This window comes from Sarcophilus harrisii, chromosome 1 (genome assembly GCF_902635505.1).
Source record: "Sarcophilus harrisii chromosome 1, mSarHar1.11, whole genome shotgun sequence".
NCBI classification, from domain to species: Eukaryota; Metazoa; Chordata; class Mammalia; order Dasyuromorphia; family Dasyuridae; genus Sarcophilus; species Sarcophilus harrisii.
This window is the reverse complement of record NC_045426.1, coordinates 367029689-367318046: the sequence shown is the minus strand read 5'-3', so window position 1 is coordinate 367318046 and position 288358 is coordinate 367029689. Positions and strand designations below refer to the sequence as shown.

Below are 288358 nucleotides of genomic sequence, written 5' to 3'. Positions count from 1 at the left end.
GAAGAAATCCACTTCCATCAGAATACATCCTCATACAGTATCGTTGTTGAAGTATATAATGATCTCCTGGTTCTGCTCATTTCACTCAGCATCAGTTGATATAAGTCTCTCCATGCCTCTCTGTGTTCATCCTGCTGGTCATTTCTTATAGAACAATAATATTCCATAACATTCATATACCACAATTTACCCAACCATTCTCCAATTGATGGGCATCCATTCATTTTCCAGTTTCTAGCCACTCCGAACAGGGCTGCCACAAACATTTTGGCACATACAGGTTTCTTTCCCTTCTTTAGTATCTCTTATACTATAAGCCCAGTAGTAGCACTGCTGGATCAAAGGGTATGCACAGTTTGATAACTTTTTGGGCATAATTCCAGATTGCTCTCCAGAATGGTTGCATTCGTTCACAACTCCACCAACAATGCATCAATGTCCCAGTTTTCCCTCATCCCCTCCAACATTATGAATATCCTTTTATCCAGCAATGTCTTTACTGGGTCTGTATGTACACATGTATACAAATGTTTGTAGTAACTCTCTTTGTAGTGGCAAGAAACTGGAAATTGAGTGGATGCCCACCATTTGGGGAATGGCTATATAAGTGACAATATGAAAATAATGGAATGTTATTATTCTATAAGAAGTAATAAACAGGCTAATTTCACAAAAGCCTGGAAAGACTTTCATGAAATGATGTTGAGTGAAGTGAGCAGAACCAGGAGGAATAAGAAGAAAATTATGTGATGATCAACTGTGATGGACTTGGCTCTTCTCAACAGTGAAGTGATTCAAGACTTGGGATAGAAAATCCATAAAGAGAACTATGGAGATTGAATGTGGATCAAAGCAGAATATTTTCATCTTTTGTTGTTTGTTTGCTTGTGTTTTTTCCCTTTTCTCATAGTTTCCCCCCCCCCCCTTGATCTAATTTTTCTTGCACAACTTGGCAAATATGAAAATATATTTATAAATTGCATATATTTAATCTATATCAGATTGCTGTCTTAGGGAGAGAAGGAGGGAAAAAAAATCTGAATACAAAGTTTCACAATAATGAATATTGAAAATTATCTTTTCATGTATTTGGAAAAAATTTTAAAAATTGAAAAAAGACTAAAGCCTTCATGAAGAATATATAATTATAATTATTTTGAAGAATTTTTATAGGTCAAAGGGGCCTTTTTAGATCATCTTGTTCCAGGCAATGGGACCCCTTTGGCAATCTAGTGAAGCTTATAATCAGAATAATATATTCTTAAATGCATAAAGTAAAATACAAACAATTAAAAGGAAACCAATTATATTGAAATATAGTTATCAAAATGTTTTACAAAACAAGTTCATGGACTCCAAGTTGAGAACTTCGAGGCTAGTCCAATTTCCTCTTTTTACAGAGAAGAAAACTGAAGTGTAGAAAGGGAGAGTGATTATCCAGATACTCAGGTAGTAAGGGACAGAATCAGGATTTGAATTCCCAAGTGATGGTTCCATAATCACTATGAATTCCACTAAACTATGTATCTAATTTTTTAAAAAGTCCTGGAGGTCAGTTAGGTCTAGGAGTAGAAAGAGAAGTTGATACTCAAAGTTTATCTTCAAAATATTTTAAGAGACTTGAACAAGTTGCCATTTTTTAAGGAACAAACTATAAACACTATCCATCCAGGAAGGGAAATGAGATTACATTGTAGATACAAGTTCCTTAAAGATACATAAATTCATTGCTTTATCATTGTGAGCACTTTCTCCATTCCTACATATTTTAATAAGTATTCTTTGATGATTACAATGACTTAAAAATTAATTCTTGTGGTTAACCAGGTGATGAACCTACCTAAACTTGGCTGGGCTAGTTCTAAGAAAATAGACATACATACATGCCTTTACTGAATCTGGACTCAAAGTTTTCCTATCTTAGCAGGACCTGTCAGAACTTGGAAATGTTTCCCACCTACTTCTTTATTCCAGGTGTTTGTTTTTCTCTACTCTCTTACCCAGTCTGCTCCTATCATTCTTCAATATATAGTTGAAAGAAACAAGGACATCCTCATTATCCAGGAAAATAATGAAGTGTTAGGCTGGAGGCTTGTGCTGCTGAGCCTTGATGAATCCCACTTCTGTCTGAAGTTTATAATTTCTTTTATAGCAGCTTATATTATTCATTTGTTTCTAATAAAATTTAAAATAATCAACCTCAGGGTTGTCATTTGTTTTCAGGAGAATCTCCCTTATTATCACAGGTCTTCCTCTTATTTTTATTTGTTAAATTATTATTGGACATTCCCCTCTCCCTCTTCTTCTAGTTAAGTGACTTACCCAGGGTCAGACAAGTTAGTAGTAAGTGTCTGAGGCCATATTTGAATTCTGGTCTTCCTGATTCTAGACCTGATATTCTATCCATGGAGCCACCCAGGTAGCCCTCATAGCCTTTTGGGTATAGTTCCATAAGAAGATACTTCTTAAGGATACATTTCACTGTGCTCACCAGATAGAAAGTGGCTCACAGAGATTACTGAAGAAACCTAATGTCACAATGCTATTTAGTGGTATAAATGGGATAATAAATTAAAATCTTTTGCTTCCTAGTTCATTATTTATTCTACTATATGATAATTCCTATTAAAGTCTCCCTGGTCAGTTACTTCCAACTATAATGGGAGAGTAGCCAACAGGGACTCTGTTTTTAAATATGCACAATCTATACTGGCTGATTGCAGCCCATGTGTATGCTTGAGGAATTTGCTTTTGGAAAAGTGAGATAGAAGGCCCTATCTTTCTCTTCAGAAGTATTCTGTGCCTTATTCTGCCTTATTCCCCCCCCCCTTTTTTTTTTTTATAGTAACTTTTTATTGACAGAATCCATGCCTGGGTAATTTTTTTTTTTACAACATTATCCCTTGCACTCACTTCTGTTCCGATTTTTCCCTCCCACCCTCCACCCCCTCCCTTAGATGGCAAGCAGTCCTATATATGTTGAATATGTCCTAGTATATTCTAGATACAATATATGTGTGCAGATCCAAACAGTTTTCTTGTTGCACAGGGAGAATTGGATTCAGAAGGTAGAAGTAACCCGGGCAGAAAAACAAAAATGCAAACAGTTTACATTAATTTCCCAGTGTTTTTTTTCCCCCTTTGGGTGTAGCTGCTTCTGTCCATCATTGATCAATTGAAACTGAATTAGGTCTCTTTGTCAAAGAAATCCGCTTCCATCAAATTACAAGTCTCCAAGCTTCTCTGTATTCATCTTGCTGGTCATTTCTTACAAAACAATAATATTCCATAACATTCATATACCACAATTTACCCAACCATTCTCCAATTGATGGGCAGCCACTCAGTTTCCAGCTTCTAGCCACTACAAACAGGGCTGCCACAAATATTTTGTCTGTGCCTTATTCCTAACATGTTACTGTATGATGAATTGGTAGCTGAGTTAGAAGAGAATTATATGCAAAAGATGCTAAAAGGCTAATACTCTCTTTTCTCCTTCCTGTCTATGAAGTGTAAAGATGACTATGAGCTCTAGAGGGCCAATGGATTTAGAACATAGTGATTCTATTTGGAATATGTCTGAGCAGCAATTCTCAGTGTGGTATCTTTTAGTGAATCCAAGAGATTAAAACTATTCTCATAACAAAACTAATTTAATTCCTAATAAATTCAAAATTTGGTAAATTTTGCTAGGTATAATCCATATAAATAAAAGCTCTTTGGGAAGGGTGTCCTCAATAATTTTTAAGAGTATTAAGTCGTCATGAGATTTAAAACATTGAGAATCGCTGTTCTAAAGAATTAATAGACCAAGATGTCAACTGTTGAGTAAAATTCTAATTCTTTGCAAAATATGACTTACTGAGGCAGAAAAGGAGATCAATACAATTTAGAAGCTATATCAATAACAGTAATTTAAGCAGTCCCTTGGTGAATTTATTTTATCACTCCAATATATCCATGATCTGTTTACTATCATTAGGTCTTTCTCCAATGGTAGGGACTTTAGTACATTAATACCTTTTATTCTTGTGAGATTTTTATCCAAAGATTTCTGTAAATATACTGAATACCTACTCATGGTGGTAGTGACCTTCCTCTAGGTCTTTTTGATACTTCATAGGATCACAGATTTAGAGCTGGAAGAAGCCCTAGAAGCCACCAAGTCCACTTTATTCATTTGGTAAAAGGAACCTGAGGCAAAGCCTAAGTCATCAGGATATAAGTTCTTTGAAGAAAGGGATTGTCTTTATTTCTGCTTATAACTGTAAACACTCAGCATAGTGCCTAGTACATAGTAAATACTTAATAAATGTTTGCTAACTAAGGCAGGATTTGAAACCAATTTCTTTTGGCTACAAGTCAGTGACCCATCCACTTTGGCACTAATTCTATCTCTCAGTTATTCCTTGCTCTCAACACATGGCTAGTTCATCTTCTTTTCTGCATTAAATTCTTAGGATGACATTGCTACAAATGAAAACTTATTCAGGAGAAACATTGTAAAAGCACAGCTTCTTAAAACTTTTTTTCACTCACAACTCTTTTCTACAGAGAACTTTTTATGCAAACCCAGGTATATAGGTATATAAGATGGGTATACAAATCAAACATTTACTGATAATAAATCATAATTTCACAACTTTCACATTTAGTTACAAGACTCACTCCCCACCCCACCTCCATATGGGCCACGATCCACAGTTTGAGAAGTTTCAGTATAAAGAATGCAATGAAAGACGTATGACTAGAAAAACAATGGACCAATCATCAAAAACAAAAAGCAAAAGATGAACAGGGACTAAATAGTGAAGTAGTGTAATACAGTACAAACAATGCTGGTTCCATTTCATCCTCTGTAAAATCAGGAGGGGCAGCTACGTGATACAATGGATAGAACATCAGCCCTGAAGTCAGGAGGACCTGAGTTCAAATTTGAACTCAGACATTTAATACATCCTAGCTGTGTGACCCTGGGCAAGTCACTCAACCCCAATTGCCTCAGCAAAAAAAAAATAAAAATAAATAAAAATGGCAGGTGACCCAGAAGCAATGGAAATACTCCCAATGGGTATATGTAGGCTGCAGCAACTTAGCAATGATGTGGCTGCTCTCCTCAAGAAATAGCATTAAAAATACTGCTATATTTGGTTGTTTTGTGATCTTGTAATACAGATTTTCCCTCAAAGAGGCAGCTCATTCCATTTCTACCCCTTTTGCTTTTGCATAATTCTCATTCATAAATTGGCTACAATATGTGCACCTGATGTCCTAAAGACCTTCCTATAGATTTCTTGCATTCAACTGTACCATTGGATAATTAGTTCATAGGAGCATGTATTGAGAGTTGAAGAATCTTATTTTTATTTATTTTATTTTGATTCTTCAGAGATTATGGGCTTCTATGATTCCCAGACATGAAGTATCATTAGAAGAAAGATTTTACAAAGATTTGTGTGTGTGTCAATTGAAGTAATTTCCCAAATTCATCTCAGTTCACTTTCTTCTTCCCATTTACTTCTGGGCCTGAGTCATCATCTATTATAATGATTGTCCAAGATCTATGTCCCAATGGATTAACTCAATGGACTGCCTGTCCAACTTCCTATAGAAGTCTGAACTCTGTCACATAGTTTGTTGATCATCTATAAAATTATTTTATTGGCTGTATTCATAGAATCTCAGAGTTGAAAGAGATTTCAGAGGTTATCGCATCTTATTTGTAACTTCCTCAAAAATATCCTTGACAACATCCTAAGAAAGGGTCATTTAACCTTTGTTTGGAACATAAAGTAAGGGAGAACCCACCACTTCATGACACCAAGCATCAATTTGCTTCTTTGTAACTTCCAGATGGCTCTCCTACTTACTTTTGGGACTGAATAAGGCAAAACCCAAACCCTCTTCCAGATGTCAATCCTTAAAATAATTGAAGACAAAATTATCCTGCTTCCCTAAAATCTTATCTCTTCCAGGCCAAAAATTCCTATTTCCTTGGACCAATCTGTAAAAAACATTCTTTTAATTCTGATTGCCCTCCTCTTTAGCTAACAGTTTGATAGTATTCTTCCTAATATTTGGAACCTAGAACTGAATTTAATATTCCAGAAGCAATCTGACCTCAGCAAAGACTAAAGACAGAACCCCTGAGGGAGAAAAAAGGGAGATGGGAGATAAAAGGTAGTCAGGTGGGGAAAGTCCTGATGAAAACAATGGAGAAGAGTGAAATGAGGAAGGGGGTGGATGTGGAGAGGACACAGGAAAGATTGCAGTCTGAAGGAATGAGATAAATTGTTTCAGAAAAGCTTTCATTATTAATAACTACCCTTATGTGAGGTTGACCTGACTCTATGTTTCACTCCCAACTATGAGATTGTGAGTAAATCCCTTCACCTAATTTAGATTAGACTAATTTTTCCAAAGAGACAACAAAACTGGAATCTGATCATCTTAAGTATAGGGCAAGACTCAAACTACACTACACCACACTGGAGCAGCTTCCTAGTATCTTTTGCATGTATTGAGGTGGCTTCCTGGTCACCTAAGAGCATAAAAAGGTTGTCCCATGTCAGGTCAGTATTCTTCAAACTTGGGTGGATATCCCAGCTATATAAGTCATGAAATCCTCCATTATTGACCAGATGACACATTTCCATATTGAGGAAAAAGGGGTGCCCTCATCTATCCAAACTGTTACTGTATTCTTATTGAATGCCCCTGTGGAGTTAGAGCTAAATAAACTTTTTCTTAACTGTTCAATGACTTATGATAACACATTTTGGTTCCAACATCATGTCCATTTCAGGCCTTCCCCTAACAATAAGACAAATATTTTTCAACATGATGCTGGTTTTGCTCCACTTATTTATTCTAAGTTTGGAGAGGGGAAAGGGTAAGCTAGGTGGTGGCTAGAGCACTAGTCCTGGACTCAGGAGTACCTGGGTTCAAATCTAGCCTCAGACACTTACTAGTTGTATGATTTGGGGCAAGTCACTTAATCCTGGTTGCCTTGAAAAAAAAATGAGAAAGGAAAGGAAAAAATGCTTTATTTTTTTAAACCAAATTTTCTTTAAAAGACAGAAAATTATGTCCTGAAATATAAAAAGAAGGTGGAGCTCCATGAAATCCAGCTTCAAGAAGCTCATCATATCATAGAGGAAGTAGTCAATGTAATCCATGAATTTCTGAAGGGGAACTTGGCTTGCATAGAAAAAGGAGCTGAGCTTACTAAATACTGATGGTGTGACATGGATGAGTGAACCTTCCTGATGGACTAGAAGCTGACATGTCTGAAATAATACTGAAGAAAAGTCTCAAAAGCCCATGTTGAGATATTGTTGAGAAACTGGGAGCCAAGCTGAAAAAAAAAAAAAAATAAGCAAGGACTTGGAAAAATAAGCTGAAATGTACTAAAGAGAGGCACCTATTTAAGACAAAGGATGCTGGACCAGATTGCTGGACCTGAATATAATATAGGAATTCACTCTACTCTTCCTCCACCCTCCACCCCCACCCCAGGCCATCTAGTCAGTGCTGCTCTACTGATTCTGACTTCACTGCAAGCCAGTTTTCCTGATGCTGACTTTCAAACTGAGAGTAGATCTTGAATCTGAAGTCCTTCTTTTTCCTCCCACTCCCTATCCCCTGTAATTTCACCAAGCTATCAGTCTCTGCAGCTCTCCTTTAGATATTCTAGCTAAACTAGGGACACTCCTGGGAATATCATTGAAGCACAGAGCAAGAGTCTTTTTTTTTTTTTTTTTTTAATCTTTAGTAATTATCTTTTTTGTTGTGATCACCACTGGTAAAATATTCTCAGAGATTCTAAACCAGCTCCCGGCCTTTGATTAATCACTTTCTTCTCTTTTGAATGGAATGCTTTCTGCTTAAATGATATACTTATTCTCTCCATAGAAGGAAGGGGGCATCAGCTTGCCTTACTGAGATTTGAACATAGCCCAGCTGATACCTCACTATAGGAATGTTCCATACCAAAAATGAGCCAAACCAGAACGTTCATTCCAGAAATCTATCCAAAACTGGGGAGGAGGACTTGGGGTATTATTCATGTTTTTAGTTTTAAAGTATCCTAGAGTGTATTTTTTTAATACCTTAACAGCAACAAAGGAAATTACAAAAGACAAGATAGATCTCTTTTAAGACCAAGTTATCTTCTCTCTCTTTAGCCACTCACAGAATGAATGTGCCACAGTAGTTGCTATGCTCACATCACCTTAAAAAAAGATCTTGTGATTTTTTTTTTTTGCGCGTGTGTGAGCAGAACCAAGAAAACTTTGTACACAGCAACAATAAGATTATGTGATAATCAACCCTGGTGGATTTGACTCTTTTCAGCAATAAGGTAATTAAGGGCAATTCTACTAGACTTGTGATAGAAGAAGCCATCCACATGCAGAGAGAATTATCAAGACTGAATGTGGTTCAAAGCATAGTACTTTCACCTTGTTATTGTTGTTGCTTGTTTGCCTTTTTTTTTCTCCTCATAGTTTTTTACCCCCTTTCAATCTGGTTCTTCTTATGCAGCATGACATGTTTAGAAGAATCATACATGTTTAACCTATATTGGATTGCTTGCTGTCTAGGGGGAAGAGGGAGAAAAAAACTTGTGCATAAGGTTTTGCAAAAGTGAATGATAAAAGCTATCTCTACATGCATTTAGAAAAATAAAAGGCTATTATAAAAAAAATCTTTTGCCACCAATTATCCAAGTGAAATTCATCTCATTACCCAGACCTGAATCTGAAACTATTGGCCCTAAAAGTCTCCTAAGGAATTTTTTCTTAATCACTTAGTGCTAGAGAAATCTTATACAGTTTATTGCAAAACTATATTTTACATATGTATGATTTTTGAAAATTTATCTCTAGGGTTGGAGAAGTCTATTTGGAGGGGAAGGAACCAACCAATACCATAAGGATCTTAATACTAAAAATTTGACAAAATATGTTTTGAAATTAAGGAAGGAAGAAAGAAGAAAAGGAGGAGAAAGAGGAGGAGGAGGAGAAGGAGGAGAAAGAAAAGGAGGAAGAGGAAGAGAAAGAGGAGGAGGAGGAGGAGAAAAAGGAGGAGGAGGAGGAAGAGGAGGAAAAGGAGAAGGAATCCCATAGAAAAGGAAAGATATTTATATGCTTTTTAAAAACAAATCTCTTCCTTTTAGCTGTGAGTATCATAAATCCTCCTTGTCACCCCAGCTTAGAACTACATTGACTGGTAGGCCCCTTCTAACATATCATCTCTGGAGAAAAGACCATATGCAATTCAAATATTTTTAAAGTGTCACTTACCAGAAAGGCATTATACTAGGTGTTAAGTACTAGTGAAACCAATGTGTTTAAGGCAGGTATAGTAAAAAGAGCATAGCAGAATCCTGATAAATATATTAGAAAATACCCTAGAGAGACTTGAACATACAAAAATATTCAATTATTGATTCTCTTCCATTAAATACATTGTTAAGAGAAGCCTTTTCACTTGTTTATGAAGATAGAATTGTAGATATCTTTGAAAAAGCCTTCATTAGCTTTAGTTAGCTTGTTCTCTTTTTCTATTTGTGGTTGGACTTTTTTTTTTCTGAAAGAATGTGATGAAAAACAGTACCATTAGGACATAGGCCTTAAGCCCATTTTTTTAAAAATTGGGCCTCAACCTTGACCTCTGTATTTGTCCTTTTCCATTTTAGATGAAGGGTTTAGAGAGCAGACATCCATATATCCTGGAAACCCAGCATCTCATTATTCAGGTTTTGCAATTAACTTACTATTTAGTACCTAAGGAGCAAGTAATGACTTTGCTAGTGACTGCTGGGATATAGACTACCAGTAATATAGATAAAGACTCATCCAGCAATCATGATGAATTTGGACATAAGCTTTTGGCATTGGTGTTACATAAAACTGAGCTAAGTTTGAGTTTACTCTCCTGAGAGAAAAAGGAAGACAAGGAGAGATTGTGGGGAAAGGGAAGACATGATCCTGAAGCATTTGGAGAAACATTTGTATTTTTGTTTTTGTTTTGTTTGTGAAATAAATGTATCTTTGTATAAGAGAGAGATATAATGAGAGAGCAAGACTTATGGAAGCAGACAATAAAGATTCAAGCCTAGTTTCTGGTAATTATGGTCTGTGGGATTCTGGGCAAGGTAGGACTTTCAGCTAGAAAATCATCTGGCCTATACTCCTCCTTTCATTACCAGGGAAACCAAGGGCTCTCGAGCTTTAATTTTCTTATCTAGAAAATGAAGCCAGACCTCAACTTTCACTACTTCTTGCAACTGTTGGGGAGGGGGGGAAGTCAGGTCCAAATGAGATAACATATAAATCATTTTGTAAACTCCAAAGGGTTATGTAAATGTGAATTGTTGTTGGTTTGTTGTTGTTGTTATTCTAGCTACCTCAAAGAAAGATAAAGGAGATAGCATTGCAAGTTCCACTTCCCAGCTGTTCATCCTGGAAAATCATCCATTGTGGCTCCTTTCTAGGGTTTTCCACATGACTAAACCCCATGAGTCTTATCTAATAATACACCCTGCTGATTGGTATTATGGTTCAGTTCCTCCAGATACAGAATATTCCTAGCTGGTCTGGTTCCCTTAGACAACTAGCCCTTCCTCCCCTCCCCTCAATAGCCTATGCCCACCCAAGGTGGGATTTTACTGTTGGAGGAGGAGAAATACCTGAAAGAACTGAAAATCCTCAGAAAGTATGAGGTGGATCTTTGGGCTCCTGGTCTTCTTGGTCTGCCTTGTCAGGATGGGTGAGTTTCCAGTTTTCCTCTCTTCTCTGTCCTGGGTACATAGTATTCTCAGTAAAGCTTTATTCACTGATTGATTGACTCAGAATCTCAATTTCAGGTACTATTTCAGTCTCTAGGGATGACAAGTAATGAATAGGGAGACAAGTAAATCACAATGAACTGGGAATCAGGAGACCTGGAACCTAACTCGGATTTTACTGCTAATTGTAACCAAGTCATTTCACCTTTCTACACAGTCATTGCCTTATCTATCAAAAGGCAAAATGATTCAGGGCTAAGAGCTATTTATTTGGTGTTAGAAGACCTAGGTTTAAATCCCAGCTCAACTATCTGTTGTCATTTCATTCTGAGGGGTTCAGTTTCCTCATCTCTAAAACAAGTGGCTTAGATAATCTTAAAGGTACAGTTCAACAGTGGTGGCAAAAAACTAGAAAACACAGAGATGTCCATAAATTAGGGAATGGACAAATATTATGTGGCATATGATTTTAATGCAATACTACTGTGCTATTAGAAATGATAAGTTCAATGATCTTAGAAAAATATGAAAGGACTTGCATGAAATAATAAAGAGCAAAATGAACAGAACCAAGAGAACATTATACATAGCAATAGCAATATTATTTTTAAAATGATTTTCAGTAAATGCCATTTTGAATATTATGAATATCCAAATTAACCATAAAAGACATATGAAGAAAGATGCTATCTGCATCTAAGAAAGAATTGATAAATAGAAGTATGTATAGCATAACTTTATACATACATACCTATTTGTATCTAATAGTGGCTATCTTTAGGATTGGGGGAGGGGAAAAATTTCTATAAACTTTATTATATAGTTAAAAGTAATAACAATTTGTACATAATAAATTTGCAGTTTCATGTATAATCATCTTTTTGTTTTATTATGCTGTGGAAGTGCTTATTTTATTCCATGAAATAAAAATAAAATAAATGTGGCAAAAAACCATCTTCTATGGTCCACTGTTAGCATCACTGATATACCACCAGTAGCAGACAAAACAGCAGAGTTGACAGAGCTCGTATTCTCACACATTTTGCATCTTCTCCGTCAATTCTCTTTATTATATGTAGTTTGGAGATTATAAGTATTTGGTATGAAGACATCTATTAAGTTTTAATGGATCAATGTTAGTCTGAGTGATGGTGGCTAATAATTCAGTCTATAAGAATAGTTCCATTTAAGTATGGTTTATTGGCTGAGTTCTTCCAGACATTTGTATTCATAGTTCAAGAGTTTGTGGGCAACTGGGTGATAGAATAGAGCACTGGGCCTGAAAGTAAAAGGACCCAAGTTCAAATCTATCTTCAGATACTTAGTAGCTGAATGACCCTGGGCAAGTCACTTAACCCTATTTGCCCTAGTTTCCTCATCTGTAATATGAGCTAGAGAAGGAAATGGCAAACTACTGCAGTATCTTTGCCAAGAAAACTCCAAATGGGGTTGAAAAAAAGTCAGGAACAAATGAAATAACTCAACAATGACAGGAATTTGTCATCTGCCAGTCCATGAGTTAAGTTCCTAGTAGGATGAGGCAAGACATTTCCTGCAATCTTTCATGGGAGATCTTCCTCTCCAGAGAAGAATAGTTCCTCTTATACCACATTCTATTGATTGAAAGATTCTTAGAATGTTAAAACTATAAAGGGCCTTAGCAATCACCAAGTCCAACAAGAAAATTATTCTAGATGCAAAGAAATTGGTTTCAAATCCTGTCTCTGACGCTCACTTCCTGGGTGTCACTTACCCCCGTTACAAAATGAGGGTATTAGACTCAACGGCCTAGACAGTTTATTCCAGCTTGAGGTCTACTAGTTTATCATCCCTCATTTTATAGGTGAGGAAAATAAGATCCAGAGAGGGGGAATAATTTCTCCAAGGTCACACAAAGGCAGAGATGAGAATCAAATTGTAAAAGTCTTCTAATTCCTACCCCAAATGTTTTTTCTCCAATGCACTGCTTTATGGGGGGTTCTTAAAGTGGTTATTTCTCTGGATTCCTATAGCATAGTAATCACTGCCTAGTTCAATATTTCTCAACATAAATAGGTATCCATAACATTCACTAACTTAGACCCCCTGTGCCCTGAACTGCCACAGACCCTAGAACACCTCTCTCTGAAGCTTAACCATGGAAAAGGAAGGTGAAAGGAAGAATTGAATGTAGAAAAAGGGGAGGAAAAGAAGATTGATCACTCTGGTACTTATAGGTTTTGTTTTGCTTTTAAAAGGATCTTTTACATGCCAACAAAAATTTTGCCACAGACCCACCCATGAATAAGTGGTTGAGAAGCCTTGCTCTATACCACCCACCCAGATGAATCATATATTGCTTTATTACATCTTTTCTGTGATTTATGTTTTATAATTAAATCATTCACCATTTAGTGCTCCATACATTTATCTTTTACCCAGTCAATCAATTTGTAAACTCCTTGTAGTCAGAGTCATACAAAAATATTTCCCTATTGCTCACACCACCACTCGGAGCAGAATACAGCTTAGATATAACCAGAAATACAGTATGAGTAGAGTTCACATGATCCAGGTCACAAAGGAGTTCATGAAACTCAGGCTGTCTAGCCATTATTTAGATACTCCTCTAACATTATTGCTATACTTTGATAAATATATTATCCCCAGCTGTAGAACACTGGCAGAGTGGTCTTTTAAAAAAGAGAGATAAGAGAGAAAGAAAGAGGAGAGAGAGAGAGAGAAAGAGAAAGAGAGAGAACAGAGAGAGAGAGAGAGAACAGAGACAGACAGAAAGAGAGAGAGAGAGAGAGAGAGGTGTCAGCTGATATGAGTCAGTCAGAAAGTGGGGACTTGAACTGGTACAGGGAATAAGTGGCCAAAAAATTTTAGCCACATATGGCCCCAAAACTGCACATGCCTGATCTATGTGTTCCATGTAACACGGAAACAAACAGCCACAGCTAAGAATAAACACAACCAACTGCATTCCTTCTTTCTTCCTATCAGTTGACATTTTTCACTAAAACCACAACTCTGACTTTACCCTGAAATTTCCAGAAAAGTCATCTTGTGATAATAATTCCCATTACTATAGTTTTAAGATTTATAAAGAATTTTCCTCAAAACAATTCAAAGACATAAGTTATGAAAATTTTATAATCCTGATTTTATAGAAGAACTTGAAGCTCTAAAGACACAATAACTTTCCAAAAGTCCAAGTAGGCTAGCACCTTTCCACTATCCTATAGTGAGGAAGAATAGAGGTTTGCACACTCCCTCTCTACCCCTGGAACCCATTTATCTATCAGTATGGGAGCTTAGCTATTTTTAGCATAAGATATGTAAAGTGTTTCCAAGAATTACACAAATATGAGGTAATAATAATAACAATATTAATAATATTACCCAGCATCCTGTTGGGCAACTATATTTTAAATCTATCTCTTCTGCCTTTTACCTACCTACATATATTCCCTGGCTTCAATATCTGTTTCTCCCTTTAATTTTGTCTGTGGATGCTGATCCCAGCTAACTATCAAGTTGTGAAGCAGCTTGACATACCAGGGCAGTAAAGTTGGTATGGTGATCAGAGCTATTCAATCACTACTATTTGTTCTTTACCCTACTATTAAGTAGTTTCTCAACATAAATATTCCTTTACCACTCTGGGGAGTAATATCAAAAGGTTTATAAGTCTCTTCATCTTTTTGTTAGCTCCAATCCCCCAGCCAGAAATAGCACATCTGGTAAAAATACTTCAATGTTGCATCTATCTCTATTTCTTTTTTAAGTATCTTTTTCCCTCAGTTGCCTCTTCCCAATTATATTCCCAATAAGCACCTGCACTAGCAAATATTAACAGTTAACACTGTTAGAAAAAAGGAGATCCACAGGTCTCCCCCTTGCCAAAAAAAAAAAAGATTTCAGTCTCTCATGAAGTTACTCAAGGGGAGAAAGAAGATTCAGGATTACTACCTTCAAGTATGTAATTGAGGGTAGAAAATGGAGCAATACAGTTTCTGTCCGAATGCATCCTGTATAATTTTGTGCCATGAGCAATCTCACTCCCAAAGTCCTACCCTTTTTCTTTATGGTTGTATCTCTTCCTCTGACTCCACAATCTCCACATGGCTTTTTAATAGCTTCCATTTCTCCAAAATCTGCATGTCCTCTAATCAGGAGGTATATTCTTTGATTCTGTTCCCTAAAGTTCCTGAATTGACTTTTAAAGTCCAGTCAGAAGCATGGCCTATTCTTCTTAATTCAACCTTGAGTAAATCATTGAGTGTCCCTGGGCCTCATCTTTCTTAAATGGAAAATAAGGAAGTTAGAATAACTAATCCCCGAGATTCCTTCCAGGTCTAGATCTATTATCTATAATCCCATAATAAGTATTTTTTTTAAGAAATAAGTCTTCCTGACTAACTCATACATCATAAAAAGATCACCAAAAGTTTCCACTTAGTTCAACATCCATTCTTTGACCTCTTTTCTGTAATTAGGTCTAAGTAAAACAAATTACTTATAATAAACAAAGCCTTGAAACAGAAAGCAGATATAGGATCTAGCAATGACTTTGCCAATAGCAGTGTGATCTTAAGCAAGCTAAATCACCCTCTGGGCTTCATTCTCCCCTCCTGTAAAATGAAGGAGTTAGATTTAATGAATGCTAGAATTCTCTTCCACTTTAGCACTCTATCATAATAACTTACATAAAGCCTTTCTAGAAACTTTACTGAATCTAATAATAATCCTGTTATTATTTCCATTTTATAGATGAGGAAGCCGAGTCTGAAAGGTAGAGAGTTGGTTTCTAAGCCAGGGAGATCTGAGATCAAGCCCCTCCTTTGACATATAATGACTGGGTGACCCTAGTCAAGTCACTTTAGCATTCTGAGCAACACTCTTAAGACTTTAAATTATAGAGAAGGTATCAGCTGCATTAAAAAAAAAAAACAAAAACAGTTTCTTTGCTTGAAAGTTCCCTAATCCAATGAAATCACAGATCTTGTCTATATCCCTTTGTTGTTAATTTTCAGTTGTATCCAGCTCTTCATGACCCCATTTGGGGTTTTCTTGGCAAAGATATTGCAATGGTTTGCCAATTCCTTCTTTAGTTCATTTTACAGGGTTAAGGGATTTGCCCAAGGTTGCACAGCTACTAAATCACTGAGATTAGATTTGAACTCACATCCTCCTGACTCTAGGCCCAGAGAGGTATCAATTGTCCCTTTGCAATCCTTACATATGAGGTAATTAAGACCAGAGTAAAGTGATTTGCCCAAGAGCATACAATTAGAAGGTATTAGAGCCAGAACTTGAACTGTTAGCATCTGAAGGAGCCCTCAGTTTAATTATATTCAATTAAATTAAAGTAATACACTTTCTACAATGTACTATGCTAAATGCTGGGAAGACTAAGAGTTCCCACCCTCTAGAAGCTTATATTTTATTCATATAGTACTTATTGAATATCTACTCTATGCCCAGCCCTTTCTCATCCTCATTAAGTTGTCCCACTCTCTTTTTTGGAAACAGAAACTTGAAGGCAGCTCCATTGTGCCCATAATTCAGATAAAACTGTACTAGAGTATTGGATTTGGAGCCAGATGCCACAGGTTCAAATCCCAGTTCTTCCACTTACTACCTGAGTGGTCTTGGGCAAGCATTTGAGACTCATTTTTCTTGTAGTTAAATGAGGGGACAGAGGTCTAGATCCCTTCTAGCTCTTTTATCATTTGGTTTGTGTTATTTACTCCATCAACTAAAGCACCAAGCCTTTGCTTCTTGAAATTCCCCAAATAATTACAACCAATATCTGCCCTTTCCAGTGATCATCAAAGGAGGGGAAGGAACATTTTAGCGTCAACAGCAGCAACTACTTTTTGCCCCTGCTCCTAGTCTTGACATGGCCCACTCTCCTGACAGGCCTGCAAAGGAAAATAAAGAAGTAGAAGATATCCATTCAAAGACAGAACCCTTTTAAAGTCCAGAAAAAAAAATGCAGAGGAGAGTAAAAAGTGATAGATGGAATCCATGTTGTTAGAATTGACCAACTGGAATTCCTCCAGAAAAGAGTGATCAATTTAATCAATAACCATTCATAGAGAATTTGATGTTGAATTAAATTGAAGGCAATTGAAGAGTATTCTGGAGTTAGAAGGAATTATTTCATTTAGTCATAAAAGCACATATTGATAGCTGGAAAGAACTTCTAATCCAGACCTCTCATTTTACAGATAAGGAAACTGAGATTCAGAAAAATTCAATGACTTTCCCATGACTACACAGTTTAGTCAATGACACAATGGCAACTAGAAGGCAGGATCCTGGGCTCCCAGACCAGTACACTTTCTACAGAACAGTACTTCCCAGCGTCAGTGCTATATAACCACTCTCTAGTCCAATGACCTCCTCTAAAAATTGAGTTCAGGCCAATTTTCTCTCTCTCTCTCTCTCTCTCTCTCTCTCTCTCTCTCTCTCTCTCTCTCCCCATATATATAGGGGTGATCTCTGTCTGAGAGCAGCTGATATATGCTTATCTGTCACTAAAGAACTAAATCAACAAAGACAAGAGTTAAATAAAATAAGAGTAACAAACTCCAAAGTGCAGCGCTCATACTTTAATATTTCAAAGATCTGAAATCTCCATTTGTTTAATGTGAGTTAGCTTTGCTTGCCCGACTAGACTGTCAGCTTCCTGAGGGCAAGAACCTTGATTTCTCTACTTTTTCTGTTTGTCTCACAGAGTCCAATATAAGTGTTCAGTGCCCATAATAAGAAATAACAAGTTCATATTTTTTCATAACTATACCCCACAATGGGCAAACAAGGCCCTATAAACCAGCTTAGAGAAAGCAAGTGTAGACAAGGAACTTCGTACCTGCCTACTCCCTCGTAACTCTCCTAACAGTCAAGTTATACTAGAATAATGCATTGGAGCTTCTCTACAGATTAGTTTATCAAAGATGCACAATCTAAAAAGGCTTCAAGCACAAGTGGAAGGGGAGGACCCTGGAGGACTCCAAGTAGTTGTTCCTTTAACGAGGAAAGCTGGATTGGATGAAAAATCAAAAAGGGAATGGATAAGATTCCTCTTCTGGATGAGAGAGCAGGTGTGAACAGTAAATGTCAATCTGGAATTGGGAAGCACGGAGTTGAGCCAAACCAAATGTTTTTAGCCCTAAGTATTTCTGTTTTGATTTTTCAATCCAAGAACCATTGAAAGCACACTTTAGATTTGATTTCCCTAGATACATTCACCAGAACATCAATGTGTAAGAGGGAGCCAGGGCCCACGCCCACTTGGGTTTGGCTTGTTCTGTAAACAGGAAGCCAATCCCCCACCCCCAATAGCAAAAGAGCCAAGTTTATGACACTTGATGAAATGGTCTCTCTGTTCCATATCCAGACACAGATAGAAACCTGGCCAGGGAGTGTGTTTTTCCTATACAGATTTCTTTCTTGCATTAAGCTTTCCCTATAATTTTTACCCTTTGGTCCTAGTTCTACTTGCTAGAGCCAAATTAATTGTTCCTTATTCGTTATGATTTCTCATCCCTTTGTCCATCCTGGATTCTATGACTTATCAGGGTCCCAAACATAAAGTGCTTCCTACAGCCAAACAGTGCTCCAGATTGTGGCCAGACCTAAACTGTGAATCTCTCCCCTTCCTTATTCTAGATACTACATTTCAATTAATGCAGCTTAATATTACATTAGCTTCATTAGCTCCCAATGCCAGGATAGTGAGTGAGTCTGAACTTGTGACCCACTCAAATTCCCAAATCTCGCAGACAAACTGCTCTTTGGCCATTGCAGCCAGCGTGTATTTGTTCTGTTAATTTTTAGAACCCTAAAATTAGGATTTTTTACATTTATAGTGTAGTCACTCCATCTACTAGAAACTCAAATTCAAATGTGACTTCAGATATTGTGTGACCCTGGTCAGGACACTTATCTTCTGTCTGCCTCAATTTCTTCAATTATAAGATAAGAAGAATAATACCACCTACCTCCTAGAGTTGTTGTGAGGACTAAATGAGATAGTATTTATAAAGCACTTAGCACAGTGCCTGGCACATAGTGTTATTGTTGTTCAACTGTTTTTCAGACATGTCCAATTCTTTGTGACTCCACTTGGGGTTTTCTTGGCAGAGGTACTGGCATGATTTGCCATTTCCTTCTCCAGCTCATTTCACAGATAAGAAAACTGAGATAAACAGAGACTAAGTGACTTGCCCAGGATCATACAGCTAATAACTATCTGAAGCCTTATTTGAACTCAGAAAGATGAGTCTCTGACTCCAGGCCTGATAATCCATTTACTGTACCATCTAGCTGCCCTTGACCATAATAGATGTTCTATAAATGTTTATTTCCTTCCTTCCTTTTGATAAATTTTCTAGGTGGTATATTTTCACTACTTTTTATGCATAAGTCATCCCTTATAATATCCTGTAGCCTTATAATATCCACTTTGCATCCCTTCATAGATTTTAAGATTATTTGCAACTTTACTTCTTCCAAGATGATGGAATATTCAAAACTATATAGCATCAGTAGGAGAATATTTAAATTTTTAAAAATGGACTTTTTCAGAAAAAAATTGGTATATAATTTCCCAAATACAATCCAGTCTGACCTCATACAATTCAATGCACATCCTAATGGACTAAGCCAATGGGTTGTTTTGTCAACTATATATCATAATCTTCACAATACAGTATTCTGCAGTCAGTGGTTTTTTCCTATTTGGATTATTAGGCAAATCTTTTTTGAATGGTTATGGCTCTCATTAATGAGGCCTAATAGTTTTCAAGAATTTGAAATAATTAGGATACTATGATCCACAAACAGAATCTGAAAAACTTCTCCATGTATCAGGAATCTCTGCTTTGTCTCTTATATTTATGTCCTCTATACTAATTGTTGGGTTTTTTTTACCTAGTTGTTTAAATAGAATGGATTGTCATTACATATACACAGAGTCCTAATTTAATGTCAATATAGTCTTTGTTTCTTGAGAATAGCTAAAAAAGTGTCTAATTGTTCTTTGTCTTACAGTGACAAGCATAGGACTGGGTGGGAACAAGGCAGGTATTCAAGAAAATCTTGGTTCAGTGACTGAAATCTCATCCTGGTGGATTGACACCCTTGATGGGGAGACATCCTAAGTTGTAAAATACAACAAGAATCTGACCTATAAAATCTTATGAGATGCTGAATTTTAGTAGGGATGATAACAAAGTAGATCACAACTAAAAGAAGGCAACAGGATAATGGAAACCATGTTATGTGATAAATGACTGAAAGAACTGGGGATGTTTAGACAGCAGGTAGGAGAGGTGAGGAAGGAAGGAGATAAAATTGTTGTATTTAAATAGTTGAAGGTCTGAATGTAGAAAACTGATTAGATATTCTCTAGAGGAGGAACGCTTAATCTGGAGTCCATGTTTAGGTTTCAAGAGGTCTGTGAACTTAGACAAAAAAATTTATATTTTTATATATCATTTCCTTCAATTGCAGAGACAACAAAGACTATTCTGAGAATGATACTTGTTTCATCAGACTCTTGAGAGGTCCACCTCACACAAAAGGTTAAGAACTCTATTCTATAGGGAAAAGCTTGAAGGAGGGAGGGAATATTTAAAAAAGACTTTCTAATAGTCTGAGCTGTGTAGCAATAGAATTGGCTGCTGAGGTAGTACCTCATCACTGGGATTATACATAAAAATGTTCCATTGCCATCTGAAAGGAAAAAAAAAAAAAAGATACCCACATGATAAAGTAATCTCCAAGATTTTTTTGGTTCCATTCCTATCTTGACTGGGCCAGGAAATCATTTCTTTCTGATTGGTTATAAATGTCTCACCCTGTTTAGCTTTCCATGGTTTCGCTAGAGCTTCTTCTAATGCAGATGTCTGCATTCTACATCCAGTAGATGTACTAGTCCCTCCCTATCTTAATGGAGTATCTGGTAAAGAGCTATAATTTGCAAAGTCCATACCTAGCAAAGGCACCCATTTGTAAGATGGGTTTCTGGGAATGCAGCCATGAGAGGAAGGCCCATTTGCAATCTTGAGTTTATTAGCATCATAACAATAAAGATTTCACAATCTATTAGCTTGCTTTATAAACAGAACAGTTCAGGTTCTCTATTGTCCCTATCAGAGAGAGGAGATTGCCACCAAACCCCTTCTCAATGACATTATTGGTGTCCATTCTAGAAGACTCTGCTAAGGGAGATCAATGGCACATGCTCTAGTTTTTTCAATAAGATACATATACTCTCCTGAAGAGAATTCTTGCAATAAAGTTACATCTCACTTATGTAGCAAATCACAAGGGAAGGATTTCTACTTTACCTTTACCCAGTTCAGCTCCTTAGTGGCTCCATCAGTCTCATATAAAACTTAGAATAAAATGTAATCTCCTTCAGGGGAGAGACCATTTCATTTTTTTCTTTGTGTCTTCAGCAGCTAATACAATGCATGGTATAAATTAATTAGATGCTTAATAAATGATTGCTGCATTGAACTGGGAAAGAAAATAAAGTTCTGCTAATGGACTTGAGCTAGAAAGGTTTTGAGTTTGGACTGAGCTAGGAATTGTTTGTCATCCAATGACCAACCTAGCTAAGTAGAATGAAGCTTATTCTTCTCCAGAAAGTCACCTACCATTTGATGAATTGGGATGGGTGCGGGTGATAAAATAGTGAATGAAAGAAAGGCAATGTGATGTAGTTGGTAGAGAGCCAGTTTCAGATCATGAAAGCCTGTATTTGAGTCCTAACACTCATAAATTCTGGCTGTGTTAACATAGGAAAGTAATTTCTAAGTGATACAGGCAACTCTCTAAGACTCATTTACAGAATTACCACATTACATTGATGGAAGTAATTTTCTATGACAATGAAATCATGGGTTTCAACCCCATTTTTTTAAATGATGAAATTGTTTGCTAAGGGTATGTACATAAATGTGTATGTGTGCATGTATGTATGTGTATTATGTGAGTGAGAGGTTTAAATCTGTATTGGTGGAGGGTATTGATATTGTGCATGCTGAAGGAAAAAAGGCAAAGGCAAAGTACAGGAAAGAGAGGCTTAGGGCCCTGAATGAAAACTTTCTCCAACAACAATTTCACCTGAGTAGTCTTGCCTAAAAATGTCTCTTTTAATCCTGTTACTTTGAGAAAACTAATGCTGGTATTTATCTCTTAGGTGTCCCATCTCACAAATGGTCCATGCAGGTCCCATCAGATGTGACAGGGGAAGCCGGCGGGGGCGTTGTCCTGCTTTGCACCTTCACCCACCCCCACAAGTATTATGATGGCATGATCACAGTTATCTGGAGGATCCGGGAGCCCTACAATGGGAGCCAAGTGTTCCGCTGTGTGGTTCACAGCTCCAGTGACCATTGCCAGACCGCTGTCAGCTACAAGGGCAAGTACAAACTGCTTGGCAACCCACGACACAACAACATCTCCATCAGGATTGATAACTTGACATGGGCTGATGGCAACCGGTATTTCTGCCGGGTAGAATTTGCTGGAGACATCCACGATCGCTATGAGAGCAGGAGTGGAATACGACTGCACGTGATTGGTGAGGCAAGCATTCAGTTACCCCTCCTTACTGAGCTTTAGGACGCTCTGGACCTCATTCTGAGCAGAGCAGCCTGTCCTACAGGGACCAGCCCTTATCTGCCATTGGGGAAAATGCCCTGAGACATCAAGACAGAAGGGATCTTATCTAATCCAAGGACTCTTAACCTTTTTTATGACATGAACCCCTCTGTCAGTAAAGCCTAAGGACTTAATTTTTTTAGTATATATAATTAGAATATATAAAATATATCATGTTACAAAGAAATCAACTAAATTGAAATTCACTTATCAAATTATTTTTTAAGTTCCTGGACTCCATGATAATCCAGGCCTCTTATTTTTCAGATGATAGAAATGGGATACAAGAGGAGCTTATGTTTGAGGAGTGAAGATCAGAGTAAGGCAGTTCAAAGCGCACTGGATTTAGCATCAGATCCAGATTCGTTCATTTCCCACCTGAGTGACTGATGCAGGGCATTTAAATTCTCTGGTTTTCAACATCCTTATAATGAGAGGATTATATTAGATGACCCCTATGGTTCCGTCTAGATTTAAAATCATGATCCTATGATCCTCATGCTAAAATACATGCTAAATCCTCATGCTAAAAATACAAGGACCAAATTGTCAACATTTAATTATACATACTAAATAATAGTGTAGCATAATAGAAAGTAGGGATGGATTTGAAGACAGAAAATATGGGTTCAAATCTGGTATTTATTAGCTGTGTGACTTTGTGGATACCACTTAATTCTCTGAACATCAGAATTACCCTTTGAACTCTCTCTAGTTTATATATATTCCTTCTAAAAGAAGATGCCCAGACCTGAACAATGTCTGACCAGGGCACCATATGGCTGGAATTATTTCCTTATTCCTGAAAGTAATGACTCTCTTCACTCAACCAAAGATCATAGCAGCTTCCTTGGCTGCTGTATCATTATATTGATTCATTTCAGTTGAACAGTCTAGGGTTCTTAGAGGACTTTCAGTTCCCTAAGTATCAACTCCATCTCCCCATACTCTCTATTTCAGAATCATTTCTATTTATCCATGCCCCTCTTACCTTACGCTTGTATAGTCGATTTTTCCCAATTAATTATCATCTTATTAATATTGGCCCAAAGTTCTAACCTGTCAAGATCTTTTTGAATATTGAATCTGTCAAGCAGTGGCATTAGCTCTCCTTCTCAGATTATATCCTCTACAGATTTTTTAAGTACCAAGTTATTGCTGTCAAGGGTACCATTATCCGCTCCCCTCCCCCCCAGCTCCTGAGACTCAAACTAAATGTCATCCACAATTCCTCAATTTCTCACCTCCTCTTAACCAATTTGTTGCCAAGGTCTGTCAATTTTACCTCTATAAGATCTTCCCCCTTCTCTCTTCTACTACTACTACTTGTATAGGCTCTAATTGTCTCACACTTGGATTATTATAATATGCTACTGACAGCTCTGCCTGCCTCAAGTTTCCTCCAGTTCCAGTCTATCCTCCACTGAGCTGTCAAAAGTGATCTTCCTAAAGTGAAGATCTGCTGTAGAGAAGGAAAAACTAGACTACCTTATGGAATGCAAAAAGGATAGTTTTGATTATATTAAGTTAAAACGTTTTTGTAGAAACAAAGCCAATGCAGACAAGATTAAAAGGGAAGCAGTAAACTGAGGGAAAAAAAAAATTTTACACCCAATTTTTTACATTCTGATAAAGGCCTCATTTCTAAAATGTATAGAGAATTGACTCAAATTTATAAGAATGATCCTGAACTAAAATTGTGGTTGGTTGTGGTCCTACATTCTCAGAGAGAACTAAAATGACATCACTATGTTGAGATTCAAGTACAAGGTGTCCTGCTGTGGCTGATCAGACCAATATGAGCTTGGAAGCCTTTTGGAGATGTCTCTAGATTTGGGCATCTCACGTTTCTTTTTGAATTACTATAGTTCTTTCCACTGATTCCACTGATTCATCTCGTCAGTGGTAGATCTCAGACTCTACCTAGACTTCCTGATTCAAAGTACAATACTCTTCCTAACAAACTGTACTACCTCATATTTATTATAGTGAACCTGAGGGCCTGGGAAAGGATTCTGAATCATCAAAGAATTGTTTCTATTCAAAAGAACTTTCATCTTGCACATTTTGTTTTTTTCTAATTCACTAAAAAATTGGTGATACATACTTAGGACATAGAAGCTAAGAAAAAAAACTTCTGGGACTCTTAGAAGTAATCTAAAACAATCACAGATATAGATAAGTTCCCAAATATAGATGAAGTCTCAGAAAAGAAAAGTCGCAAAATCATACAAAATTATACTTTGAAATTTATAATATATAATATATATCTAAGCATACATATATAAACAGATTCACACAGACATGTCCAAATGTATGGGAAATGTTGAATTTAGAATGAAGAAATCTAGGTTCATATCCCCTTCCTTCCTTTTCTTTTATGACTACTCCTATTCCCATTAGAATGATTAGATACAAAAAAGATAACACATATTTCTATACTTCTCCTTTAGCTCCTAATTGACTGTACTTTTTTGTTATCATTTGAATGGAAAACCACTTCTCAGAACTCTTATAGAGGAGACCCATATAGAATAGATTGAAATTAAATTGTAAAAGGAGTTTCTGATGGATTAGGTGAATATCACTATAATGTTGAGTACAACAGTTATGATGGTAGTAACCAAAGTTTCTCATCTAGTCACTGAACTATGGCTTCTTGGATCACCTTTTCATTGATCTTTCTCTTATAACAATTCTTTTTTTAAAAAATAATATTTCCCCTAATTACATGTAACAACTATTTTTAATGCTCATTTTACATAAAGTTTTGAGTTTCAAATTCTTCCTTCACTTCCCACCGTACACTTTTCCCTGAGAAAGTAACTTCTCTGATATAGATTATACATGTGCAATCATGTAAAACATTTCTGTATTAGTCATTTTATGCAAGAAGAGAGAGAGAGAGAGAGAGAGAGAGAGAGAGAGAGAGAGAGAGAGAGAGAATATGCTTCAGTTTTTATTCAGACAATATCAGTTCTTTCTCTGGATGCAGATAGCATTTTTATTTTCATCATGAGTCCTTTGGGATTGTCTTGCTGCGAAGAGCTAAATCTGTCATACTTGATCATCACCCACTCTTGCCATCACTGTGCACAACTTCACTCAGAATCAGTTCATATTAGCCTTTCCAAGTTTTTCTGAATCCACCTGCATTCATTACATTCAAGTACCACAGCTTATTCAGCCATACTCCAATTGATACAAGGGTGTCTACTCAATTTCCAATTCCTTGCCACTACAAAAAGAGCTGCAACAAACACACTTTTGTATGTGTGTGTCCTTTTCCCTTTTTTATAATCTCTTTGGGTTACAGAACCAGTAGTAACATTGCTGGATCAAAAGGTATGCACAATTTTATAGCCCTTTGGATATGGTTCCAGATTGCTCTCCAGAATGGCTGGATCATTTTCCAACTCTGCCAGCAAAGCATTAGGGTCCCAGTTGTCCCCACATCCCTTCCAACATTTATCATTATCTTTTTCTGTCATCTTAGCTAATTTGATAGGTTTGAGGTAGTGACCTCAGAGTTGTTTAAATTTAATTAATTAAATTAAATTTGTTTTAATTTTAATTTCTAATCAATAGTGATTTAGAACATTTTTTTTCATATGACTATAAATGGCTTTAATTTCTTTATCTGAAAATTCCCTATTCATAGCCTTTGACCATTTATCAATTGAGGCATGACTTGTATTCTTATAAATTTGACTCAATTCTCTAAAAATTTGAGAAATGAGGTCTTTATCAGAGATACTTACTCTAGACTTTCCTAATTTGCTTATGCTATCACCCTTCCTGTGCAAATCATGAACCCAATTTTCTTATACCATTTCTTAAAACCATAGCAGCCTTGAGGTCTGGTAAGCTCCCCCCCATTTCCTTTTCATTCTTAACTAGATAATTGTTCACTTCTCCCACACACATTCCTTATTTTTATTATTATTTATGAATTATTTAATTTACTTTATTAATATTTAATTAATTGGCTGTTTTATTATTATTTAATTAATTATTCCTATATCTGACCCTCTCATTTCCTTACCCACTAAGAGTATTATATATCCCAAAGTTTTCCATTTTAAAATCTCTAACCTTTTTTTTAGTAGCTAGACTAGACTAGGCTAGAAAGTCAAGTCTCATGCTTTGCTCTACCTCAGGATCATAGACTGTCTACTTCCCAAGGGGTCCTACCAGAGTGGTGGAAAAAGCATGGGGAAGAAATGAAAAAGTGTAAAGATACAAAATTGGGACACTTCCTCCAACCTCCTGGTCAAGAATTGTCATTGAGGGGTAGCTAGGTGGTGCAGTGGATAGAGCACCAGCCCTGAAATCAGGAAGACCTGAGTTCAGACACTTAACAAACACTTCCCGGCTGTGACCCTGGGCAAGTCACTTAACCTCAATTGCCTCAGCAAAAAAAACCAAAACAACAACAAATTGTCATTGAGAACAAGTAGGAAGATCTAAGTTATGGCAACACAAGAGAATTACTGAAAGTTTAGAGCTACAAGAGGTCAGAGACTGGAATAAATTTACAATTCTAAATCCTCTGATCTTAGAGATCATAAGAGTCCAACCCCTTCATTTTTCAGATAAGGTAACTGAGTTTCAGAGAAATGAAGAGATTTGTTTAAAAATTACACTGCTAGTAAAAGAACTGGGATTTGAACCGGGGTCCCCAATTCCACCACATTCTACCACACCCATGCTGTCTCACTTCATGACCTACAGAGTGGGAAGCAGTGCCCTCATTGCATGCTTCGTTTGACCTTGGTGGCTTCCCCCCAGCTGCTCCCAGGATTGTCAACATCACTGTGCTACCAGGCCCTGACCACGTTTTTAGTGCCCGATGCACCGCAGAAGGGGAGCCCCTGCCCTCCCTCATCTGGACTGGTCCCAGTGCTGGCAACAGCACCTCCACCTACAGCCAGAGTCATCAGATCACCAAGGAGCTCCATGCTCTGGCCCAGGACGGCCGTTACACCTGCACCGCCTTCAACAGCCTAGGCAAGGCTGAGGGCAGTGTCTACTTCTACAAGTTCCGAGCAGCCAGTGACACATCGGTACTTCTGACCCTCCTCTTTGCCCTGGGAATCAAACTCCTCCTGCTGCTGGTGATTCTGGGGGCCGTGGTGTACCAGAGGAAAGGTGGGTACCTCTATCAGGTGTTCCCTAATATAAGAATTCAACAAGAATCCAAAAACAAAGAAAAAAGCTGTCTATGTTTTCACAGTTTATTACAATTCCATGGTTCACTGAGGATTTACAATAGAGACATTTTAATGGGATAGTTAGGTGACCCCATAATGAACAGAAAACTGGGCCTGGAGGCAGGAAGACTCATTTTCCTGAGTTCAAATTTGACCCTAGATACTAGCTGTGTGATCCTGAGCAAGTCACTTAAGACAGTTTGCCTCAGTTTCCTTATCTGTGAAATGAGCCAGAGAAAGAAATAAAAAATCATTCCTGTATCTCTGCCAAGAAAAGCTCAAAAGAGTTCTCAATGAGTGGGAAACAATTTAAATTGCTCAAAAACGAGCTAAATTGTATTTTTTTGAAAATTATATTTTTCTTTCTCTGTCACTGAAAATTATATTTTTTCTTTCTCCTAAAAACTTAAAATTCTTTTTTAAAAATTTCATTCATTTTACATGTTGGTATAGATGAAGGCAATCATTCTCATAAGAGCATAAAATGTTAGTGCTTAAAGGACCTTAGAGATTACCTAGTTCAATCCCATTTTTAGAAACAAACAAATTAAAGACCAAAGAGTTTGGATTGTAAGGCCTTGGTTTATGCTGGAGTTCCGCACTAATTAGGTATGTGACCTATGGCAAAATGACTTTAGCTCTTTAGGCCTTACTATGTTCATTTCTAAAATGAAGGAACTGGCCAGATAATCTCTAAGATCCTTCTAGTGCTAACATTTCACAACCCGGTGAGAGTGAACAACAATTCACTCTCAACGTGTAAATGAATTCATTTACACATTAAATGCAAAAAATTGCTATTATATAGATTATTTCAGAACAACAAAAAAAAAGTCCAAAGCCAAATCCCTTCCTTGTTATTGTTGAGGGCATCACTATTCTTCCCAGTTTCCTAGGCTTACAACCTCATCCTCAACTTCTCACTCTCATTTATCTTACATACCAAATTTGCTTACAAATTTTGTTTTTATTATTTTTTCAGAATCTCTCCTATAGCTAATATATATTGTCTACCTATAAAATATATTTATAAATATCATTTTATATAACTTAACACATTAATTTTATTATATATTATATTAATTATTCTGATAATTTCTTTAATATGTATATAAATAAATTTATTATATATTGTATTATAAATATTACTTATATAATGTATAACATATTCTGTTATATCTTACAATGTGTAATATTATATATCTCTAATATAAAACATAAAATAATATTTTATATATATATAAAATTTCTCTTCTCCTCACTCATAAAGGCACAGTCTAAGTCTAAGCCCTAATTACTGCCTACCAAGAGGGGACTTGCTTCATTGGAATAGAGGATGGCATTTATTGTTATACTCTCTGTCTTATCCTACAGTGCATTCAACAGCCCAAGAGACCCTGTCCCGGTAAGCAAGTCATTCTCCATCTTCCTTACTCTTTTCTTAGCCTATAAATAGGATTCCTCTCTTTTCCAGTAGTTCAGTAGAGCTGCTTTTACCTCCTACATTCTATTGCTAATTCTGAGGGCCTCACATTCATGGCATTATAGGGTCATAGACCAGAAAGTGGGACTTGTGCTAGGACCAAAGTTATCCGGTACCAGTCAGGCAGAATGTACCATTCTCTTCTCTATTCCCATCCAACCTTTCATTTGAGATGCAGTTGAAGTTTCTCTGATCCCATAGTTTCACTGGAGCAGCAAAGCCAAGATAGGCCCATCTGTGACCACACTGGCCTGTCAGGGGAACACTGACCACTGCTGGGGGTGACAAGCTGTATTAGAAAGCTCATTTTTTCCCTGACACCCACTCTAGCATGTGCCATCTAATTCATATAGACTTTGTGAGCTGGAAATCTCTGCTTACTACATGGCTTCTACCTCTACCTCATCCCTCAGACTTTGGCATACCCAAAAATACCCTATTTCTTACTCAAGTTACTTGTGGTTTGCCTCAGCTCTTCTGGGCTGGCCCTTCTTTGGTCTAAATTCTGAAATAATCAAATCTCAGGAACAGCTTTCCTGACTTTTAGGGGAAAACTACCCCATAGGACTCTAGTAGATGGCATATAGAAATATATATTATAGAAATCCTTACCTATTACAGGTGGACAAACCCAAACCCTAATCCAGAATTTTATAACAAGTTCTGGTTTTGAATCTGGAAGAAACTGGAATGTTTTAAAATGGTCCCTTGTCCCTCCCTGAGCCAGCAAATCTGTTGGTTTAGAATCTTGTATCTGGGAAGAAAAAGGGAATGTCAGAGTCTTTCTAGACTCCTGGTGGAAGCTACCCGCATTGTAACAGGAGGGATATTTTCCATAGATAAAGATTACCTCAATAGTCACGGCACGATGACAAAACACCTTAGCTTGCGCCATAGGAATAGGGAAGGCTGAAAGGTGGAACTGGAGGAAGGTGCTGAGGGTTGAGTTTTGCAAATAGTTTACACTAAGCCACCAGGGTTTCTGGAAAATGCTTCAATGGACTCGGTGAGAGAATCTAGATAATTTCACTATGCTATCAGTAGATAGGGTCACTGACTCTAGTCTTCTCTGAAATCAAACATTCCACAACATTTAGCAACAATCTGCTAAAAAGCTACAAATGCATTTTAGAAAATAGCCACTTTTTAAGAAATATGCTTCAAATATTGTTGCAGCTCCAAGGTTTCTGAAGCATCATGGACTACAATACAGTAGTAATTGTAATCATCTGAGCCTATCAATAGTTGCAGAAAAGTATCCTACCAACTGGTAGGATACATGTGCTGATGATTTAGAGGTATCATCAGGACAGAGAAGAAACCCACCTGTCAGTAAGAAGGGTGGAAGTCAAGTCTGCATCCAAGGGAATAAGTAAAACAAAAGCCAGATCAAGTCAAGAAGGCTTTTTTTTTCTTTTCTTTTTTCTTTTCTTTCTTTTCTTTTCTTTTTTTTTTTTTGTTGTTGTTGTTGTTGTTGTTGCTGAGACCATTGGAGTTAAGTGACTTGCCCAGGGTCACACAGCCAGGAAGTGTTAAGTGTCTGAGACCAAATTTGAACTCAGGTCCTCCTGACTTCAGGGATGGTGCTCTATCCACTGCACCACCTAGCTGCCCACAAGAAGAGCTTCTTGAGAAAACAAAAATTGAAAGAGTGAAACAGAGATAGGAGTTGTGTTAGAAGTAGAGATGTCAATCCTCCATAGAATCAAAAAAGACATACAAGAAAACAGCTGTTGGTGAAATGATATTTTTGCCTGATGAAACATGGCTACCTGATCTGTCACTGATTGACTGAAGTAGTGAACAGCTTTCTCCACTCCCACCCTCCTCCCACACATACACACAATTTATCAGTTTTGTTAGCTTAAAATTGTGTTAAGAATTTTGGGATACCCTGTGTACATACACACACACACACACACACACACACACACACACACACACAAACTTTTAAATAGGGAGTATGTTTGTAAAAGAGCTGCAGGTTCAAGAAAGAAAGATGCAGTCCTTGCCCTTTAGGGAGTTTTATTCTGGTTGGATAGACAAGATTCCCATGCAGAAAACATTGAGAAAATGATATAAGACAGGAAGGACTTCATGGAAGAGGTGCCTTTTTAAGTTAGGACTTGAAGAAAAGGAAATATTTCATAGCTTACAGAGAATTAAGTTCGTTCAGATCCTAAATTTCTGTACTTCTAATACTGCTTGCTCTCCTGATTGCATTATAATTCAATTTGAAACAAATGTGTGCATCTGGTTTCCTATTTCTTAGTTGGGCCATTTCTTCCCTATCTGCTTGCCACCCCATTTCTCTGCTTGGGTGAATTTCTTGCCACCATGTTGTCAGCTGTTTTTTCATCAGCAGGCCCCAGGTTCAGGAATCCAATTATGAAAACTTGAACCACGGCAACAATCGGGCCCCACCAACAACTGCTGCCACACAATAATGAAAAGCTATAAAGCTGCAGCCTCTGAAAGATGAATCAGCCATGTGGCAAGTGACTCACTTCCTCCTTTTCTTGGATCTCAGGGCAAAAACCCAGTCCCCCTGAATTCAGCAACCCACAGCCCAGGGAAGCAGTCTAGTCATCCCAACCCCCACTTGATTGATCTCAACTACAAAATCACTCACACGAATTCAGAGATTAACAGGGAAATCAGAGCAGTATGTAACAATTTTTGTATGAAATATGATAGCTATCTAAACAAAAGAGAGACAAAGTAGAGAAAGAAAACTATAGATTAATATTCCTAATGAATATTAACATATGAATATTAAATTAAGCATTAGCAAGAGTATAAAACAACATATTACGGAGATAATTATATGTTATGATCAGGTTCTATTTATACCAAAAATATAAATTTGGGACTATAAAATAAACAATTAACTATAACAGAGTATTAACAAAAATAATAAAACTACATAATTATAGAAATAGGTAATGAAAAAGATTTTGTTTTGTTTTGTTTTACCAAAAACACTATTTGTTTCTATTAAAAACACTAGAAAAAGGAATAAGGAGAACTTTCCTTATGAAAAGTACTACCTATCATAAATCAAAAATAAACAATATATAGATATAAACAAGAGAACTTTCCAATGAAATCATGGCAAAACCAGGATGTTCACTATTACCACTAATAATTTATATATTTCTAGAAATACTAGCATTATAAATTAAGGTAACTCTGAGGTACCACTACACACCTCTCAGATTGGCTAAGATGACAAGAAAAGACAAGGACGAATGTTGGAGGGGATGCGGAAAAACTGGGACACTGATACATTGTTGGTGGAACTGTGAACAGATCCAACCATTCTGGAAAGCAATTTGGGACTATGCCCAAAGGGTTTTCAAACTGTGCATCCCCTTTGACCTAGCAGTGTTTCTACTGGGCTTATATCCTAAAGAGATCTTAAAGAAGGGAAAGGGACCCACATGTGCAAAAATGTTTGTGGCAGCCCTCTTTGTAGTGGCCAGAAACTGGAAACTGAGTGGATACTCATCAACTAGAGAATGGCTGAATAAGTTGTAGTATATGAATGTTATGGAATATTATTGTTCCGTAAGAAATGATCAGGAGAATGATTTCAGAGAAGCCTGGAGAGACTTACATGAACTGATGCTGAGTGAAATGAGCAGATCCAGGAGATCATTGTACATGGCAACAACAATACTGTATGAGGATGTATTCTGATGACTGTGGCTCTTTCCAATAATGAGATGATTCAGACTAGTTCTAATGATTTTGTGATGAAGAGAGTCATCTAAACCTAGAGAGAGAACTGTGGAAACAGAGTATGGATCATAACATAACAGTCTCACTCTTTTTGATGTTGTTTGCTTGCATTTTGTTTTCTTAGAATGTTCTTTCCTTTTTGACTTGATTTTCCTTGTGCAGCAAGAGAATTGTATAAATATGTTTACACATATTGGATTTAACATATATAACATATATTGGAACTTGCCATCTAGGGAGGGGGTGGAGGAAGGAGGGGAAAATTTGGAACACAAGGCTATGCAAGGGTCAATGTTGAAAAATTATCATTGCATATGTTTTGAAAATAAAAAGCTTTAAAAAGAAAAAATGAAAAAAAGAAATACTAGCATTAGCAATAAGACAATGAATAACTGAATGAATAAATACAGGTAAAGAGGAAACAAAATTATTGCTAGGTAGTAAAGGGAACAGAATACTGTGCCTGAAGTCTGGAAAATCTGAGTTCAAAATTAACCTCAGACACTTATTAAATCTGTAAAATGGAGATAATAGCACCTACTTCCCAGGTTTGTTGTGAAGATCAATGAGATAATATTTGTAAAAACACTTAGTATAGTGCCTGGCACATGATTGGCACTATATAAATGCTAGCTATTTTTATTATTGTTTCTTTTGCAGATGACATATTGCAGATACTTAGAGAACTATAAAGAACTAAAATTTATTTAAAGCAGTAACTTCAGCTAAATTACAAATTATAAAATAAATCAACCCAAATCATTGGCATTTCTGTATATACTAACAAATCTCAGCATAATACCAACAAAATCTAGCAAGAAGAGATTCCATTTAAAATAACCAAAGAATGTGTAAAATACTCAAGAATCTCTTAATAAGGTACATAGGAACTATATGAATACAATTACAAGATTCTCTTTACAGAAAAATAAGATCTAAATAATTGGAGAAATATTAATTGTTCACGGGTTAGCCAAGTTAACATAATAAAAATTACAATGCTAACTATAAAATCATTCACTTATGCAGTAGCATAACCATAAGACTACCAAAGAATTACTTTATAGAGTAGAAAAAATAATAACAAAATTCATCTGGAGGGACAAAATGTCATGAATCTCAAAGCAAATGATGAAAAAAAGTAGGAAGTAAGACAATATAGCAGTATAAAATCCCAAACTATAAAGCAGTAATCAACAAAATGATTTAGAACTAATTAAAAGAGAGGTCTATCAGTGGAACAGATCAGGTAAACCACAAACTGAAGAAAACAAATATAGCAGTCTACTATTCTGTAAACTCCAAAATATCAAATATTAGGGCAAAGACTCACTATTCAACAAAAACTGCTGGGAAAAAATTAACCTAATAGAAATTCGATTTAGACCAACATCTCATACCACATAACAAGATAGGTTTACATTTAGATTAAACCTTGACAGATTTAAAAGGTCGCATCATAAATAAGTTAGGGGAGAAAAGAAAAAATTACCTCCTCAATTAATGGAAAAGTGCAACTTTCAAGACCAAAAAAAGTGATAGAAATGATCACAGAAGATAAAATAGAATAGGGGTTTTCTAACTATGAGTGAATTTAAATGTAAAAGTCATTCTTAGCTCAGACAAAAACAGGCAGCAGGCCAGATTTGGCCCTTGGGTTCAGAGTCTTCCATCTCTGAAATAACTTTTTAAATAAAAAATAAACAAACAAGCAAAACCTAATGTAGCTAAAATTGGAGGAGAAAGAAGTAAGGTAATTGGGTAAAAAAATATTTGCAGCAAGTTTTTCTGATAAAAGTCTCATTTTAAAATATATTAAGAATGTATTCAAATTTATTTGAATAAGAGGCATTCCTCAAATGATAAGAGTGTGAATAAGCAGTTTTCAAAGGAAGAAATCTATCTTATCAACTACCACATGAAAAGGTACTCGGTATCACTTATAACTAAAGAAATACAATAAAAGCAACTCTGATATCCAAGCTCACCTCCATCAGATTAGTAAAATTAGCAAAGAAAAAAAAATAGGGTGGGGGGAATGACAAATGTTGAGAGGTCTGCAGGAAAACACGTATTTTAATGTACCTTTGGTAGAATTGTGAATAGGTCTAATTATTCTAAATGGCAATTTAGAGCTATTCTCCAAAAGATACTAAACTGTGCCTACCTTTTGATCCAGCATTATCACTACAATACCCCAAAGAAATCAGAGAATGTATAAGAAGATAAAAAGATCGAAAAATATTTATAAGTTTTTTTATATTGTCAAAGATCTAAAAACTATGGGAATGTCTTTCAGTTGGGAAAGGTGAAAACAAATTATGGTACATAAATGAAATGGAATATTATAGTGCTATAAGTAGTCATGAAAAAAATTTCTGAAAAGTCTAGAAAGACTTTAATGAACTGGCACAGAATGAAGTAAATAGAACATGAAAAAAAAAGTTACATAACAACATTGTAAAGAAAAGCAGCTTATACCTAATGCTGCTTCAAAAGAATATAATGATCAGTCCACCCACCTAATATCTATCATAATTAATAAGTATTGTCTTCTTTTCATAGTAGTTAATAAATAATTGTTGAATAATTTTACAGTGGAAAAAAATCTCTGCTTACATAAAAAGTATTTGTAAAATAAAATTTTATTTTCAACATTTTGCCAGATAATATCATGATATAGTGTTACTATTTGGGAATTTGTCTCAAAGAATCTTGAAAAATTCAAGTTTAGTTAAATTGAGAAATATTAAAGGACTTTATTTTGGGCTTCTTTTCCTTCATCTTTCATAAAGACACATATTCTCCAAAGTATATGCTTGAAACAGATGGTATAGCTCTAAAATATGAGCAATGGTGAATTGAGATGGCTTGGGCTTTTGTATGTAGAAATTACATTTCTAAAAAATTATTGATGGCGTGGATAAGAAGAATACTTTCAATACTTTTCATAAGTTCATCAAATGTTTTGGTATTCGATTAAGCAGGAGAGTTAATGACTAATATGTTGGCACATGAGGAATATTCAACAACATTCAACTATTTAAACAACTATGTACACACAAAATATATATGTGGGTATCATATAGGATAAATTAGAAATTATTAGTTTTTCAGCAAATTCAATTTTTAACAGATTTGGAGGGGTTCTCGTGATCTTATTGAGGCAATTAATTTAATTGTTTTAACTTCTCAATGAAACTGTTATAATTCATATCAATGTCAAAAAAAAAAAAAAAAAAAAAGGTGAGCGGTTCCAGCCATTCTGGAGAGCAATTTGGAATTTTGATCAAAAAGTTATCAAACAGTTAATACTCTTTGACCCAGCAGTGTTTCTGCTGGGCTTATATACCAGAGAGATCTTAAAAGAGAGAATGGGACCCACATGTACAAAAATGTTTGTGGCAGCCCTCTTTGTAGTGGCCAGAAATTGGAAAGTGAATGAATGCCCATCAATTAGAGAATGGCTGAATAAATTGTGGTATATGAATGTTATGGAATATTATTGTTCAGTAAGAAATGACCATCAGGATAATTTCAGAAAGGCCTGGAGCATGAACTGATGCTGAGTGAAATGAGCAGAACCAGGAAATCATTGTATATGGCAACAAGATTATACAATGATCAATTCTGATCAACACGGCTCTTTCCAACAATGAGATGATTCAGATCAGTTCCAATAATCTTGTGATGAAGAGAGAGGACTACACCCAGAGAGAGGATTGGGGGAACTGAGTGTGGACAACAATATAGTATTTTCATTCTTTTTATTGTTTGCTTACATTGTTTTCTCAGGTTTTTTTTTTTCCCTTTTTGATCAGATTTTTCTTATGCAGCAAGATAACTTATAAATATGTATACATATATTAGATTTAACATATATTTAAAGATACTTAACATGTATTGGATTACCTGCCATCTAAGGGAGGGATAGAAGGGAAAGAGGAAAATTTGAAAATTTTGCAAAGGTCAATGCTGAAAAATTACCCATGCATATGTTTGTAAATTAAAAAATAAAGATATGGAAAAAAAAAAAAAAAGAAAACCAGTTTATGATATTACTAACCTCTTACTAATTACAACATTGGAAGATCAGTGATTAAAGCATGCTACTCACCTCTTGATAGTTCATGGATTTACAATGCAGAACAAGACATGCATTTTTTGGACATAGCCGATGAAAAAATGTGTTTTATTTGACTTTATGTGTTTGTTACAAGGATTTTGTTTTTCTTCTCATTTGGTTGGGGTTGGGGATAAGTGCTAAGAGTAAGAGGGTGCCCCACCCAAAAAAATACAAAGGAAAAAAAGAGTCATTGAAGTATTTTTTTTAAGTTAGAGAATGTAGAAGAGAACAGAAGCAATCACAAACAAGTAAAAGTTATGAAAGTTAAACGTTGAATTTATTATAAGTTTAAAAGGAAAAGCAATCAGATATAATTGAGATTCCTGATTTCATGCACAATCCTTTTTTGTTTTACTTTGTGTATGGAAATGTTCGTTTTGTTTGGTATGAAATTCATTAAAAAACAATTTATAGCCAAAAACAAACAAACAAAATCAAACCCTACACGTTTGAGCTTTACTTTCAGCAAAGATGTTCTCAGCCTCAGAGAAGTGAAACAATTTGGTGTAACAGACAAAACATTGAACTGAAAATCAAAAATCCTGAAAGCATTTCCTCCTTATGCGCCTCCACTTGGTTGTGTGATCTTGATCACCTCGGTTTCCTGGTCTATAAAATGAAATGGGTTAGATTATCTTAACATTTAAGGTCTGTTCTAAATCAAAAGTTATGATATTGGATCATGACTGGATTTGCTGTTTTTCAAGGGGGTCTACACAACCAGATGCAAATACTCTGGTTTCTACAATCTTCAGATATCACTTAGGAGTGTTTACTTAAATTAACCTTTGTTAAATAGGGGTCAAGTTTAAGCACATTAACTTGTCTCTTTAAGAGGACCTTCTCCAGGAGCAGGTCTTATGTCTTAATATAGTTTGAGTGAGGTTCAGAATTGCAAGGTGCAGTACAAGGAATGGATGCCAATTTCTTTTTCGTGCCTAGAAGGAAGAGACCAAGTCACCCTTCATGAAGAACAGGACCTTCAAATTCCACCAATTAGAAGAGAGACCCATATCTGTGGACTTTGGGTAGGGGTTATTGCCATTTACCATTCAGTTTTGGCTTTGCATTAGATCTTCTGCCTACTCTTTGGGACTGGTTTTCAAATGTTTAAAAATGGGGATTTTACCAACCATTTCTGAGAAATAAATCCTTTTAGCGGAAGTTTATGTTCATTTGAGAGAAATAAATCCTTTTAGGGGAAGTTTATTTTCATTTGAAACAAAGAATATACAGTGAGCCCAAGAAATAAAGTTTTAGCTCTTCAAATACTTTAGAAGTTCAGAGATAAATTAATAAATTGTGGGAAGAAATGAAATTTATATATGGAAGATTATGAAATTCTTGAAACCACCTTCCCTGTAACTCTGTCAACTTTATCATTCTTTTTACCCATTTGAAAAATTTAAATTGAAGATTAAGGAATGGATCTCTCTTACTTCTGAACCCAGAGGGAGTATGAGTTAGTTAAGGAAAGATTAGTCTTAAAGCAAATCTTCATCAAGTCTACAACATACTAAACTAAACAAAATTCACTGGTGCTTCAAAGTTCCTCTTTCAAGATTTTTAAGTGAGCAGAGGCCTGAAAGTAATTAGATTAAAAGTCAAACACAAAGTATGTTGTGTATTGGTAAGAATTGTGTGTATGATTGTTCCCATTATTGCATACTCAAACTTCTGAAAATAAAACACTTTTATAATGATTAGAGGTTTAACAAGTGAAGGAAAACAATGCTTTCTCTCTACCTACCTGTACAACAGCTTGATTGTGCCTTCTGGAGCCTAGGTAGGAAATTGGCACTGGTGGGTTTGCTAACATGAAGAATCCATGCAGAAAATCCCACCTAGTGGGGGGATTAATATATGCTAATAGTATTACCAGCATAAATTCACCCAAGGATAGCAAAAAAAGGGGGCCATGTTGGCAGAAGATTTATTGAGGCTTGTGGTCTAACATCTTGTTCTGCATCCTGTTGGCGCCTGATTTCTGTGTGTTTTATCACCACATCATGTGGTGATCTGGTAATTAGTTACAGAATATGCTGGCCTGCTCATTGTTCTAGTTAAGACCCTTGAGGAATATTCTGTGGGGCTTGGAATTGGGTGAACTGGCGGCAATAATCAGAATCCCGCTAAGATGGGATATAGTATGATACATGTGAGGTAGATGTGTGTGTGCTAAAATAAATATTATATACATATATGTCTATGTACATTTATGTCAAAAAACAGATTTGACATATTTTATATCTCTACAAATTCCAGGAATATGTGTCTGATTCAATAACTAGATAGATCACTGCACCTGGAGTCAGGAAAACATATTCAAATCCACTCTCACATATATTAACTAGTTGAGTGACACTGGGAAAGTCATTTGAGTATGACTCAGTTTCTTCAGCTGTGAAATGGGAATAATAATAGCATCTATCTCCTGGGTGGTTATGGTAACCACAAGTTATTTGTAGGATGCTTAGCACATGCCTAACACATAAGTGCTTAATAAATGCTTATTTGCTTCTAGGAAGATTGTCTTCATCTCTTCCCTGTCTTTAACTCCATTAGATGAGTTTGGGGTTGGTTATTAAGTAGTCATGGTTAAGGTATTAGATGACAATTAAATGTCACCCTTCCAAGAACATATGCACGCTCATATTTCTGTATTGCTTTAATATTAATAAATCATATTCTTCATACCAACTCCATGAAATAGATATTTCAAATCTTATTACTTTCCCCTTATAGATGAGACTCTCAGCTTCATCAAGTCAAGGTCATACAGCCAGTGGGTGTCACAGAATAGATTTAATAAAATCTAAGTCTCCCTACTCCCAAGTCAAGTGCTCTGTCTATTATAACTCTGAGCCTTCTATCAAAAAGAGATAGAGACAGCACTGTGTTTGGGAGTTGGGAGAACTGGATTTTAATCCATGCTTTGACATCTAGTTTGTTGCTTAATTAGTTGATGGCTTAATTGAACAAAAGTACCCATTTTACAGGGATGTCATGAAGCCTAAATGAAACAATGCAAAATAATGTGAAACTGTATTAAAAAGTTCAGTTTAAAACAACAAAGACAGGCCTTTTTTAATGGAGTTTCTGGCATGAGGACAAATAGTAAGACCAAGTGGCACTCATTAACAGGGACTTCCCTCAAATTGGGAGCTGTCTACTTTGACAGGAACAAGTCCTATTTCTAAAAACTGCTACAGGAAGAGGAAGTCAGTCTGTCAAGGAAGTGGGGGGAAAGGGCATCTGATATAAAAGACGTTTAAAATTTCTAGGGTAGCCTCAGATTCTTTGAAGATAAGGGAAGAGAGCTTGGAATTTTGTACTAAGGTGATTTCTGGAATAGTAGTGTGCCAGATCAAGAATGGAATTATTTGTTTTTCTTCCATCCAAAATAACCCACACAACAATATCATGATACCTATAGATCTAGTGCTGAGGAAGAAATCTCATTTGTGATAAATCTCATTCATGATAGCTTAAATCAGCCAAGAGTATGCTTTAAAAAAAAAGTTACCTCCAGGTAACCTTGTATACAAGGATGAACTGGGCCAACTGATGGGTGAAATTAGATGGATTCAAAGTTAGTTAAGCAATCTTATCTAAATAATGTGCTAAGTAATAACTAAATAATAGCGATAACATCACAAGATTTAATCCTTTTTCACCTACTACTTCAAATTTTAAAATATGCCTCAGAGATTTCCAGGAGGCAAGATGGTGGAATAAGCAGTGAATTGCTGTTACTTTCCCATTGCACCATAAAACAGGTCCTAGAGCAATGGAAGTAGCAAGGAAACAGTGAAAAAAATCTGTTAATCCAGGGAGGAACAGCAGGAGGGATTAATCTCACTCAGGTAAGAGGTGGTATAATCCAAGATAGGAAATTTTCTAGCCACCCAGCAGCAGCAAGCCCCACCAGCAAATCAGCAGGAGATCCTGAGCCCCACTGTGTTGGAGAGAGTGAACACTAACTCCATGCCCCCCACTTTCCTTGGCAGAGCCAGAGTACCCTGCAGACTTTAGCTCCAGGAATCACCAAGCAGTCTTAGGGTAGACAGGTATCCTTCAGAGGTCAGACCATCACATGCATATGGACAGCTCAGGACAGGCAAGTCATTGGTATTAACTCAAAGAGGAAATAATATACAGAATAAATTGAATGTATAAACCTATTTTACTCAATAGGGAAGTAGGAGAGGAGATTAAGTGGGGGGAGAGTGAAGACAGACTGAAGGGAGGGTAGATCAAAGGAGGTGGTAGACAGAAGTAAAACATTGATGATGAGGGAAAGGGGGAAGGAGAGAGAGAAACAGGAGGAAGAATAAGCACAGGCAGTACTCATAACAAAGTGAATGGGATGAACTCGCCCATAAAACAGAAGCTGATAGCAAAGTGGATCAAAATCTAGAATCCTACAATATGTTGTTTACAAGGCACATACTTGAAACAGAGAGACACACATAGAGTAAAGGGAAGGAGCTAGAGCAGAATCCATCATGCTTCAGCTGAAACAAATAAAAAAAGCAGGGGTAGCAATTCTGATTTCAGAAAAAGTACAGGAAAAATAGACCTAATTAAGAGAGAAAAGGAAGGGAACTACATCTTGCTAAAAAAAAAAAAAAAAAAAAGTATCATAGACAATGAAGCAATATCAACACTAAATATTTATGCATCAAGTGATATAACATTGAAACTCTTAAAAGAGAAGTTAGGTGAGTTACAGGAAGAAATATAAAGCAAAGCTATATTAGTGGAGGACACCTCTCATCCTCCCTTTAGAACATGATAAATCTAACCAAAAAATAAGCAAGAAGTTAAGGAAATAAATAGAATACTGGATTCATAAGCAAATTAGTAGAGCAAAGAATAGTCTTTATGTCAGATCTATGTGAAAGGGAAAAATTTATGCTCAAACAGGAGATAGAAAGCTTTATGAAATGCAAAATATATAATTTTAATTATATTAAATTTAAAAACTTTTGTTCATTTATCAAAGCCAGGGCAACCAAGATTAGAAGGAAAACAGAAAGCTGGGAAACAATCTTCACCAGCAGGTGTCTCTGTTAAAGGCCCCATCCTAGTAAAACATTTTGAGAAGACAGGCTAAACCAGGTTGAGGATAATAATCAAAGGGTCTCAGATCCTATGAGTTAGGGGAGTGTCTATCCCAAGCATGTACAGGCTTCCCCTGGTAGAATGGCCACGAAGGCAGGTGAAGCAGGTGCTGTGCAGTGCTTAGAGCTTGCTCAAACATCAAAAACACCAAGGTCATCCACTGCATCTCAAGTCATCACTAATCTTGACATTGTCCTGGACAGTGATGACTCTGGAAAAGGAAGTAAAATCAATGACTTTGTGCAACTCCGCCTCACTTAAATCCAATTTACCATGAATCAGAAGACATTACCATACCATTTTGCCATTTCTACCTTCTCAAAGTCCTGTGGTGATGGGAGAAAGATGAAGCAGCAGTTGCAGATACCTGGGAGCTGTGGTCACAACCCTACACACAGACACACCAGGCCATAGGATCATCTTCTCATTGGAAGCAGCAGTGGGACTCACCAGCCCCCTTTTAAAGATTGTACTGCTCACCTCCAGGTGTGAGGAAGAGAGTAGAAAAGGTGCCCTAGAAATTTTCTGCCTCTTCCACCCTGGCCTAATTTCCACAGCAGATAGAGGGGGGCCACACTGCAGTTAAAACATAAAAAAGTAAACAAAAACTTCTACAACACTGATTCACTCACAATTACAGACAACACAAAATCCAGTAGACCTGAAAGATGAGCAGCTCTTATTGCAAGGGAGCAACAGGTATCACATCCAAATAGCAGCTCTGAGTGAAACAAGTTTGGCAAATAAAAGACAGCCTACTTTAGTCAGAGCTGGACACATGTTTTTTGGGAGTGGCTACAGTGAATATATAGGCAAATGGCCTGCTCTAAATCACTTTTGATTAAAGAAATGCAAATTAAAACAACGCTGAGGTATACCTCACACATATCAGATTGGCCACTATTTAAAAAAAGGAAAATCATAAATGTTACAAGAGAATGTGAAGGAAATGGCAACATTTATATATAGTCAGTAGAGTTGTGAACTGATCCAATCATTCTGGAAACCAAAGAGCAATGAATCTATGCATATCCTTTGACTCAGCAATACCTCTACTAGGTCTGTATCCCAGAGATCATTAAAAAAGGAAAATGCCATGACCAGATAAAGAACTGATGGAATCTGAATACAGATTGAAGTATATTTTTTCCTCTTTATTCTTGTAGTTTTCTTTTTTCACAACTGTGATTAATATGGAAATATATTTTATATGATAGCACATGTATAAATTATGTCAAAATGCCTACCATCTTTGGAAGAGGAAAGGGCAAGAAGGGAAAGAGAAAAATGTGGAACTCAAAATCTTGTAAAAATGGCAAAAAATTTCTTGACATGTAAACAGGAAAAAAATGCTATTTAAAAAATATATATGCCTCAATTTGTGATTGGATGCAATACAGTCAGGATGCTCCCTCTCATTCACAAAGGATGTATGTTGAAACTAAGGAAGACAGCACTAATTGGATAAGACTTTTTGAGTCTATTGTTATTGAGATTTTTATTTAAAATCTTTCTGTTTACAGATGATATTGATGAGGAGAAGTGGCAGTATGCTTATAAAAATATTGGATGACACTAACTGTGAGGTATACACTCTATAAAAAATTAAGAATCAACAATATTCTGACAGGTATAAGTTTCATCCAAATGTAATAAAAGTAATCTCAAATGTAGCATCCTGACTCTAAGCTAAAAATGCCAGTTATATAAGTATAGTATATGTACAGCTAGACAGTGCACATGAAAAATGATTAATTTGAGTAGGCTGTAAATTCACTTAATCAAGAATGTCACATGGTAGTCCCTCAAAAGGCAGTGATTTAGGGGGCATTTATTGAAATATTACTAATCTGAGGGAGCTGATAATCTCATTGTACTCTGCAATGGTCAGACTATACTTAGAGAACTGAGAGATCTCATATTAGGCAGAAATTTGGATTAGATGATCCTTAAGGTCTCTTTGAATCCTTAAGATTTTTATTCTTTAAGGATAAAGAAGAAATTAAGTCTAGAAAGATGAGGAATAATCCATTAGGACTGTCTGTCCCCAGGAAAATGTCACGCAATCCAAGTAAATTAGTAAATCTTTCTCTACCTCAGACAATTCAAATCGCTTAGTTCCCTTTCTTGGCTGTGGCTGTATGTTTCCTCAGGCTCCTGAGATACCAATCAGAGGCCCCGGAAGGGGAATTCCAAGAGGGATGGACTAACTGAAATCTATACTACCCTTGAGATTGCAATATGAGTGAAATGGGCTTATTATTTAAAAGGAGGAGAGGAGAGGGACAATGGAGAGGAGATAAAGAATTATGGCAGCTGTGAACGGAGGAGTATATATTTCAGAGGTGAGCAATGAAGTGTACTAAGCATAGGAAGAGAAAGATAACCCAAGGAAAGAGCCAGGACTGTGGAAGAGCCAAGAAATAAGGGCAAGAGCAGCACCACATCTAAGGGAACCCCGCCCTCTAGTGGTGGCCTACACCTCCCAGTTGACCAGGAAAGAAAATCTCAAGCTTGCTCTTTTAGGTTTGTAATTTATATAGATGAGAGGCAGCATGGTGATAGTGTTCCAGACAACCAGACTAAGGCTTCTTTGAAATCTGAAATAGGATAACACGGACCAAATTCCCATTGCCAACAATCCAGAGGAAAATGGGAAGGAATGAAAATGGGTGGACAAAAGAGGTGGAAGGGCTTCTTAGTGCTCTCGATGATACAAATTAGTTTCCTAAAAAGAAGTTAAATGCCCTTTGCTCATTTGCACATTTTTCCACTTGTTCCCTCATTCCTCCATGAATTTAGATTAATTTTCTAGTATACTTCTAGGAGTATTTTCATGACTTTTCAATGTCTGTAAGAGTGCTCCTATTTCCTATCAGGCACTAAACACAAACTTTTAAGATCTCATTGTTAGATGAGTAGACAAAAACTGAAATTTTGATCATGAAGGAAAAAAAATCAATCTGCAAGCGTTTTTTCTTTGACACTTTTTGTTGTAAAGGATGGCTCTCTATGAGAGGAATGGGAAGAAATATATTAAGAAAGGAACGTAATCTAAAAACAAAATATATAAATAAAACTTTTCTTAAAATAGGCTCATTAAATTTTCATTTCAAATGTGGACTCACATTTGCTCCTCCTGCAATTCCTAGTCAGAGACACTCTAACACACTTTATAAAATCAAAGAAAAGTGCCAACAAAGTACAAACTGAATGCAAATTCAATTTATTTACATAATTACATATGAACATCTATTCTTATTTCCCCCAGCCCTGACCTCAAGTCAAACTCATTTTCTGTCAATTTAAAAATCACAGTGAATGAAAAATGAATATTGCACAACGACCAAAATAAGTCAGTGGTTTTACAATGTCATACTACAAATGTAAAGGAAAATGATTAAAGAACTTCTGTTCCTCCACATAATTTAGTCATCCATTGGAAGAAAAATGAATTTTAAGTACCAATGGCATATTAAGATAAATTATTACATCCATAATTGGAAAATTAAAAGGTATGAGAAGCAGCTTTTATTATTTCAAAACATAGTGGTTTAATTTAAAAGTTGTAAGAAGTGAGTTGGCCACCCAGAAATAAGGAAATTTTAATTCTTAATATGCTGCAAGTCATGCAATGACTCAAAGCCCCCAAATTCCTAGTATAATGAGAATTTTCTGAAAGAAACATTGGTGCACTGCTGCAAAATATGAACCCAAATCAGAGTAATCTGTGAGCAACTAGGACGTCTTGGGGTAGGTATGATTTTTATTATTTATCTTTTAGAAATATATTAGGAGGAGCAGGTAGGTGGGGCAGGGGATAGAGCACCAGCCTGGAGTCAAGGCCCAGCCTCAGACACTTAGTAGTAGTGTGATCATGGGCAAATCACTTAACCCTGATTGCTTCCAAAAGTGTGTACACATACAAATGCACACACATATACATGTATGTACATGTAAACACACATATTAGCTAAAATTATTTGATGTAGAAACAGAAATATACACTAACCTCAGAACAGAATGCTGTCCCAGAAACAATGACAAAATTTAATAGACAGATGTAAAATGCTGCATCAAGGTTTTCTTAAAAACCTGAACAAAGTACAGGAAAGTTTATCATTTTAGCAAATGTTTTGAATGAAATTAACAATCTGGGTTTAAATTGATCACAATTTTGCTATGAGCCGAAATTAAAATGGCATTACTGAAAAAGTTCATGTAATTTTAGGCTAGTAATAGTAATGTTCAGGTTACTGGAAGAAAAACTAATACAATTAAATATTTCTAGCACCATGCTCTATTCTGGATGCTACTTTTTAGAAAAGATATGTTAGAATATGCCCAAGAGAGTCAATGAAAGAACTGGATGAATAACAATTAAAAAGAACTAAGGTTCTCTGATATGGAAAATATCAAGGGGAGACAAGACAGCTGCTTTATAATATTTGAAAAGTGTTCATCTATGAGAGTAGATTTTTTTTTTTCAGAATTCACTGAAAACTATATAGAGGCAAATTTAAGCTAAACCTTACAAAGAAATTTCTAACAAAAGTTTCCAAATAATAAAATGACTGCATGATGAGGTAGTGAGTTCCCTGTTGTTGGAAGCATGAATGATTCCTTGTTTAGGGTTCTATAGAAGGGATTTCTACATCAAGTGAAAGAAATTGAATTAGGTAATACCCAATAATATCCCTTCCAATTCTGAAAAAATGACTGTAACATCCTTAGCCAATAGATCATTCTAGCATTAAAAATTCAATAGTCTATCACCTTCAGAGAGAGGAAGGAAGGAAAGATACTATAGCTTGGATTTGATCAGTGCCATCTGTTAACTTCATTGAGAAAGAAGTGGTTGAAATTTGGTTCAGATTAGTTTTATTTAGGATTGGTTATTGTTTTGTTCTTAAATCTCAGTTTTCCTTCCTTTTTTTTTTTTTTTTTTTTTTTTTTTTTTTTTTTTTTTAAGACTAGGTCTCTCCTTATTCAGACTGGATACGCAGTGGTCAATCAAGCCAATCCCACTTCTATTGGGCAAGGAAAATTTTACCTGCTCCATGCTTGATCTGGGGAAGATTGCCCTACTTAGGTAACCTGGTGGCCCTAGCTCTCTGGGGGTTACAATATTGGTATTGGACTTAGTATGGATACCCAATAGGCTGTAGTTTTGCTGCAGTTAAGAACTCCTGAGCTCAAGTGATCCATCAACCTCTGTCTCCCTGATAGCAAGGATTATAGGTATGTATCACCAAGTCTGCATTATTTTTCACACATATAACAGAGCTGATATTATGTGATGTGAAGAAAAAATATAAAATTAAGTTAGTGAAGAAACACAGTAATCAAAAAAATGGTAGACTACCTTCCAGAACTGAATAATAAGTGGGCACTTGTAGGTAATGAAGACCTTGCAGTGGCTCCAAATATTGTCATACTCTCAAAACAAACCTGATTGTTACTATTTTCTTCTCATGGACTTTTTACTAGGATGACACCTTGTCTCTATAAGAGACTAAGTATAATAAACATGAAAGATAAAGTTATAACTTCTTAGACAGCCTCATTTATTGTTAATCCAAGACTGAGGGTAGGCAGAAATATGCATTAAAATTAAAAGCCTAAGGTCCTCATCACCCTCCTTTTTATCTGAAGGGGATATTGTGGACCAACTGCTTTCTCCAAGTATGAATGTGACTAAAAGCCTATGACTAGTGCACCCTCCCAAAATGGATGTCACCAGGCATTGTCCCATGGCTTGTGGTTAGACCAGGTAAAAATTTATGTTTTCAGGTCCCATTCTCCTAAGTTCACATTTTCAAAAAAATTGCTCAAGAAAGGAAAATGCTCATTCTCAAAGGAAAGAGTGCAATATTCCTGGCCCTTGAGTGTAAGTAAAATTAGTCAATCTGTCAGTATTTTTTTCCAGGAAGTTGCAACTGTACATAAACAGCACTGTTTCTTTAAGGTTATTTCTCTGGCCCCAGGTCACTTTAGTAGCTTACCACACAACTTTGGCCTCGAATTCCCACTGTCACCCATTTATTCAGTCCATGCAGGAAGCTAAACCTTACTGGAATCCTAACATCACCTAGAAAGTTAAACACTAAACATTAATAATTCTGGAGGCCTATTTAACAAACATCTCTGCTATTCAAATTACAGTGCAAAATCAATGAGAAGACTCCAGGCAACAAGTCTACATTCAGTTTCACAATTAACACATTTTTTCATAATCAATATATTTTCACAAGGTAATCTCCCCACAAACCTCTTATTCCTTTGCAGATGCAACCAATAATGTTCTTTATTTCTTAAAATCTTTACAAACCAAGTTCATTATAAATATTATAAAGTTCCAAAAGTTAACAGATTGAACATAATTTTCCTTAAAGTATATACACTGCCATTTGATATTTTCATCTACTATGGTTCATCTTTTCCTCCAAGAAACCATATAGAAATGCTAAAATCAGGCCAGTAGGGTTGGTTTTCCAGTCAAATGCATTCAAGAAAATTTATTAAGTGCATCCCATGAGCAAGGCACTGTGCTTTACAGTAGTAAAGAAAACAATGCCAAAACGCCCAGGTTAAAAAACTAAGAATTCTAAGATTTTGATCATGTACAATATAAGGAAGACAAAAAGAAATGGGCACTGGAGAAATAATAAACTCAAAAGACTGAGGAAAAAATCAAGCCAGGAAAAACTAGGAAATGGTCAATTTGCTGAATAAGCATAGATGGAAGACTTTTAGAGAATGTTTCTCTGGGATAAATTTCTTTTACTTAATTCATGAAGTTCAACATAAGAATTGTTCTGCATAGCCAGATATAAGAACAAATATTCAAATGATTATCTGAGCAGGGAATGCTCACTAAAAGCTCTGTGTGACTATGGAAAAAGAAGGAAACAACATGTTCCCAAGCTACAGGTAAACACATAGGGCATTATGCAACTTAAACAGACAAAATTTATTTCAGGCAGGCAGTGCTATGATAATAGAAACTAATTGGCTAATTTCTAGAGAAAGAAATATGCAGCAAAAATATGCTGAAAAAATGACACAGAATGTGGATTTATTACAGCCAGACTGTGGTAATAGATATTTAAAAACTGAATGTACTTTGAGGGAAAATAAGGTGCCTTATTCAGCAAATCCAGAATTCAGGAATATCAATCTTCCTGGGCCAGTAAGCCTTAACTAAATTCTTAAGAATTTTGAATGGTTTTCTAACCTCTATTGGAATTCAAATAAAGAGCTAAAGAGGAGAACAGAAAGATATCCTCATTCTTTTCTCCTTTTGACTTGTTTTATGAATGAACAGAATCCTCAAATGGTGAATCTTACATATTTTTCAGGAACATTACAATCAACTATCTCTTGCTTCTCATCAACAGCCAGGACATGATAACCATTGTTTTAGACAAGGATTGACTCCTAAAGCATATTCGACTTCCAGATGTTCCATTTTTATTGCTGAGCTGATTCAGGGATGTGGTGTGTGGAAATAAGGAGCTTGCCAGGACAAACACACACTACACCAATTATCCTCAGTTGTTTCCCATAGAAGTGGCCCCTGGATTCTTGAAAGTTGGGCCAGCATAGCACACTAACCCTTGCAGGTACTATGGACAGCCAGGAAGCCTTGGAATAAATGTCTGGGAACGTGCTGATGTGAGAAGGGGTCCAGAGAACTCATCAGAAAAGCCTGGTCACCAAGAACTGAAGACAACTTTGTAGAGAAATAAGGGGGATTGGGCCTGTGGTGTTACATAGTAATGGATTTGTAACTAATAATAAATAATAAAGGAAGCCAGAATAAATGTAGTTATTTAATAACATCTTGGCTTCTCTCATCTAAGGGAAAGAACAAATTTTCCAAAGGATTGTAGAATCACAAAGTAGACTTTACTTTTGAAAATATAAACAATTTCTAATTTTCAGACTAACTGTGGCTATATTTTTGAAGAGTCCAAATGAGATTCAAAGTGTAGCTTTTTCATGTGACTCCAACTGGATGTAGTTCTAACATGGGAACTTCAGTAGTTTATTTTTTTTTTAAGGGCAAGGAGAAAAATGAAAAAGAAAAAAATTGTCCTATGATCTGTGACCCTTATTGTGTCATTTTGTAAGACTCACTGGCTTTGTATCATGTTGAAACTTATAAAATTTTTCATTTTTACAGGAATAAAAACTAAATAAGTCCTTGGTGCTTCAACATAATGTTATTGTAATAGCTAAGAAAACACATGTGCACATACACACACACACACACACACACACACACACACACACACACACACTTCTTGCACCCAAAATACCTGGTAGAAATAACCAGTGCCCATATTCCTTCCAACCATCCTCCTCACTGGCTGTATGTACTCAGTGTTACAGGGGACCTAGACAGTCAAAGTTACTTTGTGCAATAACAACATCAAATGTAAACAGAAATAATCAGAGTTTTCCATGGACCTCAGTGTTGCTATCGAATAATGTCCAAATAATGCACTTCTGGGTACAGAGAGTTAATAAGAAGAGCCAGGAAACTTTTCCCATCCTGAAGACAATGGCCAGGATGCTTTATAAACTGGGATGCTTGGGAGATCTGTTCCTGATACTCTACATACTGCTTGCTTGAAGACATGGATTCAAGAGTATTCAGTGCCTAAAAAACAAAGAAGATGAAATTTAACTACATATAGACATGATAGCATATACCTATTTGAAAATCCAATCTAAGTATCAATGTCAGGAAAAATGTACAAAGGTAGAAAAAATATTTTATATGCCTATGTATGTATACTTACGTACATATGCCATAAAGACAACAGTTGGAAGCAAAACTCTTTTTCCTGATTTCTGAGGTCTTCAATAACCTGACTTTATACTTCCTTTCCAATCTTCCTTCTTTCCTACTCAAATATTAACTTCACAGGTCAGCTATATAGGGCAGTGGATGGAGCACCAGCCTTGGAGTAAGGAGGAGGACCTGAGTTCAAATCCGACCTCAAACACTTAACACTTCCTAGCTGTGTGACCCTGGGCAACTCACTTAACCCCAATTGCCTCACAAAGACAAAGACAAAGGCAAAAACAAAAACCAAACCAAATATTAACTTCACCCTAGAATTCAATCTTCTACCCATTCTTTTCTCCCTACTTGCAAAATCCTCTTCCCTACTCCCCACACAAATCCAAATCCAATTGTAGATCCATCTCGGGTTCTAGCCCTTCCAGAATCATCCCACGTTACACTGCTCTTTCCCTTGTTGAACTCCCTTTTCAATTAAAAGTCAAGATCACATAATCGGAGTACCTAATTTTTCTCTGTTTTCTGTCCATAAGATCAGCTTCCCTGTGAGGAAACAACTTTATTTCCATTTAGTAGAACTTAGAACTTTCATTTCACTCTTAGACCTTATGGCCTAAGTCATCCGTCTATCCTTTCACTTAAAACTTTTTGCATGAACCATGCTTCAAAAGTCATTTGCTAAATGCTAAAAGAACCTGACTAAAAGGTTCTTAAGTCACCACACTGCTTCTTTCATGCACGTCATACTCCCTTCTTGCTTTTGATGATATGAATCAAATCAAAAAGTTGAAAGGGGTTTGCCTTGTTTCTCTTCTCAGGAGAGCAAAGAGAAAAGAAGATACTCAGATGGATATAAGGAGCAGTGTTTGACTCCAGAAAAAAGGGGAAGGTACCCTGCCTTTCTACCCTTCCTGAATGAGTGTGCTGAGCACTAATAAGGGAGTTACAGATCAGAAAAGTGGCACTAATGGGGGCAGCTGGGTAACAACAACCAAAATAAGAATAGAGAGAAAGAGAGGGAATAATAGATAGATATTGATATAAACATATATGTATAGATGTAAAATTATATTTGATCTGAAGAGATACAGGTTCTTACCTTGCTCAAGGAGCAAACACAAAGAGGATCTGATAAGATTAGGAGGTGAGCTGGTAGATTAAAGATAAATTACTCAAAGTTCATGTTATTTGAAGCCAAGTAGTAGTAGACAAGCTAAAAGAGAGTTCTTCTACATCAAATTAAGATTAAAAGTAGCATTAATTTTTATTGGAAATTAAAAACTTCACAGAATCAGAAGTGAACTCAGGGTCATGGTCAAAACCTCTGAATTTTTTTTTAAACAAACATGAAAACATTTCCATATACAAAACAGAAAAAGATTATATATGAAAATACAAATATCTCACACATAACTTGATATACATACGCACACAAACATACAATACACAAATTCAACGTGTTATTTTCAAAGTTGTCCTACTTACCTTTGTTTACTTCTGAATTTGCTTTAGCTTTTCCTATGCACTGTTTAAAAGTACTTTAATCACCCTTTCTTTAATCTTATCACTTAGCTCCCTTCTGCCCGTTGTCTAATTGCTTTCTGGTTTTGTTTACTTCACTGTGTATCACATATGTCTTCCCATGTTTGTCTGAATTCTTCATAATCTTAAATTTCTTATTTGCAGTATGAATGGTTCTTCACTGCATTTAGGCACCATAATGTGGTCAGCCATTCTTCAACAAGTGGGCAGTGGCCTTGTCTCTGGTTCTTTGATATTACAAAAGATGTTCACTTTAAACTTTTTAGAATAGCATTTATTGTTTCTACTGCTTCATAATCTGGCTTCCTCCCCTGAATTTCACTGATAGTACTACTTCCCAGATGTTCTACCTTACCAATCTATTAGAAAAACCTCCTAACTAGTTTCCCTAGTCCTTTTTTACACAGATGCCAAATTAAATTTCCCAATCTACATGTATAACTGGACATCACTCCCTTGCTTAAAAACCTTCACTGGATTGATTACAAAGAAAAGAGGTTATTTATTACATACTTGCTGAGCTTTTGGAGAGAAATGTAATTCAGAACCAGACTTCAAACGAATTTGATCTTCTGCAGGAACTTGAACTAAAAGGAAGGCAGCCATACTTCTTGCAACCACACGGAACCTTAGAAAATGCAAAGATAATAGGAGGAATCAATTATAATTTAAATAATCATTACAAATCAAGTCTAGGAATTTTTATTAAAATTAAACTGTAGTAAAATATTTCAATTTTTTGTTAATGCCATCAATAAATCTTAAGCTCAATCTCAAAACATATGTGTGTGTGTGTGTGTATATACACACACACACACACATATACACACAGAGAAATACACACACAAACATACATATACATATTACTTATAATATACAGAGCTTTAGTATATTTTAATTCTTCATTCATAATAGCAAATACAGAGCATTAAATTCAGTTATAGGAATAAAAGTATATCCCCTCAATAGAAGGAGAAATTTGATACCAACAAGCACACTAGGTCTTATGGACTTATGAAATTAACTTGTAGCTCTTAAAGATTAAAATAAAAACAAAGCCAAGCCACATATACATGTTTATGTATGAATATATAAACACATGTGTCTATATATGCATATGTGTGTGCATGCACACACGCATAAATACCTATGTATATTTTGATTAAGCAAAGGCAACTAAGAAAAGTCTAAGTTACAAATTTGCTACTGAGCAGAGGTGAAATCAAAGATACATTAAATATTGGACAACATGAAAAACTTTTAAGAAAAATTAACTTGCTGAATCCTATTGAATTCTACAATATACTATGAAATGAACTGTTAAAATATAGACTTCTTGGCTTTGGAATGGTTATATTTCACCAGGTCTGGCTCTTCCACAAGAATGCTGTTATTCCAAATGTATGAAAAATATCTTCAATACTGATTAGGATTAGAAGAGAATAACAGAGATAAAACTAAGTGTGAAAAAAGACAATCTAGGAATCTGACCAAAAGGACACATATTCTTTCACACAAAATTCTAATTCAAACCTCTAGGAGGGGCTTTTTGTTTTTGTTTTTTTTTAAGATTACTCAAAATTCTTTCTCAACAGTAATAATACTAATAATAATAAACTAAGAGGCTTTTAACACATCTTTAATGATGATAAGTTTTTAATTAAATAACCTGATTTTGTCCTTGTGCTATCTGACTTTATGTATCTTAATACATGAAGCAAATAAAGTCATGGCTTTACAGGATTATAATGACATGGACACATTGATTTTTAACTTCTTGTGCTGGAAAAGTTAATTTTTAAGCTTAAAATACCTGCAAGAGTACCAAGAAGATCCAAATAGAATGACAGGATTTAGAACTGAAAGAGACTTAGGGAAGCACATATGCAGCATTCTTATTTTACATAAAAGATAGCTGAGCCCAGAAGATTTTGGACTAGAATACAGGTCCTCTGACTAAATCTATCACACACCATACTACACTGTTATCATAGACTTCTGAAACCAACTATATTGGTAGAAATATAGGCTATGGTTTTCTTCAAAATATGGTTTATGTAAAATGTGAATACATCACAGACAGCAAAACATCATGAACACACCAGCACTGAAACAGGTCACAACTCCTCTATACCATGGTAATTTTCTTAAATTGCTTAGGTTGAAGAAATTCATCACTTGGCAGCCAACTTTCTGCTAAGAAACTTCACTCAAATATATAGGTTGGTCCCAAAGAGCTCCTTGGGATTTAAGGATTGCTTCATTCCTACCTTTGCATGCCCTGTATCTAATATGGAGCTTGGCAGAGATTAGGTGTTGATGAGTCGTAACAGCAGGCACACAGTCTATCACTGGGTCCACATGCAGGCTCAGAGCAGAACTGAAACAGCAGAGTTCCTTTCCATAAGACATTGGAGAAAGACTCTAATGGAGGGAATGTGGTCTATAATTGGTGGTGGTCTTTACTTCATACTTTTGTGTGCTTTTTTTCATCAGACACTTCATTGGGGAACAGCACTCTAATTTTAAATCAATGGGTGTTTGGTCAAAATCAACAGTTTTTTTCATCAACATCCATGCCAGTTCTGGAATTAGGAATTCACAGAGAAAAGTATTTCCTTCCAATTCTTACCTGTTAGACAAGGGAGACTTCCTGCCTAATCCAATGGCACCCAGGATCCCTGAGCTCAGCCTTTCCTCGGCTGTTTGGCTCTGTCTGTTTTGGATTCCAAGAAGAGTCCGGATGACAGATCCAATCAGCACAGCATCATCCTGTTCGGCCTGGATCAGGGCCAACTGCAGCGCTTGGTGCCACCACAGAAAGAGCTTTGCCTCATCTCTCACAGAGCTTAGAGAGGATACATAATAAAAGAAAGGGAAAAATTAGGAGCTGATTTGCACCTCACCCTGCCATCCCCTCCCACACTTAGGTTTATGTTACATGGTATGAACCATTAAATTGAAGATTCAAATAAAAATAATACTTTCAAAAAAGAAAGTTACAATAAGGAAATATGCTTAAGATCATCAACTGGTAACAGAAACATAACTGGCTTGGCATCTGGATGCTAGTTCCTGAACTCCCAGAACTAACTGTGTGACCTCAAGCAAATCACTGGACTCAGTTTTCTCATCCATACAATGAAGCAGACAAGAAAAGCCTCAGAATCTGTACTCATGACTTCTAAGGTCCTTTCCAGTCCCAACATTCTGTCATTCCATGGGGTTTTGGTAATATGCCCTACTCTGCACAACCAGAGTTTACAATAACAAAATGTTTTGCTTTTAATGGAAGGTTTCATATCTTAATTCTCTATGCATTATCCTTGTAATCACTTTGCAAGGTCTTCTAAGAGAGAAGTGTCAACTATAAGGCCTGGCCCTGAAATCATATTAAAATGTAATGGGGAAATATTTAACAAAATAAAAGAAATACAATAGAATATTCCTAATGTTAGTGTCATTTCTAAATCAATATACAGCCCCCATAGGGATCCTTATGTAGGGTTTAGTGGTCCCATTTCCGAGTCTGAAACCACTGTTCTACTGTGTTTCCAAGGATAACAGTCCTAGTTAATCAAAAGCCCACCAAGAGAAATTTGACGTAGGACTGTTCTTATTTGTTCTATATACCATTTGTTTCTTTGTGCTCATGCTTAGTTAAAATTTAAATACTCACATTAAAATAAACATTAAGGTAACCAAGTAACATGTTTAATATGGCATTCAGAAGACCAACAACTTACCTGGGATAAACTTGTTCCAGCCACTTTCCTAAGGTGAGCAACATTTTCATTTCATTTCTTAATGTTTGCTCACTATTTAAACATTGCAGCATATAGACATATAGTGTCAAATAACTTCCAAGAGATAGGCACTCCTGAATAAAGTCATCTATGGTGAGTTCAGGAACTTGAAGAGATACCAGGATAGGACCCCATCCCAAATGATAGTTGAGGGAATCTAATAACAGGGCAGGAAGCAGAGAAGCTAAGTAAATACAACAAAACCAAATATCATAACAACTACTCTAATTGAGTCTTTCACTTTAAATTTCAAAATGTAAAATTATTTCTCATAATAGTCTTAGAGAAACTCAGAACATCGACTCTTAAGTAAGAAACATTTAGCAACCAAACACTTGATTGAGGCTAGATGCTATTATTAATATACAGGAAATCTGACTAAGGTAAGATTAGACGTTTCCAATTCTTAGAGCATGTCTTCTTTTATCCTGCTAAAAAAAAAAAAAAAAAAAAAAGATCTTTTAAAGTTACCTAATGGAGTACAATACCATGCCAGATACTATATAAACAGAATATACGGACCTCCTCTTCTCTGCCCCCAGAAATTACAGCCTTGTGAGACAGGAAATTTTTTTAGGCATGTTGTGAAAAGGGATTAACAAAGCTAATGGGCAGGGAAGGGAAATGGGACCATTGATTTCCTAGTGTATTACTATTTATCAAAGCTTATCGTGTTTAGATAGCAATCTGTTAAAAATTCACAAAATCATGAAAAGGTAGTTTTAAATCAGAAATTTAAACAATTCCCTTTTTTTCTGATGATAAGATTTAAGTAAATTTTCTGAGTCATGGGATGTTAAGGTTATAGCAATTAGTGCTAAAAAGGTCCTGAGAGGTTATCTAGTAAAAACTCTTTTTACAAGGAAGAAAATGAAGCTAAAAGGAAATAAAAGATATACCACACATGCCCAAGATTATACAAGTTAAAAGGAGCAAAATCAAGAAAAGGTTAAAAATATAAAAATAAAAGTCTTAAAGTAGTCTATGTAGACATTATAACATAAATGTGCACCATAATCATTCTAATCTCAAGTGCTACCCACTTTGCCATGACTTTCAGACATGCAACTTTCTTGACACTGAAATTAAAAAGATTACAGGAGACATATTTGCATAAGTGCCAGTAGTTCCGCTCTACTTATTAAGGTGATTATGGAGATATACAAAGCCCATTTCTACCCGTCAGATGATACAATTGTATGTGTCTATGTGTACATACTCTATTCACAAGATAAACATATATATAAAAAAGAAATGTACATGACAGCTTTATTACATATTTAAAAGGAATAGTACATAATAGATTTGCAGCTTTATGTGCAATCATTTTTTTTTATCATACTGTATTATGAAAATGCCGGGTTTTATTCCAGAAACTAAAAATAAATAAAACACATAAAAAACTTGTTTTTTAAAAGGTATCTTAAATCACTGAGAAAAGTGTGCCAGTTTAAACAATATTATTTACCTGAGAATTTCTGAGAATAAGGGTAAGTTTTCAATCAAATGATAGGAAAATCATAGCTAAAGAATTGGGGAGCAAAAAGGAACTTCAGAAGTCATCTAATCAATCAACAAGGATCTATTAAGCGATTACTGTAAGTACTTTTCTAACTCAAGACCAATTCCTTAATATCACATATGAAGAAATGGAAGCCCTAATAGTTAAATTGTCAAGGAAAATGTTAAGAATGAACACTAAGATTCAATAATGGTTTAATAAGAGTGCATAATTAAGTTTTCCCCAATAAACAAAGGATCTGAAATAATAGTGGGTATGATAATAAAATCCTATGCCACCACTGTGATATTAATCAAAGATATAATTAAGGGGGCATAAATAACATGAGTAGGGTTTATTAAAAAAGAACACCCCTTTCTCATACCAAAAAAAGGGAGATATATTCAAAGACACACAAGAATTCAGAATGAAACCTCCCTGATTCATGTTGGTCTTTTTTATCTCCTATATTTCAATATATCATCCTTTGTCTTCCTGGAAAAAAATAAAACAACGATGCAAGATGATGCTTGCTCACCATCTTGGAAATAGGCAGTGATACAGGCCTCTGTAATCTCAGCCATATGTCGGACAGAAGCCAGGCTCTGGCATGCTGCTGTCAAAAGGGGAAGCACCATTAGCCCATGCACTTTCTGGTCAATCCAGTTCCGGACACTACCCCGAAGGAACTCGGCTGTTGGGACACTAGCATTATTCATCATTGTTAAAACTTCAACAAAGAGTCTGCTGAGGGCCATATGGCGAGTCTGATTATCCATATCTGAAAGGAATACATAGACATATCCACTGTTACACATAGGTAACCCATTACTAGATCTTCAATATTATTAAAATTCATCTGTTGGAGAGAACAGCAATATTTAAATTCTTAGCTATGGTTTGTGCAGACTTCAGAGTTTTATAATAGCTTCCTAGAGAACCAAGACATAGCCATTCCATAGTTCTAGACGATTAATAAGTATTGGCCTGCTGCGTGAAAATGTATTTCCTAGGCGAAGATAATGCTTTTAAACCATCTAGGAACTAGGAATCTAGTGCATAAGAGCCATAATATGATAAATGCTAATTAAAAATTACTTGTGGAATGTTTAGATGGATGTATTTAGCAAGATTGAAGTTTCCTTTTCATTTCTTAAACATTCAAACACAAAAATAAAAAACAAAAAACTTCAAAAGTTAAGAAACAGAAAATTGTCATGGATAGAGAAAAACTGAGTCAAGAGATATAAATTCAAGTCCAGACTCTGAATACATTGTATACATGACCTTAGGTAACTCCCTTAAGAGTTGCAAAGTAAGGCTACAGTTATAGAACACATTTCTTCACATTGTCACATCAATGAAATCATAGGTACAATTTCTCCAACATAATTGATTCCAAACCCCCAAAAAAGAAGCATTTATATTATGTTAAGCTTCAAGATCAATGAACCCACAATAAGAAAAAAATATAAATTACCCCTTCAGGTTAGTTTGAAAAGCTGGTAAAGAGATAAAAATACAGAAACTGATAAAGACAGTTGTGGGATGCTAAGTCTGTGAAATGTCCATCTGTGTGATACCAATAGCAGACCTGCTGCATTAGCTCTCATAGAGATCATGAAAAGTGAAAGAAAAAAAAAAAATAGAACAGTGGTGCTAGGCAAGTGAAGTGAAGATGAGAGAGTACTTTATTATCATTAACCATATCCTTAAATGCTTTCTAACCACAATGTTCCTAAGGAAACAAAAAGGAAAACAAAAAGTAGATAAATCAGTCAATGTATGAAGGGATTATGTGAATATTGGGTTCAAGGAAAGATTTTAGCATTCTCAGACAAACTGTCTCTCCTCCTAACCAGTCTGATATATCACCATATCACTCCTGCAATTCCGTTCCCATTTGCTTCAAGTATATCTGTTCTTAAAACATCTTGGCCTCCACTGGCCAATGAGCAAATTCTTGTGAAAGTAAAGTATCAGGTCAGAATGACAGCTATGCACAGACTAAGCAAGTGTAAGTGCCTGGGAAAGTAAAGCTTGGGATTTTGCAAACTTTTGCACAGACTTAAGCATTTAAGCAGTTAATTAATTAATTGATTAAGCAATTAAGTGTAATTACCAGGGGGGGGGGGGCACAGATAATAGGTTAGCAGAAAGCTATACTGCCCAATTCTCTCTCAAAGAAACTGTAATAGAGATCAAGCAAGAGTAGCAAACCACGGAGGGATAGAGAAATTCAAGGAGAAATCACAACAGGCCATTTTCTCAGCCCAAAATTATGGATTCCTAGACAAGCTGCTAATAAGATAGTGGACCAAGGGTTGATCTACTGCTCAGTGCCTTTAACTCTGAAGAGGATCTAAATTCATCATCTAAATTCTAAATAAAAAGAGCAAAGGCAAGCCCTAACCCAGTGTCAATTCTGTAAATAAAGTTGGAAGAATTAGTAAACAAAAAGCATGAATGATAAAGAGATATTACGGAGCCAATACAAAAACTGAGATAAAAGAGAATAATTCCAAAACATCTACAAAACAAAACCTTAAATAAAAAGACAACTTGTCATAAAGTCACTAGAATGCCTGACAGAAATATATGTATATTTATGTTTAAAATTATATACATAAAATGCCAAGAAGCAGAATCAAGGTGGTGTGGTGAAAAGACACATTTTTGCTTAGTACACCTACTATATCTCCCCTTCACAACAACCTAGAAAAAGGGCCAGACCAAATTCTCATTAGGAAAGGCACGAAAAAGTCATGAGTCCCTTTCCCAGTCCAAAGAAGCTTAAGGAGACAGACAGAAAGATCTGAGGACTGAGGTAAAAGCTGATAAAGAATGCACTGTGCCAGTACCCATGCTAACAAAAAGAAGTATCCTAGTGCTCAAGGACAGAGAGGGAGCCAAGACAAGAGTGCCAAGACAGGAAGCTCGAGGGCAGAAAGAGATCCTGGGGATTCCTAAATTAGTGCTGAGAACAAGAATGGATGTCAACTTGTAGCTCCATCACTCATTACCCAGTTCACCATAGATCTAGGGTAGAAAAGTGTGATGGCAAGTAAATGGGTTCTTCCTTGCCAAAAATGCAGACTAGACACAAACCCAACAAGAATTCCCAAATGAGAGCTATGGAAGAAACATATATGAAAAGAAAACAGCTTAGTAAAAAAAAAGCATAAAACTTTACTGAAGAAAGTTAACTCACAAAAACTAATGACAATAAGATATCAAGAAATAATAAAGGTTAAAAACTGAAAAAAAAAAAAGTGAAATATCTCATATAAAAAACAACAGTAGCTGAAAGAAGTTATGATGACTTCTTGAATGAGATGACAACTACAAAAAAAAAAAAGAGAGAGAGAGAGAGTTTTAAAAGAAAGATATAGAAGAATTAGTGACAGCACAAGAGGTACAAAATCTTACTCAAGTAAGACTCCATGAATGGAGGGAGGGAGAGAAGAAGGGAGGGAGGGAAGGAAGGAGGGAGAAAGTAAGAGAGGGAAGAAGAGAGGGAGAGAGGGAGGGAAGAAAAAAGGGAGGGAGAGAGGGAGGGAAGAAAGAAGGTAAAGAGAAAGGGAGGGAAGGAGGAAAAGAAAGAAAAAAACAGAAAAAAAAAATAAAGCAAACTTTTGTAACAAATAAATACAGTCAAGAAAAACAAATTCCTGCATTGGCCAGGTCAAAAAAAAAAAAAAAAAATGCCTCAATCTACCACTTGAATCTATGACTTCTTAAGAATGGCTGCTGAACCTATAAAGCTAAGTAAGTGAAGGAAATTCTTCCCACTAAGGGAGAACTGGATCTTCAGAGGATGAGGTATTTCAGATTTCATTATCATTATCATTCCAAGTTATATGGCTAAAACAAATTAACAATTTTTCCATTTGTCACTTACCTGGTGGATTAAAGACGACAATGTCATCCAAAAGCTTAGACATTTCCTGTTCTAGAACTGCAAAGGTAATTTTTCCATTTTGTTCCAGAGAGCTGAGAAACTGTACCACTTGATGAATGAAAGCTAGGCATTTAGGCACTGCATCCTAATAAGGAAAAAAAAAGGGAGGGGGGAATTCAAGTAAATTCAACTAAAATTAAATTAATATTCACATTCAATAATAGAAGAGTCTTTTGGTTTTTTTTTTATGTGACATTCATTATCTCATCTGATTTTCACAATAATCCTGGGAAGTAAACAGTGCTGGTATTAATTGATTCTAATTTACAAATAAAAAAACAAATTCAGGAAAGTGAAATAGCTTTTGCAAGGTCACAAAGATATGAGGGAGCGGGTCTACAGACTTAAGCAATAGAATAACAAACATTTATTGAGCCATACTCTGCAGCAAGCACTGTGCTTGGAATTAGGGATGCAAAGACAAAAATCAAATTAGCCCTGCCCTCAAGGAGTCTATGTTCTAGGCAAGATAAAAAATGTATATATAAATAAATGTATGCAAAATCTTTCCAAGTACATTAGGATTAGGGGCAAGACTATATCACCAATTTTAGTGCCTCAAACTGGATGACCTCTAAGCATCTCCAGATGTCGTTCCCCCAACACCCAAACTCATCCCTTTCTCCCAAAATTCTTCCTTGCCATCAGGCACAACCTCATTCTGCCCAGAATCCCAAACCTGGGGTTACTTCTGCCACCTCCCTCTAATTAGATGTCAAATCTTGCTGGTGCTTCCCCTAGAACATCTTTCACATACACCTCCCCCCACTCTTCTTCACTCACACTGACACTATCTAACTCAAACCCATGAGTTCTCGGTTTGGTCACTCTCACTCAAGTCTCTCTTCACTCCAACTTATTTTACACAAAACTGCTAAAATAATTTTCCTAAACTGAGTTTGAGCATGTCACTCCATGATCAAAAAGCCCCAATGGTTTTCCACTGCATCAAGGATTAAACATTAACCTCATTCTGGTCACAAAAGGGTCTTCCTACCTTTCCAGACTTTATACATATTACTTCCACCCCACACCCAGGGATTGTCATAATGTACTAATTACACTTTCATACTCTCAACACTCCATAACCTATCCCCTTGCCCTCATACCAGTTATCACCTTTGTTTGAAATATATTCCCTCCTCATATCTGCTTTTTGGAATAAATAGTTTCCTTTAAGACTTAGTTAGCTCAAGAGCCACCTTATACAAAAAGACATTCCCAATACCACATTCCCATATTTCACACTCCCCAGAGGTAGCACACTCTCTTCCATAATTATTTTTTATTCATCTTGTAAATATTCTATATTCTTATGTGTCCATATTGTCTCTCCTATAAGAATGTAAGCCCCTTGAGGGCAAAGGCTAATTTATTTCTGACTTTGAATCCTTAATACTTAGCACCTAGTATGTACTTAATGTTTCACTGACTAATAAAGATAAAACAACATTTCTAATTTATCATGCAGCATTTTTAACTGGAAAATTTTAAAATCTAATATAATTATAATACATCTTTCATCATCTTATGATGAGACAATTAATGAGCTATATATAACTCAGTGACTCTCCTATATATTATGAAAATATATACACTATACAATTCTATTATTACTAGTCATTAAAAGTTCTTAGAACCTTGTAGCAGATAATCTACTTACAAGATGTATTTGTCCATCAGTAGGAATATGGAAACCTGCAGATGCTTTCAAGAGTTTTACTATTAATTCAGCTGAAGAAGCTTTTGCTAGGATGATAGATGGAGGATAATGGCTGCTAAAGTACCCAATGACACTTTGGTATGACACAATATCTACAAGATGCCAGGAAAGAGAGCTTGCCTGTCCAAGGAGATTGAGCAATGGGGAATCCTGGAGAAAAACAAACAAATAAACATGATGTTTAGTTCTAGAATTACATGAATTGATCTATTTTTCTAGCAGGGAATTTTTCTCAGTATTTTTGTAGTGGTTATTGGCTATGCAGCTTGACAACGAGTAGAACATAATAAAAAGTCAGTATACAGTGACATGAAGTAAACACAATAATTCAAGACTTGGTTAAAAAAACACATAAACATATTTATTAATATTATAGGCCCAATTTTGAAGGGAACTTCTCTAACTACTGAGAATTCTGTGAGTAAAAACAAGAAACTATCTACTAATCTATACCTCTTAATCATAAGGCAGGATCTTGTATCAAAAGAAATTAACTAAGTATTTTTTAGAAATGATATTTCTGGATTCCTTCTAACTTATCTTACTAAATTGGAAAATGACACCAACAAGCTTCTCTTCGAGGAAAAGAATTTGTTAATTGCACAATTAAGGAATAAATATACTAAAGAACAGCTATTTGTGATGAGAAGGAAACTCAAATTTTTACAGGCTAAAAAGAGTTCTTTTTTTCCTCTTGTAACTCTGTTGTTTTGCACAACGGATTCACTCTGACTAGAAAAGGCTGGACAACCATGGAATGGGTGAGTTGTAGAGGGATGAGTGCTCCCTCTATTTATGTCTGCCTGCATTTTTGATTTCCTTCACAGGCTAATTGTACACTATTTAAAAGTCCGATTCTTTTTGTACAGCAAAATAACTGTATGGACATGTATACATATATTGTATTTAACTTATACTTTAACATATTTAACATGTACTAGTCAATCAGCCATCTGGGGGAAAGGGGTACAGGAAGGAGGGGGAAAATTGGAACAAAAGGTTTTGCAACTGTCAATGCTGAAAAATTACCAATGCATATATCTTGTAAATAAAAAGCTATAATAATAAATAAATAAAATAAAAAATAAAAATATGGCCAATGTGGGAACTGATTTTCTTGACTGAACCATGTTTCTAATATAGGTTTTGTTTTTCTTTATCTCATTCTCAGGAAAAGAGGGAGAATGGAAGGAAGAAAAGACAGAATTTTGTAGATTAAAAAATAAAATTAATTTTTTTCTAATTTTATACCTCCTAATGAATATTCTTTCTTCAAGCTAATTATCTTCAGAGCAAAGTAAACAAGAAAATTAGCCATATTACGTTACAGTCAAGGCTCATGTACTTTATATTCAATCTAAACCACACTCTTTTTCCAGTGTTATTTTTGTTCATGTCTTTCCACAGATTTTTCTGATAAAGATATGCCAGTTATGGCAGAATTCTTCCTGATTCTTTTAATAATTTCTAATACTAAATGTCTATTTAGAGTCATGTAAAAGAAATGTAAACATGCTAAAATCACGTAACTGAAATATGTGAGGCCTAAGAAGGAGAGGGAAATTTACCAAGATGTGCCAGGCCTTTAACCTTTAAGACTTACTGCTTGGTCTACAAGTTGATCTTCCTTTGCCAGTAAGATAATCATGAAGAGCAGGCAGACAATCATGCTTCGTGTTTCTGGATAGGGATTGGGATTCCAGGCATCAGCCAGTACACTAACCCAGTTTACTTCACACAAAATAGAACCCATGAATAAGAAACAGCTTTTAGGACTTCCTCTTTCCACCTAAGAGAAAACAGATCAAAACTGTTAAAGAAAAAAAATTATTTGATTTATGCAATAATAATGTCATGAAAACTCTGTGTTTAAATTTTGTATCTGCAAATTAAAAGCATTTTTAAATGCACCAGGGAAGTTCATTATTTAAATGAATATTTTGGCAACTTTTTTTTCCTCTCCATAGCATTTGTTTTTCCAAATAAATGTAAAGACAGTTTTTTCAACATTCTTTTTTTTATAAAACTTCATGTTTCAAATTTCTCTTCCTCCTTCCCTTCCCTCCACCCTCCCCAAGACAATAAGCAATCTGATACAGGTTAAAAACATGCAATCTTTTAAAACATATTTTCCATATTTATCATGCTGTGCAAGAAAAATCGCTTGGTAAACTGTTTTGTAAAGCAAATAAAAGATTCCTCCAAAATCCCTGTTTCTTTAAAGGAAAAAAAAAAAACATAAAATCATTTTCTTACAACGTCAAGGTCAACAACCGACTCCAGTTTACATACAGGGTATAACAAATTCTGAGCAGTAAAGGCAGGATAAAGCCATTTGTCTATTCTAAGCAAAGGTTAAACACTACAGCACCCCTGGTGTTATTATTATCCACTGCATTAATGAACAAAAATTGGATTTATTGCCTATGTGATTTTTTAAATCACTATAGATTATGGGAGGAGAAATTTTCAAATATTAAAAATGTACTGACGTTACTGAAAAATAATATCCAAAATATTCTTTATTTGGGTCTCCTATGTTGCATCTTACATAACTGTCTTATGTCCTAATTTTGGCTCTGTAATTTGATAATAATACATATACTTCCCTTCATTCTTGCCTTAATGATACATGTCTCTATTTTTAATTAACGGTCCCCCATTTCCCACTTCTAAATTATGCCAATGGATAAAACTTAAAAGGACCAATTGATACTAAAAAGCTCAATGTCTTAAAAATATATGACTAAATATTTTCATAGATTTATAGGACAAAACTTTTCTAATTTCCCTATTCCACTCTTCAACCCAGAAATTAGGGTAAGAACAACAAAGAAATTTTGTTAAAAGAGTTAAAGTAGAATTTCAGCTAAAATGGGACAGATGTTTAGAAAACAGCCTTCTGTTTCTGTTCAAGGAAAATTTTAGAGAGCATTGTCAAGATTATGGAAAGCCATGGTTTGATTATAATTTTACAGCAAATCACTGAACTTTTAGAAACTGCAAAGAACATATGCCCTTGTTTCTCTCTGGAAAAATAATCTAGATCTAATGATCTAGATGAATGGAAATTAGTAAGAGAGGATCTTTGTCAATTCTATAATAAAAATGGACCTAACTCAATTTCCAAAGACATACTTAATACATATAATTTAATACAACTGGCTTTAGGGAATTTTATAAGTGTTAAAATAAGGAAAAAGAAGAAAGTGCCAACTAAACTAGGTGAAAAGCAGGAAAATTCAGATAAGAATGGAGTTAAGTACAATTCTGAGTGTGATACTTCACAGCAGGAGGAATTAGATCATTCCATATCTCATGACCCTCCCCCCTTAATTAACCCTTCATGGGTGGAGGAAGAAAGGGGTGGGAGAGAGGCAGCAACACAGTCAGCTTCTCCTGTGAAGCAGAATATGACAAGATTAGAAGAGGCATTAATTAAAGCAAAAAATGAAGGAGAAGATATATCTGATTTTATAAATGCATATCCTGTGATTGAAAAGCTTGACTCTTGAGGTCAAAAAGAGAGAAAATACACTCCTTTTAATTTGGAAAAAAATTAAGGAATTGAAAAAGAGTTGCACTCTTTATGGGGCTACATCCTCTTATGTGAAAATGTTACTAGATAATTTGTCTTATGAAATCTTAACCCTGAACGATTGGAAATCCATAGCAAAGATGTGTTTAGAACCTGGACAAAATTTGTTGTGGCTTTAAGAGTTTCATGAATTATGTAGGATTCAAGCCCAACACAATAGGCAAACAGGAGCTATTGGACAAATCACTTTTGACCAACTAGCTGGTGAAGGTCAGTATGGAGAGAATTCAGAACAGATTTATTACCCCATAAGAGTGTATGAGCAAATTTCTAAGGCTGCCATAAAAGCTTGGAATTCTCTCCCTGGACAGAAAGATGGAAGTAAAGCTTTTAGAAAAATAGAGCAAGTTCCCAATGAACCTTTTGCTGATTTTGTGGGACGTTTGCAAACAGCTGTAATAAGAACCATTGGAGATAATGCTGCCACAGAAATAATGACCAGACATCTGGCTAAGGAAAATGCCAATTAGATTTGCAAAAGAATTATACGGGGACTAGATAAAAATCTCTTCTTTAGAGGAGATCATAAGGCGCTGTGCCACAGTGGGCACAAATGCTTATTATACCCAAACTATTATGAACATGGAAAGACAGGGTCCCTCTTGGCAAAGAGCTTCTAGAGAAACTCGTAGATGTTTTCAATGTGGAAAAGTTGGACATTTGAGAGCCTAATGTAGATATGGAAATAGAGTGAGAGGACAGGGTGAGAGAATAAAACTCAAAACTCCATGCCCAAAATGTAACCAAGGCTTTCACTGGGTCTCTGAATGTAGATTGACTCAAGGAAATGAGAGACGGGGCCCAGCTTCAGGGCCCCAGGTGGGGCAAGATGGCAGCCAAGGTTACACCCAGAGAGTCTTTAGAAACTTGCTAGTAAGATATGATCAATTAGCCAAAAGGCAATCGGATGAAAGAAGGAGATTACACAATCAATCAACCAAAGGGCAATCGGAGGGTAAAAGGGGATTGCAATTAGGAAAAACAGGGTTGTATGCAGTAGAAACTACTGAGATATCCCCTAGAGAGGTGAAATCTGTTCCTGTCCAGCCTATGGATCCCTTGCCTCCAGGAACAGTAGGCTTGACCATTTCACCTCCAGAGAGTGCTTACAAAACAGTGGCCATCCACACACTGATGTGGGAAACTGGGGAATTTGTAGCTAATATCCCAGTCACTAATACAAGCAGACAATGTGTGACATCACCCAGGAGAAGTAGTAGCATCAGGCTTACTGTTATATATCCTAATAGACAATCTGATGATAGTTGCCCAGATTCTGGCTTCAAGCAGCAGAGTCTAGGAATATTTTGGACTGCAGCTGTGACAGATGACCGACCTATGCTCACTATTTATGTGAATGGAATACCGTTAAAAGGATTGGTAGACATGGTTGCAGATCGTACTGTCATTAGAGGTGCCAGCTGGCCCAGTCACTGGCCAAAGATTAAGGCAGACACCTACATGTCTGGTGTAGGAAGATCAATAGCAGCAGAAGTTAGTGCTGCCCCTATGAGATGGACATTTGAAAATGAAACAGGAGTTTTTACTCCTTTTGTGGTTGAAAAAATCCCCATCAATCTGTGGGAAAGAGACATTTTACAGCAGCAGGATTACAATTAAGTACTTCGGCTTTTTAGGCAGGGCTGCTGTTGAAGGCCTGCCAACACTCTCACCTGTTCCTATTCAGTGGAAAACTGATACACCAGTATGGGTAGAACAGTGGCCCTTAACAAGAGATAAAATTCAGGCCTTTGCAGATATAGTGCAAGAGCAACTTGACCAAGGACATTTACAACCTCTAAGTCCTTGGAATTCTCCAGGATTTATTATAAAAAAGAAATCTGGAAAATGGAGGATGTTAATGGATTTAAGAAAGGTAAATGAACAAATGGAAACTATGTGAACTCTTCAGCCTGGACTTGCATCTCCTACTCAGTTGTTTAGAGAATGGCCTCTTTGGGTAAAGACATAAAAGATTGTTTCTATTCTATCCCTCTAGATAAGGAGGATATGAAAAGATTTGCCTTTTCAGTGCCCAGTGTTAATTTAGCTAAGCCTTATAAAAGATATGAATGGACAGTTTTGCCACAGGAAATGAAAAATAGCCCTACTTTGTGCCAAATGTATGTTGCTGCTGCTCTTGCTCCAGTAAGAAAAGCATTTCCAAAGGTAAGTTACATTATATGGATTATATTTTGGGGTGTGCACCTGAGGAACAAATGTTAGAAGCATGTCTACAAAAGACCATAGAAACACTAAGAAACTACAAACTTCATATCGCTACCGAACAAATTCAAAGGCATGCTCCTTTTCAATATTTAGGATATTAAATATATCCTAAGGCACTTACAGTACAAAAACTGTCTTTAAGAACAGAGAAGTTGAACATCTTGAATGATTTCCAAAAAATTAATAGGAGATATCCAATGGATGTATCCAGTGTTAGGTTTAACTACCAATCAATTGCAACCTCTATATGACATTTTAAGGGGAGACACTGCTTTAAATTCACCACGCCAGCTTACAAAAGAAGCTTGAAAGGCTTTAAGAGAAGTTGAACTGGCTTTATCCAATGTGGTTGAAAGAGTCACTCAAAAACCTTGGAAATATCAGTTTTTGCTACGAAAGAGGCACCCACAGCAGTCATTCATCAAGGAGACAGTGTGATAGAGTGGGTGAACCTCCCAGCACAACCAGAACAAAGCCTTACTCCTTACCCAGTGCTTGTGGCTAGAATTTTATTAAAGGCTATTAAACAAGCAGTACAATTATCTGGGATAAGACCTGACAAGATATACACCTTTTATCCTAACGCACAAATTAATGTATGCTGCGAGACCACCCCAGAGTGGCAAATTTTATTGGCCACAGCTCCAAATTTTGCACACAGATCTCCATTAAAGATAACCAGACTATTGCATAATTGGCAATGGATTTTTGAAGAGAAGGTTTCTAAGGTTCCTCTTAAAGGACCTACTATCTTTACAGACACATCTAAACAAAATATTTGTGCTGTATACTCTCAATGATTTAACAATAAAAAGAGTAGTCAGAACTCCTTTTCAGTTCACTCAACAGAACGAATTATATGCAATCATGCTAGCTCTCACTTATGACCCAGGCAATATAAATATAATATCTGATTCAGCCTATTCAGTAGGTGTGGTACAAAGAATTACCACAGCCCAAATAAAATTTGCAGCTTCTAATATATATCAGCTCTTTAAGGAACTTCAAGAGCAAGTGAGAAAGCATCTAGGCAAGATTTATATCTTGCATGTCCACTCGCATAGTGGACTTCCAGGTCCTATTTTTGACGGAAATTCAAAGGCAGATAGCCTTCTGACTATGTTAGCTAGTACTCTGTTATTTCAGGAAGCCCAGGAATCCCATTCTAAATACCATCAGGCTGCTCGAGCTTTGCGTTTACAATTTGGGATAACAAAAGAGGAAGCTAGGAGCATAATAAAAAGCTGTACAGCTTGCCTTCCTTTCCACATTCCTATGCTCCCTCCAGGGAAGAATCCTTGTGGTTTTAGACCCAATGAAATCTGGCAAATGGATGTGACCCATTATAAATCTTTTGGTCGTCTTTTATCCACGTTGTGGTAGATAGCTTTTACTTTTGCAATACCAGCAGCAAAAGAGACAGCCCGAGTGGTCACTGAATTCCTCATACAAGCTTTCACAATTATGGGTGTGCCACAAGAAATAAAAACAGATAATGGACCTGCATATACTTCCAAACATTTTGAACACTTCTGTGCACAGTATAAGATTTTACATACCCCTGGCATACCCTTTAATCCTCAAGGTGAGGCAATTGTAGAAAGAAGAAACAGAGACATTAAGACACTCCTCCAAAAACAAAAGAAAGGGGGAGCCACGGATAACCCTAGAGAACTTCTAAATTTAGTTCTCTATACCATTAATTTTTAAATTTTTGATAAAGATGCACTGGCTCCAGCAGACAGGTTTTATAACCCACCAGAAGAGCAGTGTCTAGTGCGAGCAGCTCCAATATCTTTAGATAATCGCCAGGTGATGTGGAGAGATCCAGAAAGTGGTGAATGGAAGGGACAAGATAGGTTAACTGCTTGGGGAAGAGGGTTTGCTTGTAATTATGAACCTTAAAGAGTCACAAAGGTTTTCCTCATAAGAGAAAAAGAACACTGGATTTAAATTGATTAGATTTAAGCATCCACCTTGGTTCTGTCATTTACTAGTCATACAATCATGGGATAGTTACCTAACCTCATCAGGACTTAAGTGTCCTCATCTGCCAAACAGAAATAAAAACAATTTCATTATCTACTCTAAGACAGTGAGGAAATTACTTCATAAAGCACTCTACAAAAGTAAACAATCATTATTTTTAACACTTTCCCTCAACATAAAAGTTAAGCTTATCTCCTCTTGTTTATTTTTTAGTGCAAAAAATAAAATAACTACTTGACATCTTTATTAATTTACACACTCAAACAGTTATAGAATCACTCATTAATTGTCTCTTCTCTGAGATGGAAAATAAAACTCAATGACAGCTTATTTAAACATTCCTCAGAATTCAAGATATATAGATACTAAAAATTAAGGTACAATAAGATGTCTTCCCTTTTTTAGAGGCCCTGGGGATACAAAATCAGTGTTATATACTTTATTTGTGTTTTAATCATTCTTATAAATAACTAAATCTAAAAGAACTATGCTTCCAATACAAGGAGGAAATTTGATAGGGTAATAGATTTAACATATGACACAAGAAATTCTCCAATTATTAAGTAGTCAAAGGATGTTTTTTTTAAATTCTCAAAATGATTACACTACTATTAACAACCATATGAAAATGTGTTGTATATCACTAATAATAAGGAAAATGCAAATCAAAACAGCTCTAACATTTCACCTCATCCTCAGTAAAGTAGCAAAGATGATAAAAGATGAGAATACTTAATGTTGCAGTTGTAAAGAGACAGGCATACAAATACAATATTAGTGGACCTATGAATTGGTCCAACACTTTTGGAAAACAATTTAGAATTATGCAAAGAAAGTGAATAAAATGTCTATAATCTTTGACCCAGAGATTTCATTACTATGCTTAAACCTTAACAATTCTGATGAAAGACAAAAAAGGTCCCATATATACCAAAATGTTTATAGCTACACACTTTTTGTAACAGCAAAGAATTGCAAACAAAATAGATATCTGTTAATTGAGAATTAGCTAAATAAGTTGTAGTACATGAATGTAGCTATGCATAATCATAGTTGTAATTATCATGCATATTGCTTTCCTTGTTCTTCTTGACTGTGCAGCAATCAATTCATACAAGTCTTTCCAAATTTCTCTATCAATATATTTATCATTTCTTATAGTACTATAAAATTCTGTAACACCCACATACCACAATTTGTTTAGCTATTCCTCTATTAACTGACATCTGCTTTGTTTCCAATTCTTTACTGTAAAAGGAAAGAAAAACAAAACAAGGGAAATGGAATGCTACAAAATTATAATTACCAAGCAGGCCCTCCCCTCTGGCTCCTTTATAAAAGTTAAGGATTGTGGGAATAGAGCACTGCACAAAAAATCAGATATTTTTGATATATTGACTAGTTTTATTAAGCTGCTTCTTCCCCATTCTTTTTCTTCCCTCTATTATAAGGATATCTTTCTCTAAGAAGAGGTCAGGATATGGATGCATTGGGAAATGTAGGTGATGCAAAACAAAAGAGATCAATAGGAGATTAATAAAATGGATTTTTATTCGTATAATTTTGACTTAAAAAAAATAATCCAGATTTCAGAAAATATACTCCATTGATTCTGGGGTTCTTCAAAGTCTTTTAAATACTGGCAAAGATACATATTATTCATTATAAAATCATTATTTTTACTACTATAAACTGCTTACTTTGAAGAATGCCTCCATTAGCAGTTGGTCTGGGTGCATGTCCCTCCATGGAAGCTTTTGGTATTCATTATGGAATGCAAAAAGAATAAATTCTGGCATTTTGGGTGCTGTGCATGTTTCACAATAATGCATCAAGTGTAGTCGAAGTGTTCCTTCATCACCAGGCAAGAGTTTATCTAAGTTTTAAAAAATATATTAATAGTTATCATCCTAGAAAACAAAATCGCCAAAAAAGATTGTTATCAAAAATGTTTAAGTACAGACTCAATGTTATAAATATTAACCAAACTTTTCAGACTTATTAAATGCCTTCTATGTATCATGCTAAGTACCAGGGTACAAGAAACACAATTTAATGACAGAAGAAAACACACATGAAACTTAAGTTAAAAAGAAAGTAGGAAAGGAGAATTACTAATGGAAGAGATTAGGTGTCTATTTTCACCCCTTTCCTTTAAGTAGAGAATCTTGTTAGAGCTCTAGGTAAACTCTTTCCAATCGGAGGAAAGAAGGGGGGCATACAAGAGCTAAGGTAGTATTATAATAATGCCAAAGTATATGAGTTATAAATCCAACTCTCCTACCTATGTGACCTTAGTTAAGTAACAACTACTCAAGGCCTCATTTCTTATCTGTAAATTGACAAGGTTGGGTTAGGATGCTTCAACTTCTAAATTTATGATCTTATGATCCCTTCTTACTTGATAATATTTTTCAAGTGTGACATAAGCTGCCTTTAAAATGTGGAGGTACATTGGAGAAGGCCTTGAATAATTACTGAAAAAGAATATACCTCAGGTTCCTATGTAGAAAGCCTTCAGTTTCCTTCCAGAAAGAAGAAAAATGAAAATTATGAGGCAGCTGAGTAGAATTGTGAAGAAAGCACTGGAGTCAGAGAGAACTGAGTACAAATATGGCCTTAGAGACCCTCCTTAGTAGCTATATTTCCTTAGGCAAGTCATTTCACCACTGTCTGTCTCATTTTCTTCATCTATTTAATTGAAATAAATAATCCATGTGCTTCAAGAGATAGTTATGAGGATCAAATGAGCTAATATATGTGAAGCACTTTTGCACATCTTAAAGCTCTATATCAATGCTAGCTATGAGAAAATTCCTAGTAAGTATTAAGTTATTCTTGGTAAAAACACAGAAGCCATGAGATAAATAAGGGGAAATTCAAGAGTTCTAAATATATCCCAAGGAGAAAAAGAGTGAAAACAAGCTTAAGAAAAAAAAAAAAAAAAGAATACTTGATATGTTTAACTAGAGAGATAAAGGAAATTATGTCCTTTTTAGAAAGTCCTTTGTTGGTTGGACCTGGTTCCAACCTTTCCAGGTTGGAAAGAACCTTATTCATGCCAGTCATAACAGGAAAATCATCCATATCCAAATACTCATAGTAGCAACTTTGTTTTCATGGTAGCAAAAACTAGAAATAAAATGATTACTGATTGAATGGCAAATTGTAGTGAATTAGTATATGGAATATAGTTTCTTCTCCTAAAAGACCAAAAAAAAAAAAAAGACCAGCTAAAAAGGGAGACTACGTGTGGTATTTTAGAGGGGAAGTAATGGGGATACCAAAGAACAACTCCAAGCCTAAGAGCTAAGTATTTAAAGAAGTCACCTAAAGTTGGTGTCTGCTGACCCTGCTACTACCTCTTATATTTCAAGTTGCTGGCACCTCTCTCACTTCTCCTTCAGTGTCAAACATTTAGAAACAACTCAATATTGTCTCTTGTCTTTATATTCTTTTCTTAAGTGCCACTACCCCCTCCCAATGCTTCAATTCAACTACTTCTATGGATATGATTCAGAAATCCATCTCAGCTTTATTATCACCCCTGAACTTTTGATTCTTTTTTATAACTGTCTCTTGGACATCTCAAAATCATACCCCAAATAACTTATGTTCTTATACTTCAAAATCAACATGCCCCAAATAATTGTCCTCCTTTCTGTTTGTGGTACTACTAGTCTTTCAGTTATGAAAACTTAAAATTTCATCAGTCTTTAATAACTCTTAGTGCCTCATTTTCCATATCTAATCAATTACTAAATCCTGGTGACTCTACCTCTATAATGTCACTCACATTTTCTTCTCCCTTTATCTCCACTACTCTAGTCAAGACCCTCAAAATTTCTACTCTTTTGTACCATAAGTCTCTTCCTGCATCTAACGTCCCACTTTTCCAACCACTCACAGAAAGGTAATGTGGTATAGTTGAAAGAATGCTGAACTTTAGACTCACAGGGTCTAAAAATCTGAATTAAGATCATAATATTTTCCACAAGTGGAAGGTCAAATTAAAACAAAACAAAACTGATCTCTTTTTAAGTCATTCTGGAGTCTTGTGAAAAACATATGCACTATGCTGAAGCCCATTAGAAGAAAACACACACACTCAGGAAAATAATGCTTATAATCAAAATGAAATAAAAGAAAGAGCATGAAAATCAAAGATTAACTTTAATGACTTATAGAGACAGGGAAAATTGCTAATGCCATCCCTAATTTGGCATTTGCTTACCTTTAAAACTTTCATGTAAAATCTCAATACATTCAGTGAACAAATGTACAACACTTGAGGCCATGGAAGTGTCACTTTCCAGCCATGGATAGAAACGTTGATTGCTTTGAAGCAAAGAAATGAACAGTTAAAAACCAGAACATCAGTGATTAAATTTAGAGTGATAAAATTTGCCTAATATGTGGGAAATCCTGAAAGATATGGCCTCATCACATTTAAAGAATATCAAGAGCATTAAGTTGTTGACATGACTAATCTACTTAAAAGAGAGATCAAATTAGTTGGGCCACTCCTCTATTATTTCATTGTAGTTTTACGGTTCGGCCTGGCACAGAAAGCATGTTATCGACAATGCCATCACTTGACAGCCTTTTAGTCTTTCATTCCTCACACACTGTGATTACACACACATACACACACTCACACGATTAATGACTACAACACACTGTTCCACCCATGGGCCAAGTAGAATTCAAATCATGGCTAGAATTTCATAAGATGTTCTCCATAGGAAAAAAATTAATCTATATTTATACAACACTGACTAAATACTAAATAATTCCAATTGGTCAAAAAATGAGGTATAAATGCTAAGTGAGTCACAATAAAAGCCACTTTGGGCTTGCCTAATTCAAGTCAATTTCATATTATGTGGCCAATATTCCATAAAATTTCAATCACCACATTCTGAATTCCAGAAACTTCTCAAATATTTGATGGTACTCATCTGACAAAATCAGACTGAGAATTTTAGAATCAAAATGGAGCATATTCTAGGTATCAATCATCTAGTTCAACTTCCAACTCAATATAGAAATCCTTACTCTTCTAGCATCCTTGACAATTATTCTGTTCAATATATTTTTAGTGGCAAAAAGGCTCACCACTCCAATATCTCAGCTCATTATAGCTTTGAACATCTTTAATTTCATGAAAATTTTAAAAGCTTGCAAAATAGTGTATCTATGTGATAAATCATGTTAAACTGAATGATTTGAAATTATTAATACCATTGTAAAAAATTAGTTATGGCTATAAAAGAAACATTAAGTCCTAATACATATGTATAAATAAGTAATTTCAACATGCAACTTGTAGCAGCACCCATGTGAATCATGGTCGTCTATTTCTTTATCATGGACAACTGAAAGTGAGTGTTCAATTCTGCTTCAATTCTATTACCTTTTTTAGAATTAGCACAAAAATAAGAGTTGAGTGCAGGTAAACAAAAAAAGCAAAAAAAAAAAAAAAAAAAAAGAACAACAATTCAAAGGGCAATGTAAAGAGGGTATTAAAAAGCCCACAGGATATTATCAATAATTATGCAAATGTGTGAAATGTAATAAAAGATATTACTGGAGATATAGCCATAAAACATATTTAATCACTTAAATAACAAGAATAAGAAACAAGAGATGGGCAGCTTGAATCGCACATGATCACTTATAAAAAATAAAAACAAAAACAAGAGGAAGGCAATTTATGTGTTTTCAAGATTCCAAATGAGGTATATATATATTAAATATTGGATAAAAATTGTATGAGGTATGAGTTTTTCAAGCTACATCAACAGAGAAAACACATTAAGGAAGTCATGGACCATAAGAATATCAGCAACAAATTTAAATCACTATCAAGAAATATTTATTTAACACTAACATCAGAATGTGAATGCCTTGAAAGAGCAAGGGCTGCAGCAGCAAAAGATAAAGAAATGCCATTCAAAATAGCTGTAGATAACTCACGTCTATCTGCCAAGACAAAGCCAGAAACTATATGAACACAATTACAAAGCACTTTTCATACAAATAAAGTCAGATCTAAATAACTGAATATCAACTGCTTAAGTATAAGACAAGTTAATACAATAAAAATGAGATAATTCTATATAAATTAATCTACTTATTCAGGGCTATACCAATTAAACTACCAATAAATTATTTTACAGAGTTGGAAAAAACAGTAACATAATTCATCTAGAAGAACAAAAGGATAAGAATACCAAGGGAATTCATAAAAAAAAGAAAATGCAAAGGAAAGGGGCCTCCCTATATCAGACCTAAATCTATATTATAAAGCAGTAGTCATCAAAACTACTTGGTAGTGGTTAAGAAATAGAGTAGATCAGTGAAATAGGTTAGGTATACAAGGTACAGTAGTCAATGACTATAGTTATTTAATGTTTGATAGATCCAAAGATTCCAGTTTCTGGAATAAGAATTCACTATTTGACAAAAATTGCTGGGAAAAACAGAAAACAGTATGGCAGAAACAAGGCATAACAACACCTAAAACCCCATACTCAGATAAGGTCAAAATGGGTTCATGATTTAGACATAAAGGGTGATATTCTAATCAAATTAGGAGAGCAAGAGATAGTCTATCTGTCAAATCCATGGAGAAAGGAAGAATTTATGGTCAACAAAGAACTAGAGAGCATTATGAAATAAAAACAAACTAGATAATTTTTTTATTAAATTAAAAAGGTTTGCACAAACAACACCATTGTAGCCAAGATTAGAAGGAAAGCAAAAAGCTGGGGAAAAAAAATTTACAGCCAGTGTTTTTGATAAAGGCCTTTTTTCTAAAATATTCAAAGAACTGATTCAAATTTATAACAATAAAAGTATGATAAATTGTCAAAGGTATATAAACAGACAACTTTCAGATGAAGAAATTAAAGCTATCTACAGTCATTTAAAAAAATGTTCTAAATCACTACTGACTAGAGAAGTGCAAATTAAGACCACTCTGAGGTACCATTTCATACTTCTCAGATTGGCTAAGATGACAGGAAAAAGTAATGATAAATGTTGGAGAGGATATGAAAAAGCTGAGATGCGATTGCATTGTTGGTGAAATTCTGAAATGATCCAACCATTCTGGATAGCAATTTGGAACTATTCCCCAAGGGCTATAAAACTGTATATATACCCTTTGATCCAGCAGTTTCACTACTGGGTGTATAAAAGAAAGAAAAGTACCCACATATACAAAAATGTTTGTAATAGCCCTTTTCATAGTGGCAAGGCCTTGGAAATTGAGTGGATATCCATCAGTTATGAATGACTGAATAAGTTATGATATATCAATCAATTATGGAAAATTATTGTTCTACAAGAAATGATGAACAGACTGTTTTCAGAAAAGTCTGGATTTACATGAACTGATGCTGAATGAAATGAGTTGAACTAAGAGAACAAGATTATAGGATGATCAACTGTGATAACTTAGTTCTTTTCTTCTCAGCAATGTGGTGATTCAAAGACAATTTCAATCGACTTGGGATGGAAAATGTCATCCATATCCAAAGAGAAAACTATGGAAATTAAATATGGATTGAAGCATAATAGTTTCACCTTTTTGTTTATTTTATTCTTTCTCATTTTTCCCCCTTTGATCTAATTTTTCTCACACAACAAGACAAAAACAGAATATTTAACCTATATCAGATTGCTTGCTGTCTTTGAGAGGGAGGAGGTAAAGGAGTTAGGGAGAAAAATTTGGAACATAAAGTGTTACAAAAATTAATGTTGAAAACTAACTTTACACGTATTTGGAAAAATAAAATAGTATTAAATAGCATGTTTAAAAAAAGAGCAGAAGCGGTTTTGCTTTTCTATTAGTATCTCCCATGTGTAGTTCAGTTCCTGGCAGTAAACATTAATTCATTCTTCTGTTTTTGATCAGCTACTGTACTGAAGCTATTAGAGGCATAACTCAAGTATGTGAAAAAGAAAAATCTTTACCTATGATTAAGGAAATAACACTGAAAATATAATATTACAATATAATAAATTGACATTAGAATATCAGAGGAACTTGACATTGGATATTAAAATATCTAAAAGCTTATTTACCTTGTATTGTCTTCTAAAACCAGAATCCATGGCTTGAAGAGCTGAACAATTAGTGAATGCAGAGATTTCAACACTAAAATAAGGTACAATAATTTTTAGAAAAAGATGATATAGTTAAGCAATCTAACTCAAAAAATTATTTTAAAAAAATTAATATTCTCCTAATCTGAATATCACATTCATATGGTAACAATGTGACCACAGAAGAAACTGCGTTCATTTCTTTTAGTAAAATTTAATTAAACCAAATAACTATTTTTATTATAATTAAATTTCACTTATGTAAGTGGATAGACAATTTTTCACTTTCCCAGGATGGTTACTTAAACCTCTAAGAACATTTTGTTCAAAGAAATAGTATGAACAATAAGATAAAGATTTAAAATTTTTCTCATCCCTCTCTGTCCTAAAGGCAGAGAAAGGGCAAGCTGTATCAAAACGCATAATGTATGAATAACAGTGAGATATGATGAATTTCTCACACCTACACTATATATTTTCCATCTTTTCTTTCTGACAGATGAGGTATACAGCTTCATCACAAAAAAAAAAAAAAAAAAAAAAAAAGACTTAAATATCCTAACAAGTCTTTTCAGATTTCTTTAAAAGAAAGTCACTAAGTTTGGTTCCACAATGCACTAAAAGTTTATTACCTGCTCTACTGTTAGTTAAAGGGTCTTGCCCCAAGCAAGTCATTTCAGAGGCAATCAGTCGTTTCACAAGGTACTTCAATAATGTCCTCACATCAGCCACATAAGGAGTCCACTTTGAAAATAATCCAAAACTTTTAAAGTCCAACTTGGATAACCGTAACTTATAGAAAAAATTTGAAAGCCACTGTATTGTCTCCATTACCTGAAAGAATAATTAACAACCAACAAATTTTTTTGAGAACCATTATGTTTACAGTACTGCACTAGGCATTATAGAAAATGGTTTCCTGAAATGGTAACATTGTACATATAAAAGATAACTATTAACACAAGATGACATAAAGCATACAATAATGTTTTAAGTGTTACTGAAGTTTAGAGATAGAAAGATCACTTTGAATTGAAGTGGAAGAGTAGAAATTTCATCAGAAGATTAACTACATCCTTAAATAATCATTGTAGGATTTAAACAAGCAAGGGCAGAGAGAAGGAAAGGGTAAGACCATTCTAGGTACAGAAAAATGAAGAGATGGGAAATCATAAGGTTAATAATCAAATGAGACAAAAATATTCAGCACACAGAACACAAAAAGCAGATAAATTTAGGGTTGTTTGTTCAACCTAAAATTACAGTAGTATAAAAAACAGAAGAAAAGATTAGTGTAGGACTAGAGATTTAAAAGACAAAAAATTATATACCTGTTCATCTGACAAGAGAATATTTGGAGAACTTGGAAATACAGGGTTCTCAGTTAATGGGAGTGGACAGTCCCCTTCTTTGTTCTCAGATGAGAAGCAACCCAGAGCTTTCAGAGTTGCCTTCCAACATTCAGGACTCAGTAGCTGCTCAGCTGAGCCTTGGGAAAGGAAAAAAACAAATCATTACTACTATAATAACTATGTTATATAAGGAATGTTCAGTCTGATATTTGGTATTACTATATAATAATTTTTTAAAATTCCAAAATAAACATTTTATTTTGCCACAGCATTGAAATCATAAGATTAATGGTCTGGAATGAACCTTAGAAATAATCTGATATAATTTCCTCATTTTATAGATGAAAATTAAAACTCAGAAAGATGAAATCCCACGGAGATGGAGTCACTTGCTATAGATTAAATGGATAATCAATAAATAAACATTTGCTATATATTCTAGGAATATACTATATGCCAGTTATTGGATTACGTACTGGGCATACAAAAACAAAATGAAAGAGCCTCTGACCTCAAGGAGTTTATGTGCTATTAAGAAATACACATACACACACACACACACGAGAAGTAGAAGCTTATCTGGAAGAAAGGCCACTAGGAACTGTGGAAAAGTAGAAAAGGCCTCATATAAAAGTTTGATACTTAAACTACATTTTGAAGGGGAAAAAGGATAAAAATGAAAAGGGAGAGCATTCCAAGCATGAGATAGAAGCTCATTAAAGCAATGGAAACAAGGAATAAAAAGTCATATGTGAAGAACAGAAAGTCACTCTGACTGGACCAGAGAGTGTAGAAGCAAAACTAAGTAGCAGAGACAGGATTACACACCATGAATTATCAATGAAAAAGTGTGTGAATATAGAATTGACATGGAAATTTTATAATTTCCAATGTTTCCTAACAGTTTGGTTTTGACTGGGAGTTAATGTTGTCAAGGTAAACTACCCTGGGCTGAGTGTTGGTAAGGTAAGAATCTCTCAGGAGCCTGACCTCAAGGTCAAAAGGTGACCAAAGAGCTAAATGTTCTCCCACTTAAGGACCTAAGTCCATTGATGAGAGAAAAAAGGCTGAAGAGCCAGTAGGGCAATCAACACAGAGAGGCTTCTGGAATACAACCTCAATCAGGAAGAGCAGTCAGTTTCTAAGATGATCAGAGTTCCCTGTTTTCTACCTTTCACATAATTAAAACCGACAGACATACAATTCCATTTCTTCCAAGGGGTCAAAACAGGTATTAATAAGTACTTTTTCTGAAACTTTAAAAATGAAATTACATAATTATTGACTAAGCAGATAGAAATTTTTGATTTGCTGGTAATACTTTACTGTAAACTGATAAAAATTCTGGAAAAATATGAGCAGAGAAAGTTGATGACAAAGTTTTATATCAACACATGAAGTACAATTCTTTTTATTTATTAAAGCTTTTTATTTTTCAAAAAATATGCATGGAGAATTCTTGGAACATTAGCTCTTGCAAAATCTTATGTTCCAATTTCCCCCCCTTCTTCCACCCTCTCCCCTAGATGGCAATAGTCTAATATATATTAAACATTGTAGAAATATATGTTAAATCCAATACATACATACATATTTATACAATTATCATGCCACACCAAAAAAAAAATCAAATCAAACCAGTAAAATAATAATAATAATAATTTTTAAAAAAAGAAGCAAAATAAAATACAAACAGCAAAAAGAGTGAAAATTCTATAATGTGATCTACCCTCAGTTCCCACAGTCCTCTCTTTGGGTGTAGATGGCTCTCTTCATCACAAGATCATTGAAACTGGTTTGAATCACCTCATTTATGGAAAAAGCCACATCCATCACAACTGGTCATTGTATAATCTTATTGTTTCTATGTATAATGATCTCCTGGTTCTGCTCATTTTACTTAGCATAAATTCATGTAAGTCTCTCCAGGCCTTTCTGAAATCATCCTGCTGATCGTTTCTTATAGAACAATAATATTCCATAACATTCATATACCACAATTTATTCAGCCATTTTCCAATTGATGGGCATCCATTCAGTTTCCAGTTTTTGGCCACTACAAAGAGGGCTGCCACAAACATTTTTGCACATATAGGTCTCTTTCCCTCCTTTAAGATCTCTTTGGGATATAAGCCCAGTAGAAACACTGCTGGGTCAAAGGGTATGCACAGTTTGATTGCCCTTTGGGCATAATTCCAAACTGCTCTCCAGAATGGTTGGATCAGTTCACAACTCCACTAACAATGTATCAGTGTCCCAGTTTACCCATATCCCCTCTCCAACATTCCTCATTATCTTTTTCTGTCATCTTAGCCAATCTGAGAGGTGTGTAGTGGTGTCTCAGTTGTCTTAATTTGCATTTCTCTGATCAATAGTGACAGAGCACCTTTTCATATGACTAGAAATAGTTTCAATTTCTTTATCTGAAAATTGTTTATATCATTTCACCATTTATCAATTGGTGAAATACAATTCTTTTGCAAGTGTGAAATAAGAATAAGCTTAAAAAAATAAAACATGCATACATTCCCATCTTTTTATATCCCCTTCCCTAAATTTAAAGGTTATATTGCTTTTAAAACAGCATGTACATAGCACATTTCACATCTGAGTATTTGTCCACTAGTCAAAGTCAAAGGATTACACATACACACACATTCTTTCACTAATTTCCTAAAAGTGGATTCCCAGGGAACTAAACCACACAAAATTTATAGTCTCAAACTTGTCCCCTATTTGAGTATGCATCATACAATTCAAAAGGATTGGTGTTCCCCCAATCCTATACCCCAAACAGTTAGTCTATGTGGGGAAGGTAATCATTACTTAACACATTAAAATTTCACAAAATTCCCCTCCACTGAAATCTTATAAGGAAGATCCTATTCTTCCTTTTTCTGTTTCCAATGAATGCTTTCCGGGACTTGAGGGGAGGACTTTCATGACACACTTTTCTTGCCATAACTTTTATGAATAAATTTAATTATCCATAAATTCAATTTCACAATAACAGATACAAAAAAAGAAAGAAAAAAAGAAAAAACATAATCTCTAGCTTTGAGGAGTTAACATGCTATTAGACAAGAAAAGAAATTTTTTATTCTGACTTGAAAGGGCAACATATTAACTGTGAGGCAATCTGATAACATTAGAATCTAGAACTAAATATACTTACTCTGCATGAGCAGCCTTAGAATGTCACTGTACTGGTCAGGGAACTGGTACAGAAGGAGATAAGTCCAGTGTTTACAGAAAATATTGAATGACATCAAAATGTCTTCATCTGGTTCAAGGCCCCAGGCAGTAAGTGCCAAATGAATGGACTCCAGAAGCCTGGTACGATCAGACAGAGGAGGTTTAGTGGAGTTTAACCATTGCTTAAGATCGAACTAAAAAGAAAAAAAAAATAGGAAGGCGTGTTTATTTGCAATAGAAAACTCAATGGAGTAGCAAAAAGGGTGGGGATATTTATCTTGCAATTTAATTGCAAAGTCAATATACTTAATGATAACAGTACTTGTTTACAAAATCTGAGTTGGCTAGGTCAGGCAGATTTTGGGAGGACTAAATTTGGCCTTAATCATCCAATTTCCTAAAAGAATTAAAGACCCCAAAGATGTCAATATTATCAGGAATGGCATAATACCATCCCATTTTAAAATATAAGCTCCTTAAAGATGATTATTTTGTTTCTTCTCTTTGTATTCCCAGTAATCAGCAACATGGCTTGTACATAACTATGTATACTTACTTTGTTGAAATTGCTAAATATTTTAAATATGCATAAGAAATCTTATCAAGAAATAACAACTAACATTTATCTAGTGCTTTAAGATTTACAGAGCACTTCAAAAATATTACCTCATTTTGTCCTCACAATAACCTAGGAGATATTATTATTATTACGATTGTACAGATTATAACAGCAACAAAAACAATAGCTCCACCTCCAAGCTATATAGATCTCTATGATCTCCAAATCTTGTCATTTAGTTATAAATTGATTTAAAATTGTATTTTGCTACCTCAATGTTGCACACATTTATCTCAGAAGTTGTAAATAAAATTATATGATTCTTTTTGGACTATATTGACTATAACACAATACATAATAAGACTTGTAAAAAATGTTTTCTGACATGATAATACGAAAGGTACACTATTACCTTGACCTACCAAAGATAAATCATTTACTATGGAATGATTAGGACATCCTTCAAATTAGTACCAAAGTGCAGGATTTATATCAAACAATTTAAAAATATTATTCTGGCCCCCAAATTGTCAAAACAACCCTTACATATTAAAAAGACTAGAGTTTAATTTTAAGATATTTTCTCTCTTTAACATGATAAATCTCTGGCTCACTAAGATGTTCAAATTTCATGGATTTAAAAGTTGCCATATTTAGACCATTGGCAGTAATCTGAAATTCATTTTCTTGGATAAATAAAATTATTAACATGGTATGAGTGTTAAGTTCTTAGAAGGCAAGTTCTTTCCAAAAAAAGGCATGACACTGACTTAGAAGGCTTTTTGTTAAGTATGCAAAACATTTGACAAAGTAAATCACAAATGAAGAGGAAATGTTCATAATTATTTCAGAGTACTTTTCCCTAAATAAATTCCATTGTTATCACTATAGACATTTATAAATTCTCTAAAAGATAAAGTATTGGGGGTTTATCTTTAATTCTACATAAAACAATTATGTCCAACATACGTATCCCCAAGGCATACTGAAGTATCAACTTGAAATAGGAAGGAAATGCCTAATGCCAAAATCTGATAAGAGATACCACATGGAAGATGACAGCATAGCAGAAGACATACTGTCAGGCAGAATCCTACCGTTCCTTTTTATCCTAAAGTTAGGAATAAGACTACTGTTTATATTATGATTATGATTATTAATAATTTACCTTAGTTAGCAGCATGAAAATCATATCACTATTGTCTTCACTTAAAAACTTCACCACTTTTTCATACAAGTTTATGAACTCTTCAGGTGCAGCAATTGGAGTAAAATAAGGAGAGAGTAGAGTACAAAGTCTTCTATTCTTCAAAATTGTCTGGAGCAGACGTTTACATTCCGATTTAGTATCACTGATAAACACCTTGACAAGTGAAAAAGAATTTGTTTACAAATTAGAATTCTCCATTTTTTTTGGTACCAACTGAGCTCCTAGGATAGTGAAATGTCTCAAAGTTCAACCTCTGGTTGATTCCACTACATTGGAGAGGTTCTGAAGACAGGTCCAGATTGAAGGTCTGTCATCAAAGAACTAGCCTCATTCCAAATTCACAGAAGCTTATCAACTCCAGGGAGGGTTTTTTGGAGCTATAACAATAGGATTGTGATTCATGTCAATGGAAACAATATCCCATTTCAGAGATGTCAAACTCACAGTCAAGGATCTCAAAATTTGGCAAAAAAATCCCCTGGCAATCTGAGTGAGATTAAAATGCAATTGAGAAATATCTAACAAAATAAATAAAAGTACAATATATCGTACTTAAGGTCACACAAAAATTTGGGTAATAATTTTTTTTAATTTGAGGGGAGTCAAAAGATTAGCTATTAAACCTTAAGTCAACACCAACTTTACCTGGTTGATAAAAGCACATAGGGTATCAAAATGTGAAAATTCAGTAAATATGAACCCATGAAATACATCTAAACTTACTTGTCCTAAGATCTCAATGCAGGAGGTAAAGAATTGTCTTGTAGGAGGGTGACGTTGTGTCTCATCACACACATACTCCACAACTGTAAAGAAGAGGCCAATACCAACTTTCTGAATACCAGGTGTAGGCTGCAACTTATAGGCATTCACTAAGGCCCTGGAAGAAAATGGGAAAAAAATACTATCATCTACTGATAGAAAAATCACAATTCTTAAGAATGTTTCCTTATGTTCCTTCCATTTTTTCCTCTGGCAAAATTTGTGCAGGTAGTCTAAGGCTCTCTATTAATAATTTCATTCATTCCATAGGGGCAATTATTTTACCTACCCCATTTTCATGATAGCTTTACATGTCATCTTTTGAGCATCTATGAATTTCTGGTTCTTCTAGGACAAGCTCAACCTTAATAAAAACAAGCTCAAATTAACCCACTTTTCCTACTCTTGAGTTTGCAGTTAAATATTCTGTATGCATTGTTTTATTATTCAACTACACATTATCTACAAAGTATATGCCATTATAAGCTTCATTTTAAGCTCTTTAGGTCAGATCCTCTGGTGTTCTACTGTATTGCTCTAAGTATGTATAAAAAATAAGAATTAAGTTTTTAACTTAAGAATCAAATCCTCAATGTTGCAGTATAAACATCAAGAGAATAAAAGAGATGTTTTTCATTAAAAACCTTTGTTTATTCTCAGAGTTTACAAAATGAGCTGTAAATTATCTAAAAGGCAACACCTGGGAGTAGCAGGCACTGTAGTTTTGCCCATCCTGCCCCTCTGCAGAATCCTCCCCTGCCTTGTGCTAGCAGGTCAAGGTAGAGAATAATCCTGAGAACAAGCAGGGTTCAATTTTTCATAATTGATGAACAAGAGAAAAGATAACTAAAGGAGGCAGAAGTGGAAAGAATCCTGGATCTGGAGTCAAAAAATCGGGGTTCACAGCTCAGCCTTGCTATTCCCTTTCTGTGTGACTTTAAGCAAGACACTTAGCTTCTTAGGACCTGTTTTCTTATCTGTAAAATGAAGTTTTAACTCAGTGACCTCCAAGGTATTTTTCCAACTTTCAATGTAGGACCCGAGAATTATCCTTTAACAACTACTGAGTCCTTCAGAGTTCTGATTCTCTTGAACATCTCTAATACAAACCTGAGTTACAACCTATGCAAGTTGTTTGAAATGTACAAGACAGCTCTGAAAATATTAAGAGATATTATTGCAAAATGCTGTTCTGAAAATACTAATTAAGGCTAGGTGATACTGTTTATTAATGCAATATCACATTCATAAATAAATTCAAATTTAGATCTATATTCTTCTAGAAAGGACACTTAATGATGTCTAAAAACTTACGTAATCAAGTTCTCAGCATGCACAGCTGCTTCCACAATATTCTGTGATGGCGGCTTGGAGGCTTCTGCTTGTAACTGCTTCACTTCTTTACGTAAAACATGAAGCTGTTGACTAATAGCTTCGTTCTTATGCTTACCTTCAAACTAAAAAAAATTTTAGTGACTTCAATAAAAGAATGTTAAAAAAAAATTTTAAACTCCTGCCTTTCCTGATCTCTCACCATCTACAAAACTGGAATTGTTCAAATCATCATTTGAGCTCAAAGAACTATTTTTCATCTTTTTTATGGTTATAACTGTATAATTTCTATTTATATACACATATCACCTCTCATACTAGACTGTAAGTTCCATGAAAGCAGGGACTCTGCATTATTTATTACTGTATAACTCTTGTCATCTACTAGGATGCTTTACAAATAACAGGACCCCCATTATGTCTGTTTAAAGTTAAAGAAAAAAATTACACAAAAGTGGGTTAAGAAGAAGGCACTAAAACTCAGAAATATCATGGCCAAACTCTGAAACCCCCAGATCAAGGAGAAAATATTACAAGCAACAACAAAAAAAATAATTCAAATATGATAGAGTCACAATTATAATCGCTTACAATTATAAAAGATTCAGCAGTGGCTAATTTCAAAGACTGCAGGTCTTAGATAACACTATATATTGAAAGCAAAACAACTAAGGTTGCAGCCAAAAATATCAGACCTAGCAAAGTTAAGCGTGCGTGCATGTGTGCGTATGTGTGTATAAAAATCTTGCAAATTTATAAATAAAAGGGAAAAGGAACAGGATCCGAAAGTACAGAAGGGTCTGCAAACTAACAGGAATGGGATAAGGTATGTAGATTAATGGGAATAAGATAAAGAGGGAAGGAAATGGTAGAGGGAGAGTATAACAGAGGGATCCTTGGGGGGAAGATACGGAGAAGAGGAGGGGGGGTAGGTTAAGTAATAGAAAGGTAAGGTAGTAGGTAGAAGTAAAGCAAAGGAGTCAGCAGGGATAGAAAATAAGATGGACACACAAACATAATAGTAATGATCAGGAGTAAAGTTTATTAGAAAAAAATGGTAGGAGCAGCAATCATTGATCGCAGACAAAGTTAAGTTAAAATATATTTAATCAGAGGCAAAGCCATGATGGTAGTAGGATAAAGGCAGGAACTTATCCAACCTTTCTCTCAAAACAACTTCAAATTCCTTTAAATAATGACTCAAGCAAATTTTGTAGCATTAGAATACCCCAAAAGATGGAGTAGAACATTTTTCAGTCAAAGACAACTTAGAAGGTCAGCAGAAAAAGTCTTTGGAACCAGGGTAGGAGCCCAGCATCCAATCCCAATGTAGACTGCCAACGCAGTTCAACCATGACCTCAACCCCAGCTTCAATAAAGTAGAACCTCTGAATCAGTGATAGTGCTGTGACTTTCAGGTCTCTCAACTGAGTGACACCAAAGAGGACTTGAAAGGTCTGTGGTAACAGGACGGGAGTCAAGCATGGAACCCCAGCGCAGGGCCCACCAGCGCAACTCCAGCCACAGCACCAGCTAAGCAGGAGTCCGTTGGTTTGGCACACTAGAGCTTTCAACTACAAGGGGGGCAGATCCAGGCCAGAGAAGAGGGCTTGTAATCAGGTTCCTAGAAGGATCTCTGAAAACAGCTTGAGACAGTGCACTTCCACCCTGGAAACAGAACCCTATTTTAACAAAGATTAAAATAAAAAGCCAAGTAATAGGCTAGGAAAATGAGCAAACAAGAAAAAGTTGGTGACCATTGAAAGTTACTATGGTGACAAGGAAAATCAAAATACACACTCAGAAAATAACAACAAAGTCAAAGCTCCTACATCTCCAAAGCTCCAAGAAAAACAAGATTTGGGCTCAGGCTATGGAAGAGCTTCAAAAGGATCTCTGAAGAACAAGTAAGAGAGATAGAGGAAAAATTAGGTAAAGAATTGAGAACAGTACAAAAGGAAATACAAAAAGTAAATGAGGAAAAGAATGCCTTACAAAGCAAAATTGGCCAAATGGGAAAGGAGGTACAAAAGCTCACTGAGGAAAATAATTTCTTAAATATTAGAATTGAGCAAAAAGAAGCTAATGACTTTATGAAAAAACGGGGAAAAAAGGTGAAATACCTTACTGGAAAAACAATTGACCTGGAAAATATATCCAGGAGAGATAATTTTTAAATTATTGGTCTACCTAAAAGTCATAATCAAAAAAAAGAAACTGTCCTGATATTCCAGAACCAAAGGGTAAAATAGAAACTGAAACAATTCACCAATCACTTCCTGAAAGAGATCCCAAAATGAAAATTTCCAGGAATATTATAACCAAATTCTGGAATTTCCCAATCAAGGAAAAAATATTAGAAGCATTCAGAAACAAACAATTCAAGTATAGTGAAGCCATAGTCAGGATAACACAAAATTTAGCAGCTTCTACATTAAAGGACTAGAGGGCTTGGAATATGATATTCTGGAGAGCAATGGAGTTAAGATTACTACAAAAATCACCTACCCAGCAAAACTGAGTAAAATCCTTCAGGGGAAAGGGTGGAAATTCTATGAAATAAGGGATTTTCAAGCATTTGTGGTTAACACACACACACACACACACACACACACACACACACACCACACCCAGAGCCGAATAGGAAATCTGATTTTCAAATACAATAAATTTGCCCAGGATCACACAGTCAGTAAATGAACTCAAGAAAATGAATGTATTGTGTCTGAATACAGATTGAATTACTCATTCATCTCTCGCCCCTCTCCCTCTGCCTCTCTTTCACTTTTTTTAACTTTATTATTCTTGAAGTTTTGTTGTTTTTCATTACAATGAGATATCTGTTTTTTTTACAACATGACTTTTATGAAATGTTTTGTATAACTTCACATATGGTTTCTTAATTGGGATGGGATAAGGGAGAGAACCTGAAACTCAAAAGTTTTAAAAAGCAAATGTAAAATAATTGCTTTAAAGCTAACTAGGGGAAAATATTTAATAAATATAATCTTTAAAAATAAATAAATAATGTGCAACCAAAAATATTTAATCAAAAGTTAATCAGAGTTAAAATACATTTAATTAAAAAAGAAAAACAGGGAAACTACACTATATTTCAGCCACATTAATCAATATTATTTTAAACTACTTAAAATAACTAGACAGGATACAGTTGGAATACTGCTATGGTGTGGAAAATGATGAACTGGTAGATTTAGAAAATTTTGGAGACTTTGACTTATGAAAGATGATGTTATCCACCTTCTGAAAAACAGAGGACAAACAAATGTAGTACAGTCTTATATAGATGTATATGAATGTACATGTGTATGCATGCATGTGCATGTATAAATATCTATGTATATGAATGTGTATATGGTATGTGTGCATACATATAAATATATCAGGACTTAATTGTAGCCTTCTTGGGAGAAATGACAGGAGGAAAGGGGGAAAGGGAATAAAATAAAAAATACGCAGCGGAGAAGAAAAGAAAACCTAAAAGGAAGAAAGTAAAGATGGACAGCTCTGAATACAGTATATTTATTATAGGCTTCATTGAAATAAAAATTTATTGTCTCATATTTTGAATTCTCTTTTATGTTCTGCTGTTCACATGACAATTTTTTTTTTCTATTTTGTATTGAAGTTTTAAATTAATTAATTAACTTGGTGGAAGGAGAGTTCCCCAGAAGGTAAGACTTTAGTTGAAACTGGAAGGAAACCAGAGAAGCAAAAAGAAGATAAGGAGAAAGAGAATTGCAAGCCAGTGAAAACGCAGTTGGGAAAAGGGAGTATCATGTGTGAGGAAGAGCAAGAAGCTAACTTGTCAGAGAACTTTAAAGGTGGGAGGAGGCTACATTATGAAAGACTTTAAAAGCCAAACAGAGAATTTTGTATTTAAGTAAAAGAAGCTCTAGAGCTGAGTGGGGAATAGGCATGACATAGTTAGACCAGTGCTTCAGCAAGATCAATTTTACAGGGGGCAGAGAATGGAATGGACTGGAGAGCTGAGGTGGGTAGACTCACCAGCAGTTTACGCAAAAGTCCGGGCATGAAAGCAGGAGGCCCTGCACCAGAATCGAGGCAGTGTCAGAGGAGAGAAAAAGGCAAAATGAACAGAACTTGGCAAAGTGAGGCTATGGAGAATAAGAGTGAGAAGTCAAGGATTTCACCTAAGTTGCAGGTCTAGATGCCTAGGAAGATGGCAACACCCTTACCAGTAGTAGGTAAGTTAGGAAGAAAGGAGGATTTGGAAGAAAAGGTAATGATTTCAGTTTGGGATATGTAGAATTTGAGATGTCTACTACACATTTAGTTCTAGATGCCCAGCAGGAAGTAGAAGACAGGAGATTAAGTCAAGAGAGAGATTAAGGCTGGGGTGTACAAATAAGGATTGTTTCAGATGTGTCTAAGGCATACTTATGCCTTAAGTTGGCAATCACTGCTTTGAACCATATAATAATACTGCAAAAAAGTGCAAATTAACAAGATCATATGATGATCAATTCTGATGGATGTGGCTCTCTTCAACAACGAGATGATTCAGACGAGTTCCAATTGTTCAGTGATGAAGAGAGTCAGCTATAACCAGAGAGAGGACTGTGAGAACTAAGTGTGGACCACAACATAGCATTTTCACTCTTTTTGTTGTTGTTTGCTTGCATTTTATTTTCTTTCTCATTTTTTTCTACTTTGATTTGATTTTTCTTGTGCAGAAATACAATTGTATAAACTCTGAGATACCACTACACACCTGTCAGATTGGCTAGAATGACAGGGAACGATAACACAGAATGTTGGAGGGGTTGCGGGAAAACAGGGACACTGATACATTGTTGGTGGAATTGTGAATACATCCAGTCATTCTGGAGAGCAATTTGGAACTATGCCCAAAAACTTATCAAACTGTGCATACCCTTTGATCCAGCAGTGTCTCTACTGGGCTTATACCCCAAAGAGATACTAAAAAAGGGAAAGGGACCTGTATGTGCCAAAATGTTTGTGGCAGCCCTGTTTGTAGTGGCCAGAAGCTGGAAAATGAATGGATGCCCATCAATTGGAGAATGGTTGAGTAAATTGTGGTATATGAAAGTTATGGAATATTATTGTTCTGTAAGAAATGACCAGCAGGACGAATACAGAGAGGATTGGCGAGACTTACATGAACTGATGCTGAGCGAAATGAGCAGAACCAGGAAATCATTATATACCTCAACAACGATATTGTATGAGGATGTATTCTGAAGGAAGTGGATTTCTTCAACAAAGACAAGATCTAACTTAGTTTCAATTGATCAAGGATGGACAGAAGCAGCTACACCCAAAGAAAGAACACTAGGAAATGAATGTAAACTGCTTGCATTTTTGTTTTTCTTCCCAGGTTATTTATACCTTCTAAATCCAATTCTCCCTGAGCAACAAGAAAACTGTTCGGTTCTGCACACATATATTGTATCCAAGATCTACTGTAATCTATTTAATATGTATAGGACTGCTTGCCATCTTGGGGAGAGGGTGGAGGGAGGGAGAGGAAAAATTGGAACAGAAGTGAGTGCAAGGGATAATGTTGTAAAAAATTACCCTGGCATGGGTTCTGTCAATAAAAAGTTATTTAATAAAAAAAAAAAAAAGAAAGAAAGAAAGAAATACAATTGTATAAATATTGCCATCTGGGGAAAGGGGAGAAAAATTGGAACACAAGGTTTTGCAAGGGCTAATGTTGAAGAATTGTCCATGCATATGTTTTGAAAAATAAAATACTTTAATAAAGGAAAAAAAGGGGAATATTCTCAAATGGGGGAGAGGGGAGGAGAGTACAAATTAGGCCTTTAAAAAAGTCAGAAGGTTTAAGAGAGACTGATTGGATATTTAATTTATAGACATCTAAATATATCATTTTCCCATACTGCTCCCACCATAGGTCTTTCTGAATTTTTGGCTGAATAAGTCAACCCATAATTACAAGTTTTAAACAATAGAACAAAGGAAAGACTGAAAGTCATTTTACTTGAGTTACTTATAACTACCAAAAAGTTCAAAAAAGTGGCAAGAATAAGCTAAGAGGGGATTCTAAAATTGTGCAAAGGGGGTTAGAAATTCACTTTCATATCTAGGTTGTAAATATGAACTTAACCTTCACATGACAGTAAATCAAAAACTGCATCACAGTACAGGAATGCAACAAAAGGCACCCTGCCACAAAGTAATCTGTTTCCTTAGGGAAAATCACTGAATATTAGGAGAGGGGACCAAAAGGGAAGCACGTTCACTTTCCCATGAAATGTGTTCAGCTTTTCTCAGTCTAAAATAAACTAAACACATTTGCAGAAAGATGGAAATTTCCAAGGCTCTTTTTGCCACAAAAATTATTAACAAATTGAGTAATTTCAGAACTCAATGAGAATTCTAAGATAAACTATTAAATGAACCTTTAAATATTTTCAAATATAAACTACACAATGAAGATTCTTAAAGAAGGTGAAAGTCAAGTAACTTGCCCATCAAGTAATTTGCCCAGCCTCATCCTATTAATAAGTGACAAAGGAAGATAGGGACCTAGGACTTGCTGCCCAAAGTTCAGCACTCTTAACTTCTGAGGGCCAAATGCTGCCTTGCCCTTCACTTTCACTGCTTTCTCCCTGGCTAGCACCTGGATTTGTAAAACCATAGCAAGGATATGTGAGGATGTCAATCAGTATTCAAGGTGGAGTTGTGAACGAATCCAACCATTTTTGGAGAGTAGTTTGGAACTATGCTCAAAAAGTTATCAAACTGTGCATACCCTTTGATCCGCAGTGTTACTACTGGGATTATATCCCAAAGAGATTATAAAGAAGGGAAAGGGACCTGTATGTGCACGAATGTTTGTGGCAGCCCTTTTTGTAGTGGCTAGAAACTGGAAACTGAATGGATGTCCATCAGTTGGAGAATGGCTGAATAAATTGTGGTATATGAATATTATGGAATATTACTGTTCTGTAAGAAATGACCAACAGGATGATTTCAGAAAGGCCTGGAGAGACTTACACGAACTGATGCTGAGTGAAATGAGCAGGACCAGGAGATCATTATATACTTCAACAACAATACTAGATGATGACCAGTTCTGATGGATCAGGCCATCCTCAGCAACGAGATCAACCAAATCATTTCTAATGGAGCAGTAATGAACTGAACTAGCTATACCCAGAAAAAGAACTCTGGGAGATGACTAAAAACCATTACATTGAATTCCCAATCCCTATATTTATGCCCACCTGCATTTTTGATTTCCTTCACAAGCTAATTGTACAATATTTCAGAGTCTGATTCTTTTTGTACAGCAAAATAACGTTTTGGTCATGTATACTTATTGTGTATCTAATTTATATTTTAATGTATTTAACATCTACTAGTCATCCTGCCATCTAGGGGAGGGGGGGGGTAAGGGGTGAAAAATTGGAACAAGAGGTTTAGCAATTGTTAATGCTGTAAAGTTACCCATGCATATAACCTGTAAATAAAAGGCTATTAAATTAAAAAAAAAAATCAGTATTCAAAAGAATCTTTCTGAGGGAGGCAGCTAAGAAATTTGAATTCTGTAATAAAAGAAAGCAGCTACTTATCAGCTATTCTAGTACTGGATTGTTCACTGGCAGAACAAAAGGTCCAAAGCACCATTCTAACTCTGACAATGAAATCACAACAGAAAAGTCATTCTCAAGAATTACATGATCAGGTATATTATTTATAGAAGGTGACAGTTAAATGTTTAAGTATTATATTTTCATGCAATAAAAATAACTAACTTGGGCTAGATGGCACAGCGGATAGAAAGCACTACCCCTGAAGTCAGGAGCACCTGAGTTCAAATCAGGCCCCTGACACTTAATACTGCCTAGCTGTGTGACCCTGGGTAAGTCACTTAACCCCAATTGACTCAGCAAAATTTAAAATAAATAACTCACATTTACATAGCACTTTAAGGTTTACAAGGTTTACAAATTACAAGGTAAACAAAGGTTTAAGGTTTACAAATAATAATCCCTCGATGTAGATAACACAAGTATTAATATTCTCATTTTACAGATGAATAAACTGAGGTTCATCAAGATTATATGAGTTGCTCATGGTCATACAGCCATTACATGTCAAAGCTGAGGTTTAAATTGAAGTTTCCCTGTTTCAAGTACAGTTCTCTTTTTATTACCCCACAGTGATATAAGATATGTTGTAAGAATCCTGATAGGGCTGAGGGTATAGAAGGTAGTCACTGTCACAACAAAACTAATCAACTCAATGGACATTTCCCAAACCTCATGGTAACCAAAATTTGATTCTCTTCCCTAAATTTGTCTTAGAAGAAAGCTGCTAACAGATGCTAGACTAAGATTGCATCTAATTCCCATCCCTACTAAGCACAAAATACTGGTCTGGACAACAATGAGTCAGAGGTTTCTGTGCAATCATCCAAATGAGGCTAAGACTGTAAGATTTCCATACTAGAAGAATAAGATGAAAAATGTATTTTGTGTGTGTATATTGTGCAAACTAAAGCATGGATCTGAACTCACAGTTCTCAGAGTCCATCAGCATATAAACATAATATATATTAACTAATCCCAGAATTAATGAAGACAAAACCTGATTGGATCACATTAGAGATCCCATCTCACACACAAAGGAAAGTTGTTTTCAAAAGCTAGAATGGCTATGAATCATAGCATACTATGATTCATATTCAATTCATAATCAAAATAGGAAAATATATTGTAGGTATAAATAAGATTCCATATAGTAACAAAGATGACCTCCAACCAAGAAGTAATACAAAAGTATTAAAAAAAAAATCTCTGAAGCTATGTAGGACAAAAGAAAAAAAGAGGTGGGACAATCATGTTGCAAAAATCAAAGGCAACTGATAAATCAGAAGGCATTTTGATATCCCAGAAATAAGAAAAGAATCAGCAGAAGACCTCTAGCCTATTTAGTAAATGTTCTATGGAAGATCTATGGAACTATGTAGGCAAAAAAACATGGAAAGGTTGCAATCTATATCAGTAAATAAAATATCCACCCAGATGACATCACAACTTTATCACAATAGCTACACGGGTTATTGAAAAGATACCCATGAATGCAGTAAAACTTTGGTTAGCAGGTAGCTACTCTCTTTAAAAACTTTCAACTCAAGAACTATTGACACTTTTATCCCAAATCCTGTTCTGAAGTTGTCATTATAATCTGAAAAGATGTTTCTGAGAGAAAAGTAATATTTCTAATTCAACAATTCTTTTAGTCATATTTCTAATACATCCTACAAATCACTACCAGATCCTATATTGCTTCAATAATTCATTCATTATTTATATTTCTTACTCTTCTGCTTACATATTTTCAGTGACTCCCACCAACTAATATACTATGATCTATATTCTTTAGCCTAGAATTCAATGATTTTTATAGTTCAGACCTCACACCTAGCTTTCCAATTTTATCTATAGTTTCTCCTCTAGACTCTTTCCAACTAGGCTGTCCTATTAACTAGCCCCTGAATATAATATGTATGTTTTTACCTCTGTGCCTTCAGTTATTACCCTCTCATCCATTTAGCCAAATTATTATGTTTCCAAATCTTTCAAAATCCAGTTTATGTCTCACCCCTTCCACAAAACCTTCTGTAAGTACTATAACCTCTTTCTCTGAACTTTCATGCTATATACTGTTTATAGCTTCCACTTAACAATACATGTGATTAATTTCATGTCTTCCTAAATAGATGATAAATTTCTTGTAGCCAATTTTATTTCTTTGTATTCCTAATAGGATTAGGTATATCATAGACATTGAGCAAATATCTATCAAATGAATAAAACTCGCTTTTACCTGAACTGTGACAACAGCTGCTCCCTGGCATTTCCGACCACTACTGCCCCGACACTCCAAATGCAGTGTAATCTGCTCTTCTCGGTTAACATACTGTTTGGGAATTGCATCCAATAGCTCACTGTCCAGAGCAACTTGCTGTGACTCCCAAAGGGTTGCAGTTCTGAAAAACATCATCAGAATATCAAATAAAGCCATAGGAAATAAATGTACTCTCAAGAAAAATTTTCATCACCAGGCCCTACCTAAAGCCATCAAAAAGGACACCATCAAGGTACCAAAACATTGTTTCCAACAACTTTTTAATCAAAGACTCAAGGGATACGCACTAGGGTGAACAGAGATTCAATCTCTATTGAACAGAGATTCCATACTAGAAGAATAAGATGAAAAATATATTTTGTGTGTGTATATTGTGCAAACTAAAGCATGGATCTGAACTTACAGTTCAATAACAATCTCTGCCTTTTGCTAGGATAAGAAAGGTTTGGAGGTACTATTACTCAGATGAAATAAATAATAAGTAAGCTCTGCTTCCCTCACAAAATGAGAGAATCACCACTCATGTAAACCAAGAAATTGAAGCTATTTCAAGATTTTAACAATCTAAAAGTGAAGACATGCTCCAAGGTTGTTATATCATGGGTAAAGCCTTGTAGAAAAAAGCAGCTGAGGTAGGAACAAGATAGCCATAAATAAACATCATGTATCAATTATTATAATTGATATTATGTTGGTTTTGAAGATAAATAAATTTTGTTTCCAAGATCATATGAAAAGGTTTAAGTTATAATGTGAAATGTGTTGAGACTTCATGAAATTTCTTAATCATTACCTGACTAAGTTGACATACTATAGACCTTAAAGAACTCTAAAAAGGATCAATTAGCACCCTCATAATAATATTTATATCAGAATAAAACAACCTTAAACTTTTATTGTTATAAGGAACTTCAGATGTCATCTAGCCTAATTGCCTTCCCAATGTAGGAATTTTCCTTTTATGAAAAATTAGCATTCCCTCTATGTATGAATATTTACAGTGACCAAAAACTCACTACTTAAGACAAATATTCTTTTTCTGGATAGTTCCAATCGTTATACTATGTTTAAAAAAAAATTCTCAAATTTGCAAATAACCAAAAGCTCAAGTGGATTAAAGTCCTATGCTGAAGTAAACACACACACACAAACACACACACACGCGCGCTCGCGCACGCAAAGAATGAAGGAAATGTGACCAAAACGCAATTCATATGAAAAAGACTAATAGAATTTGGTTGGTAATAAGCTTGACATGAATCAAAGTTGATGATGGCTGCCAAAAAAGTCAACATGATCTTGGATAGTTCAATAAAATTATAGCTAAAATCTTCCCATAACTCCCAGTCACTGATCCTGGGATGTCACCTAGTGCTATACTTTTTCAGATGGCATTTACTAGTTCTGAGATGAGACCATGGGTAAATCATTGCATCTCTCATCAGTTCCTATGCGTTCAATTAACATATCTCAATGCCAGTGAATCCCAGATTTATATTTCTAGCCCTAACATCTCTCCTGAATTCCAATTCCACATCACTAACTGCCTAATGAATATTTTAAGTGGTTGTCCTGTAAACGTTTCAAACTCAAGACATCCAAAACAAAAGTCATTTTTTGCCTATCCAGCCTGTCCCCATCACCTCTTGTACAAAATACAAACTCCTCTGTTTGGCAATTAAAACTTTCACAAACTGGGAGCAGGCCAACACAGATCCCAAAGTCCGAGGGAGGGCTCCCACTGCTCCCACCCTAAGGAGTCCAGAACTGTCCAGTGACCCTGTTCCAATCTACCTTTCAGTTTCATTACACAGTCCTCTCCTTCATGCATTGCAGCCACACTGCCCTAGATGCTCTTCCTCATACACAACATTCCTTCTCCTATCTCCATGCCTCTGCAGAGGCCACTGCAGAGTCTGGAACATCCTCCCTTCTCACCTCTTCTAATTAGGATCCCTCACTTTCTTCAAAGTGCAGATCCAAAGGCACCTCCTTTAGGACACCTTTCCTGATCCTTTCTAATGTTATACCTCCCCTCCAAATTACATTTACTCCTTGGAGGTAAGAAATTATTTTGCCTTCTTACCTCAAGCATGTAACACTACCTAGCACATTATAAGAGCTACTGAATAAATAAATACTTGTTGGCTACGTATTCGGTTTCTGCACATGTAATAGATGGAACAACACTTGTACCATCACTTGACAGATTACTAGATGAAGAGCTTGGTAAACTTTATGCACTTTACACATGTGAAGTAATATGACATCCCTTCAAATATCTGAGGACAGTTATCTCACATCTATTTCCCATGTTCCTTACCTCTCAAGTCTTTTCCTCTCCAAGCTAAAAATTCCCAATTTCTCCAACACTTTGTTACATAATATGGTTCTAAGATTTCTATCAGCATTATATAGTGGAAAAAGTTGCAGAATCAGAGATTCTCAACGTTGGAGGAAATCTCAAAGGCCATCTGATTCAACAGGTAGCTTATCAAGAATCTCATCCACCTGCACTAGTCTTCCTCTGACTTAATTGTTACATCAGTTATTTCCTGATATAACTCTTGATATAATGAATCCTCTCGAGTAACAAAGAAAAATAGTTAAAAATAACAACCAAAAATTTAATCTATCAGAATCTATGAGGCATTCCACACCCGTAGTTTCCTATGATTCTACTAAGAGGACAAGATTATGTTTCAAAGTCTGTTCTCTATATGATCAAGATTGGTCAAACCAAATACTTGGACTTGAGTCCCCTTTCAATGTTGTTTTCATTGACACTATATGTGGGGGAAGCAGGGAAAGAAGAGGGAGAAGGGAGGAAAAGAATAGGAGAAAAGAATTCTCCTGGTTTTGCCTCCTTCACCCTATTTCAATTCAGTCTTATCTTCTTTCCAAGAATTCCTTGTATTTAGCATTTCTTATGACAAAATTATACTCCATTTCATATACATGCCACAATTAGTTCAGCAATTTCCCTATTAGCGAGTACCTACTTTGCTTTCAATTCTTTGCTACCAAAAAAATTATGGCTACGAATATTTTAGACCTTTCAGTATGCAAATCATCTTCAGGCATGAACTGCTGAGTCAAAGCAAACAATTGAATGACCTAATAAAATCCCAAACTGTTTCTAAGAAAATTACATCAATTCATAGTTCCACCTTGAATTTATCTTCACTTGCCTAATTTTGTTTAAATTTGCTGCATGTCTTTTCAAAACTTAAATTAACTTAATTATTAACTTAAATTTCCTATACAATCACATCTTTAAACAGCTTCTCTTTAGCTACTCATCAAAAACATTCTTTCCATTCCTTTCAAGGTTTAGCCTGCTATTCTTTAAATGTAAATTTTAAATCTGCTTTGCTAAAATTTAGATAACTTAGTAAAACTAAGCTAGCTTTCTAATCTCCTCTATTACAAATGCTAAGATTTCTTCTCTTCCCATAAGGTTCCTATCATTTCACACCTTTTATTGTCATTAAGGTTAACTTAGTTGTTACATTTTCAAAGGAAATTTCAAATGCTTTGGTTTATGGATGAACTCAAATGCTTTTTTATCATTAACAATCAAAAACCAAATTGGGATCTTGTATCCCCTATACCTTTCAGTTGACTGTATTTGCCAAAGATTCTACTGAGAAATGTCACTTGTAAGAGTCTCTGTTTTCCCCACTAACAATAACTTTCATAAAAATCAAAAACAAAAACAAAAACACCTCTCTACAGGAGAATATACATGCATACTTCATGTAAAAGTTTAAATGAAAAGGGTTCTAATAAAGGCTTCATTTCTAAAATATTTAGATGAGGGGTCTTCAAACTTTTAAAAAAAGGGGCCAGTTCACTGTCCCTCAGACTGTTGGAAGGCCGGACTATAGTAAAAACAAAAACTTTGTTTTATGGGCCTTTAAATAAAGAAACTTCATAGCCTTGGGTGAGGGGGATAAATGTCCTCAGCTGCCACATCTGGCCCGCAGGCCGTAGTTTGAGGACCCCTGATTTAGAAAATTGATTCACATTTATAAGAATTCAAGCCATTCTCCAATTGATAAATGGTCAAAGGATACGAACAGACAATTTTCAGATGAAGAAATTAAAACCATATCTAGTCATACAAAAAGGTTCTATAATTACTATTGATCGGAGAAATGCAAATTAACACAACTCTGAGATACTACTTCACACCTGTGAGATTGTCTAAGATGATAGGAAGAGATAATGACGAATGCTGCAGGGGATGTGGGAAACTGGGACACTGATACATTGTTGGTGGAACTGTGAATGGATCCAACCATTCTGGAGAGCAATGCGTAACTATACCCAAAGAGTTAACAAACTGTGCACACCCTTTGACCCAAAAGTGTTATTACTGAGCTTATATCCCAAAGAGATCTTAAAGGAAGGAAAGGGACCCACATGTGCAAAAATGTTTGTGGCAGTTCTCTTTGTAGTGGCCAGAAACTGGAAACTGAGTGGATGCCCATCAATTAGAGAATGGCTGAATAAATTGTGGTATATGAATATTATGAAATATTATTGTTCGGTAAGAAATGACCAACAGGATGATTTCAGAAAGGTTTGGAAAGACCTACATGAACTGATGCTAAATGAATAAATTTAAATTTAAATTTAAAATTTAAATTAATTTAATTTAATTAATTAATTTAAATTTAAATTGTAAACAATTTAAATTAAATAAAAGTTTAAATTATATAAATCAACTCTCAAAAAAGAAGACCAGAACAGCCTAAAGAGTGTTATACTTAGCAAACATCTAACTTACTTGCCAAGCAGAGAGATACAGCAGCCAACAGCAAATCCAATTTAGAATACTAAGCTCATTTGTAAGATCTTACAAAGATGGATGTTGGAACATTATGAGCAGTATGTCCTAATAAAACAGAAAAGTAGTAGAAGATAAAACCAATTTAGAGACTTTCAACTAAGCAAAGTCATTCCAAGGGCACTGAAAATGGAATGAGAAACCACAAAAAGAAGAGATATGGAAATGATCTTCAAGGATTTCTATGATGAATTTTTTCACCATCATGAACAGTAGATACCACACTAGAACTCTGAAACCAAGTCCTTAAAAATGCATATTAAGAGGTAGAAATGCACTAAAGAGAATAAAGATAGGAAATACATCTGGATTAGACCAAGTATAAACAGAAGTCTAGATCCAACTTGCTGACAACACAATTGTGAAGACCCTGAGAGATAAATTCATAAATTAACTGAAGGAGTGAAAAACAGTAAAGAAATGAAAAACTCTTGGACTTTATTAATGCTGGGGGATAGGGGAAGGAGGAAAGTGTGACAGAGAACATCATACTCATTTAATCACCTGCTACAAATGTTGAGTTGTATTTGTTGAGTCATAAATATTATGTTGTGGTCTGACCAGGGCAAAATAGAAAAGGATATTTAGACTGTTAATCTTATATTAACTGGTGGTCCAAGGTCAAATTAGTTTGTATGAGTCATTATAAACTGAGCTTGTAGGCAACTAAAGTTCTTAAGTTCTTTGACGTGAACTTTTTAAGTCTCTTCGACAGGAACTATTTTATACAAGTACAGTTTGGTTGGTTTTTTGTTTTGTTTTGTTTTTGCTGAGACTATTGGAGGTAAGTGACTTGCCCAGAGCCACACAACTAGGAAGTGTTAAGTGTCTAAGGCTAGATTTGAACTCAGGTCCTCCTGACTTCAGGGCTGGTGCTCTCTCTATCCACTGCACCATCTAGCTGCCCCACAATTACAGTTTTTAAAATTAATACAGACTTCATCCCTTTTTCATATTAGCTATTTACCCAAGTTTCTGACAACTAATAACTATACTAGCAATGTCTTCATACTATTCTGTCTCTGTATTAATAAATAATCAAAATGCTTAATGGTGTTAAGGACAGCCAGGTCTTGCAGTATATTAAAATAGAGCTGTCTACTGGAGGATATTGCTACATGAATTAATTATTCTTTTAAAGATAAGGATCATTCCCACCTAAAAATTTAATCAATTGTGTTATACAGAATATACTTTTCCATAATGTCCACAGAATATTAAAAGAAGCTTTGTAAATGCTTACCAATTCTTCATGTTTGTTTAATGTTAAATGAATATCTTGCCAAAAGTCTAACATACTATGTTTATCACATTCATCTAAAATATCAGTTTAGTAACCTTATCAGAAAAGGAAATTTATTAAGTTTCACATGACTTGTATTTAGTGAGCCTATTTTGCCTTGCAATAATCACCACTTCCCTCAGTGTTCACAAATCATCCATTTGACAATTTCCTACATAATTCTGCTGGTTGACAATAACTAAGTCAGTAGATTATTTTTCCCCTTTTAAAAAATTGTGTCATTTGCCCTTAATCTCCCTTTTCCACAATTCTGAATCCCACAAACCCTTACAGATTACAGTGAATGAAGCAAAAAACTAAAATGCAAATTTGAATATCCTGAAATGTAATTCATCTTGGTCTGAAGAAAAATTTATTTAGAACAATTAAATGTTTCCTTACTATCTCTTTTGCCTTGGGATTCAAATTTTTCTTAACTATGTTTATGTACCATTTCTGGCATAAATATCATGTTTCTTGCATCCCAGAAGCAGAACAGAGGAAAAGGTCTACTTTCTCTCTCTGAGGTGTTAATGTTATAGTAGTATTGAACCAATGAGCCTTTCCCTTTACTATTCTTTTTGCTTGGGAAGACACCTTTAAAAATGCGTATATTACACATAAATCTAAAGGTGATAAAGGGGACTTGCCCAGGGTCACACAGCCAGGAAGTATTAAGTGTCTGAGGTCAAATTTGAACTCAGGTCCTCCTGATTTCAGGGCTGATACTCTATCCACTGGGCCACCTAGCTGCCCCCTGAACTAATTCTTAAAGACCTCTTTTTCATTTTTCCTTTATTATGTGTCATTTTTAGTACTTTCAAACTTCATTTTGAATCAATGCATGAATGAAAATATATTTATGAAGTGAAGGGCTTATTATTTGCCAATCACTGTGCTGAGGCTTTGAGGATACAAAAAGAAAAGTGACATCGTCTCTGTTCTCAAGAGCTCTCACTCCAATTGAGGAAGACAACACATAAAAGAAAGTGCATCTTCAGAAAAGATAAAGAGGTCTGCAAATCCTAAGGGTTCATTATCAGGGTCAATGTTAAGGCCCATAGGTCCTTGAGTTATATCAACAGGCCAAATGATCAGAAGTCTGCAGAGTATTGAGACAAATAAGATGTTAAAGCTTGGAACATCTTAGCAGACTGTGGTATAGGAGATGGTATGGTTTGGTAGTCTTCCATCTGACTGGAAAGAATAGAGTTGGCAATTCTCATCTCATCCAGGCTATGGAAATTAATAAACAGTACAGATGAGTTCTGGATTGCCCAAGAAATTAAAGGACAAAGAAAAAGGATATATTGCTCCCATGATGGTGAATCTTCCTGACCCCTAGTCATCTTAGATGAATTTTGAAATAGCTCTGTACAATTCCATCAGTCTTTTTAGATAACTCTACCTTTTCTAGGGATCACCTGTGACTGTGTATCTGCATAGCACTTAGCTCTCTTGAACTATCTTTCCTTTTTAATTCTTAGGCTATGAGATTATGACTATTCTTTTAATCTGTATCTGCTCTTCTAAATTATATGTCTAACTATGCCCAACATTCACCATCTTTGTGATGAATGAGGTACAAGATGACCTAACTGCTCTTCTCGAGTTTTTCCTCATATTCACTTCTACAACTAATTCTCCTACTTATTGATCGGTTATCAGCTCCCCTCAATATTTTCTATACCTTCGAAAAGAAAAAAACTAAGCATGGAAAAATCAAGAATTTAGAACATGTTCCTCCTCCAAGAGAGAATTCCACCAAAGATTTGGATAATTCAAGTCCCCCCTTACTATTACATTTGATCTATTTGTGAGGTTTATGATTCATTAATATCCTTTATCTTGCTGGGAAGTCAGTGGTACATGTATAATCTTACTGTGATATCACTTAATATGAGCAACAAGGTGGCACCAGGCCTGGAATCAGATGTTAAAATCTGCACTTATTAGCTGAGTTGGGCAGGTCATTTAATCCTGTTAGTCTCAATTTCTTCGTCTGAAAAATGAGCTGAAAAAAGAAATGCAAATCACTCCAGTATCTTTGCTAAAAAAAAAAATTCGAAATAGGGTCACAGAGTCAAACATGACAGAAACAACTAAAAAACCATCAATATCATTTAAGTTCCTCTTTCCTTTTATCCTTATCCAAATGTTTTCCATGCTGTTTCCTCTCAAGTTTGTTGAATTCTATTAAAAAAAAAATACTATCTACTCAACTTACACTACCATTTTGGATTCCCTTTATCCAATCTATTTCTTCTGAACAAGATACAGACTTCAATTGGCATAATTCATTTCTAAGGTCTCATCCAACTAATCCCTGATGAAGACTAAAAGGCAATATTTATCTTCTTCTATTAAAAACCCAATCTCATTCTATTTATACACAGTGCGTTGATATTATACATATAAACCTATTGGTCTTATTCCTAACCATGTTTCAAATTTTTCTCTTCTAAATTCTCCAGGCAATACATATACTATGTTGACAAACAATTTAGCAAAAAGTTTTCAAGAAAGAAAGTCTTTAACTTAAGTAAGTTACAAACTCTAAAACAATATTTTGCAGTGAGAAAAAATATACAGCCCCTTGTAAGATGTCTCTTTAAGGGAAGGAGGAAGAGAATATGTGTTTACACAGATCTACTAGGAGCCAGGTATCATGCTAAACACTTTTTACAATTATTATTTCATTTGATCCTCACAACCCTGCAAAATAATAGAGTATGAGCAACGATAGCATGGTATAGTACAGTTAGGGAATAGGCCTCAAAGTGTGGAAGAGCTGGGTTCAAGTCCTTTCCACCTCTGCCACTGATACATCCTAGGGACTGTATGACCTTGGACAAGTCACTCAACCTCTCAGTGTACCCCAGAAATTTAAGACTATAAACTATAGAGAAGATGTTATCCTGAGTTGAAAAATGTTCTAGTATGCTAAGTGAAATGAGTAGAACCAAGAGATCATTGTATACAGCAAGGTTACGTGATGACCAACTCTGCTGGACTTAGCTCTTTTCAACAATGAGGTGATTCAAGCCAATTCCAATAGACTTGTGATGGAAAGAACCATCTGCACCCAGAGAGATTATGGGGACAGAATATGGATCACAATATAGCATTTTCATCTTTTTTGTTGTTTTTTTGCTTGCTTGTTTTTTCTTTCTCACTTTTTTCCCTTTTTGATTTGATTATTTTTGTCTAGCATGATAAATGTGAAAATATGTTTAAGAAGAACTGCATATGTTTAACCTATATTGGATTATTTGTTCTCCAAAGGTAGAGAGGGAACAAGAACAATTTTGAAACACAAGGTTCTGCAAGGATGAATAATGAAAACTATCTTTGTATGTATTTTGAAAAATATAAAGTTATTGTTATAAAAAAAAGGAAGAAAAAAGTAATCTAATTGTTCTCTATACCAATGAAAATACAGATTTTATTACTACATGAACACAGAAATGGAGAATCATTTTTCTATATCTCATTCAACTTTTACAGGAATATGTTTTTTTTAATCAGTACAAATCAGTAATAAGAATTTTTAAAGATCAAGACAAAAATCATTTTTCATTTTAACATTTATCTTCAAATAATACTCATATCTATTTAATAGGTAATCTATATAAAGTCTTGACTCAGAAACAAATATTAGAAAAACTGGGTTGGCTTTAGCATTTGAATTGTTACCACTTGAAAAACAATAAAATATACACATACTAAGAATATGTATAATACCTCTTCAGTTTTCTAAAAGAAATGAAGAGATCTGTCATAACCTGAGCTTTCACACTCAGTAACTCAAACCAGATCAATCAGTGTTCCCAAGCTGAGTCCACTTCAGGTGCTAAATCATGTGGGCTATGTAATTAATATGAAAAGGAGAGAATTTCAATGTATCATCTTACTTAGCATGCTGTTGCAAGAGATTCAGGTCTGGGCATATAAGCTGCATAGTTTCCTTCTGATTTAGAAAACTAGTTGAGGAAATGACAGGTACTGGAGCTTTCAGGGCATGCAGAACAAGGGGAGGATGAGGACTTTCATGCTTCTTCAAGTTGCTCAAGATCCTCTCTTTAGCTGAAAGAGAATCAAAACCAACAAATCTTAACTAAAGATGAAGCAAACAACAACAGAAGGTTGTCCTATCATTAAGGAACATGAAAACATATAGAACATTTATCTGAATAACAATCATCAGAATGAACAAATGTAATGTTTTCTTTCTCTGTTAACAAATCCTATAGGAGACCCAGAAGGTCAAAAGCTTTTCAGTAGAAGTTCAGGAGTCTGTTGTTAAAAATTTACTATGACTCCATATTCAAAAAATATATGACTTATTCAGAGGGAAGATAGGCTAAAAAGGGCATGTACAGATAAATGCAATAATTGTAAAAAAAAGTATTTTGAAAAGTGAGAAAGGAAGAAAGACAGGTAAAGTAGAAAATGGCTGGTTTCATGGACAAGTTAGGTACTCAACTATATTTCAAAGAGAAGAAAAGTGTTCTGTGGCATGGAACTCCCTAGAAACATTCCTAGAAGCAGAGTTGGAAAGACCAGCTCCACAAGTAGAAAGTGAAAAAATATACCTGAAACAGAATATGGGGGTCATGGGTTATGAAAAATGAATTCAGTCAAAGAAAGTAAACAGTCTTTAAAGCCAAAGACTGAAGTAAATGAAAACAAATATTACTAAACACTACTTAAATGAAAATATTACAATAGGGACTGATGAGTTATAAGAAGTAAAATAAATGACAACACCTACACTTCCAATTATATAGTATCTTATAATTTTAAAAGATTATACCAGATAATGATGATATGAACATGTAATGTTATAGCATTTTAAAATTGTATAATACAAAGTGGCACTTAACTATATAATATCTTATATTGTTAAAAACTATTTCATAAATATTGATCTAGTCTTCCCAATCAGAAGACAAATTTATTGAGGTTAAAGATCGTATCATATACTTCTATGCCTCTAAACTTCCTAGTTCATGGCAGAATACATTGTAGTACATTCAATAAATACTCCTTGACTGGTGACAATTTTAGGAAAACTACAAGATCACAAAATTAGTGTAAATAATTCTTTGACAGACAATTTTAACTCTGAATATATTTACCCCAAATAAGAAAAGGACTTGGTGATGATAAGTGATATTCCCAAAAAGAAAAGGACTAGATCTGAAAAATGATTATATGGAAAGAGACAAAAGACTAAGAAAGGTTTTGTCACACTGAGGTCCTGGCCTTAGGGAATATATTACGAAAGTTAGGCAGTAAGAAAAGTTTACATCAGGAAGGTAAGACTTCTGTATGCCACAACTAGCCAAAAAATATTTATTAAACACCTACCATCAAGTATATGCTAAGTGCTAGGGATACAAAGAAAGGCAAAAAAAAAAAAAAAAAAAATTCCTACTTTCATGGAGCTCAATCTAACAGTAGAAAAAATGTGCTTACAGCTATGTAGAAACAAGTTTTGTAAGGACATATTAGAGATAACTAGCAGAAGAGAGGCATTAAGATTAAGGACTGGGAAAGGTTATGTAGCAAAAATCAGAACTTTTATTGAGACTTGAAGGAAGTCAGGAAAAGCAGAAAATGAAGATAATGAAGAAGGAACTGCCAGGCAGGGGAGACAATCAGTGAAAATGTAATCACTATCTTCTGTAAGAAACAGCAAGGAGGCCAGGGTCACTGGATCCCAGAATATATGGATGAATGTAAAATGTAAGAAAACTGGAAAGAAAGAAAGAGGCCAGTTTATGAAGGACTTTACAAGCCAAACAGGATATTATATTTGATCCTGGAGGCAACAGAGAATCACCAGAATTTACTAAATGGGGTGAGGGGATGTGATCTTTAGAAAGATAAGTTTTACAGATAGTATAGAGCAGAATGAAGACAAGACTCCAATCAACAGCTATTGCCTGAGGCCATGAAGGCCTATACTAGGATGGTAGCAGTATTAGAAAAGAGAAGGAGATGCTACAAAGGTAGAATCAATAAGACTTGGCAACTAATTGGATGTGGGGTAGAGGAAGTGAGAGAGAGTGAAGAGTCAAGGATAACATATCAGTTATGAGCCTGTGTATCGAGATAAAAAATTTAGTTTTGGACATAAATGTCTATGGGTTAGAGTGTAATCTGGAATTATGCCCCAAATGCTATAAAACTGTGTATATCCACTGACCCAGCAATATCACTATTAGGTGTCAAGGTGACCAAGGAAATAGGAAAATAATCTAAATGTTCTAAAATATTTATAGCATCTCTTTTTGTAGTGGTAAAGAACTGGAAATTGAAGGGATGTCCATCAAATGGGGAATAACTAAATAAGTTGTGGTACATGATTGTGATGGAATACTACTATGCTGTAAGAAATGACAAGTTCAATGATCTTAGAAAAACATGGAAAGACTTGTATGAAATAATGAAGAGTGAAAAGATCAAAATCAAGAACTATTATAGTACAATAATAGTTATATTATTTGAAGAATAACTGAATGACTAAGTTGTTCTGAGTATTATACTCAAATCAATTGCAAAAAATCTATAAAGGATGACATTATCCATTTCAAAAGAAAAAAACTGATAAATAGAAGGATCTTGTATAGTTTCAAACTTAAAATGTAACAAAAAATAGATTAATTCACCATAGTGAACCTTAAGTGTGAGCAGGCATTATCATTTCTTAAAGTAAGCCATTAAATAAATTCCAATATTCAAAACAAATATTTATTGTACCAATTATTATGTGCAAGTAATGTAATATATATAAGAATTAGAAAGAGAAGATTCAGGGATGAAGAAACTTGGAAATCATCCACACAGAGGGTAAGGAAAATGCCTAAGTTTCTCAAAAATGAATATAAAGACAAAATATAACAGGAGAGCCAAGATAGAGCTTGGTAGACATACACTCAGAAGTGAGGAGAAGGCCTAGTTACAAAAAAATCTCTAACCAATATTTCATTTAAAAAACCTTTTTTGAAATAATAGAAGAAAAAGTTCAAGGTTAATTTAAAGTCAATAAGTTAAGTGAACAAATATTTATGAAATGGTTATCATGAATTTCTACTTTTGTTCCATATGGAGTTTCTATTCTTTTTGAGAAATATTAGGAAAATTTTGTTAAGCGTGACTCTATTGGCATAAAGGAAACTGTATTGTTTATGCTCTCAAAAAACTGAAATTAAATGCTCTGTGTTAGCCTTACATTAAAACAGTATTTTTCCACTGAATAGCAAACTAAGACATCACAATATAGACCTCAATAGTCTAAAGCTCAAAATTAATTCCCATGTTAAAAGTTTTCTTTTAAGTTAGTAAGGCCACTTGCATACAAATCATTAAAGGGTCAATGGGAAATTTTTAGAACAATATGACTTACCAAACAAAGGAATTTAAATCTTAAATCTAATAGAGAGAGAATGGTAGATATTCTATCTCTGAATTAATTCATCTACAATCAGTAATCTTAATTACTCTTCATTAAATTGTTAGCTTCTTGAGGGAAAGGACTGTATTTTACCTCTTTCTGTATCTCTAGCACTTAGCACAGTGCCTGACATATATAGTAGGGATTTAATAAATGTCTATGAATTTTAATTTTTAAATGTTATGAAAAAAAAATTTCATTCAAAATAAATATTATAGCTAAAAAATTCTATTTGCAACATTTTTGTTCTAAGGGATAAGGGGAAGAGGAGATAAAGAAGCAAAAACCCTATGATTTCATTGGTATAAGAAATTTCATATAATGAACCTTCCACTACCATTATAGATCAGCACCTGTTGAACAACTTTTTAAATAGGGGGCCTCTTCACAGTCCCTCAGACTGTTGGAGGGCTGGACTATAGTAAAAACAAAAACTTTGTTTTGTGGGCCTTTAAATAAAGAAACTTCATAGCCCTGGGTGAGGGGGATAAACATCCTCAGCTGCTCCATCTGGCCTGCAGGCCTTAGTTTGAGGACCCCTGACTTAAAGTCTGAGGGAGTACCCTGAGGCACTGCTATGCCTTGCCTGTGGTCAAAATTCAAGGTCATCCTATGTTCAACTGTCATCAATTCAAAAAGAGGAAGTCTTTTCTCGCGTGCATCTTTCTTCATCCCATCTCCTCTTATGTTTTCCAAGATTACATCCTCAATCACTACTTTGTCTTTCCAATCTTCACCCTCAGATTGCTCTTTCACACATGTCCAAGTCTCTTTCTTCCTTAAAATACTTTCATTAGACCTATCCATTCCCTCAAGCTATCATCCTTTATCTCTTCTCTTTCTTAACCAAACTACTTGAAAACATGATCTCCACTCAAAGTCTCCAAATCCTCTACTCTCAACCCTTTATTTTGGCATTCCCCTTCATCAATCAACTTCTGAAAGTGCTCTCTCCAAAGTTACCAATGATACCTGGGTTGCCAAATCAGATGGTTTTTTTCCTCAGTCCAAATCCTTCTTGATCTATGGCCTGCATTTGGTAGTTCTGATCCCCCTCTCCTCTTGAAAATTATGCTCCCTGGGTTTTTCTTGTATCTTCCTGACAACTCCTTCTCAGTGACCTTTGCCAGCAAAGTTATCCATATCATGCCACTCAACAGGGAGTATTTCCGTGAGCTCTCTCCTGAAACATCTCTTCTTCCTTTATTCTCTCTCCTGGCAGCCTCATCAATAACCATTTCTATGCAGATGACTACTAGATCTACAAATCCAGGCCTAATTTCTCCCCCAAGCATAAACACCATATTATTAATGCCTACTAAATATTTCACATTGGCTGTCCTAGAAATATTTTAAATCAAAGCCTCTAAAACTGAACTTACCATCTTTACCCCTAAACCATTCCCTTCCCCACTTCCAAACTTTCCTATTTCTAAGGTACCACCAACTTTCCAGTGCCTCATGTTCATAACCTCAGCATTATGCTCTACTTACCTTCATACCATATAGCTAATCAATTGCCAGATTTTGACTTTTCTTCTTAAACATCTCTTACATTTGACTTTTTCTCTCCCTACTCCACCTACTGCCCCTGTAGTTTAAACCTTTATCACCTCTTGCTTAGATTATTGCAACAATATTCTATATGGTAACTCTGCCTCGAGTCTCTCACCATTCTGGTCCATGTCACACATTGCTATCAAAGTAACTTTCTTTAAGTACAAAATAGACAACAAAATCACCACCATCCCCAAGTTCAATAAATTTCAGTAGTTTCCTATTTCCTCTGGAATTTAAAAAAAAAAAAAAAAAAAAAAAAAAAAGAATATCCTCTGTTTTTAAAGTCCTATACAACATGATCCCCAATCTACCTTTCTAGTTTCATAGGACATTACATACACACACAGTGGTAATAAGACCTACCAAACTAACGATCTTTCTATTTCTCATTTACAACCCTCCATTTTCCTTTTTCTATGCCTATGCAATGACCATACTCCTTTCTACCCTCAACTTCATACAATCTCTCTCTTTTAAGATACAGTTCAGCATCTTCTGCAAAACCCCTTCCTGAACCTTCTAATATTGCTCTAGAACTAGTAATGCTCTATCTCTCTAGATAAGTAGATATGTAATGTAGGTATCTGTATATTAACTTGATAGTCATGCTGTGTATATATGTATATTTCCTTTGTATTTGCTATCTTCCCCATTTAGAATATAAGCTCATTGAGATAGGAATTATTTCATTCTTTGAATTTGTCTCTCATGACTAGCACAACGCTTAGCAAATAGTGAAGGCTTAATAAATACCTGTTGATTGACTGGGAAATAAAAACATCTTTTAAGAGGAGTCTCTTCAAAATGACAAAAGAAATTCCCATTTTTAAAGTCACAAACAGAAAAAAATGAATGATACCAAGAGTTTAATTTAAATAATATAATATATGGAATGCAATAGAAACATCACATTTTATAATGCTAGTCATAAATCTACATTATTAAGAAAATTTCAATGAAAAATACAAATAATTAATAATTTTCTGATCTAAAAATGCCTTTAGTAGTATACTTTGCTAAGTACCAGTAACTACTTTAATCAAGACTCTTGCAGCATACTACCAATATTCCCTGAAAGAGTCATAAATAAGAAGGCAGAAGACCTGATAGTATCAGTTCTGCTACAAACTATGTGATTTTGGATAATTATTTGATCTCGTTAAGCCTCAATTTCCTCATCTTTATAAGAAAAATAATAATAGATTTTATCTACCTCATGGAGTTATGATAGTATTAAGTAAGATAAATTAATGAGGAAAATGTAAAATATTATGCAAGTGTATATTATTATTATTATTATTGACAATGATAACAAAAATTAAAAATTAAAAAACAAAGATTTTGTTAAAAAGACTTGCCTATAATATACCAAAGAACAGAACTAAGACTAGCTCTCATCTGCCCACTGTAATCACCAGTCTTTCCTCCCAAAATAATATCTTTGAACAAAATCTAGAGTAGAGATGAAAAAAATTCCATAAGGTTTCATAGGATAAAGGCCAGATGTTTTCTGGTCAGGTGAGATTTCAATGAATTCCCCCAAAAAAGAGATTATCTGAAGGATAGTAGTAAACAAACCACAATCCAGCATGGTTTTGAAGAGGTTCATAGCACTCACCTGACAAAGGATCAGTAAAATCCACCTGTACTGACAAATTACTGGGTGCAGAATGAGTTTCAAGTTTTACTTGAATCCAAAGATTGAGAGCTTCCCGAAATTCATAATGGATACGTTCCATGTTCAAATATTCCATCCACAAATCCTGGAATTGAACCATGATACAACTTTAACTTTGGAAGAAAAATTACTATATCTTTCTAAGTTGTGAAACTTATTCAACTAAAATATACATAAACCCACCAGTATAAATAAAGCAGCCTTAAAAAAAATCTCATTCTAAGTTCCCTAACATTAAAAAATGGCCATATTTAAAGTTCTCACCCTATCAAAAGCTTCTGAAGCAAAACATCTTTCCTAAAGCACACTAAATCATTTCTTAAAGAAAATGTAAAACATTCTCTACCACTGCAGATGGTAGAGTCAAGATGTCTTAGAAATAAAATCACTGTCAAGGCCTTAATTCCTTGAAGAAAGCAGTTAACAAATGTTTTGACAATGCAATGGCTGTTCATGTGAATCATATAAAGACATATCATCAATAAGAGACAGCATCAGACAGTAAAAGGAGCAGACTTGGAGTCCAATTATGTAGGCTCCAATCTCTACCATATACCACCAACATGATTGTGGGTAGGTTAGTTATTTTTCCTGGACCTCAGTTTCCTCATCTATAAAGACAAAGGGGAGATTTGATGGCATGAGGTTCTCCAGATATAGGTTAGGAAGTTCCTGCAAGCCTAGGACTTTTTCAATTCTCAGTGAAAAATATTCTCATAGAATCCTAAATCCTAAAAGCCCTTCCCAAGATGCACAAAGTATTCTAGACCAAGGATGTCAAAATCAAATAGAAATGGATGAATCCTTGGGAGGTTACATATTGACTTAAAAAACCACAAAACATTATGTTTTATTGTATTTTTATTTGTTAAATATTTCCCAAGTACATTTTTATCTAATAAAGGCTAGCCTCAGTAGTTTTGCAGGAAATGAGTATAGCTCCTTGGATCAAGACTAATCTTATTTACACCTTTAAAACGGTACTGAAAAGTATAATCTTCAGCTGGGCTTTTAAATATAAAAAAGGACACTACTGATGCTAGTGTGCACTCCCTACCTAACACTTCCTGTATTTATGGATGATATGATATCTCTTTGAAGTATCCATATTACCTACATATTTATGCTGAATAAGAATATTCCTTTAGGCAAATAAATAAAGCCATTTAGAATAATTATGGTAAAGCTGCAGGAATCTATTATCACTAATTGAGTATCAGCTGGAGCATAAGAACTATAGCTAGAGTCAAGAATTCATATCCAGGCAGAAGAGTTTAGAAGAAAGGCAGTTCAGTCCTACAGAAACTGTGTATCAAGATAGCCCTCAAAGAGGGATACAAGCTAGACCAAGAACTGAGTGGAGGCTGTGAAGAATAAAAACTGGCCCAGAACAGATGAACCACTACTTGTGTTATGGAGGAACTCAACAAAAGTTTAGGTTAGATCAAATGTAGAAGAAAGGAGGAATTAGACTTTTCAAGAAATCAGAAAGAAAGCCTGGGCTTGGTAGAAATTACAAAGAAACATCAGAAATCAGAAATCAACAGGACTTTCTAAACTGAATTAAATTGAGATCTTTTTTTTTCTTTTTTGGGGGGGGTGGAGAAGGGCTGAGGCAATTAGCATTAAGTAACACGCCCAGGGTCACACAGCCTAAAAAGGTTAAGTGTCTGAGGCCAGATGTGAACTCGGGTCCTTTTGACTTCAGGGTTGGTGGTGTATCCATTGCACCACCCAGGTGCCCCATAAATTGAGATATATACTACATTACATAACACTCATCTAATTAGAGGCTCTTATAAATCTACATAATTTATAAAGTACTTTTAATGATACTCAAGTTAGCTGGATTGAAAGTATGTTGCTAGTGAAAATTTACTACAAGAAAGGAGATTAACAAAAAAAAAAAAAAAAGAAGGCTTATTCATTTCAAGAGATCATAAAACACAGAAAGTGTTCCCAATCCTCCGGGAAGGACACAATTTTCATCAATGCTTCAAAAGGAGATATTCTAACAATGGAATGTTAATTTGAAAGCAAAAAGAGCATATTGTGGATCATGGACAAAACCCACAGAAACTAAGACCATTCATACCCTGTGGCCATATTTAATAAGTAACTTCAATCTCTGGATCAATACATTTATTTATTCCCATCATAACAAATTCAAATTACTATTAGATATTGTAAGAAGTAAGTAAAATATTGTAATAATGTCACCTGTTGATTCTGCATAATCTTTGCTAGCCTGTGTGTATCATATTGCTTTGGTAGAGAAGGAATATAGGTGTCTCCTTTCTGAAAGTTCTCATCTTCTAACCACAGTATAAATACATTGAAGAGCCTAAAGGATGAAAATAAAAGAAAGAGAAAAGGGTGGGTAAAATGCATTATACCTCTCTTTACACAGAAATTATATTTTATCTAGTGAATAAAACAATTTAAAAAATCAGGTTCGCTTAGATAATATTTTACTTTACTGTAATTATTTTCATTATGCCTATTTCCCTCTGTGTGTAGGAACTATATTTACCCATCTAAAAATAAAGCTAGGCAAAAAGTGATGAATAAAGGTGATGATAAAATAAACATTGAAATAAGAATTAAGACCTTTTCCTTTCCTCAGCAATAAATGACATCGAGGGAGTCATCATGTCTAGAAAAACAAAATATAATGTGAAAATATATGTATACTCTCTCTATTCCAGGATAAATACTGAAGGCTAATTTAAAATATGTTATCTGGAAAATTTTTCTATTATATCTTATCAGTTTCGTTGCCCTCCCCCAAAAAATTTTTGGATAACTACCAAAATTAACTATAATTGCAATTTAATCATAAACGTATGAACACTTTCCTCTATAAATGGGTAGGACAAAAAGAAATTCTTTCAATTTTCTGTTCTAAATGTTATAAGTAGTATTTTATGAAGAGATCTAATCTATTGAACAAAGAAGAATTCATTTAAAATCACTGTTAGTAAGAACAGGTTATTAGAGAACCAGCCTGTGATATGTAAATTAGTTAAATAAGCTCCTGGTTTTAGCAGAGAAAGGAATTGACAGTGTCATTTTCTTTCTATTAAAAATTAAGCTTGAAAATTACTTCCTTCTAATTATGAAAGAGGCATAAAGGCTTCTACACCTAATACTACTACAAAGCGCCTACTTCTAGCTTCTGACATAAAGATATGGAAAAAAGGAATAGTTATCAATTAATAAGCATTTATTAACTACTTCCTTGGCCCAAGTGGAAAAAAATAAATCACTCCCTGCCTTTATCCACTCTATACGGAGAGATCACACAGACATATGTAAGCATATATAAAATGTATATAATTGTATTCAGGAAAACACTAAGAGCTGAAGGAAACAAAAAAGGATTTATATAGAAGGTGGTGATCAAGTTTTGAAGGATGGTAGGGATTGTAACAGGTAGAGATGTAGAAGGAATGCATTGTAGGCATGGAGAACAGAAAAAGAGAGAAATAGGAGATGGAGCATTATGTGTAAGGAACAAGGCTAATTTGGATGGATCATAGAATGCATTTAAGAGGAGTAATATACAACAAAGCTGAAAAACTAAATTTCAGTCAAACTGTGAATGGTCTTAAGAACCATACAGAAGAGTTCATGTTGGATCCTATTCATTCTTGTCAAGTTCCTAATAATAAAAGAGAAAATTTTAAAAGAAGTGAAGAAAAAAATTATTGGATTTCATAATTAAAAGATCACTAAAATGGGCAGCTAAATGGTGCAGTGGAGCCCTGAAGTCAGGAGGACCTGGGTTCAAATTTGGTCTCAGACACTTAACACATCTTAGCTGTGTGACCCTGTGCAAGTCACTTAGCCCCAATTGCTTCAGCCAAAAAAAAAAAAAAAAAAAAAAAAGAGATCACTAAAATTGTGGAAAAGTTTCAGCTGAATGATGAGGCTGAAAGGCAGACTGTAAAAAGTTTATCAGTAGGGAAAAACCCTTTCTTTTTTATCTTACAAACTAACTCATCAGAACTTTAAGTGCAGCACAAACATAGCCAGTATCCCTATAGTGATAGGCCCACGACCTTTGGTTGGTTACAATAATGACCAAGGCCAGTCTATGCATCCTTGAGCAACCTGATGGCCCCTCCACTGCCAAGAGTTATCATACTGACACCTGAATTCCATAACACTCATCCAGCCCACTGCAGCTTAGAACTCCTGAACTGAAAGATCTGTAGCATCAGCCTCCCCAGAAGCAGAGATTGCAGGCTGCACCACAACATCAACTGTAGTATTTTCCTAGAGATCAGACTGACAAAGAAAACTCTTACAACATATGATATCTTGAAAAGATGAGAGGGTTGAGTGAGAGTTTTTCTAAGCATAAGCAAGACTTAAGAGTGTCTACAGATAGAAATAAAAAGAAAAACAGAAATAGCAAGAGACTGAAGATTAAGGAAAAGTGAGGGAATAACTATCAGCTAGAAAAGAAAGGAGAGAGATGGGATCAAAGATGTATGTGAAGGGGTTGGCCTTAGTGAGAGATGCCACCTTATCATCAAAGACTAAATTAGAGGAAAGAATGAAGGGTAATGTCAAAGGCTAGTGAAATTCAGAGAAACAGAGAGAGCTCATGGAAAATGATCTCTCTTTTCTCAACAAAGAATGATGTGAATCTTAAACTGGGGGGGGGGGGGGGAGGGAGGGGACATGCAGCCTGCAGGCCATATTAAGAGCCGTAAAAAGTATTTGCTAAGGCAATTGCAAGGCAATGATGAGCTGAAAACTAGATACCACCTTCCAGTACTTGAATTCTATATGTCCATAATTTTGTAAGGCCTGCGAGTGATGTTTTAAATATCAAAATGGGCCTTGGCACCCCTGATTTAAACTGAGAGGATGGTGAAAGAATTGGTGTGGGAAATAAAGACAGAAGAAAAGAAGGGAAAGCCAAAAGAAGCAGAATATACATTCTGTTAAAAACCAAAAGTTTAAGAAACACAGCCTTCATTTTAATGAGTTTAAGCAACCAACAAAACAACAAAAAGTCACCAGTTGCTGATACAGTGAAAAGTTGTCTAAATCTAGCTAAGAGTAAAACTACAGAGTTTAAGGACAAAGCTAGCCTAAAGTCTTATATCTATGTAATCCTTGGGAAAAGTTGTGACATCACAGTGAAAATTTGGATTGAGTTACAGAGAACGCTTTAATCAAGTACAAATACACAAATACATACATACATACACACATAGCACATATATACATATACATTACAATATACATTATAAGATTTGGGTAAACTTAAAAATTACAAAGAAAAAATTATTGATCAGTGAGATATGTCCTTCTCAAGGCTTGCTCTAAATGTGACTTCTTTAGCAATTTAATGTTTAACTACTTTAATAACACAAATATTCCATGATTAAAAAAGTCAAAGACCATATTAATCCTTTAAATATACTTAAAGTTAAAGCACATGACTGTCATCTGATGATATTTAAACAACAGGTTCAGTTTTTAAAATGTAAAAAAAAATTTTCTGGAAGCTAAAGTTGCAAAACCTAAAGTAATCAAGTGACAACAAATGTAGTAATCAACCTGAGATATAAAAATGATCAGGCATATTCGTGTGGGTCGATCCAAATCAACTGGCTTAAACTCAAGTCACACTGCCTCCTAGTAGATGATCAAGCTGGAGCTATCTTTTGCTAGACCTTAACAAACACTTATTTGACTGCTGCTGCTTTCCACACTCAACCTAAGAGCAATAAAATAATGCTCTGAAATACACAGTAGATGCCATAATATCCTAAATGAAAGAAAACATGAGCTCGTATAGCTAAATACACGGTACCTCACAAGCTCGGTGTGCAGCTCCGGGGAAGTCAAATACCTTGCGGGACTGGCACTGTAGTCACCTGGCCCTTCACTGCCATCTGCTGGAATGCGCAGAGCTTTACTAGCAGCATGATGGAAATCGGCCACTTCAAGCAGACGTTTCTTCATTTCTTTCAATAGATTAATGTGGGCTGGGCTTTGAAAAAATCGTCTTCCAATACAACCATCTACAGGCAATCTTGGGGAAAAAAATCAAAATTGGGTTTTGTAAGCTATTTAACTGATCGTTTTTCTGGTTAAAAATCAAATGGTGTGTGCTCATTAAAGCTAACAAAGATAAAGGTGCATTCAGCAAAACGAAGATATCCTACCATTACTTATAAATTAAGACATTACTGAGAAAACATGGCTAAACAAAAACCTGCCAAACTTATCTAACAAACTGTCATTAGGAAGAAATAAAATGATACATGTCAAAGTATATTTTTAAAAATATAAATGCTACACCAGTGCAAAATGTTGTCATTATCTTCATACCAAACCCTCATGTGGTAGGGTCAATAAAACCTGGCCTTTGTAATACATTCTGTAGTATCTGTTCTCTGTAGTTCTCAATCCTCTTTTTCATAAATTACATTTAAGGATATGTCTATTAATTGGGATTTTAAAAATTATAAATGCTATCCTAGTATATAAGGTGTCATTTTTTACGAAAAACTGAAATTTCTTATCAGAAACTGAAAACTGTATTAGAAAGAAACTAACACATCAAAAAAAATATCCCTACTTCCTTAAAGCAAAGATTCTATTGTCCATTCACAAAAAGAATATAGCACTGGTCCAAGTCACAGACTTTCCCACTGGCACTGGTCCAAGTCAGAAACAAAAAACTCCTAAGATACTTGGACTATTAGTTCCTAATTACATATGCAATTTATTAAAACTTTATTTTTTTGCCTTAGTATTTTGATCTAAACTACTAAAGTGACCTCTTTATTTCCAAAATTATGCTAATCCTCATTTTAATCCAAGTAGCTTTTTATAGCCTAAAACTAAGAGATCTCTGTATTTTAAACAGAGATAAGAAGATGGGTTTCCCATCCTATTCTCACCATCCCATTCAATTACTGCTCTAGAATACACAGGAACTAAAAGAAAAATAATAATAAATACTGCATTTATTTTGTATAAAAAGAGAAAGCTAATGACCCCTTTTTGGGTGAGATGTAGAAATGAAGCTTTAACTCCATATTACTACTACCCCTCAACATTCAGTAATCATCAATAGTTAACACTTGGGAATATACAACTAGTATGCTGGCACCAATTATACTAAACCCTCCTCCCTCACAAAAGTTAACACAAGACTATAGATCAAAAACTATCTTTAGTGCTACAATCCTTCAGACACCCAAAGACACAGTAATTTCATCTTCTACTGCCATTTGAGAAGTGCCTTTTCTCCCCTAGTCCCCTTCCCACTTACTTATTTGAAGTCATAGGCCTCCACACTGCTGGTGGAGACAGCCTGAAATGAAGACCTGAGGTACATATTCCATTTAATCGACATTCTTCCCATAAACTCCACTGGTTTCCATAAACTCCTTTAATAAACCTTACATGGATTCCTAAATTCCACACCCATATTTTTACTTTTTAGAGGAAAAATTAAATTTGGAAGGCAAATACAGCAAGTAATGTGCATAGAAAAATCTGATCAATTTCCCTATTATTTTCTTTGAAATCAAAGTAACCTTTACGCAAATGGAAAATTTCAGTACAATAACAATGTATTTAATTTAGAAAGAAGTAAATTATGGAAGAGAAGTCTTTATTCTTATTTTTTTTTTCATTGAAAGAAGTACATGACTGAATAAAGCTTATATACCACTAATGTAGAATGAAAGTAGATGACACTTTTGTATCATAGCCACTTTGATGAAGCCGATGGACCCTTTCTCAGAAAAATGTTTTAAATGTGTAAAATAAATAGAATTACAAAGGAAATCAATGATATTGAAATAATCAAATTTTTGTAAATAGCATTTATTTTTTTTTCCAACTTCATGTAAAGATAAGTTTTAAACACTCATTTTTAAAAGATTTTTGACTTCTACTATGATCAAAGGGCTATCAAACTGTGCATACCCTTTGAACCAGCAGTGTTCAAGAGAGTTCCTAAGCTCTTAGCATTTCCTAAGAGATCTTAAAGGAGGGTAAGGGACCCACATATACAAAAATGTTCATGGCAGCCCTTTTTTAGTGACAAGAAACGGGAAAATGGATGCCCATCAGTTGGAAAATGGCTGAATAAGTTATGGCATATGAACGTTATGGAATATTATCATTCTATAAAAACTGATCAGCAGGATGATTTTAGCGAGGCCTAGAGAGACTTACTTACATGAAGTGATGCTAAGTGAAATAAGCAGAACCAGGAGATCATTGAACACAGCAACAACAAGATTATATGATGATCAATTCTGATGGATGTGACTCTTTCCAACAATGAAATGATCCAGGCCAGTTCCAATGATCTTGTGATGAAGAGAGCCATCTATACCCAGAGAGAGGACTGTGGGAACTGAATGTGGATCACAACATAGCATTTTCACTCTTTTTGTTATTGTTTGCTTGCATTTTGCTTTCTTTCTCATTTTTTCCCTTTTTCTTGTGCATCATGATAATTGTGGAAATATGTAAAGAAGAATTGCACATGTTTAACATATATTTGATTACTTGCCATCCAAGGGAGGGAGTGGAGGGAGTGGGAGGAAGAAGGGGAAAAAATTTGAAAAACAAGGTTTTTCAAGGGTAAATATTGAAAATTATCTATGCATATATTTTGAAAATAAAAAGCTTTAATAATAAAAAAAAATTTAAAGGAAAAAAAGGATTTTGAGTTCTAATTCTTCTCCTCTCCCTCTCTTTCCCTGTTTGCCTTTCCTTTCCCCATCACAGTAATCATTATGATTTACTTAGTATGCAATAATGGAAACATATTTCCACATTAGTCATGTTGTAAAAGAAAAAACTGTACAAAAGGGGAAACACACACACACACATAAATGAAAATAATATGCTTCGATCTGCATCCATCATTTTTTTTCTGGATGTGGATGGTAATTTCCATCACGAAACTTTTGAAATTCTCTTGGATCACTGTATTGCTGAGAAGACCTAAGTCCATCATAGTAGATCATCACACAGTGTAATTTTTACCTGGTTCTTCTCAAATCTTAGCATCAATTCATACAAGTACTTTCAGGTTTTTCTGAAATCTGTATGCTCATCCATTTCTTATGCCATAACAGTATTCCATTACATTCATATGCCCTAACTTATTCAGCCATTCCTCGAGTTCTAATTCTTTGCCATCACATTAAAAAAGAGCTGCTAGAAATATTTTTTGTACATGTGGATCCTTCTTCCTTTATGATCTCTTTGGACTACAGATCTAGTAATGGTATTGCTAGATCCAAGGGTATGCATAGTTTGATTGCCCTTTTGACATAGTTCTAAGTTGCTTTGCAGAATGATTGGATCAGTTCACAACTGCACTAAGTGTCCCCAAATACCACATCTTCTCCAACATTTAGCATTTTCCCATGTATGGGGCAGTACCTCAGAGTTGTTTTCATTTGCATTTCTCTAATCAATAGTGATTTAGAATATTTTCTTATATGACTCAAGATAGCTTTAATTTCTTCATCCGCAAACCTCTGGTTCATATCCTTTGACCATTTATCAACTGGGAAATTATTTGAATTCTTATAAATCTGACTCAGCTCTCTATAATATTTGAGGAGTGAGGCTTTTATCAGAAATACGGGCTGTAAAAAAAACATTTCTCATCTTTCTGCTCTTCTAATTTGCATAGGTTTTCTTTGTAGAAAAACTTTTTAATTTAATGTATTCAAAATTATCTTTTTTGTACTTCAAAATGCTATCTTTTGTTTGGTCAAAATTTTTTTCCTTTTCCATATATATGACAGATAAGCTATTCCTTGCTCTCCTAATTTGCTAATGGTATCACTATATCTAAATCATGTACTTCTTTTAACCTTATTTTGGTATAGAGTATGAGATGTTTATCTATATTTAGTTTCTGCCATACTGTTTTCTAGTTTTCCCAGCAGTTTTTGTCAAATATTGAGTTCTTATTGCAGAAGCTAGAGTCTTTGGATGTATCAACCAATAGATTAGTATAGTCATTTATTACTGTGTCTTATGCACCTAATTCCACTGACCCATCACTCCATGTAGTTTTGATGATTGATACTTTCTGACAGTTTTGGATCTGATGCAGATAGGCCACTATCTTCCTCTACATTTTTTTTTTTTTTTACTAATTCTCTTGATATTCTTGGCTTTTTGTTCTTCCAGATGGATTTCAGCAATTTTTCTAATGCTATAAAATAATTTTTTGATAGTTTGATTGGTACAGCAATGAATAAGTAAATTAATTTAAATAGAATTGTCATTTTTATTCTATTAGCTCAGACTACCCATGAGCAAGTGATATTTTTTCAATTATCTGGATCTGACTTTATTTGTATGAAAAACTGTTTTATAATTATGTTCCTAGGTTTTTTTTGGCAAGTAAATTCTCAAGTATTTTACACTGTTTACAATTATTTTAAATGGAATTTCTCTATCAACTGCTGTTGATCTTTATTGATAATAGGCAGAAATGCTCATGATTTACATATTTATTTTGTCCTGAGATTATGCTAAAGTTGTTAATTATTTCAAAAAGTTTTTTAGTTGATTCTCTAATTATACCATCATATTACCTGCAAAGAGTGATAGTTTTGTCTCTTAGTTGTATATTATAATTCTTTCTACTTCCTTTTTCTTCTCTTTTTGCTAAAGCTAAAATTTCTAGTATAGTAATACTGAATAGTGCTGACAATGGACATTTTTGTTTCACTTTCTGATCTTACTTGGAAGACTGCTAAGCTTGTCTCCATTACAGAAAAGGTTTGATTATGGTTTTAGATCAATGCTACTTAATTCTGATAAAAGTTCCATTTATTTCTATGATCTCTAGAGTCTTTAATAGGAATGGGAGCTGTATTTTATCAAAAGCTTCTTCTGCATCTGAGATAATCATATGATTTCTACTGGTTTTGTTACTGATATGACCCATCATGCTGATACTTTTCCTAATATTGAACCAGCCCTGAATTCCTAGTATAAATCCCACCTGGACATAGTGTATTATCCTCAAGATAAACTGCTATAATCCTTTTGCTAATTTTTTATTTAAAATTTTTGCATCAACATTTATTAAGGGAAATATTCTATAATTTTCTTTCACTGTTTTGGCTCTTTCTGATTTAGGTATCAGTACCACATTTGTGTTATAAAAGGAATTTGGTAGGACTCTATTTTTCCAAATATGTATAGTATTGCAATTAATTATTTTTCAAATGTTTGTTAGACTTCAATTGTAAATTCACCTGGCTCTGAAAGCCTTTTTCTTAAGAGAGTTCACTGATGGCCTGTTCAATATTTATTTTTTCTAAAATGGAGTTATTTAAGTATTTTAATGTATCTTCTATTAATCTGCACAATTTATATTTTTGTAAATAGGGGTCTGGTCACTGGTTTTCTGTGTCAGGGCCTCTACGGCTGGGCAGCTTGCCCACCATGCTAAGGTGCCATGGCTTAGTCATACCAATTGTGCCCTGAGTTTCAGGCCTGGCAGTCTGCCTGATTCACTGGGGCTGGAGGCCTCATAGCAAGCCTACTATGCCATTAGCCTACAGAGTTAGGATGGAGGGAACTTGGTTGCTGGTCTGTGCTTGTGTCTAAGAGCTTTCCACTAGGTTGCTGGGACACTGTTCTGGGATGCACTCCCATTTCATTCAAGTGAGACAGAACTTTCTTGAAGTCTTTCCAAGTTATCTTGGGCTGGAAAATTGTTTAACAAACCTCTAAAAGAATTATGGAGTGAATGTTTCCAAAGGAAAATGTGAAGAACTTGGGCAACTGCCTGGTTTCTCTTACCATTTTGACTCCTTCCACCAAATTAAGAACAAAAACAAAATTCATAGACCACAAGTTAAAAACTTCCTTCAGACTTAGGGGATCTCTAAGTGACTGATTCAATTCAGAGTTTCTGTCTTTATTATACAAAATGTATAATTGCAGAATATCCTATCAGCAATTGCTCAAAGAGGATCATAAATTTGGGAAAAGGGTACAATTAAGTACAATTTGACAGAGGAAAAACTGTAACTAAGATTAGAAGTGACCATCAAATAATGGTTCGAAGTCACATATAAGTATATAACATAGAAGAGTATACAAAGAAATTTACTCTAAGTAACAAGTACCTTACCCATACTGAGGCCCTGGTCGATGAAGATAAAGCAGAAAAAATTTCTGCCAAATAAGTGGCAAAAGAGGATGATCAGAAGGCGTAACCAAAGCCTGATGAGCCCAACGATAAATCAGCAGTCTCTGAAGTGATGGTACAATAGGCAGTTTCAACTGTGCCTGGGCTTTCTAAAGAAGAAAAAGTTTATTTTTAGCAACTTTTAAATTCAATTCAGTCAGTCAACCACTACATTAAAGTTTTAAGAAACTTAGGACACAATATTAAAGCCCTACAAAATATCCAAAAAGACTATATCATTTTCAGGTTAATTTGACAAACAACAAAATGTTTTTATATTAACAACTTATAAACCTGTATTTTTAAAATGCATGCCTTCTCTAGACCTAAATATCTGAAAGAATTTTTTTTTAAATCAGATGAGATATTTCTATCAAAAAGGAATGAAATAACATGGAAATTTAAGTTTCACTGTCCAATCATCATCAATCTTTGGAAATATGGAAGTTCAGAGGAGATTTCCCCAAGTCTCTCAAAGTTAGAAATGTTTCAAAAGCATAGGTATCCTACATCAAAAAGTCAGGTCTATCAATTCAAGATCTTTAATGTTCAAGAGCTGGAAAATTAGAAACTAAGAATCAAATTTGGCCCACTGCTGTTTTTGTAAGCTACAAATGGTTTTGTACAATTTTAAATACAATAAAACTTTAAAAGTGCTAAAACTTTTACCCTTCAGCTGCATGTCTATAAGCCATTAACTTACTAATCCCTGTCTAAATTATGAAACCAATGGTAACTATTCCAAGCACATAATCAACACTTTCAAAACTGTTATATTATGGCTTTCATTTTTAAATAAACCTTAGAAAGGGTTGGTATAAGTGTTAACTTTAATAAACTATGCTTTTGTTGTACTCTCCAAACACTCCTTCTGCTTAAAAGTTACAAAAAATAAAGAAGTATCTATTCCCATCAAAAGCTCGGCCAACCTCCACTTCAAATACATGAAATGATTGATTTCTGCACCTTGAGAGCCTGCTCAGGAGTGAAGGTGGAATTAATGACTAGTTCCCCTTCAACAACTCTACGAAGTTGAGAATCTTCTTCAAAAATAGACTCCATGTTCAGTACAATCCATGCAAACCAAACCTGCAATCACAGCAAACAGAAACAATAAAAATGAACAGTTTTTTCTGAATGAGTGAGTATAGCTGTAAATATATAATCCAATACTATTCCATTAACTTATGTTAATTTTTCTTTACTCTTTCTTTACTCTTTTCCACTTAATCAAAAATATAAGACTTGTGGTATAAAACAATTACAGTTATTGGTTTGTTTGTTTTTTTTTTAACTGAAGCAATTGGGGTTAAGTGATTTGCCTAGGGTCACATAGCCAGGAAATGTTAAGTGTCTGAGGCCACATTTTGAACTCAGGTCCTCCTGACTTCAGGGTGGTGTTTTATCAACTGAGCCACTTAGCTGCCCCTACAGTTATACTTTTTTTGAATCTTCAAATAAAGAAAGCTTGAGTCAAAAAAACAAGACATAAACAAATAAAAAGTAAAAAATTAACTTAAAAACAAGAGATGTTATTCCTGAGTGTCAATAGGCAATCACAACTTCACAAAACTTAAGTGAAAATTAGATTTATTATAAGAGAAATGATAATGCATGTGGAACCCAAAGAATTCACAATCCATAAAGAAATTTGCATGTTTATAACAGTACAACAAAGGGAGGAAGAAGAAACAAAAATCTTCAGCTAAAGATACATGACATGAAAAGAGATAAGTGAAATATAATAATATAATAAGTGAGAATAAGTGAAAAAAGGACAAAACCCCTCATGAATGGGAGGAGCAAAGCAATGCAAAAATCACATTCTTTTCCCTTAGAAACTACTAGACCATGAAGATATGATGATCTGCTTATTTAGAAGGGTCTTAGTTATACAAGCAAATTTCAGCCCAGTGAAAACTGAATTGGTACCTGTCTTAATTCTCAAAGACACATAGGAAGTCCTGTTTGGAATGCAAACAACAAATTATGTTAGTTCAGGTAGGCTTCATTCTTGACATGTTGAGGGCCTCCTATATATTCTGGGTCTAGTGTTTTTAGAAAATGTGGTAACTCCAATTCCAATAGACTTATGATGAAGAGAGCCATCTGCATCCACAGAGAGAACTATGAACATAGTATTTTCACCTTTGTTATTTGCTTACTTATTTTTTTTCTTTTTTTTTTTTCCCTTTTGATCTGATTTTTTCTTGTGCAGCATGATAAATGTGGAAATACATTTAAAAGAAATGCGCATGTTTAACCTATATTGGATTACTTGCTGTCTAAGGAAGGGGAGAAGTGGGGAGGGAGGGGGGAAAATTTGGAACACAAGGTTTTGCAAGGGTAAATGCTGAAAACTTCTTTGCATGTATTTTGAAAAAATAAAAAATTATTATAAAAAAAGAAAATATAGTGACTCAAAAAAATAAGTTCAGGGAACCTTTTAATATTTCTTAACTTGAGTCATATGAGTCCATATGAGCAACAAGGTAGGAGACCAAAAACTTCTCTAATCCTCATGACTTCTCAAACTTCTCCAGAACAGAAATTATGTTCCAGAGATAAAGCAATTTCAGTTATCTCCAACGCCTAGGAGAGCCAAAATCCAAAAGACAAAAAAAACAAAACAAAACAAAAAAAAAAACCAAGAAACCAGAAACTGATACTCATTGATCCAAAGCTTACTGAGACCCACCCCCATCTCTCATGCTACCATACTAGCATACCCAAGGACAAGGACAAAGACTTACAAGAAAACCCATCTCCGGGGCAGCTAGGTAGCCAAGAGCACCAGCCTTGAAGTCAGGAGGACCTGAGTTGAAATCTGGTTTCGGACACTTAACACTTCCTAGCTGTGTGACCCTGGGCAAGTGACTTAACCCCAAGTGCCTCAGCAAAAAGAAAGGAAGGAAAGGAAAGGAAAGAAAGAAAAGAAAGGAAAGAAAGAAAACAATCCATCTTTGAACTCCTGTCCCCTCCCTCTCTTTCCAATGCTATGAAGACCAAAGTTTAGGTTCATCCATCCTGTCTCCAATCTAGCTAGCATCACTAAAGACATTCACAACAACCTTAATGGAACTTAGCTTTCTCAGATTGTCTTATTACCATAAGTTAAGCCGGTTGTAAATTGTATCAAACATAATCATATAAAAACAAGCAAGTTAGCATTCCCAGACTATCTCAATTGACATGTCTTTAGACTGGTCTGGGACCTGGTTTGCCAGGTGCTTTCCATCTTGATTTCCCACCTTTGTGCCTGAGAAATGCCAGGATTATATCTAGGATCTGGTTATGATGAAGATCTTTACTAAGTTTCTTTAAAGACGAAGTTCACTATAAAGGTACTTCTCTCTCTTTCCTCTCCCCTCCCCTCTCATATTGCTTTCACTTTAATGGTGCCTTTCTCCTTACTCTAGCTAACTCTAGTTAGTATGCTAAATTCCTCTATGGATCTAACCTGCCAGTCAATGGCTTTCTCCCACCTTATGGAGCATTTCCTTTCTCCAGGTTAATTTATGAGTTTCCCCAGGAGAACTTGTGAGTTTCCTTGCTAACTATAAGCTCTCCCAATTCTATTTCATTTTTGCCATTCCTGGTGTCTATTTTACCTTTCATTTTTGTCTGTAAACTCTTCTCCTAAATAAACTTTCCTTCTGGCAAACAGAATAGCCACCGTGAATCTGTCACGTGTTTATTTCAAAACACAACCTCATCACTGTTAGCAATGAAAAGAGATTGTATGCTGATGCCAAGCCAGAAATTAAGGAACAGAGTGGGACACACACTGTGCATATAGGAAAGAGGATGGGAAGAAGAAAAGGAACTTGTGTTATGCTACAATCTCTTTGAACTGTTCTACCTCAGTTTCCCTGCACTAGTTTCCCTTATTGTCCTGACTGAGTTTCCCTGAATTGTTCTGTTTCCTTAACTGTTCTGCCTCAATCCCCTTAGTTGTAAAACCTCCCTCTGGTACATTAAGACTGAGGACCATTTGCTCTAAGGTTATAAATTGTCAATGTGAGACTAAAGATGAGGGGGAGATGAGACTTCCTGGCTCCTAACTCCTTTTGCCCTCAAGAATTTATGACACTACTCCCTCTAAAATATTCCAAAAGATAAGACTATGAGGTATCTGGATACCTCATTGACATCTTTAATTCTGTTTATTCAGACATCCTGACTCTGGCTTTTAGTAAGAATTTATGGCCTCCCCCCATCCTGACAGAACCAAATGGGTCTGTAAAAAAGTTTCCCGCTTCTGTCCCCTTCTTTGTTTGAAAGGGTATATAAGGATTTGGGATTCTCCCATTCATCACTGGATACTTTGAGACGAGAGTCCTGTTCAGTCAATTATGTTCTCTAATTAATAAAATATTTAAAACTCTCTAATCTCTCTCCTGCCTCAGTTTCTCCAGCATTGCACTTGAAAAGGAAGGGAAGAGAAAAAATATAGCGCTCTTCCAAGTAGGAAGGAAAGAGGACAACAGCCATTTGGTGCCATTTCTGACCCTCCAAAAGTAACTTGGGGAAAAGTCATTGGCTGATGAAATATAAATTATCCAGCATGATCCAAGACACTCTGATACCCAGTCATCAAGAAAAACCACAAAGAAAAGGGAAAGATTCAGCAAGTGAGAGATAAGAAAAATGTGGGTATGGGAAGACAAAGTATCAAAGAATTCAGGAAGAAAACCCAAAGACCTAGCACATAAAGAGATAAATTAATATGAAAAGCAGTAACAACAGAAAAAAAAAAAAAATATGCTTCCAGATCTAGTAAAAGAGTTCAAAGGAAATGGGCATAATGATATGATATCTTAATGACACAGAGCAGCACTGTGTGGAATTTAAGAACTGTGGACTCTAACATGCTATTCCTGAGTGGTTTAAAAAACAAACAAGAATTACATGAGGAGAATTTATGTCCTACACAGCAAATATAACAAAGATGAGAAAAACTTGACTCTGTAATGAAAAGCCTCCCCAAAGAAACCAGAGGATTAAAAAGGCAAAAACACATAAATGAAGACCAATTTAGAAGAACAAAAGGAGAAGAAAATAACAATAAAAGAAAATATGCTCACTGTACAAGATGCAAAAACAACCCAAGGAAAAATGCCACAGGACAAAAACCCTTAATACTATAATACTGTAAATAATAGAAGAGAACTAACCAGAACTTCTAAAGAGAAAAAATGAAATTCCAATCAAAAGGACTCACAAATGCCCTAGGGAAAAAAAAAATCCAAATCAACCCAAGCCTGTAAAAAACACAAAGTGGTTAAGCTTAATTCAATTTAAAAACAACAAATTCAACAAACCATTAAGAAAAAGAACTTTAAATACAATGGTAAGGGCACTTCAGTAAAGCAAAACCAGAAAAAAGGAGAGAATGGAAAATGCGCCAAAAATCAATGAAATGCAAGGTGCAGCTCAGAGTGATCTATATTGCAAACCTGATCTGAATCAGACAGCACAAAAGTTGGACATTCAATAATAAAAACAAGTTTAAAATCTTTTTAGAAAGAAAACCATAATACTTTGATTTGCTTCTCCAAATAACAAAAATGAAGGAAAAATAAACAAATGCAGAAGGCAAAAACAATAACGGAAACAGTGACAACAGAGAGACCAATAAGAGAGATCAGATTTCTTTCTAAATCTACTAGGGAGACAGGGATTGAAGACAAAAATCTTGAAGGGGATTCACGGGCTTTAAGGACAGAATCTGGTAACATCCTGCCTATGAGCCAGCTTAAGATAGATATATGTAGAGATAGGCAGGGCATTCCAGGTAAGAAAAAAGTGTGAACTGAGGAAAAGTACAGAACATAATCAAGAAGACGAATTGTTATTCTAACAGTAACTCATATACACAGCATCATATGATTAATAAAGTACATGTCTCACACAACCACCATGATGCTATGCAGTATATCAGGGTTCTACATTTTACACAGATAATGGGACTTAGAGAAGTTGATTAACTCAACAGAAGTAGAAGAAGCAGGACTTGAAACACAATAATCATCATCATTATAAATCCAGGCCAATTTCAAATATACTATGTTGCCTTCAGTAAATAGACCAGAGCAACTAGAAAGTTTTTCCCTCCAGTATAGAAAAATTATGGAATGTTGTGCTAAAAACTAAAAGACCTTGAGATTTTATTTTCTTCCTAACTGAAAACAACACTACTTTACAAACCCTTTGCTCCAAATGAGGCAAATGGCATCCTATTGTGACACATCCTTAACTGGCTAGGTTGTCTAAAGTTTACATTTTTAAGCATCAATATTTTAAATAATCAGTCTTTCTGAGTGTTACAATCTTCACCACAAATTCCTTTTTAGCTTTATTATATACAGCTTCCCCTTCTCCTATTCAACAACAGAACCAAATCAGCCTTCTTGCCCTGTCTCACACACTGACAGGAGCATCCCCATCTCAGTGCCTTGGCAAAGGCTGTTGCACACAATGCCTCTTCACCTTTGCCACTTAATATCTCAAATTCTTTTCAAAGCTCACCTCAAATATCATTTATAGATGAGACATTTCCTGGTATTTCCAGCTGCTAGGGTCTCTACCTCCAACATATTTTAAACACCTATTTATGTGATAATGTCCAAAACTAAAGAACATAAACCCTCTTAAGATCATGTCTTTGTAACCCCTAGCTAGGATGGTTCTTTTGGCCCATGCTTGCTGAATGATTGATTCTGTATTTATTAGAAAAAGAAAATAAAAAAGGTTTTGGGAATTTCCCAAACATGCAACTTATATGCAATTTTATGTCAGGCAAAACAAACTTAAAAAAGAGAGCTCCTGGGCAGCTAGATGGCGCAGTAGATAGAGTACTGATTGAATATAAATCAATGCATGCTATATTCACTTCATTTTTGTTTTGCTTTTTTCTCTTATGGTTTTTTCTGATTTTTCTCTCCCCACATGGTTCATAAAGCAATGTATATTAGAAATCAATCAATCAATTAATTTTAAAAGGAGAGCAACAAATATCAATGACTTCTTGCTTCTCTTTTCAGAGAAACATTTTTATAAGTTTTTGGTACAGATCTGTGATTTCACTGGTATATTGAAATTTTCTTCATCAATATGAATCAGTAGCTCATCTGCCTATAGAACTTTCAAAAGGAAAACCTGGGTTACATGTGTTACATTTAATAAAAGCTTGTTAAATTAATTGAGTGACAAAATGATAGAGGAATCCACAGATATTCTTAGTTACCTTTCTTCCTTTCTTATTTGAGTAATCTAATTTTCTTTCCTCTTCATTTTGATCAAATTAGCCAAAATTTTATCAATTTTGGTTGTCTTTTCAAATCACCTGGTTTTTTTTTTTGCTCACTAATTCAATTGTTTTTTCATTTTCCATATAATATATTTCTGCTCTAATTTTCAAATTTTTCTCTCACACTAATTTTGAGCTTATTTGTTGATTTTCTAGATTTATAAAATATTTATCCTAAATCCTCTTTTTTCACTTTATTAACATATCTTTGTAGAGATATAAATGTTTTTCTTATAGATTGCTTTAGTTGCATACACAAAACTCTAGAATGTTTTCTCATCATTATTCTATTTTGCACAGCTATTATTTCCATTTTTTTTCTCTGACCCATTTATGATTCAGGAAGTTATTACAAGATCTCAGTTTAGGTCTGTATCTTCTGTTTGTCGTTTACTGTATTAATTCATATTTTTATTACATTATGGTTTGTAAAATGAACGTTTACAGTTCTGCTTTTTTTTTTTTTTTGCATTTATTCATCACTTTTTGGACCACATATTAATTCTCATAAGGCACACTAGAAGCCCTATACAGAGGAAAGTTAGGTATTACTAGACAATAATTTGAGCTTTCAAATTATTAAGCTTATTTGAGCTTTCATATTATAATCAAATTTGAGTATGACCATATCATAAAAAAACTGACTTAGAAATGAAGTTACTGAATCATTCATAACACAAATGAATGAGACACAAATCATTAAATTTATAAAAATTAAAACATATGGATGGCATAATGCTAAGAACTAGCTATTACTATTATTCTAATTACTATTATATACTAAGATTCATATAGGATTTTCTTTTCAAATGCAATAATCCTACATTAATAATCCTTTAAAAATCGTGGCAGTAATGATAACAGAGTATTGAGCTTTAAAAATGCTTAACATACTTTATATCACGGAAGCCTCCATATCCTATGCTACAGCTAGTACAGATAGTTTATTATTCTTATAAATGGAGAAAACAGATGCTATATGAAATTCAGTGACTTGCCCAGAATCATTAAGTTATTAAATGTCCAGAGAAAGATTTGAGTCTAACCATTTTGACTCTTAAGACTAGCAGTCTATCCATTCAACTACCTTACTCTGATATGATATGCTCTGTAGCTCATGGACAGAACTGCAAATGCAGAAGAAAACATTTGGCAAAGGTGGGGAAGCAAGGTCATACTTAAAGGACACAAGCCAGATCAAGATGAACTACAGGTACATTTTGGAAATAAATCTATTATCTGTTAAGTACTCTGTATTCCTCTAAGATGATTTTCCATTAAAAAATGAGAAAATATTCAATAAGTCGCAAAATCTTTATACACCCATGCCATTAACTGAGATATTATCAATATATGTGGGAAAGCAAAAAAGGCACATTCTTTTTTCTAAGAGTGTTTCTAAGAGGTGCTAAATATGTGAGACATTTCTAAGATTTCTCATGGAGAGGTTTCCTACCTGAGTGGGAGCAGCAGCTCCCTCAATGAAAGATGGGGTTACATTGCCAGCTACTATCCAGCTCACCAAGGAAGAGAGCAGGCTCCGGTCACAGTGATAACCTAAAGCATTCTGCTCAGTCAAGAAAACAAAAAAGAAAAGTTGAGAAGACAAAAAAAAAAAAAAAAAAAAAAAAAAAAAAAAAACTTTTAACATCTTCAACCACAATCTCTCCTTAATATGATAATAAAGCTCTAAAGTACCATGAAAAAATACATGTCCTGGGATTTAAAAGTATCAAGGAGTGCCCCAAGAGAAATGTAATAAATACTTCTTTTCTCATATCATTTTTTAAAATTTGCACTAGGATTTATGGTAAACGAGTATTTGGCTGCAAATATTAAATCAGTGTTTTTCAATCTAATGGATGCATTAGAGCAATTAGTAGTAGAAGGTGAACATGAAGGAATCCTGGGGGATGGGTGGAAACATTTATAGAACAATCTACAAGCCTGAAATGTAATCGATAATCATAGACAACAAATATTATAATTGTTTTTACCTTGTGCTGTTGGTAAAGTAGTTTCTGTACACAATCCTCTTGCATATACTGAAAAGCTGCCTTGCATAAATGATCCATCAAGAAAAGAATGGGCTGTTCTCGGTACCAAAACTGTTGGCTTATGAGGGCCTGGACCCAGAATTCTAAAACAGCAACAGGCCCCACTTCATTGGGATTAGTGCTTACAGAAATGTGAGTCTGTGGGGGAAAGTTCCAATTAATCTGAAATGAAATAACTATCATCCCACTTCTCATTTCCTAGCATTCTTAAAAACATCAATAAAAATATCCCCTATCCTCCATTACTAAGTCTGACACTGTTGGTATACCTCCATAATATATTAATATCTATGGCATCAACCAAGCTATAATGGTGTTAAACTGCATATTAAATGTAGTTAAACGAGAGCTTTGGGGACTAGACCAGAGGAAAAGCATATATTTCAAAAGTGATAATGCCCAATGTCAAAGACTAGATCCATTTCCTGACCTGGATCATGCTGCTGAGAAGCTTCACATTTTCTCCATAGTTCGTTCCTGTCAAGTGCTGAGCTACTTTGTGAGTAACATGTTGGGTCATTCCTTGAGGAATACCACTATCCAAGTGCAAAAATAGTTGGAGGTATGATAAAAACCTATATATCAAATGGAGAAACACAGCAGACATTCAAAGAAGTTTTAGAAATCAAATAAATTTTAATGATTAACAGCTAGTAAATCAGCAGGTAATGGGAAAGAATTAAACCAATTCTTATTCTTAAGAATCTAATCACAATAAAACCACATGAAAAAAAAAAAAAAAAGACAAGGGCAAGAGAGGTGGAAGGAATAAGAACTGGAAACAAAATTCCTTTGGGTTGGTTTGCACAAATCAGAATGTTCAATATCATTCACAATTAAACTTTTAGGGAGTTAAATCAATTTCTTTAAAAGAAAGCCTTCAAATATAATTTCAGAAGGAACTAACAAGGAACAATTTTCAACATAACTTTCCTAAATAGGAGCATCCACAAGTTAATATACATTAAAATATACAGTTTGTGAGCTACGAACGGAAAGAGCTTGCTTGAAAAATAGCTAATCCTTTTTTCCTCATAAAATGAAATCCTACTAAGAAATTTTTAATCTCAAAGGGCAAACTGTCATATTCAAAAAAAAAGATTATCATCCTCAAAATTTTACAAGAAAAACATTTTAGGCAAAAATTCAAAAATAACAACACAAAATGCCTAGTCTTCCTATTTTATGTCCATAACTGTGCTGTGGTGTATTCCTATTTTATGTCCATAACTGTATCTTATCTCTATAACTTACATTCAAGATCCTCCTTTATCTATCCCTAACCTATGATCCAAACTTATTAACTGTTTTTTATCCAGTTAAAACTCTAGTTTGCTCTAGTTAAACTGTTGAATTACTTAGTATCCCTCAAACATATTCTATTCTTTTCTACTTCTGCCTCCATTTTCTCCACTAATCCAGACACTATGCATTTCTCATCAATAGTATAAGCTCACTTGTCCCATGATACCATTCCTAATTCCACCCTCATTCCTATCCCAATTGGTTCTTCTCTCTACTTTGCATTCCTTCTATACTAACGAATCTCACATTAGTATTCTTTTTCTACTTATTATGTTCCTTTGTCATTATTTTATTTTTTTCTTTGTGATTATTTTATAAATATTTCATGTTTCCTACAACACTAGGCTAAAGTCACATCAATTTGCTTCCCTTTTTGTTGTTCAGTAGCTAATTCAACAACACACACCCTCAAAATAAATATACTGAAGATATTTAACATAAATGTAAATCGAAATGTCTTACTGCTACTCTGACAACTTCTTTGCTAAGTGCCACTGGAAGCATCTTCTCTCTAACTGATAAGTGTTGTTCTTTCTAGTGCCAGGTTTTGGGCAATAAGGAGATATTTTTTTAAACCCATCATGAAAAAAATTAAAACCATGCTTGAGCCCTTAGCAGATATGCTGCTTATAAGTTTAAATACTAATTCAAGCAAGCAGCATATTTTGTTTCACACAGGAAAAATAAATGCTAAAATACTCCAATCACAGTTTATTGGAGAAAACAAAACATAATGCCCATACCACAAAGGATTAATCCATACAGCACAGACTATACTTACAATTCATTCTTCAAAAGATAGTACTGGCAAGGGTAAAACATGGGCAAAATCTTATCCAGAACATGAACCACTGTTCGCAGATGCCTAGACTGGACCAGAATTCCCAACAATGGAATACCTTCTGCACAAAATTTCTCGATGCTAACAGGAGAAAAAAAAAAGGCAATATGGTTCTAAGTATAAAATGTTGAGACTCTGACATGCTACTATACTGAACACATTTCATGTTTTCAGGTCTTCAATATATTCCTTTGTTGCTACTAAAAATTTTCAAGCAGCAAATACTAAGCTGTGTAAGATTCAATAACTATCCAAAAAGAGATAGAGGTTATGGTAGGTCTCAATCTATCTAAAACACATTACAAAAATCAGCCATATCTCAGGTTTATCTCAATCCCCTTGATTGGTGACTTAGAAATCACACACTTAGTTCAGCTATAGTGATTTTTTGTATTCCTATTTTTATCAAGAAATCTATAATGTAGCTAAACTGTTACATTCCATTAGAAACTACCATCAGGCAAATAGGTTGCATAATGGAAGTGCTGGATCTGGAGAATGGAAGCCTCACTTTCCTAAGTTAAAATCTGACTTCAGATACTTACTGTCTGACCCTGGGCAAGTCACAGGAGTAACTATTTATCTCAGTTTCCTCATTTTTAAAATGAGATGGAGAAGAAAATGGCAAAACCCTTCAGTATCTTTGCCAAAAAAAATTACAAGTGAGTTCACAAAGATTTGACTGAAAAATGACTACTGAACAACAGCAAAGAAACTACATCTGTGTTCAGAGTACTCTGAACTAAAAAGATAAAACCCCAACTTTAAAACAGATATTAGGCAAATAAAGAAACATTTCAGAAAAGGAATACTCTAAAAAGTCAAGAAAAGAGGACAAGATTAGTGCATAATAGAAGCATTTCCAGAGGCACTCAGCAGACTGTTTTCATCCTATTACTTCCTTTTCCTATAAAATCTACAATAACTGCCAACTATCACAATAAGATACTGCCTGAAACTACTATTACTTGAAGAAATATTCCTTATGATCATGTATTTTATAATTATTTTATATGTGTAAAACTTTGTGAATTTATTCCAATTTACCAAACAGATTTTATTCCAAACTTACCAACTTACTACAAACAACAAATTAGTTTTCTGGTACAACTAATTAAAAATTTATTGAGTACCTACAATATCCAAGGTTCAAAAAGAACATAAGGATGAGAACGACATAACTGCCCTCAAAGATCATGAGTTTAGGTAGTCTGAGCCACTTTTTCACAAGCTGATCACCTGAAATAAATTGTTTAGCTTATCATGTGAGACCTTAGAAACCCTAGAAGACCTTAGAAACACAAGCTCTGGAATCAGGAGGGCCCAAGTTCAAATTTGACCTCAGACACTTGACTCTTAACAGTTGTGTGACCCTGGGCAAGTCACTTAACCATGATTGCCTGGCTGCCCTTCCTCCCCCCAAAAGTGCTTAGTTTAGTTTTAACCTAAGAAACAAACCTATACTGCACTCCTTCAGAGTATAGCAACTTTTTGTATGGCACCTCAGCCTTGAAAAATAAATATTATTAAATATAAGTATTATTCTGTACCTGTGACCCACAGTTGTCATAGATAAGGCTAGATAGCAGCCAATGGGCATGCCAGCTTTCACAGCCTTCAGCAAAGGATGAAATGTAGGGGATTCATTCAAATCCGGCACTGTGCTGGAGAAAGGAACTGTCGGACAGTTCTGCTGCATTCCATAATCATTTTTGTGAAGTTTTAACCTCAAAATCAAGTTCCAAGCCCACTGGTTAAATGAGCTCTCAGGTGTCTCTCCATAACGCACAATACTGGCCAAATAGGAAACCTAAAACAAATTTTAAAAGACATGATCACAACAAATTTAATTAATCTCCCAAGTCTCTTTCAGTTCCCATTAGACACAAATTATATCCACATGGTAGAAAGTGAATAATCCACTCCTGGTACTCAGTCTAAACTTTATTTATGCAAATGAAAAAAATAATGCTTACCTAACCCACCACTTGGGTCATCTGCCTAATCATCCGTAATCCAAATTTAGTGAAATCAAGCAAAAAAAAAGAAACTGTGAAGGGTATATGAAAAGGAGGAAGAGCCATGTTCAGGTACAACTCTCCAAAAGTGAAATGCTTACACAAAAGCTTTTATTCAGAAGAAAATCTCTTGTCTAGTCTCAGAGTTCAATTATTGGACATCAGCTTGTCATGAAATTTGATGACAGTATGATATAACTTAATTTTTCTAGCACTCTCAAAAAGCATGGTTTTATATAATCCATATTTAAACAGTCAGAGGAAAAGTAAATACCTGTTTTATGCTTTCAGAAAATAACCCAGCATATGGCTTCTGAGCAAGGTACCTCTGATAAGCTTCAAGAATCATTAATGCTACTTCAGAATGAACAGTTTGATCCAGATGAAGTGTATCCTTTAAAAAAGAAAAAAAAATTACAATATGCTGGCGGTCTTCCTTTAAGCCTTTTTCTTATATGTAGGTAGCCCTCAAATTCTCTTTTATCCTTTGCTCTCACAACTACAATCACCCTCTAGCTTTTCTCCAATAATTCCAAAAAATATTTACTGAATGCCTATTATATACAAGGCACTATGTAAAGTGCTATAGGAGACACAAAGAATAAATCAGAGGATTTCTGTCCTCTTGTAGCTTATAGGTTAGTCCAACAAATAAAACATAAGCAAACAATTATAAATAAGGTACAACGTGAAGTTACAATAACAGCGGAACAAAGTATGATGTTAGTTTTTCCTACTTCCAATATTCCCATTCCATCATAATACCTCAGAGTCCAACCTCTCAGTTATACTATGTCATCCTCCTATTCAAGAACTTACAATCACTCTCAGTTGCCCACAGGAGCAAAGTTAAACTTTAAGCACTTATTGCCTGGCTTTCAAAGCCTCCAATTATCTATCTTTCCACCTACTCAGTTTTATTTCTTACTATGTCTCAACAAAAACCTTACAATCTAGTCAGAATGGTCTTCTCACTATCCAACTCATGTTATCCTCAATTTTATATCTCTTTTATTGGCTAAAAATAATATTGTCTATATAGCACATTAAGGTTTATAAGACACTTTAAAAATATGGCTTACAAGACACTTTTAAAATATTAACCCATTTGATCTTCACAATCTTGTGAAGTGTTGTTACCCTTATTCTTAAAAATGAGGAAACTGAATCTAAGATATTAAATGATTTGTAAATTTGGAAAGGTCACACAGCTAATGTATCTAAGGCAAGATTTGAGTCCAGTCATTCCTACTCTTAATCCTGAACTCTATCCACTGTCACAAAGCAGTTGCTCTAGAATGCTTTCCGTTTTCTTTTCTTTCTCTATAATATTTAATCATTCTTTAAGATCAATTCATGTCTCACTCTGCCCATTTTCCCTATATCCCCTCCTCCACCCCAACCCTGATCATGTCCCAGGAGGTCTTCTACAACTATACCAGCTCAAGCTGATATCATTCCTGTCTCTGAACTCCTACTGCACTTAAATTACAAAATTTCACTGGATAGCATTTAATTTGTTCTTCTCTACTGTACTCAAATAGATAGATACAAGTTCCACGAAAGCAAGACTCATACCATATATGTCTCTATATTCCTTCTTTCAACATCATGCCACCATTACCAACATTATAATGATAGACACAAAGTAATCATAAATACTTTCTAACTGATTCAACAACCAATAAATGATGAATATAATGGATTAACTTATTTTTTCTAGTTAAAATTATGTAATTTTAAAGAATTATATAATTTTTAGGATCATGTATACTCATTCATCATTTTAAAGATGAGAAAATGAGTCCCAGGGAGGAGGGATGATATGATAAAATTGTTTTTAAATTAAGTTGGTAGCTTTGTGTGTGACAAAGTAGGATAAAGAAAAATATAAAAACTAAGAAGCTATTTTAAGTAGATATATATCATATAGCAAATGTGTCTAAATATAAATAAAGGCATTTTCAGTTTGATATAACATTATTATTGGCATAACTTACCAATTTCACACTGCAAAGAAGAAAGTGAAAATAAAATTCTAAATTTGAAATAGTTTAAAAAATGCACTTAACCTTGGAAAGAAAAGCATTTATATAAAAAAGCCTCATATTTTATTATCACTAAGATCACATTGTTTTAGGAAAAAAATATGCCCTTGAACCCACAGAATTAGTCATTTACATGTTTAAGGCATACCTGTTCACCAAATCCCCAGTTCACTCCTTCCAGAATAACACAGGCCAATTTATTCTTCACGTCAGACAAATTGTAATTCAGTAACCAATCCCGAATAACAGCTATTTCAGAGGTAGATGGTTGCCACAGATACAAAGGCAGCTCTTTAAACAAGTATAGGGATACCTTATTAAAAGGGGATAAAAAAGAATACTTAAAATCAAGAAGATAAATTAAGTATTAATGGAGCAGGGAAGAAAAGGGACATTTTAAAATAAAAGTGAATTAAATTTAAAAAGACTTAAGAAAGATTTATATTGGAGCTCTTCAGTTCTAACTCTAACTTCTAGTTTCTTCAAAAAATAGTTGTTACAGAACATAGTCACTTATGTAGATAATCACTGTTGCTGGGAGGATAAGGATGGTGGAGCTTGAACTCAGGAGCTATAAGCTGCAGTAGGGTTAAAGTCAATTGGATGTTTGGACTAAGTCAATTACTAATATAATAACTTGATTAGGGGATGGAGACAGGGAAGCAAACATGGGCTATATAAGGAAAATCAAAATGTCAAACTGACCCACATCAAAGCTGCCTAGATGACCAGCAGTAAGATCAAGTTTCTAAATGGCCACTATACTTTCAACCAGAGGGAGATGAGTTGGGTTTTTTTTTTTTTTTTTTTTTTTAAATTATAGCTTTTTATTCACAAAGTATATGCATGGGCAATTTTTCCAACATTGACCCCTGCATAATCCCCTGTTGCAAATTTTCCTCTCCTTTTCCCTACCCTCTCCCCTACCCAACAGGCAGCCCAATATATGCCAAATATGCCGAAATACATGCCAGATCCAATATGTATATACATATTCACACAGCCACCCGGTTGCGCAAAAAAAAATCAGATCAAGAAGGAAGAAAAAAAAAAAAAAAACTGAGGGGGAAAAAAAACAAAATGCAAGCAAACAACAACAGAGAGAGTGAGAATGGTATGCTGTGTTCCACACTCTTTTCCCATGGTTCTCTCTCTGGGTGTAGATGTGACTCTCTTCATCACTGAACAATTGGAACTGGTTTAAATCATCTCATTGTTGAAGAGAGCCACGTCCATCAGAACTGATCATCTTGTTTCTGTGTACAATGATCTCCTAGTTCTGCTCATTTCACTCAGTATCAGTATCAGTTCATGTAAGTCTCTCCAGATCTCTCTGAAATCATCCTACTGATCGTTTCTTACAGAACAGTAATATTCCATAACATTCATATAACATACATATATATATATATATATATAATATATATATATATAATATTCAGCCATTCTCCAATTGATGGGCATCCATTCAGTTTCCAGTTTCTAGCCACTACAAAAAGGGCTGCCACAAACATTCTTGCACATACGGGTCCCTTTCCCTGCTTTAAAATCTCTTTGGGATATAAGCCCAGCAGAAACACTGCTGGGTCAAAGGGTATGCACAGTTTGATAATTTTTTGAGCATAGTTCCAAATTGCTCTCCAGAATGGTTGGATCAGTTCACAACTCCACCAACAATGTATCATTGTCCCAGTTTTCCCATATCCCCTCCAACATTCATCATTATCTTTTTCTGTCATCTTAGCCAATCTGACAGGTGTATAGTGATAGTGAGATAAGTTTCTTAAAAATTGTTTTTATTCCTTTGTTTTTTAAGACAACGGAAACAGAAAACAATAAGAAGTATCAACATAAAATTGGAAACATGATTATGATACATAAAAGGCAAAGTTTGTGACCTTGTTTTCAGATCAATTTTCTTTTCCACATAACAAGTAGTAAACTCCTCATTTGAAAAAAATCATACTGATAAATGTAAGGCAATAACTAACTCCCTTCACAAAAAGATTTTAGTACAAATTTCCTTTATATAGACAAGTGTATTGAAAAGAATATGCCAATTTACAGAACTTTCAGAAGCATATCTTTTATTAAAGTTAGGATAAATCAATATTCTTCAAATAACACTCCACTCCAATACCTCATTATCATGTGGGTTCTTAAACATTATATCAGGAGAAAGTAAAGTGGAAAGAAATCTGGTAAAAATTTGCTTTAAACCCATACCTCACTCTATACACAAAAATGAATTCAAATGAGCATATGAGAAATATAAAAGGTCACATCATAAAGATATTAAGAGCAAGTCTCCTATTACAGAGGAACACAAAAGATAAAATGGACAGGTTTGATTAAACAGAACTTTAAAAGATTTTAAATAAACAAAACCAATGCAATTAAAATTAGAAAGACAACAGGTAACCAGGAGGGGAAAATAATCTTTGTAAGCAAGTTTCTTTGTACAGTGTTATTTCTAAGATACGTAAAGAATTGAATGAAATTTCTAAGAACATGAGTCCTTCCCCAATAGATAAAGGAACAAAGGATATGAATGGGATGTTTTCCAAGGAGGAAATCCAAACGATCAGCAAAAAAAATAAAAATAAAAGTGCTACAAATAACAGAAATATAAATTAACAAGTGTGACAAAAATGTTGGAGGGGCTGCAGGGAAATGAGACATTCTAATGCACCATGGACAGAACTATGAACTGGTTCAACCATTTGGGAAAACTACTGGAATTGTCATTAATTGTGAATATCAGTTGATACAACAATACAATAATTAGACTCAGATCCAAAGAGATCAAATATAAAAGAAAAGATTATTTAAATATATTTATAACAGTGCTTTTTGTAAAAATTAAGAAGGGTGGAATAGGTGAGGAATAGCTCAATAAATTATGGAATGTGAATGTACATGAAAATGACAGTTTGAAAGAAATCTGAAAAGACTATATGAAATATAAAAGGGCAATGTCCTTTAAGAACTCCAAGTTGTATGATGATTAGATGTCAATTTTAACGTTGTACTAAACTGAGATAATTTAGTTATGATTGCTAATTCATTGCTAGAATTCAAAAAACGTTAAACAAACCTACAATTTACAAAATGAACATACAAGAAGTCTGCAAGGCTTCTAATCTAGTATAAACATGTAATTAACATAAAATAAGCAGAACTGATATTTTAGTACATGCATACAAAGTTATACTAGAATTGTGGAAAGGCTTTGGACCAAATTAACCTGTATCCAAAACAAGTTAAGAATGAGCAAAATCATTAGTTGTTTTGTTGTCTCTCTTTTCATCCAAGGTTCAATATTGGTTGACTTTTTTTTAACCTGTTTCAATCAGAATTGCTGTTTTCTGGTACAAAACACCTGAGAAATTCAAATAGGCTCATTTAAAATAAATAACTTTGATTTACTAAGGCTTTATATTTGAGGCAGAACTGTTTGGAGGAAAAAAATAGTTCTAAATAAAGAAAAGTAAAGAAAAAGATTCTTTCTTAAGTGGACCAGAAAATATTCAGTCTTTGACAGATATAGTTAATCCCAATTTGTTTTCAAATAATACTCTTACCATCCCAACTTGGTCAATAGTCTCTTTAACGCTACCCAAAAGGACAGAAATGATTGCAGGATGAACAGAAGTAATAGCTCCTAAAAGCTCTCGACCAACTTTTGAAAAGGTCTCTCTGGTAGAAAGGCTAACATAAGATACCTAGAGAGAAAGAAGATAGTTATTTTTAATATTAAGCTCTAAAACAAATGCACTTACAAAATACGAGTGTTTTCAAGAAAAAGAAAGATTACTCTACATCAAGCTCCCATTCACAACTTTATTCTAAAAGATTAGACAAACTGTATCCTCAGAGGGCAAGAATGTCCATCTTCACTCCAAAATAGTGTAAGCAAATTAAGCAAACACATTCTAAATTTACCAACAGGAGAAAAATTGCTGCAGATGGGCTGAATAACATTTAGAATTGAAAAAAGGAAGACAACTTTTATCAATTAAAAACTAATATTTTAATGGAATTGCCATTTGTAAAATGAGACTCCTAGTTACAATATTATCAATATTTCTGGAAACAAATTCTTATGACTGAATTCTGTAAACATTTATTAAATATCTTCATTCTGCAAGTCATTATGCTAAGCACTGTGAGGAATACAAAAAGGACTTTAATATTCCTTTGCTCTCAAGCTTATAATCTAGTAAGAAGTAATACACAACTATTATCCTGGTCTAAATACAGACTGCACAATTTTTGCCTAAAATCTGTCTTGTGAAAACCCTCAGCACAACTACTAAGAGTACTTTTAGTATCAAAGACAATACAAGTCTCACTAGTCTCCCCAGCAGTGACAAAAGCTTTTCTCATACTTGCAGATATGCCCAAGCCTGTGCTAGGTGTACCTGATACAAATGTGAGCAAAATAAATATATTATTCCTTTTCATTTTCTACCAAACTGCCTGCATCTTTGCCCTTACAAAAACAATCTCACTACAAAACCCACCAACTCTCTTTCCTTTCCTTCATGTTCTTGAAGCTAGAGAAAACATTAGGTAGTCAATGGCAAGGGTATCCCTTTAACTCCCTCTCTCTGAAGAGTCTGCACTTTTTTCTATAACTTAAGTTCTATTTCCCACTTTAAATCATGTGGGCCTAAACTGCTGCTCACAGCAAATATTGTGGCTCTGGGAAATTCAATGTCACACAGCAGATTTTTTTTTTCCCCCGAATCAATCCAAAAGGACTCAAAGAATAATGTAAAATAGAGGAGTTTTTCTGGCAAGTTGTTCATCCCAACTTTGCTCACCTCATAAATCTTCAGCACAATAACTTTTATGAAGTCTTTATCCACATTGGTCTTTCTTGCTTGAGCCATTTGAGCAAAAGTAGTAAGAAGGCAAATTACTTCTGAGCTATTCATGGTAGAAATATAACTCTCAAAGCTCACCAGATGCGCCGGGTCTGAAAATTCAGATCAGAACAATTAAGGGGGAAAAGGGCAGAGACAGTATAAGAATACAGAGAACTTAGAAAGTCTGAAAAAGTTTAAAAAGCATTCTATGCTCTAAAAATGTTCCCAGAATCTGAGTAAAGATCTATTGCAGAGTTGTGATGAAGAGAGCCAGCTGCACCCAGAAAGAGGGCTGTGGAGACTGAATGTGTATCTATCCCAACATAGTATTTTCACTCTTTTTGTTGTTTGCTTGCATTTTGTTTTCTTTTTCATTTTTTCCTTTTTGATCTGATTTTTCTTTTGCTGCTCAATAATTGTGGAAATATGGTACAGTTTAACATATATTAGATTACTTGCTGTCTAGAAGAAGGGCTGAGGGAGAAGGGAGGGAGAAAAGATTTGGAAGACATAGTTTTACAAGCGTAAATGTTGAAGACTATCTTTGCATATATTTTGAAAATAAAAGGTTATTTTTTTTAAAAAGAAAATTCTATTGCATGTCCTGTAACTTCTGTTCCAACTCCAAAATACAGTTGTCTGAATTTAACTCAAAAATATGCTTTCATAAAAGAGGGGGAAAAAAAGTAAAATGTAAAAAGCTAATTAAGGGGGAAAATTATAATTATTTGTAAACTTATTTCTTGTAAACAATTTGTAAAAAATAAAAAAAATTACTTGTGAACTGATATTTATTCATAAAATAGAACTGCACAATCCAAAAACTGAAAATATGAATCACAAATATGATCTGGCATTTGGTTTTAGTTTCTCAAAAAAGGTCCCTATATATGAAGTACTGTAACCTGTCACCAGGGGGCAATATATACATGCATGCAGCTCTATGGAACATTTGCTTTTTTTGTAGCCCAAATCAAAGTTCTTTCTAAGGATGCAGATAACTTGTCTATAACTTGTGATCCTAGAGAGCTTCCAAGGGCACTAAGGAGGTTGGGTTATGTCAGACAAAAGATTAAAGCCAGGGATTCCAACTCCAAGCCCAGCTCTCTATCCACTATGCCATACTTCTTCTCATGGCCATCCATCCAGAGGAAGCATCTCAACACAATAAATTACAAATGTTCAGAACTACCGTATAGGAATATCCTGGTAATAGATTCACTTTCTGGTAGAACTTTTAAGACTAATACAGAAACAAACCAAAGATTTTTTTTTTTTTGTTAGATACATTTAAATTCTACTTATAAGCATTAGATATCCTTTAAAAAACATTCATAAAACCTTCGTAAATCAATTGTCTTCTCCCTAAAATGGCTTTGAGATATGATATAACCAGCCCTGTTTCAGTGTATAAATAAAGGACTATATATCTCACATTTTAAAAACACTTCTCCAAAAAGAAAACAAAAAGGAAAAAAGGGCAGTCTGTACCTTATAAGCTGACAATCTATGACACACATAATTTTTAGTGGCACAGTAGCCATTGGAGATCAAAGTGTGGATGCAACTAAAAAAGAGCGGGATCTCCAGATGAAGTTCTATTTTAAAATCCTACTGCTCTTCCTCCCTTCTCCTCTTCCTCATTTTTATATACTCAGTCCAAGATGCCTAAAAGCTCTGGGCAGAATTAGTATAAGAGATCACTAGTGGCTCTTCCAAAAGGCTCAACCAGGCTGGGATGACTGGCTTCCCTGATAAAAAGCATTTTTTTCACTTCATTCTTCCCTTTCAAGTAAAGACTTGGCATAGCCTAACACAGAATGTAGATCCTATTTTTATTTCCTCATTAAAGAGGAAGCAGGGATACCCAGTTTTAAGATCAATAAAACAGAACTAACTCATGAAAGGACATCTTTCCCACAAATCAATTCATTCAACATCCACTTTAAAAGTAAGCTACTAAGCTGGGTGCTTATGGATATCATAAAATAAAAGCTCCTTAGCATCTTTAAACCTTAATTTTACTTCTCAAAAGTGGTTTGCAAAGGTAATTAAGATACATTCTCAGACTTCATGATGCTTAACTAAGTCTCCTGATTAAATCAGAAATGCAAATTGAAAAGCCAAAGTCCCTTAATCTTTAATTTTTTTTTTTTTTTTTTTTTTTTTTTTTTTGCTAAGACAGTTGGGGTTAAGTGACTTCTCCAGGATCACACAGCTAGGAAGTGTTAAGTGTCTGAGGCCAGATTTGAACTCAGGTCCTCCTGACTTTAGGGCTGGTGCTCTATCTTTAAAGTGCCACCTAGCCGCTCTACAAAGTCGCTTAATTTTAAAGAACATAGATTTTAGTAGAAAAAAATTATATATTAACAAAAGAATAAAAATCAAATGGAACATCACTTAAATGTACTCATCTCTTACATTTATGTAAAAGCTTTTAAAGTATTATCAAATAGATTATATATATCATTTAATTTTGTGAATTGAAGCCTTTTACTTATATTTTGCAAATGACAAAACTGAGTTTCAGTGAGTTTTGAAACTATTACAATGTCTATTACTATGTATGATGATGACAGTGATGAAGGTGATAATGACAGCTGACAATTTATAAAGTGCAATTCACAGATAATTTTGTATACATTGTTTCATTTGATTTTCAACAGTTCTGTGAGGTAAATATTGCAAAAATACTAGTTTCTTTAAAGCAACTAGATAGTGTGGTGTCAAGAGTTTTATAGGCTTGTAGTAAGGAAAAGCTGAATTCAAATCCTGCCCCTGACTTGAGCGGCATGACACTAACAAACCACTTAAACCTCTATCAAGCTCTGATATAGCAGCAATATTGTTATGAGGATCAAATTAAATAAAGTTAAAATTTTATTTTGTAAATTTTGAATTAGTATGCAAATATGAGCATTAATAATTATTAAATTATTAGTATTCCTTTCAAACATAATCAAACTAAGGTTCAGATCAGTTAAGAAAAAAGCCTTCCAGGTGAGATACTACCAGTAAGTGATAAATCCAAGACTAGAAACCAAATCTGCCTCTTAGAAAAGAGCCATAATGCTATTTTCTATCACAGTAAAAGATTTAATAGGGAAAACCATAACAGTCCATATTATGTAGATGATGTGAATTTTGCAAATAGGTCAGAGCCAGATTTTGATGATACTTATTAAAGTTAGTTGCCTGAAAAATGAAAAAAAAAAAACTTATTTGACAATGATTAGAACAGTTATTTGGCTTTTACAAAATGATAAAAAGAAATTTAATCAAATATCCACTTATAAAAATTAAGCATTGATTTGATTCCAGGGACTTCCAAAGGAAGGTAATAACTTAGATTAGACTGATAGGAATATAGTCCAGGACAGTCAAAATTATTTTACCTAGAAAAGCAACCACTAAAGAAATGGGTAGAGCCCAGGCAATCTTATACCATACCGCTACATATAACAAAGTGACTCAGAGAAAAATTACCACTCTCCACTGTAGCAAATTTCAAAATACTTTCTATACTTCAGGACAAGATAAGGAGGGAGCATAGCCCAAGCCACAAAAGAAAAAGAAAAATTAAAAAACAAGAACTAAAATATGGAATAAGAATGAAATATACAGATTATAAAAAGAGAAATTAAAGAGAAAAGCAAAGGATGAAAATTATACTTGTCAAAATATTGTCTTCATTCAATAAGTACCTTTGATTTATTTAAGGCATGATAGCACTGGGACCTCATTTCAATTCTTACTCTAAAGACTTCATTATGGGAGTAGCCTTAGTTTCCAAGAATCTACATCATCTTTGGCAAGCTTGAAAGTTTTTAAGCAAGATAAATAAAGACAGATATTATACCTGGATCCTAGGACTAGCCTCATTAGTCTAGTTCACAACCAGGATAGCTATACTATAATTAATTTTTCAGCCACAGCAATTCTAGAAAACTATCCACCTTCTTACTAATTTATAAATAGTGCTGTTTTCTACATTTTAAAGTCTTCTTAATTGTCATATACAAATACAAGTGAAAAGCTACTTAAGGTGCACTGAAATCAAATAATTCAACAATAAAGGAATAACATGGAAACCCCATTAGTGATTTCTAAGCATTAAGTAAATACTTACTGACTAGAATAATTTCACTACAAAAGCAGAATACTTTTGGAGAGATAATCCCACAGACAATCTTAATTTACCTGTTCTTTCAAAAGCTTATTTATTAATACTCTATATCAAGAGATCCAATCAAATCTAAAATTCCAATATCCAAGTTGGCTTCCAAAACCAGACCCCCCCCAAAAAATTTAAAAGGTAAATGCCACAGTTTCATGTAAAGACATAGAGACATGAGTACAACACATACTTGATTTTTTTTCCTTTTTTTGATTTTTAATGGTATTTTATATATGCAAATTTAGCTTTCAACATTCACCTTCATAAAACCTCATGTTCCAAATTTTTCTCCTTCAATATGATGTAATTTAAGTGAAATACATACTTTCCATTATCCAAAAGTCAAAAGATATTTGCAACTACAGAAAAAATAACAATTTTAACAGGAAAAAGATGAAACTATTTCAATCATTTCAAAAAAGATTTGCCAGGTAAGATTTACCTTGAAGCTGATGCTTGCACTCATTAGACTGGACTATAGAACAGAGCTTCTCCAAGTTTTCATTCTCTGCTTGATGCATGAGGTAAAATAGTTTCCAAAGCATCTGGACTGATAATGTTCCAAAGGGCATTTCTGACATAAATAGCCAAATGCCCAACCTATTGTTTTTTAAGAACAATACAAAGTTTCAAAACTCACAGAAAAGATAGTGGAAGCACAACAAAAAAATTCTTCTGTACATTTAAATATAAGACCACCACCTACTTACTAATTCACGGATGCAGTTACATTCCCCATTAGAGAAGTCAACCAGAAATGAAGATTTTTTTTTTAATCACTCTTTAAGATAGCACTAAGCCAAGAGTTCTTATTCTCTTTTGTGCCATAAACTCCTATGGCAGTCCAGTAAACTACTATGGACCCTTCTTTCTTAGAATGTCTTTAAATGCATAAAATAAAATATGTAGGTTTACAAAGGAAAGCAATTATACTGAAATACAATTTGCAAAAAAAAATTTTAAGTTCATAGTATCAGGTTAAGAACTCCTGCACTAGACCAAACTTGTGAGACAACTGATAAGAACAAATAATTACATGAGTACACTACATATTGTGAAAAATGAAAAGAAGCATAACATGTAGTCTTTACCCAGCATTGTTAGGGCTAACAAAATTCTGTGAGAATCCGCCCATTCCTGCTCTTGTTCAGGTATGACCAAGGAATATAATAAACAGAGTGCCAGCCTTGAAGTCAGAAATACTACTGGTCAATATCCTGACTTAAAATGTTTGTGGCAGCCCTCTTTGTAGTGGCCAGAAACTGAAAACTAAATGGATGCCCATCAATTGAAGAATGGTTGAAATAATTGTGGTATATGAATATTATGGAATATTGTTGTTCAGTAAGAAATGACCAGCAGGATGATTTCAGAAAGGTCTGGAGAGACTTATATGAACTGATGCTGAGTGAAATGAGCAAGACCAGGAAATCATTATATACTTCAACAACGATACTATATGATGATCAATTCTGATGGACATGGCCATCTTCAACAATGAAATGAACCAAATCAGTTCCAATAGAACAGTAATGAATTGAACCAGCTACACCCAGGGAAAGAACTCTGGGAGATGACTATGAACCACTACATTGAATTCCCAATCCCTCTATTTTTGGCCACCTGCATTTTTTATTTCCTTCGCAGGTTAATTGTACACTATTTCAAAGTCTGATTCTTTTTGTACAACAAAATAACTATTTGGACATGTATACATATATTGTATTTAACCTATACTTTAACATATTTAGCATGTATTGATTGGTCAAACTGCCATCTCGGGGAAGGGGGGGGGGGGGAAGGAGGGGAAAAATTAGAACAAAAGATTTTGCGATTGTCAATGCTGAAAAATTACCCATACATATAACTTGTAAATAAAAAGCTATAATAATATATGTTCTGCCTCAGACACTCAGCAGATGTGTGATCTCAAGAGTCATTCACTTTCTCTGTGCTTCAATTTCCTCTTTCATAAAAGAATAATAAAGCACTCACCTCCAAAAGTTGTTGTGAGGATCTATTGTGCCAACTTTAGTGCACAATGTCAGTATAAGCTATTGTTATTATTTAAATGTGCCATCACCATCATCATTATTCTGCTAGGGATAATATACTTTATAAAAAAAATTATTTTTTTCAGGGGGTGGGAGTTGGAAAATAAGATGGTAATTGGACCAACTTGTCAGAAATTTTGTACTGTGTGGAAATTCCTCCATCAATGTACAGCAGAAGCCCAAGTGTCCACCTCTTGGAGGGATAACTGGAAAGCTGAAAACCCAGGGTCACTCCATATAGCTATTGGATCAAATCCAGTTCTGACTCCAAGGCCAGTCCCCTATTCACTAGACCATGCTGGCTCTATGTATTAATAATCATTTTTTTCCCTAAACCACTTCCAACAGACTACATACCTTTTAGCTTTCAGAACATGCAGGACAGTCCTAAGAAACAGCTCATCAAATTCAACTTGGAGCTTCTCCACTGAATAGGGCTGCATACCTAATCCACAGCCTTGGTTATGACTCACAAATTGGGCCCAGTGGTCACTCACATAACAAAGTGTCATTCTATATAAGAAAATCATATTAAACCATTTTAAGTCATTGATTCAGTATCAGTTTATTTTATCAGAATGCTTGCTCAAATCATTTAAATTGAGGTAAAGAAAATTACTATACTAAATCCAAACTGAGTCATTCAATTATTACAAAAATAAAACCCATTTTCCATTTTAATAAATAATAATGTTTTTCTGATACATTTAAGTAATAAGCAATTTCTAACAATCATTGCCTTGACAAGTTTTATCTACATTGTGACTGTGAAGTCACTGTAAGCTTGATTCTTAAACCACAAACAAAACCATAAGAAACCTACCAGTCTCACCCCTGGCCCACAGGAACCACATTACAAAGCAGATGTGAAAGGGAGAAAAGAAAAGAAGAAAAGAGAAAGACAGAAGGAAAGAAGCTACACTTTCCCCTTCCATTTTTCTCTAGCCTAAAACTTAGTCCCAGGGTACACTTTTAAGATTTGTACCAAGGAATAGTTAAATTATCAAATCAACTAACTTTGAAATAGTTTAACAAGGTTTTGGCTACAAACATTTATAATATACCTATTAGGTAGAAAGCAGAAAAAAAAATTTCTTAGTTTAATGATGGATCAAGCAGACAAGAGACTACCATTAAAATGATGACTGTTTTCAATCAAGAGGAGAGTTTAAATAAATATGGATATCTGCAATATGTACCTAATCATAAAACCAATTCGTTTCACAAATTGCCTGTAGCGAGCTCTATTGAAGGTTTCTAATCCTACCGCCAGAAGTTCTACTAATGAGTTGGCAAAGGCAAAAATTTTCATCATTTCTTGAGGTCTTGTTGTTTCAGGTAAATAATCATCTATAAATTAACAACAGAAAAGATAGAAATAAAAGAAAATAAATTATCAAAGGTACATACAATACAAAGACTTAAAAGGATTATTCATAGATCATTTGACAGATATGAGATTGATTCATGGGAAGATATTTTAGGTGTCCCAGACAACAAAATGAATCTACATGGCAAAGATGAGAGAATTCTGATGAAATCACGTAAACTGTCAATTCACCAACTGGAGACATAGGGGTAAAAGATGTTCCAGGAATAATCAACAAAATGAAAAAGAAAACTATGGGGAGAAAATGTAAGTAACAGCAATCAAAATAATCCAAAAACACTATGACAATATAGCTAATCACAATACAAATAAATAACAGAAAAAGATCCCAAAGAGGACTTGTTAGAAAAAGAGATAAATATGAAGACTTTAGGCTAAATTCATTTTTTAAAATTTATATGTGGAACATATTAACCACAAAGGTACTCTTCTGATTGCAAAGGTTTTGCAGATTCACCCATATTTGGAAGGGATTCCTTCCACTGAAATTCTTGTCTACATTCAAGGCTCACTTGAGGTACTAATTCTTCCATGAGACTCCTTTATTCCTTGGCTAAGGTGACCTTTCCTTTCACCAAACTTCTCATGAATTTCTAATATCTCCTATGTATTTATCTCATTCTTACACTTTAACTATTTGGATAAATCTTACCAACTTACTAGATTGTAGACTCCTTAATACCAAAAACTGAGTCATTTTTATCCTCAGTATTTAAACTCTGACTTGTCATTAGTAGATGCTTAAAATAAGTTTATTGAATTATATAACAAAATTCCTCTCAATATCTTTCTTTAGGAATCAATTTACCTTTCCCTTTAAATCCAAGGAAGTGTTTAAAAAGTTCATGAAATGGGAACTGTGACAAAATAGCAATCAAGTCATCTTCACTAAGAAGGATCCAACTCGTCTCAGGATCTTCATCCTAGAGGAAAAAATTCAAAAGCATTTCATTTGGTTTCACAAAACCAAAACTAGGAGTTCTCTAAGCTTTACTCTTGACAAACTATCAATAAAATTTCAAAAGACTTCTTTTTCTAGCTATTAAAAGATAAATAACTGAATTTCTTCTTTAGTCAAGGATCTTGTGAAAGGAATACAAACTTTCACAGTTACACAGTTACAGTTTCAATTGAAGTTATGATACAAAGGATATCAACTCTTAAAGTGAAAAATAGCTTCACTAAAATCCCAACTAGATGATACTGGCGGTCCTACACGTACTTGTACACACACACATACACACACATCCAAAGTTCTACTGTCTATCAGTTAAAAGAGCTTAAACCAACCTAAATAAGATAGGCTTACATGGCAAATATAAATCAAAATCTTAATTTTTATCCAGAAAAATATAAGTCAGCAAGACTGACATCTTTTTAATAAAAAAAATATTCCTAAAAGTAGCAAAAACTGATACAAAGTGTAGATCTTGATAAACCCAACATATCAACTTCAACAAAGTAACAACACAATTGCACAAATAAATGCTTTAACCAACCACCCTTAATTTGCTTTAGATACTCCCAAAAAGGCTTAAAAACTGAACTTCAGAGACTTCATTGGAAAGAATGGCAAACAGCAAATGACCCTTTTCTCATCCTTTAGTATATAAGGTTCTTAATAGTACCCTATCTCTGAGATTAAATTAACTAGGATGAAATCAGTAGAAAATGTTTCTATTTCAGAAACTTTACCATTCCATTATGATCTTTAAAATATCCATTTTGCATCAGTTTCTGAAAAGCTTGATTTTAAGGCTAACAAGGTTACTAAAACAAGCCATTTTGTGTTTCTTATTATCACCATCACATTACCTCTACCAAGTTTTAAAAGGAGAAACATATTTTAAAAAAGGAAAAAAAATGAGTCTTCCCCGTGTGTTGCTCTTTTAAGTGTCTAGTTACAATCACAAAACATGTCTCAAAACATTCAGAAATCAGTAACTACTGACCACAAATATAATGAATGCAGCTCCGAAATGATGAATGCTGCCTATTCCATACTTTTCAACTGATTAGAGAGATTAATTACTTTGAAAATCCTTCTCTTAACCTTCGTGGCAAGACATTCCAGAAGACAGGGACTCTAAGCACTACTGTACCTTATCATCTGAAATTTCTCAAGTTAATTAGCTAAGGAAACTAAAAGACTAAGTTTAGGCCCAAAAAACATGACAACTTTATATCTTCCAAATGTAATATCCCAAGCTGTTGTATTCATTACAAATTTATAACATCTAAGCAAAATCATGCCATATCGTGGCTCATAATCATACCAATTTGTTTATATACAGGTCAAATTCTATCCCTCCAAAGCAAAGGAAAATATACCTGTATTATGATTAGCCTTTAAGGCAAAAGATCAATTCTGTCCTCTAACACTAAGTTGAATTATGTTTAATTTTCTGTGTTTACCCCTTCTCCCAAGGTAAATAAAAGCATTATGATTCTCAAGATAAGTACCTCTTCTCCTCCTTCATCTACTAATGTCCAGTTCCCTGACTCAGGCTCAGAGGAGGAAGGTTTCCATTCATTTGGCTTCATGTGGCACATAAACTCAGCTCGATTTCTTAAAAAAGTAGAAAAATCACATTAATGTCAGAAGCAATGTTCATGGGAAAAAACAAATTAATTTAGGGTCTATTTTTTTCTCAAACTGAGATACAGTCAAATACAGAAGCATTATTTCAATTCTTAAAAAAGAAAATAAAAGAAAATTAGAAAAATCCAAGTAAAATAAAACCTCATTAATTCAAACTAAAATGTAAGATTAGTAAGCATATTAATATAAACTTGTCAAAGTCTGAATTGCAAAAGTTTTTTTTTTTTTTAATAAGTTATATTAGCATAATTCCTTACACAAACTTTGATTAAGTACCTACTATTTGCCAGCACTGGACTAGAGTTGGGGATACAAGTTTACAAGAAAACAAAAAGTTTATGGAATAAGAGTCAAAACATTTTGAAGCATGTCTGCCTTCACCTTCCTTTAATCTACTCTCCTGGTAACCTGGAAATTTTGGCAGCAGTCTGTTCTGTCCTGTCTGGTCTGATGTTTCTATTCTTTAACTACCTTGCCATCTACTTTGTCATTTGTTTTGTAACTCACGTATTCTTATATGAAATCAAAATCATGTCTCAAATGAAAGTGATTAATTAAACCGCTACTTGTTCTTTAAAAGCCTATATCCTTTCTGAGACTCCAGCTATTCACAATTTAGAGCACAATACAATAAAATTCTTTTAACATTACCAAACTATTCCAATATTTTCTTCAGCGTGGCTCTCCCTCCCCGCTAACAGATATGACCTTTCTAGTTCATACCCCATCACCTCATATCAAGATCTTTGCAGCAGGGCTTTCTTTAAAATAAATAAATAAATGAATGAATGAATAAATAAATAAATATTTTTTTTAAAGTCGTTTCTTTTCAAAAACATATATTTTTTTCTTTCTAATTTTTTTTTCCGGTTTGATCTGCTTTTTCTTGTGCAGCAAGATAATTGTATAAATTTGTATGTATATATTGGATTTAACATACATTTCTACCATGTTTAACATATACTGGACTATTTGCCATCTACGGGAGGGAGTGGGGGAAGAGAAAAAAAAATGGAATACCAGGTTTTTCAAGGGTTAATGTTGAAGAATTATTCATGCCTATGTTCTGAAAAATAAAAACTTTAATTAAAAATGTATTTATTAATTTCCTACATTTATTTTTATAATATTTTATTTCTTTTTTTTTCCTCCCCCTTACCCAAGATGGCAAGCAATATGATACTGAGTTATAAATGTACAATAATATTAAACATATTTCCATATTATTCAAGCTTTGAATGAAGAATCAGGACAAAAAGAAAAACCATAAGAAAGAGAAAACAAAAATAAAAAGAGTATGCTTCGATCTGCATTCAGAATCCATAGATATTTCTCTGGATGTGAATAGCATTTTCTAGCATGAGTCTTTTGGAATTATCTTAGATCATGTATTGCTAAGAAGAGTAAACAAACTCTATCAAAGTTGGGCACCAGACAGTGTTGCTGATATTATGTATAATGTTTTCCTGGTTCTATTCACTTCACTCAGCATCAATTCATTCAGGTTTTTCTGAAGTCTGCTTGCTCATCATTTTCTTAAAGAACAAGAATATTCCATTACATTCACATATCACAACTTGTTCAGCCATTCCCCAATTGATGGGCATCCCTCTCGATTTCCAATTCTTTGCCTATATTAAAAGAACTGCTGTAAACATTTTTTTACATGTGGGTCCCTTTCCATTTTTTTATGATGTCTTTGGGATAGAGACCTAATAGCAGCATTGCTGGATCAAAATGTATGCATAGTTTTACAAATCTTTAGAAATAGTTCCAAATTGTTCTCCAGAATGGCTGGATCAGTTCACAACTCCATCAACTAGGCATCAGTGTTCTAATTTTTCACATCCTCTCCAACATTTATTGTTTTCCTTCTCCATCTTATTAGCCAATCTGATAGGCATGCGATGGCATCTCAGAGTTGTTTTACTTTGTATTTCTCTAATCAATAATGATTTAGAGCATTTTTTTCATGTGACTATAGACAGCTTTATTTTCTTTACCTGAAAACCATGTGTTCATATCCTTTGACCATTTATCAACTGGGGAATGACTAGAATTCTTACAAATTTGAGTCAGTTTTCTCTATATGTACATATATATGATATTATTAATTTTAATATTAATATTAGTTTTACTTGTTATGTTTATAATATTAAAGTAATATTAATGTTGATGTTAATATTTTTATTATTAATGCCATGTTATTATAATAATGATATTATGTTTATACATATTTATACATATTAGAAATAAGGCCTTTCTCAGAAACACTCACTGCAAAAATTGTTTCCCAGCTTTCTGTTTCCCTTCTAATCTTGTTTGCACTGGCTTTATTTGTACAAAATCTTTTTAATTTAATGTAATCAAATTTATCCATCTTGTATTTCATAACATTCTCTATCTATTTGGTCATAAATTCATTCCTTTTCCATAGATCTGACAGGTAAACTATTTCTTCTTGTTCTCCTAATTTGCCTATAATTACCCTTTGTCTAAATCACATACCCATTTTTGACCTTATCTTGGTATATTATATGAAAAATTGATCAATGCCTAGTTTCTGCCATACTATTTTGATTTTCCCAGTAGTTTTTGATCAAATAGTGAGTTCTTACCCCAGAAGCTAGAGTCTGGGTTTATCAAACGGAACACTATTAAGTCAATGAGTATTGTGTCTTGTGTTCCTATTGTGTCCTGTCCTAGGTCCTAATCTATTACACTGCTCTGTCATTCTACTTCTTAGCCAATACCAACTACTTTTGAGAACTGGGGCTTGATAATATTGTTTTAGATCTGGTACAGCCCTTCCTTCACATTTTTTCTTTCATTACGTCCCTTGATATTCTTGACCTGTTGTTCTTCCAGATGAATTTTGTTATTATTTTTTTCAGCTCTATAAAATATTTTTTGACAGTTTGATTGGAATTGTACTAAATAAGTAAATTAATTTAGGTAGAATTATTGTTTTGAATTATACTAGCTCAGCCTCCCCATAAGCAACTGATATTTTTTCAATTACTTAGATATGACTTCATGTGAAAAGTGTTTTGTAAATAGTTTCTTCTGGGTTTGTCTTTAACAAGTAGACTCATAAATATTTTATACTGTTTGTTATTTTAAATGGAATTTCTCTTTCTGTATCTTGCAGCTTGAAGCAACATATTGGAATTATCTTTCCTGGATCTATTTTCCAAATCAATTGGTTTTTCCAATAAGGTATTTTATCTTGTCTTCTCTTTTTTCATTCTTTTTTATTTTGTTTGACTGCTTCTTGATGTCTCATAGAATTATTAGCTTCCATGTACCCAATTCTAATTTTTTTTTTATAATAACTTTTTATTAACAGAACCCATGCCTGGGTAATTTTTTATAACGTTATCCCTTGCACTCACTTCTGTTCCAATTTTTCCCCTTTCTCCCTCCATCCCCTCCCCTAGATGGTTGCAGTCCTATATATGTTGAATATGTCGCAGTATATCCTAGATATAATATATGTGTGCAGAATCAAACAGTTCTCTTGTTGCATGGGGAAAATTGGATTCAGAAGGTAAAAATAACCCGGGAAGAAAAACAAAAATGCAAACAGTTTACATTCATTTCCCAGTGTTCTTTCTTTGGGTGTAGCTGCTTCTGTCCATCATTGATCAACTGAAACTGAATTAGGTCTCTTTGTCAAAGAAATCCACTTCCATCAGAATACATCTTCATACAATATTGTTGTGGAAGTATATAATGATCTCCTGGTTCTGCTCATTTCACTCAGCATCATTTCATGTAAGTCTCTCCAAGCCTCTCTATATTCATCCTGCTGGTCATTTCTTACAGAACAATAATATTCCATAACATTCATATACCACAATTTACCCAACCATTCTCCAATTGATGGGCATCCATTCATTTTCCAGTTTCTAGCCACTACAAACAGGGCTGCCACAAACATTTTGGCACATACAGGTCCCTTTCCCTTCTTTAGTATCTCTTTGGGGTATAAGCCCAGTAGTAGCACTGCTGGGGTCAAAGGGTATGCACAGTCCCAATTCTAATTTTAAGATATGATTTTTTTTCAGTTAATTTTTGTATCTCCTTTTCCATTGGTTAATTGTTTTAAGGAATTATTTTCTTTTGCTCAGAAAGAAAGAGAAGAAAATAATGTAGCTTGAAGAAAAGGTTTCAAACAGGTGCTATAAGAGCAGGGCTTCTTAAACTTTTTCCATTTGTGACCCTTTTTCATCTGAGAAAATTTTATGTGAAGCTAGGTATACAGAAAAATAAAACAGACATACAAATAAAACACTTACTGATAATAAATCATAATTTCACAAGCCCTCCATTCAGTTATAAGACCCTATATAGGGTCTCAAACCACAGTTTAAGAAGCTGGGCTATAGAGGATGTGACAATCAGAGAGGAAAAAGATTATCATGCAACAGTAAAGACCCACTTGAGAATAATAAATTTGTAGGGAACCCATTTAGCAAAATCATTTATCTTCTTCCAGTGGCATTCAGTATCCTATGAACATCAGTGGAAGAGGTAAAGAGAGAGGTATTCCAGGGTTGGAATTTGGCCTAGTATGACTAATGAAAGATCAAAGAGGCAAAGGATTCAAAAATAAAGATTACTGTACAACTGAACTGGTCAACTATGAGATCAAGCCAATAAACAAAAGGAAGGAAGGAAGACCAAAACAAGAAAAGACTAGTACTGAAAACAGAGGGCAAAAAGAATGGAGGTCATGGCGAGGAGCAAGAATTGATTTAGGGAGAAATGAGGCAGGATAGAACAAATGTCAATTGTGATCAAAGAGAAAAATTTCGAAGTTTAAAATCATTAACTGTTATAAGTGATAGTGAGATCCAGGTTACAGCCATCCCTCTATATTGATGAAGTAGTATAAAGATGGAGATCATGGAGGTTTTGAAGACTGATGAAAATGTAAGGGCAGGATGTTCAAGGAGATATCTGCTTACATACTGAAATCCCCAAGTATGAAAGCAAAGTTTGTAATAAAAAGGAAAGAGCCAATTACTGAACTCCCTGAAAAGAAAGGGAGAAAGCCTTGGTGATCATGACAAGGATTTCGTCTAAATGATAAAAATGGATAGCAAGAAATTCAAATACCATCCCTTTGTCACAGGATGGTGAAAAAAAATGCTTATTACTGGAAAAGGTGGTCAGAATGAAAAGTCTTTTGGGAAGAGCTAAGTCTCCATTAGCACAATAAAATAGAAAGAATGTGAAATTAAAGATAAAGGATAAAAGTTTGTAAATGATAGACCAGGGATTCCAGCAGGAACAGGGAAATATTAGAAAACATAGAGGCTGTGGAGTATGGAAGGATAGGATGGAAGCAGATGAAGATAAGAGTATGGGGAAAGACAAGAAGAAGAAAAGATATACTTCAAAGGACATTTGATTTTAGATCACAAAAATAAGGATAACAGAAACTGGCAATCTATCTACCCCAGAATAGGCAAAAACAAGTTAATCAGGACTTTGCCTGATGCCTGATGCCTGACCAAGGTCTTTATGTGATGTATATCTGCCTCTGGTTCTCCAAGAACTCTAGTAGTAGTCTTGAGTCTAAGTAATATAGGCCATCATTTACTTCTGAAGTACTCCTGTCTGGAGTTTACTACTGTCTCCCCACCGATGTGAAATGTTTTGGAGCTTCTCTAGTCCATCCTGTTAATTCCATTTCCTGAACTCTGACTGTATTATTTGTGAATACCTTCAAAATTTGACACTTAATTGTTCTTGTCTCTCAACTAAAATATAAGCTCCTTGAGGGCAAAGATCATGTCTTAGATTTCTTTTAGCTTTTCAAAGTATCAAGCACAATGCTGAACGTCTCATAGCTACCCCTGACATAGCTGGTAGTTACTTAAAATTCATCTTCTACAATTTTTTTTACACAAATCATTGGTATTCTATGCTAAGCAAACTTACCTAGCCCCATTTTAAAGTATTTCACATTCCAAATTATCAGTCTATCTCACTTTAAACAGTCAAAAAATACACAAATTTAGTTTTACACAAACAATAAAATAAAGTTATATTTTAACAAAGATTATAATAGGAATTTTTGAAATATCAGGTTCCCTTTGTAGAAGGTGAGGAAAGTTGGATCTCAAACAGACAGAATTTCTAGGACCCAAGGAAGGGTAATCTAATACTAGTGATCAGGTATAAGATTCACTTGAGATCAAGTCTAAAGGAAAATCAGTAAAGTTAACTTATTGGAACTCCCACAGCTCCTTTAGAAGACTTCCTCTGATGCCTTTTAAAAGACAAGTGTTCAAATATGGGGCAGATTTTTAAAATGCAGAACAAACCTCTTTCACACTTACTTGACAGGAGACATAAGCAAGGCAAGGGACTGCATAAAGTGAAATACCCCTGATGAATTATTCAACACTTTGATCTGAAATCAGAAAAAGGGGAAAAAAGGATTAGAGAAGACCAACAACCTGTGTTATTTAATATCAGCTCGTTAGTATTATGAATAGGAACAAAGAGTTTTTAAAGAAGACTAAACAGATCCAAGGCAATCCCGAAAGTCTTTGGATAGAAAACACCATCTGTATCCAGAAAAAGGACAACGGAGATTGAATGCAAATCAACACGTGCTGTGTTCACTTCTTTATGTTTTTATTTTTTCCCTATCCCACAGTTTTTCCCTTTTGTTCTGATTTTTCTCTCCCAACATGATTTATAAAGCGATGTGCATTAAAAATAAATAAATAAAACAAGACTAAGCAGGAAATACATGGGGAAAAAACGCAGCCTCCAGAAGTTATGTGACAACATTTTTGCTCAGTTGCATTTGGGATTTAGAAGAGAACGAATAGCCCCACATCAATTATCTATATAGCAAAAAGGTAGGGGGATTAAAAAAATAGAGGACAGCATTGGTCATTTAAATCAGAGATTATCAACAAAAAATAAACTTTTTTTTCAAGCAAGAGGTTTATTAAACCCACAAAAAACTTGGAATGATTTAAAATTTGGCATGCTTTTATTTTATTCCCCAATCTCTCTCTGCTAAAAGAGATAATGAAAAATGAAATGAGGTAAAGAGTAACATCACAAGGATAGGGATGTAAAGGGTATGGATAATCCACCAAGTGAATCATCAACTCCTGGGTAGATGAAAGTTGACTACACATATTCATAACCCATCATAATTAATTAAATAGCACTTAATTGGTCTCTAAGTCTCATTATACTTTCCAGAAGATAGGGTAGGATATAAAACCTAAGAAAGTCAGGTTGAGCACTACTGAATAAGCATCTGCTACGACTCAGTGAACAGGGATTTTGCAGAATTAAATTCCAATGAACTTGTTCCAAGCTAGAAACCACTGAACTCCAGCAATTCTATTATTATTTCATCTCTGTTGAGCCCAACAAACTCATAAATATATTCAGTATTTTAATTCTTAGTTTAATGTTTTTCAAGGTGAACTTTTTGTTATTCTTTCTTATAAGTGCCTGAGAAAAACTTTTACCAGAAAAATATTTGTGCACTGCACCATTTACTATGAGGAAGTCACCAGATCATATATACCTGAATGAAAGGAACAGCCCATTTACTAACACCAGCTGGACATCGAAGAATATGGTTTAAAAGGAACAGATGATCACCAGGGCAGCCAGCTCTCTGTAACACTGATACCTGAACAATATAAAAGATAAATAATCTAACTATTCAAAAAAAGTGAAAGAAACAGTTATTATGAGGATGAAGCCCAATTATAACTGCTGAATCTTATCAAGTCAAGACACTAACACAGATTACAGAATTTGAAATCGGACAATTTGGTTTAAGACCCCCACCTCTGATATTTACTATCTAAATAACTGTGGGCAGCTTACTAAGTATCTCTCTTAAGTACCAAGTTATTCATCCATAAAATAAAAGGATTCCACTAGAAGATCTCTAAGGGGCTTTCCAGTCTGAAATCATACAATGACGTAATTCATTATATATTAACTGAATGCACATATGTCAACTCCCAAAAGAGTTGGGAATTGCCAGTCTATTAGTTCTTTTTTTTTTTTTTAAGTTATCTTACATGCCCTTCCTTTCTTCTTTTTCAAAAAACTAGCATTCTTATCAGTAAGATCACTAGAAGCTAATAACAATATATTTTTCTGAAGTTTTATATTGAGAGGTAATCTGGATTTTAATGACTTCTAGACTTTAAATTTCGTAGAGTATCACCCAGCATTACATTCCTTTCTAAGAATACTCAAAGATCAAAAAGAGAGTATATTAAGAAAAGGCCTTGTTTTCCTTAATCACAAAAACAAGTAACACTAATAACAAGAATAAAAAAGATACTAAATAAAGTACTCATACAGCAGAGGACAATTTATCAGTAGCAATCATTGAGCGAAACTGGACAAAAATAAGAGGAGTTATTTCAGAAGGGGAGAGAGAGGTAGAAAGTACTACTGGCCATTCACCCCTTACCAGTTTCTGCAGCCAAAGAAGAACATCATTGTAGAACTGTGTATCTTCTATAACTCTTCGGGTGAACATAAATAAAACACTAATACACTCCTTCAGGTGACACAAATCAGAGGGAAGACTTTCTGCCTGTTTAGAAACTATGAATTAAAAGAAAAGATTGAATAAATCCTCCACAGATGGTTTTTCATAGCATCCTGAAGTCCTGACTAAATTCTGAAACTTTAAAAAGTCTAAGGAAAAATATTTTTATTCCAAAATATTTTGCATTTCTAACGTGCCAATTCAAAAATGGTTTTTATATTTAAGAAAAATACATTAAATCAATGAAAAAATGAACTTTATAATACTGAGAATTCATCAGAAAAGATTTTTAAGTAAACTTTAATTTTGACATCTCTGGACCTCAATTTCCTCTAATCCTAAATAAAAGATGGTTGAATTGGAGCCAACAAAACAACAAAAACCATTAACACCTACCATATACGAAAGACTGATGAACATAAAAAGAAAAGAACAAAATAATGCCCTCAAAGAGACTGCAATTTACCAAGGGAGACAAGACATATACACAAATAACAAGAATACCAAAAAAATAGCAATTATTAGACTTCTACATTAACAAGATTAAGCCAGAAGTAGTGCAAAGGATACATTAAGTATATAAAAGAAATTTTCAAATATTATAAACTCAAAATATTCAAATAAAAATTATATTTAAATATTTCAAATATAAAATTCAAATATAAAAATATATAAAAAATAAATATTATAAACTTGTAGGATCAGAGAAGGATTAATAGAAGAAATGGCCTATAACTTGCACCTTCAAGGACAGGCAGGATTAAACAAGCAGAAATGGAAATAACAGCTTTCCAGGTATAGAGAAGAAGATAACCAAAAATTGAAAGAGAAAAATATAGGATGTATTCTGGGACACAAATCTAGTTTGGCTAAAACATGGAGTACATGACAGATTAGTATGGTCTAACATAAGGATTCAAAAAGTTGAGGCAATATTATGAAGTGTCTTAAACATAAGTTTAAGTTTTCATCTTATCTAATAATCAATAAAACTGTTTTAAAAATAAAAATAATGGCATTAGACTTCCATATTAGCAAGACTAATCTAGCAATAGTGTAGATATTGGATGGGGGAGAAGAAAAATTAGAAGTAAAGAGTATAGTTTGGAAACTTTCATTAGTTGAGGCAAAAGGTAATAAGAGCTTGAATTACGGTGGAAAGAAAGAAAGGATTGATTATAGCAATTGATAAGATTGGAGGGAAGCTGGAATCAAAGGTGACCCAATTCAATTAAAGAAGCATTTATTAAATTCCCACCATGTACTGAACACTATTAGGTGCTGAGGAGACAAAGACAAAAAAGCAAAAACATGCTTGCCCTCAAGAGATTTTCCTAAGGGGAAAATAACATGTACAAAGTCAAAATAAATACAAAGCAATTTGGGGGAGAGCAATTTACAACTAAAAGAATCAGAAAATGCCTCTTGCAGAAAGTGGACTTGGCCTTATCCTTAAAAGAAGATATTCTAAGAGTAGTACAAAAGAGGAACAGTTTTTCTGTACAAACATAAAAGATGGAATGCTGGGAATGGTGAGTATAAAGTAGGTCAGATAAGAGTTTAGAGGAAAAACAATATGAGGTCAAATTGGAAAGATAGGTGGAAGCCAGACTGTGAAGAAATTTAGATCCCAAAAAAAGGAATTTTTATTCTCTCTTAGAGGCAAAATAAAGTCACTGAACTTTCTTGAGCAGGGAGTGACAGGTCAAACCTGTGCTTTCAGAGATTATTTGGCAGCTGTATGGATAATAGATTAGAAAGAAAAGAGAGTAGAAGCAAGGAGATCAATTAGAAAGCTACTGCAATAGTCCAGGCAGAAGATGAAGTAAATCCAAAAAAAACAAGAAGTCTATGTTTCTGTGATTCTATTTATATTAACGTTATCATCTACCATCAGCTACTTTCTGAAAAGTCACAACAGTATATAACATTCAGGTCATATAATAATATATAATCAAACTGGGAAATCTGAAAAAAAAAACCAACAGATCAAACAGAAAAGTGATCAATAAAAATGACTAGAGTTTTATTAGACGATGGTTCAAAAGATGGACTATCCATGGCAAAATCGCACAAAAATTAGGATAACCTAGATATAATGGTGATTTAGAAATGGTTTTTCTAAAGACACAAAAACACCAAACACAAAAAAATAAAGAAACAGAATACTGTTTCAGAAAAAGATCATTAGATACCCTCTTCATTCAAAGAGAACATCAGAACATATTTTAGCTACAGATAAAAACATTACATTTTAATATCAATTCATCTTAAAACAAAAGTTATTGCTAAATTTCTATTTCATTGTAGATCATAAGAAAAGGATAGATTTCAATTATAACATACCTTGACTTTGCTGATGAACAGACAAAGACCTCACAACAGCTGGACTACTGAGCAAAGCAAAAATATAAGACTCTACTTGTAAGCGGGAGAGCACTGATGTATAAGAATGCAGAGCCAGAGTCTGATGTAAATGCTCAGATTTTGCTTCAAATGCCTTCTTTAGCTCTCCCAGGGCACTCTCATTCATCTCCACTGTCTGGTAACGATGATACCCTGTAACTTTCACCTGGTCTGCACAAATACCCTGAAAGAGAAAAAAATGATAAAATATAAATCCAGTTATCCAAAAATCTTGGTATCAACCAAGAAACGTTTATTAAAATCCCTATTAAATGCCTGGCATGATGATAAGAATTATAGTCCAGATAAAAGTACAGGGTATCTTGGCCTCTAGGTACTTATAGTGGTGTGGTATAAACAAGTATTATGACTGAAATCCTCAGAAAACACAGATAACAAGAGTAACTGTAAACAACTTTCCTCCATCCTTTTCTTTCTTTATCCCTACAGGATAAACCCACCTTTGAAAGAACACTTCATGAGGCAGGTAGGTGGCACAGTGGATAGAGCATAGGCCCTGGAGTCAGGAAAACCTGAATTCAAATCTGCCCTCAGACATTTAACATTTACTAGCTGTGTGACCTTGAGCAAGTCACTCCAATTGCCTCACAAAAAAACAAAACAAACAAAAAGAGGGAAGATTTCACTTCCTACTTTGCAACTTTACCAATGAAAACAAGGCCATTCCTTACTAATTTGATCTACCTTACTCTCAAAGTCAAAAATTCCTCTTTACCTTTGCCACTTTCTCCAAATAAATGTCTGGCCTTTTCCAAGGCTAATCCTTCAACCTGGGGCCCTAACATTATGCTATGCTCAGTCATACTCTTTCTGGCCTTTCCTATTCATCCTCACCAATGTGTCCTTTCCCTTCTACCTACAAATATACTCAAGGATCCCTTTACTTTGAAAAATTATTTGATTGACCATGCTGTCATTTGTAGTTTCTGTCACATTTCAAAGATTGTATTTGCTGCATTTGTTCCACACTCCATCCTTCCTTAGCCCTCTGTGTTCTATTCAAATACCCATTATTTTAATGAAATGTCTCTCTTCAAAGTCATCAATGACCGTCTTGTTGCTAAATCCAAAGGTTATTTTCTCTAATCACATTAACCTAAGTATTTTCTGCCTTATGTGACAGTGACCTTGAAACTTTTTTCCTCCATTGACATCTTAAAGAACATCTTAGTTTTCTTTCTATCTTTCCAGATGTTCCATTTATGTCTCCTTTGCTATCTTCCCTTCCTTTACCACCCCCTAATTATGAATTTTCCTCAATATTCAGTCTTGAGACAATTAATGTTCTCTTTCCATTCACTTATTCCCTTTCTTATAAATTTGTCATTTTCGCATTATCAACTGTCACTTGTAAATTTATACATTTACAAAACTTCATTATGGTTTTTTCCTAAAACAAAATAAAAAGACAAAGTAATCAGTATGAAGCTATACTTTTAGAAGTTATATTCTCAATTTTGCATATAAAATCGAAAATTTCAAAAACAAAATTCAAAAAATTACTGTGGTACCTAAACCTTTAAGACAGGAAGAAAAATTAAAAACTTTGACTGTTGTCCAGAATTACCTATGTCTTTAGGGGGAAAAAAAAAAACTTGGATTCAAATGACAAAACACTTAGAAGAATAAGACTTCAAACCAAAATAACAACCCAAGTAAAGCATCTATATCCCCAAAATCCTAGTTTCCAAAAAGCTTTAGAGAACTTTAGTCATCATACCTGTACAGTCATTTGCTCTTCCTTAAATTGCCATAATCGGCTTTTGATATTTTGACAATCAGATGTTAAGGTAAGCAGTTCAGCCTCAGCCAGTAACAGCTGTTTCCTGCATCGTGAATAATTCAAAAGCAACTCATAAAATTCATGATGGTCCTGATGAGCCATACTGTCAAATTCTTCTAAGTATGATTCAACATTTTCTAACCAGGAACAAGGCTCAAAAATTTTCAGTTGTTCCTTAGTAAATGGTACCATTTCTGATTCAGAAGGGATTTCGGGGTATAGTCGTTCATTCCGTAAGAGTGGTTTTACTGCCATTAAAGCTGGTCTTTCTCCAGAAAATTCAGCCGGTAATTCAGGATAAAGTTTTTTCAATCTAGTTGGCTGAAAGACTTCTTTGGCTTCATAACTACTCTGTAAGTTCACATTATGTAGCACCTCTGAAGAAAGACCAACAGATTGTCTATAATCTTGTCTATTCTCAGTTCCTTTGTCCTGTAAATGTTCTGCTACCTGCTGACTATAAGGACTAGATTGGAATGTGGTTTGTGACAATCCACACTGTGTTAAAGTATTATCAGCTCTTTGTCTAACCCCCTCAGAGTCTTCTGCTTTGGTGCTCACATCTTCCTCAGGGCTGTACTTTGGCTTGGTTTCTTCACTGAGTTGATGTTCCTTGACCTCTTCCCCTTCTATTACAGTCTCTAGATTAGGTGTTTGGGATCCTTCAATGTCTAAAGTTAAAGAAGCGAGTGAGACATCAAACATTTCCTCCCCGGTTTGTAAATCACCAATATCCTGCAACTGAACCTCAGTAAATGTTTCAGGACACACTGCTAGTACTTCCCTTGCTGAGGAAGGTATTTTCTGCTCTCTACAAGTTTCAGGAAGGTCTACCTCATCAAATTCTTCTTTTTCAAAAGCTTCACTATGTTTCTTCTTTTCCTAAAACAAAATAAAAACCATTAATTAAATAATCAGTAATAAGCAATACTTTAGTAGTCATTTTTCTTACTATTTTATATAAAGCATAAAATGTAAAAGACGACTTTTGTTTAAGAAAAAACCAAAAATCTTTTTAGCAGGCAGCATGTTACATAGTTTATAATCTTACTAATTTGATTATTACATTAATTTTTTAAAAAATAACAAGTAGGGGCAGCTAGGTGGCGCAGTGGATAGAGCACTAGCCCTGAAATCAGGAAGACCTGAGTTCAAATAGTATTTGCATAATAAATGCAAACTGAATGTGTGGGATTTGAAAAATTATTTTAAAATACCATTTTTTTGAGGGGTGAATACTGAAAGTTATCTTTGCATGCATTTTGAAAATAAAAATATAAAAAAAATTTTAAATACCCTCTTTACAAAATATAAGCTAGGAAGACATAGAGAAAGTATACATCAGAGAAACCAAATTGAATAAATAATGAAAAATATCTAAAGAAAAACTATTTTAGAAAAAGCTAAGTTCCATTAATATTTTAAGACTTCTTCAAACTTTTTTTATTTGCATAAATAACATCCAACAATGATATAAATTGTCCAAGTTACAAAAAGAACAAACCACAAAGCTAAGATTTGAATTTGAGTCCTCTAGCAACAAACACCTTTTCCCATTGTACTGAACCATCTTCTATGGCCCATACTGTATACATACACTTTAGTACCATGGTATCATACACTTAAATGAATAGGCTGCTTTTCAAAGGAACAGCTCATAGATTTCATACACAAGATTTCAAATATACATTCTGATACACATATACCTAAATATAAAAAAATTAACTGAGAAAAATTGTTTTATATATAATTTGAAGGAAATGCTTCACCAGCTTCATGAAATAGGAACAGAAAGAACATGCTAAATTTCTTGTATGAAAATAAAACAATTTTTTAAATTATAGCTACCATTTAAATAGCGCACATGTTTTCAGAGACTTTTTCAAAGTACTGATTGGTTTTCCTGAATTTTTTCTTTTTCTTTTTTTTTTCTTTAAAAATATTGTTTGCTGTTATATGTGCTCTTTCACTGAGATTGAAGGAAGCATCCTGAAAGAAATTTTGATGATGTAAAAAAGATATAAATAAAATTTTATTTTTATAAAAGGAAAATTACTTGTGTAAAGAACAAAAATTAGTAATTATAAGAATTGTTTCATTCTTTGTATTTGTATCCATAGTAAATTGACTGGACTGTAATTGTTTCCTAATAGTGCTTATTAACAAACCATTTTAAAAAATTTTAACAGCTAAATTTCTTTTTTTGTCCCTCCTTCCTATGGTATGGAAGAAAGAATAGTCAATTAGAACATCTGTTAGCTATGTGATCCTGAGCAAGTCATTTTAACTCTCTGAACCTGTAATAGATGAACTCACAACTCACAGAGATGCTGTGAGGGAAATGTTTCATAAAACTTAAAGAGCAATCAATGTAAACGTAAGCTATTATTACAGGACAACATGTTCTCATTCTTCTCTTCCTCAGGATCACATGGATTCAATATCATACAGTATCACACAGCAGTTCTCAAAATATTTTGGTCTCAAAAACCCTTTTACTCTTAAAAATCATCAAGGACACTAAAAAGCTTTTGTTTATATGGGTTACACATTGATATTTACCTTGCTACAAATGAAAATGTCTTAGAATTATTACAGTAATAATTTAAACCTCAGGATTCCCTAAACAGAGTTTCCAAAATGCTGATGAAAACTGTACTCATTTGTTGACTGAGTGATATATATTACCACAAAAAAGTTCCCATTAAATATTATATCTCACAACTGTATTTTAAGGCTTTATATTGCTTTCATGGAGAAATAAAATGCTTTGTAACCTGCTAATTTCATAGCTCAGAGCAGAAAGATAACAATACACATTAGGTTTACTCCTAAATCTGGTTTTAAAGGTAAACCTAATTTAGTCCTTGTAAGGTGTTAGCTAAGTATCAAGAGTTTTTCCTTCTCCTTGACAAGACAAACCCCTCTCTCTAGAAGCACCTCCATTACGCGTCCCTTCCTGTTATTCCAAAACTTGTCCTCATTTTCATCCCCTCTCTCAGCTTGAATTCCTTTCTAGCTACTGACTCCTTCTAAGTTACCTACAAAGAAGCCCTAACTTAAAGGGACCCACACTTTGGTCAAAGGATCTGAATAGACAATTCTAAAAAGTACAAACTAGTAACCACCATATGAAAGAAGGCTCCAAAAAACAATCATGAGAGATATCAAAACAACCCTGACACCTCACATCCAGCTAACTGGTAAAGATGAATGGTAGGTCACAGGAGCTAAACCCAAAAAAAATATTGGGGTTCTGTACAAGTGTTGCAAGGTGCTCAAAAGAATTTGTATATATATAAGGTTTTATTACTATGTCATTGACTGGGAGACAAAGTTCCAAAAAGGAGTTAAGGAAGAAGTGGAAGACTGGTAAGTGATTTTACATGAGAGAAATAACTTCTGGGACTGGCATCTATAGCTTGACCTCTTAACTATATAGGATAACTGTGGGGATTCATTAAGGGCCCACTGTAACCAAGGCCCACTTAAATTCAACAAAGACCCTTTCTGGTCAATGCCTATTTCTATAGTCCTCAACACCACTAAGGATTTGGTCTTTTGCTGGGATCTTATTCACCCCATCAGGAGTTGGAGAGGTTGTGGGAAAATAGGCAAATTAGTGTCCTATTTGTAGAGCCAGGAATTAGCATAAGCATTGTGGAATGCAATTTGGAAATACAGAAATGAAGTCCCTATCACCCAGAAATTCCACTGCTTGGCATAAACTCCAAAGCAGGTCAACGATAAAACGTAAGTCTCCGTATACATCAAAATATTTTTGTAGGAGTACTTTTTGTGGTAGAAAAAAATTGGAAACAAAAGTATATGTTCATAGACTAGGAAATGGCTAAATAAATAATAGTAGATAAATGTAATAGAATATTACTTTCCTGTAAGAAACAATGAATGTGATGAATGTAAAACATAGGGAGCCTTATATGAACTAATAGAGTGAAAAGTGAAGAAAGCAGACCAAGAATAATTTATGTGACAACAGCAAAGCAAAAGCAACGAAACCGATGTGGTTCTGATGTGATACAGCTTTTAGGAATGATATAGTAAGATATAGTAAAAACCCCAAGGCAACTTGGCCTTGGAAATGATGTTAGGAATGATTTATTTTTTTCCACTGTTTATCTTATTGATGCTCTTTAGTATTAGAGGTGCCTAAAGTTAACATAGGTGCAGAATAAACTGGATGTCTACCACTTGACTTAGTGCCTAAAAACACACATCTGGAAGGTTCCCCCATAAGTCCTGCTCAGGGAACTGTGGGTACTGCACTTGCACACAAAGAACCTGACTCTTCCTCAACTCCACTTCTAAGCCAAAAAGCTAGCATTATCAGTGACATGAAGCACCTAGTTTCTCTTATTTCCCCCTCTAAATAACCTCCTTGCTCCTGGCTCTTTGCTAACTTCCTTTGGAACTTAGCCTGCTGTTAATAGTTTAAATAAACTCTGCCTCAACCTGGAAATGATTTGAGCTTGCTTTCTCTTAGCCGAGTTTTATTTGGGTGGGAGAACAAAGAGGGTTAATTCTTATTGAAAAATTGTGCACTTTCCCAAGACTCCTGATGCAACAGAACCCGCAGATAGAAATAGAAAAACAGAAGGTACTGAGCAAGGACAGAATAAGGATGGGGTTCTCTGTGATCCCTAAGATAGTTACACTATAAGCCTTATCTGGAAAAGGAATGTTCTTTTGGCTACTTGTGCAAGGTTATGATAATAAATGAAAACACATTTCTGGGCAAAACTCTGGGGACCGTTTGGGGGCCTGTCTCATCAAAAACACTACCATAAAACAATCAAAAAATTTTACAAAATTATAAAGAACAAATACAACTTCTCCCATTCCTTTGCAGAAGTGGGATCACAGATAAAATAGGCTACATATATTTTCATATTTCTTCAGTAATTTGTTCAGTTATAATTAGTTTTTCCTTTTTCTTCTTTGTTTTTGTTTTTAAATTATTATATGAAATGGCTTTCGGCAAAAGGGCTGGGAGAGATAAAAGAAAATCTGGCTAAGATAAAAAACAGAAGATAGCAACAAAATTTATTTCTTTAAAAAAAAAAAATCTATACCAAGCCTCCCCAAAGATTTTTTTTTTACTTGATAATCACAATCATCATCTTCCTTAGCTATCCTGTTATCTTTCCTCCTTTTAATGGTTAAACTCCTTTAGAAAGCTATCTATACTTCTATAGCATCAACATAATCTACAATGCTGACTTTACTACAAAGGTATCTCTACTCTCCTCTACTTGCTTTAAAAACTCTCTGGATTCTGATCTTATTGTCCAACCAAATCTGCTCATGACAAAATTATCACAAATCTCTTAAATGCTAAATCCAATAGTCTTTTTCTTAATCTTCTTTTCTAACCTCATCTCACAATCCCTCTTTTCTAAATACTTGTTCCTCTAACAAGTTTTCCTGATAGATTCTCTTCAGATTCTCCTACCTGACTTCTCCTTGTCAACCTCCTCTCTTGGATCTTCATCCAGGTAATGTTCCTCATGGCCTATTCAAAGCTTTTTCTCTTCTTTCTCAATATTATCTTGTGTGATAATTTCATCAGTTTTCATGAGTTCAATTATCATCAGATGATTTCTTGATCTAGATATCAATCTTAGTTTCTCTCCTGAGATACAATTCCAAATTACCAACTGCCTTTTTGAACATCTTGAACTGGATTACAATAGGTATTCCAAAACTCAACATATATAAACAGAGCTCATTTTCCTTCCTCCTAAGCCCTCCTTTCTTCCCAATACTGTTAATACGGTTGGAAGCATCACCATCTTCTCATTCACGCAGGTTCAGAACCTAGGCTATCACCCTTGGCTTTTCATATCCCAGTTCCAATCAAAAAATATAGATTTTACTTTTATAACATTTCTCCTAGATGCCTGCCCCCTTCTCTCCTTTGATAGTACCACAACTCTCATTCAGGCCTTCTTTAGTTCATACCTGGACTGCTGCAATAACTTTCTGATTCATCTCCCTGCCTCAAATCTCTCTCCACAATCTTCAGGTGGTACAACAGACAGACCATTTAGCTTAAAAGTCAGAAAAACTTGAGGTTCAGATACTTGCTAGCTGCGCAATCCTGGACAAGTAACTTAAATCTGTTTCAGTTTCCTCCATTGAAAAACAGGGATAGCATCTACCTCCCAGGGTTGTCATGAAGATCAAATGAGATAACATTTTCAAAGCATTTAGCACAGCAACTGACATATAGCAGTATTTAATAAATGCCTGTTGCCTTCTTTCTTTCCTAAAGTACTAATCTGATCATGTTCAAAGTATTTCATAATACAGTCCTTTACGATCTTTCCAGTCCTCTTACACTTTATTCCACATACATTTCAGAGACACTGGTCTCCTTTTCCTAGCACAGGGCACTCCCGTTTCCCAATTCCATGCTTGTCATTCAGTCAACAAATAAGTATCTACTATGGCCAGGTACTGTGCTAAGCACTTATTCCTTATGCCTGGAATTCCTTTCCTCCCCTTCCCTGTCTATTGGCTTCCTTTTAGTCTCAGATAAAATTTTGCCTGGGAAATTATTCCCTGTTCCCCTTAATGATGAAATTACTTCCAATTTACTCTGAATAGATCTTTTCTAAACCAGTTTGTTTATAGGCAGTCTTCTCTAGCTCGGTGGCACAATAGGTAGTTATAGGCCTAGAGCTAAGAAGTACTGAGTTCAAACACAGCCTCAGACTAGCTGTGTGACCCTGGGCAAGTTACTTATCCACACTCTGCCTCAGTTTATCCCACTGTAAAATGGGGATAAGAGTAATACCGACATGCCAGAATTATTGTGAGGAAAAATGAAATGATGTTTAGCATTTAGCACAATGCCTGACAATCAGAAAGCTCTTTATAAATGCTTGACTATATCTAAGTCATTCCCAAGAATTCAGAAATTAGGCACAATTTACAAATAATTCCACAGGGACAACTGAAACCTTCAAAACTTTTTCTCAACTTCCAGTAGCAGACTGAGCAGATGAGAGAAGCCTTGTGCAAAATTCAATTCAACAGTTTATGCAGCAACTCATTCTGCAAAGTAATGTGGATACAACATAAAAATGGAAGAGAAAGCCTCTGCCCACTAGGAGCTTAGATTCTATTAAGGGATAAAATCCTCATATAATTACAAAGTATCCGCAAAGTTATGCAAAGTTATTTCAAGACAGATTGAACACTATGGGGGAGGAAGATGAAAGGAGCTAAGAACAGGCCTTATGCGGGGAATAGCACATGACCTGTGCTTTATAAAAAATTAGGAATTTTAAGATGAGAGAGAATGCATTTCAGGCTGGACATAAGTGTAATTACTAGTCTACCAAATCCACTCCTTTGCCCCTCCAATCCTGCCATATGGAATGGTATTCAGTTGAGCTACTCAAAGTATTCTGCTTCTTCCTATTGCAAGATTAATTACAAATCCCCTATCTTCAGTCGTTTTTGAAGACAGCATTTGAAGATAAATGTCAAAATTTCAACAGGCTTTTTTAGTAGCTAAAGAGGATGCCAACAAAGATGGATCACATTCATTTGAATATAATCCAAGTAGTGGGGAAGAGACTTGGGACAGGGGAGATCACATTAGGAAACTATTGCAATGGTCTAGGTAAGAGATAAGAAATTTTAAGGCTCCTATGAAATGTCTGACAGCATGCCTTCAATTTTATTAACATCCTTGAAGTTGGAACCAATAACAATATTTGGGGTGTTTCTGCCATCCATCCTCCATATATAAGTCCACGTTTTCATAAGTAAGTTCAACATACTTCCAAAGTGCTTATATCATAGTTATATGATCTTTCAGAATAGCTTAGAATGGCTGAAACTTTTTTTTTTTTTAACATTTTTTTCCATCATGGAATAATTTCCCCATAATCAAAAGGTAATATAATTCCCAATTTGGAAGGAACTAAAGTCAAAGAAGATACATTTACATTTCAATGATAGATCCTCTATGAATGAAAATGTTCTTTAAAACAGAAGAAACATCCATGAACATATAAGTGTTTGAGGTGAGAGCTCTTTCTGCAAACAAATCTGCCCAAATTTGATAAGTAGGTACAGTTTCACAATTCATCATTATACATGCCAAGTGAATGAATGCCAAGTAAAAATTATGGAACAAGAAGAAGACAAGTCACCCTGCTCCTTTCCTGGCTACTAATGTTACAAGTGCTGTAATTCCTAGAGCGCACTAGAAGAGCAGGATAAGAGGGAGCATTCATCAGTCTCACCCTTATCATTACTATTTGGAAGATGAAGTGTACCCCAATGGACTTAATGTCTCACTGATGAAGTCTCACTTTATTACCTGCTGTATATAAATAGTAACCTCAAAAGTTAAAAAAAAAAAAAAATATTTACGTAAGATTTTCTAGGGATCAGATGAACATCACAAGAACTACAAACTGCCCTTGGGAAATCATCAGATGATTAATATCAAAGAATGCAGGTTAAACAAGTAGCAAAACAAAGAGGATATTTATAGGGAGTTAATAACAACACTGTTCACTTCCTGTTCAAAATTGCACAAGTTCATAAACTGCCAAATTTTACCACAAAAATGGAAAATTATTCTTTTATGCAAGCATTTCTAACACCCTCAACTGTGAATAACACTAATTTTTAAAAAATCTATTAATAGACATACTTTTACACACTGGCAAGTATCAAATAGACCCTAACTGCATGCTTTTACTTTCCATGGCTTTGCCTTTTTCTTTTCCCCTCTTTTTATGTAATTAACATAACAATAAATGTAAGGTAATTAATTGTCAGTGGAAGGCAAAACTAATCAATGATTCCAAATGGAAATGACCATCTATTCAAATCTAGCACTCTTCTTTAAAGATTCAAATAGTTTAACTGGGATTATATCCCAAAGAGATTATAAAGAAGGGAAAGGGACCTGTATGTGCACGAATGTTTGTGGCAGCCCTTTTTGTAGTGGCTAGAAACTGGAAACTGAATGGATGTCCATCAGTTGGAGAATGGCTGAATAAACTGTGGTATATGAAAATAATGGAATATTACTGTTCTGTAAGAAATGACCAACAGGATGATTTCAGAAAGGCCTGGAGAGATACACGAACTGATGCTGAGCGAAATGAGCAGGACCAGGAGATCATTATATACTTCAACAACAATACTAGATGATGACCAGTTCTGATGGATCAGGCCATCCTCAGCAACGAGATCAACCAAATCATTTCTAATGGAGCAGTAATGAACTGAACTAGCTATGCCCAGAAAAATAACTCTGGGAGATGACTAAAACCATTACATTAAATTCCCAATCCCTATATTTATGCACACATGCATTTTTGATTTCCTTCACAAGCTAATTGTACAATAATTCAGAGTCTGATTCTTTTTGTACAGCAAAATAATGATTTGGTCATGTATACTTATTGTGTATCTAAGTTATATTTTAATATATTTAACATCTACTGGTCATCCTGCCATCTAGGGGAGGGGGTGGGGGCGGGTAAGAGGTGAAAAATTGGAACAAGAGGTTTGGCAATTGTTAATGCTGTAAAGTTACCCATGTATATATCCTGTAAATAAAAGGCTATTAAATAAAAATTTAAAAAAAAAATATTCAAATAGTTTAAATGAATATAGGAGGGAAAAACAGAAAAATATATCCTTCATTTTTTCACGTAGGAAAATTGTCTCATTAAAATGGTACTGATATGTCTGTAATCTCAGGAATATGATTTGAAGGAGAAATGATATGATTGTAATCTTTAATGTGATGTAATTGTAATACTGTATCATGGCTCCAAGTTGTCTTGATTCTTTAAATTGTCTTAAGTATCTACTTTTTTACTCTAAAATGTCCAACCTAAGGATTACTATATCTTATCTTTAGATTATATTTAGGTTGTAATTTTGTGATAGAGATATTGACTTCAAAAAGAAAAGACTTAGTTTATGCCTCTGGAAAAAAGATGCCTAGTCCTAATTCCAATTAATCTCTAAATCATAAAATTAGCAGATCAGTAAACATCTTGGAACTGAGCCATTAACATCCATAAAACTAACCTATGAAAGAGTTTCTTCACGCCAAGTTAGTATCCTACACAGAAAACCCACCAATCAATGGCATAATAATAAAAACTTTGCCTCTTCATTTGGAAATGGTCTAAATCTATGGTTTGGGGGACTCCAAAAAATTAGAGGTTCCCAGACCAGTTGCAAGGTGTGCAAAAGTTCCCAAGTTCAGACCATTTCCAAGTCAACAAGAGGGGATAAGTTTTCTGGAGGTGTATTTTTAGGCCTGTTGGTCAATATATCAAATGGCCATCAACCAATTTTGTACTCTAACAGTGTTAGCTTTAGGCATCCTGTTATCTTAGCTTCAGACATCCCCACTGGCCACTAAGCTGTTACCTGACTACCAGCAGTCTTGGACTCAGCATCCTGGCAGGACATTGTAATTAAGGCAAGAAAGCCTGAGGACAAAAATACATCATTCCCAGGGAAAGATTGCCTAAAATTACATACATCTAAAGCTGGAAAGGAGGATGTTGGTGATTATTTAATCCAATTTCCTCAATTTTACAGGTGAGGAAACAAGACAAAAAAAGTTAGTACCTTTCCCAAAGTCACATATGTAGTAAGTGGCTGAGCTCAAATTCAAATCCCAAGTCTTTTAAAATAAGTAAAATAAACAGAACTAGTAAAAGAATATACAAAAGGGTCAAACAGCCTACAACATTCCCCAGTGCAAGGGAACCAGATTAAAATGTAATTGGGAAGTATTTAACAAAATAATTCAAAATACAATAAAACAGATATTACATAAATCCCTAGCAGAGATCCTTATGTATAGCTTAGTGGCTCTCATTTCTATTTAAGTTTGCCACTAATAATAAACAAAATGATAACAGCATAAATGTAAACAAAAAAAAAATACATAATTATGATCAAGCTCAGCTCTAGGCAAGAGTTGAGAAGATACATCTCCTGCCCTTTACAGCAGGAGGTCTGAGAATTATAGATATGAAATCCTGAAGAAACTAGCTAGTTTTGCTAACTTGTCTCATTTTCTCTTTTAAAAAAAAATTTGGCAGAGGACCTAACATGCCATGCCATGCCATGCCATGCCATGCCAAGGAACCCTCTACCGGCTGAAATGATATTCTCTTTCAGCATTACCCTCTATTTTCCCCCCTATTTCCCTAATAAGACTTTATATCTCTCTGTCAGGATTTCTCTACTAGAAACTTGATTTTTCTGTCAGACCTTGCTCCTTAGGAATTCAGTCTTTCTATTCATGCATAGCAAAGGCTGGCCCAATGCCAATAATAAATTTTTTACCAGTCCCCAAAAAAAAAAAAAATTACTAAAAGAATGTCTCACTGGGCAAAAAAGGGACCAGGGTCATTCTCAAATTAATGATTACAAATCAAAAAGATATCAGTTTAAAAAAAAATGTCTTCACCTAATTTCTTCCCACTGAAAAAAAGGTCCTGTTTCTGCTCTCTAAAACAAAGAATTTGGTTTTCTTTAATTTCTTCATTGGGCAAGGGAGAAGTTGCCTTTAATATATACAAATACATATATGTGTATATAAACATGCACATATGTTATACATACAAACACACATATGAAATCCCAGAATGAAAGTATCATAAAGGAAGATATGAAAAGCAGAGAGGGAAGGAAAGATCTCACTGCATTTGATACCCAAGAGATAGAATTTCCAAGAGCTAAAAGGTGTTTATTAAAATTATAAAAACAAAAAAGAATAAGGTTAGATATAAAAAAATCCATGATAGTTTACATAGGGCCACATTTGCATATCATATAGACAAGTTTTGTAATGGGGTTAACAACAGCTCCCTTTCTTCTTTCATGAAACTAATAAGTACTTAGTGTTTTGAGTTCAGGTAAGAGATAGCAGCCCAGACTTTTGGACAAGAGAGGGAATAAGTATAGCTTAAGGTCTAAGATATAAGACCTTTATCCTATCAAACATTAAGAGGGAATGGTTATAACCTGAGGTAGAGTAACTGAATAGGACAATTAGGGAAACTGAGTCAGGACATTAAAAGGGAACTGTGGCACAACAGTATTACCAGAGTTGGGACTCAAAACCCTATCCTCATGTATTTCCTATATGGATGTCCTTCGTTAAAACATAAATTCCTGGAAAAATTTGGATCACAATGTTTGGCAAGGGTAAATGTTGAAAACTATCTTTGCATGTATTTTGAAAGTAAAAAGCTATTATTAAAAAAAAAAAAAAGAACATTAAAAAAATTAAAAAAAAAAAAAAAAAAAAAAAGATAGCTTAGAGGAATAAAGATACCAGCCCAAATTTCCTTTCTTTCACACACATTCTCCAAGGTTGTAGCACATCACTCCTAATAGCTATATTCCTAAGGACAGGTTTTCTTGAAAAATGTTGGGTGCTCTACTACTATTGGGCTTTCTACTGCATCATATAGACAAGCACAAGGAACCTGGAGTGTGATTCAACATTCATTAATTCAAGAACCAATGATTAAGTAGATTTGTCATTAGCTCTTTGACAACTCTCTAATTATTATTATTAATAAACGACTTAGATTATATAGCACTTTAAAGATAACAAAGCACTTCTACAGTAACAACCCTGTAAGGTAAGAATTTTAAGTATTATTTCCATTTTATAGATGGGAAAACAAATTCAGAAAAGTTTATTTGTTCATGGTCATACTACTAAGCTATTTACTTTTGAATTTATATTTCTAGATATCAAGTCTGGCACTTATTTATTACAAAAACAGAACTGATCAAGGGCTATTTGTTTAACTTTTATTAAAAATGTGAAATGACACTACAGAGTATATATTATTTAATTTTTTTTTTTCTTTTAGGTTTTAGGAGGTTGGGAAAAGGAAAATTTCTCTTATATTTGGCACTGAACTTACATTGACTGATAATGTAGGTGGAGCTTTGTCAATTACAGTTTCTCAAATCAACTAGCATTTATTAAGTACCTAAGCAAGCAAGTTAAATCCTGGGGATACAAAGAAAAGAAAAAATGATCCCTGCTATAAAGGATTGTTTGACAATCTAATGGAGGAGACAACATAATAACAACTATGTTATGATATCTACAGGATAAATTGAAAGTTACCAAGATTGATGATAGGGTCAGGCTTCTTTCATACATAAGATGGCACTTTAGCTGAGATCTGAAAGAAGTCAAGAGAAGCTAGGAGGCAGAATAGAGCCCTATTTTTAATTATAGCACTTATGACAAATACTAAAGGAATAAATATGCCATCAGCAAGTTTTGAGTTGATCCCCTGGTTCCAAAACAGTATGAAGAACCACAACTTTTCTGATATATAGGAAAGAACATTCTTCCCAGCAGCTAGCATGATTCCTGGTACATACATAAGCACATAGCACATGTTGCTGTCGACACCAGTTCAAATTCCAGTTCTTCCACTTGCTAGTTACCATTTCACCTCCCTCAGTTTCTTTCTTCCTAACTGTAAAATCAGTGTAAAAGTATTTGCACATACAAGATGACAGCATTTTTTAAACTATAAAGTGCCAAATAAATGAGCTACTATCTTTAAGAAAGTCCTCTGGATTAGAGGGCTGGAGAGCAGAGCAATAAAGTCATGTAAAAATCTTCCTTTATGGAGGGCAGAGCCTAAACTTTTCAGCTCACTCCACTTTGCATATACAATTCTGTCCACTTTGAACTCACTAAGATAAATACTCCATACCTTACATGGGGTATACCCTGATGCTGTTTCCCTCTCTTACCACCTTTGCTGCTTCATCTTGTGTGCTGTCTTCTCCTATTAGACTGTAAGCTCTTTAAGGGAAGAAAGTTCTCTTTTTTATATTTTTATATATTTTTCTTATTTGTATCTTCAGTGCTTAGCACAATGCCTGGGACATTGTAACCACTTAATATAATAATTCAATGTTTGTTCTATGGAAATTTACCATGAAGAAAAAGTAGGGCAGCAAAACAAAACTGATATAGATAATTTTCTAAAATAAAATCCTGCAAAGGCCCCTATGCTTCTCCAAACATTTCTCCAAAATGCCTATCAAAATTTCATTTCAAAAAGCCCTTCTGAATTACAAGACTCTAATGGCAATTCTTCACTTTCTGATTTGTTCCATCCTTTGCTTTCTGTCATTGTAAATCATCCTCTTCTACATATTCTCTTTTTAAACTTTCCTGACACTGAGTTTTCCTTGTTCTCCTCTCAAGTTGCTGACTTTTCTTTGCTGGGTCTTCATAGAAGTCATACCAATTAATTATGAGTGTCAAAGGTTTAGTTCTAAAACTTCTCTATATGTATTACCTCACCTGGGGATCTCATTTGTTCCCACAGGTTTAATTATCTCTATGCAGATAACTTCCAGATCTACAAATACAGTCCTATAAATTCTCTCTCCTTAACTCCAATCTCACACTATCAACTGACTTTTGGATAACTCGAGATGAATGTTGTAGAGGCATCTCAAACAACAGCTCTAAAAAGAATTCATTCTCTTTCCCCCAAACTTCTATCTCAATATCCAATATTGCCTCTAGATCAAATATGTTATCCCCTGGTATTTAAAGCACTTCACAACCAAAATCCATGCCAGTTTTCCAGGCTTATTACTCTCTAATTCTATTTCTCTAATTCAGCTATACAGTCTATTTGCTGTCCTTAACATCTCCCAACTGCCAAAAGCCAGTTAGTTCTCCCATCACCAAAATGCTCTTTATCTTCACCTCTATCTCAAAGATCTCTTTAAGATTCCACTCAAACCTCACCCAAAGGAGGCCTTTCATCCCCACTTCTGAGATTGCCTTCCATTTAAATAGTATATGTTTAAATCTTGTATATAATCTCCTGACTAGAACATATCCTCCCTGAGGTCAGGGACTAAATCGCTGAAGGTTTTATTGTTATTTTTGCTTCTTTTTTGTATTCCCAACATATAGCACAGTGCCTGGAACAAAATGCTAGTTGAGTTCTATAATTCTCAACTTTCTCAGTCCTCTGGCAGTATCTTTTGACCTGTCAACTACTCCTCCCCTTTCTGTACACTTTTTCTCTTTGTCATACAGCCTTCTCCTTTGATGATTATCCATCCCATCATATATATCCTGCCCCACTAAGCTGTAGGCATTACCCAAGATACCTGGGCCTTCTCCCTTGGTGATCTCATCAATTCCATGAGTTCAATTACTTTCTCTCTATACAACTGACTCAAATCTATATATTCTACCCTAGTATCTCTCTTGAACTCTGGTCCTACATTACCAACAGCTTATTAGGCATATATATATATACACACATATATATATATTTTCATCAAGGATATCAAATTCTGTATGTTAAAGCCAGAAATCATGACAAACCTCCAAAAAAATTGGTCCTCCTCAAAAATATCCTACTTGTTAAGAGCACAAACATCTATTCCTTCCAATCATGTGGGGTTCCCATGGACTCAGCTCTGACTTCTTCTAAGTCCATCACATCCATATTAATTTCCTCATCTCTCTCACATTTGTTGCCTTCTCTCCTTTCATATAGGCATAACTGAATGTTCTCATCAGCATTTATCTAGAATGGCCACCTAAGTGGTTTCTTCTTTCTCTGATTCATACTCCACAAGACAAAAAAATCTTCCAGGGCCACATAACTGACCATGTCACTTACTCAAAAATCTTCAGCAATACCTTATTTGCCACTAGAATAAAATAAAATTTTTTCATTCTGGCATTTAAAGCCCTCCACAAATTGACTCACTCCTCCCTTTCTAGCTTTATATTCTTTTTCTTCATATAACTCTACATTGCAGCCAAAGTAACCTATAAGCTATTCAGTGAACTCAACATTTCATTTCCTACCTCCATTCCTGGATACAAGAAGTCCCTCCCCATACTCACCTTCAATTGTTAAAATAAATCTTCACTTGGTTTTTCAAAATTCTGCTCAAATACTTTTTTTTAACCATTCCCCACAGTTGCTAATATTCTAAATTATCTTATGTTTCTTATGTAATCAGAGCCCAAGTGCTTCCAACTCCTATTCCCTAAACTATTATGTACATAAAAAGGCTTAATAAATATTTGTTGAATTGTTAAGTTGAATTGGATTTTCACTTAACAGAGTTATTGGATGAAAGTATGAGGACTGCCAGGTACTTTGGCATTTGACTACCATTATTGCTTTGCATATTATCATATAAATTATCGGACTCCAGACTTCTATATCATGAACACTTTTATTCTCTTCTATTATGAGGAAAATTCTTTCAGAACATGGGGATAGAATAAAAACACTGGATGAATACTCTCCATATCAGGAAGACTTTGGGAAGGCCATCAAAAAGAACGGAAGAATAAGAAGATACAATCTATATATACATCACTGAAGGAAGTGATGCTAACCAACATCACTAGAGGGAGATCACAAATCCACTAAAGCATACTGAGGCTAATACCCCCCCAAAATTCAAAACCCTAATCCTGTTTACCACAAATGTCATGTCAGTCTAACCAAGAGCACCAAGAGAAACTAGACATGATCACCAAACTTGTGGGCCTACTAACACAAAATCAAAAGTGAAAAATAAAGAGACCTCTTTTTACCTGGGACTTATTTTCTGTGACAGAGGTCTGGAAAATGTTCTTGGATGCATCCCACATAAACCATCCTACACTGTCTAGTTTCCATTTCTCTGTCTCCATGGGTTGTGCTCTCACCCCAAGGGGCTTCAGATAAGGGTGAAGGCAGATGACACCCAAGAGAGTCAAACAGGTTCCAAGCAGAGAAGAAACTAGGAAATGTTTAGCCTGGGGCCAACTGAAGGAAGAGGAAACGGTGCACTCTGAGGAGGTCCGCAGAGGGAAGAAGCATATCTTGGGACACAATGAACTTCACTCTTTTTAGGAAAAGAGAGGCAGAGAAATAAGCCTGGAGTGGATCCGCTAGCTGGAGAGGGGATGGGAAATAACTTCAGGGCAAACCTTCAGCAGCCTCACCCCGGTCAAGGTTTTGTTCCAGGTCAGAGACGCATCTCCCGAAAGAGTGAGAATGATGAAGTCTTGGGAAAGAAAACTAGCAGATTAATCGCAGGAAAGAAAGCAGGAAATCTGAGCTCCGATAATGTGATCAACACTAAGGGTTTGTGGCAATGGGGAGTTGGTTAAAGAAGCCCGCGGCCTACATAGCGGAGAGAGACAAGCAGATTCTCTGTGGCTACAAAGCGAAGGGTGGGCGCAGTGCTAGGGCAGGAAACTGAGGGCATCCCTGGGCGTGGAGGAGAAGAGGGGGGTGGGGAGAAGCAGCTTAATTTCGGTCCTTAACTTGGGGAGGGGGCTAGATTGGGGAGAGGGAGGGTGTGTGTGAGGGAAAGATATACGGCCTAAAACAGGGGGGAGGGGTGGGGGAGGGAAGGGGAGAAAACTTGGGAAGACTAGAGTCTGTGACCACCTAGGAAAAGGGAATCCACGTCAGAGACCAGGTTCGGAAGACCCAGGCCCCTGATTGGGGGGAGGGCCGAGAAGAGGGGTCCGAGGCTGAGGGGCAGGAAGAGTGCAAGTGTGGGATTGGGGGACGGGCATCAGCGGGATTCACGATTGGAAGAGGAGAAGGCAGAGCTCGGGGTTGGGGGTGGGGCTGGGAAAGGGTCGGGGTCCGTGATTGGAGGGGCGAAGACAGGTCCGGGAGCTCTGAGGGGAGGTGGGAAAACAAAGAATAGCGGCCTGTGATTGGGGAGCCGGGAAAACACCAAGGTCTGTGATTGGAGGGCGCAGTGGGGCCGGGGTCTGTGATTGGGGGGCCAGTAGGGGCCCGAAGTTGGTCTAGAAGAAGGTCACGGCTCCGAGACCGTAGGGGGAAGGGTAGCGTCTATGACGCGAAGGCAGTGGAGGGAAGAAGGAGGGGGCCACCCGGAAGAGGAGGGAAACGCAGAATGGGGAAGACGGCGGCTCACGGAGACCTTACCTTGGTTTTCCCCCGGCTGGCCTTGGCCTTGGTCCGACGCGGGGGCCTCACCGCCTCGGCCATGTTTCCGCCTCCTGCTCTGACCCGGGTTTGTTATTGTCAAAATGCTTCCCCACGCACGGCCCTCTACAGTTTCCGGCCTCGGTCACATGGCCCGCGCCTCCGCCAATCCCTTACGAGAGGTAGGACCTGGGGCCCCCACGGCCCGGCCCGTGGAACAGGGCAAACTACCGCCTCGGGCGGCCCTTTTCCCGGGGGCGCGCCGCGCGCGCACGGGACCCGCCGCCTCTCAGTGACCCAGATGTGTTTCGGTTCTGGGCGGGGGAGGAGACGAAGCGCATGCGCCCGGCGCCTCGTCCGCGTCTTACCCCTCCCTGCTTCTGGGCCCTTCGGTCCCGGAAGCCGAGCCCCGCCCCCTCGTTACCCCGGTGCTTGTCCATCTTGTCCGTCTGAAGGGCTGCTGGGGAGCCCACGAGCCCCAGGCGCGGCCCATTGCTCTGTAACCGCATTGTCGGAAAGCCTGGGGTTGGGTGTTGCATTGTGGTGAAAACTTTTAGATACAGAGACTTCTCCTGCAACCTGCCTAGTCTAGTGAGGCGGACGGGGGCCCTGCAGCGAACAAGAGCCCGCCAAGGGGGGTCTGGCGTGGAACAGGATGTTTCCCCAAAACCACGGAAGGGCTTTCTAGGAAATAAAGCACGCCCATCGGGTCCTCCTGGCGCAGGATCCCGGGGAAGTCGCTTGCCCCTGCCTCCTCCTTCATCTTGCTGACTCTGATTGGCCGCTTCTGTTCCTCAGCCAATCCTTCTGCCCTATAGGAAGCCCTTCTTTTCCGGGTTGGGTTATTGCTGCTCATGCTAAGCCCTCTAAGTCTTAGCGACGCTTAGTCCCTTTACGTGTGTGGGGAATAGATAGGTGAAGAACTTACAGGGATGTATGAATTTTTCTGTGTTTTCATTACATTGAACTCCCAATCCCTATATTTATGCCCACCTGCATTTTTGATTCCCTTCACAAGCTAATTGTACAATATTTCAGAGTCTGATTCTTTTTGTACAGCAAAATAACGGTTTGGTCATGTATACTTATTGTGTATCTAATTTATATTTTAATGTATTTAACATCTACTGGTCATCCTGCCATCTAGGGGAGGGGGTAGGGGGTAAGAGGTGAAAAATTGGAACAAGAGGTTTGGCAATTGTTAATGCTGTAAAGTTACCCATGCATGTAACCTGTAAATAAAAGGCTATTAAATTTTAAAAAAAAAGAATTTTTCTGTGTTTTATTATTCCTGTGTTTCCCCTATGACCTGTATAATATGTGCAGGCTCATATCTACTTGAGCCTTGGCCAGCTAGAGACATATTTACTTAACCTGAGCTGATGACATTTATTGGTATTTGACCTTTATCGATATTTAGTCTATTAGCTGGACCACTGTCTGCTTGATTAAGCCTGAAGGCCTGACTTTCTGTTTCCTTAAAATCAGGAGATTTCGGGGAAACAGAAACCTTCCATTCCAATTTCCCCAAATAGCAACAACCAATTAGATGCTTTCCCCCTCCCCTTCTCAATGCTCTCTTACTTGTGATGTAATTTCTTGTATAAAAGCTATATATCTTTAGTACTTCTTTAGCCCTCCTACCCCGAGCTTTCTCTTTCTTATCTCGCGATGGGACGGTTCATCCTCCGGAGGTTTTCAATAAACAACTTTTCTGCTTTTTACTGAATGATCTCTGAGTAGTCATTTTGGGTAAGGGTCTTCTACATCCCTCTCACTTGGTTTGGAGACGGTCTGAGCCTGAACTCTTCTAGAGCCGACATTGGACACCCACATTTCTGGCGTTCTCCACTCTGATCCTCTCCAACTCAAGCTAAGCTGATCCCCTAAACTAGGAGAGTTTTCTGGGGCCTAGTGCCAGGTTTTCTCTAGACTGGGGACACTCCATTTGAGACCATTGTGTCTCTTCTCCCCATAGAATGCTTGTGTGAAAACACCTTAATAAGGAAGAATTCTCAGTCAGTGTGGCTCTCCTTATAGCGCCATCGGACAGTCCTTCTCCATATCTAGGTGTAATGCCGAAGAAACTGAGCAAGACAGAGATTAGAGACCAATTCAATAGTTTATTAAATGACCAATGCATCCATGTTGATCCCAGGGCTAGACGAGACTATAATCTCAAAGAGTCTAACCCTGAACCTTTGGCATAACTCTGTTAGCTGTCTTTAGCACAATTGGAAAATCCTAGTTTTCCAAGAACTGAAAAAGTAGCGCCTAATATTCCTTTGCTATGGCCTGGTCTCACTATAACCTAGAGAACCAAAAAAAGTGACCCTTTTGAGGTCTCTCAACTGTAACACTATTCTGCAACTTGATGTCTTTTGCAAAGAAAAATGGACTGAAGTCCCATAAATCCAACCCTCCTTGGTTCTTTCACTTGATGACAGCAATGAAGAATGTTTTTGTCAAGATTTAAATCAGAAAAAGGGGAGAGGCAAAAATCAGACCTTTTTTAAAATGACCTTCTCCTCTATACTCCTGAAGCCTCAGAGGCTAGGTTCCCCATTTGCAAACAAATGCACAAATGTGGAGCATGATAAAGGGAGAATTACTAGGGTTCATGTCCCTATTTCCATGTCAGATCTCTCCCAGGAAAAGAAAAACTCAGCAGCTACTCGGAAGATCCCACCAAATTTATTGAGGGCTTTAAAGCCATTGCTTTCCAATTTGACCCAACTTGGGAGGACGTTAGTATTATTGTTTCCTCTTGCTGCCCTATAGAAGAAAAGAGGAGAATTTGGGGCCTAGCCCAGAGATTTGGGGATGACTTGGCTGTGACCTCCCAAACCAGAAAGTATTCTCTTGGGGCAAGTGCAGTCTCTTGTCTCTGACACTGGCTGGGACTGAGGGAAGTCCAGTTAGAGTTAAGAAAGACCACAAGTTGTCATGCCTTCTCTTTGGCATGAAAAGGGGCATTGAGAAACAGATAAACTAGAAGACTCGAGGGCATTACTCAGGGATCCTAGGAAAACCTTACCCTCTTTCTGGGTTAGTTGAGGCACTCAAGAAATATACTCACTTGGATCCCACTTTCCCCATAGGGGATGTGATTCTTGGCATTCATTTTATCAGCCAATCTCCTCCCCTCCACCCCCATATTTGGAGAAAGTTACAGAAGTTAACCATGGGTCTCCAGAGTCCTCAAGCTAAGCTCTTAAGAGACGGGTTTCAGGATATTTAACAATGGAAACCTAGGAAAAGGACTGCAGGGCTAGAGTCTTTAACAGAGAATTTGCTGGAATTTTATCTGATTACATGTCTAGTGCCAAAAAGGGTCCTGCCCTCCAAAATCCCTGGAATACTTCTGTGGGCCCATCAAGAACCTGAGATTGCTCTTCTGGAAGAAAATATCTGTAGAGACTTTGAATGGACATTTTTGCAACCCCATATGGAGTCTCAACTCACAATTTGAGGCTTTACCTTAAAGGAACTCTCCACTCACAAGGGCCCTTTTATATCGGAGGACCCAGAGTAAAGTATGGTAACTATACTAGTTGTGTGTGATTATCATAGTATAAGTAATGTTTATGCAAGACAGCCCTTGAAGTTGACATATATAGCTTGATCTCCCAACTGTGGAGTCAGTACTACAGGATAATTTTGTCTGTACTAGATAATTCTGTCAAATTCTGCAGGGTCAGCTTATTCCTACATTAGGAGGAATAGCATTCCTCACTGGGCCCCACTTAGATACTGGGTTGCTGCCAGGGATCTTGCTGGAGTCTATTCACCCTATTAGGTGTGATACAAAGTAAACTCAAGAGATACCACTTATCTCCATACTAAGGATAGGGTAGCCAGCCACTAGTTAGTTTTTTTAAGCACATATCGGGGACATAGTTTAGAGATAACCTTAATTGTCTGTCTCTCTCTCTCTCTCTCTCTCTCTCTCTCTCTCTCTCTCTCTCTCTCTCACACACACACACACACACACACACACTCACACACACACACACACACTTTAATCCTGCACCACATAGATAGGCTAGTTCCTTTCTAACCATTTACTATATCTCTATCCCCTCTCTCCTCACTAACATAACAGGGATAGAAAGGTGCATGTTGGAGGAATATTTTTATTTTCATGGATATCACTGCTGTGGAAAGAACAGGCTTGAAGATTATTTATATACAGCCCTCTTATTTCTCAAGCAGGAAGGCCTAGAGAACCCAAGTAATTTGGCAAACGACACATAGGTAACAGAACTGAAATTCAACCTTTTGAGCCTATCATTACCTGACTGAGTTTCGGTAAATCATGTCTGTCTCTGGGTCTCAGATTCCTCTTTAAAAGAAAAGGGTAGGACCTCATACCTGTATACCATCATAAACTCCAAATGAATGTATAGCTTATATATAAAAGGTCACATTATAAGGAAAGGATCAAGGAAGAAATTATCTTTTAGATCTGGGAAGAGTTCATGTCCAAGTAAGATGTAGAAAACATAACTGATCAGTTAGAAAATTTGGTTTTCTCAAAATTGAAAACACCTTACACAAACAAAATCAATGCAGCTAAAATTTAAAGGGCAGATTCAATAAGTAGAAAAATCTTTACAAGTTTCTATGATAAAGATCTCATTTCCAAGAAATACAAAAAATGTATTCAAATTTATAAGGATATAAGTCACTGCACAAGATGACAAATAAGCAGATTTCAAGGAAAGAAAGCCAAGCTATCAATGTTCATAACAAAAAATACTCTTAATTGATGGGATTGGTTTTAGCCCTTCCCTTGTGCCCTGCCTAGCTAGTAGCAAAGGATACTTCCCAGGAACAAAAGCTGGTTAGTTTTTTTCTTAGGACTCGAGTATCCCAATAGCTTGAAACATGTACCCAAGTCCCCTGGATCTGGCTGAGTTAGACAACCACATTCTGTTTTTCTGTTCCTTGTGGTTAACTATTCACCTGAGAACTAACTCAGCCTGTGACTACAGGCTCAGATACAGTATAAACAGGACCCTTTCTCTAGCTTGCTCATTGACCTTTAAAGATTAAGCTATCCTTGCTGTTTGCAATAAATAAATAAATAATCTGCCATTGACTGAGAACCAACTTGTTCTCTGAAATTCTTTTTTGGAGCAACCTTGACTGATCCTGACTGATCCTTATCACAAATCACTAATAGCTAGAGAAATACAAATTAAAGTAACTCTGAGATTATACTTTACACTCATCAGAGTGACAAAATTGACAAAGAAAAGATAAAGATAGCATGTGTTGGAAGGTTGTTAAAGCTGTGCATTCAATCCATTCTGGAAAGTGTAGAAAGTGTGTGTGTGTGTGTGTGTGTGTGTGTGTGATCTGCCTTTATCAGGAGTGAGTAGCATGCTTCATCACTGATCCTCTGGAATCATAGTTGGCTATTTTATTCAAAATTGGAAAAGACAATTAGGATGCAGGGCTGGAGCAGATTTTCTCCTTATCTCCTTTTCTCCTTACCTCTCCAAATTCATCGACATGAACAATGGTATTATGCAGTACTCTGGCAGTATCTGTCCACAGTCATTAGAGTGTTAAATATGTGTTTACTGTATAATATATGTTGACTGGATGAATAAGTTAGTATCTCCATTCACTTTTTCAATGTCAGATTCTTATAATGCAGGTCCAAAATGCTTGAACTTGAAGCAAAGCTTATTTTTTTCCAAATTTGATCACTGACAAAGCAAGAGATAATATACACTGTTGCAACTACGGTATTTCATGAAAATAATAAAAAGAATATAACATCTCAGATTTTCATGATTATGATTCTTTTTTTTTCCATTATTATGATTTTTAAGAAAATCCAATTCTATATTTGTAATGCCTAGTAAATCAGTTCCCAAGTAATCTATGTTGCCATCTAGTGGCATTTTCTTGGTCCAGCATCATGTTATTTCTACTTTATTCATTCCACAAGAATATTATTATTAAATTAATTTTAACTTAATAAACATTAAACGACTAGTTACCTAGTAGATTATTTTGTGCAAGCCACAGTGCTAAATATTAGAATGTCAGGGATTGACAAAATTTTACAGATCTTGCTTTACACAGCAAAATTTAGGCAAGTTAAGTAACTTGACCAATGTAACAGAAGTAGAACTAGAATCCATCTTTCCCAATCCTGTGTTCTTCTTCCTATATAAGACTGAACCTGTAGCACAATGCTAATGTAATAGGAGGACTGTGCTCTCATTGACCCAGTTGAATTATTATTTGGAAAACTGTTAACTGGCAATTGAAAAGGGAGAGAGATGTGCTGAACGAGAGTTTATGAGCAATAATATTAGAAGACCAGCCTTCAATCTTCCAGGTTATCCACAAACTCTTTTTATTTTTTTTATTATAATAACTTTTTATTGACAGAACCCATGCCTGGGTAATTTTTTACAACATTATCCCTTGCACTCATTTCTGTTCCGATTTTTCCCTCTCTCCCTCCACCCCCTCCCCTAGATGGCAAGCAGTCCTATATATGTTAAATGTGTCGCAGTATATCCTAGATACAATATATGTGTGCAGAACTGAACAGTTCTCTTGTTGCACAGGGAGAAGTGGATTCAAAAGGCAGAAATAACCCAGGAAGAAAAACAAAAATGCAAACAATTTACATTCATTTCCCAGTGTTTTTTCTTTGGGTGTAGCTGCTTCTGTCCATCATTGATCAATTGAAACTGAATTAGGTCTCTTTGTCAAAGAAATCCACTTCCATCAGAATACATCTTCATACAGTATCATTGTTGAAGTATATAATGATCTCCTGGTTCTGCTCATTTCACTTAGCATCAGTTCATGTAAGTCTCTCCAAGCCTCTCTGTATTCATCCTGCTGGTCATTTCTTACAGAACAATAATATTCCATAACATTCATATACCACAATTTACCCAACCATTCTCCAATTGATGGGCATCCATTCATTTTCCAGTTTCTAGCCATTACAAACAGGGCTGCCACAAACATTTTGGCACATACAGGACTCTTTCCCTTCTTTAGTACCTCTTTGGGGTATAAGCCCAGTAGTAGCACTGCTGAATCAAGCACTTGCTTGAACCAAAAAAATTTTTTTTTTATTTAATAGCCTTTTATTTACAGGATATATACATGGGTAACTTTACAGCATTAACAATTGCCAAACCTCTTGTTCCAATTTCTTCACCTCTTACCCCCCCACACACCCTCCCCTAGATGGCAGGATGACCAGTAGATGTTAAATATATTAAAATATAAATTAGATACACAATAAGTATACATGACCAAAACGTTATTTTGCTGTACAAAAAGAATCAGACTCTGAAATATTGTACAATTAAGCTTGTTTTTTTTTTTTTATTTTTTTTTTATTTAATAGCCTTTTATTTACAGGATATATACATGGGTAACTTTACCATTAACAATTGCCAAACCTCTTGTTCCAATTTTTCACCTCTTACCCCCCCACCCCCTCCCCTAGATGGCAGGATGACCAGTAGATGTTAAATATATTAAAATATAAATTAGATACACAATAAGTATACATGACCAAAACGTTATTTTGCTGTACAAAAAGAATCAGACTCTGAATTATGTACAATTAGCTTGTGAAGGAAATCAAAAATGCAGGTGTGCATAAATATAGGGATTGGGAATTCAATGTAATGGTTTTTAGTCATCTCCCAGAGTTCTTTTTCTGGGCATAGCTAGTTCAGTTGAACCAAATTTTGAACCAAATTACTTGGGTTCTCTAGGCCTTCCTGCTTGAGAAATAAGGGGGCTGTATATAAATAATCTCCAAGCCTGTTCTTTCCACAGCAGTGATATCCATGAAAATAAAAATATTCCTCCAACATGCACCTTTCTATCCCTGTTATGTTAGTGAAGAGAGAGGGGATAGAGATATAGTAAATGGTTAGAAAGGAACTAGCCTATCTATGTGGTGCAGGATTAAAGTGTGTGTGTGTGTGTGTGTGTGTGTGTGTGTGTGTGAGAGAGAGAGAGAGAGAGAGAAAGAGAGACAATTAAGGTTATCTCTAAACTATATCCCTGATATGTGGTTAAAAAAAGGGTATGCACAGTTTAATAGCTTTTTGGGCATAGTTCCAAATTGCTCTCCAGAATGGCTGGATTTGTTCACAACTCCACCAACAATGCATCAGTGTCCCAGTTTTCCCGCATCCCCTCCAACATTCATCATTATTTTTTCCTGTCATCTTACCCAATCTGACAGGTGTGTAGTGGTATCTCAGAGTTGTCTTAATTTGCATTTCTCTGATCAATAGTGATTTGGAACACTCTTTCATATGAGTGGTAATAGTTTCAATTTCATCATCTGAAAATTGTCTGTTCATATCCTTTGACCATTTATCATTTGGAGAATGGCTTGATTTCTTATAAATTAGAGTCAATTCTCTATATATTTTGGAAATGAGGCCTTTATCAGAACCTTTAACTGTGAAGATGTTTTCCCAGTTTGTTGCTTCTCTTCTAATCTTGTTTGCATTAGTTTTGTTTGTACAAAGGCTTTGTAATTTGATGTAATCAAAATTTTCTATTTTGTGATCAGTAATGGTCTCTAGTTCATCTTTGGTCACAAATTTCTTCCTCCTCAACAAGTCTGAGAGATAAACTATCCTATGTTCCTCTAATTTATTTATAATCTCGTTCTTTATGCCTAAATCATGTATCCATTTTGACCCTATTTTGGTATAAGGTGTTAAGTGTGGGTCCATGCCTAATTTCTGCCATACTAATTTCCAGTTATCCCAGCAGCTTTTGTCAAATAATGAATTCTTATCCCAAAAATTAGGATCTTTGGGTTTGTCAAACACTAGATTGCTATAGTTGACTATTTTGTCTTGTGAACCTAACCTATTCCACTGATCAACTAATCTATTTCTTAGCCAATACCAAATGGTTTTGGTGACTGCTGCTTTATATTATAGTTTTAGATTAGGTACAGCTAGGCCACCTTCATTTGATTTTTTTTTTTCATTAATTCCCTTGAGATTCTCGACCTTTTATTATTCCATATGAATTTTGTTGGTATTTTTTCTAGATCATTAAAATATTTTCTTGGAAGTCTGATTGGTATAGCACTAAATAAATAAATTAGTGTAGGAAGTATTGTCATCTTTATTATATTCGCTCGGCCTATCCAAGGGCACTTAATATTTTTCCAATTATTTAAGTCTGACTTTATTTGTGTGGAAAGTTTTTTGTAATTTTGCTCATATAATTCCTGACTTTCCTTTGGTAGAGAGATTCCCAAATATTTTATATTGTTGACAGTTATTTTGAATGGAATTTCTCTTTGTATCTCTTGCTGTTGGATTTTGCTGGTGATATCCACAAACTCTTAAGAAGAAATGTAGCAGCCCTTATAGGAAGACATAACCCACAAATGGTAGCTGGGTTTGGGAGAGTGACCCCAGAGCTCATGTGTCAGACCAAGTAATAAATCTTCCACTTTTTCCTTTTATCTCTTTTCCCATTCTCATCTAAATCCAAAAAAGTGCTTATAATTAATGCTTTGAGACTTTATCTCATCACATTCTTTTAAATCCTCTATAAGCGCATATCCAATTTATCAATTGAAATTGCTCTCTAAAGTTAGCAATGATTTCCAAATTGAATGATTTTTTTCTCACTGCTCATTTTTCTTGGCCTTCTTATGGCATTCGACTCTGTTTACCATCTTCTCCTCCTACATATTCTTTTCTCTAAGTGTCATGACTCTAGTCTCACTTGGATCTCTTCCTACCTATCCTTCCTCTCCTTCCTAGTTCCTCAGGACATCCAATACCTTACATATTCTATATGTATTATATATGTTTATGTCTTCCCTGATAAAATGTAAGGTCCTAAGATTTAGGGAATGTTATTGTTGGGTTTTGTTTTGTTTTGTTTTTGGTAACCCCAGTGCTTATCAGTGACTCAATATAATTTAATAAATAGTTATTGTTTGAGTCCTCATTCACAATTGTATTTTATAAAAATCTAAAAGAACAATGTAACTAGACTGTGGTGAATGGAAAAGAACACCTAGAGCCCCAAGAGTCCTGAGTTTAAATTTCACCTTGATATTTTAACTATCTGTGACCTTGGACATGGCATTTTAACTATTTCATTGTCTACAGAATAAGGGAATTTAGACTAATCATTCTCTGAGATCCCTGCCAGTTCTAAACAAAAAGCCAATTATCTTATAAAATCTGTCTAAGGATTTTAGACCAAATCAGCTAAGGATAATATATTTTCAAGATGAGTACTAAATATGTAGTCAGAGGACCTGGACTGAGGGGCTGCCTCTGCTTCTTTTCACTTGTGTGACATCAGCCAATATGGTCCACCTTTTTGGGTCTCAGTTTCCTTGTCTGTAAAATGAGTGTTGAAAGTAGATGATCTCTGAGGTCTTTTTCAGCTCTCAATTCTCTAAATTTTGAAATTCCTCAGATGATGAGTCACCTTTACAAAAAAGGCAAATTTTCAGGTCCCACACGTTAACAATCTCCTCTTTAGAAGAAAGGTAAATCAAGATGAAATACATTTAAATCTACTTTCTCTTAACTGGCCCGCCTGCTTCATTTTCACCGCTCCTGGGCCCACCCCCCATTATTAATACATTGCCATTTGACACATCTCTAGTTGTTAAATGACTTAAGTGGACAAATAGATGTTTTCTATAGTCATTTTGACTTACAACTTGTCACTAGATTCTGATGACTCTGGAGGAAAAAGTGAGGCTGATGACTTCGCACAGCTCTGCCTTATTTAAATCTAATTTACTTGCAAATCAAGACTTTACTCTCCTGATGCCATCAATCCTTTTCAAGAAGGAAGGATAACAAAGAACAATAAATTGTCCATACTTAACCTCATTACTTTTATCCCTATGTGATATTTCTCTCACACTCTCCAAATGACCCTATGTATCTATTGCTCTTCTCTCTGATTCTAACTCATTTTAAATATTTTAGAGTTCTAATATTTGAATGGTCTTGAGGATATTTTCATTCTCTACTGCCTAGTAACAGTAATAATATTAATTTCAATTGAATGTTACAAGCTACATTTTATGTAAATTTTGTATATTCCCCAGTGCTTAGCATATTGTTCTATATATAATAGGCCCTTAATAAATATTTCTTGAAGTAAATGAGTATAGTTCAGAATCAAAAACAAACATTTCCTTGAAAGAAAAAAAAAATCCAAAAGAAAAAATGCTTAGAAATACACACAAAACACCAAAAACTCCAGCAGTACATTTAATTTTTTCTTTCTAAGAAATATTTACAAACACAAAGTGAAATAGAATCAAACTCTTAATATTTCTTAAAAGATTGCAACCCAGGTTTTGTAAGGGTCAATGTTGAAAAATTATCCATGCATATGTTTTGAAAATAAAAAGCTTTAATTAAAAAAAATATATTGCAATTTTAAATTTAAATCAATCCCTCCAAACAATTATGCATTCTATATTTAAGAATCCTATAGAGAAAGAAAAAGGTGAAATTCCTGAGGAAGTCAACAATAAATAAAACTTTTTTTTTTTAAAGTTTTTAAAAAAACTTAAATTTTTTAAATAAAAAATGTTCCCCGCACAAAGGAAAATTTTCTGACAATTTTTGGTTTGGTTTGAGGAAGTGGATGATCCTTATCATACTTTAATTTCTCCATTTTTACTATGGTGATATTACCACAAAAGGATATTCTGTTTCTGCAATTTCCTGGCTTAACCTCTTTCCAATTCAATAGGCATTTGTATCAGAAAATAGCAAATATTCAGTTTGCTTTCAACCAGTTTAATTCACTAAAGGATTGATCTACAGTTTACAGACAGAATAACATTGATCCTTCGTGTTGACATCTGTAGCATGCTTAAAAAAAAAAATTTTACATAAATGATATTATTTTAAGTTGGTGGTTAAAATTTATTAAGTATTTTGAGCGTGTTAGAAGTTATATAACAATACCCTTATCAAATTGTAAATTATGCCTTAGGATCACAGAAGGACTACCAAAGTGCCATTGAAGTGTGAAGTTCATATGTCTAAATGTTGTCCAAAGTCCAAAATATATGTGTACAAATATATGTATGTATACTAAAACATACACACATATGTTGTAGGCACAGTATATATACATTTGCAGGCGTATATCTATGTGGGGACATATAATGGATGTCCACACATATATACATATGCACATGTATATACACATATACATATACTTTTTTTCTCTGAGAAACCCCAACCAGCGGTGATTTTATATCTACAGTATTATTAAGAAGAGTGAATAGACAACATACCATTCATCAGTGATCTATCCTAAAAATAAAAGTGACATTTTAGTTCTTGATATTTTCAATAGAGCTAGGGCAGTGAGGTAGATAAAGGGTTGTCCTCAAAGTGGGAAGAGCTAAATTCAAATTCTGCCTTTGACAAATACAAGTTCAGCACCTACTGCTCAGTATCCCTAAACAATTTTTTAAAGATTTCTATGAATTTCTCAACTGCATTACTAGAAAATTTTTCCACACCACAATTTGCTTAAGTCATAGATCCTAACCCAGCCAGTAAAGCAACCTAGAAAATATACCTCACTAAAATTTCAGCAGGATCACTGAACACATTAAGGAAGGGAAGGAAAACAGATATAATGGAAACCAGAAGGCCTATATCTTAGTTCCAGCTTTACTATTAGCTGCTGTACCTTGGACAATTATATAACTTTTCTAGGCCTCATTTTCCTCATCTAGAAAGTGAAAAAACAGGAGTAGAAAATCTCTAAAATCCCCTTTAGCTCCGCTATAACTGAAAATCTTATAGGACTAACAGAACTTTTTTTCCTTAATAAAACCATCTGTAATACCAATAAGAACTTTCACACTGATGACCCTTCTTTTGATGTTTCTGTTACACAGATTCAAATCTCAAAATTCTATAAACATTAAAAAAAAATTCCATAGTTTCCAAGAAGAAAACAAAACATTATCCACAACTGCTACTATTGATTAGGAAGAGGAATCTCTTCTGCCTGGATCTTACATAATCTTCAGGGAACTTTCACAACTCATCCATGACAAATAGAACAAAAACTTGACCACCGATTTAAAACGTTAAAAGTTACAGAAGAAACATTTACTTCAAAGTCTTCATGACTAATAGAAAATGGCACCCAAATCTGTTCCAAATTGACTTCTTGTACAGTTAAAGAAGCATCAGGTTAAGAGTCTTCAATTCCTAAAAAAGGATAACATCACATTATATTAGAGGGGAATATTCATGGCTGACCAGCTCTTGGTATGAATGACTAAGAATTTGTATTTGTATGTGTAAGGCTCTTTGTATTCAAGTTCAATATATGTAGAGACAAAAAAAGTATGTTTTCTTAGGAAAGGAGATTGTAGGGAGAAAGTTCATAGAACAATAAATGTAATTTTTTATATTATTCAACAATTTGAACCAACAGAGTTATTAATATTCTATGTATACACTCCTGGTCCTAGATTTTGTATTGATAATGATAAATGTTTTATGGCAATAGAGATTATTTGGGTTTTTTTTCCTTTTTTATTGTTTTTTTTTCCTAATAAATCCCACCCCCAACAATGAACTAGTGTACCTTTCTTCCCATACTTCCATCAAACTGACTATTCTTACCTTTTCCCATTTTTGTGATAATTGTTTTTAATTTCTTATATTTTCATAAAATTTATAGTAAATTTTTTTCAAATAAAATCCTCTTTCTCCGCCTCCTCCCATAGGCACCATTGAGAAACCAAGAAAAACAAAAACCCTTATTACAAACATTTGTAGTCAAGCAAAACAAATTCTTATATTGGCCAAAAAAAAAAAAAAAAGATAATTAAAGAGGTTTTTTTAAATCCTCAAGCCAGATTTTGTTATTAATTGCATATTAGATGTTTTACAAACTAGAAGAGATAAGCAGGCCAGATGAAGTCAACAAAAACAATTAATGGATTTATATATTGTTCTTTTATTTGTATTTAAATTCCAAAGGCTAAAGAGTTAATTAAAAACCTCCTTACCCATTCAATAAAATTGATTCCCTGTGAAAATGTTAACTGAACTAATTTCCCTGCTTTGAGATACCATGCAACAAATTCAATTAATTATTCTTTCTTGAATCTCTATGAAACTTCTGGGCAATCTCATTGAGTAAATATTTTTATATCACTCTATGTTCCACACTGTGGTTTTCCTCAAATAACTTATCATGTATTTGAGCAGAGAAGATAAAGAAACAGAAAATAAGGAAATGAAGCAACTCAGAAATTCAAGTGCTAAATTGAGTCAATCCATTAACAAGTTTTTATTAAGCATCTAATATGTACCAGGCACTATGCACATATAATTTAATAAAATATAATTATTATTTTCTAGAACTATACAATGTATCCTGTGAATCACCAGAAAGAAGAGAGATTAAAAGAATCAGCATGACCAACATAAGATGGAGGAAAATCTGCCTAAGTATTTAAATATACTTATGGGATAAAAGTATGGGGCTTTGGTTTTTTTGCAGTGTAGTGCGCAAGAGTTTGGATCAGATCTCTGATTTTGTCAGAGAACTACAAATATGGAAGTTCTTTCCACCATTCAGATTGGCATCTTCCTGAGAGAATTGTTTGGGAGAAGAACTCAGGTGCCTGGCCCAGGATCATATGGCTTCTACCATCAAAAGCAGCATTTAACCAGGTCTCCCTACCAAGAGAATATGATACACAGCAACAAGGAGATTATGTGGTGATCAATTGTGATGTCCATGGTTCTTTTCAACAGTGAGGTGATTCAGGTCAGTTCCAATGATCTTGTAATGGAGAGAGCCATCTGCACCCAGAGAGAGGACTGTGGGAACTGAATGTGGATTGTAACGTATTTTCACCTTTTTTGCTGCTGTTTTCTTACTTTTATTTTCTTATTTTTTTCCCTTTTTGATCAGATTTTCTTTGTGCAGCTTGATAAATGTGGAAATATGTATAAAAGAATTACACGTTTAACATATATTGGATTGCTTGCTGTCTAGGGAAGGAGGGTGCAGAGAGGGGAAGGAGAAAAACTGGAACACAAGGTTTTGCAAATATGAGTGCTGAATACTATCTTTGCATATATTTTGAAAATAAAAAAATCAGGTCTTCCTGACTTCAAAGACATCCTTTTATCTAATTTAATGTAGTTCCTCTCAGGACAGAGATAAAAAAATTATATGAGATAGCATTATGATTATAAGTCACTTTATGGTCTACAAAGTCTTTTCTTCACAAAACCTATGAAGTAGGTAGTACAAGTGTTATCATCCTCATTTTGCCAAACGAGCAAATTAATGCTCAGATGTAAAGTATCTTATCCAAGATCACTCAAGTTAATGTCAGAGCTAGTTTTAAACTCAAGTCTTTGTGGTCCAAGATCTATATCTCTCCATTTTATCATGCATTCATTCTCTGCATTACCCTAAACAATGATATGCACCTAGGAGTAATTCAGTATGTTTATCAAAGGTTAAAGAAAAAAAAGACTCTTCAACTATAGTTTCCTAAATTAATGTCAAAATGGGAATAAAAGCTCTTACCATTAATTATGGTTAGAAATAATATTGCATTCAGTCACCAAAGAGTAATCATCATCCTCTGTGAAAGAGAAAGAATTCAAAGTAAGACAAAGCTAGTGTTTTTCCACTGAAAATAACTTGCATATTACACTTAAAGTTTTACAAAGTGCTTTTCTCAAAACTGTTTTATGATATCTGTAAAGCAATCCTATCCCTAAGTAACACAAATAAGATAATCAGTTTGCTGAGCTGCTATTGTGAAACATGAGTTATAATAGAAGAAATGGACATGAACAAATGTCCCCAAATCTTTTGATACTTTTATTAAAATTTGTTAAAATTCTTTAAACCTTAAAGGACATATTATTAAGAGACTTCTTTAAGGCATTTTGAAAAGAAAGCAGTGATCACTAAAAGCTAGCATAGGTTCATCAAAAATAGGCCATGCAAAACTACATTCATTTCCTTTTATAGATTAATAGATGGGTAGAGACCAAACTAATGCTATGGGCATACCTGAAATTCTGTTATGCTTTTAACCAAGTCTCTCCTTGTGGAGAAAATGTATAGATGTGGGCTATATAATAACATAGTTTGGTAGATTTGGAACTTCATGAACACAAGACCTAGAATTATGAACTTCCTGCTCCATGCAAGATCATTGTGAGACAATATGAGACAAGATTTAGTCTCTGCCTTCAAAAGGCTCACAATAAGCAGAAGTTCTGATGTGCTTACCTGTAACGTAGTATCTAACACTATGAGAGAATCACTGTAAAATACTGTTTAAATCTTATTTTAAACAACAAAACCCACATACAAAAACATTTAGAGAATAATTAAAGACTAAACAATATGCTAATGACTACACATGCAGGAAGAGTTCAAATAGAGGGGAAAAGTGAAAAATCAGCCCAATATCATGTGAAAATCAAATTCAATTTCTTCATGAGAAAGCAAACAAATTAGTGCATAGTCAGTTAATCCAAAAGAACCACACTAAAGTACTGTCCTCGTGGTAGCTCATAGAATAAACTACCTGAGAAAAAGTTCTTTTGAGCACTTTAGTAACAAAATCTCTTTGGCTGAATTGCAAAAAGAGATCTGCCATAATAAGCCAGAAACCTCATCCTCATAGTGTTATAGGAAGTTTCTAGGCTTATTTTCATTCATATTACTATTTCACAGACTTACTTTGCCAAAATCAAGATAACTACTCTTACAGAGAATTTAATTCAAGTATTTAAAAAGAAATTACCCTCAATACCTAATGTACTTTGAGGAATTGGTGGAGGTCCTCGCCTGCAAAAGAGATGAAAATTAAATGTCATTCTCCTTGGATTACAATAAACCTTTATTCTCCTCCTTTAGTATCAGGTTTGGTTTCTGTTTTGAGGGCTTCAAGAAGACCTTAAATAAAATATCCAACATGCTGCACTGCCTTGCAAGAATCAATACTTCAGATGTAACTGCTATAAATACCTTTACCTCACAGCATGGATTGGAATTGAAATGAAACTGAAACTTTAGGGATTTTGAATTTTTTACTGCGCTCCATACCTGACCTCCTGTTAGACACTGGACATAAATGTATAGTTTCTAGAATCCTGATTACTTTTCTGATATGTAAGGATAAAAAGAAGTTATCCTATTCCTATTTACATAAATGAGAGCAAAGGCCCAGCTTTTTAATAGCTAACCAGCATTGCTACGCTACAGCAAGACAGGGAATACAACTTTCCTCAAAGAGTTAAAAATGAATATCAAAGGGAAATGAAGAAGCTTAAATGTATAACCAAGGAGGAATTCTGAAGAACAGCCATAAAGAATGTCATCTAGGAGAAAAGTATGATAAGAAGAAAGGATAGTCATGAGATAAGAATGAGAAATAACAAATGGAAAGAAAGTTCTCCTGTGATGTCAGGAGAAAGTGAGGAAGGCCTCTAGTCCCTTGGGACTACTACAAGGAACATTTGGGAAGAGATACATAATATCTGCACAGGATAGGCAGGCATGGATGGGCTGCAATCTACATTCCTGAAGGGAACTCCCAAATCAATGAGTTACATATACATTTAAATATCTGAGCATTAGTTAAATTCATAGCAATAATTATTTGAAGTTGAGAGCATCTTTTATTGTTCTACCTGAACTAAGTTTGTCAGGAACAATGAAATTATTGACCTTTTTTCTTATTTTATACCTTAATGTCTATATTATTAAACTTCTAGTAATGTCATCCAGAGAATACAGTGGGTAAGTTACCAATTTAAAACTACCTTAAGAAATTAAGAGAGAAAAAGTCTATTACCCTCCCAAAAAAATTTTTTTTAAAAAGAAAAACTGAAAGCTGTGGAATTATGATCAAGCTTGGCCACAAAGGAAGCATATATCCCTCCACTCTTTGTAGAGGTAGGGGATATTACATATACTGTCAGATATAAAGATACACTGGTTGGGTTTGCTGAACTTTTTTTCCCTTTTAAAACTTTGTTACAAGTGATGTTTCAGGGGAGGAAAGGGAGAGACACATTTGTAAATAAGAGTATATAAAAATAAAAGATACTAATATAAATAAGTTTTAAGAAATGTTTTGTCTTCAAAGCAAGTTCAGAGCATCTAGTCCATTATTACCTTCCCATACTAGGTCCTGGATTTCGTGCTGGTACTGCATTTCTCTGGGAATTATAGAAATTTTCATACACAATAGGTGCTGTAAAAGTCATCAAGAAATAACATGTCAAGGGGCAATTCTCCAAAATAAGCACAGAATACACTGAAGGCATATTTCTAAGATGACTTCAGTAACCCTGCTGAACTACTTACCTGGAGGCACTTGTCCAGTCTTTCTGTGAGCTACAAAATACTCAATATCCTTTTCAATGCTACACATTTCTAAACTCTTACGGACTTCTTCAAACATCTAGTAAAAGAGAAGTAGATAAATCAAAAGGCACAGTAACTCCATCAGCTGTGATACTACTCATTTACATAAAAGATTCATTAATAATTGGGATTCTTTCTACATTTTGTTTGGAAAAAAAGAGGATGATTTGATACTTTCAATGTTGATGTTAATGAATTGCTCTATTATCTTAACCCTAGAAAGACTAAGTGTATCAACTGACACAAAAAAATATTATTACAATTTTATTTTTAAGTAAAAATTTTTATCCTATCCCTATGTCCTCAATTCGCTATTCTAACTTAACCACTCGTCAGCACAACATACCTAAAATCATTGGACATCAATATCACTAGACAAAGACTTCGTCAAAGATCTTGAATTCTGAACTTCTGTCTCTTAACAAAACATGTTACTTGTCACCCCAAATTCATTTCACTTCTGAATTTTCTTCATCCTAATGAGAGCACTACCATCCTTCCCAACACCCAGGTTCTCAGCCTTAATGTCAGGTCTTTCTTCACTATCACTCACTCCATAAACCCAATCAGCTGACAAATAATGTTGTCTGTACCTTCCCCAAAGCTTTCACCTTAGTACTTTTCTCACTGACAAGGTCCCTCTTCACTGTGCCTAACATAATTGAGGCTATTGCATTACTTGTCAGAAGGGTGATTTTATGGGTAAAAAGGAACATGCAGGTTAAGTCTGATGTTAGTCCAAAGAAAACTAGGATCAAAAAAAAGCTTGGTGTGAAACCCCCAACAAATCATTTACTTTTCGCCACAGTAAAAATTTCATCTGGAAAATGAGCACTTTGAATTAGATGGGATCTAAGGTCCCCATCCTGTCTCAACGTGCTTGGTAAGGACAGATGCACCGATCCGTCCAAGAGGTTCAAGTCTGCTTCAAGCCTGGCTCAAACCTAAACTATTACAGATCTTCCAGACCAAAATGGAACCTTTCCAGGACTTGACCCTGCTCCTGATAGAATCTAACCAAAGCTGGCCTCTCTGCCCTGAGTCTAAACCTCCTAAAAACTTTTTGATCTTAGAAGCCCTTTACTCCCCAACAAACTTTTGTTTATGTGGGTTATATTTATCAATATCTACCTTTTTAGAAGTTAAAACATTTTAGTATTATTATGAAAGTACTATAACTTATAACCCTGAAAGCGTTTTAAAGATTCTCTGGGTCCCCAGATTACCTTTTAAGAATTACAGCTCTAAACTACTTCTTTGTCACTTGTTCTCCCCCTGCCTTGTGACATCTCTGGGGCTGCTGTCTTGCAATGTTATGAAACCTTCATATTTTTTACTTAACTTTTTATGCATGTGTCTCATTTCCCCATCCAACACTTTCAAAGAAGTAACTCTGCATTATGATCTTTTGAATACTTCCAAGGTGCTTAGCACAGTGCAGTGCATGTCATAGGCCCTACAGTCAGATTTTCAAGTCAGACAGTTGATCAGGTCCCCAGATCGGAATGAAAGATCCAGAGGCAAAGATATGTCATGGCAAATCCAAGTTTTATAATCTATAATATTTCAATTTAAAGTTCCTTCATCACCTGACTCCCTATAGTTGTGCTTACAGAAGAGGCAACACCCCCCATTTCCAGAATTTCCAACCTTTGATGAATCCATCTTATTATAAGGACAGCTTGGTATGCATTTCAAACAACCAAGCTCCACTTAAATTGATTTTTAGATACTGCGATGTCCAGATTTTAAGGTTGCTCTTCACTTTAAAGATGAGAGAAGGAAAGAGACTATGACCATATCTCTCTTTTCAGGAATGTATTTGTTCATTTGTTTTCTTTGTTACAATGTATGAGATACCAGAAAAAGGAATATGGGGACTGAATGTGGATTACAATATAGTATTTTCACCTTTTTTTGTTGTTTGCTTGCTTTTTTTTTTTCTTTCTCATTTTTTCCCCTTTTGATCTGATTTTTCTTGTAAAGTATGATAAATGTGGAAATATGTTTAGAAGAACTGCACATATTTGATATTGGATTACTTGCTGTTTAGGGGGAAAGGGTGGGGGGAAAGCAGGGAGAAAAATTTGGAACAAAACGTTTTTTAAGGTTGAATGTTGAAAATTATTTTTGCATGTATTTTGAAAATAACAAGCTATTAATAAAAATTGTATAGCATACTATGTTTATAGTTTTATTCGTGATTTTTGTACTTATTTTGAATGCTTATTTGTTTTTGTTGATACTTATTAATTTTAGAAGGAAAAAGTTTAGACAATTGAATTCTACTGTCTATAGATGAACATATCTTCAGATAGAGTATTAGACTAGGAAACAAAAGACCTTGTTTGTAATTTCAGTTCTGTATTGACTCAGTATAAAAGAATAAGTAAGTCAGTTCCCTTCTCTGGGTCTCAGTTTCTTCATCGATAAAATGACTACCTACACTAGATGATCTCTAAATTATCTTTTGTAGGATAGAGGGTTTAGAACTAGAAGCCACCTTAGAGGTATGCCATTGAGTCTGATCTCTCCCGTCCTTTTAAGGGAACTGAAGCGCAAAGAGATAATGTATGCCCAAAGATATACAGGTAAGGTAGTATGTGGAAGGACAGAATTTGAACTCAGGTCTTTTGACTACAAATCCAACTCACTTTCCACTTCACCATGCTTGTAGTTCTAACTTTACAATTCAGTACAATAGTTATCTAACAGATCTGGAAATGGCACTGCCTACTTACCTCATCACTTATGACACATTGATGTGAGAGCTGATTCATGTGTTGCCACAACGCATTACGGAAATAGTTTATTCGTTCACATTCTTGGATCTCAAAGAACTAAGGAGACATAAATTGATGTACATTTATTCAGAGAAAGGGGATCATATGCTTAGTCTTTAGATCGGCAGTGAGTAACTTAAGGAAAGAAAACAAAATTCTCGATCAATATGCATTGTCCAATTTGTATAATAAATCCAAACTAGCTTCCTTCCATCACTCAGTAAACTCCTAGGCCAGCTCCCTCCTACCATTTAGTTATGTACTCAGAGAATGAAAATTAATTTTAATTATTTAATCATAATTAGAAACAGTATGAGGAGAAAAGGACCCAAAACTCTAGTTTTTGTTTTTTTTTAGTGGAATATGTCACCCACCCCCACTTTTGAGAAACAATAGGATATGTTTTTTTTTTTTTCTTTAACTTCCTGATTAGATCAGGTGATTTGGATTATTGTCCTGACTTGGCCAGAGATGTTATGAAACTTGGGAAAATATGCTTCATCACCTCTGCCTTAATTTCTTCATTTGGAAAATGTGGAAAACATCACCTGGCCTATGTACCTCACAGAGTTGTTTTGAATAATGAAAATGCATATGAAAGATGTTTTAAAAGTTGGCAATACAAATTCAAATATTATTTTTCATTTTTAATGAGTAAATTGATCCAGACATCTATTTTGCCTTCTTTTTGTGGTCTTTCCTCTTTCTCCCACCTTCATAAATGTTAGATGACTGATGGAACCTTTGATCAGAATTGAGGGCATGATTGAGATTTGGAGGGATAGAAGGGAAAATATTCTAAGACTATATTCCTAATATGATGATGATAGTGGTGATAACAGCTAGCATTTATATGGTGCCTCCACATGTGCCAGGTATTATGCTAAATGCTTTACAAACATTATTTTATTTGATCTTCACAACTATCTTGGGAAGTAGGTACTATTGTTATTCTCATTTTACAATGAAGGAAACTGACTTAAATAGAGGTTAAGTGCCTTCTCCAAGACCATACAGCTAGTAAATGTTTGAATTAGGATTTAAACTCATCTTTTTCTTCTTCTAGTCCCAGCACTCTATCCACTACAATTCTTTGCTGCCTCTTAGTACTTATATTGATAGATAGAAAACAGATAGATATAGGCAGTAGAAATAAATATATATAGTTCATTTTATATCTGCTTCTATATAGACAGCTAAGTGGCACAGTAGGTAGAGTACGGGTCCTGAAATCATCTTCATAATTTTAAATTTGGCCTCTAAACACTTCCTAGTTAGATGAACTTAATCTTGCTTGCCTTAGTTCTTCACTGTTAAAATGAACTAGAGAAGGGAAAGACAAACCGCTCTAATCTCTTTGCCAAAAATACTACAAATGCAGTCACAAAGTCAAACATAAGTAAAACAACTGTACAACATATCTAAATCTTCTAAATTGAGAAAAAGATGCCTGGACTTGTGACTTTCTTGATTTGGGGGAATTTCTAGTAGGTAAACTCCCTTCATGGATGCAAATCACTAGCTTGAATTTAGAATAGTAAAAAGTTAACAAGAGTTCTGGGAAATTGAGATGCATAGGGTGCTGTAGCTAGTATGAGTAATGGCAGACTTGATTTCAGGTCTTCTTGTCTTCAAAGATAATCTATACATACATTTGAATATATTATATATATATATATGTATATACACATATGCATTTATGCATATATGCATGTGTATTCACATAAATACCCAGAATAAAAAATGGTTTTTAGATTAGCTGCTACTTAGTTTTACCAGCACCAAAGCTTCAGTTCTTTCCTTTGCTGTGGATAATTGAGAATCAATTCTATTCAAAAATCCTAAATGTAAATTAAAGGAAATATGTTCTAAGAAAGATTAGAAGAGATTGAAAGAGAAAATTTTGAAAACAGGAAGCCAGATTCTAGTTGCTTTAATATTCTGAAAGTTTAGCAGAAAGAAGTGGGAATCCAGAAATTTGAGTTCTAGTTCCAATTCTTCACCTTTAAGACTATGATCAAGTCCTATCCTCTCGCTGGTCCTCTATATCATCTCTTAAATAAGAGTCAGTGAGAGACATCTAGGCAGGCATCCTATATGTCCTATAAAGTCTTTTCCATATCCTACATATTATAATTCTAAGACAACTGCAGTGTCTTTCTTCATAGAGAAAAGCCTTTACTTGTATATGTCAGTTTTCAGAAGCAACCCCTTACATCTGAAGTAGTTTCTTGAAAAATTTACCTCACAGGCTTTTATGTGTTCATTCTGCCAGTCTTCCCTTATCTTCTCCAGCAAACCAATGTTCAACAAGTATGTTTTGTCTGTAAGAGAAATAGAAATTAGCAAGAAAAGATGATTCTGTTTTTTAAAAATGAAATTAGAAATTCTATTTAGTTAAAGTACTGTCATTTTCCAAAGAATGTTAAGTATAATGTGGACATTATTATTTCTTTAATCCTCATGGTCTTCCTGTGAAATTGGGAATTAGAAGCCATCAATAGCCTCATTTTCCAAGGGAAGACCTTTTGTGGAAAAAAAAGTGGGGGAAGGAGGGAGAAAGAAAGAGTACACCTTAATATAAGATCAAGGTTTTTTCCTGAATCCATGAATTTCCTTTTCCCCTTATTTCCACCATTCTATGGTCCACTCCCTTATAGAGTCTAAAAATGTAATAATAATAAATGTAATTATATAGAAATAAATCCATCACATAAATACATACAACAACTAAAATTTAAAGAGTTGGAAACTTCCAAGGGTGACACTAATTCTCCATGTAGCTATGAGGCAGGGAAGGAGAATGAAATGAGAAAGGGAAAATTTATCAAATTATAGTAACAGTGATAGAGAAAGCATAAAACTATCCAAGTAGCTCTTTGTTTAAATGGGTCAATGCACCAGACAAGGCTCCAACTGCTCAGGATTAGATTCAATTCAGAGGTAGCAATGCCCTTTTCTTGCAATCAGCTCATTACTAGTTTCTTTCTAGGCTCCTTTCTCAATGGAGTTCAAAAGTTATAAAACTTTTCCTTCCTGCCCAACTTCATCCTCTCATAATAGCCCTTCAGCCCTTCTTTTTATCTGTGAAAAAACTACATTTCTCATCAGCACTTTTGCTAATAAGAGGGAGGAAAAGGAAACAAGTATTTTTAAAATGCCTACTATGTGTCAAGGACTGTGTGCTAAGCAGTTTATTAATATTATCTTATTTGATCATTACAATTGGATTATAAATTTTATTTTTTCCCTATTTTACAGATGAGAAAACTGATACAGATAAAGATTTAAGTGATTTGCTCAATCACACAGCTGAAGTTAGATTTGAATTATTATTAGATTTATAACCAATCTGCATTTTCTTATGAGGCTTCGCTTTTAAATTTTACAAGTAATTGTCTTTCTTTGGGTATGTGTTTTGAACTTCCCTGAAACAATAGTAGATTTTTCTTGTAAGGTTCTTTTATTTTGCTCATTTTTCTAGTCTATTTCTTGACTTTGGATTTTATGTTATTATTGGGGCCTGCTCACTTCTTGGGAGCATCTGGTCTGAACTTTCTTTTTAGATCTTTTGACTGCTTTCACAATTCAGTCTGGGGGCCTATAATTTTTTGGTGCTTCCAAAGTGGTGTGATCTAGGGCAAGATATGTTCACTGCCTTCTTGGTCACTACAAGTTCATGACCTGGTTTAGATCTGTTGGATTGTATGTGATTGAGTGTCTATAGACTGCTGCTAGATTCAGTCATCATTAGTCTGTTGGAAAGTTCTGCAGGTTCATAACAACTCAACTGCTGGCTCCCTATGGGTTTTGCTGTTCTACTGTGGTTTATTCCACTGCAGGATTATGTGTAGGAATAAAGGTTAGAACTGAGTTAGAATTGGTCAAGAACAAACTAATGACTCTATGAGACATCAAGAAACAATAATACAAAAAACTAAGACTGAAAAAATATAAGAAAATGTAAATATCTCATAGGAAAAACAACTGACCTGGAAAATAGATCAAGGAGAAATCATCAGACTACCTGAAAGCCATGAACAACAACCACAAAAAGCCCAGACATATTTCAAGGAAATTTATCTGATAAGGAAGATTCCAAATAGAAATAAAATGATCACTATTGAATTGAGAGAAGTCCTTTGCAATGGTACTTGTATCTTATTAAAAGGAGGGTTCCCCAGTAGATCAGTCACAAAACAGATGCCGCAATACTCCTCTCCCAGACAATAGCAAACTTTGGGGAATGCAAAATGACAAGAAGTTTTTCCCCTCACTGAAACATTCCATTTGACATGCCAAAGAACCAAAAGGGGGGAGATACATCATCAGTTTCTGACCATGCTACTCTCCTTGCAGTGGACAGCGTCATCTAGCCCATCTATTTCAAATCCACTCATTTTGTAGATGAAGGAACAGAAGTTCAATAAGGGGAAATGATTTGCTTAGGGTAACATTGGTAGTAAATGGCATAGTTTAGGATTCTGACCCAAGTTCTTAGTGTCCAACTGTAATGGGCTGAGGTTTGATTTGATGCACTGAGGTCCCAAGTACGTGAGGCTAAATAGTAATTGGACTATATCCTATTAATATACATGATTGGATAAAGAATGACCCCTGCCCACTCTCTGTGCAAGTCCTGATGTGTTGTAGAGGAAATGACGATTTTGGTGGGTGGAGGCAGAGAGAGAGACAGGAAGAGAAGCTGGGAGAGATTGAGCCTGGGTTCCATACTCCTAGCTGCTGGTCGTGTGGCTGCTGGTCTAGCTAGCTTCTTGACTCAGCTACACACATTGCTATTGCCCATTCTCTTCCACCTCCGATCTTTCTTCACTGAGAATAAAGACTGACAATTTTCCCCTAACCTGAATTCCTGACTCCGGCTGATTTTAAAATACGCGGTCTTCACATCCAACCCCAGTGCTTTTTCTATGGGCTTCTATAAGAATAAACTCCATCATCTAGGGCTCATTCCATTAGCTATTTTCCTTTTCCAGCATCCTGTTTATGTCAAAAACTCCCAAAGCCAATCTTTTACTAAAAATGAATGAGAACTCTGGAGTAGTGAAAAACAAAGTCAACTCCTTCCTTTTCCTTCTCAGATGAAAGAATATCCTATATCTGAGATGCATAGAGAGTGCAAAGAAAAAATGCCCTATAACCCTTTAAAATATATAACATGCATTAAGAGATTTCTCTGTTACTATCCTATCCTATCCTAAATATCCTACCCTAAAATATTACTGTTTATCTATTTTGTATATATCTTATATTTATTTATCTATGAATATGTAGTATGCAATCCCCAACCCTTGTAGAATACAAGCTTCTTAACGGCAGAAACTATATTATTTCTGAATTTATATCACTGGTACCTAGCATAGTGTCCAGCACATATTAAATATTTAATAAATGTGATTATAAAGATAACCTCACTCACCAGAATCTTCTACAGCAGTCTTTGAAGTGGCCAGTTTCACAAAGAGCTTTGAAAACAAAAAGAGAATGAGAAACCTATAGAATCATTCAATCCATTAGCAACTAGGTCTTTCTCGATGGCCATCCCATGTGATGGCCCTTTTAAATACTTGAAAACAGGTCTTGTCTAAGTCTCTTCTTCTCAAATATAATTATCCCTAGTTCCTTCAATTCAACCTGGCATGTCATGAACCCAAACTTTTACTACCCTCATTTCCAAAGTCTGGATACTTTCTAGTTTATCAGTGTCCTTCCCAATACATGGTATCCAGAACTGAATATCATGTTTCAAAGGTGGTCTGTGACAAGGACCCAGAACAATAGGAACCACCTCGTCCTAGATATGAAGCTTCTCTTAACACAGTCCAAGATTGTGTTTGATTTCCCAGCACTTAGTACCAGTGCCTGGCAGTAGAGTATTTAACTACTTCTTGACTATTTAGCACTATTTACTCCTAATCCCCAAATTTCTTTTAGACAAGCTATTATCTATTCCAATACTCTAACTCTTAACTCCAGCAGCATCTTTCCTATTCATCATGGATTCTTCAAAGTATAGTAATCATATTCAAAGATCTCTCAGTATTTCATGAAACCTGAATTGTTAAGGCAATAATGGGTACTCTTATCAACTGCTTATTTATCTTGGCTTTTAATTTTTCTCTGTCCCCCTCGTTCTATCTTTCCCAATTTGAAGAACATAATTCTTTTTTCTTCCCAAGACAATTGGGGCTAAGCGACCTTCCAAGGTCACACAGCAAGTAAGTGTCAAGTCTGAAGTCACATTTGAATGCAGGTCCTCACTCCAAGGCCAGCACTCATCCCAAGAGCATTATTTTTGATGCAGGGGTGGGGGTGGGGGGAGGAGAAGAAACAAACACAATAGGTATTGAATAGTTCCATCTTTTCTCTATTATCTATCATTTTTCTACAAACCTGAAGAAGTAAATTTATATCTTCTGGTTTTGGCTTATTGTCACCAACAAACTAAAATGTTGTTGTTCTCATAATTCTTCAGAAATCTCAGCTTATTTTTGGCCATTAGCACTCCTAATATGATTCTTTTTTTTTTTTTTTTTTTTTTTAATTTAATAGCCTTTTATTTACAGGATATATACATGGGTAACTTTACAGCATTAACAATTGCCAAACCTCTTGTTCCAATTTTTCACCTCTTACCCCCCCACCCCCTCCCCTAAATGGCAGGATGACCAGTAGATGTTAAATATATTAAAATATAACTTAGATACATAATAAGTATACATGACCAAAACATTATTTTGCTGTACAAAAAGAATCAGACTCTGAATTATTGTACAATTAGCTTGTGAAGGAAATCAAAAATGCAGGTGTGCATAAATATAGGGATTGGGAATTCAATGTAATGGTTTTTAGTCATCTCCCAGAGTTCTTTTTCTGGGTATAGCTGGTTCAGTTCATTACTGCTCCATTAGAAATGATTTGGTTGATCTTGTTGCTGAGGATGGCCTGATCCATCAGAACTGGTCATCATCTAGTATTGTTGTTGAAGTATATAATGATCTCCTGGTCCTGCTCATTTCACTCAGCATCAGTTCGTGTAAGTCTCTCCAGGCCTTTCTGAAATCATCCTGTTGGTCATTTCTTACAGAACAGTAATATTCCATAATTTTCATATACCACAATTTATTCAGCCATTCTCCAACTGATGGACATCCCATTCAGTTTCCAGTTTCTAGCCACTACAAAAAGGGCTGCCACAAACATTCGTGCACATACAGGTCCCTTTCCCTTCTTTATAATCTCTTTGGGATATAATCCCAGTCCTAATATGATTCTTAATGGATTGTGTTACTCTTCTCTAGCACATATGTACACAATCATTTTTGTACATTTTTCCAATCAGAGAATTGACCATGAAATCATATCAGTATTTTCTCTGAATTTTCCAAATCCTGGGGGTATTTTCTTTTCTCTAAAACCTCAGCTATAAATGTAACTGTGTCCATTATTCTCCTAATTTCTCACAATAATCCAAGGAGAGACAATGATTTTTCAACAAAGCTCTTTATCATTCTATTTCACAAAATAGTTAATGAATTATAACCAAACCATGCATTGTAAAACTCCAATAAAATGAACCTCCTTGAATTATCCATTATAACACTATTCCTATGCCATCAATCTTCTATCTATTATTTCAACAAGGTTTAAATTATTATATAATCAATAAATTACTTTAGTTGGAATATGCCCAGGGATATGCTGATAAATATTTAACAACTAGCTCTTCAGAAAAATTGTATATACGGCACACTTTTAGGTTTAATTTGCACTAATTCTCAAGTCTGTACAATCAACAAAATATTTTCTAATTTGTAGTATTTGCTGACTTCTCATTTATAAATGTTCACATTGAAATTTTAATGACTGACTCTTTCAAGCCATTTCATGCTAGCTTCAGAATACCCTGGTTATGGTTGTGTTTCCATATCAAGATTATGTGTACTTCTCCTTTTTGATGTTTAGGGTGATGTTCTCTACCATGCTTCCCCTCACCCCACCCAACAAGTCTATAGATTTGATGTCTTTATTTTCTTGCAATACAATGCTACTCTACCACCCTTCCTGCTTGATCTGTTCATTTTGAAAACATTAAATTCTTCCATTGAAGAATTCTACTTCCATATCCCATTGTACCAAGTTCTGTTGGTATCCATGATTCCATATTTACTTTCTTGTATTAAAAATTCATATCCTTTTTGTTTATTAGCAATACTTGTTACATTGGTGTACAGTCATGTGAGACTATGAGCACAAGGTCAATTTTCCAGGTGATCCATCATGCTGAGTCAGTACTCAAAACTAGGTCTACTATTGAGTGATCAGAGCAGTTAGAAGTTGTAATCCCCAAAATAAATTCACTTTGAATCTTAATCTTATCATTAGAATCCCAAGGCAAAACAATGAGATGATTCAAGCCAGTTCCAATGATCTTGTAATCATGAGAGTCATCTACATCCAGAGAGAGGACTGTGGGATCTGAATGTGGACCACAACACAGCATTTTCACTCTTTTTGTTGTAGTTTATTTGAATTTTCTTTTCTTTTTTTTCTTTCTAATTTTTTATCTTTTTGATTTGAGTTTTCTTGGGCAGCAAGATAATTGTATAAATATGTATGGCTATATTGGATTTAACATATTTTTATCATATTTAACATATATTGAATTACATGCCATCTAGGGGAGAGGGTGAGGGAGAGGGAGGAAAAAATTGGAACACAAGGATTTTCATGGGTTATTGTTGAAAAATTATCCTTGCATGTAGAGGGCTGAAATTCTGAAAAGGTGTACTTGAATCTGAGATTGCAGAGCACTTAAGGCTAATTACCTATTTGCTGTGCGATAATGGCTCTATATGCATATTTAAATGAGATGGTGATGTCATGGCTCTCCTCACCATTGGTGCTTGCTGAATGTATGGTGGTGAGGTAATCATAGGCAAGGATTGGAGGACTGGGGGAGAGAGGTCAGGGTCACTCGGCTGCAGGAAGAGGAGAAAAGAGGCTTGAGGCTCCGGCCTCCCCAGAGTCCAGGATTCATCTTTGGCAAGCTGCAGGACAGCTTCACTTCTCCCCCAAAGACTAAGGACTTTGATTGATCCAGACTCCCTCCAGAAAGTTAGCCTGGACATTATACGTGCATATGTTTTGAAAATAAAAAACTTCAATTAAAAAAAATAATAAAAAAATTTTTTAAAGGTCCCAAGGTATTCATCATGTTCCCTTTTTCAATTGTTACCATCTTAAGTACAAAAGTAGTCCTATCTTCTGATTGCTAGAAATCTTTATTTTATACATCTTGCAAAATGAAATGGATATTTCATCCTTCCACATGAAAATATCATTCATATAATATTGAAAAGAGGCTTATTCAGAGTCACAAAATAAATATCAATAATATCACTAGTGTTCTTTGAATAACAATGACTTTGAAGGTAGATGATAGCAATAATTAATATTAAGTATAAAAATAATTATAATTATAATTATAATATAAATAATTCTTAGTTACCTTCAACCAATATTTAGACCTCATATTATTTCTCTTTAATTTTTAAGCTCATGGTTTATATCAATGAAGAAGGTGTGTTAGGGGGGAAAAAAAGTCATCTACTTACCTTTTCTTGTTGCTTTGGAGTTGCTATATTTGCATTCCGATGAACTGCCTGTTCTGCATCATCTTTATCTTTGCACTTCTGTTCATAGATCTTCTTTGCCTTTGTTATTCCAAAAGGAAAAATCAGAGTGAGATGCCCAAGACATGAGACTGACATCATTAGTACAAATTCTCCAAAGGAAATGATAAAGATATAGATTAAATAGATTAATAATTTATTTATAATGCAATGAAAACCAAAGTGAGAAACCACTTCTTTACCTCATTTTTCACCAAGTAGTTAGTGGTAGCCACTTCAGAGGAAGTGACATTTCTTATAAGAGTATATGTAAACTATTTTTTAAAGAAAAAGAAAGAAAATGTACTTGATTGAAATAAACATGGAACTTGGTGTAGACCAAAAATAAATAAATCAGGAAAATTTATAATTTTAGATTCATAACTAAGAATCATAATACTAAAATATAGCATCTACAAAATACTTTCCTATACATAAAAGTGTCCAGATTGGTAAGTGTTTGTTAAAGATGAATGTTTTAAGTGTGAAATTGTGATAACTATACTTAAATATATGCTGGTCATATCTATTCAAGCATGTTCATGAACTTATAGTTTTTAAATTACACTATAAACTATGTAGTTTTTACTATTATTACTAATAATGAAAAAAATCAACAAATTTCTGTCATAAGTGGGTCAAAAAGTAATTAGTTGAAGCAACTACTTTAAGATCTGGTCTATATAAACAAAACAAAATTCAGAACTGAATAATCACCTACTACAAGGGTTATTCATCTGGGATACATGTACCCATAAAATCAATTAATTTTAGAAAATACATAAACTTGAATAGGGAAAAATTAACTCTTTATCTTCAGTAACCTCTAACTAAATTATTCTGAGAAAAATTTTATAAATTTCAATAGACTGCCAAAGGGACCCATGAAACAAAAATGATTAAGAATCTTTGATCTTATGAACCAAGATTGAATATTAGTAGAGGGTGGATTAAAAGTCAAGAAACCTGCATTCTAGTTCTGACTTTTAGATGAGAATAAAAAGGCAATGAAAAAGAAGTGAAATCATTGTGAAGTCAGTGAAAATGAAATAAGTATAGCTGGGAAAATAATAAATATAATGACTAAAATAGAAAGAACAACAAAACAATTAAAAGAAAATGCTATGAATATTTTGGTTTTCTTTTTTATTACAATGAATGTGACAAATATAAACAGTTCTTTATATAGATAAGAATAGTTAAAAGACCTGTATATGGAACCATAAATATCTACTTTGTACCCTGCTTGGTTTTTTTAAGTATATATTGAATTTATCATGGCAGTTTCAATACTGCACTGTTCATTTGACTCCCTTTCTGAACTTCTTACTGTTAGCTTCCATGTAATGTCTAAATGATTCAATTACATTCTTTTCTTCCTTTTCTTTTTTGAGGGGAATATCATAAACTACTGACTCCTTACTCCTTTTAATTCTTGTGTGGCTGAGCCAGGGGTTAGCATGAATCTGGCTATATGGGAGCCCAGAAATAGTTATTCAGCCTAGCTTTGCTGAAGTATGAGTAAGGAACAAAGTCACTCCAGAACCCCATCTGGTAAATTGAGAGGCCTGCTTCTAGAACTAATAGCCACAGAAGCAGCATTTAAATATCTGATGACATTAAGACTTAAATAGCTTTTATATTAGTTGTTTATATAATGTTCTGAGTGCTCAATGAACAACAAAAGAGAAACTATGCACAGAGGATCTGGATGTAAGAACACTCAACTGTGGATCTATCCTGACTGATGAGAGGAAAAAAGAGAAACTGCTACATTAAAGCTAATTCTGCTCAGTATGAAAGAATTACTCATTGGTGATAGAGAAATGATAAGAAGAAAATGAAACAGTGGACAGTTGTGAGAGTATCCTAGACTTTAGAAAGTAATTTTTTTAAAAATCTAAAGAAATAAGAAATGAAACTCTAAAGAGAAATTTTGTTCCCCAAGGATGGAAGGTTCTTTAAAAAATTAAATTCTATCCTTACAATCACAGCAGATTTCAATGAGGAAGAAAAGGAAAATATATTTAAAGAAACTATTATAACCACATAAGTTTTTAGATGAGGTCAGATGTTTTTTAAATTTATATATTTTTTTCAATTAACACAAATCTATTCCCCCTCCCATTCTCTTTCCTATCTCCCCTCCTACATACACAAGTAAGAAAGAGAGAAAGAAAAGAAGGAAGAGAGGGAGGGAGGAAAATAAAGAAAATAAAGGAAAATAAAGAATTTCTCTGGAACATCGACAGGGCTCTGAGACAGAACACTCTGGAAGAAAAGCCTACAAGCCCTATCTTCGAGGCAAGAGAGATCCATTGCATCTTCCAACTTGGTGCTGGCTGGAGGCTAAAGAAAGCAGAGGCAGAAGCCAAGGACAAAGCTGCAAGATCTCTTGGAGTCAAGCAGAGAGTTAGGCCTCAACTAACTGGGCTAATTTGGAAGGAGAAATAAACGTTTTCATTTTTACCAGCTGGCTGTGATTTTGAAATAATTATTTAGGACAAAGTGATTTGTCCAATAGTTCCTGTTTGCCTATTGCGTTGGGCTTGAATCCTACATAATTGATGAAACTCCGAAAGCCACAACAAATTTTGTCCTGGTTCTAAGTATGTTTTCGCTATGGATTTCCAATCATTCAGGGTTAAGATTTCATAAGACAAATTATCTAGCAACATCTTCACATGAGATGATGTAGCCCCATAAAGAGTGCAAGACAGAAAAAGAAAGGAAAACAGAAAAGGAAGGAAAAAAAACCTTTTAAACAAATAAACATAGTCAAGAAAAACAAATTCCTACTTTGACCAGGTCCAAAAAAAAAAAAAAAAAAAAAAAATGCCTCATTCTACTCTTTGAATCTGAGAATTCTCCCCAACAGGAGATGGGAAACATGCCAGATGAGGTCAGATTTTTAAAGGACTAGTATAAAGCTATAAGAGAGCATATAATCAAAGAATGAAAAAGAGTAATATGAAAGTATAAGATTAGTATTGGGGAGCCCAGAATGAGCTGAGATGTGAAAAAATGCTAGCATTAGAAAGGGAGCTTTCAGTCTTGTTCATTGCTGAGAAAAGAATAAGGAAAAAATATCTTTTGCTTTGGGAAAATGGTAAAGTAAAAGCAAAATTACTTAAGTCCTATTCATTTAACTGCATCCTCCTTCCTCTCTGCTCTCAAAATATTTTTAAGCCATCAAGTTAATATTAACCATATCATCTTAGGATATTAAATAATCTGGAAAATCTAATTCCTGAGTCTCCACTGTCAGTCTCTAAAAGATGTAAGAGAATAACTACTGGCATGAATGAAGGGAAAGTGTCCCATTTTCCAAAAAAAAAAAAAAAAAAAAGGTAAAAAATATAGTCTGCACACTGGAGACAATAAGCTTGACTGTAATTTCCAATTAAAAATAATGGCAGCCTTCAGATCTATAAGTCTTACAACTATCATCAAAGCAAATAAGGTTAACCTGACATAATTTGATCATGGTGTTTCTTAGGCATTGCTATTTTATTGTTATTTGCTAATTGCTTTCAAACCACTTTGAAAAAAAAAAGTTTTATTGATATCTTGTGTTTTTACACATTTAGTCATTTCCCAATATAACTTACTCCCATGATAACAAACATTCTTTTTAGTAACAAAGAAAAATAGTTAAGTAAAACAAACTGGCCTATTAGCCACATCTGAAGATACATGCTTTATTCCACACCAGCAGCCTATCCTTTACAAGACCTATTCCTACTTAGTCCCCTACTTTTCAAAAAATAGAACATTCATGGATCCCTAGATTTATCTTACCAGTCCCATTTTCCAGGATTTCTCTGACATAACCAATAGCCATTCCATGGTTATTGTTGTGCACTACTATTTGTCTGGTCCTAGAATCTTTAATGCAGCTAGGTGTTTTTCACTATCTTCATTCCTATTTTGGTCTTCAGTTCCTTCTTAATAGTATTCCAATTCAATTCAAAGCACCTACTCTCTGTAAAGTACTGTGCTATATTCTGAGCCTCTTCTATTCTAATTTTTGTATATTACTTTTTCTAGTTCAAAGACTGATCATCTTTATGGAAAAAATGAAAACAAAATAATTATAGGATCACAGAATCTAAAAGCAGGAAGGGACCTCAGTAGATATTTAGTCTAATCTGTACCTGATCAAGAAAACTTTTCTGTAATATTCTAAGAGCTCCAACAAGTACTCAATCACCTTCTTGAAGACTTCCAGTGAGAGAATGAGTTTCCAAGGAAACTCATTTCACTTTGAGATACTCTTAATTTAAAAAAAAAAAAAAAAAAAAAAGTTTTACATAGACCAAGACTAAATGTTGCTTTTCTACAATTTCCTCTAAATTTTTCCTCCATTTGACAGCCTTTCAAATACTTAAAGTTAGTTTTCATGTTTCCTCTTTTTGTTTTTCCCTCCAAGCTAAACATCTCCAGTTATTTTAACTAATTCTTGTCAAGATCCAATGCTCTCATCATCCTTATAATTTTCTTCTGCTTGTCTTTCATCTTTCCTATATCTGTATCTTTTCTAAAATATGGTGCCTAAAATTAAATAGTTTTCCAGATATGGCTTGGCCAGGACCAAATATGGCAGAGCCATTATTTTTTTTCTTTATACTACGCCTGTCAATAAAACCTAGAAAGTCATAAACTCTTCTGACTGCAGATCAATGGAATGGATTAGAAAAAGAAGAATCACAAACAATGGAATTCAAAAACCCCATACTCAATAAATCAAAAGCATAAATTACCTAGAAAAGAAATCCCTATTTGCTTAGAATATAGTCTGGCAAAAATTAGACTTAAGGCCAACGTCTAATGCCATATTCTACAATAAATCCAAAATGAATAAGATCTGCATATTCAATATCATACCATCAAAAAATTAGAAGAGAAATACATAATACACTTTTCATAGCTATGGATAGAAGAGGAATTCTTAACCAGACAAAGAATTTACACTTTTCATAGCTATGGATAGAAGAGGAATTCTTAACCAGACAAAGAATGGATGCAATTACAAAAGATGAGATAGGAAGCTTGATTATATAAAATTGAAAAGTTTCTGTACAAATAAAATTAATTCACATAGGAAAAGAAGAAAAGCATTGACTAGGAAAAAGATCTTTGTGTTGAATATCTCTAATAAGAGTTTGGTATAGATATAGAGACAACTAACAGAAATATATAAGATTGAAATACATAATATAAATGCAAATATAATTTAAAAAACCATGTCCCAACATATAAATAGTCAAGGGATATGAATAAATAATTCTCAAAGGGAGAATTGTAAAATACTAACAACTATATGAAGGAATGTTACAAAACTCTAAAAATAAGAGAAAAACAAATAAAAACAGTCCTAAAGTTTTCTTACAATTGACAAATTGGCAAAAATGACGAAATATAGGAATTGTCAGTGTTGGAGGGATTGTAGAAAGATAGGAATTGTTGCTAGTGGTGTGAATTAGTATAACCATTATGAAAAGTAATTTGGAATTATGCAAATGAAGTGGCTAAGATGCCCAGATCTTTTAACCATAAAATTACTCAACTTACATGAACTATTGAAAAGCAAAGTAAACAGAATAAAAAAAAAAAAACAATTTACCCAATAATTACAACAAGGTCAATCAAAAGAATAACAGGCACAACACAGTCAACAATGGTACAAAATTATTAACATGTCCCCAAAGATTAAATGTGAGATCCTTCAACTCAATCCTTTTTAGAAATTGAGAAGTTCACAAGAATGAAATATTTTATATGATGTCAGAGTATGTTATAAATTAGTTGATTTTGCTGAAATTTTGCTTTCCTTTTTAAAAAAATTATTCATTATTATGGGTTGGCTCTTTGGGAGAGAGGAATGCTGAGGAAAATTTAGGTGATATAACAAAATCTTTTTTTCTTTAAAAGCTTTCCTTGTCACTAAAGCACCCAGATCTTTTTCAGAGGAACTATTATCCAACTAAGTAATTAAGTACTCAACTCTCAGAACTGTTATGAGAACAGAACCCTGCAAAACATAAGGTACTATATAATATGAATTATTATAATGTCACCTAACTTGGTACAGTATGTGCAGTTATTCTCTGGTGTCTCTTGTCAACATAACAGAGAATAACTGTTTATATTCTGTACAAAGTTAGGTGACATAATAATTCACATTATATAGAGACCCCAGTGGCCATCTCCTCTTTAAAAAGCTTCTCAGCTTTTACAGCTCAACTGGCAATTACTGGTCTTTTAGAGAACCGTTTTAGAGAAGCCTCTAGAGCGCCTACATGGTTCAATTAACAGCCAGCAGAGAATATCTGCATATTCTTTGTACAAAGGCACTATATAATAACAATTTAAAAGAAGAGGAAGGCAGGTGACCAGGAAAGAAAGTTGATTGGTCCCAAAATAGTAAAGGACAAGCTGAGTATAACATTGGTATTCTCAAAATACTGAAGATTCTAGGAAAAGGCATCTGGTGTACTGGCTATGTATATAGGGATAGGAGGGTCTTTCAATTATATTTTCCTTCTTTATGAGTTATTTTTTTCTAAGGGAAGTTGATGTCAGCATATAAAATGATATCAAATCATCTTTCCAGATTTTCTGAGTGGGGGGCTGAGAGCCAAAAAATATGAAACTCTCCAAAATGAATATAGTAGCTTTATGTTAGAAGAACCTCTGACACAAAGATTACAGATAATTATCCACCTCATTTAGAGGGTGGTCTCTGATTGTGTGCTGCAGGGTCCTCAATTCTCTCTGCTGCAAATTTTTTTGTCAAAATCTTAGATATACAACAAAAAGGCATGCTTTTCCAGCAAATAGAAGGGACAATAACACTCCATATGTTACATACATAGTGGGAACGAAAAAAGCATTTAACAAGTGCCTCCATATACTAGGCACTTTGCTAAGTACTATCCATAAATATTACTTCATTTGATCATGCTTAATACCAATATTTTAATGATACTATGTCATATATTATGGAATACTCTATTCCCCATTCCTTACCTTCTCCAAAATTGCGAGGGTTAACTGATACATTAAGAGACAGAATCAATATTTAAAAGGTTTGCAATAGATTAAAACGATAGGACAATTTGCAATATTAAAAAGATAAAGGATAAACACAAGTTTTATAGTTAGGTTGAAAAAACAAGTTTCTAGATATATAAGTGGAGACCCCATTAAGCAGCAATTAATGTGAAAAGGATATGAGGATTTTAGTTGAACACAAGTCTTAATATGAGTGTAATAGAACTACTAAATAGTGACTTTTGCTTTCTATATAGAAATTATCATCCTTATCAATGGAGATAAATGGTCCACTGTAGTGTGTAAATGGTCAGACTTCATATGACACATTATGGTCAGTCATGGAGGTTACATTTTAAGAAGATTATTTTTAAAAGTTGCCCATTTCCAGAAAAGAATGAACTAAACAGTAAAGAGTAAAAACAGAGGTATTTAAGGGACAGCTGAATGATATTTAGCCTGGAATAAAGAAAGCATCTATAATCATGAAAAGCTTTATCTTTTTTTTCTGTTAAAAATATAGTTTTCATTTTTACTTCCAGTGCAAGTATAGCTATTCAAATATATGAACAAGAGCATCAAGAAAAGAAGATTTTAAAATGAACAGGTAAATAAACCAGTAAATAAGAAACTGCATAAGTACAAATGATTCCATACTTGTGTCTATAGTTTCCTTTACTTACTGATTGTTAACCTCACAAAGATGCATCTATTGGTTTTTAGTTATTTTTTATTTTTTAAATTAAAATAATTTAAATTGTGTATTTTGTTTTAAAGGCATTTTATTGATGTCTTTTTTCTTTGTATCACAGACATTTCTAAAGAAGACTCTAACTAAAGAAGACATTCTCCATGCAATTGAACCTTTTCTTATAATGAAGCAACAGGGGAAACTAGGTGGCGCAGTGGATAGAGCACCAGCTCTAAAGTCAGGAAGATCTGAGTTCAAATCCAGCCTCAGACACTTAAGACTTATTAGCTGTGTGACCCTGGGTAAGTCACTTAACCCCAATTGTCTCAGAAAAAAAAGAAGAAGAAGAATAGTAATTAAGCAAAACCTACAATATAATAATTGCACATGAAAGCCATCTTCAAGTACTGACAGGATGTTACATTGTCACTTAATTTGAGATGGAGAAAGAATATCAGTCGCTCTCATGTCTAGTCCATACCAGAAAGAAATCCCCACTCAACATACAAGGCAACCTCTATTGGAAGACTTCCAAGTTCCTTTGGCCATCCATGCCACTTGTGAACAGTTCTCCCTTTTAAAAGGCTTTTCCTAATATCAGTCTTTATTTACTTCATTGAAATCTCCCCCCATAGTTTTGTCATACAAAGACAGAGGATAGGTTTCTTTCCTATTGCTTCAGAGAACAGAAGTAGGCTCAATTTATAGATTACATAAAATTACATGTTGACTAACTGTGAGGAAAAGCTTTCTAAAAGCTAGAGCTCTCCAATAATAGAAAATAATAGAACGAGCTAATTTTAAAGCAATGAAGTATCTGAAATTTAAAAAGTGTTCAAAGACCAAATGATCATCTGTCAAGAATATAGGGAATGAATTCTAGCACTAAGTGAGATGTTGAACTTGATTACCTATAAGATGTCTTCCAACTCTAAGATTTTATGATTCTAAGCCTAGGTGATCACCAAAGGCACAGAACATTGAACTTTGAACCTGGAAGACCTTGAAGATGGCTTTTCTAGGCATATATTGTCTGAATTGAAACAGTATATTTATAAAGTTTTAGAGGTAGGAGAACGTAAAGGAAGGTAAATCATACACCAAAGTGGATTTTTTCACATTTTTTGAGTAATCATCCAAACTGCCCCACAGTAGTTCAAAAACTCTGAATTGGGATGGGAGGGAGCTCTTTTAGAGCCACTAGTGTTTTTTAATATAAATTGTATATTCTAAACATGTTCCTTCCTACTTCTGCTCTTGTTTATTTGGAACTACTTTATATAGACCGTCTCCCGTACCTTTACTTCCAGATTTGTTACATTAACCAATTCTTAGTGTCTCTATCTGGAATTTCAAAGACAGAAAAAAAAGTCACAAGATCCCTTGCTGAGAACTTGAAGGTCACTAGGTCCAACCTCTTCACTCTATAGATGAAGAAAAGAAAGACTGGCCAGCTTCAAGAGTTTGTCCAGGGTCACATGACTATATCTAGTGACAAAGACAAGAATTCAGGTTCCTGATCCCACTTGATATCTAAGGATATGAATACCTTTACTCATCTCAAAATTTCAGTTCAAATGGAAACAATTCAAAAGAAAACATCTTTAGATATGCCACAGGATTTCAAGTACATGTCAATAATTCTGATGATGGGATGAGTGACCAGACTAGAGATTTCATTCATATAGGGAACCTCCCATCAGGAAACAATTCTCCCCATGAAGACAGGTATGTATTCTCCAGTTTATGAACTTTAGAGAATCACATGCCTGGGGCACTAAAAGTTATGTGTTCCAGTATGGTTCATAAAGAAATGTGCATTTTAAAATACATGTACATTGTAATATATGTATAAAATATATTTTTAATATACATGTATAATTAGAAAAAATAAAACAATTAATAAAGAGGGAAAAGAGAAACTATTACCCAAAAAAAGGCTATGTGTTTTTCTTAATGTTATTCAGTCTGTATGAGTATGACCCGAGATCTTCCTGATTCAAAGACAAGGTCTCTATCCATAATAATAAACCATCTCTCATATCAAGATTATTCATCTTTAAAAGATAAAAACAAAAGATTACTCACTTCCATAGTTTTCTTATACTGTAATTGTTTTTGTTTGTGCATGCTATCCATCAAAACTTCTATCTGTAGAAAGAACAGAATTAATAATTAAACAAAATTTATGGATCACATAAAATTACAATTAATTGTAAAACACAATAATCACAATAGAAAAAAAAGATTGAAATTAGTATAGTACAAGAATATTTTTGTCCTTCTCCCCTTCAATAAATCAAAAAGACACTTTACAAATCATCTTGTTAAAATAAATACAATAGACTTTAGGTATAAAATGCCATCCACATCCAGAGGGAGAACTATGGAGACTGAATGCAGTTTGAAGCATGCTATTTTCACCTTCATTTTTTTTGCTTTTAGCTTTTTTCTTTTTTTCCCTTTTGTTGTGATTTGTCTTTCACGATATTACTAATATGGAAATATGTTTCAAATGATTATTCATGTACATGTAAATCAGATTGCTTGCTGTCTTGGGGAGAGGGAATTTAGGGAGGAAGGGAGAAAAAATTTGGAACATAAAATCCTACAAAAATGAATGTTAAAAATTACCTTTACATGTAATTGGAAAAATGAAATACTATTGAGAATAAAGTGACAATATTAAAAACAAAACAAAACAAAAATCTTGTTAATCCCAATCTTTATATTCCTAACATATTAGGACTAGAAAGAATTTTAAGGGATCACCCAGTCCTCCCCTGTACTCATAGACGATGTCACAATTAAATCTTCCCAATTAAATATTTTTTCTTAAAGCTTAAGACTTACTTTCAGCAAATATCCAAGGTAGTTCCATCCAATTTCTGACAAGTACTCATACATTTTCCCCAATGCTCCTTTGTCTCCTGATGGTACCATCCAGGTTTAAAATCTCAGTCATCTTTCTCCTTCCTCCTCCCTCACATACAAAGAGCTGCCATGTCCTGTTGGTTCTATTGTCACAATTGTCTCTTTGAGTTTTTCCTTTCCTAACAATTCATACTGCCATCAGGTTCCCCATTCTTCTCACTTGTTCTTTGACTCTCAGTCTCCATACTAAGTTGCAACGACTATTGATTCTAGACTTTAGACTTTTCCTTTTTTTAACACTGAACTTATTTATTTAGGAAAAACCTTGAAGGGGAGAAGGACTTGAGTTTGAATTTTTGTCTGCCAGTATGACTTTAGGCAAGTGAATTAACCTTTCTAGACCTCCGTTTCCTCAGTCTTAAAATGAGGTTAGTCTATATAACTTTCCAGACTGAAAACTTGTAATCCTTTTCTGTTCTCTTCTATGCATTTTTAAAAACTGACACATAGCCCTCTTTTTTGACATCCATCCTCTCCTCCACTCTCCTCTCAACATTAACCAAAAGAAAGGGAAAAGCAAATAATAACTTGTAACAAATAAACCTAGTCAAGGAAAAGTAGCTTCACAGTGGCCATGTTCAAAACCACATATTTTTCTACTTTATATCTATCACCTTTCTTCTAGGAGGTAAATAACACTTTTTATTATAGGTACTCTAGAGACAGGTTTGGTCATTGTGATAGTCAGAGCTCTGAAGTCTTTCAAAGTTATTTTTCTTTACAACATTGTTATCCTTGAGTAAATTGTCTACTTCTGCTCACTTAACTTTGTATTTCTTCATTCTACCCAAGATTCTTTGAAATCATGTCTCACTTCTAATGGCATAATAATAAAATTCTATTACATTTATATACCACAATTTGTTTAATCATTCCTGAGGCAATTTAAAGCACCTCCTTAGATCTAGTTCTTTGTTTTTGTCATTTTTTCTCACCTTTAATCACTCCTTCAGGAATAGAAAGTTTGATTTGCTTATAACTATTTTTCCCTGGTATTATCTACCTCTTAATTTTCCCTCTCCCTTTCTCTACTTGTTTCCGTGTTGAGTTGGATGTGTTTGTACACCAAACTTTGTATATTCAACTTTTCTTTGTCTATTTCCAATGAGCAAGTTTAACTGATTTTACTTTTTATCTTTTTCTCCATGTTTGTATATTCCTCTTCTGACACACCTTAATTATGGAAGTAGCAATTTCCACCTTCCTTTTTCTTCTTTATATCTTTCTTCCTTTTACATTCACTTCTCTTTCCCTTCTTAAATGCTCATAATAGAATCAACACCCCTCAGAACTTTGTTTTTACTTATTTAACTTACTCAATAAATACCTTTTGAAGACGGTAAGATGCTGAAAGGTCTCTTGTTTCTTCTCTATTAGAATGTTACCATAACATCATTATACAGCTCCTTCCAGTTACTCAATCAAAGTTACCTTTTAAGATTTTTTCTAATTGTTTATTTCAGAGCCTATATTTAACTTTTTATCTCTTGCTTCATTTCTTTTACATATTCACAAAATTTAGAAAATTCACTTTTCTCTTTTTGAATCTCTGCTTGCAGTTGTTACAGAGTTAATCTTGTAATAGCCTTTGATATTGGTGTTTTCTGTGATTTACTTATCTGCCCCGCTATAATTCTTAAATTAAGGCTTTGTACCAGAGTTGGGTTCCATCTCCTATGATACTTCTGGGTGCTTAGCTTTACTTGGTCTCCCACCCCTTTTTCTGTGCTTTTGCCCAGAATGATGAGCAAAGGATAACTTCAAGGTTATAGAACCCGAGTGAATGGTAGAATGGTGAAAACCTGGATAGAAATAAGGAAGTTAGGAACCTAAGGGGAAAGATGAATTCTATTTTGGACATGTTAAAATTGAGGATCCTTGGAATGTTCAGGTGTAGATGTTTAGTAAGCAGTTCATAGTATGGAGTGGATGCCTCTTCTCTGCAGGAAAGAGATGAAGGGTAGATATATCAATTTGGATACTATCTTCACAGAAAGGAGGAAAGGAGGGAGAGAGGGAAAGAGGGAAAAAAGAAAGGAGGGAGGAAAAGACAATAAATATAGGATGACATCTCAAGGATATGGTTGATTCAAGTGAGGTTTGTTTTTTTTTTGTTTGTTTGTTTGTTTGTTTTTGTTTTTTTAGCTGATGGGGGAAATCTAAGCATTTTTGTAGGCAGTGGGAAAGGAGCCATTAGATTTAGAAAGATTAAAGAGAATGGATATGATTATCAGATCAGTCTGTTAGAGGACAACAAAAGGAAGGTCTGCAAGTGGCAGTAGAGAGCAAGGCATTTATCAGTTCCTCCTCCAAGACCAATATAACTTGGGAAAAGAGAAGCTATATATTGACTGCTATAAGTTCCTTTTGTTTCTGGCACATAACAACACTTTCATTTTGGAGGTTCAATCTAATGAGATATATCAGTTTATCTAAATCTTAGTGGTAGTTATCTACTGGTCTCCAGACCATTCTTCCTCATTTCTGTAGGAGTTTAGGACCTGGCTTTGAGCATTCCTCTCCCTCCTCAATCTTTGACTTCTCAGTTCCTCATCTCCCCAACATCCATGATTTGCATTTAAATAAATTGTAGTTATTTCTTTTTTTTTCTCTTTTTAAAAAAAATTTTAAGCTTTTTATTTCAAAACATATGCATAAATAGTTTTCAACATTTACCCTTGACTGCACTTACTTCACACTTTATTTCTAACTTCTGAAATCCTTCTCTCCCTTTAAAGCTGAGCTCAGGTACTACCTTTTCCATGAAATCTTCCCAGATCATCCTGACTTAAATTGAATTTTTCCTCTTCTTTTCTTAGAATACTTTGTCTTGTCACATTCTATCTTGTGTCATATATATCTGGGTTCGTGCCATAGCTCCTATTAGGCTTAAGCTCATTTATAGGAACTTTGCTCAATGTAATGAGCAACAAGTACTGTAGAGGAATCGTGATGAAACAATGCAGAATGAGAAAACTAATGCCCATAGAAGTTACTTGCCAGAGTCACACAACTTTCAAGTATCAGAATCGTATCTTGGTCCTCCTGATTCCAAATCTTTTCACTACATTATACAATATATATATATATATATATATATATATATATATATGTATATATATATATATATGATGACATTAAGAGAAAACAGAACAAATTATCTAATTTTCAAAAATCAAGGATTCAATCAAAGTCAATGGTTTTCTTTCTGATTCTATTAAACACTTCTTACAAAGATATTTTGTCCACACAGGACAGCTCAATGAAAGAACCAAGCTTGTTTTTAGGAACTCTGATTAACATAATGACCAACCACTATTGTAGAGGAGCCATGATGAAATGTTGGACTCAAGATGCAGATTGGGTACTATCTTCACAGATTAAGACCTTTCTTTTCTTTTCTTTTTTTTTTTTTTTTAGATATGGCCAATGCACTGATTTTTTTTTTTAGTTGGTTATGAATATTTGTTAGGAGAACCCTATTTTTCTTTTCTTTTTTCCAGTGGGTTGGAAGGATTTAGTGGAATGGAGAAATAATTTATTTTTGCATAATGATTGTTAATTAAATTAATAAATTAATTTCTAAAAAGAATTAAGCTCATTATATGAATAATTCTTAATCAAAGAATACCTTTAGTACTTAGGGGATAGAGTTTTGGAGATCAAAAAATCCAGATTGACTATGAAAGTTGATCAAATGAGTTCTCCATTTCAGTTTGCCTTTATAAATCCAGTCTACCAGAGGTGAAGATTGTATTGACTCTGAAATGGTTTTTAATCTGGTCAGATGTGGTCTATTTCTGCTACACTTTTGGAAAGCCCATGATCCTTCTAAGTTTCTCTCTAAGATTTGTTGCAGTTAATTTAGCCAGAATATTTTTAAGATAGAAATTTTGGCAATGGGACAGTCTTTTTTTCCCATGCTCTAGGAAAAAAAAAAAAAACTGGAAAGATCTATATTTATCTATCTCACACCACACCCACTTAGGTTTTAGAGCTAAGGGAGCAAAGATCTCTCTATATGACTTATTTTCCAGGAAGTGAGAGGAAAAATACTTTTTAAAAAGAGAAGTTAACAGTGACTCGTTTTTTTCCAAAAGCTGTTTAAAAAAAAAAGAATAAGAGGTATCCAAACAAGGAAGTGGCATCTTAACAAGTACCTATTGTGACATGAGTAATTATGAAATTTTTAAAGAAACTTTGGACTTTCTAAAGAAGACACAAAAGATTTACTCTGGTTCCAAGAGGGAATTTATGAAAAATAATTTACGACAATATCCATTTACGTTGGATATTGTGTACAGAGCACTCTGGAGCATATTTCAGATACAGAGAATTTGATGTTTGTAGTTTTTAAAAGAAGAAATTCAATGGCTTACAAAATTAACAATACTCCTTCAAAAATGTTTAAGGACTAGGTAAGGGTGGAGTTGTGGCTGGAAATGAACTACACAGAATATGTAAAACTACTAAAGAATATCTAACGGGTCACAGTATTTATTACCAGGGATAAGATAGCTTCTTTGCTAATAAAAAAATTTTACCTTTTTCCTTTGTATTTTCTGCCTTTCCTTGAATTCTTCCATCTTCCTAGCTTCTTCCCGTAGAGTTTGTGCCAACTGGAGGTGAAATTGTCCCACATTATCTATTTCTGCAAAAAGGAAAAGAAAAGGACAGAAACCAATGTCAATATAAATTCTAATTTTAATTCATTCATCCACTTATATGAAAGTGCTTAACACAAATTCAGTGTCAAAAATTTATTCATCACTGGAAAGGACATAATATAGAACAAGAATTCTCAATCAGATATCCAAAAACTTTTAAAAAACGCTTTCATAAGCTATTTCAGTATAATGTAATTTATTTCCTTTGTAATCCTTTGTATTTTGTTTTATACATTTAACAGAGCATTATTCTGAGAAGGGGTCTTTAGGTCTCAGAAGATTGCCGAAGGAGTCCATGACACAAAATAAATAAAGAATCCCAGGTAGAAAAAGAACTAACATCTGAAAAGGTTGAAGCCCAGCTTGTTCACTAACTATCACTAGAACTATGAGCAAATCAACTTCACCTTTGCCCTGGTTGTCCTTTCTGTGTGCTAGTCACTCACCTTTCCCTTTCAAATCTGGAAGTTTCTGATTTCTTCCAGACCCAGATCAAGCACTATTTTCTACATGAAGTCTTTCCTGATTTTTTCCCCTCCCATCCATCTCTCCCAATTACTGGTGTCTTTCTCCAAAAGTTATCTTATAGTTGCTTTGTATGTATGTTGTATATATTTACTACCAGGCCAGGAGTCAGAAAGACTTGTCTTCTGGAGTTCAAGTGCAGCTTCAAATTTCCTACTGTGTGACTCTGAGCAAGTCACTTAACCTCGTTTGTCTTAGTTTCCTCATCTATAAAATGAACTAAAGAAGGAAATGGCAATTTCCTCCAATATCTTTAACAAGGAAACCCCAAATGGGATCATGAAGAACTGTACACAACTGAAAAATGACTCAACAACTGAACACATAAACCTATTAATGTGTGTGCTTTCTCCTGTATTGGAAAAGTCTCCTGAGGGCAGACTTTCTAATTTAATAATAGCTAATAATATTAATAAAAATTAAACTATATTAAAATTTAAATAATAGTTAATGATAATGTCATTAACTATTACTAAATAATAGATGGGCTAAGAACTTGATACATACATTTCATTTTATCTTCACAACTCTAGAAGGAAGGTATCATTATTATCCTCATTTTTATAAATGAAAAAAAAAAAAATGGAGCAAACAGAGGTAAATGATTTGCCCAGATTCATACAGCTAGTAAGCATCTGAGGACAAATTTGAATTCAGAGCTTCCTGACTCTAGGCCCTGCACTCTGTGCATGATAGTACCATCTAGCTGTACCCAGCTTTGTATTCCCGAGTGCGGTCCCAAAACAGGCACTTAGCAAAAGCTTGTTCATTGATTGCTATCAATATCAATATCTAGCCATACTAAAAAGATTCAACATATTAAAAAAATAGAAAGTCATTAGGTGCTGAGTTTCAGGAGTGAGAAATATTAAAGCTGGAAAAGAACTCAGAAACATTCTAATGTCATCCTCTGGTTTTATAGATGAAGACACTGGCAGATAAAGAGGATATGGGACTTGTCATGTGACAACTTAGGACTAGAAACCTAAGCATCCTCTTAGTTGAGAGCTCCTTCCATAACATCAGGTAGTACAGATTCAGTGAAAACCAGCAAGTAATTATTAAGTATCTGCTATGCGTAAAGTACCATACTGAAGCTGAAGGTCCAATGTCAAAACAAAAAACAGTTCCTGTCCTCACTCTACTGAGGGAAAACTACATTACATAGATAAGTAAAAATAAGATTATTTAAGGAAAAGGAGAGCTCTAAAAACAAGAAAAATCAGGAAAGCTTCAGGAGGTACCACCTCAGATGCTATCAGAGATAGGATGGTGGGTCACTGAGTCTGTGGTTCAGCCTCTTGTTTCAAAGAAGACTGACATAATGTGTGATGTCTTGACTTCCAAGTTCGCTGAAGTGAGGCAGTATTGTGCAATGTCATCAGCCTCAGTCTCTCTCCCACAGTGATTGAAGTGTGTGACAAGACAAAAGTCAGAATGACTGGGAATGGCGCTGGAGGCACTGGATGACCTTGGAGTCTTCAGTGCCTGCCCAAGATCTAACTGCCCTACAGTGCCTGCTTTAGCTGCCTTTTTGTATAAATGGATTGTTTTTTGACATTGGACCTTCAGCTCCAGTATGGTACTTTACACAGAGCATGCAATTCTTTCTTGTATAAATAAAAAAAAATGTTTCTTATCCAACCATCTGCCAGAGGAGTCTTCAAATACTTGGGATAGACAATTCCCTAAATCTCCAAGGGCCTGTTGGTTATGCTCAACTTCTTTTAGCCTGTCTGCCAAGTCAGTTTATTGGGGTTTGGTCACTGTGTATGCTACAGGTTCTTATAGCCACAGGTGAGAGTTGGGGGAAGGTGGACACCAAATTGGGTGGATAAGTAGCCCTAAAGAAGGGTATACAAGCTCTCACACCAAAGGTGCTAGTTCTCCCTGAACACCCTTGAACACCAATCTCCTGGGAATGGTATTCAGTGTTCCAAAAGGGAAGCACACAGACAAACTTAGATATCATCTAGTTCATTTTTACATATCAGGAAACTGAAGATGAGAGTGATTAAGCAACTTGCCTAGTCACCAAGTTTAATCCTCTCTTAAATAAAGAGCACCCACAAAAGTATAAAAGTATAGTCAAGGTACCATAGCTAGTTACTGTCAGCTGAGAGTAGAGCTGAGATTTGACTTCCTATCATACTTGATTCACTGGCATCGTGTGCAAATCTCAGTAGCAAAGTCCTAAATTTCATTTACACCCCAACAAAGGTAATATAGTCCAGAAACAAAAACTATCATGAGACAGTTTTATTTGGTCTTCTTATTGACTTCCAGGTATAGTGATTAAGACAAAGACAGACATTCAGGAAGAAAGCCGTTCTTCAGCCCATGAAGAACTAAAAAAAAAGAGGAACATTCCCACAGGACTGGAAAATGAGAATTGGTTACTTTAAACTACTAGTTTAAAGAGAATTGGTTTCTTTTAAAGGACTTCCTCTTCCTGAATTCAGCCTCCCAGGGTTCTAAGAAATAAACTAATTGGTGAATGGATGTCCATAATTGAAGAATGGCTGGGTAAATTGTGGTATATGAATGTTATGGAATATTATTGTTCTGTAAGAAATGACCAGCAGGACGAATGCAGAGAGGCTTGGAGAGATTTACATGAACTGATGCTGAGTGAAATGAGCAGAATCAGGAGATCATTACACACTTCAACAACAATACTGTATGAGGATCAATTCTGATGGAAGTGACTCTCTTCCAACAATGAGAGGATCCAAATCAGTTCCAATTGATCAGTAATAAACAGAACCAGCTACACCCAGTGAAAGAACACTGGCAGATGAGTATGGAACACAACATAGCATTTACACTCTTTCTGTTATTGTTTGCTTGCATTTTTGTTTTTCTTCCCAGGTTATTTTACCTTCTTTCTGAATCCAATTTTTCTCGTGTAGCAAGACAACTATAAATATGTATACATATATTGTATTTAATATATACTTTAACATATTTAACATGTATGGGACTACCTGCCATCTAGAGGAGGGGGTGGAGGAAGGAGGGGAAAAGTTGGAACAGAAGTTTTTGCAAGGGTCAATGTTGAAAAATTACCCATGCCTATGAATTGCCAATAAAACACTATAATAATTTTTAAAAATTTTTTAAAAAGAAAAAAGAAATAAACTGATTGGGGCAGCTAGGTGGTGCAGTGGATAGAGCACTAGCCCTGAAATCAGGAGGACCTGAGTTCAAATCTGATCTCAAACACTTAACACTTCCTAGCTGTGTCCTGATAGTATAATATATTCAGATGATGGGAGTTATCTGAGTTGCCAGCACACCTGACAAGAACATGTAAATACAGTCAAGGGAATAAGTTTGTGCATAATAGTCTGACTGAGGACAGTGATATTGGGATATCCTAGAAGTTCAATGATGATTATTACTGATTCTGCCCTGACACTGGTAAAAACAGGCCACAACAAATAATAATAGTTGTCACTTATAAAAACATCTTAAGGTATGTAGAGTGTTTCATATGTTTTACTTCATTTGATCCCCATGATAGTTCTATGAAGTTAATGTTGTAAATAATTGGGCATTTTAACCTTCATTTTATGGGCAAGAAACTAAGATTCAGAGAAGGGTAGTGATTTGGCCCTGAACACATAGTAAATATATTGTTGCTGTTGTTTTGTTCATTCACTCAATCATGTCTGATTCTTCATGACTCCCACCCTGTCCAGGGGGTTTTCTTGGCAAAGATGCTGGAGCGGTTTGCTATTTCCTTGTCTGAGGTTGAATAGGAAATCAGGTCTCCCTAGCTCCAGACCTGGCACTCTATCTTCTGTGCCACCTAGCTGTCTTCTAAGCAAAAAGAGGTTAAATGGTTTGCCAAAGTCATCAAATGCTGGATTGGAACTCAGGTGCTCCTGACTTCAGGCCCAGCACTCTCTACCGTGAGCCTCCTGACTGCTTCTATAGCAGGGATGGGGAACTTTTTTTCTGCTAACGGCCATTTGGATACTTATAACATCATTCGTGGGCCATATAAAATTGCCAACTCAAAAATTAGCCTGCTATGTTTCATTAAATATTTCACTAACTCACTCCTAATGTGATGGCTGGACCTGTGGTTGCCTTGACAGAACCAACCAAATGATTTCATGCACCTCACACGGTCTATGGTCCTTAGATGACCTCCAGGCCAGCCGCTCCCCACCCCTGCTCCATAGTAAGTATAAGAGGCTGGATTGTAATCTAGGGCTCTGAGATTCCAAGCTTAGGATACTCTCTGCTACTTCATATCACCTCTCAACAAATAAAACATAAGCTCCTAGAGGACAGGATTTGATTCATTTTTGGTTTTGTATCTCTAGCACACAGCACATTTGCCTGACATACTGAAGATATTTAAAATATGCTTGTTGATTGTCAGGTAATTTTTGCTAGATGAACAGATGAAAAAAAAAAACTAAAAGAAGAAGAAAAAGAGAAATTATGCAGGAGTGCCCAGCTCTCTTGAAGTCACAAAGCCAGAGGAATTTTGCTGATTTTTTTGCCTTACAAGTATTCCCATCATTAGACATTCCCTAATCTGATACAAAAATTGTAAGAGATAAAGAATATGCTTCAATGTATCACTTACGCTGCTTGAAGACTTCCAGGGACCTCTTCAAGGTGCTGAAAAAACAAATATAGGAATATGATTATAATTTTGGAAAGGACCAAACTATGTTCTCCCATAAATCTCCTTGGGGAACAATCTCAACACAACATGCTGAAGCCCTCCCTGGAATTCTTTATACCCCCTGGACCCAGTAGAATACCATGGTCTATTCAGAAATTATCTCTCATTATTATGTGATCTGTCCTTGTTTTTAAGTTTTAAATCTTACATTTCTTTCTTATTATGAGCTTATATTATTTAAAGAAGATGGAGGAGCAGATAGGTGATAACCCCAATTACTTCACTCCCCCCCCAATTTTTTTTAAATAAAAAAGACTGAAAATTAGTACTAAGGGTACTAATACAAACTATTACTCCTTGATTTTTTTTTAATATTACTTTTGATTTATTGTTTTTGTTTGTCAGTTTTTGGTTTTTTTTGGCAAAGGCATTATACTCCATCTTCTCACCCCAACTCTGACATTTGGATGTCCTCCTGGATGTCCTCCATACCTAGAATACTCTCCTTCCCCACCCCACCATCCCATCACCCAGCTTCCCTGGCTTCCTTCAAGACACAGCTCAAATCCCACATTCTGCACAAATCCTTTCCTAGTTCTCTCAGATACTTTCCCTCTCATAACTCCCTCCAGTCTACGTGCTATATATCTTTCATGTTCACAGTTGTTTGTGTACTGTTTTCTTCATTAGAATGCAAGGTTCTCAGGAGCAGAGACCATGTTTTTGTTTTTGTCTCTCTAAGGCTTAGCACAGTACCTGGAATGTAGTTAAGTGCTCATTGACTAAATGAAAGAAATAAATGCTTATTGACTAAATGAAAGACATCACAGTCCCTGTCCTCCAGCTCTACTCTGAAACTCTTTTCTTGCAATATTAAATATCCCACTTCTTAGACCTGTTTTTTTTTTTTAACACAACTTTTACTGATATCTCTCTTTCTCTCTTTTTTTTTTTACAAAGTTTTTTTTTTCCTCTCCACTTAATCAAGGCACTCCCTTAAAAAGAATAAAAAAGAAATGGGGAAAAAAGCACCTCAGTAAACCAATCAATAATATATCATGCAAATCAGATAGACTATGCAATACTCCACATACATTTTTGATTATATCTGCCAAGAAAGGAGTGATATACTAGGTTTGGACATTAAAATTACACATTTGCTTTCCTTTTCAGGAACCTACTATACTGCTAAAATAAGGTCAACCTCTAACTAAAGGGATTCATTAATGGTCTGAAAAAATGAATGAGTTTGTCTGAGTAGCTAACTTCTAACAGTGAATTAGGTAAATTAACATGTTAGCAGATACTTGGGAAAGTCTCCCAGTTGAAGGAGCTAGGGCATACCTAAAGATATACAGCCTCTCTGATACCTAAAGGAAAAGAACCACTTTATACTGTTTTGTTTCTAACATCTAGCTAGCAAAAGGGAGAAATCATGGTTCTATCTTTATTCCCTTCACCACTGAAAACTATTTTTGCTTTTCTTGCTAATATTCCATGCAAGAGAACAAGGCAGGCCTAGAAAATATAAGTTGCAAATCCCTCAACAATCACAGAGCTGAGTTCATGCCCAGGGTCCCTATCAAAGGCAGGTAGAAAGAGGAAGAACCATAGGGAAGTACAAAAAGGTCACAAAGATTTCCAATAGGAAGAGGTTTGAGAGATTATGCATTTTAATCTTCTCATTATGAAAGTGAAAGTCTCAAGGCCAAAAGAAAGGAATTTGATCAAAAGCAAGAAAGAACAAATCCAATGGTCTTTCCAGTACACTCCAGGAGTGCCACTCCTTTGATCACAATGTCATCAGAACTGGGACTTAAACCCATTCTTCTGTACCATCCTAATCACCTATTTATTTCACTTCCACTACTATTTAGTGGAACTAAACTTTGCACCTACTGCCTTGCCCTTTTAAAGACAGCTCTATTCTGGGATAGTCTACATGTGGCTGCCCTATTTTTCACTAAACTCCTCACTTTCTATCTCCCCCTTTATGTACTATCTTTTTCTAATGCAATATGCACTCCCTTAGAAAATGACATCTGCCTCCAGAAAAAGAACTATGGAGATTGTATATGTATCAAAGCATAATATTTTCATCTTTTTTGTTGTGGCCATTGTCTCTTTATTTGGTTTTTTTCTTCTTTTTCGTGATTTTTTTCCCCTTTTATATGTTTTTCTTATACAACATAACAGATATGAAAATATAGTTAAAATAATAGTACATATTTGATCTATATCAGATTGTTAGCTGACTTGGGGAGGAGGGAGGTGAGGGAGAGAGAAAAACTTGCAACACAAAATTTTGCAAAAATGAATGCTGGGCAGCTAGTTTGTGTAATGGAGCACCAGCCCTAAAGTCAGGAAGACCGGAGTTCAAATTTGACCTCAGACACTTAACACTTCCTGGTTGTGTGACTCTGGGCAAGTCACTTAACCCCAATTGCCTCAGCCAAAAAAAAAAATGAATGTTGAAAACTATCTTTACTTGTATTTGGAAAAATAAGATGCTATTTTTAAAAAATATGTACTCCTTGAGAGTAGATCTTGTTTTTTTCTTGGTTTTGTATTCTCAGCACTTATAGTGCCTAGCATATAGGAAATATTTAATAAATGCTCACTCCATCTACCTAGATATCTATCATCTATCTTTTGTCTATCTATTATGCCCACTATATAAAGGGTTAACTGGAGGGAAGGAAAAATAAAAGCCTGGAGACTATTTGGATGATTATTACAATAGACCAGAGAAAAAGGTAGTGAGATTATTACCTAAAATGGTATCAGTGCGAGCAGAAAGAACAGTAAGAGAGATGCTATGGAAATCCAGCTGAATGTGAGGGTTGAGGGTAAGGGAAAATTCAGATAAGATTCCTGTTTCCAGATTAGATAAATAGAAGAATGCTGCAAACATAGGGAATTTGGAAGGATAGTAGATTAGGAGGGAAGGATGATGAGTTCAGTTATCTTTTTGGTCTGTTCTCATGCAAATCATTAAATGCTACAATAATGTGTTTGTCAGACCAAGGTCCTCACTAAACTTTTGGAGATTCCCTGGCACTGTCCTGATTCTTTCATTGTACCAAGATTTTTCTACATCAAAAATATTTCTTGAAACATAATAACAGAACTTTAGAACTAGAAGAGAGCTTAGAATTAATCAAGCCCAAACTCTTTGTCCTTATTTATACAAATAAAATGCCACACTGAGAGGTGTTATGACTCAACCATGTATCCTGATTCCCCAATTCAGTGTTATTAACTATGATATCGCCAATGACTAGAAAATATAATTAATACAAAGATCTTCATTCTACTGGCATTTACTGTAACAAAAAATAGCTATATCTCTGCATATGCCTGGAATAGTAAAACCAATTATTTTTGTATACCTAGAACTAATAAGTGTCTTCCACATAGTAGGTGTTCAATAAAATCTTGTTGAACAATGAATAAATGACTCATTCTCTGTGAAGATTTGCCAGGTCCACAACACTTTTAATATTTCCAAATAGTACTTAAGACACAATATGGTATATAATAAATCTTGAACTCAAGAAAACCTGATGGGGAAATACTCTATCAAAACATATTGATCTGCTACTTATAGTCAGAAAGAAACCTGGGGCCTTGAGAATTAAGTGACTTGTCAAGTCCCCTCTCTGAAACATAGTAGTTTGAGGACAAGTCATTTAATGTGATTATATGTTGCAGAGCAGGTGTCAATATACATTGATTGGCAAAGGTTGTTTTCTCACAAGGAGTTCCCTATACCAATAAAGGCAGCATTTAGTACCTGGCACATAGTAAATATCTAATAAATATTTATTGATTGATCACAAATTATAGATCAAATCTAAAAATTTGAAATAAAAGATGTAAAAATGTGGGATGATTTTTGTATCATTTCAATCAGTAAAAATGAAATGGGATTGTCTATCCATAGTCACTGTTCTCTTTTAAAAAATGCTTTAAAAGGAAGTAGAGATGATTTCAGGACCTCATGAAATGAATTCACATAGTACCCTATCCCTTAATTATTCAGGCATCTCTGGAGTTATATTTGGCCCCACATTGCTATAAATGTGGAATCTGGAATATCTCATCAGTAACTTCAATGAGTACTTAAAAATAAGCATCTCTTATTTTTTGATAAAGAAATTTTCATCTTGAACATTGACATAATAACTAAGGAACTAACTGTTCTTTGATTGATGCTGCTTTTTTGTTTCCTTTTAGTGGAGGGCAAGCACTATCATTAAGGAAAAAAGACACTAAAGGCTTTTGGTCCTTCCTCAAGAGTCACCTCTGAGACTCTGCTGTGGGCCAAGATGTCATAAAACAGAGCCTGTGCCTCTCTACCTTAAGGAAATTGAAACCCTGGAGAGGGCACTGACGTCTAGTGTCTTGTGTTTGGTGCTTCTCACATCCCATTGAACTAGTATGGCAGCTGCTTTTACTTGAAGGTGGAGAGAGAGAGGAGTCCCAGAATTATGTCCAAATATCGAGGGAATCAGTGTTTACTTGCATGTACCTCTGTTTAGTAAAATTTATTATTTACCTAAGCCCTCAACTTTGACCTCTTTCATTGAACCAAATAATGGACCACCACTTTCAAGAATAAACAATCATGAAGTTGTGCATTAAAAGGCTTCAACTTAGATGCATCCCATATTGAAGGAGAATATGGCTATGAGACTTTGGATTTACATTCCATTCAGCATCCTTCATTTTACTATTCTTCTTGGATGAGAAAGGGTGCAGAGCAGGAAAAAATCTGGATAACATTAACCAATATGGAAAGCAAAAAAGATGGAAAGGGACATACTTAATCTCACTTTGCCCACAGGGCTTCTTCCGGCAGAGGTTGATCAGATCTTTGCCATATTTCTCTTCAATCACTGCCCTATGTAAACAGAAAAGAAGATGATGGATCATTCATAGGTCCTTAGAATCATTTTTATCAAACTCATAACCTTAACTATATCATCATTTCTTTGAAGACAAAAAGCCTAACTTCTATACCAGTTGTATGAATATAATTTAATTCACTATAAAGTAAATTTACTCCTACATCTCATCCAACAGTTCAAGTACCAGTTATTACTTCTACTAATATCCGGTCACAAGATGCAGTACCATAAAGTTTACAAATTGCTTTCCTTATAATAATCCTTTGGGGTAGCTGTATTTTATAGCTCCATTTTTGCAGATTAAGGAACACAGAGAAGCTAAATTCCTTACATATTAAGGAAGACAAATGCCTTATTTGCTCTCACAGAAAGCATCAGAGCTAAAACTTAAAGCCAGACCTTTTGGCTTCAAATACAATGCTTCTTTCATCACATTACACCAAAAAAAAAAAAAAAAAAACCTTCATTATGATTACTGAAATACAAAAGAAGACCCTGGCAGCCTTACTTATCCTGCACATTTGTAGGCATTTTGCATTTTTCTCAGTGAGAGCTAGCATGATGTAGAAAGAGTATAACACAAGGAATGTGAATTGTTCCTTAACATATCTCCTTTCTCTTGTCCGTATGAATTCACAAAAGTACTAAGTAGTAGAGATAGGATTTAAATCCAGTGTTCAAATTTTGAGTTCAAAACTAGAGCTCTTTTCAAATGTATCTCACTGCCTTCAGGGACGTCTTTTCTTACTTCAGTGGGTCTTTCCCTCTCAGATTAATTTTTTTATTTTTTGGACTAGATGAAAGAGGCCATTCTCTACCTCAATGCTACTTAGCCTTAATCACTAAATAGGTGTTGCTTCAGTCAAACTGAGATGTTTAAAAAAAAAAAAAAAAAAAAAAAAAACTTAGCTTAAAAAGGTTATCCTGATCTACATCTGGTCATTAGAAGCAGATGGTGCTGGAAGAGAAAATGAGGCAGGTAATTTTGCACAGCCCTCCCTTACTTAAATTAAAATCACTTGCAAGTTATGACATCACTTCCCTGATGTCATGATCTACTTGGAGAACAAAGTACAAACAACTTAACTCTGTTCAGTGATTCATAATAATACTTATCTGTCTGCTGAAGGATAACCATTGACTTGCCCTGGAAAGTCTTAGAGTTTCAGAGCTAGAGGGAACCTCAGGAGCTATGTTATCTGATACATTCCTGAACAAGAATCTTAGCCACAACACAGCAAGACAAGTAACCATCCAACCTTTACTTAAAGGCCTCCAGGAAAAAGAGCTGGCAAATAGGAGGCTTGGAGAGACTCATGTGAACTTATGCTAAGTGAAGTGAGTAGAACACAGCAACAAGAAGATTATACAATGATCAATTCTGATGGATGTGACTCTTTTCAACAATGAGGTGATTCAGGTCAGTTCCAAAGGTCTTATAATGAAGAGAGCCATCTGCACCCAGAGAAAGGACTGTGGGAACTGAGTGTGAATTACAAGATAGTATTTTCACTTGTTTTTGTTGTTTTTTGATGCTTTCATTTTGTTTTCTTTCTCATTCTTTTCTTTTTAATCTGATATTTCTTGTGCAGCATGATAATTTTGGAATATGTATAGAAGAATTGCACATGTTTAGCATATTAGATTACTTGCCATCTAGGGGAGAGGACTAGAGAGAAGAGAGAGAAAAAAAATTATGGAACACAAGGTTTTGCAAGGGTGAATCCTAAAAACTATGCATATATTTGGAAAATAAAATAAAAAGCTTTAAATTTTAAAAAAGTATAAATTTTTTCCTACCCAAGATCATGAATCCCTTTAACTCTATTAACAGAACCCTTATGGACCCTAAATGACCTGCTCTGTTATTTATGACTTGGTTTTTTCTTTAAATAAATAATAAATTCAGCATGTAATATTCAAAACTGTTTCTTGTCTTTCTTATTCTTATCTCTTATTTTTTCTGGTCTTCCTCTGTTCTCTTTTGTGCATTTTTCTTTCAGTTTCTCCATCCCTAGTTCCTCTCCCTCAAGTTCCCAACTGAATAAAAGAAAAAAGAATTATATCACAAATAAGCATAGCTGAGCATAACAAATTCTCACATTGTGTGGTCCATCATCTCTCTATTAGAAGGTAGACCTGCTTTAATCCTTCTATTGGAATTTGAAAGTCTTCAGGAACTGAGGCTCTATAATCTCTCTTGAGTATTCTTCTTAGTGTTTTAATCTTTGTTGTTGTTGAGTTGCTTTTTAGTCATGTCCAACTCTTCATGGTCACACTTAGGGTTTTCTTGGCAAAGGCACTGAAATGGTGTGGTATTTCCTTCATTTTACAGATGAAGAAACTGACACAAACAGGGGGAAGTATATTACCCAGGATCACATAGGTAGTAAGTGTCTGAGGCTGGACTTGAACTCAAAGAGATGAGTGTTCCTGACTTCAAGTCTAACACTCTATTCATTGACCCATCTAGCTACTCATTTCATCACCACAGAAGCGCTAACTGATATATCTTTAATTCTAAAACTCTATGATTGTAGTAAGATTATTCTAAGACACAAAATCAAACTTGGGAAACTTGGGAAAATTTTTAATAATTATGACTTCTGAGAATTGGTAGTTAAATATGTCTTCCATCTATCTTGTCCTGATATGGTCAGTGTGTTTTATTTTTGGGTTTTTTTTTTTTGTTTTTTGTTTTTTTTTAACAAGAGAAGATTCCTTGGAGGGGAAGCTGGTGTCAGGAGGTCATTAAAAATTCATCACTAAAATTTTTAAAAGCTATGTTTAATTAAACACCAGCTCTGGAGGACTTGAGTTCAAATCTTAATTCAGACACTTAATTCAGACCTGTGTGACCATGGGCAAATCATTTAACCCCTATTGCCTCCAAAAAAAAAAAACCCTCAACAGAACAATATTAGATAGATAGTTAGATAGATAGATAGAGCTATATAGGCATAGATGGATATGTAGAAATATATATATTAGATTTTTATTTTCAAAATATATGTATAGTTTTCAATATTCACTCTTGCAAAACCTTGTATTCCACTTTTTTCTCCCTCCCTTCCTTCATCCCTCCCCAAGACAGCAAATAATCTAAAACATGTTAAACATGTGCAATTCTTCTATACATAATTCTACATTTATCATGCTGCACAAGAAAAATCAGATCATAAAGAAGAAAAATGAGGGGGGAAAAGCAAAAAAGCAAGCAAGCAACAATAAAAAAGGTGAAAATAATTCTATTGTGATCCACACTCAGTCCCCACAGTCCTCTCTCTGGGTGTAGATAGCTCTCTTCATCACAAGATCTTTGGAACTGGCCTGAATCGTCTCATTGCTGAAAAGAGCCAAGTTCATCAGAACTGATCATCACATAATCTTGCTGTTGCTGTGTGCAATGATGTTCTAGTTCTGCTCATTTCACTTAGCATCAGTTCATGTAAGTCTCTCCAGGCTTCTCTGAAATCATCCTGCTGGTCATTTCTTATAGAACAATAATATTCCATAACATTCATATATCATAACTTACTCAGCCATTCTTCAACTGATGGGCATTCACTCAATTCCCAATTCCTTGCCGCCACTACAAAAAAAAGGCTGCTACAAATATTTTTGCACATTTGAGTCTTTTTCCATTTTTATGATCTCTTTGGAATCCCAGTAAAGAAATTGCTGGATCAAAGGATACACACAGCAAAACAAAACTATATTAAGTAGACAAAAGTTTGTTTCTCTTTGCCTCTCACTTCCCCCATCAATATTCACATTCTAGTCTCACTTTTCTTCTTTGCTTTCTCCTTCTCTCAGACATCCTCCCCACCCCTAACTGGAAGCAGGAGTTTTTATTCTATGTCATCTTCTTTTAAAACATACTATTGGCAAAATTTTTTGATGCATTTTATAACCTAACAGAGTGACTATGACTAACAGATCCTTCTTGTCTTATCTTCAGCTGGTTGCCAATTAATCCAAATAATTAGAAGCATTAGTTTAAGAGGACTTTAGGTTTGTCCTCCAGGATCATCTGCACTTTAAAGTATTGCTAAGAACTGCTGAAGAGTCATAAAGTCCATAAGAATTCCACCCATAATATATTTATGTAATATGTCCTCAACTGAGCTCTTGTCACTGCTCAGCAATCTTTCTTTTTTTTATTATAGCTTTTTATTTACAAGTTATATGCATGGGTAATTTTTCAGCATTGTTAATTGCAAAGCCTTTTGTTCCAACTTTTCCCCTCCTTCCTCCCACCCCCTCCCCCAGATTGGAAGGTTGACCAATACATGTTGTATATATTAAATACAATATATGTATACATGTCCATACAATTCTTTTGCTGCACAAAAAGAATCATACTTTGAAATAGTGTACAATTAACCTGTGAAGGAAATCAAAAATGCAGGCAGACAAAAATAGAGGGATTGGGAATTCTATGTAGTGGTTCATAGTCATTTCCTAGAGTTCTTTCTCTGGGTGTAGCTGGTTCAGTTCATTACTTCTTTATTGGAACTGATTTGGTTCATCTCATTGCTGGAGATGGCCAGGTCCATCAGAATTGATCATCATATAGTATTGTTGTTGAAGTATATAATGATCGCCTGGTCCTTCAGCAAACCTTCTAAAATTTTCTTTGATCCCTTATCTAATTTCCTAAAGAAACTTCCAAACCTGTTCTTATCTCCCCTTATCTCCAACCTTTTGCTTTAGCATATGGAAATCTCTTACTTCACAGAAAAGACTGGGGATATTTAAAGAAAGCTCAATCAATGACCTCCTCCTCTCCTAGGACATTTTTCAAGATCATGACCTATTCTATTTATTTTTCTTTCTATTTCAGAAAACAATATCTTTACTCCTTACTAAGATTCCAATGGCTAGGGCTCCTTGGGCAACCCAAAGCCACAAAAGCACCAAACCTGAAGGAGCATCTTGTGTTTGCCAAAGGCAATGGAATTCTCATCTCCTGGATTCCCAAGATGAAACAAGATAGCAATAAATATACATAAAAATCACCCATTAAATACACAACATTGTACTAGTTGGGGGAAGCAAGAAGTTAGCAAGAAGCAAGAAGTGGCAATTATTGTTCAGTCATTTCAGTCATGTCCAAAACTTCATGGCCCCATTTGAGATTTTCATGACAGAGATACCAGAGTATCCTTCTTCAGCTCATTTTATAGATAAGGAAACTGAGGCAAACAGGATTAAATTACCTGCCCAGGGTCACATGGCTAGAAAATATCTGAAACCAGATATGAACTCGGGAAAATTAGTTTGCCCAACTCCAGACCTGACATTCTATTTGCTGTGCTTTATGAACCTTAAAATTTTTTATAAATGCTAGTTAGCTAATTTTTCCAGCTAGGGTTATGCTTAAAAATCTTTTCAGGCAAACTCTTAATTACCTAGAAGTTTCATTTCCCAAGAAACTTATTTCTATAATCATATTAAGTAACCAAGTTACCTTTTACCTACAATGATAGAACTGTCTCCACTGAATAAATTCCCATAATAGCAGATAATTTCTAGGGATTTCAGGTCTCTGTACATATCCCTTAATGCAAAACATTCAAGTTATAGTTGACTTTGCTTCACCTCTAATGCTAGGGACTTACTAGGAGTCTGCTGGATGCAGAGGGTGAAAAAAACAGTATATTAGGAGAAAAGAAACGTGAGAGGAAGATAGTATGGTACAGATCAATGAATTTGAATTACTTTTATTTATTTATTTACAAATGTACAAGTTATAGTTCTATTATAATGTAAACTGAAAATGATTTACATAAAACTTTACAGAACTTTGAAGTTTATTGCTGGAAAACTGAATTAAAGAACTGTTTGGGGTCTATGGAACAATTGTACATTGACTGTTCACATCATATCTTACAAAAATGTGGCTTTTGAGTTTCTCAATCCTGGATAGAGGCAGGTCCCTGTATATGAGGAAACATTTGTGGCTAGAAAGGCAGAAGAAGTCAAGTTAAAGTCATGAGAGTCACAGAAGCTAGAAGAAGAGAAACTAAGACTACAGGAGGCAATGAAGATAAGTAGTGGAGAGAAAAATTGACTTGAATTGAACCCAGCTGACTAGAAATAGAGAAACTCTGCAACTGAATATGGGAACTGATCTAATTGGATGAAATCTCTGATTCTACGAGCTGATGCAAAAAAAACAGGATTCTCTGCTTTTTAAAAAAAATGGTCTAAGAAAAAGCTATCTTGTCTATGGCCACAAGAACTTTGAGAGAGAATAAATCCTTCAGAGGCTTTCCTACATTTCCTTTTACTATCTACTTTGGCTGAAAAGGGAGAAATTTCTCAAAGCCCAGAGAGCAGCCTGAATAATTTTGGAGATCCAGATTTAAGGGAACTGCTTTTCACTGAAAGGTTAATATTGTTTCAGTGCCCTGTAAAATTAGCAAACATGGAATTGTACAAGTACCAGGTACAAGGTCGTTTGCTGAAAAATCTTAACACTGCTTTATCTGTCCAAGATTACCACAGAAGTGGCTTTGTCCAGCAGTAGATCAGAGATATTCAGAAGAGGAGCAGATTTATCCAACAAGTGATACAAGTTGTAGACTATTCCTTAAAAAGATATACAAGTTGTAGACTATTCCTTAAAAAGATCAAGGGTAACAAGAATATTATGGGGGCAAAAGTCGATAGGGAAGCTATTCTATGGCTGTTCTTTGTTGGTAGAACAACTTGCATGCTTGCTGGTTAATATGACCCCAAAGTACTCAGTATCCTAACCTCTTATAGGAAGGTTATTCCCTCCCTATGGCATTCAACCAACAGAAATTGAATAACAAATCTAAATATTCAGAACTCCATGTAAGCCATGCTGACTGGGTCAGTATATACCTACCTTCTGCCTACAGGATGGAAAAACCACTGAAGCCTATTCATGATGGAGACTACAAATTTTAATTATTCTCTACAGGCAAAAAATTTCCATTGAGTTTGGATCATAAGCTTGCTCTGATTAAGTGTTAAAGGCAATGTAATGTGATATATAAAGTAGTAGATCTGGAGACAAGACCCAGGTTCAAATTTTGCCTCTGACACTTATTTATTAGCTAAGTGATTCTGAACAATTTCTTTGAGTATCAGTTTCCTCATCTGTAAAATATTGAGGGTTGGATTAAACAATCTCTGAATTCCATTCCATCTTTAAAATTATAATCATAAGACCTCAGGATTTCAGTCTAGAGTTTTGAGTTGCCATGGATACATGAATTCCTCCATATTCCTTTCTGATAGGTTGCTGACAGAGGACAAACCAGGTTTATGAGTGGCCTATTATGCTATATATCCTTTTGAATTCCTTTGTTTCCTATTAGTAAATGTTTCATTACAGTTAATGGTGTCATGTTGCCTAATTTGTGTAGAGGAAATCACACTGATGGGAACTGAGTAGTTACAGTTATAAGAAATAATGTATGCATGTCTTCCCCATCACTAAGGTTTCTACTACAACCTTGCTAGTGAATTGAATTCACATGGTTGAACTATCCTGACCTGCCAGAGTGGACCTATAGAATCAAAAGAATTTAAGAGTGTAGGTCACATGCCACATCTATTTACACTAGCTTACACAATTTAACTACCCACATGACCTTGTGGAAGTTATCTCAACTTTTTGAAATCTTAAATTCTTCTTTTATAAAATAAAAATGTTGGCCTAAAGGGCCTAAAGTTATTGAGGCCCTTCTAGCTCTAAATCTTATGATTCTCTGTATTAGGATGATCATGGAAGACTAAATAAAAGACATAAGATTCTCTAGGACTTGAAAAATGCATAGAAATAATCTAGGTAGAGGGTAATTCAAAGCAATAGGAAATATCATAAGCAAACAAAGAAGTAGGAAAAGGAAAAATCTTTTTGGGGACAGTGAAAAAACTATCCTGATCAGAACAGAAAATTCTAGTGTGGGAATTAGTAAGAAATAAGATTGGGGCACTTAGCATGAAGTTTCAAAGGGCAATCAAAGACGTATTGCTCCATGCTGACAATTAATCATGGAATACAAGCTATACAGCTATTTCCCAAAGAGCCATCTGTCCATGCTGAAGTTATTTATGCTTACTGAGTAATAAAAGAAGATTTATTCCAAAGACCTTCCACAATGATAGAAAGGTAATCTAGATAAACTCTCAGTAGACACATGGGCAAATCAATTCTAGATACTTACAAAGCTAAAAAAAAAAAAAGTCATACGGGAACTGGGGTTAATCTAGTACATAGTTCTTACTACGAGACATGGCACCAGGCTATGTATTGTGCTAATCTACTATCCATTCAAGAAAGGATCTGTGCTCTGGTAGGATATGTAATTGATTAAGCCCTGTGAAAGCAAGGGATCATAACTTAAGAGCCTAGAGGTACTTTCTACACTTACTACTTAACTATACATAATACTTATAGGATAGGGTAATTTTATTTCCATTAGTATTCTCTTCACTAATATAATTCATACCACACTATTTGGTAAATGGTTCTAAAAATTTGCTGTGCTCCTTATCCCTAATCAATTATTTTGCAACTGTGTTATCTTGACATTAAAAAAAAGAATATCAATGCACAGTCTTAATTGAGTAGGATTGCTATTGATTTTACTGCACTCTTATAGAAGGGAAATGTGTTAAGCACTCAAGATTTAAAGTGAACACCATTTGTATTTTAAAATCATATTGCTAGGATATATATGTTGTGTAATAAAAGGAAAAATATAATCTGTACATATGTAAATATTTCTAAAATATATTCAAAATAGATATACAATAAATTTGTGGCTAAGATACTGGCAGTTAAGGAAACAGGAAAGGTTTATATGTAGGAAGTAGAGCAGTTTTGAAGGAATCTAGAAGTCCTAAGACAAGGCTGAGGAGTTAATATACTCTAGACACAAGGGACAGCCAGTGCAAAGACATGTAGCCAGGAGATTGAATATTATATATGAGGAAAAATAAGAAGGCTCATATTCTGTAGAGTTGGACCATAGTATGAATGGAGAGGAGGGCCACTGGGGGGCTGCTAGAGTTTAGTGAGCAGGAGAATGACAAAGTCAGATATACTTTAGGAAGTACTATAGGGAAGACAGACAAACTAGGAAGAGATTTAAGACGGAAACCAATTGCAATAGTACAGGTGAAAGACAAATAGGGCCTGATCTAGAGTGGTGGCCATATAAGCAGACAGAAAAAGATATATGCGAGAGATGTTATGGAAGTAAAAATGGCAATATTTGGCAAATGTGTGGATAATCATGTTGATAGAGATGATCATTAAACCTATGAGAGATCACCAAGTGAGACAGTGGGGTCTAGGACAGAGCCTTTGGATATTCCACTTTAGGGCACATGTTATAGATGATGATTCTGAAAAAGAAATTGCAGACGGGAAGGACTTATGGAAGGAGAAAGAGGAGAAAAGGGAGTATCCAGGTGGAGAAGATAGTGAACAATACCAAATGTTGAACAAAGCTTAATAAGGAGGAGTGCTGAGGTCATCAGAAATGGCAATTAATTGCTGGGAAAGCAGCTTCCACAGAGTCTTAAGCTCAGAAATTAGACTGCAAATGTAGAGAAATGAGGACAGTAAGTGGCAGCAACTATTGTAGACTAATTATTGTAGAAGTGCTGGTGTAGGCAAATTGGGAGATTTAATTTTATTTTATTTTATTTTATTTTTCTAGCTTATAAATTCTTTGAAGGCAAGAATCAAGTTTTATATTTCTGTAATCTCTACAATTCTCAGCAAAGTGCTAAACACACTAAGTCCTAGTAAATTCTCTCTGATTTAGGGGAGATTCTCCCCAGTTGTATTTTCTTACAAGACATGACACTATACCTTTCTTTTAAAAAATCTTCAAATTCCTTGCAGTTCTTTCGACCCTCATTCAGGTGTTGAATAATGCTCTCATAGCCGATTGTGCTGAGAAAATGAGGACACTGTGGGTGTGAAAAAAAAAATTGCATCAGATCCAGTGAAGAAGAAAAAGTTTAAGGCTGGTTGTGAGGAGAGGGGCCTATAGAAAGAAGAAGCAGATAACGGCAAGTTTCTGAAATAATGGCCTCTACTCAGGAAACAAAAGGAGAAGTAAAAATGCATACAATCTCCTAAGAATTTTCAAAATTGTCAAACTGAAGAGCACTCTATTAGAGCAGTGTAAGAAGAGGATCACTGAAAGGAATCCAGTGGGATGACTGCGGCGAACATCTGATCCAACTGAGTCAATGATCTAAAAACAGAATGATTAAAAAACAAAATAAAACAAAAACCACCCAGCTAAAAATCACATAAAACTTTTTTTGCAAATATATTGTATATTGCATTATACTTTGCTCAGCAAATGAATCAACTGGAAAGTTTGGGAATTAAAATTTATAGAATCATTGAAGCTGAAAGGGAATCTCAAGTTTCTCCTTATATCAAAACCAACGCCCCTGTTCCTAATTCTACCCTCTGGGCCAAGTAGAATAACCCAATCTCCCTTTCATATAATTAATCCTCAAATACCTGAAGACAATTATTGTGGCTTTGCCTACCCTTAGCCCACCTTAAAGAAAAGATTCTCTTCTCTAGGTCAAATATCTCTACATCTAATCTACTAGGCTCGTCACCTTCTTCTAGATCCAATTTCCAATTTGTCTTCTCTTTCCTTAATGGGATACTCAGAACTGAATATGCTTCTAGAAGTGACATAACACAATGGTGTGCTAATAAGCATTAAGCAACAGGACAATGTAGGTACAGCACACTTTAAATTTTATCTATGTTGTTAGCATTTCTGCTTTCACAGCAGATCTGGTCTGCTGTCTGTTTTTGTATTATTTATGCCTAGCTAAGAATGTTTTTTTTTTACATTTTTAAAATAAAGTTTTAAACTGCAAAACTGTGCATCCCCTATGATCCAGCAATACCACTTCTAGACCTATACTCCAAAGAGATCAAAGAAAAAGAAAAAGGATCCACATGTACAATAATATTTATAGTAACTCTTTTTTGTAGTAGCAACTATTGAAAAGTGAGGAGATACCCATCAACTGGGAAATGTTGAACAAGTTATGATATGAAATAGTAAAACAATACTGTGCTGTAAAAAAATAATGAAAAGGGTTGGAAAAAACTGAGAAGATTTATATGAACCGATACAAAATGAAGTGAGAAGAACCAGGAGAACAATTTACATAGAACAATATTGTAAGATAATGAATTGTGGGGAAAACTGGGACATTGATGCATTGTTGGTGGAGTTGTGAACGAATCCAACCATTTTGGAGAGTAGTTTGGAACTATGCTCAAAAAGTTATCAAACTGTGCATACCCTTTGATCCAGCAGTGTTACTACTGGGATTATATCCCAAAGAGATTATAAAGAAGGGAAAGGGACCTGTATGTGCACGAATGTTTGTGGCAGCCCTTTTCGTAGTGGCTAAAAACTGGAAACTGAATGGATGTCCATCAGTTGGAGAATGGCTGAATAAATTGTGGTATATGAATATTATGGAATATTACTGTTCTGTAAGAAATGACCAACAGGATAATTTCAGAAAGGCCTGGAGAGACTTACACGAACTGATGCTGAGTGAAATGAGCAGGACCAGGAGATCATTATATACTTCAACAACAATACTAGATGATGACCAGTTCTGATGGATCAGGCCATCCTCAGCAACGAGATCAACCAAATCATTTCTAATGGAGCAGTAATGAACTGAACTAGCTATGCCCAGAAAAAGAACTCTGGGAGATGACTAAAAACCATTACATTGAATTCCCAATCCCTATATTTATGCACACCTGCATTTTTGATTTCCTTCACAAGCTAATTGTATAATATTTCAGAGTCTGATTCTTTTCGTACAGCAAAATAACGTTTTGGTCATGTATACTTATTGTGTATCTAAGTTATATTTTAATATATTTAACATCTACTGGTCATCCTGCCATCTAGGGGAGGGGGTGGGGGGGTAAGAGGTGAAAAATTGGAACAAGAGGTTTGGCAATTGTTAATGCTGTAAAGTTACCCATGTATATATCCTGTAAATAAAAGGCTATTAAATAAATAAATAAATAAAAAAGATAATGAATTGTGGGAAACTTGTGAGAAAATTGACAGACCAATACAATGATCTACCACATTTCTAAAGGATTCATGATAAAACATTCTGTCTTCCTTAAGAGAAAGAACTGATGAACTCCAAGAGCAGATTTTTTTTCTCTCACATTTAAATTTTTTTTTCAAAAACATGTTTAATGTGTAAATATTACACAATTAATGTGTAAATTAAGTTAATGTGTAACTTAATATATGTATATTGGATGGGGAAAGAGTGAAAGAAGAAATTTGGAACCGAGAATTAGATAAATTTTTTAAAAATAGTAAATTTAATAAAAAATAAAATTCCATACTCATTTGGTTACATATGACCTCTGCCTGCTTTTTCACTACAATGCTAAAGCTGAGTAGTTCAACAGAACTTATTTGTAGTACTCTCATGGCTTCACACTGCCACAAATCATAACATACTATCACTACTACTACTATTACTACTACTACTGTTGTGCCATAGTTCCCTTTAAATGTCCTGACCCAGTTTCCCTAATTGTCCTACCTCAATTACTTTGCACCAAAACTTCAAGCTATAATCATTCCCTCCTAATGTTTGATAGGAGAAAGGTCATATCTTAGACATCATTAGAATATCAGGAGCCTCTCAGGTACCTCCCTTCATTATGTCATTGTTCTTGTTAGCCTATAAAAGAATTTTGTATTTGACATTCACTGCTGGATTCTTGGAAATGATAGTCTCATTCAGCCCTGGGACCAAACCATGGATCCATTGGTCCCAGTAAATCTCTCCCTTTCAAATAAAATATTAAATTGTTCTCTAATCTCTATCCTGCCTCAGTTTCTCCGACATTACACTCCTACCACTATCACTACTACTCGTACTGCTATTATATTATGATTACTACCACTATTATTATTACCACCACAATTACTATTAATACACATACACACAGAACATCAACACTGCTATCATTATTGGAGTCACTTCATTGGATCCTCATAAGAAACCTCAAAAATCATCTAGACCAAAACTATTTAAACTTGTATTGCCATTCCTCAGTCGATGGACATTTCCTCAATTTTCAATACTTGCTGCTACAAAAAGTTTAAATATAACTAAATGTAGGTCATGAAATTATGGTTTATCAGTAACTGATTTGTATATCTATTTTATAAAAATGTAATAAACTATAGATATATACATTTTAAAACTAAGGATAAACTGTTAAAAAGGCAGTTTGGTGATAATGCCTGACTATAGCTTAGGACACATCCTAGTGAAGGACAAAAGATCTGGTTTCTCAAAGGCAATTTTCATTTTTTACTCAAGGGTTTAAAAAAAAATTCTATACCATGTGAAATTTTTTGTCTGGTCTAAGACACTAGTGAAATGAACTACCCTTAAGCTGATGGATTGCTAGGAGAACTAAATTCTGTCTCCTCTTTGTATTCATGGTGATGTATTCTATGAACTCATATCTCTCTCTCAGTTCTGGCCTCCTATCCAGTATTCTGTCTAGTAGCTTGGGAGAGACTCTAGATTTACTTAATCTACATCTATCTTATCATTTAAGATTGCTAACTTCCCCTACAAGCTAGGGAGGGACCACCTTCTATTTTCCTTTTAGCAATTGCTTCTGGGAATAACAGAGTTAATGAATATAAAATATTTTGCAAACTTTGAAAACTCAAAAATTAAGATAAATTTAAACATATAGCATAGAGCTGGATATAGAATACTCCTACAAAAACTATTTTCCCTCTATGGATTGACAGGAATGTAGCAACTTAATTTCAAATTACTTTCCTTACAACCTCCCAGTAAAGTTTGTAAATATTACTATCTCCACTCTGTAGATAAGGAAACAGAAGCTCTTAAAGGTCAAATGGCTTGCCCATGATTATGGTCATTGTTAGAGCTGGGACCTCAATCCAAGTGTCTCCAGACTTTAAGATCAATGCTTGACCCACTTTGTAATACTGTCGTTGGTTTAAAAAAAAAAAAAAACTTATCAATTGGAGTAGTCAGTTTGTTCCTATTTTTTCAATTAAAAATACACACAAACAAAAATTGTTATGTTTTATCATAAGTTCTTCCTAAATCTACTGATATAATCAATTGTGATTTTTGTAGATTTTGTTAAAATATTATTCATTCACTTTATAGTTTTCCTAATATTACACTAATCCTATACTCTTGGTTTATGACTAAACTATTGATTTATAGTTTCAAAGTGTTGTATGTTTTGTTTTGTTTTTTTCCTGAATACATCTTACCCCACATTCACTTGTTAATCTAGTTGGTCCTTGAGTTTCTCAAAGCCCTGATATCAGAAAATTTTCATCCACTTCTGTATCACTCAGTGATCACATCCCTCTGTTGAATCCCAATTGCATAATTAAGAATGTATGTATAGGGTATATGTATTCAGAAATTCACTCAATACAAAAACAAAATACTTCAATAATTTTTAAGATACTAATTTTAAAATATCAAGACTAACTAGATTTATAAATAGTTGAAAATAAATTTTTAAAGAACAAGTAATTCATATATTATTTATATTATTTCTAAGCTTTCTTTATGATCATATCTGGATACCTCATTGTAATGTGGAAGTGACCCTGAATTCCTGAAAGCTATGCTTCAAAGAAAACATTTGGCAGGTTCTACTATGTGAGAGAAGTTTCAAATAGTATCTTGGGGATAGATCTAATGTCCAAATACATAAATAACTAAATATTGAGTTCATCTGTAGGTTGGTCCTGGGGTGGGGTGGGGTGGCCATGACAACCCAAAATGTAAAAAATAAACAAAAATGACTCATTTTCAACGCAGACCTCAAAAACTTTTAGAACAATAATGTCAGTGGCAGAAAGGAGTAGTAGACATGAAATATCATAAATTTCAGGTCATCTATAAACATAATGGAGGTGCTTGGTCCAGTCCTCTAAAAATTTAACTTAGATAAGACAGTCCCCACAAGGAAAGAAAAATAAACCACATTAACCAGCACTCATCAAGTAGAGAGACATGACAACCAAGGACAATATTAGTTTAAAATATAAACACATTTACAGAATAATATACAAGAGGATGGCATAAGATTATGAATGCTATTTTTTTCATAAAACACCAAAAAGCAATGGAAGAAAAAACAAGTTTACATAAAGCTTTATATGAGACCTAACTGGGTCACATAGCCCCAAATCATTCAAAGATGAAACTGGTAGAAGGACAATTAAAAAAAAAATTAAAATTATAACAGATGTATCATTACTTCTCTAATGATCTATTTTCAACATTAATAGCAATGAAATTATCAATCCAATTAGGATGCTATCATCTCAATCTCCTACATGCTTAATAAGGATTGAAAAGGTACTTAAAATACCAAAGTTAAGAATAACTGGATCTGACATTTGGAGGAAATGCAAATTGTCAATGACATTGTCTTGGAAACATGGAGAGAGAATTTTACCAAACTTCCCAGGAAAGGAAAAGGGCCACATGGGGAAAAAAAAATAACGGAATTAACATTGTTATTTAAAAAGTTGATCAAGAGAGTATAAGTAAATACCAACCCATAGAATTACTTCTCCTCTTTGTTAAATATTTTATCAGAATGATCTACATATATATCATGAATATCCTTGATGAAAATATAAGAAAATAAAACAAAAATATGAGACAGGCTTTCACAAATGATAGCAAACTACATTTTTATAAAAATGAAATTAACTGAAAAGCATTTGTTAAAATTGTAGAAATATATTAGTTCATTATGGAAGCATAATTATAGAAACATGTTTGGAAACAAACCAAAACATTTAACTCAATAGAGCAAAGCTCATCCTTAAAGCTCAAGGAATTTCAAAAATGAATTTCTCATTTATATATCAATATTATAGTAGACATAGTTATTGTAGAAATTATTTTGTTGTTACAAAATCTTTATTTTTCTTTTTTCAATGAGAAAAGGTAGGAGGGGAAAAAAAAGTAGATTTTCAATGTCAAGAAAAATTTTAATTAAAAAATATAATAAGTAAATTAAGATTATATGAAGTTCTTTTATAGATGCTGTTTAGTAACTTCTTGATTCTTAATGACAAGTGAGGCAAAAAACAAGGAAACAACACAACTAAAAGTCTTCACCATTATCCTGTATAGGGTCTAAATAGGTGATGACATCTTTCAAATGCTCCTATTTGAGAATAACATTGTGCTTATTGTAACAAATCCCAGAAAAGCATAGTATTTTCTCAATGAAACACATCATTACTGTAAAGAGAAGAGCCTAACAATCCACATAGTAAAAATTAAATGAATGAAAAATTATTTATAAACCAATATACATATGAAGGATAATAGGCAAAAGAGCAGACTATGCCAAAATGGATAATGCTTTCAATGATCTCAAACTCTTAAGGCCTTGAGAGGGTATTATTAGTAATTGTATGATCATCTAGGTGGAAATAAATTTGTGTTACTCTTTTCAAGAATACAAATCTCAGGAGGATTTGGAATCAGAATATCTGAATTTAGATGCCCCTTTTGATGCTTACTGCCTGTTTGATCTTGTACAGGTTACTTAATATTCTTAAGCCTCTATTCCCTCATCTGTAAAATGAGAAGCAAATGTTCTCTAAACTCTCCTCTATCACTGAGTCTCTGATCTTACAACCTTTTACCAAGGCCCCATGGGATTATCCAAATTTGAGAATACCAAGGGAGAGAGCACAAGTCAGTTGGTTTTAGCAACAGGAATTCAAATAGAGATTTCCAGCTTTTTACAACCAGAAGAACCAGAACCAGAAAAAATCAAGGAGGAAGTCTTTAGAAGGCTTGTTTACTTGCTGCACAAGAAAGGCACTGCCTAAAAATCAAAAAGCTTGAGATTTTTTCTATCTTGTAGAACCCAGTTTGCCTGCCTGCTACTTTCTCCTTATTCTGGAATTCACCTATCTGACATAGTGTTGGAAATACTTAATTATTTCTAAAGTATCCTGGTGAAACCAGATCAGAAGAGGCAGCATCCACTTATATGATGATTTCAGGGATTCTCTCTCTTCTTTTACCTACTAAATAAGATCTGAAATTCTCTTAATGGAAGGAAGTTTGACAGGATCTACCAGAATGGGCACCAGAGGAGGGCTTAGAAAAGGACTTTCTTACAAAGTTTTAAGAATGAATAGTTTAACAGAGCAACAGCTCCTGAGAAGAAGAGTGGGGAAAGAAAATACAAGTGTATCCAAACAAAAGGAAGGAATATCAATGGTACATGGGAGAAAAAAGGGGAAACTGGGGGATCCCCAAAACTGATTTCATAATCTTGACCTACCCTATCTAAAGGCACCTGTATCAACAACAGCTCATTCGAAAGGAACTGAACCAGCGTTAGCTGAGGTGGAAAGGTACAAGGTATGAAGCCCCTGGTCACTAACATGGAAAGATTATACAAGCTAATGAGGAAGATGTAAACAAAGAGCAGGAAGGGAACAAACATCTATTAAGCACTTATTACATAGGCACTGTGCTAATGCTCTGTAAATATTACCTTATTGGATCTTCACAATAACCTTGAGATGAAGGTACTCTTCTTATCTCTATTTTACAGGTAAGGAAACTGAGACAAATAAAGGTGATAGAGAAACCTACACAATAATAATTCATATAATAATTAACACTTCATAGACATGTAGTAATTACAGGTTTATGCTTTCCTCCCAACAACCCTGTGAAATAGTAGAAATATCAGTAACTCTATTTTATATATGAAAAAAAAAGAAACACATAGAATTCATAACTTTTCACAGACTACTGCAAGTCTTTTAATTATTTTCCCTTTCCCAAGCCTCTCTTTGCAATCCACCCTCCAAAAAGATCTCAAAACGGCATATATCTACAGCATAGTAGGTCTGACCATATTCCTCTGTGAAGCTCCACTGGTTCCCTCTAACCTTCAAGATAAAATACAAACTCCTCTATTCAGCACTAAAAGCCTTTTATGACCCAATTTTAGCCTATCTTTCCAAGCTCACTGCACATTGCTTCCCTTCAACCTACTATGTTCTAGCCAAACTGACCTTCCTATTTTTTTTCTCAGTTAGGATATGATGTTCCAGACCCTTTGTAGTGACTGTATACAGGGTGGCCTTTAGGCCAGTAAGGCATTCCTTCCTTGATCCTCTTTTTTATAGTCTTCATTTTCTCCAAAACTCAGTTCAAATACTAGTTCCTCTTACAGAAACAAGTTTGGTCATCGGCTCCATTTCCCCTTTGCATTCCCCTACCCATCCTGAAATTACACTGTATTCACTTTGTATGAATTTTGTATCTTCTCATATGTGTGTGTGTGTGTGTGTGTGTGTGTGTTGTTTCTCCAAATATGTCAACTCTTTGAGAACAAGGGCTGTTTCATTTTTGTCTTTGTATCTTTAGTGCTTAGTAAATGGGAGGGGTTTAATAAATACTTATTGGTTTATGCCACGTCCAGTGCTCTCTCTGCATCATGCATGCATCTTTGAAGATGGAAAAAAAAATACCATCTTGGTAGCATCTATTAGAGCCACCTAGTTATATAGAAGAATTTGTGGTCTAGCTGGAGCAGATTCAATAGCTAACAGTATGGTATTTGCCAAGGAAACATCTGTTAAAGAAGTAAAAGGCATCTAGAAGAAAGTGGGGGAATAAAAGAATAAGGTAAAAAGTGTGCAGCAAGAACAAAAGAAAATCTACAAGGAAGCAAAGACAGATAGTTCTGAATATGTGAAATATAATATAGGCTTTCTTGAAATGGAAATTTATTATTTCAAATTTTGAATCTTTTCTTACGTTCTGTTTGCTGTGCATATGATTTTTTCTTTTTCTTTTTTCTTTTCCTTTCTTATTTTGTTTAAATATTCTATTAAGTTTATTGATATTATAATAATAAAATTCTATAATATAATATGAAATATTATATTAAATTTAAATAAATACATTTAAAAAAACAAATGAAAGAATTGTGAGAAGTGCTTTGTAAACCTTAAAGCACTATATAAATGAGTTATTTTTATTAGTAGAGAAAGGGAAAGCATTGAGGGAGAATAGGAGACAAGTGAATTATTTACTAAGAATAGTATTCAGGTTCCAAAAATGAGGCACATAAGCAGACTTAGATGTCATCCAGTTTTACAGATGAGGAAATTGAGAACCATAGTACTTAATAACTTGCCCAAGATCAAACATAATAAATGGAAGAGATGGAATTTGAACCACCACTCTAATTTCTCTAACTACAGGCTGATTTTTCAAGGTATTATGATAGGCTCAATACATATTTGTTAATTACTGTTTTTATTGGTCTATCACCTGTTCCTCCACTGAGTTTTCACCTTTGCTAATATAGATTTTTGTCCAGTTTTACAAGGAAATGAGGTTTACTAGAGATTTGCTATCATTTCTTGCCTCAGTTGTTACAGTGTCCTTGGAAAGGAAATACACTTTAGGATATGATTTTTAGAATTTAAACTAAATTTGTGTTTTGTTTAAGGATATCCTTCAATTACTGTAGTGTTATATGGGGAAAATCTCACAAAGAAAAGAAAAAAACAGAAAGAGTACAATATTCCCTTTTCAATTGAGATTTTTTTTTTGTTGTTGTTTGTTTGTTTGGTGAGGCAATTGAGGTTAAATGATTTGCCCAGGCTCACACAGCTAGGAAGTGGTAAGTATCTGAAGCCGTATTTGATTGAACTCATGTCCTGTTGACTTCAGGGCCGATGTTCTATGCACTGCCATCTAGATGCCCCTTCAATTACGATTTGTAAAGGAAGAAAATAGAGAAGAGGGCTCTAAAATCTTGATGAAAGAGCTGAGATGGAAGCAAGGCAAGATAAATGGAAAGAGAAAAGGGGAAGAAAGGAATGAAGGAAGGAAGAAAAGGGAGGGAGGGAGGAAGGTGCTATTATCATCTCCAGGAAAGTTTTTTTTGTTGTTGTTGAGGCAAGTGGGGTTACTTGACTTGCTCAGGGTGATACAGCTAAGAAATATTAAGTGTCTGAGATCAAATTTGAAATCAGGTCCTCCTGACTTCAGGGCTGGTGTTCTATCCATCCACTGTACCACCTAACTGCCCTAAAACTTCATTAAAAAAAAAAAAAAAAGAACTCTTCATTTCTTGTAGATATTCATATAGTTCTTGCTGAGAAAAATTCCTTCCTCCCCCCTCCACCCCCCCTTTTCTAAGAAATGGTTTCAGACCCGAGTGGATCCAAGCGCAGAGTCCTGACACTACATGAGAAGAGCACTTTTAGTTTCCCAGAACTTGAGGAAGTGGAGAGAAGAGGAGAGAGGGTAGGACATTCGAAGAAAACAGAAAAGGGAAGGGAAAAAGCGAAAACGAATAACAAGCACGCTTATTGTGGGCGATTCAGTCTGGGGAAAAGTTCCCGTCTTTTCCTTCCCTGTAGTATCAGGATTTGCCTTATCTAGCAGTTGAGAAAGTTCCTGGAGAGCGGGCGGACAGGTGAGAACAAACCCAAGAAAAGTCGAGTTCTTCTTCTCTCTGGCTATCCCAATGCTAATCAGAAGAAACTACCAAAGCAGCCAAATTCAATGTTGATTCTCCTCCATATCGCTTGCCAGCTCGCCCTTTGAATCCAGAAATTCCGAATTGGAAAGCACTTCCAAGGTTCCCCTAGTACGCTCTCTTCCCGAGCTGTCCAAGTCCCCGTTCCTCTGCCGCCGAAGAGATTCCAAAAGTTCCCTCCCAGAATTTTTCATTTCTCTTCCACCTCTCCCCAATCCTCCCCCTTTTCCTTCTCTCCCACCCCCCAACTGCAGCTGAGCTGGCTCTTTCCCCAGCTTGCTCCTGAGGCACAGGTTGCCTGTTTTTCCTTCTAGCCCACTGCACCCGATCCCCGAGCGCTCCCGTTTCCTTACCCAGAAGTTCTCCCTAAACTTAGAGGCTTTCATGACCTTCGAATCTTGGTAATAAAATCCTAAGGTTCAGCTAGCAGGGAGTGATCGCTGTTTGAAAACTCGAGACCGGGCTGCAATTTTTGAGTTCCTTGTCAAACCCGCCCCGCCCCTGAGTCCTAAACCGTCACTGGATTGCGAGAAATCGGAATTCTTTAATTTTTTTCACTTTGTGTTCTGAAGTTGCAGGAGGCAGAGATTATTAGAATAAATTTATTGCACAAGCAATAGAAACAAAAAGAAAAAATGGTCACTTAAATCTGTGTTTACATTGAATTACAACAATAAATTCTCATACATCTATATTCCTCTTAAAGATTCGAAAAACGCTTAGGTTATCTGGCTTTTTCTTTTTTTTCATGAAAAAGCACCTATTAATAAACAGATATGTTCAATTCTAAGTTTAGCACTGAAGATACAAATACTGAAATGAGACAGGCTCATACTAGAGCGTTGTATCCAGGAAATTGTGTTTGGGTTTTCCTAAAAAGCGCATTAGGGCAATTGATTGACATAATCTTTTCAAGAACTTTGGTAATGTATATTGGTAAAACATTTTGCATACGTTAATCTCATTTGAGCCCCAAGAAAACCCTGTAATGTAGTTTATTTTAATCATCTCCAATAATTAGTATTTATATAACTTTTTAAGCTTTGCAACAAACTGCTTTACATAGCTTCTCATTTTATCCTCATTTTATCCATTCTACAGATGAGCTGGCTAAGGGACAACTAGTGTCTGAGCCAAAACTTGAAGTCAGATGTCCCTAATATAAAATGCACTGCTCCAACTACTGCCCCACCTAGCAAGCTTTGAAATATCATTTGCCTGATAGTGAGATTGAAAGATACTTCTGTTTGGCTAACTTCAAGAACACTATCCATTATACAAAGTTTTATCTTTTCTGAGCAATTGAATACTCTTGAAGAAAACTTCAGTTACTCCAGCTCACTACAGTCTCCAGAACTTCTAGGATTTGTAGTTTGTCCAATACAATGTAGCCCTTTATTCTATCTGTTTTTCTTTGACTTTTTTTCCTATCTAAATGTCTTATCTCCTCAGATACATTCTATACACTTTGAGGAGAATTTCATACCTTTATTTCCCTTCACAGAACTTACCACAGAGCAGGTGTTCAATCCGTGGTTGGTTGGGGAATTAAATGATTGAACTGCAAGAGGCCACTTTATATGAGAGGTGAATGAAGACCTGTCTGTAAAATGATGAGTTACACTGATGTGTGCACAAGGATATTTGAAATTATTCTCACAGACCTTTGCTCAAAAGAAAAATGTGAAATGTTTGTTGAATCAAGTTAAATTAGAATCGTTTTTGCATATCCCTTTCAATGATCCCAAGCTGCTCCGACTGGAAAAGTCTTTTTCTAATCAATAGTCTCTCTCAGTATTGCCTTATAGCTAAGAGGTATGGAACACATTCTCAAGACAATCAAAATTGCAATTGGCCCAAAGGATAATGAAAAAAGGCATAGTGGGTGAAAATAGGCTGGAGCATATTGCTAGAAATGATTACTCATTTTTGTCCGGATGGGAAGGAATGGATGGGTTGTGATCCACAGCCAGATTGATGAAATCATGGATCTATCAAATTACTGACATTTACAATCCTGCATATACATGTGTATGTATGTTCATTTGTTTTAGAAAAACCTGATAAATTCACATCAATGACTGAACATCTAACATATTTATGCAGCTCATCATTCAAAAACCACATTAGCCCTCCACCTTTGACTCCACTAATAATAATTGTTGGTGTAAGGGATTATCTTGGAGAGGACCAAAAAAATGAAGATGACAAGAAAAGGTTGATATCAGACTCCAGAAGGCCTTAAATGCTAAGCTAAGGGTTTTCAGACTAAATCTTGCAGTTAATGAGGCTCTCTTACAATAATTTTTCAATTAGGAGAATGATAAGCATAATCATAGAAAGATTAATCTGATATTGCCCAAGAGATAATTAGATGCCTTTTCTTTAACTTTAGAAAGGAATTGGTAGGCTTAGGAAGCCACCTATGGGCAGGGGAGTGATAGAACAGGTGCCTGGACTTCTGGGCAAGCCAAGGAAGGGAAATCCAGAGAGCTCTATCTCACAAAAAAGAGACCAGCGCCCTTGTTTTTAGGGGAAGTCTTGTTTTTTGTTGTTCCTCTCTCTCCAATGGTTTTAAATGGCTCCATCTTTAAAATGAGATTAGCACAATGACCAATAATCCAGTGACCCTGGGGAATTAGGAAATTTCTAAGAATAGGTTCTTCCCAAAGAAAAGTTCAGGGCCCCTGTCTCCGCAACTTTTGAGCTCAGTTTAAAGAAAAGTGAATCTCAAACTTGTCTTCATCCTTGGTAAGCTCTCTGTATATTCACTTTACCCTTAAGTTCTAAGAGTTCTGAACTAATTTTTTGTGTGTGTGATTTTTTTTTAAAACGTATTTCTCTATGAATCATGTTGGGAAAGAAAAATCAGAACAAAAGAGAAAATCCATAAGAGATTAAAAAAAAAAAAAAAAGGTGGGGGATGAATATGATGTGCTGATTTGTATTCATTCTCCATAGATCTTTCTCTCATGACATATTCTATCCAAAGTTTATTGGGATTGCCTTGGTTCACTGAACTGCTGAGAACCAAATCTTTCATAGCTGATCACTACACAATCTTGCTATTATTGTGTACATTGTATTGCTGTTTCGACGTGTTTAGCTCAGCATCAGTTCATGTAAATCTTTCCAGACTTTTCTAAAGTCAGCTTGTTCATTGCTGGAATCTTTACAAACTGTTAAGCCATTGGAGTTGAAAGAGACAATAATTATCTAATTTGGCATGGTTCAATATGATTGATTTGATCTTAGAAGGAGATATTTTGGGCCAGAACAAGGTACTAAGTACAACTGATACAAACGATGCTTGTGTTCACACCTTTAGAGAGCTCATAAGTATCTAAGTACTCAATGGAGTTCACACTTTTGAGAGATTTCAGGCTTAGTATGAGATATCCGAATTCACACCTCCCTTAGGGCCAGAGAGCACTCTGGGAGATAACCCAGAATCCCTCTCTCTCCAGAAGGAAGAGTTAACCTTTGGGAGATCATATATATACAGGAAGCTGTTAGAGCTGAAGAGTTTTTCTGGGGAACATTGACTGGGGTCAGAGAGGAGCACTCTGGGAGGAAGCCCACAAGCCCTATCTTCGAGGCAAGAGAGATTGCATTGCATCTTCCATCTTGGTGCTGGCTGGCATCTGAAGGACAAACCTTTGGATTTGGAGACATTCGGAGGGAGCTCTTGGAACCAAGCAGAGAGATAGGCCTCTGAGCTATCCGAGCTATATTGAAGGACACAATAAAAGATCTGAACTTTTATCACCTGGCTGTGTTTTGGAAAAAGAAACACCAACAGTTCATAATTTTTCATAGAACAAAAATATCCCATTATTTTTGTATGCCATAACTTATTCAACCTTTTTCAAATTGATGCACATCTACTCATTTTCCAATTCTTTGCCACCACAAAAAGAGCTATTACAAACATTTTTGCACATTTGGAATCTTTTTCTCTCCTTTACAATTTTCTTAGGATATCAACACAGTAATAGCACTGATAGATCAAAGGGTATACACAAGCATGACAAATGTAGAAATATGTATAGAAGAATTATACATTTAACATATATTGGATTACTTGCTATCTGGGGAGGGGATGGAGAGAAAGGAGGAAGAAAAATTTGGAAGACTAGTTTTACAAGAGTGAATATTGAAAACTGTTTTTGCATATATTTTGAAAATAAAGTTATTATTCAAGTTTTTTTTAAAGGTATGCATAGTTTTATAGCTCTTTGGGCATAGTTCCAAATTGTTCTCCAGAATGGTTGGATCATTTCTTTTATAATTTCTTGAAAAATGTCTAAATTCTCTCTTTCTTTCTCTCTCTCTCTCTTTTTTTTTTTTTTTTTTTTTTGCTAATGGCTTTAAGGTATAAATGATCCTTCTCCCCCCCCCCCCACCCTTTTGCAAAAGGTAGATTTATGAGAAGAAGTTACAGGCAAAATGAAGAGATAAAATAGATATCAGGAGTGGTAAATATGAAATAGATTTGGGAGAGCATATTATTAGCAAGGAAAAGGGTTTTAACAATTACATGGAAAAGACAAGTTCCTTAGTGGAATTCACAATTAACCAAAAGAAATGTAATCACCATGAGGTGAATTTACTCCATTAACTGGCAAGCTAAATCCATAAAGGAGTTTAGCACCCTAAAAGAATTAGCTATAGAGATAGTGGAGTGGACACATATTTCTTTCTGACCTTCTCCTAAAACCCTCAGGCCAATTAGCAAATCCAGCCTCTGAATTAGCTCTGGACCAGCAGAATCCACAAATATTGGGAGTGCAACAAATTACCAGCAGAAGATAATCTGAAGATTGCACCAGTGCAGACAGCACAGAACCAGGGCAATGTGGACTCTGGGAGGCAGTGGAACTCCACTTGGGAGAGAATCTATGGGGAGGAATCTGCAGCAGTATTGACTACTCCAATACTATATAAACTATTTGAAAAAATAGAGAATGAAGGACTCCTAATAAATTTCTTTTATGACACAGACATGGTACTTAAACCTAAACCAGGTAGGATGAAAACAGAGAAAGAAAATTATAGATCAATCTCCCTAATGAATATTGATGCAAAGAGATTACAGAAAACCATAACCAGGATAATACACCATGACCAAGTAGGATTTATACCAGAAATGCAGGGCTGATTCAATATTAGGAAAAACTATTAGCATAATTGACTATATCAATAACCAAATTAACAAAAACCATTATCTCAATTGATGCAGAAAAGGCATTTGATAAAATCCAACACCCATTCCTATTAAAAACACTAGCAAGTATAGGAATAAATGGACTTTCCCTTAAAACAGTTAGTAGCATCTATTTAAAACCATCAGCAAACATCATATGTAATGGGGATAAACTGGAACTATTCCCAATAAGATCAGGGGTGAAGCAAGGTTGCCCACTATTACCATTACTATTCAATATTGTATTAGAAATGCTAGCTTTGGCAAGAAGAGAAGAAAAAGAGATTAAAGGAATTAGAGTAAGTAATGAGGAAACCAAATTATCACTCTTTGCAGATAATATGATGGTATACTTAAGAGAACCCTAGAGAATCAACTAAAAAACTATTAAAAGTAATCCATCACTTTAGCAAAGTTGCAAGATACAAAATAAGTCCAGGCAAATCATAAGCATTTTTATACATCACTAACAAAAAATCTAACAGCAAGAGATACAAAGAGAAATTCCATTTAAAATAACTGTTGATAGTATGAAATATTTGGGAATATATCTGCCAAGGGAGAGTCAGGAACTGTATAAGTAAAAATACAAAACACTTTGCACACAGAGTCAAATCTAAGCAATTGGGAAAATATCAAGTGCTCTTGGATAGGTTGAGCAAATATAATAAAAATGACAATACTACCTAAACTAATCTATTTATTTAGTGCTATTGCCAATCAAACTTCCAAGAAACTATTTTACTGACCTAGAAAAAATAACAACAAAATTCATCTGGAAGAATAAAAGGTCAAGAATTTCAAGGGAATTAATGAAAAGAAAAGCAAATGAAGGTGGCCTAGCTGTACCAGATCTAAGACTATATTATATGTAAGTTCCTTGAAGGGATGGAGTATGTTTATTACTTTCTTTGTACTCCTAGCACTTACTGAAGTGTTTAGCAGTGTTTAGCACATAGGAAGTATTCAATAAATGCTTACTTAATACTTGATTTAAAAAAAAAACTGTATTATAAAGTAGTGGTCATCAAAACCATTTGATACTGGCTAAGAAATAGAGCAGTTGATCAGTGGAATAGGTTAGGTTCACAGAGCAAAATAGTCAATGACTATAACAATCTAGTATTTGATAAACCCAAAGACCCCAATTTTGGGGATAAAAATTCACTATTTGACAAAAACTGCTGGGAAAATTGGAAACTAGTATGGCAAAAACTAGGCACTGACCCACACCTAACACTATATACCAAGATAAGGTCAAAATGGGTTTATGATCTAGACATAAAGAATGATATTATAAACAAATTAGAAGAATATAGGATAGCTTACCTCTCAGATCTGGGAAGAAGGAAGAAATTTGTGACCAAAGAATTAGAGATCATTATTGATCACAAAATAGATAATTTTGATTATATTAAGTTAAAAAGTTTTGTACAAACAAAACTAATGCAGACAAGATTCGAAGGGAAGCAATAAACTGGGAAAATATTTTTACCTTCAAAGGTTCTGATAAAGGCCTCATTTCTAAAATATTTAGAGAATTGCCTCAAATTTATAATAGTTCAAGCCATTCTCCAATTGATAAATAGTCAAAGGAAAATGAACAGATAATTTTCAGATGAAGAAATTGAAATTATTTGTAGTCATATGAAAAGGTGCTCCAAATCACTATTGATCAGAGAAATGCAAATTAAGATAAATCTAAGATACCACTACTCACCTTTCAGATTGGCTAAAATGACAGGAAAAGATAATGATGAATGTTGGAGGGTATGTGGGAAAACTGGGACATTGATACATTGTTGGTGGAGTTGTAAACTGATCCAACCATTCTGGAGAACAATATGTAATTATGCCGAAAGGGCTAACAAACTGTGCTTACCCTTTGATCCAGCAGTGTTACTACTGGGCTTATATCCCAAAGAGATCTTAAAGAAGGGAAAGGGACCCTATGTGCAAAAATGTTTGTGGCAGCCCTTTTTGTAGTGGCCAGAAACTGGAAACTGAGTGGATGCCCATCAAGTGGAGAATGGCTGAACAAGTTATGGTTTGTGAATGTTATGGAATATTATTGTTCTGTAAGAAACAACCAGCAGGATGATTTCAGAAAGGCCTGGAGAGACTTACATGAACTGATGCTGAGTGAAATGAGCAGAACCAGGAGGTCATACATGGCAACAACAAGATTATTCGACAATCAATTCTGATGGACGTGGCTCTCTTCAACAATGAGATGATTAAAACTAGTTCCAATTATTTAGTGATGGTGAGAGCCATCTATCTACACCCAAAGAGAGGACTGTGGAACTGAGTATGGACCACAACATAGCATTCTCACTCTGTTGTTATTTGCTTGCATTTTGTTTTCTTTCTCAGTTTTTCTTTTTCTTTCTTATTGATCCAATTTTTCTTGTGCAACAAGATAACTGTATAAATATGTATAGGTATATTGGATTTAACATATATTTTAACATATCTAACATGATTGAACTATCTGCCTGCTAGGGGAGGGGGTGGAGGGAAGGAGGGGAAAATTTGGAACAGAAGATTTTGCAAGGGTCAATCCTGAAAAGTTACCCATGCATATGTTTTGTAAATAAAATGCTTTAATTAAAAAAAAAAAGTTAGCTTTAACAAGGAGAAAGACAACATGAGGCATGGCGGGGCTGGGGCATGAGAGGAAGGACACCACAAGGCAGAATGCTCTGCAATTATCTTAGACTTTTTTTTCTATTTTTCTTTCCATTTTTTTTCCATTTATTTTAAAATTTCTTATTAATTTCATGAAGTCATTAATTTCAATTTGGTCCATGCTCATTTTCAAGGAGTTTGTTTCTTTAGCAAGGTTTTATATCTCTTTTACTAGGTTTTCTAGTTCTTTCTTTTTTTAACTCTATTTCTTTTCCAATGGTTTACTCTAGCACTCTTATTTCATTTATAAAGTTACTTTAATTTTTTTTTTTCCTTCATCTCTTCCAGGAATTCTAGTTGAACTTGTACCTCAGCTGTGTTTTGATTTGATGCTTTGCTTATGGGATATTTTAGAGTTAATCTTCTGGGTTTGTGTCATCAGCATTCCAGTCACCATAATAGCTTTTTATATTAGGATTTTTGTTTGAAAGTTTGCTCATTCTTCCAGATACTTTCTGGTTTTGGATTTTATTAAGGTCACAATTCTGGAAAGAATATATAGGCTTGTCCTGTTGTTTTCTTGGGATATTGAATTTTATGTTATTTCAGGTCATCTGAGACAGTTCAGATTGAAGACCTACAAGCTTTTAGTGCCTGTTTGTTCTGGAGCTAGTCTGATCACTACCCGCCCTGGTCTGGATTCTGCATTTCTGACCTAAGTGTACATCTGATCAACAAACTTGTGAGATTGATCATTTGAAGTTTCAGAGACTCCTGCTGGATTCAACTTCTAACAGCCATCTGAAAATCTCTGCTGATTCAAAGTAACAAAACTACATAGACTTCTCTTTGGTCTGGAATTCATTCCCTGATTTTCCCTCTGCAAGTTTCAGACTGATCTAGAAGCTAGACCATATGCCAGCCTCTGCTCTTGGGGTCTGAGTCCTGTAACAGCTGCTTGCTTTTGGTTTTGTGCACAATCTAGAGTCCATCACCACTCCGCATTATTTTATTCCAACATTTCTTTTTTAAAAAATCTTTTGTGTATTTGATTTAATTTTTAAAATTTTATTTTGATAGTTAATCATTTTTTCAATTACATGTAAAGATGTTTTTCAACTGTCATTGTTTTAAGATTTTGAATTCCAATTTTTTTTCTCTCCTTTCCTTACCTCCCCCCCTCCCCATGCTAGCAAGCAATCTGATATAAGTTATACATGTACTTTCATTTTTAACCTATTTCCATATGAGTCAAGTTGTGCAAAGAAAAACCATGAAGAAAGAACAAAAACTAAAGGAAAAAAAGGTGAAAACAGTATGCTTTGATTTGTATTTGCTCTCCATAGCTCTCTGTCTGGATGAGGAGAGCATTTTCCATCCAAAGTTTATTGTAATACTCCACCATTTCCATTTCCATTTAAATGTGTACATTTTCTAACACTAAATTTGTCATATTGTTGAGTGCCATTTTTTAATCTGTTCTGTAAACTTTATTTTTATAGGGGAGTTCAACCTATTTAAAGTCAATGTTACAAATGATAAATTTGATTTTGAAATAGAAAAAACATTGGACTTGAAATCAACAGAAATGAGTAAGAATATAATATTTAACACTTATGAGCTATGAGAACATAGGTAGGTCACTTAACTCTTTAAGGTAATTTCACTATATATAAAATGACAGCACTTATCTTGAAGGATTGCTGAGAGATTCAAATATTTTAAAAGCACTTTATAAACTTTAAAATACTATGTAAATGTCAACTATTATTATTAATCCAGCAAGAAGTAATGTGCTATAGTTTTTTTGTTTTGTTTTGTTTTGTTTTGCGAGGCAATTGGGATTAAGTGATTTTCTGAGGGCCCTCCAGTTAGTAAGTGATAAGTGTCTGAGTCCGAATTAGAATTCAAGTCCTCCTGACTCTAGGACTGGTGCTTTATCCACTATTCCCATCCAACCACCTTTGTCCCATAGTTTCTAAGAGGGCCAGCCTTCACTTCTAGTCAGGAAAATAAGTTTATATCCCAATCCTGATATTGGTTATGATTCTGAGAAGTGGCAATATGCTTTCCCAATCCTTCCCAGAGAGCCATATCATAGAACAAATAGTATTTTTTAGAGGAAAAATTTAGCATAACTGATCAATATATCAAAAGTCTGAAAATATGTGCAATGTACCACACACATGGACCTTCCTTGGAAAGAGGTGGAAGTCTCATCTTTTCATAAGCCATGTTGTTCTTTAAAATTTTGCAATATTCACTTTTGACTTTTTCTTTTTTCTGTTTACATTGTTGTAGTGATTGTGTATAGTTTTCTTAACTGCTTCATTCTGCATCAGAAATATTTTCCTTGGACTTGAGTAATGAGAATTAATTCAACTTGACTGTGTATTTGTTACAAGGATTTTGTTTTATTCAGTGACGGTGAGAGGAAGAAAGGGAGAAGTTGGATTTTTTTTTTTCAGATTAAAAAAGTTTTTAATCCGTTATACACCATTTGAGTTCAGAAAGGCAGGCCTGATTCCTCAACATACTAGATGTTAAAACTGTTGATCTTTTGTCACATAATAGTAAATTTTTACAGTATTGGTATGCCAAGGATGAATGTTCTCCCTTTTCCTTTATAAAGATCACACAGTGGATAGTGCCAGGACTGCAGTCAGAAAAACCTGAGTTGAAATAGTTTCAGACATTTAATCTGTTTGCCCCCTCTACAAAATTGGGATAATAGCACCTCCCTCCTAAGGTTGTTGTGAGGATCAAAGGAGATAATCTTTGTAGTTTGCATAGTGCTTGACACAGTTGTTATATAAATGCTATCATTTCACAGCAGTATAAGCAGAACTTGAGAGAATGCCTAAAGCTGTATCATAGTATAGCAATACTTGAGAGAAATGAACTTTCAGCAAAGAATTGATGATCTTGAATTACATGGGAACTCGAGTGGAAGGAAGACAGATCCAATAAATGTTGATTGGAATCATTCTTTTTTAAAAATAACTTTTGGGGAAAAATTTAATTTCCTAATTTCGCTTCTATCAAAATTGTTATTTCTATCACTCAAGATCCTGAAAGTTGGCATGATGGAAGAATAAATTTGGAGATAGAAGGCATAGGCATGAATCTTTTCTATTTGTATGGCTTTGGACAAGTCAGTATGTCTATAAGTATTTCTTCATTTAATAGCCTCTATAGTCCCTTCACAGTTCTATAATTCTATGAATCATATTACTAGGAAACTTATACTGATTCCTTGAAAATGAGGATTTCACAGAATCCCATCCTAATAACCATATTTTGAAGCAATTTCTCTTCAAGACATTTTTGTAGTATATCAGAATGTTACCTTTTCATAGCTTTCATGATTTGACTTGAAAATTAAAGTTCTAATTTTTCCTTCTTCATGCAAGAGTCCCCTTTTCCATCCTCCAAGTGCAATTACATTCAGGGACCCAACCATAGGCAGGTAACCATTTTGTATAATGGTAGAAGTTTTATATCTTGGTATTCTTTTTAATGCCCAATCTTTCTGGTTGCAGCAGCACAAGATGCCATTTTGAAAATATAATTCTTTTAAGTCCCTTTAGATTTTAGTTTGATAACTCATGACAGGTTTTACTTGTACCTTTTCATTCTTCTAAGATTGTTTCATTACAAGTAATTCAAATGAAGATCCATGGTGAAGCTAAGCAGGTTAATGTACATTCCACCAAAACCGATTTGTACCAGTTATGTAAAACTTAAAATGTTATAAGAGATGTTGGCTGGTTGTGTACATCTTTTGCCAGATCATACTGCCTCTTCTATGTAGACCAAGAGTGACAAGGTGGCCTAAGAGTTAAGTAGAGGATAACACAAATTCTGAGACTGTGGGAAGTCAGTGGTACTCTCAAAAAGTGACAGGAAAATTAAAAAGAGGGGAAGGTTTGGGGACAAAAGTTCAGTTTGGAAGTTTTAGCATGTCCATGGGACATACATTTCCACATTATCTTAAAGAAGTGAGATTAGACAGATGTTGGGGCTGGATAACTCTAAATCAACTGTATATAGAAATGATTCATAAAAGTAACAAGTGAAATAAAGGGAGTTTGGCAATTGTTAATGCTGTAAAGTTACCCATGTATATATCCTGTAAATAAAAGGCTATTAAATATATATATATAAAAAAAAAAAAAGAAATAAAGGGAAAAGGAAAGAAGGTTCAAATCAGAGATTTCAGGGACTCTTACAGGAAGAATGGTTACCAAAGACAGATATAAGACAGGTGGAAGCAGGAGAAAAGTGCGAACAAAACCCAAGAAAGCATGGTGAGAAAAAGCCCTCAGATTTGGCAATATGCAATCAAAATCTTTTATACAGGGCAGTTTCAACTGAATGATGAGATCAGAAGCCAGGTGCAAAGAAAAAGTGACAAGGAAGTATAAACACCAATTTTAAGTTTAAACATGGAGAAGAAATATAGGATAATACAGATGGATATATTGAAGACAGGGTTTTAGACAGCAGAGAAGCAGACAGTAGACAAGGATTGAAGATTACCAAGAGTGGGGATTATGGCATGGGACAATCTTCTGGAGAAATAATAGAATGGGATCAGAAGTGCATAGTTTGCTTTGACAAAGGCCTTTTCATGGGAGGATATAGGACATAGTGACAATAGGCATCTACATGATGTGAGAGGAAAGGCACTCAGGAATGGCCTTACAATTGTTTCAGTAATGTCCAACTGTGACCCTATCTGAGGATTTTTTGGCAAAAACCACTGGAGTGGTTTGCCATTTCCTTCTTGAAAAAATGAGGAAACTGAGGCAAACAGGGTTAAGTTTTTTGCCTAAGGTCACACAGGTAGTAACTAAATCCAAATTTGAATTTGGGTCTTCCTGACTCCAGGCCCCAGTGCTCATTTTTATTATTTTGTATTACAGAATTATATGGAAAGCTTTACACAATACAGCAGATACTCTTATCTCCCCAGTTTAAAAAAATATACAAAACTTGAGGTACTGAAACTTATCTTAAACAGATTAAGACTACAAAATTCAGTTAGAATTGGTCTTTATTTATGCCAGAAGGTATTAAAACAGTCACTTTGCGGTTTAGGAGATATAGTGAAAAAACCAAGGAATTGATTAAGACAAACTCCGTTTGGTTCACACCTAATCTCTTCATTACCTTTGTATATCAACTCAAGCAAGCCACCGAAGCTCTTTGGGCCTCATTTTCGTTTATTTGCAAAATGGGTGAGGTAGGAGTGCCAGGAATTAACTTTTTTGTTGGTGTAGACCCCTTTCAGAAATCCAGTGACTCTATGGTCTATTTTTTATAGAGCAAATCAATTATACTAAAACAATCAAATATTTAGGGGCAGCTAGATGGTGGAATCAGGAAGTTCAGATCTGAGTTCAAATCTGAAGTAAAAACACTTGTGTGATGCTAGGCAAGTTACTTAATCTTTTTTGCCCAAGTTTTCTCATCTGTATAATGGGAACACACTAAAAGTGAATGGGATTAAAAAGTTCAGACACCCCACCTACCAACCCCTGGTTAAGAACCTCAGGATTAAATGATCGAAGATCTTTTTCCCAGTTACCTTATCAGAAGTTTAGCTTTGAATACAAAATATAAAGTCATTAAAATCTGGTGCCAGAAATTCTATCTATAGTTTAAATAAATAAGCTCAATCTCTTCAATGACAACACGACATTAACATGGAACCCTTTATTCATAATGGGATTTCTGTACATTAGGCGCAAGAGTGCATTAAAGTCCTATAATGAATGGAACCGAATCACTAGAAGACACAACAAAAACCAAATTGATAAAATTTGTGGGAATTTAAGCTTCAAATCCAGCCAAGAAGTTTGTGACAATTTCCTTCAGTTTTGCATCCGACTGTTCTGAGATCTTTCCATCAGTTCTGTATACAAAAACAAGACCAAAAAAAAGAGTTTTAATTTCTAAAGTAGATAAAATTTCTCACTTTGCTGGTTTCACTTTATTAAAAACAACAAAATTCACAAAATTTTCTCTTCTATTATCAAAGGAACTGATCATTTTTTGGATACCTGATATTATTCAAGAGGGACTGGTGTTGGCTGATGACATGAGCCAAGAAAGCACTCTCAAACTTAGTGATTTTGCTGGGCTCCAGTTTGTCCAGATACCCTCGGACACCAGCATAAATGACTGCCACCTGCTCTTCAATTGCCATGGGAGCTGAAAAGAAAGTCAACAGTTATCCATTTGAATTATATGTAATTTTAGATATATTACTGGAGCCTATTCTTTTTCAACTACATGAAAGTCTAACATGTGTTTCTTTTTTTTTTTGAAAATTAAGGTTTTATCACAAACGATCCATGAAAATCATCATCAGATTCAAGAGATAAATTATATTATTTATAACCTGACACATTTGGCTACTTTTCTTTAAGTATAAAGATCTTTATACATTTGATATAATCAAGTCATATCAATAAGTCATATTCATAAAAGGAATGTAATCTATCCAACATATTTTTCCTCAAGTTTAATCTCTCTAGGCCTCACTTTTACCATCTGTAAAAATGAGGAGTTTGGGCAAGACAAGTTACATCCTTAAGAAAAACAAGAGGCACAACTCACAATACTGTCCTTGTTTCAGCAACTCAGTCAGACGCACACCACGACTCAGCAGTTGTTGAGTAGCAGCATCTAGATCAGAACCAAACTGAGCAAAAGCTGCCACCTCACGATACTGAGCCAACTCCAGCTTCATGGTACCTGCCACCTAGAGTGCAGAAGATAAACTTGGATTATGAGTTCCTTATTAATCAGATACGAATTTTAAGATTTTGTTAACTTTACAACTGTGACATCAAATTACCTGTTTCATTGCTCTGGTTTGAGCAGCTGATCCGACACGGGACACAGACAAACCAACATTAATGGCAGGGCGGATACCTTTGTAGAACAACTCTGTTTCCAAGAAAATCTGTAAATGAGAAAAATTAAATTACGGACATTGACAAATACAAGAAAAACTTACTAAAGATTTGAGAATTAAACATTTAAAAAACTTAAAACTAGTGCTTAAATAAAGTCTTAAGATCTCTCAGACATATCACTAACTATTAAGGGGATATGATTATATAAATAGGAAACATCTGAGCCAGAAATCTTTCCACTGTATCATCATCTGGGTCATGACAGTTTACCAAGTTTGTTTCCTCCTTTATAGTGAGGAGATTTCTTGCTGTCTAAAAACCTACCACCCTGACAAAAATCACAATATATTAACAAATGAAAAAGATAATTATCAAACTATTATGATTTAACAAATACCTGTCCATCAGTGATGGAGATGACATTTGTTGGAATGTATGCTGACACATCACCAGCCTGTGTTTCAATCACTGGAAGTGCAGTCAAAGAACCACCTCCAAAAGTGTCATTCATTTTAGCTGCTCTCTCCAGCAGACGGGAGTGCAGGTAGAACACATCACCAGGATAAGCCTCCCGACCAGGAGGACGACGGAGCAACAGAGACATCTGACGGTAGGCAACAGCCTAGCAATAAACAGAAAAAAAGTGTAAAAAGAATGACATGTTCTTTGAAATGAAGTTTAAAACCCAACCAATATTCAACATCACCCTTTTAACACTTCCCAATTTAAAAATGAAATCCACTCAACCTGTTTGGACAAGTCATCATAGATAATTAGAGCATGTTTGCCATTATCTCGGAAATATTCTCCCATAGAGCATCCAGAATAAGGAGCCAAGTACTGAAGTGGAGCAGCATCAGATGCAGTGGCTGAAACCACGATGGTGTATTTCATGGCATCTGAAGAGAGAAAGGAGTTCCAGATTTCAAGTAATTACAATTTAAAAGTCAGGTTCCCCAAATTGTGAAAATAACCAGAAAACAGCAACATAAGAGATTTTTAATTCAGAATCCATCAAATTAAATATCAAAAAATTAATTTTATAATATCATAATTAAAACTGTGATCAAGTGCTTCAGATTAGTAGAAACAGCTACTTCTTTAAGGGAACAATTAAAATTTCCAGTAGCCATCTCTGAAATTTTTTTTAAAAAACTATTTTGAAGGCAGTTAATATTACACAAAAATGTTCAGCATAAAGGGCTCCTAAATACCTGCATCTGTAAGTCTCTTCACCAGCTGAGCAACAGTGGATCTCTTCTGACCAATAGCAACATAAATACAGTATAGCTTCTTCTTTTCATCAGTTCCATCATTAAAACGTTTCTGATTAATGATTGTATCAATAGCAATTGATGTTTTGCTAAAATAGATTTAAATTAAATAGTTAGAATCATGTCAATTCACATTTTACTAGCCACTAACTGATTAAATCATGAATATACCCATTATACTTTTTGAATATAACAATGACAACAAATTGGATTTAAGCTGAATAACCTAAGGAATCTTCTTTTGGAGAAAACAGAAGTGTTAATATTGTTATATCTTTACCCAGTCTGTCTGTCACCAATAATCAGTTCACGCTGTCCACGGCCAATTGGTACCAAGCTATCCACAGCCTTAATGCCAGTCTGCATGGGCTCACGCACAGAAATTCTTGGAATGATTCCAGGGGCCTTCAGACCAACTCGTCGACGAGTTTTGGAACCAATTGGACCCTTTAAAAGAAAAGAATTTTTACTAAGCATTGTTTTACACCCTTCCCACCAACCCAGTTCTTTAAAATTAGTTTTAAATCTACCTTTCCATCAATGGCGTTGCCCAGAGCATCTACGACACGGCCCAAAAGTTCCTCACCAACAGGAACATCCACAATGGCTCCTGTTCTCTTTACAATATCTCCTTCTTTAATCAATTTATCATTACCAAACACGACAACACCAACATTGTCAGGTTCCAAGTTCAGGGACATACCCTAAAAGAAATATAAATAACAGAAATTCAATAAATACTGTGGGAATTTTAAAAAGGCCACAATAGTTTGTAGATTGATAATGCAAAATAGGACAAAAAGAAATAATACTTATGCTTTTCTTTTCTGTTATGTTAATTATTTGTAGGTAATATGAATATTTGACTACAGACATATCTGTATGCCTTTATTTTCTGTCCTGTTAACCAATGAAGAATTTTTTTTAAAGGCAGAAGAAAAAAATCTTCGTATAGCCTTAGCTTTGAATTCAATCTATTTTTGAAGCTAATTAAAATTCCCTTCCAATTTTTCAACAGATCTTCAATTTATTCATTTTATTATAGGAATCTAGAATTTTCAAGCTAAGATAAAGAACTAATTACCAATTTCCCCAAGTGTTAAGCCCTAAAATTCATTGTAACCATCTAATAGTGATTGGATTGGCTCCTCAATCATATTCAGAAGAGAAATTATACTATAAACAAGAGCCTAAAGTATAATTTAAAACTTGGGCACAATAGTAAAGATGAATACAGTAAAACAAAACAAAACAAAAAAAGTCCATATCGAAACAACTGCCATTCTTGTCTCAAAATAAGCCATCTACCAAAGGATCACTCTCTCCTCAACAGTTATTTTCGAAATACCACATTTTCCCAATCCAGGGGAACCCAACTTAAGAAAAAAATGATTCTAAAAACAGGTTAATCTCAACCACATGACTCAAAAAAAATTTCAATTTGCCCCAAACTTCAAGCACACTTGAATAGGAATACTAAAAGTCTATACCAACACTATCATTATGAAAACAATTTATAGAAATTACTTGTGATTTTTAAAAATAAGTATTTAATCCATATTTATAAGCGTTGGCACAGATTTGAAAATATCTATTTGAAAAAGTTTATGGAGCAAGACTAACCAATTGCATTTTAGGATAGGGCTTGCACATACTGAATTTCTGAGCCACAAATTAGTCATCAGTGTGTTCCATCCACCATTCATTTAATGGCTTTAACATTTACTTTATATTTCTTACAATGAATGAAGTTGGGTATAAAACAAAGAAACTAGCCCTTCCAAAAACATTCAAGTAGTCTAAAAAAGATATTTAACACATGCCCACATGTCATTTAATCTTTTAGTGTCTTAAAGATAACCCTAAGTTATAGATGAAAAGGAGTTTTGACATGAGAAATTCTCACAAATATGAAATCAAAGGCCTGAACTCCAGTCAAAAGCTTAAGACTATCATGACAAAAACCCAAATAGAAATAATTCCTTGCTGCCACACAATGACTTAGAAAACCACACATTAATGTTATGCATTTTTCACTGTATTTTTGTTTAAGCTTTATTTCCCAATTACATTAATATGATTTCAGCTGCTAGTCTGACACCTCTGCTACGAGGTATCCCGCCAGATGAAGGGATTACTAAGAACTTGAAAACATTGTGTTGCCACAAAGAGATTTACCTTAAGACCTGAAGAAAATTCCACCATTTCCTCTGCCTGAACATTTCTTAATCCATGTACACGAGCAATACCATCACCAATAGAAAGGACTCTCCCAGTTTCTTCAAGGTCAACAGAGGTATCAGCTCCCAAAATACGCTCTTCCAGAATAGAGGACACTTCAGCAGTGCCTATTAAATACATTAAGAACATTACATGTTCATTTTTTGGCTTCTTGAAAATAAGTTTGCAACATATGGAATTCATTTAATAAATCACACATGACAATATTCAAAATACACACCTAGATCAAAAAGATAAAAAGCTCCATTCAATAAGGTAACATTCCAACTATGAAAATAGGCTTTAACTTATTAGCTTGAGAACAAGTCAATCCAAATCAAGTGAGAGAACAAAAGAACATCAAATAGTCCTTCAAGAAATATCCTCTTCTATTCCTTGTGTATTTGGTTATTTTGGGAACGAAATTCTTTAGTGGAAGTGAAAAGTTATATTATTCTACCAGCTAGTACAGATTTTGTGTTCTTAGTTTATAAATCAGAATACAATTAGGAAATCTAGGCAGTACCAATATATGGTTTAATAGTTTGTTTTCAAATGCCTTTTTATATAAATGATGCCTTTCCAAAACTTTCCCACACTTCTAAAGAGGACTGAAAATAAGCTAACTGAGGATGCATTAAGAATTTATTTTTTTGTAAATCAGAGCTCTGCCACCTCCAACAAAAGCTTTTAACAAGTCAGTGAGGCTCAAATGAGAGAAAATAGCTATTAGTATTGGTTAAAGCTGTAGCACTTGAATTTGGACTTTTAAAAAAACACAATAGGGGCAGCTAGATGGTGCAATGCAGAGTGTTGACCCCGAATTCAAATCCAGACTCAAGACACTTAAGAAGTCCTGGCTGTATGACCCTGGGCAAGTTTTTAATCTCAATTGCCTCAATAAATCATTGGCAATGGATCGTTTAACACTAAAATAGATCAATGTTGACGTTTACAAAGTATAGAATAAATAAGTCTCAAACTATTTCATCTTTAAAGTTCCCTTTACTCCCTTATTCTTTTAAGGGTTATACTGGATCCTGGTTCCTTTAATACCTATGTTCAGTCTATGTTAAAAGATTATTTTCACTATTATTAATAGGAAATTTCACTAACTGTATGACCTTAGTTTAAGTTCTTAAATTCTTTAGGTCTCAATTTTCTTATCTGAAAAACAAAGATAATGTTCTGTAACATTGCATTTCTAAGACAGAAATAAATATTTCATTGCATTAGAGGACCCTGAAATCCCAAATGGAATTGAAATGGCAGAAAAATCACAGCAGTCAAATTAAGGACCAACATATGCAAAAATGTAGTTTGTTTGTTTGTTTGTTTTTGGAATGGCAAGGAATTGAAAATTGAGCAGAAGCCTATCAATTAGGGAATAACTGAATAAGTTACAGTATACGGATGTAATGGATTATTATTTAAGATACTATGAGCAAGGCAATTTTAGAAAAACCTGGAAAGATTTATGTGAACTGATTGATGTTGAGTAAAACCAAGACAATATTGTACTCAGTAACTGCAAGATTACGTGAAGTTCAACTATCATAAAGACTTGTCTCTCAGCAATATAGTCATTCAAGACAATTCCAATGAACCTGGGAAGAAAAATGCCATCCATATCCAGAAGAAACTCAATGAAGTCTATGAAGACTAAATGTGGATCAAAAACACATTGGTCTCATCTTTTTTTGGTTTTCTTTTTCTTTCTTGTGGTTCTCCCCTCTCCCCCATTCTAATTTTTCTTTCAAAACATGTCAAATATGGATATATATGTTACATGATTTTTACATGTATAACCTATATGAAATTACTCTATGTCTTAAGGAGGAGAGAACTAAGGGAGGGAAGAAAAAAATCTGCAACTCAAAAATCTTGCAAAAATGTTGTCAACTATTTTTACATGTAATTGGGAAATAAAATATTGAGAAATGGGAACCAGAGATAGCAATCCAAAATTAAAGACGCATTTATTAAATACCCACTATATACCAAAAATGAAATAATTTCTGCTCGGAGAGCTTACATTTAACCCAGAGACAACAAATGCACACATGCATTTACAAAAATATATATACATATAAGGAAATTTTGCATACTTTTGCAAGGATGGGGAATAAATAAAGGCTTCTTGTAAAAGGTGGCATTTAAGTTGGGTCTCTGGGAAAAAAAAAAAAAACTAGATATTGTAGAAAGTGGCGATGAAGAAAAAGTACATTCCAAGCAAGGGGGGAGAAGGGAGATTGTGCAAAGATGTGAACAATGAAGCAGAATACGGCTTTCTCAAAAAATGCTCTAGAAAAGTTATTTTTAAAAATTCCTGTCTAATTAAATCAAGGCTCACCTTTCCTGAAATAATTTCAAAATAACCTTTCTACATGGCTTAAAAATATAAATTTGAATTTACCAGACTTCTGAAGGCGGTTGTTAGAGGAATGGAGGTTCCTGGTTGCAACAAAGGCTGCTCCCAAGGCATTTCTGGAGACCTGAGCCCAAAGAAAATCATTAAATAATTAGTTACTATAAACTTTTAAGTTATTATGCAATAACTTAGTTAATTCCCACTTCACTTTAAGGAAGAAATTTTAGTGATAAAAACTCAAGAATCTTTACCATTATGACCTTTATTAGTCCTTTTCAGTGTTACGCTCTTCAGGGTCACATAGCAAAGAAAACTCACTGTCCAAAAACCAGCACCTGTCGTTGACCTAAGGCTAAAAGTCTGCAGAACACAACTAATCCAATAGTTTTTGGATGAGCAGTTAAGTGACTTGCTCAAGGTCACAAGTACTAATAGCACAACTGGAACTTAAATTTAGGCCCCCAACAATAAACCGAAGGGACGGCCCTTCTCCAACCCGCAAAGTCTTTATTGCATTAATTTGCAAAACTTTTGGCCGCACTGGTTAGATTACATGTAACCTACGAATGTCGTGCTCCCTGCAGCACCTCGTACTTGAAATGTCATTACCTATTTAAAGGTTTTCTCTCGGCCACCAATCCCTCCCGTTTCTAAGGAGGCTCGATGAAGGGGCGAACCTAGGCCCCGGCGACCTTCAAACTCACGGCCGCCAGCCACAGGCCGTGTCTGGCGCTTCCCTCAGCACGCCGGACCCTTGCCTTTGGAAACAAGGCTAGCCTAGCCTAACTGTCGGCGCGTGTTGCAAAGCTGGCTAGGGCCGGGCACCGAGGCCGCCGGGGGGAGGCCTGACCTTCACGGGGCACAAGGCAGCTCCCGCCGCGGACATTGCAGGCCGAGCCGAGTCGGCCGAAGCCCGCTCCAGGGCCGCTCCCCGCGTCCGCTGACGAGAGGATCCGAAGCCGCGCGCGCTCGCCCGGCCCGGGACCTGCACCGACTCCGCCGGCCACGGCTGGAAGATGGCGGCGCGACCCGTCTAGTCTCGTGCCGCGCCTGCAGCTGTGGCAGCGAAGGAGCTGCCATTTCTGTCCTCCTCCCTCCCCTTTTCTCTCTGCTAGCTCCGCAAGGTGCTTACCAGCCCGGCTTGGCGGGGGAGGGCGCGGGCCAAGGCCGCGGCGACGCGTACGGACAGCATCCTCGCAGCTCTTCCTCTGGGTTCCTGTGCAGCCGCTGCCTCCTGACTGACTGGGATAAAATGGCGGCGGCGCCGGCGAAGGTCAAGTCGGCTCGCCCACCTGACCCGGAAGTGCTCCCTCCCAGTAGTCCCCGCCCTCTCCCAATAGTCTCCTCCCTCCCGCTATCATTCACTTCTTCCAAAGTTATCTCTGTCCTTCAGGATTCTTTCTCTCCCGCCCCGCCTTCTCCCCCTTTCCCCCCCCTCGATAACACTCGCTTCTGTCCGTCAGCTTCTTCCTTTCCCCCCGCAACCTCCACCTCGCGGTTCACAAAAAAAGCGTTCCGTTTTCCGAGGTGACCTCTGCGTGGCGCTAGTTGGGATGAGAGCGGTGGCTAGCGGTGACCTTGGGCGACGCCACCCAGCACGCGAGCCTGAGGGCCGGGAACGAGCCACTGAACTGAGTAGAGGAATGGCGTAAATAGCACGCGAGCCTGCAGTGGGCTTTATGCATAGCAAGCCTGTGAATCAGCCCACGAGGAGGCATTCATCAGTCCGCACGGCCGCGGGTTCCGGATGGAGAGGATTTAAACTGCCTCCATTCCCGCTTAGCCCGCCAGGTCCGCCCGAGGAGCTGGGGGATGGGGTGGGGAGTAGGGGGTGACAAGGAATTCTTAACCACAGTGAAATCAACTAGGCGTGAGGTTAAGGCTGGCTTGCCCCGGATAAGGGTCAAATGTAGATTTAGAGCCAAAGGACCCAATCCCAGAACTCCTGGAGTAGTTCTAATCCCATTTTTTCCACTTGTCCTATGGTGACCTCTGTGTGACCTATGTGTCATCGCCTCCCTGCGCTTCAGTTTTCTCGTTAGTTGGATAACCTCCAAATTTAGACCTTTTCAGCGCTAAATATTTACACAGTCCCGTGAAACCTGTTATTTCTGATTCATTTTCCTAATGCCTCTCTTTCTGGACATATCCAATTAGCAGCTAAATTCTACAGCTAAGTGGTGCATCTGGGAGAGTGGCCCGACCACGAGTCAGGAAGACACACACACTTCTTCAAGATTTTAAATGGGCCTCAAATGTATTAGCTGTGCAGGTCATGTAACCCTGTTTCCGTAGTTCTCTCCTCTGTCAAATGAGTTGAAGAAGGAAATAGCAAAAACCAGTTTGGTATCTTTGCCTAGAAAATTCCAAATGGGGTCAT

General features: G+C 34.9%; 4 protein-coding genes across 7 annotated transcripts; 1 reads left to right on the top strand and 3 right to left on the bottom strand.

Moving 5' to 3' along the window:
- Positions 1-10579: 10579 nt before the first annotated feature.
- On the top strand, positions 10580-31605 carry SIGLEC15 (sialic acid binding Ig like lectin 15). The gene is made up of 5 exons (XM_031946001.1): positions 10580-10773; positions 21999-22382; positions 27254-27613; positions 29050-29080; positions 31524-31605. Exons 1-5 carry the CDS (start codon positions 10722-10724, stop codon positions 31603-31605), a joined length of 909 nt encoding a protein of 302 aa, XP_031801861.1. The 5' UTR covers positions 10580-10721.
- A 15480-nt stretch (positions 31606-47085) lies between these two features.
- Positions 47086-188483, bottom strand: EPG5 (ectopic P-granules autophagy protein 5 homolog). Of its 3 annotated transcripts, XR_004230864.1 has the most exons (45): positions 188291-188483; positions 170205-171149; positions 168404-168647; positions 165977-166113; positions 165068-165175; positions 163848-163921; positions 157356-157461; positions 155701-155815; positions 154702-154852; positions 153860-154015; positions 151891-152048; positions 147227-147381; positions 145982-146122; positions 142546-142710; positions 140624-140743; positions 139882-140141; positions 138272-138412; positions 136616-136760; positions 136126-136323; positions 135585-135695; positions 127783-127905; positions 126760-126926; positions 120427-120648; positions 116811-116934; positions 114531-114675; positions 107805-107976; positions 97712-97874; positions 87827-87969; positions 86474-86630; positions 85709-85903; positions 83962-84175; positions 80766-80923; positions 80067-80268; positions 79414-79486; positions 75554-75657; positions 73020-73195; positions 65107-65292; positions 63444-63653; positions 61721-61865; positions 58358-58600; positions 56259-56475; positions 55145-55360; positions 54783-54892; positions 53026-53140; positions 50679-50823 (listed from the first exon to the last, which is right to left on the bottom strand). XR_004230864.1 is itself a non-coding variant. In XM_031945999.1 (44 exons), the coding sequence occupies exons 1-44, from the start codon at positions 188351-188353 to the stop codon at positions 50641-50643; spliced, it is 7746 nt and encodes a 2581-aa protein (XP_031801859.1). In that variant the 5' UTR covers positions 188354-188483; the 3' UTR covers positions 47086-50640. The 3 variants fall into 3 exon arrangements, 2 of the variants coding, with proteins under 2 accessions (XP_031801859.1, XP_031801860.1); XM_031945999.1 differs by lacking the exon at positions 54783-54892 and having other exon boundaries at positions 47086-50823; XM_031946000.1 differs by lacking the exon at positions 54783-54892 and having other exon boundaries at positions 47086-50823; positions 120466-120648.
- Positions 188484-199885: 11402 nt separating this feature from the next.
- On the bottom strand, positions 199886-265831 carry PSTPIP2 (proline-serine-threonine phosphatase interacting protein 2). Of its 2 annotated transcripts, none has more exons than XM_012541144.3 (15): positions 265701-265831; positions 254548-254648; positions 244598-244675; positions 239728-239762; positions 234474-234580; positions 229084-229146; positions 219192-219290; positions 214994-215039; positions 211798-211877; positions 209512-209610; positions 206711-206807; positions 206519-206597; positions 205143-205186; positions 203906-203963; positions 199886-201555 (listed from the first exon to the last, which is right to left on the bottom strand). In XM_012541144.3, exons 1-14 carry the CDS (start codon positions 265731-265733, stop codon positions 203908-203910), a joined length of 1017 nt encoding a protein of 338 aa, XP_012396598.1. In that variant the 5' UTR covers positions 265734-265831; the 3' UTR covers positions 199886-201555; positions 203906-203907. The 2 variants fall into 2 exon arrangements, with proteins under 2 accessions (XP_012396598.1, XP_012396599.1); XM_012541145.3 differs by having other exon boundaries at positions 199887-201555; positions 205152-205186.
- A 13041-nt stretch (positions 265832-278872) lies between these two features.
- Positions 278873-287260, bottom strand: ATP5F1A (ATP synthase F1 subunit alpha). The gene is made up of 12 exons (XM_003759512.4): positions 287111-287260; positions 286024-286102; positions 283566-283735; positions 281918-282091; positions 281668-281834; positions 281328-281476; positions 280861-281012; positions 280511-280735; positions 280053-280160; positions 279812-279956; positions 279253-279403; positions 278873-279104 (listed from the first exon to the last, which is right to left on the bottom strand). The coding sequence occupies exons 1-12, from the start codon at positions 287168-287170 to the stop codon at positions 279023-279025; spliced, it is 1662 nt and encodes a 553-aa protein (XP_003759560.1). The 5' UTR covers positions 287171-287260; the 3' UTR covers positions 278873-279022.
- Between the last annotated feature and the right edge of the window lie 1098 nt (positions 287261-288358).

Excerpts from the sequence above, each read along its gene's own strand:
- PSTPIP2 (XM_012541144.3), bottom strand. The coding sequence starts at position 265,733 with ATGAAAGCCTCTAAGTTTAGGGAGAACTTCTGG. Across the intron at positions 254,649-265,700 it reads AGTTTAGGGAGAACTTCTGG|TGTCCTCATTTTCTCAGCAC; the intron begins GTAAGGAAACGG and ends TCACACCCACAG. Across the intron at positions 203,964-205,142 it reads AAGTACATTAGGTATTGAGG|AGGATGATGATTACTCTTTG; the intron begins GTAATTTCTTTT and ends TCTCTTTCACAG.
- ATP5F1A (XM_003759512.4), bottom strand. The coding sequence starts at position 287,170 with ATGCTGTCCGTACGCGTCGCCGCGGCCTTGGCCCGCGCCCTCCCCCGC. Across the intron at positions 279,957-280,052 it reads AAACCAGAGCAATGAAACAG|GTGGCAGGTACCATGAAGCT; the intron begins GTAATTTGATGT and ends TCTGCACTCTAG. Across the intron at positions 279,404-279,811 it reads GCTGAAACAAGGACAGTATT|CTCCCATGGCAATTGAAGAG; the intron begins GTGAGTTGTGCC and ends CTTTCTTTTCAG.
- SIGLEC15 (XM_031946001.1), top strand. The coding sequence starts at position 10,722 with ATGAGGTGGATCTTTGGGCTCCTGGTCTTCTTGGTCTGCCTTGTCAGG. Across the intron at positions 10,774-21,998 it reads GGTCTGCCTTGTCAGGATGG|GTGTCCCATCTCACAAATGG; the intron begins GTGAGTTTCCAG and ends TTTATCTCTTAG. Across the intron at positions 27,614-29,049 it reads CGTGGTGTACCAGAGGAAAG|TGCATTCAACAGCCCAAGAG; the intron begins GTGGGTACCTCT and ends CTTATCCTACAG.
- EPG5 (XM_031945999.1), bottom strand. The coding sequence starts at position 188,353 with ATGGCCGAGGCGGTGAGGCCCCCGCGTCGGACCAAGGCCAAGGCCAGC. Across the intron at positions 107,977-114,530 it reads TTTTACTGATCCTTTGTCAG|CTAAAGAGAGGATCTTGAGC; the intron begins GTGAGTGCTATG and ends ATTCTCTTTCAG. Across the intron at positions 65,293-73,019 it reads TAATGGAGGCATTCTTCAAA|GTGGAAAGAGGAAGTCCTAA; the intron begins GTAAGCAGTTTA and ends GTTTTCTCTTAG.